Source organism: Dunckerocampus dactyliophorus, chromosome 4, assembly GCF_027744805.1.
Source record: "Dunckerocampus dactyliophorus isolate RoL2022-P2 chromosome 4, RoL_Ddac_1.1, whole genome shotgun sequence".
Taxonomy (NCBI): domain Eukaryota; kingdom Metazoa; phylum Chordata; class Actinopteri; order Syngnathiformes; family Syngnathidae; genus Dunckerocampus; species Dunckerocampus dactyliophorus.
This window is the reverse complement of record NC_072822.1, coordinates 26,451,393-26,721,803: the sequence shown is the minus strand read 5'-3', so window position 1 is coordinate 26,721,803 and position 270,411 is coordinate 26,451,393. Positions and strand designations below refer to the sequence as shown.

Below are 270,411 nucleotides of genomic sequence, written 5' to 3'. Positions count from 1 at the left end.
CTATCTCAACCCAACCGGTCGAGACAGACGGCCGCCCCACATAGCCTGGGTTCTGTTCAAGGTTTCTTCCCCAGAGAGAATTTTACCTTGCCTCCGTCGCCAAGCGCTTGCTCATGTGGTGTTTTGGTTGGTTCTCTTCCATTTCATTTATGAGTGTGACCTTCATGTGTAAAGAGCCATGAGATAACTGTTGATTGATTGATTTGGCGCTATATAAATAAATTGAATTGAACTGAATCATCCCTATCATGAGCTACTGTTGCGGGCGTAACGCATACCAAGCTAAAAGTCAACTCTGAACCCCTGACGTCCTCCCCCTCACTCAGCTCCCCTAGCACAGGAACACCTAAATAAAATGGCTTATTTTCTCTTATTATGTCTACTATATTGGGTAATAAGAGTGTAAAAGTGACTACAGTACAGGGGGGTTATTTCATGTCTAGAGGCCTCCAATAATGTTAAACACCGTATTTAGAGGGTCGTAAACAGATTTTCTATGGTCCAATTACAAAGATATTCAATTTATAAATAATTAACCCTACTTTGGGGAAATTCACTTATCACAGTCGGGTCTGGAACCAGTTAACCACAATAAATGAGGGATTACTGTATTACAAAATGCCCAAATACCAAAAGGTAAGAACGTTCAAAAACCGGCACAGAAATGATTCCAAAAACAGAGCGACACAAGAACCCGAGGTCAAATGCTTGTTAAATTGTGGACTGTAATCGATATTTTAGGGAAAAATGTGCCATCTGAAGTCGTAAGAACTTGGGAATTTGATCCACAAAAAAAAAACGCCCAAACGGCAGCCGCTCAGGGATTACGTCTCATGCAACAGAGTACCCTAATTTAATGGCCCACGGAAAAAAAACAGTGAAAACCAGGAGAGTATGTGAAAACAAGGACATGTCCTGGGAATACAGGATGTTTAGTCACAACACAATTCATGAGTAATTTCTGGGTATAGATTAAGTAACAATTTATTGGTGATAATCAGTTAAATCAGAGATAAGCTGTACAATTATTTTATTTCTGCTACTAGTTTTCATTTACCTAAATTAACCACACGCACACACACACACACACACACACACACACAATTATGTCCAGCATAGGACCAATGAAAATGTAAATAGACAAAATTACTAGTAAATAAATCCTAAATAATCATGGTGAACTACTACAACTACCATCCCATCTACTGTACAGTACTGTTTATCCTGTTCAGGACTATATGGACAATTTCAAGTCCCCAAATAACCAAACAGGCATGTTTCCAGATAATGGGCGTAAACTGGAACACCCGGTAAAAACCCACACAAGCACGGGTCCCCTTTGAAGACAAGTATTCGTTAATCAATATAAAATTTTTTATAAAGTTAAATAAGCCCATCTAGACAGATTGTTATGTTGTTTCTAATCATTTTGAAGCAATCCAGGTCACATTAAATCTTTTTAAGCCTTGTCTGAAGATGTCAACAGAGATGAGGCCATCTAGACACATGGTGTTTTTTTTTTAAACAGCAACAGATTCACATCCAACATTTTTCTTTCAGTTGTTCTTGTGCGAGAATGCTGAAGACAGAACAGTAATCAAATCAGAAATAATACATACAGTGGCTGGAGACAGGGAAGCCTGGGTCCCTCTGCTTTGACTGCCCCCGTGACCCAGACTACCCTCTCATTCACCGGGTTAAACTCCAACATACAGCCCACAAGCTGGGGCGCAACAAGAATTGCCACCCCTGCCCGTCGTCTCTCACTGCTGGCAGCACCAGAGTGGAACAAAGTCCATCCCCTCTCGAGAGGACTGGTTCCAGAGCCCTTGCTGTGCGTTGAGGTGAGTCAGACTATATCTAGCCAGAACGTCTCAACCTCATGCACCAGCTCAGGCTTTTTCCCTACCAGAGAGGTGACATTCCATGTCCCAAGAGCTAGCTTCTGTAGCCGAGGATCGGACCTCCAAGATCCCAGCATACAGCTGCCACCCAGCTCACTCTGCACCCGACCCCTTTGGCCCCTCCCATGAGTGGTGAGCTCATCGGAGGGGGGATCCATGTCGTCTCTTCGGGCTGTGCCCGGCCAGGCCCCATGAGCGTAGGCCCGGCCACCAGATGCTCGCCATCCTGCCCCTCCTCCAGGAATTAAGAAATCTTACATTGCTAAAATTCATTTATCACGGTCGGGTCTGGAACCAATTAACCACAATAAATGAGAGATCGTTGTATTTGGAAATGTCTACAGTAATATACGGTCATTTCCGGTTTGAACCCTGCGGCTTGTACAGTGATGTGGCTAATTTATGGCTAAAAACCACATTTCCCATGATGCTTAGGGTGCAGCTTCAGGAAGTAGTGATGTGGACGAGTGAAGTGAAAGCTAATATCACGTTTTGAAGTCTTATGCAGCAATCGTGTTTTGTTCTGACACATCTTGAAGTAAGTTGGATCAAGAGTGCAATCACTACAGCTTCTGTTTGGACTACTAGTCGTCCACTTTTACCAACGAGTTTCGAAAGGCTGGACTACTGCGTGATGAAGAGGCTAGCGCAAGCTTAATGGATAATTTGCCTCGAGACAAAAGTGACTCAGAGAGTGACAACAAAAGAGAGAGAGAAACTCACACTGTCACTCACACTGACACTGTCAACTGCGATGCAGAAGAAAACAACTTTAGTGGTTTTAGCTCCCAGGAGGAGGAGAAGGACGGCGATGAATAACTTTTCTAGTAGACTACTGTTTAACTAGCCATATTACATGCACTGTTTGGAAAAAAAAGCATTAATTTAATTAAAAGTTTTAAAAAATCTTTCTGTGTACTAAATATCACATGTTACGACGGGGACACCTGCAGCTTATAGAGAGGTGCTGCCTCTACCGTTGTAATATACCGTTGCAGACATTATAGTATATATGAAGCAGAATGTTGACAATAGAGTTCTTGTCACGCTGTGGTTAGACACTGGTGTGTGTTTTGGTCATTTTATGGTTTTACTGTGTGTCTTGCTTTTTCTTTGTATTATTTACTGCCTTTGTACTTGTGGTTCCCTGAGTTGGGCGGATGTTCCTCATCTGCATCACCCTTTTTAGGCTCACTTGTAACTGGATGGCACTCTGTGATTCTACTTGGTTGAGCCTCTGTGCCACATGCTCGTGTCTTCTTCATTATTGTCTGCTGCTGGTCAACCCCTGTGCCATCCTGCACAGCCTAGTTCCACTGCAGTATGCTCAGTAGCTCCGCCTGACCGGTTTGTGTAGTTATTTTCTTCCTTTATGCTCCTTTTTCCACGGTGCCCCTTTTTGTTTGCTGGGTATCATTGTTTTCTGTTCCCTTAATCTTTAATTAAAGACCGCCTCTGTATCCTGGGATCCCAACGAGAGCAACACAGATCCTCACAGTTCTTGTTCCAAACCAAGCTGGAGAATAAAGCCACAAATGTTATCACCTCCACCCCAATATATTCCTGAAAGTGACACCCATTCCCAATCATTAATAGCAAGTGAAGGGTATCGCCATTTTTGTCAAAGCTGCATAGTAATGGAATACTACTCTCAGTCATCTGTATTTCACGCATTAATGCTTTATTACGTTTGTGTGCGCCACTCCGCAATCCTCCATGCCACCCCAAATTACTTCTGTAATGACATGATGTTTGTAACGTGACTCACTTGCATCAGATGTGGTCAACAGTGTGAGTGTTGAACAGTTACATTCTTGAAGACTCCAGGGAGAGCCTTAAAAGGGAAATAAAAGCGTTTCTAAATGTTTATTAGCTGTTTAATATCCCGTTTAGGGTGTCTTTCATCAGTTTGGTGCGGTGAAGTCGCTCAGTTGAGTCATGCTACTTACAGTTCCAGTTCCCCTCTTCCATTATATTATAATATTATTGTGTGATATCTTTGAAACTAATTATACAGTTTCATGCAGGTTTGCGGTCAATAAAAAATTTGTAGGCTGCAGTAAACTATTCCACTGTCAAAAATCCTCCTATTAATCACATCAGGCCATGGCCCTCATGCTGGACATGTTTTGACATGGATTGGGGAGTTGGATTACATCATATTTCACTCAGCAGATTGAGGGGCATTAATCATCCCCTTTAAATCAAGACAGTTTTACAGCATTGTGTCTGAGAGTGCTTATGACCCGCATAACTCCACTGCTCCATTTAAGACGCAAATTCAAATGTCCGACTTAACAACTAAAAATCTTTGCAGCTGGGCATTCCTTCGCAGTTGCAATGACTAAAATATCCCTTCAATAACCCAGCATGTTTCTGGCTAAGTGCTATTTCTTCTGAGTTCACCCCCTTGACTGAATACACACACACACACGCACACACACACACACACACACACTGCAATATGTTTAAATACAATTTAATACTTGTTACATTTTGGAGCTTCAAAATGAACACCACCTGAATACACTTGCATGCTTCACTGCTCTTTTGCTGCTTTCAGTTTCGAGTTCAGTCGGTACAGTACAGATAAATAAATAGTTATTATCAGTTTCTCAATAGTATTTCAGATCCGGGGGACGCGAAAACATTTCTGTACCCCAGTGGGGGCAAGACAGAAAATAACTGAGAGCCACCGGGTGTCCAAACTTTTTCCAGTGAGGGCCACATACTGAGTTTCAACATTTTTCTTCAATAATCTTTGTAAATTTTCTTTGCATAATATTCTTACTTTATTCCCATAATACTATAACTTTTTCTAAAACCTAATTTTCCAAAAATTACAGCTTTACTTTGTTTTGTTTAACCTTCTAAATACGTTTTTTTTTTAACATTATTAGAGCCCTCTTGACATGACATCAACTCGTCAACTAGTCACCTTTCAATTCTACAATACCGTAGAATTAATCAGAAAAAATAAACAATTCAAGATATAAATAAGACTCGTACTCGTGTGTGTTGCTGTAAATGTGTTCCAGATGTGTGGAGGACAGGAAGTGACGTCGTGAATTCAGAGTTGAGTGGATTATGGCCGCAACGGTAGCCAGTGTTATTATCAGAATTATTATTATTAACATTATTACGTTGTTATTGTTGTGCCTGTTGTGAGATAAGCCTGTTGTTCCCGTGATCAAGCCTGATGTGTCTCACCGAACATTGCATTACTACTACATATTTTCACATGAATGAGGCTTCTGAATGTCTTATATTTGTATTTGAGTTCATTTAGCCATTTTTATGCAAAAAAGTGCTTAATTTAGGCAAAAAAAAGTAACATTTCCTTCAATATGAATTTTTTGACTAATAATAGGCCATGTTCAACCACGAAACAGCATGATTTATTAATTAAAATATTTTTGCAATATGGTGATTGAGTGAAGCCGCGAAATTCTAACCGCAATATGGCGAAGAACGATAGTACATTAAAAGCTTGCCGCAATGCAAGGTTAGATTTTTTTTTGGAGGTGCACATCAAGACAAAGGGGGTTTGGAGGGGGTGCAGCGGAGGGGGAGGAGCGAAGTTATGCAGAAGAACAAACCAGGCTTAAGTGTGTACTCACACTTGGACAAGTGTACCGTGCTCGGGCGCCCTTTACACCCGATGCCCGATGTGTGGCTAGTGTGAGTGCTCTGATCCACACTCCGAACAGTTGAGGACACTTCTCCCACTTTGGCATGCATTGCATGCATATGCATGCACGCAATGTAGTAGAGTGATAGAATGATTGTAATGGGATTGCTCTTCACTTTAGCTGTCAAGTCTCCTGTTTACCCTGGGAAACTACAGTTTTTGCATTTCTTTTCCATCGCCATCCCGTTTAAATAAAAAGTTCCCGTATTTTAACCTCCATTTAAAAAAACCCAATAACCCACAAATACTGCAGGTGATTATGGTGGTGCGGGTCGAGTGACAGGCAATACAAAAGTCCGGTTATGCCCGAGTTGCACGTGATGTGATTCAAGTCGACAGAGAGATGCTGAACATGAAGACAGCATCCCTGCCAAAAAACTAAAAATCCTAAAAATACAATTTCATACGACACCAGCACTGTTTGTGTTTTACTCTCGTGCAAAACCAATCACTCTGATCCAGTCCACAAATACACTCAGAAAGTCTTAAAGAATGCAAAGTCTGCCACAGACCCACACGATAAGTACATTTAAAAAGTAGCAAAATAAAACCAATGCGAATTGAAAAGAAAAAATGTAAATGGGTCAGTCGCCTGAAAGGGGTACCAGAGAGGGTGCCGTCACTTTGAAGGGCATGTCGCACAAACTACAGTGATTTGCAGCTATAACCAAGTAAAAATATACTGCAAACACGATGAATAAACAGAGGAAACAGTGCTGAACATTTTTTTCAGGTCTGTTGCGTATAAAACAAAGGCTGATGTCAATTTTGTGCATCGCCATTTTGTGACATGCAAAAGTATGCCACAGAGACGATGAGATAAATAATACAAAATGGTGGAACTTACGTATAACACCTCATTGTGGACCAAACGCATTTTGCTGCATCCAAAACATGTGCTTTGACCGAATTCCGACAAAACATGTACACGTCGCAGACGTAACCAGTGTCGTCCACACACCATGTAACTGTCTGAGACACAATGTGAACAGCGGGAGTATTTGCGTGTTATATACTTTTGGTATCCCTTTCAGGAGACTGACACCCCCAATATGTTAATTTAAGGAAAGGCCATATGAAATGAAAATAAAATAAGTAAAAGCTCAAATTTAACCTCCCCACCCATCAATAATAAGGGGGTACGGGGGTAAAAGTTGTGATGTTTCGTCTGAAAGGTCATATTCCTTCGAGTTTACTTTCATTACAAAGTAAACACATCCCTACTGCATTTTTGGTAAATGGATATTTTATAGTCCAGTCATTCTTAAAAGTAATATTTGTTTAAATGCGAACCGTCTTCTGCTGCTGCTTCAGACAAAGACTGGACAGGAAACTTGGAACTAAATAAACAAACTAATTAGACAACACAACACATCTGGAGCTGGTCTGAGGAGGCACAAGGGTCAGGGCGAGACACAGGTGCAAACCATGACACAACAAGCACAAGGAAGAGTAAAAACAGTCAAAACCAGAACATAAATAACAGACCATGACAGCCACTTCTACATGAGCCCAACAATACAGTATGTGCTGCACAATACCCCTGCAGATTGATGGCATAGTTCTGTTAGTTTACACTCGTACCAAACACTCACATACATTTTTCACAGATTCATTGACGGTTGGATGCAGGGACATGCGGAGAGGTTCATGGCTGGTGAGGCCTTTGGCCTTTTTTTTTTATGTTTAATACAGGTTGCGGGCTGCACGGTGACTGAGTGGTTAGCATGTTGGCCACACAATCAGGAGATCGGGAAGACCCGGGTTGAAATCTCTGTTGGGAATCTCTGTGTGGAGTTTGCATGTTCTCCCCGTGTGTGTGGGGGTTTTTTGCGGGTACTCCGGTTTCCTCCCACATTCCAAAAACATGCATGTTAGGTTAATTGGTGACTCTAAATTGTCCATAGGTATGAATGTGAGTATGAATGGTTGTTTGTCTATATGTGCCCTGCCATTGGCTGGCGACCAGTCCAGGGTGTACCCCGCCTCTCCCCCAAAGTCAGCTGGGATAGGCTCCAGCATACCCCCGTGACCCTAATGAGGATAAGTAGCATAGAAAATGCATGGATGGAGAAAAGAAATAGAAGAGAACAATTCACTTTTGTTAAAAAATGTGTTTTCAAAAACTTCTTAGTTCTATTTATTTAGTTTTTTTATGAACTGAAAATCATTTGTGTTCTTACCCATTATTTGTATATGACATACATGCACCCTGTCCTTCTCCAGGAAACTGATACTTTATTGTAAAAGTCTCATCACCTCCTAGTGAGCTTGGATATACAGTACAGTAAAATCCTCCATTTTGGCAGTTAAATTCATTCATTTATTCAGCAGAGCATTAAAATATTTGTAATGCATTTGACTTGCTGCTAAATCTAGCTCCAGCTGGTGCTGTTGTCAAAAAAAAAAAAGATGACTTTTCCTCTCTATGCCCACTTTGCCGACCGGAAGAAACAGTTGCAGACACCAACAAAGAAGAAGCGGCTAAAAAGTTTGACTTAACTTCATAAAAAATTAGCCGTCAGCTCCAGCTCAACCCTGTCTTTGATGCGCTACTTCAGACTTCCACTAACTGTAAGAATAAAACAATGAATGACGTCTGTCTCATGCCAACGTAACCGAGGGTTTCAGGATGCTCGTTGATGTCGTGGAAGTTCGGTGTCAATAAAGAACGGGAGCTACAGCTACGGCTAGGCAAGTTTATTCATGTGCACAGTTTGTCTCTCTTAGCAACAGTCAGATGCTCACCTTCTCAACCGACACAACACACTCACAATATAAGAGCGCTTTGGGCTAAATTAAAAACAGTTTACACCAACATTGAGGCAGCAAACAAAGTATACTACTTTTCAAAGGTCCCTAACATCCCTAACCCTAACATCTTTTGTGAAAGTGTACTCTTGAAAAAAGAAACTTCATAACATTTATATTCAATTTGAATGGTTTGTTACAGGTTGAAAGTATCCCTGCAAGAAATTCATAGTAAAGTTGATACAAAATTCATGGAAAGGTTCACACATTACATCCAAAAAGAGTTCTGGTTAGAGCCCTCATTTAAAACATGCAAACCTTTATGAGAATTGTTAAGAACACTGAACCGGAATCGTTCAAAGTGAAACCATGCCCAACCCTAACTAAAACCCCGTCTAATGGTTAGTGGACTGCACTCGGCACCAGGAAGAATCTTCATTTGGACCAAGGATGGTCCCGTGTCTTGACGGACAGCCAATGGAATCCTCCGGCTCTGGGCCGGTGACATTTTTTTGGGTCTATAACTTGACTTTTTGTTCCATAACCTTCGGGATCTTTTAAGAAGTTTCAAATGCGTCCAACCTCGGCAGCAATGGCACGCTGCGAGAGGCCTTGCTTATGCAGTTCAACAATCCAACCGCGTTCAAAGAGATGCCTTTGCCATCAAGAGATCATGACAGTGTGATTACCTGGCAGACAATGACATTGAATCCACAGTTTGGGCAATATTTTGGCTTTTAAAAGCTGGGGTCTTAAACTTTTGATCAACTGATGAACAGCCGATTTCATTTTAATGGTCGTTACCAATAAATTGATTACAGTTTTTGTTTTAAAACTGGTTTTAAAATTTTTATCAGGAGTGTATGTCAAAATACACTACATAGTGTATATAATTTAACACATGCTGTCCTTGGTTTTTTGGCGACACCTAGTGGCGGCATTAATTCATTAAGTTGAGCTTGTGACGCAATCAAGCAGACAAATTGAAAGTTACAGAGCATACCCATCGCTTTTTGTTACAGAAGACTTCCCAAATGAAGCAATCTGGTGATTTCTGAGGCCAATTTTATGTCCTTAATTTCAAGAGTTTGTTGTTATTTTTATCCTTGGAATATATTGTTTAAGCCAAAACATTCTATTTATAAAATTACCGGTACTAGGAGAAACCCATTTTAGCTCAATTTCCTGAAATATTGTCCAATTTGAAGCAGCTGTAAATTCCGAGGATTTGAGTATAATTTGATGTCACTGGGGATCGTTTTTCTGGTTAATTTTCATTGAGAATAGACAACAGTTTTCCTTATAGTCATGATGCCAGAACCTTTATTTTGCACCTCCACCTGAATAGCCAATAGCTGAATAGCACACGTTCAATGTCCAATGGAAATGATCAGCCTGACAGTGGGTTCAGGAATAGCATGCGTCTCGGTTGCAGTCTGGCATATGCGTCCATCACCAGTTGACTGACTGTGGCCTGGGGTGATCTGTCTTGGTACTAGTAGCAGTACTAATAAATCAACGTATACCGGTTTAGACATACATGTACCTTCACTGGGACTGGGTGACTGGTTTATCATTTTATTAGCTTTTATTGTAGCAAAAAAAATTGTGGGTGCCTCAAAACTAGGGGGGGGGGTGTACACGCCCCACACTCCCCTCTAAATCTGCACCTGACTATGTGTCTGTAAGTAATGTGCAACTATATGATTCCTGTGTGGATTGAGAAATGTAGTGTTTTAGACAGCAGTGATGTTCAATTACCACACTAATTATGTCTAGCTTGGAGATTGTCGCTGCTGAGTCAACCACTGACTAATTAAACAGGCATATGATTTAATTCATTCATGAATACAAAAATGAAGTTTTGGTGTTAAAATACGACGATACGTTTTTACACAATGACATGTGTCCAGGAGTCATGTCACGTATTAAAAGTATTAAGAGAACATACTGGCATTTATTAAGCAGGTGCTTATTGTAGCTATTTACTTTATTTCAGCTTCTGTGGTTTTATTTTGCCCCCTATTGGTGTAAATATTGACATCCTCCATCAAGCTTTGTCTTCTTCTCTTTAAAATATAACACAAAAAAGCTTGCTCTGATGATAGCACGATCATAAATAGCACATAAATTACCACTTATAGTCGACTGATATATGTTTTTTTTTTTTATGTGACTTATAGTCCAGAAAATATGGTATAGCAAAGCAAGTCGATGTCCAACCAGTGACGTGCAGTCAAGGGAGGCAGGTTGAATTTGCACATTTCCTGATGAAATACATTGAAGAAACCTAAGATGAGGCCATTGTGAGCGTGGCTTCTCGGCTTCGTGCACAATCCGTGCACACTGAGTGGGCTCATGGCGCCTGCCAGTTTGTGTTTGTCAGCATGCCGCCAATAATATAACGTTGTAGAAACATTTATTATACTCCGTAATTTTCTACAACCTGTAAAATGTCTCCAGTGTAAGTCTGACATCATTATTCTTGCTAATCGGACGGTAATCGGACAATAAAATAAACAGAAATGTCATACGGGAGGCGCTTCCAGTACCGATGCCAGCGTTGTTTTCTTTTTTTTTTTACTTTACTGAAATACACAACGATTTACAAGTTATTTTTATGCTCTGCTGAATGAGTACACTAATTTGACTGCAAAGGCGGAGGATTATATACCCAAACTCACCAGGAGGTGATCAGACTTTTACAACAAAGTATGTGAATTTTTCCTGCGGAAGGATAGGGGGTGCATGTACTTCTTTTTTTGGTCATCGTCTTAATGAGCAACCTGTAGTAACATTTAAGCCACGAACATTACCGCACGTCACTGGTTGACACAGTACTACGGCATACAGTAAGATGCTCCTTATAATTTCTGATGTAATAAAGTCCCCCCTAAGGTTTGTGTCTATAGATTTTTGCAGGTGAAAGAGCATCTCAGTGGCCAGTGAGAGGGAGAAAGGTCTCATTGATGGGCCAATGGTTATGGAAATGCCATGTACAATGACCCTGAGAGCAGCCTCCAAACAAATCTATGGGCTCTGCTCATGGGGAGCTACATAGAGGGCAGGAGAGCAGGGGGGCAAAGGAGGGGGAGCTGTATCCATGTGAAACCAGCCCAAACAAAGACTCCCTGTTTCTGGGGCCAGACAACCCCCAACTCGCCAAGCAAGATAAATAAATAAATACAAATGGAAAAAGAAACCATATACGCCCACTGAAAAGGCCCATAAGAGAGTGACTGACAGACAATTGAAAAGACAAATTGTTATATTGTCTTTGGGTGGGGGTGGCCGAAGAGTTGATGCGCAAAGGTAATTACAAGAAGATGTGAACCAAGGGGTCAGGGGTCAGGCCGCATGTCTGACCCCAAGTTTTAGGCCAACACTTGAGAATAAAGAAGTTCTGAAATGGGCCAATGTCTCTCTTACCCCTTTTCTAACTCCTGCAATGGTCACCCAATGAAAAGAAGATGTTGAAAAATCCCTTTCTTTATCATTTTCAATACCCCATCTCATGCAAAAAAAAAAAAAAAAAGAAACTCAAGCTGGTTTTTCTCAGTGAGCTGAAAAACGCTGACTATGCATTTGTTCTGCAGCTACTCACCCATGTTTGATTTAATTGCATTTCCACCCCTCTGTGAAACAGCTTACAACTGCATTGCTCTGACGGGCAGTGCTGGACGCCCGAGGGGACGGTACTGTTACTTTGACAGTCAGGCAAGGAGACAAGCTTGACCTGACCCACTCTCTCTGGGCTGGCTTTCCCATGGTGCAGGGGCAGCTGGGAATTGGATTTCTGGGAATAGCTCCAGTTGTCCCCTCACATTACTCTCTGTCTTGATTTAACAAGCTGGTTATACTGTATAATATATAGAATAGTCCCTCGTTTATCCCGGTTAATTGGTTCCAGACCCGACCGTGATAAGTGAATTTCCGCAAAATAGTATTTGTTATTTATAAAGGGAATATTTTTATAGTTACAGCATAGAAAACCTGTTTACAGCCTTAATTTTTTTAAACATCTAGACATGAAATAACACCCCAAAGTAGGGATGTCCCAATCCGATCTTCAGAATTGGGATCAGCTGTCAATTTGCTCTACTTTGAAGCTCGGATAATATCGGCTTCCCCCACGAGATATAACACGTATAACATTTGTAACTCTGGGCCACACCCCAACATGATCGGTGCGGTAATGCACCTCAAAGCTGGTTGCCAGTAGAAGAAAACGCAACACCACCATGCAGACATGTCCGCGGTGTACTGTGGTGAAGTTAGTTTCACGTTGGACGTTGGATATTTGGCTCCGTAGCTACAGCGGTAGTTCCCCCTCACTGTGCCCGGGCTGCTGTGTCATTGTGCAGGGAGCTCGCACAGGAAGTGCTGCTCTAACCGCTAGGGACCGTCAATAAATTGCTATTGCGTTGAAGAGAGTTTGTCAAAGAAAAATGTCACATATTCTAAATCACACCACAATTTGATCTATAACCATGTCAAATGATTAGTCCTACCCTAAAAGTATATTGCATGCCCATTTTTTTTTCCAATTTTAGCTTTTATTGGATGGACTATTATTGCATTTTTTACTGGATAAGAGACCTGACTCACAGAGGTTTATGACAAAAGCCAAACAATATTGTTGGTCATGCTGTGTAATAAAAAAGTAACTTCAGTAATACTCTGGTTGCATCATTTTTAATGCTTTGAAGAGCTATTTTCATAAACATATTCAATTCCACAAAGTCATATTTGTAACAAAAGCCAGAAAATGTGGCTCGGGACATCCCAACGCCATAATCACCTTTACAATCATATTACCCAAAATAGTAGACATAATAAATAAAATAAGCAACTTCATACATAAATAAGACTCATGCTTGTGTGTGTTGCTGTAAATGTGTTCCACTGCTTGGGGAGCTGAGTGGGGGGCGAACAGGAAGTGACGTCAGGGAGTTGAGTTTTAGCTTGATGTGGGTTACGGCCGCAACAGTACGTCTTCGGGATTATTGTGCTTGTTGTGAGACAATTGAAACCTGCAATAAAGCCTCTTTTTCCATTAATCAAGTCTGGTGCTTGTGTGTTTCAGCGAACATCACAGTAACATTACTGACACCTAGTGACCAGTGCAGAAAACTACATTTCATGACATTTGAATGTTTTTGTAATGCCTTATGTTTGTATTTTAGTTCATTTAGCCATTTTTATGCTTAATTTAGACAAAAAATATGTTTAAATAAATATGTAAAATTTGCTTACTCACTATTCGTAAATATTCAAATCTTGTTTATCTTTTATTATTTATATTTGATTATATTTTATTCATATTGCATTGCATTTTATATAAGTTGACTTTTTTTCTACATAACTAGCTGCTACAAGTGAACGGATGAATTAGATCAAAGTTGCATTTCCGCGTGTCACATGTCTGTTCATCACTTCACGCAACAGCAAAGTAGGAGGGGAGCTTAATGTCAGCTGACTGATGTCATATGACATCTAAAACGTGATGTTAATGATGTGGGTGACACATGCGAGCGACCCACACTACCTTCACGATCGATCCTTGGCTCACGGTTGACGTAATGGGCACCCCTGATTCAGACAATACTGGAAAGTCTTACAGTTTGTGCCATTTTTAGGTGTACTAGTTTGACGGACTGCAATGGTAGCTCGGGGCTTTAAGGGCTTGAAGAAAGCAGAAGACCCCCGAAGAGTCATTTCCTGTGTCTGTCATGAATCGTCTTGGACTGGTTATGTTTGAGTTACGGCTTGTTGTTTTTGGTTCAGTTTTCTTAGCTTTGGATAGCCATGAATTATTTCCTGCTGATGCTCTTGGCAGATTATTACTTTCACCTGACCGTGTATTTCGCCAGTCTTTCCTCTGTATTCACTCTCTTCTCTCATTAGTTTATTTGTATTCGTTATTCTCGTTATACTTATTTTTTCAGTTTAGCGGTGGTCTGATTCTTTGTTTGACTTCACTTGTTTGGCCCTCTCTCAGTTGCTCTTTAGCAAACTTTTCCAATGTTGTGTTTTGCAAAGGGAACAGTTCATTTTAATCAGAAGATGTTTCTTGCATGCCCTGCGATTGACTTGTGACCAGTCCAGGGTGTACCCTGCCTCTTGCCCCAAGTCAGCTGGCATAGGCTCCAGCATACCCCCGCGACCCTAGTGAGGATAAGTGGCATATCAAATGGATGGATGGGTTTCTTGGATTTCAGTTACATATTTTGTAGTGCTTGATTCGTCCTAGATTAGTCTTGTCAGTTCTTTTCCAGATTACTCTGCTGCTGTTTTGTATTTGAATCCACATGACTCCTGACCACAAAAATGACAGCGGCCTGTTTTCTATAGAAAGTATGAACTGTTAAGAACTGATTGGATGAATAATATTTGAGAACAACACAATGGGCATGATGATGTAATGTCGTGCAGCCTGGGATGTTTAGTGATATTCACAGGAAAGTGTTGATCATAAAATGTGTATTAACTGTGTTCCCAGTAACGTTTTAACATGATTAACTGTCAAACAAGTGTATGTGTGTGTAAATAAGTTCACCACTATTAATATGAAAATGCAACACCCTTCAACGACAAGTGACGGATGCGGTGACAGACGAAGCATTACTGCTACAGAGGTCAGTCGCTTCGGCTCCGTATCCACTGTACATTCCATTCTTTATTAGTCACGTATGATGCAGTAGGACCACGGCCCGACCCACTCAAATAAGATGTGGGTTCGGACCCAAAACCTGCAAGTAAATAAAGTGGAGCTGCATATTGTATTACATACAGTGGAACCTTGGTTACGGTCATTAGTTCGTTCCACAAGGTCCGACTCTAACCGAAATGGATGCAAACTGAATCAGTTTTTCCGATTAAAGTAATGTAAATGAAATTAATCCATTCCAGAAAGGCAAAAAATTTAACACAAACCAAATCTGTATAGTTCTGGAACTATAGATTTACATGCAGTAAAAAAAACCCTATATGCATATAAATATATATAAATGATGAATGAAAGCAGTGAATGAACATTTAAGGCTACCTTTACTTCATTGAAGATACGATTCTTAATGTGAGTGTTCCCAAAGACAAATGTGGCTTGGTAACTTGGGAACCTTCCTGTTTGGCCATGAGTTACTTCTTGAATTCAATACTGTTTCTCAACTAAGAAACCCAAAACGGAGCCAAAAAAGTGTCAAGTGCCAGCATTTTGATAAAGAAGGTGAAAAACACTACTGAATCGAATTCAATTCAAGAAATAACTTGTACTGATCCAAAATCGGAGTAGAATGTTAACGTCAAGCTAGCAGGAGGGTTTCAAAAATTTACATTTTTATGGGCGCCTCAGTTACTTTACATTTAATTTGATGAGCTGTTATGAAGAGCTAATCCTAATTCCTAATATCCTAATTAGGATAAGCGGCATAGAAAATGGATGGGTGGATGTTATGCAGAGAAAAAATCTCTCCTGTTGCTTTGATTTTAATTCAATGTTGTTCCATCTCTGTGTTTATTTCCTCTGTGTAGTAATCCCTCGTTTATTACGGTTAATTGTTTCCAGACTCAACCGTATTAAGTGAATTTCCGCAAAGTAGGATTCCTTCTTTATAAATCAAATATTTTCTGTGTTAGACCATAGAAAACCTGTTTACGACCTTCTAAATACAGTTTTTAAAATTATTAGAGCCCTCTAGACATGACATATCACCCCTATAGTCATATTTATACGTGTATTACCCAATACCCAACAGCTTTTACCCACAGGCCATCAGGCTTCTCAACGAAGCACTCACACACGCCGCACGCAACACAAGCACACACTCATAGCACTTTATTTATTTATTTGTATTATTTATTTGTATTAATGTCTCTTCTGTTTTTGTTGCTTAATTTATTGGTATATATGTTTATGTGTTTATGTTTCTTATGTTGTTATTCTTTCTTGTGTTTTCTTTCTTTTCTTGGGAGAATGAATAGAATAAGATTTTCATTGCATGGTATAACTGCTGTTTTACCATGCACATGACAATAAAACTCTCTTGAATCTCTTGAATCTGAATACAGTAGACATAATAGGAGAAAAGAAGCCATTTAAGACATAAATAAGACTTGTGCTCATGTGTGTTGCTGTAAATGTGTTCTGGTGCTCAGGCAGCTGAGTGGGAGGCAGACAGGAAGAGTTGAGTTTTAGCTTGGCTTGGGCAACAGTAGCCCTTGTCAGGGATTATTATTCCTCTTGTGAGCTCATTCAAACCTGCAATGGAAGCCTGTTGTTCCGGCTATCAAGTCTGGTGCTTGTGTGTCTCACTGAACATTACCTGATGCAGGTCTCTTACATGTTCCTATTTCAAATAATTTTATTTTGCTGAATTTTTTCAAGTTTTTTGTCCAGACTTTTAACATTTCACATTTTTGGCCAATTTAATCCTGAATTGTGCGACACAAGGAGGCAACTATGGAAGCTCCAAAGTACTGTTAGACTAATGCTGCGCATCAAAAATGAATTGACCTAATTGTAGACCAAGCACGTGTATTGCAGTAGTTTTGTAGCTGTCATGATCTGGCTTATAAATGATGTCAAGTCATAGTCGCAAAGCCGAAGTAGTGTAATTCCTGTGTGTTTTTGATCTTGAGTTGATTATTCTCATTTGCTCCTTTTCCAACGCAGGAATATTTTCAAGACCTCTTCCAATTCCCTGTGCTTTTCCAAAACCCCACTGCATTTCCACTAAACCATTTAGAGGTTTTAGGTAGCAACCAGGCTCTTTTGCTTTGTGCTGAAGAAAGCTGATTGATGAAACACACTTGTGGTGTTTCGACTCACCCGTCACATGCACTTTCATCAATTAATGCTCAAAACACAGTGGACTTCGTTGATAAGGTCAGAGCCCTAAAACTGGACAAAAAAATAAACTACGGTTTAATTCAATGTCTGCTCCCTGTTTAGCCAGGATGCAGTGGAAACAACAGTTGTGATAGAAATGTTACTGCGTGTTCACACCCTCCGAGACAGACTCAACCCAGAACAAATATTCCATTTGCTGCAAGTGTGCCTTAAAATCACATATTTTTACTTCATGGGAACATTTTACAGTCAAAATCACGATTGTACTATGGGTTCACCGGTATCACCCATTGTGGCAGACATTTATAAACTGGTAGCTATTTTTGTGGGCTATTTCCTGCATGCATTCAAAGACCTGCTGTAGTGAGCGAGGCCAGTGCTCGTTGGCTTGCTCAACATCCTCAGAGAGCCAGAGACATTTTTTCTGAGAATTCCAGCTGGTCCCTGCATAGTGATTGTGGTTTTGATAAACTTTGTTCCTTAAAAAAACAAGGCACTCATATTATCATCACACACACTGATGATGCAACTCTTTCCACATAGAATGTAACACTCATTTTATGAAATACAGTGGTTAGTAATCTGTTCCAAAAGATCAGACAAAAAACGAAAAACGAAGCAATTTTTCCCATAGAAAACAATGTAAATCCATTCCAGACACTCGAAAATATGAACAAAAAACATTTTATAGAGAAAAAATATAGCTTTTCCTGCAGAAAACAATGCAAAACCCAGTGGAACCTTGATTAGCATCATTAATCCATTAATTCCATACGGGCTGATTACAACCCAAACATACTCTAACCAAATACAAGGGCCGAAACGAGGAATTATGATGTCATACCGATAAATCAGATAACACAAAAAGTAGCGATAACCGATAAAAAAAAAAAAATACTCCATTGAGGCAAGATTACCCGACGGTGCTGTAGGTGGGTTAGGCTGAGCAAATCAAGGGCCCCTTTTCTGTGACGTGCTGCAAATAACTTCATAACTTAGCATCGTCATAACTTATCCTAAGCTCACTTGTAAACAAACGATGTTTGGGACTTCTCACTGTTTCAGAGGAAGACCTTTGGCTCGTCAAACATTGAGCAGCAACCAGCCCTTTACCATCGGTGAAGATACTGGCCACTATCTTTTTGTTATGCTATTTTTTGTTATGTTTTCTTAGTGATGTCATGATAATTGATTAGGACAAATCTGCAGGCACAGTTTGTCAAATCCAACTTTGAGTCGTTCTTACCTCCAGATGTGCACCAACGACTGTTAAATATACAAATAATTGTTATGAACGGCCAAGGCCGTGATGCAGGAATCCAAAATGCAGAGTCGAATAGGTGAAAACAGAAAAGGTCTTTAATACAAAAATGGATAACAAAAAGGTACCAAAAACCACACAAGAAACAAAGTACAACCAAAATACATCCGGACCTAGTCGCGGGAAACAGTAACAAAAAACACTGCTAGCAAGGTGAGCTGAGCAGGGAAAAATACAGACAAGAACAAAAAGAGCTGCTAACAAAAAACTAGCAGAAGTACCAAAGAATACAGCTACTGCAGAAGACGTCAAGCAGGCAGGTAGGTACTTACAGGTGAGCAGAGCGAGGGTCAGAAAGCCAAAACACAATGCACAAGAACAAGCTGGAAGGAGCTGAACAGGGTGTAGCAAAGGGACAATCTGGCACTGGATGTGAGTAAGCACACAGCTTAAATAGAACAACTAATCAGGCACAGGTGAAGATGATCAGCAATCAGGGTGCTCAGGAGTGTGCTGCAACAGAGAAGCAGTAGAAGGCAGTACCGCAGCACACAATCCTGACAGTATCCCCCCCTTTTCTAAGACGCCCCCTGGCGGCATACCTGGTTTATTGGGGTGAGCGGAGTGGAAGTCGGAAATGAGGGAGGGATCCAGGATACGGGAGCAGGCGACCCAGGAGCGCTCTTCTGGTCCATATCCCTCCCAGTCGACCAAATACTGCACCCCCCTCCCCCTTCTTCTCGAATCTAATAAGGCTCTCACCGTGTACGCGGGCTGACCGTCGATGATGCGGGGCGGGGGTGGAGCCTCGACCGAAGGGCACAGTGGACTGGTAGCGACAGGCTTGATGCAGGAGACGTGGAAGACTGGGTGGACTTTAAGAGCCGGTGGGAGCTCCAGCTTGACAGCTGACTTGTTAACTATTGCCTTGATCTTGTAAGGTCCCACGAACCTTGGAGCCAGCTTCCGAGAGGTCCCTGCAAGCGGAAGGTCTTTAGAAGACAGCCATACCTCCATCCCAGGCTGGTAATCAGGTGCGGGAACCCGGTGCCTGTCAGCAATCCGGCGGTTGTGTTCTGCTGTACGTGTTAATGCAGCCCGGGTCTCTCGCCAGATGCGTCGGGCACGTCGTAGGTGTACATGAACTGCCGGGACGGTAATTTCTGCTTCCTGGGAGGGGAAAAGCGGGGGCTGGTAACCAAAAACAGTCTTGAAGGGTGACATACCTGTCGCCGAGCAGGGTAACGAGTTGTGGGCATACTCGATCCAGGGGAGGTGGGTCGACCAGGAGGAGGGGTGTCGATGACAAACGCACCTGAGTGCTGCTTCCAAGTCCTGGTTGGCCCGCTCCGTCTGGCCGTTGGACTGAGGGTGGTAACCAGAAGAAAGACTAACGGTCGCCCCCAATGCCTTATTAAATGCCCGCCACACTCTTGAAGCAAATTGAGGCCCTCTGTCCGAAACAATGTCTGCAGGTATCCCGTGTAGGCGGAAGACGTGCCTCACCAACAGTTTAGCTGTCTCTAGGGCCGTGGGCAACTTGGGGAGCGACACAAAATGCGCCATCTTCGAAAACCTGTCCACGATATTGAGTATGACGGTCCGGCCATATGACGAGGGTAATCCAGTGATGAAGTCCATTGCGATGTGGGACCATGGCCGACCAGGGACAGGTAACGGCTGAAGCAAACCGGCAGGAGGGCGATGGGAAGCTTTACCTCTGGCGCAGACGGAGCAGGCGGCGACAAACTTCTTCACGTCAGCTGTCATGGTAGGCCACCAGAACCTTTGGGAGACCAGGAATAGGGTTCGTCGAATCCCCGGGTGGCAGGCAATCTTAGACGAGTGACCCCACAGCAGCACCTCGGATCTGAGTCGTTCAGGAACAAACAATCTCCCCTCTGGGCACCCCTCTGGTAGTTCCGTCTGTCCCGCTGCCTCTGAGACCTTCCTCTCCACCTCCCACTGGAGGGCGCCGAGTATCCGGGCGACAGGTACGATTGTCTCCGGTGGTGAGTCCGACTCCACCGGGGAAAAGATCCTAGATAGTGCATCAGGCTTAATATTCCGTGATCCAGGTCTGTAAGTGATAGAGAAGTTAAACCTTGTTAAGAACAGTGACCATCTGGCTTGGCGAGAGTTGAGTCTGTGCGCTGAGCGTATATATGCCAGGTTCTTGTGGTCCGTAATAACTACCAACGGCTGGGCTGCACCCTCCAGCCAATGTCTCCACTCCCGCAGCGCGAGCACAATGGCCAGCAGTTCCCGATTGCCCACATCATAATTTCTCTCTGCCGAGGTGAGGCGACGTGAGAAAAAGGCACACGGGTGCAGCTTCTGGTCGACTGGTGAGCGCTGGGATAGAACCGCCCCCACTCCCGTATCCGAGGCATCGACCTCAACGATAAACTGCAAGGCAGGATCAGGCTGAGTAAGGACAGGGGCAGACGTAAACAGTGCTTTAAGCTTGGTAAACGCTTCCTCAGCTTCGGGAGACCATACAAAGGGAACCTTTACTGATGTAAGCCTTGTCAGAGGTTCTGCCTTTATGCTGAAATTACGAATGAACTTCCGGTAGAAGTTCGCGAACCCCAAGAACCTCTGCAAGTGCTTCCTTGATTTGGGAGAAGGCCAATCGACCACCGCCTGGATCTTGGCGGGATCGGCTCTTAACTTGTCCTTCTCCACTATAAACCCTAAAAAGGACACGGATGTGGTATGAAACTCGCACTTCTCCGCCTTGACAAAAAGGCGATTCTCCAACAGCCGCTGAAGGATGCGGCGTACATGCTGGATATGCTCCTGGAGGGAATTAGAAAAAATCAGGATGTCGTCTAGGTAAACAAAACAGCAGTGGTTAATCATATCCCTAAGTATATCATTTATTAAACATTGGAATACGGCGGGTGCGTTGGTAAGGCCGAAGGGCATAACAAGATACTCGAAGTGACCGAGTGGCGTATTAAAAGCCGTCTTCCACTCGTCCCCCTCTTTGATTCGAACCAGGTGGTAAGCATTCCTAAGGTCGAGTTTGGAAAAGATCTTGGCCGAATGAAGAGACGAAAAGGCGGAGTCCATGAGAGGAAGCGGGTAACGGTTCTTAATGGTAATGTCATTAAGGCCGCGAAAATCAATACAAGGCCGTAGAGACTTATCCTTCTTTTCGACAAAGAAAAAGCCGGCCCCAAGTGGAGAGGACGAGGGGCGAATAAGTCCGGCAGCTAGAGAGGAAGCAATGTATTCCTTGAGCGCAAGTTGCTCGGGTCCAGAGATGCTATAAAGCCTAGCATTGGGTAATGGTGCTCCCGGAAGGAGTTCAATAGCGCAGTCATATGGACGATGGGGGGGTAAACTCTGAGCTCTATCCTTGCTAAATACCATGCGGAGGTCATGATAGACGTCGGGAACACCAGTGACATCAATCTTCTCAGTGTTCCTAGGTTTACCTGAAACTGTGGGTACCGCGGAACGTAAGCAACTAGCAAAACAGTGACTGCCCCAATTAACTATCTGTCCCCTCGTCCAATCCACCGTCGGGTTATGAATCTGGAGCCAAGTGAGACCTAGAACTACGGGCGCGGATTGAGACGGAGCGATAAAAAAACTAATGGATTCATGGTGGTTGCCAGACAATTGAAGAGATAACGGAACGGTTCTATGAGTGACTACCGCCAAGGGGCGTCCATCCAGTGAGTGAACCTCCTTATGGTCTCTCAACTCAACCCCCTGAATGCCATGTTCCTTAACAAAATTAGAGTCAATAAAGCAATCATCCGCCCCAGAATCGACTAATGCAGAAATCCGAACATTGACGCCCCCCCCCGTAATGAGTCCAGTCACCTGTAGTCTCTTAAAGGCTGCTGGAGTCGGAGCCGACGCCGGAGGCATTTCAGCATACTCACAACGGTCCTGCGTAGGCTGATTCTCCCTCGACTTAGATACGGCGGTCGATCCTGCGCCAGTCTCCTTAATAACGTCAGGAGGAGATCCGGCGCGGCGTGCCGGTCGCGCGGGGCATCTGTTGATGGTGTGGTTGGGTTCGCCGCAGTACAGGCAAAGGCGGAGTCGTAGCCTCCGCGACCTCTCCGCAGCAGACAGGCGTCTTCCCCCGAGTTGCATGGGCTCCGCAATCTCCTCGGTGGCCGCCGTTGATGGAACTCCCTCTGTTCCGCTGGTTCCGGAAGTTAGTGGTATCAGCCGAAACTCCTGACGGTGGTTCTTGGCTGATCCTGCAGGTAGTCCCTCACTGCGTTCGCGATCACGTTCCCGGAGGCGATTATCCAGCCGTATGGCTAGGTCGACAAGCTCGTTGAGCGTGGTGGTGAACTCCCTCACTGCCAGCTCATCCTTGATCCGCTCGTTAAGAGCCTTGCGAAATATTCCGCGGAGAGCCTCCTCATCATATCGGCTTTCTGCCGCCAGCACTCTAAAGTCCACAGAAAAAGCCGCTACCGAGCGTTTGCCCTGTCGTAGGTCCAACAATTGGTTACCGGCCTCCCTACTACGGATAGGGTGATCGAAGACCTGCCGTAGCTCCTCCAAAAAAACAGGATAGGAGGTGCGTAACTCCGGCTTAGCTTTGCTCACCGCTATAGCCCACGCTGCTGCTTTATCAGTAAGTAGGCTCATTATAAACGCTATCTTGGCCTGGTCGGAATAGTAAGTGCTGGGTTGTTGGTCAAAAATCAGGGTACACTGGTGTAAAAATTGTCTGCAATCCATAGATTCCCCCGAAAAGCGTGGGGGGGGTGGGAGGCTAGGCTCGCGACTATTACTGCTGCTGGCAGCAGGTGCGATTCAAACAACCTCTGATGAGGGAGCTGCACCCTCCGACTGTCCTGGGTGAGAGCCAAGTCCCAGATGCTGCTCAATAGCGCTAATGCTAGTGGCGAGGGTGGCCAGGGACTCCATAACTCCCCGGAGGGATTGCTCATGGCTGCCGACGAGCGCACCTTGTTGGGATAGTGCGGCCTTTATATGTGCGAACTCTGCGGATTCCATGTTTGGCCAGATTGTTCTGTTATGAACGGCCAAGGCCGTGATGCAGGAATCCAAAATGCAGAGTCGAATAGGTGAAAACAGAAAAGGTCTTTAATACAAAAATGGATAACAAAAAGGTACCAAAAACCACACAAGAAACAAAGTACAACCAAAATACATCCGGACCTAGTCGCGGGAAACAGTAACAAAAAACACTGCTAGCAAGGTGAGCTGAGCAGGGAAAAATACAGACAAGAACAAAAAGAGCTGCTAACAAAAAACTAGCAGAAGTACCAAAGAATACAGCTACTGCAGAAGACGTCAAGCAGGCAGGTAGGTACTTACAGGTGAGCAGAGCGAGGGTCAGAAAGCCAAAACACAATGCACAAGAACAAGCTGGAAGGAGCTGAACAGGGTGTAGCAAAGGGACAATCTGGCACTGGATGTGAGTAAGCACACAGCTTAAATAGAACAACTAATCAGGCACAGGTGAAGATGATCAGCAATCAGGGTGCTCAGGAGTGTGCTGCAACAGAGAAGCAGTAGAAGGCAGTACCGCAGCACACAATCCTGACAATAATAGCTGTAAATAAGTTTGGTGTCGGTCTTGGGAAGCCAAAGTTATAGGTATCGTATCGGCTTGCATCCCTAATAGTTGTTACATAGACAAAACAATTCAAATGCATATAAATGATGAATGAAAGGAATAAATGAACATTTAAGATTACTTTCACCTTCAGTGAAGGTTGTGATTGTTGACAAAGACACGATGTGGCAGCGAGATCAACACAACTTCATGTTTTGCCATGAGTTATTTCTTGAATTCCATAGTGTTTCTCACCTCACGTCTTTGCTTTTCTTTTGCTCACACGTGCAAAATAACCCAAAATGGAGCCAAAGAAAGTACAGTAGTACCTCGCATAACGTAAACCTCCTTTTACGTAAATTCCACTGAACGTAAAGAATTTATGTCAAGTTTTTGCATCGTATTACGGAAGAAATTCCATATAACGTAAAGCAAGTCGGTGCAAGTTCAGAAATTCGATTTTAATAGCTCGCGCGACAGAGAGACGGAAACATTTTCCATGACTAACAGAGTACACTTGGTGACGCCTTCTGACGCTTCACGCTCTCATTGGCTGATTATCGGGGCACCGCCTACGCTCTCATCTCATTGGCTGACTTATACAGCGCGTACGTGAGTTTCTGTGAGAGACGGGCTTCTCCCTTCAACCTCCCTTCCTCATCGTAGTCGCCCTTAAACTAGTTGATTGTTTTTGTTTTTCAGTTTTATTCATTTACAGTAATGTTATTTATTATCTTATTTTCTATTGGAATGTTACTCTACTATGTTTATGCTAACGTTTTCTTATATTTTCCCACCACTTTGAATATTTTGAAGGGCCAAAGGGGTGAGTTTGGGAAGATCTTGGAACGGATTAGGCTATTTGGATGTGTTTTACGCTTCGTATAACGTAAAAAACCCTATAACGTAAACGTTCTCGGAACGGATTATTTACGTTGTAGGGGTGTCTACTGTACCAGCATATTGATAAAGAAGGTGAAAAACACTAGCGAATTCAAGTTATAAATCATGGCAAAACACAAAGGTGGTGTGCGTGTTGATCTCGCTGTGTACGCACTTTCAATCATGTCTTCCATGAAGGTAAAAGAAACTAACACCTCGGGAGAAATTGTGATGTTTCACTGACTTACTAGGCGGGAGAATGGAGGCCATGATGACCCGCCTTACTCTGTCTCGGATTGGCTCATTATAGCCTCCGTTCTCCCTCGTAGTAAGTCAGTAAACCATCACAATTACTCTCAAACTGTTCAATAAAATCATAATTTAAATATACTCTATGCCTGTTTCTAAATAGACCTCTTTTTCCTTTGACATCTCGATCCTCAATTTTCATGCGCACAAATATTGGCACTGAATTGACACCGTATTAACCGAAAAACATGTTAACCCGGGCATTCCACTGTACTCATGAATGACGAATTAAATTGATAAATGAACATTTAGCGTGACTTTTACTTGTTGCCAAAGACGGTGAGGAGCGGAGCGGTTGATCCAACAGAAATGTTGTTGAGACGCAATAAGGACAAGTTTTTGTAAATCTGCGTTCACCGGAAAAAGGCTTCAAATTTCTGTTGTTAAAAACTGCAGATTTAGCCTTTGCACCAGGCGTTGAATCCAATTTGAACACTCTGAGACATCCTGAGCTATTCTCTTTGGTGTGAGTGTGATAATCCATGAAAGCTATATGGCTCAAAATCAATCAGGATAGCTCAATCTGGCCAAAGATGATCATATTTAAATGAAATAGGTGGTTGCTTCTATGTACTTTATTTGCCAAGAGTGACACAATGAAGTCTAGTCATCACTGGACATGCCACAATTATGTTTTTCCATGACATCTCCGCGCATTACCTGCTTAGGAAAGTCCTTTAATAACATGTTCCTTCACCATAGGACATATTTGTCAAAACAGGGTAAAGCCGTCTGCAATCTCAATGCTCCCAACAGTGCCAGAATAAGTAATTTCAAGAGAAGTTTGCACTCCTCGCTCCTCTCTCGGTGTTGCTTGACATAAAGCAGGTGTGCTTGTTATTTTTACATTTCACATTGGTTAGAACTGAGCTTTTTTTCAGTGATGATGTCATGCTCTGGAAGAGATCCAGTGTTTAGCTGGTGCTTAGTGATGACAGAACCCCAGTTCTGCCTATGCCAGAATGCCCTTTCATGGCAATACATGTGCATTTATTATGACTTCTCGCAGATATAAATGATTAGCCATTCACAGAGGACCCCTTCATCCTGGAGCCTCAAGAGAACAAATGTTTAGTCTCTATCAGTGTAGTCTTTGTCAGAGGCTGTTAAAGTAACATTTTGAAATGGAACATGATGATATAGGTGACATCTATGGCAACATATACAGTGCTTATCATGATTTTAGTCCTCACCCTGTCCCACTTTGGTTGCTGTAAACCAAGAATGGAACTAAGTGCACGCTTATCTACTCTGTGCTTTTCATGCCTGGACAGGCCTTTTACTCCACACAGAAGGTAAATTTGAGTAAATCCAGGTCTGGTCCAGAGGTGAAAACACCCTTCTGTCTTGAACATTTTTGCTTTGCTTTACCAAGCCAGTTGTTAGATGAAATCAGCTTATAAACCAGTCTGCAGCTACAAACACAGCCAATACTTATGAAACCACCGCTGTTGAAATGTCTTCGTCAAGCAGTTTGGGAAATCAGTTGGCCTCAGTACCGACACACATCACTACTTTGGCATGCAAACTCCTTGTTCACAGATCCTTTGATTGACAAGCGGTCTCATCTTGGATTATTTATTCACATTTTCAGGTGGCATCTTCTAATTTGATTATAGTTTCAAAATGATTTACAGGTATTCTTGACATGTTTACATTTCTGTACCCAGAAGCGAATTACAGTTACATTTTGATTACGGCATCATCTTCCATCATCCACATGCACTGCATTAACTGTAATTTATGAACTGTATGTTCATACGAAGATGCAATGTTGGGAGTGTTGGAAAGCCTATGACTTCGGACTTGACTCGACCTGTCTTGCCTTTTTTTGAGACTTGACTTGGACTTGCACCTCTTCACTTAAGACTTAACTCGAGACTTGAGATTAAAGACTTAAGACTTACTTGAGACTAGCAAAACACTGACTTGCTCCCACCTGATACTAGTTTCGCTTAGTCGTTCCAATGCTTGGGAAAAAATGTCAATCTTAAATTATCAGGCTCGGGGGGTTGTCTTCCCAACCTGAAGGTTGACGGTTCGATCTTCCGTCCTATTTGACCATGTCAAAATATCCTTGGGCAAGATGCTGAACCCCCAGTTGCTCCTGATACTGCGTCATCAGTAGGTAAATATGCTAACAGTGTCAAAGTGCTTTGAGAAGCTTGAAGGTAGAAAAGCGCTATACAACAAAAAGTCCATTTACCATTGGTTGATCTGCATTTGCAAATTATTGTATTACACATTTAATGTTTCTGATCCCAAAAAATAGAACTCTGGAAAGTAAACCCTACATAATGCATTTAACATGCAGTATGTGTTCTCCTGTTGAAAAAAAATCGACGTGAGTGTGGTAGGTTTTGTGAAACAGCTGCAAAACGCATTGATTCAATAAAAACATTAAACAAAGCCATTCATCTATAAGGTCTGTGTTTGCCATGCACACGCTTAGAATCAAATTAAAGGCTTTACTTTGCAGGGCTCTGCAAGATGTGTTGACAACACAATGGAATGCAACTGAGTCCGCATTTAAATTGAGGTACAGTATTTCACACCTTCAGTCTTATCAGAAAAGTAGGCAAAGCTGTGAGGAGATGGACAAACAAAAGGTTTTTGGCTAATATGCAAACGTTTTTAGTCTCAACCTTGCGTCCACACATGCTAGGAAAACGCCCAAATCCCCAAACGGCTTCAGAGCATCTTTGCATGGACAACAAACTTTGGTGAAACAATGATGTCACAATGCGCACCTCACTACACTTGACAACACTACAGGGTTAGGTTCATGCTCCAAATAGTACATTATAGTACATTCGTGATTCATTATTGGGATTTCTACAACAGGATCTTGGATGATGACCACCAGATGCTCCACTGACCGTAACTAGAACTAACCAGGGAAATGGCGTGTCTCTGCAGGTGAATTGGTTCCAGACCTGACCGTGATAAGGAAATTTGTGCAAAGTTGGATTCTTTATTTAAAAATTTAATATTTTTATAGTTAGAACATGCAAACGACCTTCTAAAAACATTATTAGACCCCTCTAGACATGAAATAACACCCGGATAATCACCTCTACACTTGTATTACCCAATATAGTAGACATAATGCTCAAAAATAAGCAATTTAAGACATAAATAAGACTTGTGCTCGTGTGTGTTGCTGTAAATATGTTCCGGTGCAAGGGCAGCTGAGTAGGGGGCGGACAGGAAGTGAGGTTGAGGGTTCATAACTGCGTTTTACCTTGGCATGGGTTACGGCCGCAACAATAGCCCGTGTTATTGGGCCTTTTGTGAGCTCATTCAAAACTGCAATAAAAGCCTGTTGTTACACATGATCATTCGTTAGTAGCAACATTACAGTAAAATTACTGACAGCATATTATCACGTGTTTGAATTATCACGTGTTTGAATGCATCTTATGAATGCCTAATATCTATATTTTAGTTTATTTTGCCATTTTTATGCTTGAAAATGCTTAATTTAGGCAAAATTCATTTATATACGCATATTTTTTTTCTACTAATAATAGGCTGTATTCAGCCAAATTATGCGCCTACAAAAATGCCTATTCTCGTGCACCCTACACACACGTACACACACACACGCATTTCCAAACCTTCGTGCTAGCTCGAAGTTGACGTTATCCTCTGATTTCAGATCAACATTTGCAATAAAAGTGACTGTTGGAATTATATGATTACCCTCCACTTGTCTTATAAATTGCCATCGTTGACACAATCCAGGTTTAAGCCCTAAATATGCCCCACGCACTTATTAAACACATTTAAAGTATAAACTGTATACATACTGGCTACTAATGAATGATAACGAACAGATGGAATCAGAGTCACCGTGTGGCCAGTCACAGCACATGGGGCTTTTAAGTACCGCAAAATCATTTTATTTATATTATTGAAGTATTTAAATTACTATTCATTTCGTGTATTCCTTTTTTAAGTACCAGTTAAGCACCGGCACCGTTTCAAAAGTACCAATTTGGCACCTGTATCGGATAATATCCAAACGATACCCAACCCTAACAATATGTACTGTATGAGACCATGCATTTACAATTCCGAGATCTATTGAAGCATTTGCACTGGGCATTTTGGTTTGACAAAGGAAGCCCACAGCAGGGGAGTAAAATGAAGGGTAGGAAAGGCTCCCGGGGAGTTTTTACACTCTGGGCAATTAAGCACTTTGACTGACAGCACAGTGCCAAAAGGCTGAGAGACGCACTCTGATTGGCTGTTCCGCACTTTACAACCTCTTCTTCTGCTCTTGTACCAGCTCTACGCACCACTTGAGGGCCAAACTCTGCAGCAGCGAGACTCATCAGAGAAGGGCGACGCGAAGGGGAATTTTACCTCAAATTTCCTTGCATTTCTTCAGGAAGTGAGCCCGTTGCTGGGAGTTGCAATACTGTTTCCAAGAAGTTAACATAAGTGTTTAGGATGATCCGCTTGGCTCTCACAGTGGCGTTCCTGGCAGCGTGCAGAGCGTCCGAGTACGAGTATCTTAGTTGGAAGTCGGACTCGTACAACGGAGGGCGCAGCTACGGCAAGCCCCCCCAGTGCGTGGACATCCCGGACGACCTGCGGCTGTGCCACAATGTGGGCTACGGCCAGATGCTGTTGCCCAACCTGTTGGAGCATGAGACCATGGCGGAGGTGAAGCAGCAGGCCAGCAGCTGGGTGCCTCTGGTGCACAAGAACTGCCACCCGGGCACGCAAGTCTTCCTCTGCTCGCTCTTTGCGCCCGTCTGCTTGGAGCGACCCATCTACCCTTGCAGATGGCTGTGTGAAGCCGTGCGAGACGGCTGCACCCCCATCATGGAGGCGTTTGGCTTCCCCTGGCCGGAGATGCTCACCTGCGACAAGTATCCTCAAGACGACGTGTGCATCGCCATGTCTCAACTCAATGCCACCGAGTCCACCAAACAGACAGGTAAGATTTGTTTTCCATTTTGCACTATTATTGCTATTTTTATGAGCCCGATATAACACCTTCTTTTGTGTTTTCCAATGTTTTGTTATTTAAATGACCAAAATGCATCCAAATACTAATGAGAGGTAATGCCAACCATGATCTTTCATTATTCCTGATTTGATGTAATTAGCTTGAACGCTTAATCTACAAGCAAGTGGCTCAAATGATGCATATTTAACAATATCACCTAACAGAGAGTTAAAACTCACAAATTATAACAGAAAACTTAACATTAAGTACCCAAACGTAGATGTGGATATAATTAAAAGCCACCAAATGAATACACCATACGTTAGAGAATGAACAAGTCATACTTGTTAAAATGTGCATTGGATTATAAAGGCAATTATCCAGAATATAAGGGAAATTGGGGAAAATAAGGGACATTTTTCGGATGAAAAGTAATAATTGAGGGAAATAAAGAGTTTTCTTTTGGAAAATAGGGGAACATGATGGAAAATAAGGCCAGCTGCATGCAGGGCTGCTGGTATACTGTAAAGACTCCACTGCCTACTATGGTGCAATCGTGTTATTTTGCTGGCCTGCTTTTATTTTGAAGACTATAGCTACAGGATATGTTACGCCAATGTTGCTTGAGTATTTCAGAGAGGACTGGAAGCTGGAGAGAATTTAGTTTTTTTCATGAAACTTTAAGTACGGGTAAAATACACAAATTTATTAAAAAAGGCGGTGCGGGAAGAGTCATTGCATGAATAGAAATTGTGCTGTGAGCACCAACTACTAGTAGCAAGCATTAAAAGTCAAAGTAACTACCCTGCTGAAAAAACAAACAGCCACCACTTTTGCCACCCTGTAAAATGTGACACCCGTGCAGATAAATTAGCTTGGGACTGTTTTTTCAGGGGTGAAGGCGTGTTTGCAGATGCAAATCCCAACACAAACAAAGGGAATACAACCTTTTGGGAAAGAACATTCTGCTTTGGAATGCCAAAACACGCCTAGCATGGGTGTATTTTCCTCTTGCGTGTGTTAAAGAGGATCTGGGACTAGGGCTGCAACGATTATTTTTGACCGTCGTAATCGATTGATATGAAGCTTGCTGTGTCGATTAATGGAGTAATCGATTAGGCCCTAAACAGACCAAATCAGTATGAGCCTAACACACGCAGTTAGTGTTTTGGACCAAAAAAGCTCCATCTAATATCTCTTCATTGACAAATTAAGTCAAAAAAGATGGTTAGATGGTCACTTCCTCTTCTGTTCCACTTTTAAAAAAAAATTAATTTCTTAATAAATGACCGTGGTTTCATGGTTGACTATGGACTATCAAAAAATATTGAAAGATAAGTTATATGTAGTATTCTGGTCACCAGGCATCATCAATGTTACATTGATGAGACATGACATTAGATCAGATTACCTTCACACTGCATGGAGTCAGCCATGGCATGTCCAGCATGATATACTGAAAGGAGGTTCTGCTCCCCCTCCGTGTGGAAGTGGTACGTTTTTGGCGTCTTACTTTGTCCTTCTTCCCCACTCGGTTTGAAATTCGAGGCTAACTAGTGAGCTCGGTAGCATGCTATGTTGAAAGCGGCAGCCGTCTCTTGTGTCCCTGCAGTGATCCCGTAGCCTGCGCATTACAGTTGAGCAGTGTGTTGCAAACAAAGAATAATAAGAAAGTAAAGGTGAATATAGGGGTGTTATTTCATGTCTGGAGGGCACTAATAATGGTAAAAAATATTTTTTAGAAAGGCATGAACATGTTTTGTATGCTGTTAGTACAAAAATGTTCCATTTATTAATATTGAATCCTACTTCACTTATCACAGTCAGGTCTGGAACCAATTAACCGCGATAAACGAGGGATGACTTATGCATTAAAAAAAATTGGGGTGTTTCACTTCATGCGCGGATACGGCAACCGCCCCCACCTCCCTTACCTCACCACCCAACCCACCCCCTTTGCTATGAACCATCATCCATCACTAATGGCTCTCTGGCTGCCCATTCCTCAAACCTGCAGAGGCTCATTGTGTGACACTGACTCACACACCTCACATGGAATCAATGGAGAGGATGGAAGGGGGTTATGTTCTAAGCTTGAGGCACACTGACAAATACCAGAGGACAAAACAAGCACATTCGGGAGGAAAGTAGGTTTCTTGTTGGTTATGAGACACGGAAAGCAGTGCTTCCCAACCTTTAGAGGAGGAAAATCTCATGGCACACGAACCAAGCAAAACCATGACAAAAGTATATCCACAGCACAATGATGTACCCTCTGTCATTTATTGGAAGAGCATTTAATTGTTCTGCCTCTCACAACATTGATGCCGTGGATTCCCGCACATTTACAATTCAGCAGATTTTTTGTTATTTTTGTATTTTTTCTTAGAAAATATGACGTTTCATCCTTAAATCCATAATAATTTGTAAATATGTGATAATACACGGAAAATGTAGTTCATACAAGTAGCACTGTTGTAAACCCCCCCCAGTTTTTACACGTTTATGTTTTTTAGGGCCTGAGCACCGTTCGGCGAAGGCCGTCTTGAAACTGTTGTGTTTATTTCTTTTTTTATTATATATATTCTGCAATTTTTCTTGCATTTTTGAGGGCCTTAACACCCACGAAAACTCACCAAAATGTGCAAGCGCATTAGGTTTGGCGAAAAATGTGATATTTCAAGGGCCCTGAACACGAACCCCCAAACTCAATCAGAAGCGACTCCTTTAAATTTGGAAAAACTTAGCCCCTGACACCAGTTTCACAGATTGTCACAAAATGTGGTGGCTGCGTCAATCATGACAGGATGGACAAAAAAGTCTCAAGAACCCACGTTCCCAAACAAACAGTAAGTCGGCCGTTTTGGTTTCCGGCGGCACTTTTGGGTTGTATTTCAACAAACCTTTGACCAAATGAGCCCAAATGAAATTCACGACTACGAGACAGATGGGCAAAGGATTTTAGACTGTTTCATAAGATGTGAGCGCGGCATTGCAACAAACTGATCAATCTGACAATTTGCCACTAAACTGTAAACGTTAATAATGCCACCTAGTGGTGACAGGAAATGGATCGCGCATGCCCGCCCACTTGCGTGAGCCCCGAGTTGCATGGGGGTGCGAGGGCCCTTTTACCAACAGGGATGTCTATGTCTCCATGCTTGACTGATAATGTTTTTTCCTAAAGTGTTGAGATTTCGCACTTTGTTTGCCAGTCCTTGAACGCACCATAGCTGCTGTAAGAAGCAGAAGTGAAACTTCTATACAGTAACTTGAACACCGTGACTGCGATTCCATCTGTTCATGGATCATCTTTGCTAGAAGTGTAACAGTACACTAAAATGTCATTTCGGTTCGGTTCAGTTTCTTAAAGTGCTCGGTTCGTTGAATTTTCGGTACAAAAAAGGGAGAAAAAAAATGACTTAAAATTCTTTTCTGTAAAAAAATGCAAACAGAAGCGACCTGTTTGGATGATATTTCAAATAAATTAGACTCTGACTTTTTTTTTAAATAGAAAAATAATAATAAAATAAACTTGTATTTAAACAATTGTTTAAACATTGTGGCGAAATTAATTAGCTAATTAATTAGCTCTCTGTCATAGAGATCTGTCATCTGTCATAAGTGAAATAGCGGACATGTGATAGCTCGTTGACGATCAGTTTTAGCTTTTTCATAAAGTGCTGGTATAACTTTCTGGCTAAAGTGAGGACGTGATGGTATCTCGTAGCAAGGTTCAAGAACTTTAATCATATACAGTCATGGAAAAAAACGATTAGACCACCCTTGTTTGTTCAGTTTATTGATCCATTTTAATGCCTGGTACAACTAAAGGTACATTTGTTTGGACAAATATAATGATAATAACAAATGTAGCTCATAAGAGTTTAATGTAAGAGCTGATATCTAGCAACTTGCATGGTTTTCTTGATAATAACCAAAATCACTTAGGTTCTTACATGAATAGCTATAGCATTGTACTGCCAAACAATGTAACTCTTATGAGATATTTTGTTGTCATTGTTATATTTGTCCAAACAAAGGTACCTTTAGTTGGATCAGGCATGAAAATGAACAAAAAACTGAAGAAGCAAGGGTGGTCTAATCATTTTTTCCATGACCGTACTTAAAGCAAGCGCTCTTAACAACTGAATGCGGACGTAATGTCGTGGCTATAAAAACTCCAATACGATGTGTTACTGCTTTGGCCCGGTCAGAGTTGCTTGCTAGAGGTTGTTTACATGCTGAAGTTATTGGTGTTTGAACTAAGCTGGTTTTCTTTCTTTTAGATGTAACATTCACTGCCGGGCGATGTTGTTTTAAGTGTGCTTAAGTGCGTTTTAAGCCAGTGCGGAAACTCGCCCAGGACTTTAGTTCCGCGTGAAGTGCTTATGTCTCTCTAGTAATAAATTTAATTAGAAAAATCGCATAAAATGTAACCGAAACGGTATGCAAGTGGGCCGAACCAAACATGCAGAACCGAAACAGTTCAATACACCCATGTGAACCGTTACACCCCTAATCTTTACATTATCATTCATTAGTGGTGAATACCTATACATTTTATACTTTAAACGTGTGTTTAGTAAGTGAGTGAGGCATATTTGGGGCTTAAACGTGGATTGCAAGCGAACAATGGTAATAGAAGAGAGAAGGGAAGGGTTCTGGAGCGGAATCTACATTCACTCTTATTGCAAATGGTGATCCGAAATCAGAGGAGAAAGTCAATATGAAGCAGGCAGGAGAGTTCGGAGGGGTAGGAGAAAGCTCTGTGTCAAAAATAGATATTTTTATCGGCCTTACTCGCAGATTTTGGCCATTGGCTGTTGGTCTGTTGGTAAACAGCGAGGATCTACCGCAGGGGTCACCAACGTTTTTTCTTGCGAGAGCTACTTTTAGAAAATGAAAATGGCCAAGAGCTACTCATTTTTGTAGAAATGATTTTCATACCTTATTTCAACCCAAACAAATCAAATATGCTTGTTTTACCAAAACATTCACAAAATGCTGGTATCCACAACTCACATTTTATGTTTCAGAATACTTTTCTTTCTAGTGTTTTCACATTATTAACTGAAAACCTGAATGAAAAGCAGGCCTGCGGGCGCCTCATGTGGTCGTGGGGGGCTACCTGGTGCCCGCGGGCACTGTGTTGGTGACCCCTGATGTACTGTATATTATTGGTCGTAAATAAATGCTAATTTTCAAAACTATTGAGGGAAATTGGATAATGGTGGTAATTACAGTGGTTGGGCATCATTGGTCTCAAGTCAGATCTACACCTGGGAAGGGAATGTACAGCCATTTGATTCATTTTCAGCAGAACATAGAGGGGGATTTCCATCATCACATCATCAACTCTCTTTGACTTCCATCTGAAGCTTAACGGCACCACTTGAAGACTTTTTCACACAACATGCAAGCCATAAATGGGGCGACTGTGGATCCTCCAGCAATTACACTGCACTCACTGTATCTGGAGGGAGAACACGGCCCGCGTGAGTGTGTCAAGGGGGTGGGTGTTATTGACTGACACGTTGGTATGGATAGAGGGCTGTTTTTCTAAAAAGAAAAAGCCTCTCATTTCAAAGCTGAAAGGACCACACAGAAATCCTCACTCTACGTACATCACCTGTTATCATTTGTTTTCAGTTGTGACAAAGTAGGATACGGTACTACACTAATCAGCAAACAAACCTTATGAATTAAGTTAAATAATCTAGAGCTTGATGGAATGGAGTTTTCCTGCGTGATCATTAGCGGAGGTCAACGAACAGTGCTTACCACTCTCCTGTTGCCGCATACAACTCAGTGATAATTGATTTAAAAGGAGAAACTGTCTCAAACAAGCAAAGGGGCAGTGAGACACTGTAAACAGTGTGTGTTTTCACAAGCACTTTACACCAGGGTGTCGCTTTGGCAAACTTTTGTTAAACACCTGTAATGGACAACTGGTGCGGGAGAGTTAACTATTTGTTTACTCCTTTTTAACCACTGGGATTGTGAAATGCAGTGAGTTTAAAGTAGGAAGCATACCGAAATTAAACGTCTAGTCAGAAATTCTACAATCTCAATTATTCGTAAAGTATTTTAATAGCAGAAAGAGTCTGGATTCCAGCTGACAATAAACGTTGAAGACATTCCTCTCAGGTCAGTTCATGAGGGTAAGCCAAGCTTCAAAGAATAGCAAAGGCCAGAGACTTTAATACTCTAGATATTATCTAAACACAAAGCCAAAAAAGGTGTGTCCAGATAGCATAGATCATTTTCAATTGGATTCCAAGTCCAAACGTTTGAGTTATTGTTCCCTTTGAGAGTAATATTCCTCAAAAAAAAAAAAGAAAAAGAAAAAAGGAACAACCCAAGAAACAAACCATTTAAAGTGTTGTGGAACAAGGTTATTTTAGATGTCATGTTTGGTAGCATTGCAAGATGTTCCAAATGTTTTCAGTTTTGCTGCAAAAACAGTAATCCCTTTGCCCTTTGCATTTTGAATTCCGCGGCTTCACTCTATCACATTAAAAATATATATATATATATATGAATAATTCATGCTGTTTCATAGTTGAATACAGCCTATTAGTCCAACAATATGAATAATTAGGCAAAATTTGTGATTTTTTTTTGCCTAAATTAAGAATTTTCAAGCATAAAAATGGCTAAATGAAGTAAAGTACAAATATAAGACATTCAGAAGACGCATTCAAAGACATTGTGATATGTAGTATTTTACACTGGTCACTAGGTGTCAGTAATGTTGCTGTAATTTCGTAGAAGGTCGTAATCAGGTTTTTTGTGGTTGGACTGTGGCGCTTTAAACACACAGACAGTGACAAACAAAAACCACAGAAGAAGAAAGAGCTCGTGCGCATTAGGTCCATCGTCTTTTGCTTGTCCGGCTTGTCTAGACTACCGACAAAGTGTAATTACTTCTATGAGGCACTTTGGAGTACAAGAGAAAAAAACAGCAGTAGAATGTTGAAACATTCAGTTATTATGTTGGCTTTTCGGCAACAGAACACAACTGCTCACTTAAATTTGATTAAGGACCTCATGCACAAATTTAAACTGTAGTTTTTAACAACACGTGTGGATGAAAGGCCGAGATTAGATCTGCAAATGACGATTATTTCTTAGTCGATTATTCTGAAGGTTGTTGTTTTGATTAATCGAATAATCAGTTAGGCCCCAGACGGACCACATCAATATGAACCAAACAGTTAGTAGTTTGGTCCACAACAAAGAGGCAAAAATGTCCATCACTGTTTTCTAAAGTCAAAGCTGATGTGTGTGAATATCTTGTTTTGCCTAAAACACAAAGATAATAGGTCTGCTTTCGTGGATGATGAAGGAAATTTAAAAAATGTTCACATTTAAGGGGCTGAAATCAGAGGATATTTACATTTTTAAATACAAAAAAGGTTGAATTGAATGCCAAAATAGTTGTCCATTAAATGGATAATTGATTAACCAGCGATTCATCGATTCATTGCTGAAGCCCTGAAAGCATTCCCGTGTGGACAGTGCAATGCAAATGTAATTGTTCTGCTTTGATGCCATCATGTATTATACGCTTTGTCCTACCTTTTCTCCACAGGTTACTCCCCCATCTGCCCTCCCTGTGACAACGAAATGAAAACAGATGCCATGCTGGAGCATATGTGTGCCAGCGAGTTTGGTAAGAATGGTTGCTGCAACATACGTTAAAGACGTTCACCCTTTTCGCATAGATCCTATTCTATATCTTAAAACAGCCCTTGACATGTTTACAACAACAGCAACAGTTTTTGAAGTGCAGCCTCTATCACTCTTGGCTACTTGACTATTTCCACAGCGCTGATAGTTTTAGAACTGAATTCACAACACTTTCAAGCTCTTGGGTTTTATCTCTCGGGCACAAGTCAGAGTTTGCCTGCTTTGGGAGAGGACTGTATTCCGTGGCTAATGAAGTGGTGTCGTTAAAGTCTTTATGTGACAGCTCCATGCAGCTGTAAAGTTGAATGTTTGTTTTGCTGTCTGGGCCAACTGTAGAATACTTTTACTATATTGCTACTCGAGTGGAACCTTGGTTAGCGTCATTGATTCGTTCCAGAATGTCCGACTCTAACCGAAACGGACGTTAACCAAATACACTTTTCCCATAAGAAATAATGTGAATCTAACTAATCGGTTCCATAAAGCCAAAAATGTTAACAGAAAACCCGTTTTTAATAGTTTTACAATTATGGTTTTACATGCAAAAAACTATTAAAAATGCATATAGATACATATAAATGTTTAATGAAAGGGAACATTTAAGGTTACTTTTACCTTCATTGAAGACGTGATTCTTGATGTGAAAACGGGAGAGTGGTGGGAGTTGATCTCACTGCCACATTGTGTCTTTGGGAACAGTCACATCTTCAATGAAGGTAGAAGTAACATTGAATGTTCGTCTATCACTTTCATTTGTCATTTATATGCACTTAGAATTGTTTTATGCATGTATAACTATACACTAAGTCCCCAACAAACGAACACAATTGGTTCCAGACGACCGTTCTTAAGTCGAATTGTTCTTAAGTAGGAGAAAAGGTAATATTACCAATGATATAGGTACTACATGTACGTGTATACATATACAGTATATGTGTATGTATGTAAATATGAGTTTGGATGCAATAGTAATATTAAACGAGGATAATTAATTAAAAAAACAATAATAAAAATGATATAATAATATGTAATGATAAATGTTATTTACCTTTGAAGAGGAGTGATTGAGCATACGTCGTTGTGGTGGAGGAGGAGGAGATATTGAAAAAAGGACAAATGGTCGTCGTCGTTAGACTTTTCTAAAAGTGGTAGTGTTCTGTGGGTGGTGTAGAATTAAGCAGGCCTATTAACTCTTCATCAATTTTAATCACACGCTCTGTCCGGGTTGTATCATGCAGCTACAATTTAGCTTTCCATTTAGCTTTCTCTCCACAGCCTCTAACTCTTCCTCTGTTGGTTCTGTTGGTCCCATTAGCAGTGCCACAGTGCCCTCTACTGGTCAAGGATGTAGCAGTATAAATATGGAGTTACAGTACAGTACTACAGTATAAGGCAAAATACATGAAAAAATAGACCAGTTGGCTTGTGTTCGTATCTCAGAAAGTTTGCATGTCGGATGTTTGTAAGTTGGGGACTTAATTTGAATCTAAGTGTAATTGTAAAACTATAAAAATGTGTTTTGCGTTAACATTTTTGAGAGTCAGCCACTGACTCAACTTCCGGTTACGGTTGCCATTTTGTAAATTAGCTAATAAGATGCTAACAAAGAAGGACGTTTTCTTATAAAAAAAGAAATTATTATGAACAAGTTGCACTCACACAGTCACAAGATGACAAGATGCGTGCCATATTGTACGCTAACCAGAGAATGCACGCAAACCAAGGCAAAGTTGTGGTGTAAATTTTTGACCAAAAAACATGCTAACCAGGGCGGACACTAACCAAGGTTCCAGTGCACTGCTATATTTTGCTATAGACCCTTAGATATACTTCTGAATAAAGCTACATAAACCTGTACAGTATCTTTATAAAACTACTACAAAGTCTACAAAGGTTTAACACCTGAAACACAACTTATATGTGTGAATGCTGGGAAGCAGCACCATTTTTCATCTATTTATTCCTCTACTTCTTATTCCGCCTCATTTTTTGCCCACTAACAAAATGTTCAGCTCACTCAGGCACATTGGCTATTTATCATGGCTTTTCAAAAAATTCCCACATTTACTGTAATTTTGTATTTTCGGTGACGAAAATTCCCCACTGAGGGAAAATCATTTTCGATTTTCCATTACTGTAACATTCTGCTTATTCTACAGGGCGACATGACTCAGGAGGAGTGGTTGGTTTCACTTCTTGAGTGCTGCTGCATAGTTTGGTCCTCAATCCGGCTGTTATCATTCCACTTATTTATAGTACAGTATAGTATCCCAACCCCATAATTGCTGGTTCAATCCTCAGTCCTGGTGTAATATATATATTTACAGTACATATATACATATATTGTCCATTTTTTACATTCTAACATTTCAAATTTCGCTGTTTTGTGTCCACTTACTGCTTGCACATTCAAACCATTCAAATATCAGAATGTTCAGCTCATTCAGGACATGTATCTATCTAGCAGGACTGTTTTTTTGGGTGGTTTATTTGTCAGGGACACTGTACATTACATAGCATTGCTGCAAATGCGCCAGAAATAGCCAAAAGGCTATTTTTCATCAGATGTTAAAAATATTCTCCCTAAAACAGTAAAATGATTATAAAAACAACAATGCAAGTATAAAAGATGAGTAAAAAATAGATGCAACTATACAACCCTTGTTAAAAGATACAGTGTACATACAAAATTGACCACAGTGCAAACACTGTACAAAATGACCAACGGATTTTTAAAACACTTAAAACACCAAAATACATAAACATAATTCAAGTCAACTGAGAATCAAGTGACAGCGCAGTTGGGATAACATGAAAAAAACCTACACTGTACTAGTAATTTTAGTACTTTTATTACATGTATGATGTGTTATGAACCAGTTTTTTTTTAGATATTTTTATAGTTATTTTTGAATAAAGTGTGTTTCTAAACTCCCCCTACATTTTCCATAATGCAATTTTTCTGTGACATTTTTCCCTTTGAAAATGAATGGACAATTTCACTGCCGCCCCCTGTCGGTGGAAATTCATGTTACATTTACATGTACTGTAACATTCTGCTTCTCCTGTGCACGGTGGCATGGCTCGGGTCGTTGAGCGGTAGTCGTCCAACCTGATGGTTGCTGTTTCGGTACTCAGTCTGTAAATAGTTTTCAACACATTTCTAGGATATTTCAACATTCATTCTACATTCCGCTTCAGCATTTCAGCATTCACACGCAATTTCTATTGAAATTGCTTCATGTAATCATTAACTTATTAGACTGTGAATAAATATTGATTGGTGCACATATGTACACAGTATGTTTTGAAATAACAAATAAATAATTTCCTTGTATGAAGGGGAGGTTCAGTGGATGTCCACACATGTGCGATTCAGTATTCAGGCCACGCAAATTTGCGGATTTTTGGTCCAAAAACTTTTACTGTGGTCCCTCGCCAGCTTGCGGTTCGACTGTCGCATCTTCGCTCTTATCACGCTTTTTCAAAAATATATTAATTAATAAATTGTGCTGTTTTGTGGTTGATTACGGATTATTATTAGTAAAAAAAATATGCATATTGAAGCAGATTTTTTTGCCTAATTTAAGCATTTCCAAGCATAAAAATGGCTTAATTAATGAAAAAGCAAAAATAGGGCATTCAAAAGACGCTGTGAATGATATGCCGTATTCTGCTGTGCTCAGCAACACACACGACCATGAGTCTTATTTATGCCTTAAATAGCTTATTTTCTCTTACTATTTTTACTATATTGGGTAATATGAGTCTGCGATTGGCTGGCGACCAGCCCAGGTTGTACCCCGCCTGTCGCCCGAAGTCAGCTGGGATAGGCTCCAGCATATAGCAGCGGTATAGAAAATGGATGGATGGATGGGTAACATGAGTGTTAAGGTGACTATAGGGCTGTTATATCATGTATAGAGGGCTCTAATAATGTTTATTTAGAAGGTCGGAAACAGGTTTTCTGTGCTCTAACTATTTGATTTATAAATAAGGATTCCTACTTTGCGGAAATTCACTTATCATGGTCGGGTGTGGAACCAGTTAACGGCGGTAAATGAGGAATTTGTGTTTGTATTTCATTTCTCAAAAAACAGGTTGTTTTTTCCACAGAAAACACATGTCTTTCAAGTAAGTCAATAATAATTAAAAAATAAATGTTAATACAGGTAAAATGTACAACTAACTGAAATCCAGCTATTTTTACATGTTTATGTCTTTATGCTTCACTGATGTTTTTTTGTGACACGCTGAAATTTTGTACTTTTTTTTTAATGCACCGTAGTAATGTGCTGTGACTGGCTACAGCATGACAGCAAGCCGTGTGTCAAAAATCAACAATTTTTTGGCCATATCAATCACTTGCGGTTTTTCCCTTCAGTTTTTCGTGGGAGTCCTGGAGCATGGATTTACTGTATACAGTATATGACTTTTTAGATCACAGCTCCAAAGGCTGATTTCTGAGCTGTAGAGTATCAGATTGTTTGGCAAATTGGGAAACTGTGAATGAATAATTCTGTGAATAATAGGGGATAAAGACGTAGAGAATTGAAGACATCTACATTTACACATTCATGTCATTAGAGGGTTGTCTGGCCAAAATTCAATGAAAACCAGACTGAGCACAACATAAACAAACAACTGAGGAGAGGAAGTGGCATGGAAGCATTTGATTTCGCTCTTTGAAAAAGCCTCTACAAACTTGTATATTTTATTCACCAGCTGCACCAAAATATCTGGCAATGCGACTTCCAGGTTCCCTGCCGAGCAAACATGCATATTAAAAACAGACTTTCTTCAGAGTCTCATCCAGGTTTAAAGTTACGTTTGTTTAATGTTTTGCCTTGTTGTTTAGACTGTGGTGATGAGTCTGGCCTTGCTGGCGTCTGTGTCATTTTCCAAGAGGATGGTGGCGCATTATGTCCTTGCTTCGAATTGGATGAAGACAGATTCTGCTTTTGGTTCCTTGTTAAAAAGTTGACATGTGAGGTTACACAGGACATATTTAGCCATGGAGACATGTGGATGAGGAATTGCAGTACTGGCATAGACGTTATGAACAACATAGAGCAGACCTCCAATGAATGAGGCCAGAGTTAGGACTAATAGTGTTACTTTTTTCCAGTAACGGCTAATTGAATTAATTACTACTACAAACATTACAACGAGCAGAAAGTGAAATGTGGCGCATTTTTATGCACTCCAGGGCTGCAAGTAACAATTATTTTCTTTGTTGATTAACCTGAAGCTTGTTGTTTTGATTAACCGAGTCATCGGTTAGGCCCTAGGCCACATGTGTGAAACACAAAGGCCTGGGGGCTCGATTCAGTCCGCCATATCGTTTCATGTGCGCTATTTTTACAACTACTTTTAGTATTATTTTTTATTAGGGCTGTCAAAAATAACTCATTTATTTCATTAATTCCGTTAAAATTTGTAGGGTCATTAACGCATGTGCATCATGTCAAGCTCTGTTATGATGGCATAAGGAGCCACAATTGTGTCCCCATGGAGTCACACGGAGTCTGCCGCTCTTTAATAACGTTATTCTGACCTGAACACATCAACAGCAGTGCAATTCCAACAACGTATGTGTATCTCCAACTCACAATCAACTGTCTTGTCAGCTCAACCTAAGTATGACACTTCCTCATTGTTACTAGACAGCGAGGTGCATTCACTGACACTCTGAAAATCACAACATCTTTGTTATGCGTGTATTTGTGGTCTAAATAAACAGAAAGACAAAGAAAAACAGTAAGTAGACATTCTTATCGTTCACTAACGTAACTCTTACTGCGGAAGTATATTTTGCTGTATGGTCGGAAATCCGAGAAAGTACATCGTCACTCAAAACATGTGATTTCAACTTCTTACGTGGTGGCTTTGAACGCAACAATTTATAGCTCATAATAACGCGGTTAAAGTGTGATTCAAATGCTCTGCTACTATTGAAGAAACTAGCGTGAGGTAAATACATTTTCAGACGTGTGGGATCTTTTAGCTTGATTTAAATTTTTCAGTTCATTTGGGGCTGTTAATACATACAAATATATATAATTGGGTTCTGTCATTTATATTTCTGTTAATAAAATACAGCAAAATGGGCATGTTTCACACATAGTGGCAAATGGTGATTAATCATGATTAATTGATTTGAAAACTGGTTAATTAATCATTCCTTTTCATCATTTGACAGCCATAATATATATTTTCTTGAATTTTATTATTATTAATATTTCCTTTAACTTTTTCACATATATTTATATGATATTAAGCAAAAAATAAATAAGTAAAAAATCTAAAATTTTGACTTTTGAATGAGGTTTTTTGGCATTTTGTAGACTTTTTAAAAATATGTTTTTCTCAGTTTTTTGTATTTGTGTTCTATTAGATCACAGGTGTCAAACTAAAAGCTCGGGGGCCAGATTTGGCCTGCCATATTGTTTTATGTGGCCCGCGAAAGCCTAGAAGTAATGCACGTAACAAGAGACATGTATTTTGAAATTGTTTGTAGTATTTTTTAAAGTCAAAAATTATTAAGTCAAAAGTAATGTAAACAATCAAAATAATTGATCTTATTTATTTTATGTTGTCAAATCCCATTTTAATTGAATTATTCAATAGTTTAACTTCTTTCAACATCAATTTGTTGTAAAACAATAGAATAGGAAAATTATAATATTCAAATGTGTAATAATATCATGAGGTGATTATACATTTATGTGGTTTCAGAGGCCATAATGGCAACGTGGCCCACGGTGAAAACTGGTTTGACACCCCTGCCCTAGAGAGACCAAATCAATATGAACCAAACACGACCAGTTTGTGATTTGGTTCTCAACATATTAGAAAAAAAGGCAAAAATGTCCATCACTGTTTTCCAAAGTCAACGCTGATGTGTGGGAATATCTTATTTTGCCTTAAACACAAAGATAATAGGTCTGCTTTCATGGACTAAGGAAGTAAAAGAAAATATTCACAAGTGAGAGCCTGAAATCAGAGGATATTTACATTTTTTTAATAAAAAAAAACAATTAATCGGATACCAAAATAGTTGTTGATTAATTGGATATTTGGATTAATTGTAAAACGAGCACATTGAATCTACACACACTTTTTTTATGCCGCTTGACAGTAGGGATGGTGAACAGTAGGTTTTTGGAAACCACATTTACAAGGTGATCGCACAGACAGGCTTGTCTTTTTTGCTACGAAAGGACCATAAAGTAGATGTTTTAAAGACTTCCTGTTCTCAATGGGACAGATAAGCATGGTAAAGTTTCAAGAATGAATCACGGACTTTGTGCAGAAATCATTATTAAATATCCACGTCCGCATTGTCCTCTGAAAACCTTACTTACTGGAATTTGTTGAAAGTCTGTTCTCATTTAGAGGTTCAAGTTGAATTTTATCTTCTGAATGCCTTTAGACCGCACATAAATACTTTCTGCTTAATGCGCAAGCACGTCTCCGTGTGGTTTGACCCTAGTAAAAGCGGAACACACTAAGGCACTGTGAACAAGGAAACATTTTCACTGAATTTGTTAATTCCCTTTTACCGTTTCAGCTCTGCATCTACACAGTGCCATCATTTTGGAGGTGCTTTTTTTGAAATGGTGGATAAATCTTGAAAAGGCTTGTGGGCAACAAATTTGCTACTTTTGTGAAACAATGATGTGACCATCCTGGGACTCTGTTCATGGGACATAAATAATGATTTTATTTAGAACTGTCAGGCAGTCTCCATAGTAACGCCTAGCTCCCAAGTACATAAACACTTTCTCTAGTCGTCCAACCTCCGATTTTGGATAAACACGCAGTAAAAGTGACTGTTATCAGTGTTCATGCCTCACACAATTATGAAAAAAGTATCAAATGTATAGGTAAACACCACTTATGAATGATAATGTAAAATCTATCTATGAACAGATGGAATTGGCGCCATGGTGTAGGCTTTAGCCTGGTCGTCAGGCTAGCGCTCGAGGCTAGCAGGCTAGCAGGCTACATAGATTCTTCAAACCACCACGTCTACATAATCAACATTAATTGTGTTCGATATCCCCCTCACGTATGTAAATATGCACGTTATATGTCCATCAGTGCTGTAAATACACACTCACTCAATGTTTGCACAAAAAAAAAGGTTTTGAGGCCAGACTGACTGCTGAAGCTAGTGCTTCCGTAGCCAAACAAACTGTGGCGTCTCACATTACCACACCTATGGTGTGTTCAAGGTCCACCGAATTATGAAATTTCGATATTTGATAAAGACAAAAACATGTACAAATGGGCTTTCTAACAGGGGTACATGTATGCTGTACATTTTATCTGTATTATCATGAATTTATAAATTATTACCAAATACTTTGAAGTGTTGAGAATCAATGGTAATACAATGGAGCCTTGGTTAGCATCGTTAATTCATTCCGGAATGTCCGACTCTAACTGAAACGGACGTTCACCGAATCAATTTTGCCATAAGAAATCATGTAAATCCAATTAATCCGTTCCAGAACACAAACACCAGTTTGACAATTACAGTTTTGCATGCAGAAAACATTTCTAAATGCATATACAGTGGACCTTTGGTTAAAGTCTGTCTTGGTTAGCGTGTATTTCGGTTAACATTGAAAATGTACGCCAAAATTTTGCCTCGTGTTTGCATACATTTTTTGGGTAGCATACAATATGGCGCGCATCTTGTCATGTTATTAATACATGGTGTGAGTCCAACTGTGTTCCTATTGTATGTTTATCACAACACGTCCTGTTAGCATCCTTAGCTTACTAGCAAAAGTCATCTATGTCACCCGTCTATGATGTCATCAGCGATTAACTCTCAAAAATCTTAATACAAAACACGTTTCTTATAGTTTTACAATTATAGTTTTACATGCATAAAACAATTAAATAAATGACACATGAAAAGGATAAATGAGCATTTAAGGTTACTTTTACCTTCAGTGAAGATGTAACTGAAGGTTAAAAGACATGACATGGCAGCGAGACGCCACACAGGCACCATATCTGTTTTGTCATATCTTTTTTTGTCTCCATTTTGGGTTACTGAAGTGAGAAACACTAGTGAATTCAAGAAACACCTCATGGCAAAACAGGAAAGTGGTATCCGTGTTGATCTCACTGCCATGTTGTCTTTGGGAACTGTCACATCAAGAATCACGTCCTCAGTGAAGGTAAAAGTGTTCTTAAATGGTCATGTATCCCATTCATTCATCATTTATATGTATTTATATACATTTTAACTGTCTTTTGCATGTAAAACTGTAATTGTAAATCTATAAAAGCGTGCTTTGTGTTAACATGTTGGTTTCGTAACTGTGTTGGCAAGCAAAGAACTACAGAGTCAAACGCTGATGATATCATAGACAGGTGATGGAGATGACTTCCTCTTCTTGTTTCCATGTATTAGCAAGCTGCTAACAAGGACAGTTTGTGGTAAAAATACAGTAAGAACGCACAGTGTATTTATAACACGACGAGACAAGCCCCATATTGTATGCTAACCAGAAAATGTATGCAAAACCGAAAAACATGCCAACCGGGACGTACGCTAACCGAGGTTCCACTGTACTTGCTCTGAAGTCAGTAGATTAGAAACATCATCTTCTTAATACTCCAAAACTCCTTAAAGTCTTTGGGATCCTGGTGAGTCTCCTTCTCTCCAACATAAATCTTATTTGCAGCACTCACCGCCAAACAGATTTACAGCTTGTCCTGGTCCACACTTTGTTCCCACCACAATTTACTGTATCTCTCCATGCTTAAGGTTTTATGGAACTTAATTGCCCCCAAAACTCACAACACCCTTCAATTAAATATCTCCTCTGCTTTGGACAGCTCACTTTGTTGTCATTGCCAATTTACCCTTTCCACTGGCTGATGAAGTACAACAGGGCAGTTCTGCACTGCGGGAGTGATCACTTAAGCCACTTGGATGAGCGGACTTGCTGCTCTTATGAACGGGACATACGCTTCTACTGGCTTTATGGTCGCCTGTAGCGTAAGGTCTTGGCTGTCCAAGCAGGGAAACCTGTGTCAGGCAGCTGCAGATAGTAAGAAAAGCAAGCGTCCAGTGATGTGATATGTGTTGTATGTCTGTCAAATTTCATGGTGAAAAAGACACCGTGCAGGTAGCAAATAGGAACTGAGCCCAAAAAAAACATATCAGTGAAGGATAAAGATCTAACCATGTCAAATTGTGGGCTTTAGAACAGTGGTACATCGATGGCTCTCAATTATTTTCTGTCATGGTCCCCTAGGCTAGTGCGTACATGACATTTCCAACATAAATTAGCATCAAGCTAGCGCATTTGTTGAAATGCATTATGTTTATGTTGAATGTCATAGAGTATGTAAGTCACAACATGCTTTATTTCAATATGTTCAGTTTTATAGTGTTTGAACTTAAGGCTGTGAAATGGAACTCAGCTGGAGTCTTTATTGAGAACCTGTTATCTGTCTGCTGAGCCGGCAAGTAGAGACCAAACATTAGGCCCTGCTGCGCCCCCCACCTTCGAACCGCTGTAATGCATACATGTAGAGCTAAATTTCTCTTAGGAAATTTGAGGTTGTTGATGGTATGTTTTGTAAAAGGTAGTTCATTCGATAGAAAGACTTTCTTAATGTACTTGTACTTCTTTGCACTAAAACAATGGGGGAAAACGTGTAATTTTTGGTATTTATAGGTAATATTTCATGATTTCTTGTTGGCATCTAATTAGGCTGTGTGGCCCAAGAACCGAAATGAGTTTGACAGCCATGGTCTAAGAGGTATTTAAATTGCTACTCGTAAATGACGAAAAAAAATGTGAGTAATTGAGATTAGGGCTGCAACTAACAATTATTTTCTTAATCGATTAATCTTAAGCTTTATCTTTCTATTAATCAAGTTATCGGTTAGGCCCTAGACCACACAGTTAGTGGTTTGGTCTAAAGCATATCAGAAAAGAGGCAAACATGTCCATCACAGTTTTCCAAAGTCAAAGCTGATATGTGTGAATATTTAGTTTGGCCTAAAACACATACTGTATATAATAGGTGTGCTTTCATGGATGACTAAGGAAATAAAAAAATATTCACATTTGAGAGGCTGAAATAGGAGGGATATTTACATCATTCATTTATTTTTATTTGTGCGTTTGTCAGAGCATTTAAGATCTGCCAATCATTTTGGGAGGGTTAGTTTAAAACAAAAAGCTAAATGGTCAGCAGAGTGATACGCATGACTTTTATGCGGCGGGGGATCGATTCCTGGTCAGTAACTGTTGTGAATGTGAGACATGGACTTGGTTGTCAGTTTGATTGATTTAGTGTGGGTGCTGTTCACACAGAAAAGTAACAGAAAAAATTGGGAGAAATTTGTGGGCAGTGTGAAAGTGGCTTCTGTGTAAACAATTCATTTTTGTTCATAAAAGTGCCTCGCTGTGCGAAACAAGCCTTTTAGTCGCTCAAGAGATTAAACCATCAAGTGGTGCAGTGCAAAGTACAAAATGTCAAAAGGATTAACAGGACAAAGTATTTGTCAGGATGAAGTTGTTCAAGACATTGTTTTATGACTCACTAATGAATGTTTTAATTTCACTGAACACTAAGCCTCTGTATAGAGATTGTTTCAGGGACCAGAGGCAGAGGATAAGAGTGCTAATCCCTACCATGTGCACTCTTAATACGGGGGCAAACAGTGCCTTTTCTAATATTTTAATTGCTGATGGAAGATGTGATGTGTCGTGATTTGAGGGTTGAAATGTCAAGCCCTACATGCAAAATGTATTTAACACACGTACAGTAATAATATTTTAGGTATGTGGCATTCACTGTCAATGACAAGCCTTCATCCCAAATAGTACTTTATGATTTATCCAGAATTCTATTAAGCCATGTGACTGAATATAGCATTGCGTGCTCTCACTGCCATGTCACAAGGTGTACATGCCAGCACTCACATTCCAGAGTATGGAGACACAATGTGTGGAAGCATACACAGAGCTTCAAGACCACCCGAATTTGTAAGGGAAACAGATTGTAGAGTTAAGGGACATCGTTCGGTTTCAGTAGAGATTAGTGAAAGGTGTGTCTGAAAAATGCATGGAAAGTTTTACACTTTTGATTTAACAATAATAACAACAAACTAGATGAAGAAATTGGGTTTGAATGCGGAAGCGCTGAAATATTGTAGAATTGTGTTGAAAGCCTTTCACAGACTGAGGATTGAACCAGCAGACATCAGGTTGTGAAACAACCACTCCATAACCTGGGCCACGCATTTTACTTGTTAAATGTAAAATGGATTTTCACCAATGGGGGCGACATTGAAATTGTCATTCATTTTCAATGAATTATGTAAATTGTGTGATTTTTTTTTTTTTAGAAAAGTCTTGCTAGATAGCCTGCATTTTGATGTTGGAATGGTTTGAAGCAGTTGAGATATGTGGGAGCAGACAAAAAACTGCAGAATTTGAAATGTGTAATGTAAAAATGGAGAATGAATGTTGAAATAGTGTGTGTGTGTGTGTGCATATATATTAGGGTTGTCAAAAATAGCGCGTTAGCGGCGGTAGCTAATTTATTTCATAATTTTTTTTTTTTTTTTTTGCGTAATTAACGCATATGCATCATGGCAAACCCCGGCTCTTTGTTATGACGACAGACGGCGGCACAGTGTAGCTCACCACAGAGTCACACAGAGCCTCTGGTGTTGTTTTTCACTTTATTCTAACCTGAACACATCAACAGCTGTGCAATTCCAACATTATATGTACTGTATCTCCAACTCCAAACAAACACCTCACTTGTGCATTTGCCATTGCAACAACGGAAGTGGAAGTGCGATTTGCTGCATTGGAGTATGTTCAGAAATCCCAGAAAATTCACTCAAAACATGTCGATTCAACTTAAATGACGTGGTGTCTTTGAACGCAACTCCTAATTTCTAATAACAGTTTTAATGTCTGATTCAAATATTCTGCTATTAAACCAGTGTTAGGTAAATAGATTTTCAGCCATCTGTTAACTTTCAGTTAATTTGGCGCTGTTAATACACACAAAGATGTATGATCCTGCTCTGTCATTTATTTATCTTTCTTTTAATAAAATACAGTAAAAATGGGCATATTTCAGACATAGTGTTAAATTGTGATAAATCACGATTAATTTGAAAACCATGATAAATCTGATTAAAAAATGTAATCATTGGACAGCCCTAATTTTGGGGCCCGGTGCAGATACCGATATTGGGGACCAAAAAACGATATGGCATTTTTGGGGCCAGTGCAGATACCGATATTGGGTGCGGAAAAAAACAGATATCCGATATATTGGCCGAACACCATCAAACTATATACTCTCACATCCAAAGTCTCCTTAAAGAAGGTGTTTTCTCCTCTGTAAGTTTCAGCAGTGATAAATGTTCTCTTGAAAATGTAAACCAAATATGTTTTTGTCTAAATGAAGGTGATTTTATGGTTCGCTTTGTCATATCATATAGCCAATAGTAAAGAGCCTGCATTCGGCGGAAAGTGATAACACATTGGCTAATGTGAGGTGTTTTTAAACAAATACATGATGTGTTTATAAAAGGCTTATTCACAAGAACATCTTACCAATATCAGTTACCGGTAGTCATATTTACTAGCTAATGAAAAGTTATATTTGTGTGAAAAAAACTAGAATGTTCTCTTGGTGGGCCCTGACATCGTGGCACTAAAGTGTAGGGTTATATTGTTTTTCAAAGTCACATCTTACTACAGTATGGTGTAAAAAAAAATGCAGTTTCTTTCGCCGTTTCTCCGGTCGTCTGCTCCTGCAGCCAAGTGGGTGAGACGTTGAGCGGCCACCTGTATAGAACGGCCACCTGCCTATAGCGGCCACTGAAAAATCCGCCGCAGAAAATTTGCGTGTTATAGACCCTGTGTATAGCGGTCACCTGTCCAACGCGGCCAGCGGCCACCCATTTTGTATCCCTTGGTCAATATCTGACCGCATATAGCGGCCAAAATGCCGACTCAAGCAGAAGCTTCATGCACCAAAAAGTTTCGTTTTTTAAGCAATGAAGCCGTCGTGTGTAAACTTTAATTACTGAGTCCTAGCTCAGTCACAATCATTCACAAGATCCACACAATGTCAGTTGTTCCACATAAAAAAACATCTTCTTTGGAGCTTGTTGCAGACAGTGACACCGTTTATTTCCTGGTGTGAGACAATGTGCACTGGTCAATACTGTAATGCCCCTTGTTGTGGGGAAGGAGAGACTCACGTCGCCGATGCACTGTAATCGCTTTATTAACTGTGTCGAGGAAAAGGCTTCTTGAGACGTCATCTGTACTTCTGTGAAGAAGGTGTCCGACGTTTCACTCCTCATCCGAAGAGCTTCGTCAGCGAACTAGTCATATGTACTTCACAGAAGTACAGATGACGTCTCAAGAAGCCTTTTCCTCGATGGACAACTCCTGTACGACTGAGAGCCTACACAGACGCTTTATTAACAGCGGTTTATTAACCTAGTAGTGCTTTACAACTTTTATCCGCAGTCCCACAGTGCCCTCTACTGGTCAACATGTAACAGTATAATTATATGTATCTGCAAAGACAGCAAGCATCTAATCACAGACATGTTAATATGTGCGTGGACAAATTCAAAATGGCCGCCAACCTGTCTATAACGGCCACCTGTCTATAGCGGCCACTTTTGCCGTTTCCCTTTAGTGGCTGCTAAAGACAGGTTTGACTGTATATAAGCTATGTCATAAAATGGCTAATCGTGGTGTGCAGGAGTCCGTGAGGACCAGGTAGCTCTTTCTTTGGCAGGAGCCAATCACAAGCTATCAGTGAACTCACGACGTGCTTGTCAACCCTTTGGACATCGCAGGAGGTCGATGCTCAATATAACAGTCTGACTCACGGTGTCACCTTACAAAGAGCGCTCGACTCATTACACAGCAACTTAACACTCAAAAAGGAGCTAAGAAATATACAAGTACCAGTACGTGTTTAAAATTAAAAACAACAGCTATTTTAATTTCTTCCCGTAATGCATTTTGTCCCAGCAAAGCATTTCATTCAACGCATTTCAAAGCTGATTTATTCAGCTTTCTCTGTCCGCCAGAGGGAGCCACCAGAGGGTGCCAGCTCCATCACGGACCAGCAACCATGGCACTGTGAAAGTACCACTCAACCTCCTGATGCACCAAATAATTCAAATAATGCAGCATTAATCTTCAATAGGAAAAAAAATATGAATTTACAGTAAATGTAGGAGTTTTTAAAAAAGTCTTGATAGATAGTCAACATGTCCTGAATGAGCTGAACATATTGATGTTGAATCGGTTTGAATCTGTTAAGAAATGTGGGAGGAGTTAGTGGGGCAAAAAATGAGGTGGAAGAAGAAGTAGAGGACTAAATAGATGAAAAATTGTGTCCAACCTTATTTGTGTGAAAGCTTCCCAAAATGGGGCAGCACGCTGGCATGTAGCGGTTAAAAGGAGTGTGTGCATGTAAATACACTGCATTGCATAATTTAACAGGTGTCTATCATTTATTTGCTCACAGCATTCAAGACCAAGATCAAGGAGGTAAAGCGAGAGAACATGGACCGCAAGGTCATCTTTCAGAAGAGGAAGAAGATGTTGAAAGCAGGCGGCCTGAAGAAGAAGGACATGAAGAAGCTGGTGATGTACTTGAAGAATGGCGCAGACTGCCCCTGCCAGCAGCTGGACAACCTAGGGAACCAGTACCTTATCATGGGCCGTAAAGTGGACAAACAGTTCCTTCTCACGGGTATCCACAAGTGGGACAAGTCCAGCAAAGAGTTCAAAAAGGCCATCAAGAAACTGAAGACCCACAAGTGCCCTGCCTTTGAGAATGTCTTCAAATAAGATGACCTCCCTTTATTTGGTCACGTCTCCTCCTGCATATGAACTTGCACAAGCATTAAACTCCTAAACTTTGCTTTTTTATTGTCTTGTTTATACCTATACATCGTTATGTGTTTACAGATATAATTTTAAGCGCCCCCTACAATTTATGAGTGATTGATGCCAAATTGAAGCGTTTCCTTTTTTTTTCCAGCTTAAAAAACCTGTATCCAAATTTCCACAACGTACGGTATATTCAGATACTCTCACACTTACATAGTACATGTCAGCTCATTTCGCTTGCCACTCTAGCTGCTTACTTGTTTTGCTATTCACATACAATACATACAATTACAAATACACCAACAAGTGCTCCAAAGGTTTAAGTGATTAGACCAGAATATTGCTTATATGCTACAACAATTCCGAATCATCACAGATGTTTCTTAATTAACAATGATTCTTCTATAATACATAAGTTGCATGTACTGTATTCATGCAAACTGTCCAAATATTGCCCTTGGACTTTGTATTTGTAGTATATGACGGTGTTGGGTTTTGCTCGGTGTCGCTGATCTGTTTTAGTGCTATTTTGTGTCAGGATTTGAATGTCAGCGGTGCATTTCTGCCTATTATGTGTACATACAAATTTTACATAAATATGGAAAACCGAACTCGTCTTGTGTTTTTTCGTGTTGTGTTGTATTTTTTACTCCGTCTAATTGTAGTGATGTCATCTGTAATTAATTGATGTAATTAAATCTCTCTTTTCCTGTCACCTATAGATTGCTGAGAAAAGCCCTCACCTTGATGCATTTTCATTTAAATTAATTACATATCAAAATATTAATATACGACAAAAAAAGTGACTTTATAAAGTTATTTATTGTTGTTTTTTTCCCCCTGGTGCATATTCTGTTCAGCAGCATAGTCTTCGTCAGTGTGACTAAACTGTATGCTTATTTTGCCAGAACAGCTTTGCTTTACAACAGGTGAGTATGGTATACTCCCGATCCAATTGCATTGCAAAAATAATAATTTGCTGCTATTGTTAGCAGTGGCTGCACTCGCGACTGGGTGCTTTGCCTTGATCTGGTAGGCTATACTTGAGGTGGTCAGCAAATTCCCTCTTACAAACAGGGTATATCAATCTACCTTTATCAATGGTGCCATTTGAGTGTTTTTGAAATGTAAACTTCCCATTCATTGAAGCGACAACTCTCACGTGCTCCTCTATTTTCACATCTTCTCTCTGCTACTAACCGCTCCTCACCTTGCCCTACAATCCTATCAGTTTATGCTAAACACACCCACACACAGTGACAGCCAGTCAATGTCCACTTAAACGTGTGACTGACCATTGTTTTCCACCTGCAACAACTCAATCACAAGAAACCCAATGCATAGAGATGGATTTTCTAAAAAGACATGCAAAAAACAGTAAAGTTAGATTTAATTAAAGTGTGCTGAATGTAGTACGGAATAAATTGGTTTTGCCATTGACAAATGTAAGTCTGTGATGGTCCGCAATACAACAGGTAAGATGTTCCAAAGCCTGAGTCCAGCTACAGAAAAGGACCAATCATCCCACAGTATTTGGACCGAGGGATGGTGGAAGATGGTGTTGTACCATAAATTACCTTAAAAACAAACATTAGAAGTTTAAATGAAACTAAAACGGACTGAAAGCACAAAACCGAAGTGATGTGGCTCTGTCTTCGAGTGTTGGTCAAGAGTTGTGATGCAGCATTTTGTACAAGTTGCAGACGGTTAATTGAAGACTGGTTGATACTGACATCCAGGGCATTACAATAATCAATGTGAAAACTAATTAAGCATGCTTCGTCATTTCAAGATTCTACAACATCTACAACATTCTATTTCAACATCTACAACGACAGCTAATCTGTTTGTCAAAATTCAGGTTGTAGTAAAATTTAACACCCAGATTATTTACCACAGGTTTACAACAGGGGCCAAGAGAGCCCATATCAGGGACTGCACCAGTCAGCCAATTAAATCCAAACATAATTCATACCGTTTTGCACTAATTAAAATGTAAAAAATATATATATATATATGACAGCAATTTCTTGATGTCTAGTATGCAATGAGAGATGGAATCTAGTTGGGGTTGTTTGGAAAAAATGGTAAACAGAGTTGGAGGTCGTCGGCATTAAAATGTATTTTCTTTTTGTGTGTCGTTATTGGTTTTATTTTTTTATTTTATTGTCCGTGTACTGTCATTGTCACACATTTGTCATGTGTGACAGTTTGATGTTTTTTTGTTGTCTCTTTCTTTGACCTGCCAGGGACTACAGATCAGCCTTTGGGCTAATTCTGACATATTTACACATAAGTGTTCATGAATTGTGCACTCTCCCTTTTTAAATAAATAAATTAAATAAAATGAAAAAAAAGGTCGTGCTTGTCAATAACCGAACTGAGGGGCAACAAATATAAGGAAAACAGCACCGGTCCAAGAGTACTGGTAGATCCTCGTTGCACACTGGAGGACAGTGGCACAACGGAAGACACAAAGTCATAATCGTGGCTGCAAAATTCCTGTCTTTTGAATACGTCTTAAATCACTGATGAACAAACCCACAAAGGCCAACAATCTGAGCGAAACGTTCAATGAGCATGGAGTGGTCCACAGTGTCAAATGCAGCAGTGAGTTGAAGCCCCACCAGCAACACAGGCCTTTGGAGTCAAGGGCCAAAAGGATGTCATTGTGAACTTAAAGCAGCATGGAATCAGTGCTGTGTTGTGATCTAAAAGCAGACTAAATTTACCTAAAATGACACAGTTTTCTAAAAACGACATAGTTGGGGTTGATCCCACAACCCTGACATTAAGAGTCACCCCCAATACCAACTGAGTTAACCGGGCCACTTTGGCCCGGGACAGTGATTAATTTTTGGGGATTTTTACTAACCAGGCATTCATGAAAGACTTTTGAGAAATTCTGCAATCAAGAAGGAGCAACAGGTTCAGTCCACAAAGTGCAGACAATCCCAATGTGGGTCTCAAACCCACAACCCTGCGATTAAAAGTGCCATGGTCTACAACTAACAGGACCTCTTGAATCTAGTGAAAGTCAGTATTTTTTGGTTGTTTTAATCAGTTGGTGTTCATGAAAGACATAGACAGAAATTCTGCAACTGATCTAATTTCTCAGTAAACAAAAACACCTACAGGTTCAGTCAGGATTGAAATCTTTGGAATTGTAGTGATTTTAGGTCGGGTCTGCTATGCTGTACTGCTGAGGCATCATGACTATCCTGGAACAAAATGTCTGAAATCCTGTCGTTCGTGTGTGGCAAGGCAATGTTTTCAGCCCGTTGTATACCGTTTTTAAGGAGTTGCAACAAGAATGACATCCTGGAGAACAGGGGTCTCAAATTCAATTTACCTGGGGGCCGCTGGAGGCAGAGTCTGGGTGAGGCTGGGCCGCATCAGGATTTCCACAAGAAAAGCTCTGATAAAAACATTCCAATGTTCTCAAATATCTTAATTTTTTTAACACAAAATAAGATGAAAAAAAACTTAATTAAGAATAAGAAGAATTTCTTTTCTTCTTATTATTTTTTTAGTCGTCTATATCTCCCGTATGATGATGATTATTATTTTATTTCATTTATTCAATAAATAAAATAAATGATTATTAATGATTATTATTATTTTATTTCATTTATTTAATAAATAAAAAAATAATAATAATCATACGGCAGAAAAAGACAACTGAAGAAACCTAGTTGCTGACTAGAGAAAACTAATTATTTTTATTCAGATTCACGTCCGTTATAACAGTTCTTTATGAAAAGTGGAATATGGAGAAACCATATCTTCTTCCCCAGGGTTACAGTAACAGGGAAGAAGGAATATGAATATGAAATATGAATGTAGAAAATCAGAAACACTAGAGGGGGATAGCAGGAGGTGGATAGGAGGGGGGGGGGGCAGGAAGCTCCATAGACATCCATGAAGTAATGTACTGTACTGTAAAGGTGTGTCGAAATGAAACCAATCTTTGTGTAATTATACATAAAAGGAGAAATTAAAAGTGCACTGTTACATAGGTCGGAGTTTCGGAGAAGAACAAACACACAGCAGCTCTCTGAGCGAGATCGCTACAGACAGACATAGGCTGGATCACAGATCAGAGTGCCTCCTTCATTTCTGAGCAAAGATCGGCGGAAAAGCGACGGCACCGAGTGGAGGCAGCGGCTTCACGGCTTCTCCTCCGCCCAGCTGAGTGGAGGAATGAATGAATGAGCGAGCGAGCGAAGGCGGTGAGGCGTTGGACGTACTTCTCGGCCGAGGTCCCGCCCTCGAGAGACATATACGTCACCGTGATTGGTTCGTTTAGCCAAGGTCCCGCCCTTGAGAGCCATATGCCTCACTGTGATTGGTTCGTTCAGCCGAGGTCTCGCACTCGAGAGCCATATACCTCACCTTGATTGGTTCGTTCAGCTCCACACACAACAAGTGTCATTCATATCAAACTTGTGGGCCACACTAACATTAATCTTTCATATTAAGAAGGGGGCCATGAGTCTGAGACGACTGCTGTAAAAGTATGCAGAAAACTGCAGAAGCGCCCAATGTGTGGCTCGAATTTATCGTAGTCTTATTTAATAGGAGCAGCTGACCTAATTTCTCAGCGAAAAGGAGGAACCATGGGATCAGCCATGGCTGAGAAGTTTGGAATTGTAGTCATTTTAGGTCGGGTCTGCTTTGGTGTACTTCAGAGGTATCATTGCTGTGGCTGGTTTCTGGCAGGGCGATCTTTTCAGCCTGGTGTTGAAGTTTTTTCAGGAGTTGCCACACGAATTACATCTTTCAGAAGCATCCACAAAACTGTGTACACAAAACGTGTAGTAATTTTCGGTTGGGTCTGCTTTGGTTTACTTCAGAGGCATCTTGATTACCCTGGAACGAAACGCTGTCTGGCAAGGCAATGTTTTCAGCCTGTTGTAGAAGTTGCCAGAAGAAGGACGTCTTTTGGAAGTAGCTTCAAAACAGCAGAAGCGCCCAATGTGGGGTTTAAACCCACGACACTGAGATTAAGAGTCTCATGCTCTACCGACTGAGCTAACCGGGCGGCTTTTGCCCGAAAAAATGATTAAATTTATCGTAGTCTTATTTAATAGGAGTTCCTGAAAGTCATTTGATTGTGCCCGCGACCTAATTTCTTGTAACAGAAGGAGCTACAGGTTCAACCATCGTGGAGAACTTCGGAAGTGTAGTAATTTTCGGTTGGGTCTGCTTTGGTTTACTTCAGAGGAATCAAAACTACCCTGGAACGAAATGCTGTCTGGCAAGGCAATGTTTTCAGCCTGTTGTAGAAGTTGCCAGAAGAAGGACGTCTTTTGGAAGTAGCTTCAAAACAATAGAAACGCACCCAATGTGGGGTTTGAACCCACGACCCTGAGATTAAGAGCCTCATGCTCTACGACTGAGCTAACGGGGCGGCTTTTGCCTGAAAAGTGATTAAATTAATAGTACTCTTATTTAATAGGAGTTCCTGAAAGTCATTTGATTGTGCCCCCGACCTAATATCTTGTAACAGAAGGGGGTTCGGTTTCAATCATGGTGGAGAACTTCGGAAGTGTAGTTATTTTCGTCGGATCTGCTTTGGTTTACTTCAGAGGCATCATGATTCCCCTGGAACGAAACGCTGTGTGGCAAGACAATGTTTTCAGCCTGTTGTAGAAGTTGCCAGAAGAAGGACTTCTTTCGGTAGTAGCTTCAAAACAGAAGCAGCAGCGCCCAATGTGGGGTTCAAACCCACGACCGTGAGATTTAGAGTCTCATGCTCTACCGAATGAGCTAACCAGGCCACTCTTGGTTGTAGACGTCTGTGATTTTTTTCTTTCATGAATTTGTATGTTGTTTTCTGAAATATTTCAGAAAATCTGCAGCTGACCTAATTTCTCAGGTAAAAGGAGGAACCATGGGTTCAGCCGTTTGGAATTGTTGTCCTTTTTGTTGTAGTCATTTTAGGTCGGGTCTGCTTTGGTGTACTTCAGAGGTATCATTGCTGTGGCTGGTTTCTGGCAGGGCGATCTTTTCAGCCTGGTGTTGAAGTTTTTTCAGGAATTGCCACAAGAATGACATCTTTCAGAAGGATCCACAAAACTGCAGGAGCACCCAATATGGGGCTGGAACCCACGACCCCGGGATTGAGAGTCTCATTCTGTACCGACTGTTCCTGAAAGTCATTTGATTGTGCTCCCGACCTAATTTCTTGTAACAGAAGGGGCTTCAGGTTCAATCATGGTGGAGAACTTCGGAAGTGTAGTCATTTTCGGTCGGGTGTGCTTTGGTTTACTTCAGAGGCATCATGATTAACCTGGAACGAAACGCTGTCTGGCAAGACATTGTTTTCAGCCTGTTGAGAAGTTGCCAGAAGAAGGACGACCCCGGGATTGAGAGTCTCAAGCTCTACAGACTGAGCTAACCGGGTCTCTTTTGCCTGAAAAGTGATTAAATTTATCCTACTGTTATTTAATAGGAGTTCCTGAAAGTCATTTGATTGTGCCCCTGACCTAATTTCTTGTAACAGAAGGGGCTTCAGGTTCAATCGTGGTGGAGAACTTTGGAAGTGTAGTCATTTTCGGTCGGGTGTGCTTTGGTTTACTTCAGAGGCATCATGATTAACCTGGAACGAAACGCTGTCTGGCAAGGCAATGTTTTCAGCCTGTTGCAGAGGTTGTCAGAAGAAGGACATCTTTTGGTAGTCGCTTCAAAACAGAAGCAGCAGCGCCCAATGTGGGGGTCGAACCCACGACCCTGAGATTAAGAGTCTCATGCTCTACCGACTGAGCTAACCAGGCCACATTTGGTTATCGACGTCTGTGATTTTTTTTTTTTTTTATGAATTTGTCATTTCTGACATATATTTGAGAAAATCTGCAGCTGACTTAATTTTTCAGGTAAAAGGAGAAACCATGGGTTCAGCCATGGCTGAGAAGTTTCAGAAGCATCCACAAAACTGCAGAAGCATCCAATGTGGGGCTGGAACTCACGTTCCCCGGGATTAAGAGTCTCATTCTGGACCGACTGTTCCTGAAAGTCATTTGATTGTGCTCTCGACCTAATTTCTTGTAACAGAAGGTACTTCAGGTTCAATCGTGGTGGAGAACTTGGGAAGTGTTGTCATTTTCAGTCGGGCGGGTCTGTTTTGGTAAACTTCAGCGGAATCATGACTACCCTGGAACGAAACGCTGTCTGGCAAGGCAAGAACATCTTTTGGTAGTAGCTTCAAAACAGAAGCAGCAGCACCCAACGTGGGGGTCGAACCCACGACCCTGAGATTAAGAGTCTCATGCTCTACCTACTGAGCAAACCAGGCCACTTTTACTTGTAGATGTCTGTGATTTTTTTGTTTTTTTATGAATTTGTCATTTCTGAGAAATATTTGAGAAAATCTGCAGCTGACCTAATTTCTCAGGTAAAAGGAGGAACCATGGGTTCAGCCGTTTGGAATTGTCGTCCTTTTTGGTGTAATCATTTTAGGTCGGGTCTACTTTGGTTTACTTTAGAGGTATCATTGCTGTGGCTGGTTTCTGGCAGGGCAATCTTTTCAGCTTGGTGTTGAAGTTTTTTCAGGAGTTGCCACAAGAATGACATCTTTCAGAAGGATCCACAAAACTGCAGGAGCACCCAATATGGGGCTGGAACCCACCACCCCGGGATTGAGAGTCTCATTCTGTACCGACTGTTCCTGAAAGTCATTTGATTGTGCTCCCGACCTAATTTCTTGTAACAGAAGGGGCTTCAGGTTCAATCGTGGTGGAGAACTTGGGAAGTGTTGTCGGGTCTGCTTTGGTTAACTTCAGAGGAATCATGATTACCCTGGAACGAAGCGCTGTCTGGCAAGGCAATGTTTTCAGCCTGTTGCAGAAGTTGCCAGAAGAAGGACATCTTTTGGTAGTAGCTTCAAAACAGAAGCAGCAGCGCCCAATGTGGGGGTCGAACCCACAACCCTGAGATTAAGAGTCTCATGCTCTACCGACTGAGCTAACCGGGCTGCTTTTGTCTGAAAAGTGATTAAATTGATCGTACACTTATTTAATAGGAGTTCCTGAAAGTCATTTGATTGTGCTCCCGACCTAATTTCTTGTAACAGAAGGGTATTCAGGTTCAATCGTGGTGGAGAACTTCGGAAGTGTCGTCATTTTCGGTCGGGTCTGCTTTGGTTTACTTCAGAGGCATCATGATTACCCTGGAAGGAAACGCTGTCTGGCAAAGCAATGTTTTCAACCTGTTGTAGAAGTTGCCAGAAGAAGGACATCTTTTGGTAGTAGCTTCAAAACAGAAGACGCAGCGCCCAATGTGGGGTTTGAGCCCACGACCCTGAGATTAAGAGTCTCATGCTCTACCGACTGAGCTAACCGGGTCGCTTTTGCCTGAAAAGTGATTAAATTTATCGTACACTTATTTAATAGGAGTTCCTGAAAGTCATCTGATTGTGCTCCCGACCTAATTTCATGTAACAGAAGGGACTTCAGGTTCAATCGTGGTGGAGAACTTGGGAAGTGTTGTCATTTTCGGTCGGGCGGGTCTGCTTTGGTTAACTTCAGAGGAACCATGACTACCCTGGAATGAAACGCTGTCTGGCAAGGCAATGTTTTCAGCCTGTTGCAGAAGTTGCCAGAAGAAGGACATCTTTTGGTAGTAGCTTGAAAACAGAAGCAGCAGCGCCCAATGTGGGGGTCGAACCCACGACCCTGACATTAAGAGTCTCATGCTCTACCGACTGAGCTAACCGGGCCGCTTTTGCGGAAAAATGATTAAATTTTTCGTACTTTTATTTAATAGGAGTTCCTGAAAGTCATTTGATTGTGCCCCCGACCTAATATCTTGTAACAGAAGGGGCTTCAGGTTCAATCGTGGTGGAGAACTTCGGAAGTGTAGTCATTTTCGGTCGGGTTTGCTTTGGTTAACTTCAGAGGCATCATGATTACCCTGGAACGAAACGCTGTCTGGCAAGGCAATGTTTTCAGCCTGTTGCAGAAGTAGGACATGTTTTGGTTGTAGCTTCAAAACAGAAGCAGCAGCGCCCAATGTGGGGGTCGAACCCACGACCCTGAGATTAAGAGTCTCATGCTCTACCGACTGAGCTAACCGGGCCACGTTTGGTCATTGACGTGTGTGATTATATTTTTTTTTTAATGAATTTGTCATTTCTGACATATATTTGACAAAATCTGCAGCTGACCTAATTTCTCAGGTAAAAGGAGAAACCATGGGTTCAGCCATGGCTGAGAAGTTTCAGAAGCATCCACAAAACTGCAGAAGCATCCAATGTGGGGCTGGAACTCACGTTCCCCGGGATTAAGAGTCTCATTCTGGACCGACTGTTCCTGAAAGTCATTTGATTGTGCTCTCGACCTAATTTCTTGTAACAGAAGGTACTTCAGGTTCAATCGTGGTGGAGAACTTGGGAAGTGTTGTCATTTTCAGTCGGGCGGGTCTGTTTTGGTAAACTTCAGCGGAATCATGACTACCCTGGAACGAAACGCTGTCTGGCAAGGCAAGAACATCTTTTGGTAGTAGCTTCAAAACAGAAGCAGCAGCACCCAACGTGGGGGTCGAACCCACGACCCTGAGATTAAGAGTCTCATGCTCTACCGACTGAGCAAACCAGGCCACTTTTACTTGTAGATGTCTGTGATTTTTTTGTTTTTTTATGAATTTGTCATTTCTGAGAAATATTTGAGAAAATCTGCAGCTGACCTAATTTCTCAGGTAAAAGGAAGAACCATGGGTTCAGCCGTTTGGAATTGTCGTCCTTTTTGGTGTAATCATTTTAGGTCGGGTCTACTTTGGTTTACTTTAGAGGTATCATTGCTGTGGCTGGTTTCTGGCAGGGCAATCTTTTCAGCTTGGTGTTGAAGTTTTTTCAGGAGTTGCCACAAGAATGACATCTTTCAGAAGGATCCACAAAACTGCAGGAGCACCCAATATGGGGCTGGAACCCACCACCCCGGGATTGAGAGTCTCATTCTGTACCGACTGTTCCTGAAAGTCATTTGATTGTGCTCCCGACCTAATTTCTTGTAACAGAAGGGGCTTCAGGTTCAATCGTGGTGGAGAACTTGGGAAGTGTTGTCGGGTCTGCTTTGGTTAACTTCAGAGGAATCATGATTACCCTGGAACGAAGCGCTGTCTGGCAAGGCAATGTTTTCAGCCTGTTGCAGAAGTTGCCAGAAGAAGGACATCTTTTGGTAGTAGCTTCAAAACAGAAGCAGCAGCGCCCAATGTGGGGGTCGAACCCACAACCCTGAGATTAAGAGTCTCATGCTCTACCGACTGAGCTAACCGGGCTGCTTTTGTCTGAAAAGTGATTAAATTGATCGTACACTTATTTAATAGGAGTTCCTGAAAGTCATTTGATTGTGCTCCCGACCTAATTTCTTGTAACAGAAGGGTATTCAGGTTCAATCGTGGTGGAGAACTTCGGAAGTGTCGTCATTTTCGGTCGGGTCTGCTTTGGTTTACTTCAGAGGCATCATGATTACCCTGGAAGGAAACGCTGTCTGGCAAAGCAATGTTTTCAACCTGTTGTAGAAGTTGCCAGAAGAAGGACATCTTTTGGTAGTAGCTTCAAAACAGAAGACGCAGCGCCCAATGTGGGGTTTGAGCCCACGACCCTGAGATTAAGAGTCTCATGCTCTACCGACTGAGCTAACCGGGCCGCTTTTGCCTGAAAAGTGATTCAATTTATCGTACACTTATTTAATAGGAGTTCCTGAAAGTCATCTGATTGTGCTCCCGACCTAATTTCATGTAACAGAAGGGACTTCAGGTTCAATCGTGGTGGAGAACTTGGGAAGTGTTGTCATTTTCGGTCGGGCGGGTCTGCTTTGGTTAACTTCAGAGGAATCATGACTACCCTGGAATGAAACGCTGTCTGGCAAGGCAATGTTTTCAGCCTGTTGCAGAAGTTGCCAGAAGAAGGACATCTTTTGGTAGTAGCTTGAAAACAGAAGCAGCAGCGCCCAATGTGGGGGTCGAACCCACGACCCTGACATTAAGAGTCTCATGCTCTACCGACTGAGCTAACCGGGCCGCTTTTGCGGAAAAATGATTAAATTTTTCGTACTTTTATTTAATAGGAGTTCCTGAAAGTCATTTGATTGTGCCCCCGACCTAATATCTTGTAACAGAAGGGGCTTCAGGTTCAATCGTGGTGGAGAACTTCGGAAGTGTAGTCATTTTCGGTCGGGTTTGCTTTGGTTAACTTCAGAGGCATCATGATTACCCTGGAACGAAACGCTGTCTGGCAAGGCAATGTTTTCAGCCTGTTGCAGAAGTAGGACATGTTTTGGTTGTAGCTTCAAAACAGAAGCAGCAGCGCCCAATGTGGGGGTCGAACCCACGACCCTGAGATTAAGAGTCTCATGCTCTACCGACTGAGCTAACCGGGCCACGTTTGGTCATTGACGTGTGTGATTATATTTTTTTTTTAATGAATTTGTCATTTCTGACATATATTTGACAAAATCTGCAGCTGACCTAATTTCTCAGGTAAAAGGAGAAACCATGGGTTCAGCCATGGCTGAGAAGTTTCAGAAGCATCCACAAAACTGCAGAAGCACCCAATGTGGGGCTGGAACTCACGTCCCCGGGATTAAGAGTCTCATTCTGGACCGACTGTTCCTGAAAGTCATTTGATTGTGCTCTCGACCTAATTTCTTGTAACAGAAGGTACTTCAGGTTCAATCATGGTGGAGAACTTGGGAAGTGTTGTCATTTTCGGTCGGGCGGGTCTGTTTTGGTAAACTTCAGCGGAATCATGACTACCCTGGAACGAAACGCTGTCTGGCAAGGCAATGTTTTCAGCCTGTTGCAGAAGTAGGACATCTTTTGGTAGTAGCTTCAAAACAGAAGCAGCAGCGCCCAATGTGGGGGTCGAACCCACGATCCTGAGATTAAGAGTCTCATGCTCTACCGACTGAGCTAACTGGGCCTCTGTCACAGAAAAAATATTAAATTTATCGTACTTTTATTGAATAGGAGTTCCTGAAAGTCATTTGATTGTGCCCCCGACCTAATATCTTGTAATAGAAGGGGCTTCAGGTTCAATCATGGTGGAGAACTTCTGAAGTGTCTTAATTTTCGATCGGGTCTGCTTTGGTTTACTTCAGAGGCATCATGATGACCCTGGAAGGAAATGCTGTCTGGCAAGGCAATGTTTTCAACCTGTTGTAGAAGTTGCCAGAAGAAGGACATCTTTTGGTAGTAGCTTCCAAACAGAAGCAGCAGCGCCCAATGTGGGGTTTGAGCCCACGACCCTGAGATTAAGAGTCCCATGCTCTACCGACTGAGCTAACCGGGCCGCTTTTGCCTGAAAAGTGATTAAATTTATCGTACACTTATTTAATAGGAGTTCCTGAAAGTCATCTGATTGTGCTCCCGACCTAATTTCATGTCACAGAAGGGACTTCAGGTTCAATCGTGGTGGAGAACTTGGGAAGTGTTGTCATTTTCGGTCGGGCGGGTCTGCTTTGGTTAACTTCAGAGGAATCATGACTACCCTGGAATGAAACGCTGTCTGGCAAGGCAATGTTTTCAGTCTGTTGCAGAAGTTGCCAGAAGAAGGACATCTTTTGGTAGTAGCTTCAAAACAGAAGCAGCAGCGCCCAATGTGGGGGTCGAACCCACGACCCTGAGATTAAGAGTCTCATGCTCTACCGACTGAGCTAACCAGGCCACTTTTACTTGTAGATGGCTGTGATTTTTTTGTTTTTTTATGAATTTGTCATTTCTGAGAAATATTTGAGAAAATCTGCAGCTGACCTAATTTCTCAGGTAAAAGGAGGAACCATGGGTTCAGCCGTTTGGAATTGTCGTCCTTTTTGGTGTAGTCATTTTAGGTCGGGTCTACTTTGGTTTACTTTAGAGGTATCATTGCTGTGGCTGGTTTCTGGCAGGGCAATCTTTTCAGCTTGGTGTTGAAGTTTTTTCAGGAGTTGCCACAAGAATGACATCTTTCAGAAGGATCCACAAAACTGCAGGAGCACCCAATATGGGGCTGGAACCCACCACCCCGGGATTGAGAGTCTCATTCTGTACCGACTGTTCCTGAAAGTCATTTGATTGTGCTCCCGACCTAATTTCTTGTAACAGAAGGGGCTTCAGGTTCAATCGTGGTGGAGAACTTGGGAAGTGTTGTCGGGTCTGCTTTGGTTAACTTCAGAGGAATCATGATTACCCTGGAACGAAGCGCTGTCTGGCAAGGCAATGTTTTCAGCCTGTTGCAGAAGTTGCCAGAAGAAGGACATCTTTTGGTAGTAGCTTCAAAACAGAAGCAGCAGCACCCAATGTGGGGGTCGAACCCACAACCCTGAGATTAAGAGTCTCATGCTCTACCGACTGAGCTAACCGGGCCTCTTTCACAGAAAAAATATTAAATTTATCGTACTTTTATTGAACAGGAGTTCCTGAAAGTCATTTGATTGTGCCCCCGACCTCATATCTCGTAATAGAAGGGGCTTCAGATTCAATCATGGTGGAGAACTTCTGAAGTGTCTTCATTTTCGATCGGGTCTGCTTTGGTTTACTTCAGAGGCATCATGATGACCCTGGAAGGAAACGCTGTCTGGCAAGGCAATGTTTTCAACCTGTTGTAGAAGTTGCCAGAAGAAGGACATCTTTTGGTAGTAGCTTCAAAACAGAAGCAGCAGCGCCCAATCTGGGGGTCGAACCCACGACCCTGAGATTAAGAGTCTCATGCTCTACCGACTGAGCTAACCGGGCTGCTTTTGTCTGAAAAGTGATTAAATTGATCGTACACTTATTTAATAGGAGTTCCTGAAAGTCATTTGATTGTGCTCCCGACCTAATTTCTTGTAACAGAAGGGTATTCAGGTTCAATCGTGGTGGAGAACTTCGGAAGTGTCGTCATTTTCGGTCGGGTCTGCTTTGGTTTACTTCAGAGGCATCATGATTACCCTGGAAGGAAACGCTGTCTGGCAAAGCAATGTTTTCAACCTGTTGTAGAAGTTGCCAGAAGAAGGACATCTTTTGGTAGTAGCTTCAAAACAGAAGACGCAGCGCCCAATGTGGGGTTTGAGCCCACGACCCTGAGATTAAGAGTCTCATGCTCTACCGACTGAGCTAACCGGGCCGCTTTTGCCTGAAAAGTGATTCAATTTATCGTACACTTATTTAATAGGAGTTCCTGAAAGTCATCTGATTGTGCTCCCGACCTAATTTCATGTAACAGAAGGGACTTCAGGTTCAATCGTGGTGGAGAACTTGGGAAGTGTTGTCATTTTCGGTCGGGCGGGTCTGCTTTGGTTAACTTCAGAGGAATCATGACTACCCTGGAATGAAACGCTGTCTGGCAAGGCAATGTTTTCAGCCTGTTGCAGAAGTTGCCAGAAGAAGGACATCTTTTGGTAGTAGCTTGAAAACAGAAGCAGCAGCGCCCAATGTGGGGGTCGAACCCACGACCCTGACATTAAGAGTCTCATGCTCTACCGACTGAGCTAACCGGGCCGCTTTTGCGGAAAAATGATTAAATTTTTCGTACTTTTATTTAATAGGAGTTCCTGAAAGTCATTTGATTGTGCCCCCGACCTAATATCTTGTAACAGAAGGGGCTTCAGGTTCAATCGTGGTGGAGAACTTCGGAAGTGTAGTCATTTTCGGTCGGGTTTGCTTTGGTTAACTTCAGAGGCATCATGATTACCCTGGAACGAAACGCTGTCTGGCAAGGCAATGTTTTCAGCCTGTTGCAGAAGTAGGACATGTTTTGGTTGTAGCTTCAAAACAGAAGCAGCAGCGCCCAATGTGGGGGTCAAACCCACGACCCTGAGATTAAGAGTCTCATGCTCTACCGACTGAGCTAACCGGGCCACGTTTGGTCATTGACGTGTGTGATTATATTTTTTTTTTAATGAATTTGTCATTTCTGACATATATTTGACAAAATCTGCAGCTGACCTAATTTCTCAGGTAAAAGGAGAAACCATGGGTTCAGCCATGGCTGAGAAGTTTCAGAAGCATCCACAAAACTGCAGAAGCACCCAATGTGGGGCTGGAACTCACGTCCCCGGGATTAAGAGTCTCATTCTGGACCGACTGTTCCTGAAAGTCATTTGATTGTGCTCTCGACCTAATTTCTTGTAACAGAAGGTACTTCAGGTTCAATCATGGTGGAGAACTTGGGAAGTGTTGTCATTTTCGGTCGGGCGGGTCTGTTTTGGTAAACTTCAGCGGAATCATGACTACCCTGGAACGAAACGCTGTCTGGCAAGGCAATGTTTTCAGCCTGTTGCAGAAGTAGGACATCTTTTGGTAGTAGCTTCAAAACAGAAGCAGCAGCGCCCAATGTGGGGGTCGAACCCACGATCCTGAGATTAAGAGTCTCATGCTCTACCGCCTGAGCTAACTGGGCCTCTGTCACAGAAAAAATATTAAATTTATCGTACTTTTATTGAATAGGAGTTCCTGAAAGTCATTTGATTGTGCCCCCGACCTAATATCTTGTAATAGAAGGGGCTTCAGGTTCAATCATGGTGGAGAACTTCTGAAGTGTCTTAATTTTCGATCGGGTCTGCTTTGGTTTACTTCAGAGGCATCATGATGACCCTGGAAGGAAATGCTGTCTGGCAAGGCAATGTTTTCAACCTGTTGTAGAAGTTGCCAGAAGAAGGACATCTTTTGGTAGTAGCTTCCAAACAGAAGCAGCAGCGCCCAATGTGGGGTTTGAGCCCACGACCCTGAGATTAAGAGTCCCATGCTCTACCGACTGAGCTAACCGGGCCGCTTTTGCCTGAAAAGTGATTAAATTTATCGTACACTTATTTAATAGGAGTTCCTGAAAGTCATCTGATTGTGCTCCCGACCTAATTTCATGTCACAGAAGGGACTTCAGGTTCAATCGTGGTGGAGAACTTGGGAAGTGTTGTCATTTTCGGTCGGGCGGGTCTGCTTTGGTTAACTTCAGAGGAATCATGACTACCCTGGAATGAAACGCTGTCTGGCAAGGCAATGTTTTCAGTCTGTTGCAGAAGTTGCCAGAAGAAGGACATCTTTTGGTAGTAGCTTCAAAACAGAAGCAGCAGCGCCCAATGTGGGGGTCGAACCCACGACCCTGAGATTAAGAGTCTCATGCTCTACCGACTGAGCTAACCAGGCCACTTTTACTTGTAGATGGCTGTGATTTTTTTGTTTTTTTATGAATTTGTCATTTCTGAGAAATATTTGAGAAAATCTGCAGCTGACCTAATTTCTCAGGTAAAAGGAGGAACCATGGGTTCAGCCGTTTGGAATTGTCGTCCTTTTTGGTGTAGTCATTTTAGGTCGGGTCTACTTTGGTTTACTTTAGAGGTATCATTGCTGTGGCTGGTTTCTGGCAGGGCAATCTTTTCAGCTTGGTGTTGAAGTTTTTTCAGGAGTTGCCACAAGAATGACATCTTTCAGAAGGATCCACAAAACTGCAGGAGCACCCAATATGGGGCTGGAACCCACCACCCCGGGATTGAGAGTCTCATTCTGTACCGACTGTTCCTGAAAGTCATTTGATTGTGCTCCCGACCTAATTTCTTGTAACAGAAGGGGCTTCAGGTTCAATCGTGGTGGAGAACTTGGGAAGTGTTGTCGGGTCTGCTTTGGTTAACTTCAGAGGAATCATGATTACCCTGGAACGAAGCGCTGTCTGGCAAGGCAATGTTTTCAGCCTGTTGCAGAAGTTGCCAGAAGAAGGACATCTTTTGGTAGTAGCTTCAAAACAGAAGCAGCAGCGCCCAATGTGGGGGTCGAACCCACAACCCTGAGATTAAGAGTCTCATGCTCTACCGACTGAGCTAACCGGGCCTCTTTCACAGAAAAAATATTAAATTTATCGTACTTTTATTGAACAGGAGTTCCTGAAAGTCATTTGATTGTGCCCCCGACCTCATATCTCGTAATAGAAGGGGCTTCAGATTCAATCATGGTGGAGAACTTCTGAAGTGTCTTCATTTTCGATCGGGTCTGCTTTGGTTTACTTCAGAGGCATCATGATGACCCTGGAAGGAAACGCTGTCTGGCAAGGCAATGTTTTCAACCTGTTGTAGAAGTTGCCAGAAGAAGGACATCTTTTGGTAGTAGCTTCAAAACAGAAGCAGCAGCGCCCAATCTGGGGGTCGAACCCACGACCCTGAGATTAAGAGTCTCATGCTCTACCGACTGAGCTAACCGGGCTGCTTTTGTCTGAAAAGTGATTAAATTGATCGTACACTTATTTAATAGGAGTTCCTGAAAGTCATTTGATTGTGCTCCCGACCTAATTTCTTGTAACAGAAGGGTATTCAGGTTCAATCGTGGTGGAGAACTTCGGAAGTGTCGTCATTTTCGGTCGGGTCTGCTTTGGTTTACTTCAGAGGCATCATGATTACCCTGGAAGGAAACGCTGTCTGGCAAAGCAATGTTTTCAACCTGTTGTAGAAGTTGCCAGAAGAAGGACATCTTTTGGTAGTAGCTTCAAAACAGAAGACGCAGCGCCCAATGTGGGGTTTGAGCCCACGACCCTGAGATTAAGAGTCTCATGCTCTACCGACTGAGCTAACCGGGCCGCTTTTGCCTGAAAAGTGATTAAATTTATCGTACACTTATTTAATAGGAGTTCCTGAAAGTCATCTGATTGTGCTCCCGACCTAATTTCATGTAACAGAAGGGACTTCAGGTTCAATCGTGGTGGAGAACTTGGGAAGTGTTGTCATTTTCGGTCGGGCGGGTCTGCTTTGGTTAACTTCAGAGGAATCATGACTACCCTGGAATGAAACGCTGTCTGGCAAGGCAATGTTTTCAGCCTGTTGCAGAAGTTGCCAGAAGAAGGACATCTTTTGGTAGTAGCTTGAAAACAGAAGCAGCAGCGCCCAATGTGGGGGTCGAACCCACGACCCTGACATTAAGAGTCTCATGCTCTACCGACTGAGCTAACCGGGCCGCTTTTGCGGAAAAATGATTAAATTTTTCGTACTTTTATTTAATAGGAGTTCCTGAAAGTCATTTGATTGTGCCCCCGACCTAATATCTTGTAACAGAAGGGGCTTCAGGTTCAATCGTGGTGGAGAACTTCGGAAGTGTAGTCATTTTCGGTCGGGTTTGCTTTGGTTAACTTCAGAGGCATCATGATTACCCTGGAACGAAACGCTGTCTGGCAAGGCAATGTTTTCAGCCTGTTGCAGAAGTAGGACATGTTTTGGTTGTAGCTTCAAAACAGAAGCAGCAGCGCCCAATGTGGGGGTCAAACCCACGACCCTGAGATTAAGAGTCTCATGCTCTACCGACTGAGCTAACCGGGCCACGTTTGGTCATTGACGTGTGTGATTATATTTTTTTTTTAATGAATTTGTCATTTCTGACATATATTTGACAAAATCTGCAGCTGACCTAATTTCTCAGGTAAAAGGAGAAACCATGGGTTCAGCCATGGCTGAGAAGTTTCAGAAGCATCCACAAAACTGCAGAAGCACCCAATGTGGGGCTGGAACTCACGTCCCCGGGATTAAGAGTCTCATTCTGGACCGACTGTTCCTGAAAGTCATTTGATTGTGCTCTCGACCTAATTTCTTGTAACAGAAGGTACTTCAGGTTCAATCATGGTGGAGAACTTGGGAAGTGTTGTCATTTTCGGTCGGGCGGGTCTGTTTTGGTAAACTTCAGCGGAATCATGACTACCCTGGAACGAAACGCTGTCTGGCAAGGCAATGTTTTCAGCCTGTTGCAGAAGTAGGACATCTTTTGGTAGTAGCTTCAAAACAGAAGCAGCAGCGCCCAATGTGGGGGTCGAACCCACGATCCTGAGATTAAGAGTCTCATGCTCTACCGCCTGAGCTAACTGGGCCTCTGTCACAGAAAAAATATTAAATTTATCGTACTTTTATTGAATAGGAGTTCCTGAAAGTCATTTGATTGTGCCCCCGACCTAATATCTTGTAATAGAAGGGGCTTCAGGTTCAATCATGGTGGAGAACTTCTGAAGTGTCTTAATTTTCGATCGGGTCTGCTTTGGTTTACTTCAGAGGCATCATGATGACCCTGGAAGGAAATGCTGTCTGGCAAGGCAATGTTTTCAACCTGTTGTAGAAGTTGCCAGAAGAAGGACATCTTTTGGTAGTAGCTTCCAAACAGAAGCAGCAGCGCCCAATGTGGGGTTTGAGCCCACGACCCTGAGATTAAGAGTCCCATGCTCTACCGACTGAGCTAACCGGGCCGCTTTTGCCTGAAAAGTGATTAAATTTATCGTACACTTATTTAATAGGAGTTCCTGAAAGTCATCTGATTGTGCTCCCGACCTAATTTCATGTCACAGAAGGGACTTCAGGTTCAATCGTGGTGGAGAACTTGGGAAGTGTTGTCATTTTCGGTCGGGCGGGTCTGCTTTGGTTAACTTCAGAGGAATCATGACTACCCTGGAATGAAACGCTGTCTGGCAAGGCAATGTTTTCAGTCTGTTGCAGAAGTTGCCAGAAGAAGGACATCTTTTGGTAGTAGCTTCAAAACAGAAGCAGCAGCGCCCAATGTGGGGGTCGAACCCACGACCCTGAGATTAAGAGTCTCATGCTCTACCGACTGAGCTAACCAGGCCACTTTTACTTGTAGATGGCTGTGATTTTTTTGTTTTTTTATGAATTTGTCATTTCTGAGAAATATTTGAGAAAATCTGCAGCTGACCTAATTTCTCAGGTAAAAGGAGGAACCATGGGTTCAGCCGTTTGGAATTGTCGTCCTTTTTGGTGTAGTCATTTTAGGTCGGGTCTACTTTGGTTTACTTTAGAGGTATCATTGCTGTGGCTGGTTTCTGGCAGGGCAATCTTTTCAGCTTGGTGTTGAAGTTTTTTCAGGAGTTGCCACAAGAATGACATCTTTCAGAAGGATCCACAAAACTGCAGGAGCACCCAATATGGGGCTGGAACCCACCACCCCGGGATTGAGAGTCTCATTCTGTACCGACTGTTCCTGAAAGTCATTTGATTGTGCTCCCGACCTAATTTCTTGTAACAGAAGGGGCTTCAGGTTCAATCGTGGTGGAGAACTTGGGAAGTGTTGTCGGGTCTGCTTTGGTTAACTTCAGAGGAATCATGATTACCCTGGAACGAAGCGCTGTCTGGCAAGGCAATGTTTTCAGCCTGTTGCAGAAGTTGCCAGAAGAAGGACATCTTTTGGTAGTAGCTTCAAAACAGAAGCAGCAGCGCCCAATGTGGGGGTCGAACCCACGACCCTGAGATTAAGAGTCTCATGCTCTACCGACTGAGCTAACCGGGCCTCTTTCACAGAAAAAATATTAAATTTATCGTACTTTTATTGAATAGGAGTTCCTGAAAGTCATTTGATTGTGCCCCCGACCTCATATCTCGTAATAGAAGGGGCTTCAGATTCAATCATGGTGGAGAACTTCTGAAGTGTCTTCATTTTCGATCGGGTCTGCTTTGGTTTACTTCAGAGGCATCATGATGACCCTGGAAGGAAACGCTGTCTGGCAAGGCAATGTTTTCAACCTGTTGTAGAAGTTGCCAGAAGAAGGACATCTTTTGGTAGTAGCTTCAAAACAGAAGCAGCAGCGCCCAATGTGGGGGTCGAACCCACGACCCTGAGATTAAGAGTCTCATGCTCTACCGACTGAGCTAACCGGGCCACATTTGGTTATCGACGTCTGTGATTTTTTTTTTTTTATGAATTTGTCATTTCTGACATATATTTGAGAAAATCTGCAGCTGACTTAATTTTTCAGGTAAAAGGATAAACCATGGGTTCAGCCATGGCTGAGAAGTTTCAGAAGCATCCACAAAACTGCAGAAGCACCCAATGTGGGGCTGGAACTCACGTTCCCCGGGATTAAGAGTCTCATTCTGGACCGACTGTTCCTGAAAGTCATTTGATTGTGCTCTCGACCTAATTTCTTGTAACAGAAGGTACTTCAGGTTCAATTGTGGTGGAGAACTTGGGAAGTGTTGTCATTTTCGGTCGGGCGGGTCTGTTTTGGTAAACTTCAGCGGAATCATGACTACCCTGGAACGAAACGCTGTCTGGCAAGGCAAGAACATCTTTTGGTAGTAGCTTCAAAACAGAAGCAGCAGCACCCAACGTGGGGGTCGAACCCACGACCCTGAGATTAAGAGTCTCATGCTCTACCTACTGAGCAAACCAGGCCACTTTTACTTGTAGATGTCTGTGATTTTTTTGTTTTTTTATGAATTTGTCATTTCTGAGAAATATTTGAGAAAATCTGCAGCTGACCTAATTTCTCAGGTAAAAGGAGGAACCATGGGTTCAGCCGTTTGGAATTGTCGTCCTTTTTGGTGTAATCATTTTAGGTCGGGTCTACTTTGGTTTACTTTAGAGGTATCATTGCTGTGGCTGGTTTCTGGCAGGGCAATCTTTTCAGCTTGGTGTTGAAGTTTTTTCAGGAGTTGCCACAAAAATGACATCTTTCAGAAGGATCCACAAAACTGCAGGAGCACCCAATATGGGGCTGGAACCCACCACCCCGGGATTGAGAGTCTCATTCTGTACCGACTGTTCCTGAAAGTCATTTGATTGTGCTCCCGACCTAATTTCTTGTAACAGAAGGGGCTTCAGGTTCAATCGTGGTGGAGAACTTGGGAAGTGTTGTCGGGTCTGCTTTGGTTAACTTCAGAGGAATCATGATTACCCTGGAACGAAGCGCTGTCTGGCAAGGAAATGTTTTCAGCCTGTTGCAGAAGTTGCCAGAAGAAGGACATCTTTTGGTAGTAGCTTCAAAACAGAAGCAGCAGCGCCCAATGTGGGGGTTGAACCCACGACCCTGAGATTAAGAGTCTCATGCTCTACCGACTGAGCTAACCGGGCTGCTTTTGCCTGAAAAGTGATTAAGTTGATCGTACACTTATTTAATAGGAGTTCCTGAAAGTCATTTGATTGTGCTCCCGACCTAATTTCTTGTAACAGAAGTGGATTCAGGTTCAATCGTGGTGGAGAACTTGGGAAGTGTTGTCATTTTCGGTCGGGCGGGTCTGCTTTGGTTAACTTCAGAGGAATCATGACTACCCTGGAACGAAACGCTGTCTGGCAAGGCAATGTTTTCAGCCTGTTGCAGAAGTCGGACATCTTTTGGTAGTAGCTTCAAAACAGAAGCAGCAGCGCCCAATGTGGGGGTCGAACCCACGACCCTGAGATTAAGAGTCTCATGCTCTACCGACTGAGCGAACCAGGCCACTTTTGCTTGTTGACGTCTGTGATTTTTTTGTTTTTTTATGAATTTGTCATTTCTGAGAAATATTTGAGAAAATCTGAAGCTGACCTAATTTCTCAGGTAAAAGGAGGAACCATGGGTTCAGCCGTTTGGAATTGTCGTCCTTTTTTTTGTCGTCATTTTAGGTCGTGTCTACTTTGGTTTACTTTAGAGGTATCATTGCTGTGGCTGGTTTCTGGCAGGGCAATCTTTTCAGCTTGGTGTTGAAGTTTTTTCAGGAGTTGCCAACAGAATGACATCTTTCAGAAGGATCCACAAAACTGCAGGAGCACCCAATATGGGGCTGGAACCCACGACCCCGGGATTGAGAGTCTCATTCTGTACCGACTGTTCCTGAAAGTCATTTGATTGTGCTCCCGACCTAATTTCTTGTAACAGAAGGGGCTTCAGGTTCAATCATGGTGGAGAACTTCGGAAGTGTAGTCATTTTCGGTCGGGTGTGCTTTGGTTTACTTCAGAGGCATCATGATTAACCTGGAACGAAACGCTGTCTGGCAAGACATTGTTCTCAGCCTGTTGAGAAGTTGCCAGAAGAAGGACGACCACGGGATTAAGAGTCTCAAGCTCTACAGACTGAGCTAACCGGGCCTCTTTTGCCTGAAAAGTGATTAAATTTATCCTACTGTTATTTAATAGGAGTTCCTGAAAGTCATTTGATTGTGCCCCTGACCTAATTTCTTGTAACAGAAGGGGCTTCAGGTTCAATCGTGGTGGAGAACTTCGGAAGAGTAGACATTTTCGGTCGGGTGTGCTTTGGTTTACTTCAGAGGCATCATGATTAACCTGGAACGAAACGCTGTCTGGCAAGACATTGTTTTCAGCCTGTTGAGAAGTTGCCAGAAGAAGGACGAACCCGGGATTAAGAGTCTCAAGCTCTACAGACTGAGCTAACCGGGCCTCTTTTGCCTGAAAAGTGATTAAATTTATCCTACTGTTATTTAATAGGAGTCCCTGAAAGTCATTTGATTGTGCCCCTGACCTAATTTCTTGTAACAGAAGGGGCTTCAGGTTCAATCGTGGTGGAGAACTTCGGAAGAGTAGACATTTTCGGTTGGGTCTGCTTTGGTTAACTTCAGAGGCATCATGATTACCCTGGAACGAAACGCTGTCTGGCAAGGCAATGTTTTCAGCCTGTTGCAGAGGTTGTCAGAAGAAGGACATCTTTTGGTAGTCGCTTCAAAACAGAAGCAGCAGCGCCCAATGTGGGGGTCGAACCCACGACCCTGAGATTAAGAGTCTCATGCTCTACCGACTGAGTTTACCGGGCCACGTTTGGTTATGGACGGTTGTGATTTTTTTTTTTTTTTAATGAATTTGTCATTTCTGACATATATTTGAGAAAATCTGCAGCTGACCTAATTTCTCAGGTAAAAGGAGAAACCATGGGTTCAGCCATGGCTGAGAAGTTTCAGAAGCATCCACAAAACTGCAGAACCACCCAATATGGGGCTGGAACTCACGTCCCCGGGATTAAGAGTCTCATTCTGGACCGACTGTTCCTGAAAGTCATTTGATTGTGCTCTCGACCTAATTTCTTGTAACAGAAGGTACTTCAGGTTCAATCGTGGTGGAGAACTTGGGAAGTGTTGTCATTTTCGGTCGGGCGGGTCTGTTTTGGTAAACTTCAGCGGAATCATGACAACCCTGGAACGAAACGCTGTCTGGCAAGGCAATGTTTTCAGCCTGTTGCAGAAGTAGGACATCTTTTGGTAGTAGCTTCAAAACAGAAGCAGCAGCGCCCAATGTGGGGGTCGAACCCACGACCCTGAGATTAAGAGTCTCATGCTCTACCGACTGAGCTAACCAGGCCTCTTTCACAGAAAAAATATTAAATTTATCGTACTTTTATTGAATAGGAGTTCCTGAAAGTCATTTGATTGTGCCCCAGACCTCATATCTCGTAATAGAAGGGGCTTCAGGTTCAATCATGGTGGAGAACTTCTGAAGTGTCTTCATTTTCGATCGGGTCTGCTTTGGTTTACTTCAGAGGCATCATGATGACCCTGGAAGGAAACGCTGTCTGGCAAGGCAATGTTTTCAACCTGTTGTAGAAGTTGCCAGAAGAAGGACATCTTTTGGTAGTAGCTTCAAAACAGAAGCAGCAGCGCCCAATCTGGGGGTCAAACCCACGACCCTGAGATTAAGAGTCTCATGCTCTACCGACTGAGCTAACCGGGCTGCTTTTGCCTGAAAAGTAATTAAATTGATCGTACACTTATTTAATAGGAGTTCCTGAAAGTCATTTGATTGTGCTCCCGACCTAATTTCTTGTAACAGAAGGGGATTCAGGTTCAATCGTGGTGGATAACTTGGGAAGTGTTGTCATTTTCGGTCGGGCGGGTCTGCTTTGGTTAACTTCAGAGGCATCATGACTACCCTGGAACGAAACGCTGTCTGGCAAGGCAATGTTTTCAGCCTGTTGCAGAAGTCGGACATCTTTTGGTAGTAGCTTCAAAACAGAAGCAGCAGCGCCCAATGGGGGGGGGTCGAACCCACGACCCTGAGATTAAGAGTCTCATGCTCTACCGACTGAGCGAACCAGGCCACCTTTGCTTGTTGACGTCTGTGATTTTTTTGTTTTTTTATGAATTTGTCATTTCTGAGAAATATTTGAGAAAATCTGAAGCTGACCTAATTTCTCAGGTAAAAGGAGGAACAATGGGTTCAGCCGTTTGGAATTGTCGTCCTTTTTGTTGTCGTCATTTTAGGTCGTGTCTACTTTGGTTTACTTTAGAGGTATCATTGCTGTGGCTGGTTTCTGGCAGGGCAATCTTTTCAGCTTGGTGTTGAAGTTTTTTCAGGAGTTGCCAACAGAATGACATCTTTCAGAAGGATCCACAAAACTGCAGGAGCACCCAATATGGGGCTGGAACCCTCGACCCTGGGATTGAGAGTCTCATTCTGTACCGACTGTTCCTGAAAGTCATTTGATTGTGCTCCCGACCTAATTTCTTGTAACAGAAGGGGCTTCAGGTTCAATCGTGGTGGAGAACTTGGGAAGTGTTGTCGGGTCTGCTTTGGTTAACTTCAGAGGCATCATGATTAACCTGGAACGAAACGCTGTCTGGCAAGACATTGTTCTCAGCCTGTTGAGAAGTTGCCAGAAGAAGGACGAACCCGGGATTAAGAGTCTCAAGCTCTACAGACTGAGCTAACCGGTCCTCTTTTGCCTGAAAAGTGATTAAATTTATCCTACTGTTTTTTAATAGGAGTTCCTGAAAGTCATTTGATTGTGCCCCTGACCTAATTTCTTGTAACAGAAGGGGCTTCAGGTTCAATCGTGGTGGAGAACGTCGGAAGAGTAGACATTTTCGGTTGGGTCTGCTTTGGTTAACTTCAGAGGCATCATGATTACCCTGGAACGAAACGCTGTCTGGCAAGGCAATGTTTTCAGCCTGTTGCAGAGGTTGTCAGAAGAAGGACATCTTTTGGTAGTCGCTTCAAAACAGAAGCAGCAGCGCCCAATGTGGGGGTCGAACCCACGACCCTGAGATTAAGAGTCTCATGCTCTACCGACTGAGTTTACCGGGCCACGTTTGATTATCGACGTCTGTGATTTTTTTTTTTTTTTAATGAATTTGTCATTTCTGACATATTTTTGAGAAAATCTGCAGCTGACCTAATTTCTCAGGTAAAAGGAGAAACCATGGGTTCAGCCATGGCTGAGAAGTTTCAGAAGCATCCACAAAACTGCAGAAGCACCCAATATGGGGCTGGAACTCACGTCCCCGGGATTAAGAGTCTCATTCTGGACCGACTGTTCCTGAAAGTCATTTGATTGTGCTCTCGACCTAATTTCTTGTAACAGAAGGTACTTCAGGTTCAATCGTGGTGGAGAACTTGGGAAGTGTTGTCATTTTCGGTCGGGCGGGTCTGTTTTGGTAAACTTCAGCGGAATCATGACAACCCTGGAACGAAACGCTGTCTGGCAAGGCAATGTTTTCAGCCTGTTGCAGAAGTAGGACATCTTTTGGTAGTAGCTTCAAAACAGAAGCAGCAGCGCCCAATGGGGGGGGGGGGGGGTCGAACCCACGACCCTGAGATTAAGAGTCTCATGCTCTACCGACTGAGCGAACCAGGCCACCTTTGCTTGTTGACGTCTGTGATTTTTTTGTTTTTTTATGAATTTGTCATTTCTGAGAAATATTTGAGAAAATCTGAAGCTGACCTAATTTCTCAGGTAAAAGGAGGAACAATGGGTTCAGCCGTTTGGAATTGTCGTCCTTTTTGGTCGTGTCTACTTTGGTTTACTTTAGAGGTATCATTGCTGTGGCTGGTTTCTGGCAGGGCAATCTTTTCAGCTTGGTGTTGAAGTTTTTTCAGGAGTTGCCAACAGAATGACATCTTTCAGAAGGATCCACAAAACTGCAGGAGCACCCAATATGGGGCTGGAACCCTCGACCCTGGGATTGAGAGTCTCATTCTGTACCGACTGTTCCTGAAAGTCATTTGATTGTGCTCCCGACCTAATTTCTTGTAACAGAAGGGGCTTCAGGTTCAATCGTGGTGGAGAACTTGGGAAGTGTTGTCGGGTCTGCTTTGGTTAACTTCAGAGGCATCATGATTAACCTGGAACGAAACGCTGTCTGGCAAGACATTGTTCTCAGCCTGTTGAGAAGTTGCCAGAAGAAGGACGAACCCGGGATTAAGAGTCTTAAGCTCTACAGACTGAGCTAACCAGTCCTCTTTTGCCTGAAAAGTGATTAAATTTATCCTACTGTTATTTAATAAGAGTTCCTGAAAGTCATTTGATTGTGCCCCTGACCTAATTTCTTGTAACAGAAGGGGCTTCAGGTTCAATCGTGGTGGAGAACGTCGGAAGAGTAGACATTTTCGGTTGGGTCTGCTTTGGTTAACTTCAGAGGAATCATGACTACCCTGGAACGAAACGCTGTCTGGCAAGGCAATGTTTTCAGCCTGTTGCAGAAGTTGTCAGAAGAAGGACATCTTTTGGTAGTAGCTTCAAAACAGAAGCAGCAGCAGCAGCGCCCAATGTGGGGGTCGAACCCACAACCCTGAGATTAAGAGTCTGATGCTCTACCGACTGAGCTAACCGGGCTGCTTTTGCCTGAAAAGTGATTAAATTGATCGTACACTTATTTAACAGGAGTTCCTGAAAGTCATTTGATTGTGCTCCCGACCTAATTTCTTGTAACAGAAGGGGATTCAGGTTCAATCGTGGTGGAGAACTTTGGAAGTGTCGTCATTTTCGGTCGGGTCTGCTTTGGTTTACTTCAGAGGCATCATGATTACCCTGGAAGGAAACGCTGTGTAGCAAGGCAATGTTTTCAGCCTGTTGAAGAAGTTGCCAGAAGAAGGACGACCCCGGGATTAAGAGTCTCATGCTCTCCCGACTGAGCTAACCGGTCCGCTTTTGCCCGAAAAAGTGATTAAATTTATCGTAGTCTTGTTTAACAGAAGGGGCTTCAGGTTCAGTCGTGGTGGAGAACTTCGCAAGTGTAATCATTTTCGTCGGGTCTGCTTTGGTTTACTTCAGAGGCATCATGATTACCCTGGAACGAAACGCTGTCTGGCAAGGCAATGTTTTCAGCCTGTTGCAGAGGTTGTCAGAAGTCGGACATCTTTTGGTAGTAGCTTCAAAACAGAAGCAGCAGCGCCCAATGGGGGGGGGTCGAACCCACGACCCTGAGATTAAGAGTCTCATGCTCTACCGACTGAGCGAACCAGGCCACCTTTGCTTGTTGACGTCTGTGATTTTTTTGTTTTTTTATGAATTTGTCATTTCTGAGAAATATTTGAGAAAATCTGAAGCTGACCTAATTTCTCAGGTAAAAGGAGGAACAATGGGTTCAGCCGTTTGGAATTGTCGTCCTTTTTGTTGTCGTCATTTTAGGTCGTGTCTACTTTGGTTTACTTTAGAGGTATCATTGCTGTGGCTGGTTTCTGGCAGGGCAATCTTTTCAGCTTGGTGTTGAAGTTTTTTCAGGAGTTGCCAACAGAATGACATCTTTCAGAAGGATCCACAAAACTGCAGGAGCACCCAATATGGGGCTGGAACCCTCGACCCTGGGATTGAGAGTCTCATTCTGTACCGACTGTTCCTGAAAGTCATTTGATTGTGCTCCCGACCTAATTTCTTGTAACAGAAGGGGCTTCAGGTTCAATCGTGGTGGAGAACTTGGGAAGTGTTGTCGGGTCTGCTTTGGTTAACTTCAGAGGCATCATGATTAACCTGGAACGAAACGCTGTCTGGCAAGACATTGTTCTCAGCCTGTTGAGAAGTTGCCAGAAGAAGGACGAACCCGGGATTAAGAGTCTCAAGCTCTACAGACTGAGCTAACCGGTCCTCTTTTGCCTGAAAAGTGATTAAATTTATCCTACTGTTTTTTAATAGGAGTTCCTGAAAGTCATTTGATTGTGCCCCTGACCTAATTTCTTGTAACAGAAGGGGCTTCAGGTTCAATCGTGGTGGAGAACGTCGGAAGAGTAGACATTTTCGGTTGGGTCTGCTTTGGTTAACTTCAGAGGCATCATGATTACCCTGGAACGAAACGCTGTCTGGCAAGGCAATGTTTTCAGCCTGTTGCAGAGGTTGTCAGAAGAAGGACATCTTTTGGTAGTCGCTTCAAAACAGAAGCAGCAGCGCCCAATGTGGGGGTCGAACCCACGACCCTGAGATTAAGAGTCTCATGCTCTACCGACTGAGTTTACCGGGCCACGTTTGGTTATCGACGTCTGTGATTTTTTTTTTTTTTTAATGAATTTGTCATTTCTGACATATATTTGAGAAAATCTGCAGCTGACCTAATTTCTCAGGTAAAAGGAGAAACCATGGGTTCAGCCATGGCTGAGAAGTTTCAGAAGCATCCACAAAACTGCAGAAGCACCCAATATGGGGCTGGAACTCACGTCCCCGGGATTAAGAGTCTCATTCTGGACCGACTGTTCCTGAAAGTCATTTGATTGTGCTCTCGACCTAATTTCTGGTAACAGAAGGTACTTCAGGTTCAATCGTGGTGGAGAACTTGGGAAGTGTTGTCATTTTCGGTTGGGCGGGTCTGTTTTGGTAAACTTCAGCGGAATCATGACAACCCTGGAACGAAACGCTGTCTGGCAAGGCAATGTTTTCAGCCTGTTGCAGAAGTAGGACATCTTTTGGTAGTAGCATCAAAACAGAAGCAGCAGCACCCAATGTGGGGGTCGAACCCACAACCCTGAGATTAAGAGTCTCATGCTCTACCGACTGAGCTAACCGGGCCTCTTTCACAGAAAAAATATTAAATTTATCGTACTTTTATTGAATAGGAGTTCCTGAAAGTCATTTGATTGTGCCCCCGACCTCATATCTCGTAATAGAAGGGGCTTCAGGTTCAATCATGGTGGAGAACTTCTGAAGTGTCTTCATTTTTGATCGGGTCTGCTTTGGTTTACTTCAGAGGCATCATGATGACCCTGGAAGGAAACGCTGTCTGGCAAGGCAATGTTTTCAACCTGTTGTAGAAGTTGCCAGAAGAAGGACATCTTTTGGTAGTAGCTTCAAAACAGAAGCAGCAGCGCCCAATGTGGGGGTCGAACCCACGACCCTGAGATTAAGAGTCTCATGCTCTACCGACTGAGCTAACCAGGCCTCTTTCACAGAAAAAATATTAAATTTATCGTACTTTTATTGAATAGGAGTTCCTGAAAGTCATTTGATTGTGCCCCCGACCTCATATCTCGTAATAGAAGGGGCTTCAGGTTCAATCATGGTGGAGAACTTCTGAAGTGTCTTCATTTTCGATCAGGTCTGCTTTGGTTTACTTCAGAGGCATCATGATGACCCTGGAAGGAAACGCTGTCTGGCAAGGCAATGTTTTCAACCTGTTGTAGAAGTTGCCAGAAGAAGGACATCTTTTGGTAGTAGCTTCCAAACAGAAGCAGCAGCGCCCAATGTGGGGTTTGAGCCCACGACCCTGAGATTAAGAGTCTCATGCTCTACCGACTGAGCTAACCGGGCCGCTTTTGGCTGAAAAGTGATTAAATTTATCGTACACTTATTTAATAGGAGTTCCTGAAAGTCATCTGATTGTGCTCCCGACCTAATTTCATGTAACAGAAGGGACTTCAGGTTCAATCGTGGTGGAGAACTTGGGAAGTGTCGTCATTTTCGGTCGGGTGTGCTTTGGTTTACTTCAGAGGCATCATGATTAACCTGGAACGAAACGCTGTCTGGCAAGACAATGTTTTCAGCCTGTTGCAGAAGTAGGACATGTTTTGGTTGTAGCTTCAAAACAGAAGCAGCAACGCCCAATGTGGGGATCAAACCCACGACCCTGAGATAAAGTCTCATGCTCTACCGACTGAGCTAACCAGGCCACTTTTGCTTGTAGATGTCTGTGATTTTTTTGTTTTTTTATGAATTTGTCATTTCTGAGAAATATTTGAGAAAATCTGCAGCTGACCTAATTTCTCAGGTAAAAGGAGGAACCATGGGTTCAGCCGTTTGGAATTGTCGTCCTTTTTGGTGTAGTCATTTTAGGTCGGGTCTACTTTGGTTTACTTTAGAGGTATCATTGCTGTGGCTGGTTTCTGGCAGGGCAATCTTTTCAGCTTGGAGTTGAAGTTTTTTCAGGAGTTGCCACAAGAATGACATCTTTCAGAAGGATCCACAAAACTGCAGGAGCACCCAATATGGGGCTGGAACCCACGACCCCGGGATTGAGAGTCTCATTCTGTACCGACTGTTCCTGAAAGTCATTTGATTGTGCTCCCGACCTAATTTCTTGTAACAGAAGGGGCTTCAGGTTCAATCGTGGTGGAGAACTTGGGAAGTGTTGTCGGGTCTGCTTTGGTTAACTTCAGAGGAATCATGATTACCCTGGAACGAAGCGCTGTCTGGAAAGGCAATGTTTTCAGCCTGTTGCAGAAGTTGCCAGAAGAAGGACATCCTTTGGTAGTAGCTTCAAAACAGAAGCAGCAGCACCCAATGTGGGGGTCGAACCCACGACCCTGAGATTAAGAGTCTCATGCTCTACCGACTGAGCTAACCGGGCTGCTTTTGCCTGAAAAGTGATTAAATTGATCGTACACTTATTTAACAGGAGTTCCTGAAAGTCATTTGATTGTGCTCCCGACCTAATTTCTTGTAACAGAAGGGGATTCAGGTTCAATCGTGGTGGAGAACTTCGGAAGTGTCGTCATTTTCGGTCGGGTCTGCTTTGGTTTACTTCAGAGGCATCATGATTACCCTGGAAGGAAACGCTGTGTAGCAAGGCAATGTTTTCAGCCTGTTGAAGAAGTTGCCAGAAGAAGGACGACCCCGGGATTAAGAGTCTCATGCTCTCCCGACTGAGCTAACCGGTCCGCTTTTGCCCGAAAAAGTGATTAAATTTATCGTAGTCTTGTTTAACAGAAGGGGCTTCAGGTTCAGTCGTGGTGGAGAACTTCGCAAGTGTAATCATTTTCGTCGGGTCTGCTTTGGTTTACTTCAGAGGCATCATGATTACCCTGGAACGAAACGTTGTGTGGCAAGGCAATGTTTTCAGCCCTTTTGTAGAAGCTTCCAGAAGAAGGTCATCTTTTGGTAGTAGCTTCAAAACAAAAGCAGCTGCGCCCAATGTGGGGTTCGAATCCACAACCCTGAGATTAAGAGTATCATTCTCGACCAACTGAGCTAACCGGGCCACTTTGCTTGTGGATGTCAGCGATTTTTTAAATTTTTTTTATGAATTTGGCATTTCAGACAAATATTTGAGAAAATCTGCAGCTGACCTAATTTCTCAGGTAAAAGGAGGAACCATGGGTTCAGCCATGGCCGAGAAGTTTGGAATTGTAGTCCTTTTTCTTGTAGTCATTTTAGGTCGGGTCTGCTTTGGTGTATTTCAGAGGTATCATTGCCGTGGCTGGTTTCTGGCAGGGCAATCTTTTCAGCCTGGTGTTGATCTTTTTTCAGGAGTTGCCACAAGAATGACATCTTTTAGAAGCATCTAAAAAACTGTGCGTTCCTGAAAGTCATTTCATTGTGCCCTTGACCTAATTTCTTTAACATGAAGGGGCTTCAGGTTCATTCGTGGTGGAGAACTTCGGAAGTGTAGTCATTTTCGTCGGGTCTGCTTTGGTTTACTTCAGAGGCATCATGATTACCCTGGAACGAAACGTTGTGTGGCAAGGCAATGTTTTCAGCCTGTTGAAGAAGTTGCCAGAAGAATGACATCTTTTGGAATTCGCTTCAAAACAGAAGCAGCAGCGCCCAATGTGGGGGTCAAACCGACGACCCTGAGATTAAGAGTCTCATGCTCTACCGACTGAGTTAACCGGGCCACTTTCCCTTGTACACGTCACAGATTTTTTTTTTTCAATGAATTTGGCATTTCAGACAACTATTTGAGAAAATCTGCACCTGACCTAATTTCTCAGGTAAAAGAAGTCACCATGGGTTCAGCCATGGCTGAAAAATTTGGAATTGTCTTCCTTTTTCTTGTTGTCATTTAAGGTCGGGTCTGCTTTGGCGCTTGCCCATCTGCCTGTCAGAGAGGTCAGCAGTGTTTTCTCTTCCAAGGCTTCTAATAGGATGCTCTGACAACAGGGGTATCCTCTCCTCCCCTACCATAAACACTGTCCTATCGGTCCTTACTCCTCTCCTGATTGACAGGCTCCGGGACTTGGCTGGCTTCATCTTCAGTCTTGCCCACTGCGTAAGCTCATCCAGGCGTTTGAGGACCCGTGCTGTACATGGAGCGGTCTGTAGGATGCTTGTCACATCGTCCATGTACCCTCTCAGGGCGGGAAGTCTTTCTCCAGATGGCAGTCTCACAATTCCAACCACTTGTCTTGCTCCACGGAGAATGAGCTCGAAGGCAGCCACGAAGAGTATGGGTGAAATTGCACAGCCCATTGCGATGCCGACCTCCAGCTGTTGCCACCTTGTTGCCAAGCCTTCTCAGGTGAAGCACAACCTCATAAGCCTCAACAAGTTTTTGGACACTTGTGGGCTGTTCTTATAGAACTTATAGGACAGCCCATTTGGTCCGGGTGCTGAGGCTGATCTTGCTTTCCTCAGGACCTCTGTAAGCTCACTTAGTCTTGGTGGAGAGGTGTCAAAGGCAATGGTTGGTTGTGGCGGCCGTGGTATGTGGCCTGGGGAACCAAGTGGTGTGTCTCTGGCTGCATCGGTGTAGTGGGTCTTTGCATATTGCTCCAGCTCTTCCTTGGAGATGTCCAGCTTTCTGCTCCGTTTCTCATCCAGCAGCTGTCTGGCATACCTGTATGGGTCCTGGAAGAAGGCTCTTCTTTCCTTCTCCTTTCTCTTTCTCCGCTTCCTGATCTGGTCTGCGTGGCCAAGTTTTGCAAGTTTCTGTTTGAGCTCATCCCAGAGTAGCTTTAGACCTTTGAGAAAATCTGCAGTTTACCTAATTTCTCAGGTAAAAGGAGGAACCATGGGTTCAGCCATGGCTGAGAAGTTTGGAATTGTAATCCTTTTCGGTCGGGTCTGCTTTGGTGTATTTCAGAGGTATTGCTGTTTCAGCCTGGTGTTGATCTTTTTTTCCAGGAGTTGCCACAAGAACGACATCTTTTAGAAGCATTCACAAAGCTGCAGAAGCGCCCAATGTGGGGGTCGAACCCACGACCCTGAGATTAAGAGTCTCATGCTCTACCAACTGAGCTAACCGGGCCTCTTCTGCCTGGAAAATTGATTACATTGATCGTAGTCTTATTTAATCGGAGTTCCTGAAAGTCATTTGATTGTGCCCCCGACATAATTTCTTCTAACAGGAGGGGCTACAGGTTTAATCATGGTGGAGAACTTCGGAAGTGTAGTCATTTTGGGTGGGGTCTGCTTTGGTTTACTTCAGAGGCATCATGATTACCCTGGAACGAAACGCTGTCTGGCAAGGCAATGTTTTCAGCCTGTTGCAGAAGTTGCCAGAAGAAAGACGTCTTTTGGAAGTAGCTTCAAAACAGAAGCAGCAGCGACCAATGTGGGGCACGAACCCACTACCCTGAGATTAAGAGTCTCATGCTCTTCCGACTGAGCTAACCTGGCCTTTTTTGCCTGAAAAGTTTATTAAATTTATCATAGTCTTATTTAATAGGAGTTCCTGAACATCATTTGATTGTGCCCCCGACCTAATTTCTTGTAACAGAAGGGGCTACGAGTTCAATCATGGTGGAGAACTTCGGAACTTCTGCTTTGGTTTTCTTCAGAAGCATCATGATTACCCTGGAACGAAACGGTGTCCGGCAAGGCAATGTTTTCAGCCTGTGGTAGAAGTTGCCAGAAGAAGGACATCTTTTGGAAGTAGCTTCAAAACGGCAGCAGCGCCCAGTGTGGGGCTGCCACAAGAATGACATCTTTAAGAAGTATCCAGAAAACTGTAGAAGCGCTGAGTGTGTGGCTCTAACCCACGACCCTGAGAATAAGGGTCTCTTTTACCAAAAAAAAAGTAAGTAATGAGTAATTGTAAATGTGAGCAATTTTCTTGCCTTTTTGTGCATTGGAGGGGGTTCGAACTGTAGTTGCTAAGTTTAGATTCTTGAGTCTTTAAGTTTAGATCCAAATTTATTGCTAAAAGCGCAGTAACAGTCATCAAATTTTTCTCAAAGTTGCACATTTTAAAGCCATCCAACTTTGTTGTCAATGCTTCGATTGTCATTGCAAATTTTTTCATTATTAATAAGACAAATAAGCCACTTGCCAAACTTCTCAACTTTTGGTATGTGGTATTGAGACAGAAATAACTAAGAAATTCATCATCTTAAAGTGATAATGTGAATGTGATCATGAGCCATTCTAGATTATTTGAATTTAAAAATATTTAGTCGTGTGTGACAAAAAATATGAGGCAACAAATCCAACATTTTTTTTGTATTTTAAATTTTTAAAAGTAACACACTCTTACTTTTGCAGTGCTTTCCAATTCAGGTCTCTTCCCTTGAAATTCTAGAAAACTATCCACATATTGTGTTTTTCTGATACAAGTACATCGGTATACTGAACTATAACCAGTAATTTAGCAAAGTCGAGAGTCGTCATTAACCCAAAACATTAATACAAATCATTCGGATAGATACCATAAAAGTTTGTAGTAGTTTTAACACAACTTTGAACTTTGAAATCTGGTCAAGTGGATTGAGGGAAAGTAATGAGTCAATTCATTGTTGGTTCCTCTGGAATTTTGGACTGCAGTCAATTTGGAACACTCGTCATATCAATGTGTTAACTGCTCAGAAACTCAGGCTCCTTGCCTCTCACAAGAGTAGCTCACAGTGTGTGATTGACTGTGAAAGCCGTTAAAACCCAGGACATAGGAATAACCTGAATGGAAAATAATACAGTGAAACAATTGTTTTCTATTTTATACACAAAAGAACACGGAGTGGAGATGTGAGTGGACTACACATGTGCCGTCAGCCATATGGTTTTGAATACTGGCTATTAGTTTTAAGAGGATTAAGTCATTTTATCTGTGCTATTCCAGTAACTATATTTCTTCAGTCCTGGATCGGATCCCTACAATGACTCCCGCAGTGCATATTTCTGACTCTATAATGTGGAGGGTGAGAAAATACTTTGCTCAACATGGACTTCCTACAAGGCTGTCTTGCGCCCCTTGGACCATCATTCACAACTGACTGCATGGCCACAGGTTGTTGTTTATGATTAGTAAACAAAAGGTCTGTCAGGAATACACACAAAACCATATTGTTTGTATCAGTATTATGTATGAGTGCATAATAATGTGCACATTTCACTGTGGGTAATGTAGACTTCCTAAATTCCCTAACCACTACTCCTTAGTTACTCATTAGTTCTTCATTACTTCCTCAGTAACTCCTCTAAATGTATGCGCCTTAGTTCCTCAGTAACTACTCTACTCAATGGTTCCTCATTCGTTCCCCGGTAAGTACTGTATTTTTGTGTACCTTATTGTAAAGTGTGACCGATTTTTCAATTTTTTTATGTGGCTTTGGCCAGGGGCGCCGTTAGACAATTCCAAAGTACGCGGTGCATTTGAGAAGACAGCGCTGTGCAGGCTTGTGTTGCAGCTCAATTGGTGTAGTATGACCACTTTTTTCCTTGAAATGTATTTTTGTCTTATTCCATGAAGTCACCATAAAACAGGCGCGCTACCTACAACATAAGAATTTTGTTAGTTTTCAGTTGGCAGTGGTAACAATAATGTGCATTGACTGGTCACAACATTAGGTACACCTGCACAGCTGCATCAAACATTCTGCCTACATTTTATAGATAATCATGGTCAAATATTACACACCTCTCAATACGTTGCAGTATGCACGTTGCAATCTTAAACTTGTTCGGTGATGTATGCGGTGCATTTCACAAGACAGCTCGTGCGTCAGTCACTGATGTTTTTTTTGCCTGCTTGCGTATAATTTGGCTGGTGATACAAGTTGGAAAATTTTGCTTGTAGTACTGAACGCGCTGCTTTTGAGAAAGCTACAGTGAACAAGGCTGACAGATTGTTTCCCTGTTTGCCATCAATGAATGTTTATATGAATCACCAACTTCACACAGACCCTTAAAACTTTGGTTAAAACTTGATAAGGCCCGGTTAAAAGTCTAACAGATGGCTTACACACACGCACAGTACAAATATTTTAAAACAATGAACATTTCCTTCTGTGCTAGATAGATAGCTAGATAGCTAGCTAGCTAGCTAGCTAGCTAGCTAGATAGATAGACAGACAGACAGACAGACAGACAGACAGACAGACAGACAGACAGATAGATAGATAGATAGATAGATAGATAGATAGATAGATTTTCTTATAATACAGCCCTTACAAAATAAAGTATAATACATAATTCATGACATAATAGCGGCTTTCATTCACTTGTACTATCTCGCTCCCAGGTTAATTCCATCATGTGTTTTGATTATCCTCCAGAACTGGGGGAGTGTCTCTGAGTGGCATCCCCATTATCATATTATAATCCTTTCATGCAATAAAGACGGCTTTATTTTATGGGGAATTTCCACCTGAATGAAACAGTGCTCAAACTCGTTTAATTTTCCTGGTGAAGTATCCAGAAGTAAAACGATTATCACAATCATTAAAAGGGTAGCTAATTTTAAGCCACTATAATCACGAAATGTTATACATTTTCTACAGACAGCAAGTAAAATTAGGCATGCGGATATCTGGCAGAGAAAGTGACCAGGCATGTCTAATCTTTAGGGTTGGGTGACGATATTTTGATTACGGAATACCAGGACACACCAGGCCCGGCAATGAGATACTCAAATGTACCCGAAGTTTGCTCAAGGATGCCTTAAAATTTCAATACTTTTAAAGTCTGTATGGATAGAAAAGTGTTATATTACAAAATATGATCTATAACCTCTCAGGGATTACGTCACATGCAGCAGAATGTCATAATGCAGTGCTATTTAATGATCCAGTGAAAAACACTGAAAACCATCTTTAGTGAAGGTAGAAGTAACTGTAAATGTTCATTTATCCTTTTCACTCATCATCATTTATTAATATTTCTGAATGTAAAACTATAGTTGTAAAACTATAAAAATGTGTCTCGTGTTACCATTTTGGTCTTGTGGAATGGATTAATTGGATTTACATTATTTTTGGGGTAAAACTGATTTGGTTAGGGTACATCTGAGATTAATGACTCTAACCAAGGATCCATTGTAGTTTTGAAAGTAATTTGGATGCAACAGTGTAGTTTAATATGGATGTTAAATCTTGATAACATTTAATGTAACACACCAACATTGGATGTTAGTACACTATATAGAGAAAAAGTATTGGCACACTTGCTGAAAATGTAAAATACAAATTGGGTGTTTATGAGCATTTTTGTTGTTTCATTCAGAGGAACTTTTGTGACGTCAGAGTTCACTGATGTTGGACGACAGAGCCTAACTCACAATCTCTGGTCTAGTTCATCCCAAAGGTGTTTGGGGTTGAGATCAGAATTGTCAAGTTCTTCCATAACATCCAACTAACTTTATGGATCTTGCTTTTTCCACTGGGGCGAAGCCATCCTGGAACAGAGAAAGGGCCTTCCCTAAACTTTCCCACAAAGTTAAAGACATACAATTATCTAAAACATCATGGTAAGATAAAGAATTCAAACTCAGGGTGAATAAAAGGCTCTGGCTCATGTCATGGCTTATAAATGAATGAAATAAAGGCGACAAAGTTATTGTGAATAAGTGTGTCTGGTGTGGGACGAGACCTTGTGTCTTTGCGCAATCATAACTCTAAGACATCCATCAAAATGACGAATCCTCTCCACAAAATGTACTTTTACTTTGTTGAAAATTTGGTATTTTAAACGTAAGACTGTATGTATGTGTTACATAAATTAGTTATCTGCCCAACTAACACCAAATACTTCAAAGCTCATAAAAAAATTACCTGAGGCTGGTTTGCACCCTGTGATGAGACAATCAGGTGTGTACATGATAATTTACCGTTGACGATACTTTTCATCTGTACTGATGAGAACCTTACATCACAAGCTTCTAAGAAAGACGATTTAATTTAGTGTTCTCCCATCCCCTTCTGTTTACAGTATATAGAACAAGTAATGCTTTTTGTTCTTGTTTAATATGTAAAGCAGCTTGCAGACACCAAGTGGCAGTCAAAGATAACACCACAAGATAAAACACTTACCCCTCAATACACAGCAGTGCCACTCTACTGACCAGGCTTATGACAACAACGTTCTCATCCTTTCAGAAACCCAATGCAAAGAGTGACTTTCATTATTGGAAGCAGAGTCAGCTGGTTCATTAGTCAGTACAGTCGTCCCTCGTTTATTGCGGTGGTTCCAGACCCGACCGCGATAAGTTAATTTCCGTGAACTAGGATTCAATGTTAATAAATGGAATATTTTCGGAGTTAGAGCATAGAAAACCTGTTTATGACTTTCTAAATATGAGTTTTAACATTATTATAGTCCTGTAGACATGAAATAACACCCAAATAGTCACTTTTACACTCCTATTATTCTTTTTTTTACCTCACATTGTGCAGGACATAACAGACGGCGGCCGCTAGCATAGCAAGTTACTAGAGCTAACTAGTTGGCCTCCTCTTTACTTATTCTAAACTTGTGCTTCTAGTGTTTCAAATGGAGTGGGGAAAAAGGACACAGAAGCCAAAAACTTCCACAGGGAAATGAGAGGAGAATCTTTTCTTCACTGTATCTCAGCTCTGCTGACTCAGCAGCCAGTCTCCATGGAGTGTGAAAGGTAATGTAATCTAACGTCATGCCTCATAACATTACTGATGCTTAGTGAGCAGAATGCTACATATAATTTGTCTTTCAATATTTTGTGACTAATAGGCCATAGTCAACTACGAAACAGCGATCATTTATGAATTAATTATTTTTTGAAAAAACGATATAGTGAGGGAGCGATATTGGAACCATGATATAGCGAGGGACTGTATAGGCAATTGCTAAGAGCACCGTGGCTACCAGGGTGTGCCACAAAATTTGTAAAAAATTCACCTTTAATATAAACCAGTTATTACTATCAACTCAAACAACAACAAATGGAAAACTCACAAATGTAAAGCAGTGCCCAATTCAACAAATTATAATAGAAAATAAGTCCCCCTTTTTTGTACATAGTTTGGTATTTTATATAGCTTTTGTGCATGCAATAGTTTATTTTGTTTTTTTTTATATAGTGTAAATACAGCTTACGTATTGTGTGCAAACTGTGTGGTTATTTAAATTGTTTGATGTTGATTGCTTTATTTATAATTTATTACTACCTTGGTTAGCGTCATGAATCTGTTCCAGAATGTCCGACTCTAACCGAAACATACTCTAACTGAATAATTGCACTAAACACAATTGCAATTAACTCTAAATCATAGCATACCGTAGGTATGAATGTGAGTTTGAATGCTTGTTTATACAGTGGCGGGAAAAAGTGTTGGCCCCATTCCTGATTTCTTATTCTTTTGCATGTTTGTCAGACTTAAATGTTTGAGATCATCAAAGAAATTTAAATATTAGTCAATGACAACACAACTGAGCACAAAATGCAGTTTTTAAATGAAACTTTTTATTATTAAGGGAGAAAAAAAAATCCAAACCTAAATGGCCCTGTGAGAAAAGTGATTGCCCCCCCTGTTAAAACATAACTTAACTGAGATTAATTGAGATCTATTAGTCTGGAAAATGTTATAAAGCCATTTGTAAAGCTTTGGCACTTCAGCGAACCACAGTGAGAGCCATTATCCACACATGGAAAAAACATGGAACAGGGGTGAACCTTCCCAGGAGTGGCCGGCCAACCAAAATGACCCCAAGAGCGCAGTGACGACTGATGATCTGAAACATTCAAGTGTGACAAACATGCAAAAAAAAAAGAAATCAGGAAGGGGGCCAACACTTTTTCACACCACTGTATGTGCCCTGCAATTGACTGGTGACCAGTCCAGGGTGTACCTCGCCTCTCACCTGAAGTCAGCTAGTATAGGCTCCAGCATACCCGCGACCCTAGTGAGGATAAGCGGCATAGAAGATGGATGGAAGCAGAACATGCATATAAATACATATAAATGATGAATGAAAAGGATAAATAAACATTTAAGTTTACTTTTACCTTCATTGAAAATGTGATTGTTGCCAAAGACAAGCAAGCAAGATCAACACAAACACCACCTTCCTGTTCAATAGTGTTTCTCACCTCAAGTCTCTGCTTTTCTTTTGATCACTGATGCAAAAATAAGCCAAAATGGAGCCAAAAAAAAGTTGCATGTGCCAGCATCTTGAAAATAATACCATATCAAATCAAAAGAGAATTCCAAACAGATAAAATGCTTGGAAATTAGTATAGATCATTACTCTGTTGCAAAAATAGTTCTTGTCAATACATTTTATACCATTTCTCAATTCGATTGTGCGCAATTTGTGGGGTGTGTAGCACAACTGACCAACCAAACTCTCTTGCCAGCTTGGTGTGGACATTCTCCGCCTATTTCAACTAACATTTGCAATAATAGTGACTGTTGTGATTCGATTCAGCTGTGGACAGGTACGACTTGTGTTCCCTGGATGTTTGTTGTACCAGTCGCACCCGAGGACAAAGTAATTGAAAACATAATAGAAAGAAAGCGTTGTATTTCTGAATCATTAATTATTCACCTTTGCACATCGCTGTGGGCACCACTTTCTTTTCCCTTTCATGCCACAAGATATTTGACTCTTTCATGTGTACACAAGAGAGGGGAAACCCCTCATAAAATCACTGCTCAAAACTTAAAGGCGTACATAAATCTTAATTACGGAAAAGCCCTGCACACATCACAGTAAGCTGAATCAGAGAATTGTAGGTTATATGAGGGTATTTTTTTATGTGGAAACAGCTTAATGTTTGTCAAGAGATGAGTTTGCCTTGTGAGGATTACTGACGGAACAGAACAAAACACACCTTTTCATTTTCTGATTTTGTAGCACCATATCTGTCAGTATTGTCTTGCTGCACCCTTTCTGACAGACCACAACAGGCCCTGCTTTTTTATTTGGATTCTTCTACTGTTCACCACACTGCTGTCTGCAGCATTGCTTTCATTGCCTCTTTATTGTCTGTTTGTCTTTGATGGATTTCCGCCAGGGCAGCGCGGTAGCCCACTGGTTAGCATGTTGGCCAAATAGTCAAGAGATAGGGAAGATTTGGGTTCGAATCTCTGTTGAGCATCGCTGTTTCCTCCCACAGTCCAAAATCTTAGGTTTATTGGCGACTCTAAAGTCCATAGGTATGAATGTGAGTGTGAATGGTTGTTTGTCTATATGTGCCCTGCCATTGGCTGGCAACCAATGCAGGGTGTACCCTTCAAGATTCAAGAGTTTTATTGTCATATGCACAGTAAAACAGGTAGTTCTGCTTTGCAATGAAATTCTTGTTCTGTTCATTCTCCCCAAAAAAGAAAGAAAAACACAAGAAAATGAATAAGAACATCAGAAACATATGTACCAACAAATTAAGCAACAACAGCAGAAGAGACATTAATATAAATAAATAAATAAATAAATAAATAAAGTGCTATGAGTGTGTGTGTGTGTTGCATGCGGCGTGTGCGAGTGCTTCGTTGAGAAGCCTGATGGCCTGTGGGTAAAAGCTGTTTGCCAGCCTTGTGGTCCTGGACTTCAAACTCCTGTAGCGTCTGCCTGATGGTAGGAGTGTGAATAATGAGTGTTGTGGATGTGTGCTGTCCTTGATGAGGTTGTGTGTTCTTCGTAGGACCTTGCCTCTCGCCCAAAGTCAGCTGGGATAGGCTTCAGCATACTCCATTATACCCGCGACCCTGGCGAGGATAAGCAGCATAGAAGATGGATGGTGTTGAAGTGTTCAAAAATAGGTGCACCACACCTAGACGTCAAAGACAGGATGTGGGGGATCATCTCAGTGAAGATTTTAGAGGGAGTTAATTAAAAACCAAAGTGCTAATGCTTACGAAAAATATAAAGCAGGGGTGTCCAAACCTTTTCCATTGAGGGCCGCATACTGAAAATCAAAGGACGGACAAGCCACTTTGATGATTTAATATTTTGTGAACCAACCCATGTATACAGTATATTCTATATTAGACATGCTAAGAAGTGATATATATTTCAATAAAAAACAGCTTGTTGAGAAACGCCGTTAGCCGGGGTTTGGATCCCAAATGCAGAGAGGACACATTCCGAGATAGAACAAAAGGTTTAATACAAAAACAGTCCTCCAATAGAGTAAAAATACAAACAAAACATAATAAAGGTAAGCAGAGTCTAAACGGAAGAACAGGGCTAAGCCACACAAAAAACGGAAACACAAAGCGCTGCCAGGAAAAAATACTAATACAGGCGTGGAACTAAGGACGCTGCTGGAGAAACCAGGCAGGGAAGAATTACTGACAGTACCACTTCACAAAACAAGCAACAACACAAAGCAGAGTTGTGCGGAGAGCAGGTGAAGTCTGTGACACAGTCTGGCACCGAATGAGTCCTTCTGCCATGCTTAAGAAGGCCAGGTGAGTAATTGCCTGCTCCGCCTCTACAGCACCAGCAGTGCACTGCAACAAACAGCAGACAGGCGGCAGCAGAGCGACAAAAACAGAACATGACAGAGCCTGCATCTCAGCTTTGTCATATGAAGCGTATTGTTAGAGGCTATATTAAGACATTTTTTTTGCCTCTTTTTTTATTTCTGTTTTTTTTTTTTTTTACATGATCTTTTTCTCATAATATTATGACTTTATTCCCATGACATTTAGATTTTATTGTCATAACTTCTTCAGAATATGATGACTTTAGAAAATAATGTCTTTTTTCTTTAATATTTCAATTTAAATTTTAATTAATTTGATTTTTATTTTAATATAAAAATAAAAATAAAAAGATATATATAGTAATCATGTATATAGAGGTAATATATATGTGATATATATAATATATATATTATATTATATTATTTATTCTCGTAAAATTTTCTTGTAATATTAGACTTTTTTTTCTTGTAGTAATATTATGGCTTTACTTTCCTACTACAGTATTTCACTTTTATTTTCTTAAAATTACTGCTGTGTTTTTACATTTTTTTCTTGTTTAATTCTATTTTTAGAATGTGCTACGGGCCAATAAAAAAAAAGCCACAGGCCACAAATGGCACTTTGGACACCACTAATGTAAAGCATTATGTTTTCTGTGACAAGCTTTCGATTTGGAACAATACAAAATGAAATGGTGCGCCTCTCAAACATGTTTTCAAAGTAAAATATACTGAACAATAAAAGGGTTAAGTACAGAACAGTTAAACTGTACATTTTGGAGTGGCACCCCCTTGAGGCCAACTTAATCTAATGCGGTTGAAGTTTACAATAAAGTTCAAGTGAGCAAGTATACCATCCAGCCTCCGCGTGGCTCTTCCATCCCCCTCTTTGTTTATGTTATTCAGAGTGTGGGGGGCAGTGTGTAAGTGCAAAAGTGAAAGAAGCTCACCTGAAGTGGCTGTCACAAGATGGTAAATCCAACAAACATGACAGTCTGGTACATGGCTGCAGGCATCTCATGATACTGAGATACTGTTGCCTATTTACACTGATATTCAATCAAACACAGGGGCTCCTTATGCTCGCTGTGCTCCGCGGTGGGTTTGACAGGCAGTGGGCTGGCAGGCCTCCATCTTGACCAGCAACCTCCCACAAACTCTTGCTGCAGCCTGCACAGAGATTCGATGCCCTCGTAGATTTGCACCGAGTTCCATTTGCTTTCTCAGCACTTTTTGTCAGAGTCGCCCTAACTCAGTTCCTCCAGGATGTTGCAGGCCTTTTTTAAGTTGTTATTTTCTATTTGTATGTCTACTATATTGGGTAATAGGAGTGTAAAGGTGACTAAAGGGGTGTTATTTCATGTCTAGAAGTCTCTAATAATGTTAAAAACGTATTTAGAAGGTCGTAAAGAGATTTTCAATGCTTTAACTATGAAAATATTCAATTTATAAATAAGGAATCCTACTTTGTGGAAATTCACTTATCACGGTCGAGTCTGGAACTAATTGAACGAGGGATTATTCTTTTTTCATAAAATATATCCTTATGCTTAGTGTACTTATGTCTTAACAAAGAGTTAACTACAATATTTTTCTTCTCGTGGCATGAAAATACATCATAATTTATATGCGCGGCATATGGCATCCAAACATCCAGTGCCAAGATCAGTCTTTGAAGATTCATGATGGTATATAAAACTGTACCTCGATTATTTTATTACTCTTATTTACATTAATTGCATTGGATTTTGTGCTTGTTTAAGCAACACAGGAGCTGTATTGAGCAACTTTATACTTAACACGATCAGGAAAATAAAGAAATGTACGGAAGCCGTCAAAACAAAGACTCTGTTGCTGCAGGGTCTGCGTCAACTGCATGGCTTGTGACCAAACAACCTCAAGGTGGTGCTGCTGGACTAAAGGAACCACTAAACACTGCTTTACACTCTTCAATCCCTTCTTTTACTGTATCTCCCTGTACATGAAAAAAGTTGTATGTTACACGACAAAAGAACATCTTATAACATTTTGAAAGCAGAGTACTTTGCAGTTAGGATGAAAAGTCCAAAGAGTCATTATTTATTCATCATAGGGAATGAGGTTGGATGAGCCTAAGGTCCCATGTGTCTGTGTGATTGATGGTTTGTTTAACTATGGGCTATTGATCTGTTTGGTACATGCAACTGTGGTGATCCCCCCCCTCGTCCTGTCAACTGTATCCCCCCCAGAGGACCATGCAGACATACTCCAACAACAAGCCATTCCGCTGACTGAACATGTTTATCAGCAGCTGTAAGGTCCACAAGCACAGGGAATGTTTCAGGAGGACATCTGAAATAATGCAAGACATATAAATAAATGCTTACTGACATAAATTAAACCATTACGTCCACGTTAGATTGCTGTTTGGTTGATATTGATTCACATGAACAAAACTACTTGAAATGGTCATGTCAAGGGTCAAAGATTGGTGGTGTGCAGTCAGGGCCAGCAAGGCCTTCTCTTCTGGCCTAAACACTACCAGAAACACTGACATACATTTACAACTTAAACTCTAGTATTTGTTCCTAGAAATTCTATTAATTTATTTCAACAGTCTATTATGTTCATTTTTAGCAGGTATCTTGGCTGCACTGCTTCCAGTACATGTACAGGGTCAGGCAAAATGAGCTGACACATTTGTAGGGTAAATAAAAGGCAAATAAAGTAAAGAAACAAAAAAGGGTTTTTATTTTCGAAAAGTACATATGCCATTTTTTTCATATAATGCCATTTTTCTTTTTTCTTTATAATGCCATTGTTTTTCGTTTCCCCGCGACCCTAATGAGGAGAAGCGGTATAGAAAATGGATGGATGGATGTTTTTCGTTTCTTTTTCAGTTGCTGCCATGAATTGGACTGGTGAGCATCACGCTTTCATTGTGGAAATGTTTATCAAAACAAACGAATCTGTAACTGCAATACAACGAGCGTTCCGTTTGCACTTCAATCTGGGTAGACATGATCCCGTACCAGCTCCAAACACCATCTTCTTATGGGTTACCAACTTCACAGTTACTGGATCTGCATTGAGTGTGTGGACAATAATGGATCCCATTTGACTGATTTAATTTTTAAAACACAATGAAACAGAATGGTGTAACCCGCCTTACTTTCCTCTGCGTTGTGTTCTGGTGGGTTATGAAGGAAGGAGACTTGATGGTCTTTGAGGTCTTTTATTTCTGTGCGAAACATACAATGAGTGAGCTGTGTGCTCCTCCATGCATTCCCTGGTTCCCCTCGTCCATGCCAGAAACAGGTATATATTACTCATTGGAACACAGCTCATGGCACACAATACAATACAATTTTGAAATAATACAAATGTACAACGGGTGCAATGACACACCTGTGCGAAACATACAATGAGTGAGCTGTGTGCTCCTCCATGCATTCCCTGGTTCCCCTGGGAATCAAAAAGGAGATACTAAATGGATTGCACATGTGCAGACATGAAAAGACGGCCGCTAGCCGACCTGTGCTAGCAAAGCTAGCTTCCACCTTGTCAGCAATTAAAGTTCCAAAGTACACGAAAACAACCAGCGAAAACTCTCACTCAACATCCATGATACTACACACAACACAGTCCAGTCTGCGACGAAACAGTACACCAACTTCTCACAACTCTCGGGGAAAGAGCACATTTTACGTCTCACCTCGTCCATGCCAGAAACAGGTATGGACGAGAGCGCACACGCACCGTGACGTGATGACGTCACCACGCTCCAGCACACACTGACGCAACACTCGCACCACACAAAACCAGTACACTAACATATTTATACATACAATATAACAATGATGCTCTAAGTGTTTTGGTGAAATTAACAATGCTTTAAACTCGTTACAATGGCATTATATGTACTTTTCGAAAATAAAAACACTTTCTTGTTTCTTTACTTGACCCTGACCCTGACCCTGACCCTGTATGTGTATGTTACATTTTTTTGTCCAATCACATTTCAGCTTCTATGTGTTGCCATGTTAATTTAATCTGCTCAGGGCCTTCAGAATCAAGAGTGTTGGTCCATGTCACATACACACTATTAGCTATGGGGCTGTTTTTTTTAAACAATAAGATCTTTTTAATATGGCCATTCCATCTGTGACTTTTTTAATTAACTCTTCTGTGCTTTCCCCAGGACAAAAGGCAGCAGTATCATCCGCAAATGATACCAACTTCAAGTCTTTCGTCACGTTACAGATGTCATTGATATATAAATTGAAGAGTTTTGGTCCCTTGAGGTGCTCCACATGTAATATTTAAACTTGCAAATGTGTATTCTCCTAGCTTTACAAATTGCTTCCTGGTTGCTAGAGGATTTACTTTACGGTATTATTGATGCAATATTGGTAATGCAGTGACCTAGCAGTAATGCATTGTGTTGGAGTAATTATTATTGTTATTATTTATTTATTTACTTTTTTATTTATTATACTGGCCCTCATAGTGCCTGCCAATTAAGTCGCCAAGAACACTTTTGTTTTTGCTCCAATTTTTCATGAGCTGATAAGATGTAAAACTTTACTGTAAACAAAAGGCCTCTCAAATATTCTTTATAAATCTTTCTAAATCTGTTTTAGTGAGCACTTCTCCTTTGCCAATACAATCCATCCACTTTACAGGCGTGGCATATCAAGATGTTGATTAAACAGCATGATTATTGAACAGGTGACCTTGAAGCGGGCCGCACGGTGGTCCATTGGTTAGCATGTTGGCCAGCACAGTAACAGTGTTGGCCAACAGTGTTCTCCCCGTGTGGGCGTGGGTTTTCTTCGGGTACTCCGGTTTCCTCCCACATTCCAAAAACATGCATGTTAGGTTAACTGGCGACTCTACATTGTCCATAGGTATGAATGTGAGTGCCTGCGATTGGGACCAGTCCAGGGTGTACCCCGCCTGTCGCCCAAAGTCAGCTGGGATAGGCTCCAGCTTGCCCCCGCGACCCTAATGAGGAGAAGCGGTATAGAAAATGAAATGGATGGATATAAAATCATGTATTCCACCTTCAAGTCTTTTTTCCTGCATATCTTGCATCCATGCATTTGTATTCATGTCAAGGTCATGGCTCCCACAGGACTTCAAAAAGATGGCCCAGTTATTCCGGGAAACTCTGAGGACAGAATCAAAGTAGCTGAACCTGTCTAAGATGCAAACAGCATCCAAAATTACTGCTCCAAAAGACCAACCTCTGAACAAAAGCAATGGGAGTGACAAACAGTCTCAAAAGAACACAGAGCATAAACGCCGTGTCCACAGACAACACAGATCTAGCACATTGTCGGAGACGGCCATTCTCTGACATCCTGGAGGAGCCCGGCCAGTCTGCACTGATCATGTAAGATGATGACGACAGCATCTCGGACCAAAACTGAGTGCGCCTCTGAAGGAGGTTTTTAGGAGAATGGCGACAGAGAAAGAAAAAACAGCCTTGAGGCACAAGTAAGGACACACTCCAAACACTGCAGCACTAGAACTTACCACCCAGGTCATAGACAGCTTACAACAATCAGGCATACTAACTAGGAGGACTCTACTTTTCTTGCAGTTACATAAACAACTTGAACTTTTGGCGAGTCCGTGTGAATGAGCATCGTTTCGTCATCTGCACATGAAAAGTGTGAAAGAAAGAAAAAAATCCGGAATTTATCAAGTTTAATAGCTCAGTGCATTGTCAGTCTAACTGCTTCTCATAGAGGCCTTCACAGTACATACAATCACTTGGCACAATGAACACTTAGAGACGAATGATGGAAAAATACTGGGAGACACACAATAGATGCATTGTTCTCACTCACACAAGCTTAACTCTCACTTCTACTCTCACTTCTACTTGACTTTCTCTTTCTAGAGGGGCGTGGCAACTGCTATATAGACTCGGTGTACTTTCATGCTGGGCTCATTGATGACAGAGTCTGGAGCTGTAACGAAATATATTGCTGCTATTTTCGAAAACAATTTGAAAACCTTTTACATTGTGTGATCATTGACTACTTCCCCGACAGCAACGCAGTCGACAGAACCAGGGAAAAAGGCTAAAGTGAAGCAATAGCCGTTACAGTGTCGTAAATATACCTTTACAAAAGCAGTAAGTACTGCTGCACACAGTGTTTTCCAACAGGTCGCTGTTTGATTGTGGTAGTGGGTTTGAGATGATAAGTTATTAACTTACGATTGTTTTTCTTCCTTTTGTGGAGCGGTGGACGTTCCTGAACTCCATGTAAGTGTGTGCTGATGTTAAAAATAATGTAAACGTCATTTTACATCTGATACCTCACTATATTGTACCGCAGCGGATTCTAGATGCCCCTGGAATACCCAGCATACCTTGCGGGCACTTATAAACAAGACTTAAAGTCATGTGTTTGTGTTTGGGCTTAGTCGTTGGTATTAACTTGCCTGTTACGTGACTCATGAAGTGCGGTTCATTTTTCCCCGTGAGTGAAACAGTCCTCCTGTTTGATGGGCATCTGTTGTTTGCACTTACTTGTCAAGCAAGAGCTTCTGACTATGCCAAGTGTCGGCAACCTTTACCATCAAAAGAGCTATTTTGCCTCCTTTTACAGTAAAGAAAAATTGTCTGGAGCTAAAATATTACACAGCTTTTAAACTTTTAGATCTTTTTTAATTGTACCTGTTCCAGCAACAGAATTCAACTAACAGAAGATTCAAGATGAACTTTATTGTCTCACAGAGAGAAATTTGTCTTGGATCATTCCCCCACACTGCAGCCGCCGTACACCACTTACAGTATAAGACTGAAACAATACAGTCACATGTAAACATAAAAACATGATGCTGGGGAGTGCAAAACAAGGTGCTGCCACTACCTGTGGTAACGATATGAATACATGCATGTCTACCCAAGTCATGAATAAATAACACCTAATTGGATAATAAATGACAAAGTTTGAGTAATAGTAACAATTAAACCACTGAAATGAATAGAAGTAAAATGCTAGTCAGAGTAAAAACACAGTCATCAATGTAGTAAAATGCAATGCGCAGTGCAGATCAGTAAAGTGCTAATCTGTGCAAAAGTCCAGTCATCAGTTTAGTAAAGTACAAATCAGTAAAGTGCTAATCTGTGCAAAAACACATAGATCTGGTCTTATCTATCCTTATTTACCAATTTGATAGCCATGGCAACAAATTAGTTTTTAAGTCAGAAGAGCAGAGTGCATGTGTAGGCCTACGTCGGAAGCCTTTTTGAGTCATTCCCTTATTTGTGTAAAATTAAAAAACAATACGTAGCCAACTTTAACATAAAGAAGCGCATCAGAGTTTGCATGTCTGTATAACAGTGCTGTCTGCTCAATACAAGAACTCTCTGCAGTTGGGTGCTTTTCAAAAAGAGCTGCGTGCTTGTTTTGAAAATGTCTTTCAACGTTACATTTTAATTTCCCGCCACATATCAAGCACACGGGTAAGCAGTGAAGGCAAAGTACTATGTCCATTTGGAATTAAACGTTGCTTTAAACGTTTTCTTTTTAGGGATGCATTCATGTTTATGGATAGCTTACCGCAGGGGTACCACACCCACAAGACGTTGTTTTCGTGTCTCACGGCACACATTGGCCTCCTCCCCCTTCCCTTGGTCATCCAATCAGTCAGAACGCAATGTAGATGCATTCACGGACTTGCGGTGAGTCGGATATATCAAACTTCTTTGAAAATGGATATTTCCTCCACTTCTGTGTTTAAAAAAAGCCGCAACAAGGAGGGTGCAGAGTTACGAGGCCATCGACTACTAGATGGAGTTGTAACTACACTCAGACAGATCGCTATAATGTGAATGAGGGTGAGCAGATAGTGCCAAAGCGTCAAGTATCTGTGGCGGCCCATTTTTATTTGTGGCAACCCACCACAGAGTGTATGGGAAACCCTGGCACAGCAGGCTACAAAATATGAAATAGTAGAATAATATAAATAGTAGAATAATATAAAAATAATATATGACAATATATTATTCATAGAATATTATTTATATTAGGGATTCTCCGATTAAGGTTTTATGCTGCCAATTCCGATCATCCAGGACTGAAATCGGCCAATAAGATACTGATATCGATCACATGGATTAATTATATGTTTTTCAATTTATGATGAGTGCAATTGGGGGCCGCACGGTGGCCAAGTGGTTAGAATGTTGGCCACACAGTCAGGAGATCTGATTCGAATCTCCGTTGGGCTTCTCTGTGTGGAGTTTGCATGTTCTCCCCATGCGAATACTCCAGTTTCCTCCCACATTCCAAAAACATGCATGTTAGGTTAATTGGAGACTCTAAATTGTCCATAGGTATGAATGTGAGTGTGAATGGTTGTTTGTCCATATGTGCCCTGCCATTGTCCAGAGTGTACTCCGCCTCTCGCCCGAAGTCAGCTGAGATAGGCTCCAGCATACCTGCGACCCTAGTGAGGATACACGGCATAGAAAATGGATGGATGAAGTGCTATTGGCCAGGGGTGCTGTATAAAGGGGAAAAATCAGGGCAATTCCAAGGTCACTTGACTATTGGGGGGGGGTTCAATGTTATTTGGGACCCAGAATTCCTGGCTGCACCCCTGCTACTGGCTATATGATATGAAAAAAGGAACCATTAAATCACCTTAATTTAGACAAAAAAATAATTTCCCTCAGTTTTTAAAGACAACATATATCATTCGTGACACTTCCAGAGGATGAGACGCCTTCTTTAAGGAGACTTTGGCAAACCCTGTGTCTTCCACCGCTGAAAAAGGCTGCTCTCGTCCAATGAATCAAATTATTTTTCGGATTATTAGCTCAGCGGTCTGACTGTCACACACGGGTGAGTGTTAGCCACATGGCTGCGTTAGCTGGCGTTTGACTGATGAGCCTCTAAAACTCACCATACTCCGTCAAGTGTTGCTCTTTAGGTTCCACACGGCAGATATGATTGCTTTTGCTTTGAAGGAAAGTGGGAGGACGATGCTGCCCGAGACGTTAGTTAGGGAAAGACACTACACTGCACGAAAGGGTCGCTGTGGCCTGCTAGCCACAGGCAATCGGCTTTTGTGATCAACGTTGAAAGGCATTTATCGGCAAATGCCGATCCCGCAATTTTTTTTTTATTACAATTTTTTTTTAGCCCTAATTTATATTAATAATAATTTCTCTGAAATTTCAGGCAAGTGTTCAATTGCCAACATCCAATTTCATAATCACACACTCCCTCAGCATTTTTCCAAATGAAGTCTGCAAAAGGTCCAACATCTGCCTAACAATTCTCAACCAATCATTAGGACACTCTGTGTGTGTGTGTGTTAAATGAGGATACAATGAACCGAAGATGCCAATTTTGCACCGCTAAAATGGTGACATATTTAACCAGCAGCCAAACTCCATGTTGCTTTTTCATGCATTTTCATGAACCATGTCTGTTGGTGTCAATCAAACCTTTGTAGTGTAAAATGTAAAGCTGTGCATTCGCCGCACACAGTAATGTGCATGCAATCTGTTACTTAGCACCCGCATGCTGATGCTGGGCTGGAGACATATGTTTCACATAAGTGCAACGGATGTGCAGAGTGACTCTTGATGAATACTGGCACTCGCTGAGGACTGCATTTGTAAATTGTTCCCAACTCAGTCGTGTGATTCGGGACAGAGATTTGATTGAATAGCACCTGTTCGCTCATTACTGCCACAGTTAATGTCCTCCTTGGTGTGTGATTCAGATTGGAACCCTTAACAACCTTGAATGGAATTGTAGTGCAAAAGGTAAACGACCCTCCTGGAAGTTGTCTGTGGTTTGTTGAGTCAATTCATTAACACTAACACATCCTCTTTAAAGAAGAGAATAATGGCTTGCATGTAAAATACAGCACAAAAATGTACAGGATTACTTTAAGCTTTTAACAACTGACAGCTGCATTTTAAATTCAAACTCATTAAGTGTATATCTGTACATACTCGGATGCTAGACAGCAATAAATGATGCTGGTGGATCAATACTGTATCTTCACAGATTATGATGTAATATATCACTATATGTTATACAGATTTTTGTAGCACCATTACTCTCCATACTAAAAACACTTACCTAGAAGTTAATTTAGTAAAGTACGTAGTTTGATTAAGTAATGAAAGACTGACTATCATTTTATGGTGTGTTCAGTGTTTCAAAACTCACACATACACGTCTAGACCTGTGTCAGCTGACAGGTATGAACCTGATTGGCTGGCTCTGAGACAAAACCAGCTGATTCGGTCTTAATTTCCCGGAAGTGTATAAATGAATTTTGAAACAGACTTTTTTTTTTTTGCACAGATTTATTTTAAATTTTAAGACACTGTATTTTAGCAAACCTCGCCTCCGCTGGGATAGGCTCCAGCGTACCCGCAAGTCTAGTGAGAACAAGTGGTACATAAAATGAATGGATGGATTTTAGCAAACCAGATTATAATAACAAAAATAATAATAATAAACTGAATTTCAAAACACATACAATTTGCATACAGATTTTCATTCAGTTGAATTTTCAGCATAAAATCATGTAAACAAACATTCAGTTCACAAAATTCTATAGCAAAATTTCAGTTACATAAGTTCAGTGTCTAAAAACGTTTCAGTAATAAAAAACAATGAACCTCTTTAATAGAAGGCCTTCTTCCCACACACACACTCACATATTACAACTACAGTTGCACAACACTCACAGAGAACCCATGAAAAAGTACTGAGAGGAGAGGAGAGTAAACAGACATGCATAATGTGAACCACTTCCAGCCAGTCTCTCTAACACAAACTTAACTTTATTTTCCAGGCACACAAGATTAAGTTTCACTGTCAAGAGGGGCCCGGAAACTGCTATATAGACGCTGTGTACTTTTATTCTGGGCTTTTCCTCATTGATGATAAGAGTCCAGCACTGTAACCAAATATGTTGCTCTTATTTTTTAATACAATTTGAAAACCTTTTAAATTGTGTGATCATTGACTACTTCTCCGATAGCCACATGGTCCAAAAAACCAGGCAGAAGGCTACAAAGAACAAATAGCCATTGTAAATATTGTAAGTAATGTCATGTAAGTAAACTCATTTTGCTCATTTAATACATAACACTTTCATGAAGCATTAACTAGCAAAAATCGTTGTAATGGTAGTCAAAACAAAGGTGTCAGAAAAAATGTAAAACCACTGTGACACTGGCATATGGCTCCAAAAATGTTGTCTCTTATTCCCTCAACCCTGAACCGAACAAAAATAAATGTGAAAGAAAGACAAGTTGAATCATGAAAGTGTGACACGTGTGGTCCAGCCGGGCCGGCATTCTGACTGAGTTCGAACTTGCATTCACAGAATCCGCTAAATCAGAGTTGAGCAGTGATATGGCAATTTATGATTAATCCCACTCATCCATAAATCCAGAAATTAAAAGCCATCAGAAATACACATTGCAGGGCTTTTCTGTGATTTGAGATGATGGAGATGTCAGCACTGCAAAATGCATCAGTCAGCTCTATGAGAGCAAAAGTGTCAACCCAAGAAATCACATTTCAGACCATCCTTTGGCCAGCATTTCAGTACACTTTCCATTAGTTTCTATGTTCTGTACCAATTTATAATCACCCTTTAGGAAGCTGATTTAAACAACTGGGAACGCCTCTCTTCCTCGAGTAAAGAGACTCTTGATTACAAAGATTGCACCTCTCATGAGACTAAAATGAGCAACTCTGATAAGTGTGGGTGAAGTGTTTCACTTGTTTTTTCACTATGACCAATAAAAAGTTTACATTGACACTAGGCATGCAATATACCGTAAATTCCGGTGTATAAGTCTCTACTTTTTTCTTAAACTCTGAACCCTGCATCTTATACTGCGGCTAATTTATGGCTAAATTTTAATCTTGTGACGTCTCCTTTACTTCAGAACTACTACTAATTGTTTAAATACTGTTCCGCTCGCAAGTCACTGGGTAAACGGTAGCTCTTTCTTTGGCAGGAGCCAATCACGAGCTATCAATGCACTCACAACGAACTCAACCCACTGGAAAGTGCAGGAGGTCAGTATATATAACAGTATAACAATATAACAGTCTGACTCATTTTACAAATAACGCTAAACTCATTACACAGCAACTTAACACTCAAAAGGTATACCTAAGAAATATACAAACACGTATCTATACAAGTTACAAAAATGGAAAATAACTCTTTTAATATTTTAATATTTTCCTATTTTCCTCCTATAACAACGCATTCATTGGGGTACTGCAATGACGTCAGCCTCCCTCTGACTCTGGGCTCCTATGGCTCCCTCTGGTGGACAGAGACAGCATTGCAGGGTCATCTATCCATTTTCTATGTTGCTTGTCCTCTAATGCAGTGGTCCCCAACCTTTTTTGACCCGCGGACCGGCTTCTGTTCCCAGAAATCTCCCGCGGACCGGGGTGTGATCTAATTTATCTTATTTATTATGTATTGTGTAAAACTAAGACATGAATAACATCAAATTAAAAGCACAAAATGAATGCCGACCCGCCATCCACCAGTTCAAGTTCCAGCCAAGTTTTTCCAGAGAGATTATTACATCGCTAGCTTGAATTAACTTGAGACAAATGTGCACTTTAGCACTCAATAAGTCATCAAAACTTACCTTGATGCATTCCCACATAGTATCAGCATTTGAGACCAAATTTGAGGTGAAAGAAAAATGGTAAAAATACAGTAGCAGTCTATCTGTGCAGCATGAGAGAAAGTTAGCACACGCACAATGGACATGTGTCAAGTGAGACGGATGTAACAGAGAGAATCCGGCCACTTTTCAAAATAAAACATGAAAAAATGAAATAATGGAAATTATTTTTTTTCTGTGCGGCCCGGTACCAAATGACCCACAGCTAGGTACCGGTCCGCCCCGGGGGTTGGGGACCACTGCTCTAATGTACAGTTTGTATATTTATGAGGTACTGTATACTTTTTGAATGTTAAGTTGTTGTGTGATGAGTTTACTGTTCTATGTAAGATGACACAGTGAGTCAGATTGTTATACTGAGTAATGACCTCCTGCAATTTTAAATGGGTTGACAAGCTCGTTGTGAGTTTTTTCATAGCTCATGATTAGCTCCCCTCAAATAAAGAAATGCCGGGTCCTCACGGACTTGTGCGTGCCAAAATATGCCATTTTATGACGTGGATACAGGCAGCTTATACATCGGTGTGGCTTATACACCGGAATTTACGGTATTGATGTTCATATAAGAAGATGGTGTTTTTGTGTCTGTGAGCACTCCTGTGTGATGTGTGTGCACCATAAGACAGTATGCAACCTTGTATGTTTTTTTCATTGTATAAAGTACTTTTTGGGCCACTCATGAAAAATGCAATGAAAATGTTGCATGTTTTTCCCCAGGAGATAAATTAGGGCTAATGACTTTGCACCTTTAATCACCCTAGATTACAGGAATATACTGTAGGAAAAGCTTGAATGAAATGAAATATAATTGTAGGATGCTGTCGGAGATGTAGGTTTGTGTGTAAGATCCCTGTCTTATTGCTCTGCTTCTTGCATCAGTGGAAGTCATATTTCATCTGTCATCGTGTGCCATCGTTACTGTTTTGGCAAACATGTTTTTGTGTTGGTTGGGTGCAGTGCGACTGATTTTGCTTTTAAATACAAAAGCTGAAAACCCAAGAGATGCAGGTAAACAAAGCTCAGAAAAACAGGTGTGAGTAGCAATACCAATATCATGACAACATCTCATGAGTCATCTAAAAGATGCATCTTGTTTTTCCATGTTAACAATAGAATGAAAAATTTCTCATGCCTGTGATGTAAACAATCTAAACATGCATTTTCTGAATACTCATGCTGGTACTCTCGTACCACTTTTCTATTATTTAGTTAATCTGTGCATTAGACAATCTAAATTTCCTGTAATGTGCAAAACTGCTCAGATTACCCCAGTTTTTAAGTCTGATGTCGACCTATTTCGATTCTCTCAACAGTTTCCCACTAATCCAGTACCCTGAAGGCAATAATGCTCAGTGATTGCCAGCATGGTTTAGACTGTTGCGGTCAACCATGTCAGCATATCACTGGACCTGTAGACTTCCGAAAAGCCTTGATACTCTTAATCATAATATTTTGTTGAACAAACATATACTTTAATCTGTCATCTTCTGCAATAGGCATGTTTTCGTCATATTTTCGCCAGGTTGTAAAAATTTGTACAACAATATCACAGGCATTAGACAGTTCTGTGGGGGTCCCACATGAGAGTATTTTAGGACCTTTACTCATACTCATGCACATCAACGACCTTCCCGATGCACTTAATTACTCATACTCCCCGTCGTACGCTGATGATACTGTACCTTGTGTGTCTGACGGAAGTACTGACGCTATTAACAGTAAACTAAATACAGATCTTCCGCACTTACATCAATGGTTGCAACACAAACAAATGTTAAAAAAACGTAATGCATGTACTGTACTTTATCCATATCCAAGCCAATCATCTTTTCAATTCAACAACTCTCCACTGTATCCACTGACAAATATTTAGGAGTCAGTCTTCACTCTCACCTTACTTTCAGTGAGCATGTACAACATGTCTCCAAAAAGCTGAAACAAAAGTTGTATGTTTATGGTAAAATTAGGTTGAAACTGTCTCTGTTTCCAAAATATATATCTTAATGCTATAATACTTGTTTGCCTGTCTGGTCGCTCACAACAAATGAACAATAGACTTCCTAGTTGGACACAAAATTGTTCTGCTTTATCACTGTCTAATGCTTTAACATTTAAAAATTATATCATGGACACTGGCATTAAACTTGTATTTTGAAATCCTAAACAGTAACACTTCTGCAGCACTCAGTGCCTGAACTAAGATACTTCTTTCATATTTTTACAAAAGCCTGGAATAAGATTCCACAGCATCTATTATTCTGTTCCAACACTGACACACTTTAAAAAGTCCCATGCTCACCATTTGATAGACAGCTACCGTTGCAGTCACTGAGGTGTTTCAGTAGCCTCCTTCAATTGCTGCTTCTCTTAATTCTGTACAGTATGTCTGGGTTGACTGTGTTTGTACTGTGCTCGCTGATATACTAACAGTGTTGTATGTGTTTATTTTCTGCAGTGCAGACCTGCTGAAAAACAGCACATATGCTGAGTCAGGCCTCATGACTTATAATCTTTTCCTGTTTCAAATCTAAATAAAGAAAGAAAGAAAATACACTGGATGATTTGATGGTATTATTTTGTAGTCAAGGAATTGATTTTGATTTGTTTGGTATTATTTATCCCGAAACAAAGACATGACTTTATGGTAGGGCTATTTTAACTGAGATAGAAAAAATATCAACAAAAAATCCTGCGAAAACATGAACTTAAGGTTATAAATTTATATGTATTTGACTGAAATAATATGACAAATATGACTTGTCTGGGGAAACCCTTGTTGGCAAGCGCAGAGGTCAGAGTGTCGTGTAGCTGGTCACCAGAGTTGCGCACATTTCAGAGATTCATTCACATACTCTCCAGACCCTGAAGGTTTCAAGGCTGTCATTTGGCGACTCGAAGTTGCATCTCCCTCTGCAGGGTTCCAATGAGATTAAGTTCTGACGACTCTAAAAATATTTATCCTGTTGTTTTTATTGATATTCTGGGATCAAATGAATAGTTCCCCCACTGTATAGCCCATACATAATGCGAAACAGATTAGGCTTTAACAACAATAAGGGACAGTAAATAGGAAATATGGGTAGACGTGGACTTTTCAAACCATGACCGATTACACTAGCTAATAAAACAATAGGACACAGTTTAGCATGTGAAAACAAAGCACAGTCAGGAAGGGGACATGCACTGTCAAATCACTAAAATAATATGAACATCTAATACAAATTAATGGATAGTTATTAGAAATAATCCAACGCAAAATAAATCCAAAGTTCAATAAAGAAATGATGGGTGCTATCATCTTTGTGACAAGGACAGCTGTAGAGATGGCGTCTCATTCAACTGTTCCTTTCAAGGACAGTCAATCTGACGGCCGTGGTGTTGGTCGGTTGCTACAGGCAACGAAGGAAAGATTGACTGATGATGGTGCTTCCCGTGGCAGCTCAAAATGAAAACGAGTCAGGAGCCAAAACAGCTTGGCAGACAGACAGGCGTGCATGCTGCAGGCTGACGTGGTGGCTCCCCACAAACAAATTGGGCCAGTTTGGAAGAGATAAACTGCGACTGCCTGCTGTGATCAGAAATAATACAACCCCGTTCTAGCACACTTGCTGGAACTTTGAGGTAAGAATTCATTGTCAATGGAGAAATGATTCCTGCTGCTTTCCCCAGGGTGACCAGTGGAATTATATTCTTACCACAGGCAGGGATTTCACCCATAAATCACAACCTTTAGGAATGTCCTATATCTTGCTGCTCTCGGAGTCCTGCTTTTTTTCTTGACTGTCTTCTGTCCTCCCTCGCTAAGTGCAGCAGATTTTTGCAAGCCTTGTTAAAAGTGCTTTGCAAATTTAATCATACAGCTTTGCTTTGAAGAAGGGATTTTAAAAAATGATGTAAAAAGACATCTGTTGAACAGGAAATCTGTTCAGGCAAGAGTCTAGCCATACTACGCGATTAAGCTGACGACCAGGACAGCTAAATCTGACATTCAGTTCTGCGCTGTATATCATGAACATTTTCTACTCCTGTGCGATTAAATCCACATTGAAGTAGAGAGGCCAACATGCTACTGTGAAGGTAGCACCATGCATGCAGCAGGGTTACTGGTTTGACTCCAACACATACGAGTCAATTAAAAATATCTTGGCAAAATACTGAAAAGTTGCAGAGCAGCCTTCCATAAGCTTCCTGTTGCACACAGCTTTCACTGACAGATTCAAGACATTTGCACTGACATTTGCTACACTGGTTTTCCTTCCTCCTCTCCTCCCAGTGTGAATCATGACTGACCTGGTATTCTGACCTAGATGAAATAATCAGGAGAGAGAGAGAGACCGACTCAGAAGGAGATTTTGCAAATTATCATAATGGATACCATTTGCACATAAATGTTGCACTGCAGCTATACCCCTCATTGTGTGGATGACCATTAAAATGTAGATGCTGCAGCCTGCACTTCCAGAACCGAACACACAATGACAGTTTTGACTGATTCAGTTGAGCATCAGCGGCGGTTGCTACGCTTTCCTCACGCCGTAAACGTTAAACATTGCCAATTCACTGATTCATTTGAGATGAATAATTGGTGATTTATTAGCAGCAAAAAACTTTTGTAAAGGCTTTAAAGGAAATCTGTCAGTTGGCTCTTAGCATGACCAGACGGTGTCAATGGACTTTCAATGGTGGATGTATTATCTTGTGTACTATTTCAAGGGCAAAGCTCATTGTTCAGTGTTTTGGACCATGAGATGCGGAGACAGAGGCAGAGTTGGCAAAAACACAGTCTTTAATGAATAGCTCACGTGGAGTCTACTGACAAAAATCACGTACAGTCGTCCCTTGTTTATCGCGGTTAATTGGCTCCAGTCCCGACCAAGATAAGGGAATTTCCACAAAGAAGGATTCACTATTAATAAATGGAATATTTTCGTAGTTGGAGCATAGAGAAAAGTGTTTATGACTTTCCAATTACTATTATTTTTTAACCATTATTAGAGCCCTGTAGACGTGAGGTAACACACCTGTAGTCACCTTTATACTCCTATTATCCTTTGTTCAGTAGTGGGGAAGAAGGACAAAGTAAAAAGATAGCAACTTGAACGGGAGGAGAACTTTTGTCCACTCTATCATGTCGGACATGCCCTAGTCGACTACATGCACTATTGTATCTAAGGTACTGTAATGTCTCATCAATGTAACGTTACTGACAACTAGTGACCAGAATACGACATATGACCTCAGTGAGGGAGCAATGACGAACAACGTAGCGAGGGACGACTGCAAATCAAAAGGAAACTTACTATAAGCTCCAAAAACAGGTACAAAAATGCTTACCGTAACAGAAGAAACTAAGAGAATGAGAACGTGATACAACACTCACGGTTCTTGGCATGGTAACGATAAGCGTGGAAGACGAGGTAAGGGAACAATCCAGTGTCGTCCTTCCACAGCCGCCGTGCTTTTGAACACTACTAGCTGGGATGTGGCTGCTGGAGTGTGAAAAGGGACCTGGAGAGGAAACACAAACAAATTTTGTTCAAAAAATCTGTAGAGGGAAACATACAAAGCATGTTATTCTTTTCAACAACTCAAGTTCTTGAAAATGTCAAGAATGATAAGCAAGATGATTTCATTATTTACAGTGGAACCTTGGTTAGCGTACGCCCGAGTTAGGGTGTTTTTCGATGAATGTCAACAATGTACAACGGAATTTTGCATTGGTTTACATACATTGTCATGTCTTGTCGTGTTATTAATACACTGCATGAGTCCAACTGTGTTCTTAATGTATTTTCATTACAAAACATCCTTGTTAGCAGCCTGTTAATACATGGAAACAGGAACTCCTGTCACGTCCCGTCGCCCGTCTATGATGTCATCAGCAGTTGACTCTGGAACTCTTTGCTAACTAACACAGTTACGCCACAGGTCTCAAAAATGTTAACACAAAAATTTTAGTTGTACCTGCATAAAGTAATTCTAAATGCATTTAAATGACAAATGAAAGTGATAAATTAACATTGAAGGTTACTTTTACCTTCATTGAAGACGTGATTGTTGCCAATACCAGTGAATACCAGTGAATTCAGGAAATAACTCATGGCAAAACACAAAGTTGACGTCCTTGTTGATATTGCAGCTACATCGTGTCTTTGACAAAAATCACGCCTTCAATGAAGGTAAAAGTAAATGTTCATTAATTTGTCATTTACATGCATTTAGAAATTGTTTTCTGCATGGAAAACAAAATGTTAACATTTTTGACTTTCTGGAATGAATTCATTGGATTTACATTATTTCTTATGGGAAAAATGTTTTTGGTTAAAGTACATTTCGGTTTGAGTCGGACCTTCTGGAATGGATTAATGCCGCTAATGAAGGTTCCACTGGATTTCTAATAAAGATACTAGACATGAACGTATCATATATAATTAATTCATATTTGATGCAATATGACGGAAACACCACAATTTTCCTTATTTTCAAATGCAAATGTTGACATGTATGAGCTGCACTAGCTAATATATGTTACACATTAGATGTGAAAATAATCTGCTTGAGTTTGGGGGACATTGACCCATTCATGAAATGTCTTTTTTATTTTTTTTTATTAATCAGTTAAAACAATTGATTGTCATTAAGCATGTAATTCCTGTATTAGGCACAAGTTTCAGCGATGAGTGGTCACTCCCTGCACTTGCTGGAGTGTTGATAAACGCTTGCCACCAATAGGATTGCAGGTGGGCGGGGCATAGACGAAGATTGTACTATAATGAAGTACGGCTGCCAGAAGTAGAAGCATCTCCCGCTCTCTCTGTAGCCATCCAGGCTGCTCCGGTTCATGGATTATACACTTTCCCTCCAAGTGCAACATCAGCTGGCGGTGTTCCCGACACACTTCTACCAGGGCTACAGTGTGGAGTTACAGGTACACTTTCCTCCTCCTCCTCTTCTTCTTCTTTTATTCCGCGTGCAGCAGTGAATGTGACTTTGCGGAGATGCTTTACCACAACATGTCTACCGTGTTGCATGCTGCAAGATTCTTGCTATGGCGGGAATGAAGCGGTGTGTGCTTGTTGTGGTGCATATGTGTGTCTTTTAAAGTGAGACTAACAACTCGGTGCAGGCTGACCTCAAAGCGCATAAACAGGTCCTGCATGCGGCTCCCTGTGACCTGAGGATCGCCCACACTATATATTTTAATGAATGGGTCGTTTAATGTAGTCATACGAGGTCGTTGACATTATAAATTATTATACATTCAACTTTACCATGACTGCATATTTAGATCAAACATTATTCAACACCCTGCTGCTCCTAGGAAACCACGTGATTGTCTCAAGGTGACATTTAAGGTTGATGAGACAATGATGACGCTTCCCTACCTTTGCAGAAGACTTCTGTGCATGGTTGGTGGTGATAAGCAGTGCACTTGAACCCAAAATAATTCACATTGGGGGTTAAAGTGATTTTTTTTTTTTTAATCTGGTGGATAGGACTTATTTGCTAGTGGTAAGTGGCAAAAGACAAGATGTGTGAAAATTAGTCACACTCTTTCTCAATACATGTAAGTTGATTTGAATGTTGCAGATTATAATACAAATGATGAGCAACTGTTACAAGTGGATCCCCATGCATTCTTGCTACAGCACATTGGCAAATAGGCTGTTACATGTTTATGGCCTTATAAGTTAATATATCATCCAAAATCGTTACCGGAATTAACAAGCAGTCAGTGCGGATTATGTAGACCCGGCTTGGAGAAACGGCAAACGTTGATACGACATTGGAGAATGTCAAAATCAAGCTAGCAGGAGGGTTTGGACATTTAGACATTTTCTGCAATCGGTAATTAGACATTCACTGGTGGTCCCAGACTATCGCATCTTACAACCGGAGCTGTATCGCGATGGTGCAGACTTGCAGCTCGAGAGAGCAACAGCAGCTTCCATTCGCATTTTCTGGATTTTAGCAAAGAAGAAAGGCCCTTCACCGATTTGGAAACCGTGAAAGAGTGCATGGGGGCCGCACGGTGGTCTAGTGGTTAGCATGTTGGCCACATAGTCACAGTCTGGAGATCGGGAAGACCAGAGTTCGATTCTTCGGGCTGGATTATCGCACATACGCCGTAGCTTAGCATTACTGAAGACAAGCATTGATCTAAATAGCATTAACCATGTTGTAGTCAATATGTATTCTTTACACTGTACTCTTTACTTGCGTATCTTGCTTGCTTGCTGCTGTAACAAGTAAATTTCCCCGCTGTGGGATAAATAAAGTACATACATACATACATACATACATTAGCAGCACTAGCTTTGCAGCGCGCTAGCTAGTGAAGGGTTTTATATCTCATTTGTGTTCTTATTATATGCATATTAATCTGCTAAGCCGCTCGCATCCATTTTATACAGGTAGTCACACAAAACACATAGTGTTCTCATGGCCTGCGCTCATTATCTCATCCACACATACCTCACAACTGATAAGCAGCTCAAGGAGGGAGTACTCAAATCACAGCAACATCCTGCTTACAGCAGCTGGTTGACCTTCACAACGAACAAAGGCCCGCTTCTCACATGGCGGGCGCCACCCCACTTTGCTGATTGGTCCTCAGGGACTACAACACCACACCTCCAGAGACATCTAATTGGTCCTCGGGGACTACAACACCACACCTTCAGCGGCATCTGATTGGCTCTCCAACATCTACAGTGACGGGCGCTGTCTTCTCCCATTGGCTGAGGATCAACCTACATTTGCATTTAAAAATGTATAAGGACCGGGCAGGGATAGTTAGCTGTGCTCTTCCTGTCTGACCCTGTATTAAGACCAACCTCTGTGTAGGCCTACAGGGAAAGACGCTAGGCCCGGAGCTCCGATTGTATTAGGTTTGTTTGTCAAGAATAAATATTCACATTTGATTATATGGTAGTAATCTAGTCTCCTTTCCTCCAATTCGACACCCACGGGAATTGTTGGCCTGAAGTCACAGGAGGCCTTCAATCCCAACAATTGTCACCCAAAAAGATTTTTAACACTTCAGCAAAACATACGTACATAATAGCGATCTAATTAATCTTATGTATTATGTATTGTGTAAAAATAAGACCTTTATGAATTCTCACATAGTATCAGCATTTGGGACCAAATATGAGGTGAAAGAAAAACAGAAAAATATAGTATAGTAGTTAAGTTAGATGGTGCATTCAAAGACCATCGAACAAAGTGGGACAAGTCAGCACTGGCATTAATCATGCAAAAACTGGTGGATTTAACTGTATATTATTTATTGAATAAATTAATAGCCCATATTTGCCTTTACATAAAACTTGATGCAGTTATTTACAAGTTTTTTTATTTATCATTGCGCATGAACGTTTCCCACGGCCCGTCAGTTAGGGACCCCTGTCTTAAAGCATGCTTGGGGGATATGATGTGCTCTTTACACATTTGAAAATACTGAATGAATGCCACTTTTATAGAATTGGCTTCTTTAGTTTATAATGTAAGATGAATGACTCCATCAACAAATGTAACCGAACGAATCGTATCAAATCGAATCGCATCGTTTGTACACTGTATCGAATCATATCGAATCATTTTGTTTTTAAAACATATCGTTTTTGAATCGTATCTTAAAGCGATGAAGTTGTACGACATCCCCATCAGCAGCGTAGTCCATCAACAGTGACTTACCCCCCACTTTGTCCCGTGAGCCGAGTTCTGGTTGGATTTGGGTTAGCTGGCGGGGCCACTTAAGTAAAGAGTTTGCCTTCTCTAAACAATATGCTTTCAAATCACAAAAATGCCTCCACAAAAAAATCATACCTCACAATCGCTCGCTTCTCTCCCATCTTATCACTGCATGTTAATTGTTGTGTATGTATTCTACAGCGACTGAAGGCCGAACACATACACGTTATATACGCACACCGCGCAGGTAAACACTGTGGAACACATACACAACAATTGACGCGCAGTGATACAACAGAAGAGAAAGTAACGCTGAGCGATTGTGAGGTCTGATTTTTTTCGAGGAGGCATTTTTTGATGCAACTGTATTGCTCTTTTGAACGCATATTGTTTTGAGAAGCCAGACTCTTTGCTTAAGTGGCCCCGCCAACTAACTGGAACTCCGTTCTTCATCGCAGAAATTCGAAAAGAACAATCTGGCCAGCACTCGGCTCACGGGATGAAGTGGGGGGTATGTCATTGTTGATGCAGGACACTGCGGATGGGGATGTCAAAAAATCCGAACTATCCCTTTAAACCATGTACCTAGATATCGAATCATCTACCACAAAGAGATTTACAGCCCTATCCTCTAGACATGAAATAAAACCCCCATGAAATAACACCCCTATAGTCACCTTTGCAGTCATATTACCCAATATAGTAGACGTAAGAATAGAATATAAGACTTGTGCTTGTGTGTGTTGCTGTAAATGTGAGCTGAGTTGGGGGGGGGTTCCAGGAGGAATTACTCGGCTTACTCCCTGCAGAAGGCCACAAAACAGGCAAGATCGTATTTGAAAAAAAAATCTGCAATTGTGAAAGAAAATGGTCTGGACATGGGGCATGTGTGCATGTTTGTGACGGATGGGGCCCCATCCATGACAGGAAAAGTGAGTGGCTCGGCAGCATGTTGGTCTGCTGTTGCGCCTCAGATGACATCCTTATAACATCCTGTATTGTGCATCAGACAGTGTTATGCGCCAAACTCAGTGAGTGGCTGAAAAAGACAATGGGCAGGACGATGGCGATCATCAATTTGATTCTTTCCACATCAATTCTCCCGCATCGCCTCTTCCACAAACTGCTGTTAGCAATGTCTGCTGCCAAAAGGCAACGCACTGGAGCGTTTCTGTGATCTCAGAGAGGAGATTACAACTTTCCTCCGTAACTGCAAGCAAAAAAAAAGAGCTGATGTACACCCAAACTATACACTAGATGAAAACTTTGACAGAAGCCTTCTTTCTGAGTGACATATTCAAACACCCGAATGACCTAAATGTGGGACCGCAAGGCTTGTGGAGAAGATGAGTGCTTTCCAGGTCAAACTGGAACTTTTTACCTGCGTGAAGTTGACCCTCCACGCCCCACACAAAACTCTGGTAAAATAGTTGCAATAACTGTAATAACTCAAAAATGAAAGCAGCACAAATGATCATTTTAATGGCACAAAACGGCACACACCAAGCACAAACAAGTGAGATTATTTAGTTTAATTTTGAGAAAATGGGGCCTGGGTGAACTTAGGTTGACCTTTTGTAATAGGCTGAATATGCACAAAACAGCACAAAGGAAGAAGAAAAAGACTATGAGACTATATCAGACTATTTTGGTTTCATTCTGAGCATGTGGAGAGGGCGATTATGTAATTGTCGGACAGTTAAATTTTTAATAACTCAAAGTATGACATCACAAGGCCGCACAACGGTGGTCTAGTGGTTAGCATGTTGGCCACACAGTCACAGTCTGGAGATCGGGAAGATCTGGGTTCGATTCTCCTTCTGTGTGGAGTTTGCATGTTATCCCCGTGCGTGCGTGGGTTTTCTCCAGGTACTCCGGTTTCCTCCCACATTCCAAAAACATGTTATGTTAATTGGAGACTCTAAATTGTCCATAGGTATGAATGTGAGTGTGAATGGTTGTTTGTCTATATGTGCCCTGCCATTGGCTGGTGACCAGTCCAGGGTGTACCCCGCCCGTTGCCCGAAGTCAGCTGGGATAAGCTCCAGCATACCCTCGCGACCCTAATGAGGAGAAGCAGCATAGAAAATGGATGGATGGATGGATGACAGCACAAACAATCTCTTTAATGACTCAAAAAGCACAAACAATTGCAACTCTTTTTGTTTCATTTCGAGAAATGGAAGGCTGTCTGTAATCCTCATCCCAAATGAAAGATGTTACTGGTGCCGAGTGCAGTCCAAAAGCCATCAGACGGCATCTGCAAGAGAAGGGTTTTAAGAACAAAAAACATTTTCAAAGGACTCGTCTCCTTCAACACCACAAAACTGTCCATCTGGAATTTGCATAAAACATGGGACAGTGAAAGGTGGATGAAAGTTTTAATTTCTGATAAAAAAAAATGTAACCTTGATGGTTCTGATGGCTTGGAACATTATTGGTATGACAAGGAGATTGTACATTTTCTTTCAATGGAACAATGGAGCTTCAGGTTGTGCAGGGGCGTCAAACGGCAGCTGGCTATGTTGAGATATTGCAATCTTGAAGGCCCTCGTCTATGTGATAATGACTAGCCTCCTGGAAACACTGGCATCAAGCATGCCGATACCAATTTTTGAGGTGATTAACAAGACTGGTGAAGCTACTCATTAGTGAGTTCTTTTTTGGAAAAATGCATTTCTACTTTAGGTGTATTTAGCAGCGGTCTTAAACTTTGGATCAGCTGATGAACAGCCTATTTAAATGTAATGGTTGTTACACAAAATTATTTTTGCCTCACATTTCTTTTTTTATTTTATTTTGAAGCACTACTTAGCAATTTTTCAACTGGTCTTATCTTATATTTTCTTGAACTTGTTGACATGCAGTCATCCCTCACCATGTCACAGGAACTTCGCACAACCCTGACAAGTAGTGATATCAGCGTAAGGATCCACATACACATGTGAGTCAAGCTTTTCATCAGGGGTGTACAGATTACAATTTTCTGACCTATCACTGATTGAAGCCTGACCTGCCGATTCCCAGTTTGGCCAATGCAGATTTTTTTTTAAATAACTGACCGCATACGCCTTCAATGTTCCAATGTCATTTTGTTGAACAATACCCGTGAAACATTACAAACTTACTGTTTTAACTGCACATTTGATAGTTCTCTCAAATATAAACGAAAAATGTAGAAAATTGCTGTCCAAACTATTAAATTCTATCAGTTCCTTTCGTCTTTTTTTGTCACATTTTAAAAACAAACAGAACTTGCACAACAGGTTACACTGCAGACCTCTTACCCAATTAAAGTGCACAGCGATCGAAAACGGCTTGTTGTCCAATGCCATGAACTCCATTTTCCTCATACTACTGTAAGCAATATTTTATGACAACCTTATTTTGTTACCACAAGTACACATGATGTGACACACAGTGCCCTTATTTTGAAGGCTGGAAGTGTGTTGTGTGTGTTAAAAAGGTCTCTTAACTGTTGCTAAAGAGACTAGCTGTGTACATGATTAAACATGCCTCCTTCAGCCATGGTCCTCGTCCTTTAGTTACGCCGAACTTCCATGACATCAGAGGGCATCCTGAAATCCTTGGTTACAATAGCTTTGCTCTTTTTACTGCTCATAAGCGCTAAGCGCGGGCTGCTACCTGGCTCTTTGCTCAGGCTAGCATTAGCCGATTTAGCCTTAGCTTGATTGCTTGCTGTCAGTCTGGTAGAGCAAAATGGGACTGTGGCAGACTTTCAGACCTTTGCGGAAGTAGATAAGATCGGTGGATGAGATTGGTTTCATATGTAAGGAGTGGCCGATCTCGAGCCGATACCCCAAAATGAAGGAAATCGGTACATGCTTACATTTCACACCCGAACTCAATAAAAAGTAGTGCTGTAACTAGTTTGAAATTAACCTGAAGCTTGTTGTTTCGATTAATCGAGTGATCATTTAGGCCCTTTGGACCAAAACAATATGAACCAAACACAAACAGTTAGTGGTTTGGTCCGCAACATATCAGAAAAAAGGCAAAAATGACCATCACAGTTTTCCAAAGGCGAAGCTTTTTTATTACATTGTGTTCATGTATTTGTCATTACCTTCCACATACTGACTGCTGGAAATGTCTGCCCCAGCCAGAGTTCTTGTTTTTGAAAATCTGGCCCAACTGAATTTGTAATTGAATAGCCTCACTGTAAGGTATACAGGGCAGTTTTGTAGACGCCAATGTTTGTGCTCAGTCATCCTGCCTCATCATCATTCTGCCGACATTGCAATATTTTGTACTCTTATCAAACAGAGCCGCTGTAGTAATTTGTTGTGTGTCTTGACTACACCGACAATAAAGCTTTCGTACACGCGCACATTTTTCTCCCAGTGATCTGAAATCTGAAAACAATTAAATCAGTGTAGAATCTGGTTTAATACCACCATACTTTTTTATTTTGAAGCTTTGCGCTGAACCGGAAGTCACTGTGTACACATTTTAATGCTGTGTAACTAGATAGAAGTTATGTCGCCGTTTTCGTTCCACGCTGGTTAGCGATGATGTTGACGTTAACATTACTACAACACGTGTCGACGGACCCATTCTCTTTGGGTCTCAAATTTCATGTCGACAAAAGCGGTCGACCATGTATGTCGACGCCGACTTAAGCTGGCACTTTTAGTAATAAGAAAAAAAACGGTGGATCAGGACTTGATGATATGTTAGACTTTAGTTGTCGATATAAATGGGACTGATAACCATTGTTTTTATGGAGCCCAGGAAACGTCATGAATGCTTTTTTTAATCGCCAGTGCGTGGTATAAGGCGCCACTGCCACTGCACAAAATGAAATGAACACCTGTAAGTCAATAAAATATGTTCCGTTAAAAAAACTTCACATGCGATAATGTCACGCACCTCTTATGACACGAACCAAAACCTCCAAACACCGAGCCGGCGTTTTTGAAAATCTCTGGAGTAGCTGTAGTTTTGCGTCACGTGTAATTATGCAAATCAGTTGCAGTTCTGTGGGAAACGATAGAATAATGCAACATTTCATGGACCTGAGGTCTATTTGCGTCATGTAGAGGTCACTGTGCCATCAGAGGCTGCATCACCAACTCCTTTGCAGAACACAAGAGGGCCCCATCTTGGGTCAGTGGGTTTGCTATAGGATAGGGGTGCCCAGTGTGCGGCCTGGGGGGAATTTGCTGCCCACCATTGTTTTTTAATTGGCCCACAGCGTTCTAAAAATATGATTTAACACGACAACTACAAAAACAACAGCAAAAACAAAAATCAGCAGCAAGAAGAAAATGTAATCTAACAAGAAAAAGTCATAATTTCACGAGAAAAACGTAATATTACGAAGCAAAATAACGTAATTTTAGGAGCATAAAATTGAAATATGAAAGAAAAAAGATATTTTAGTTTTTTTAAAGTCATAATACTATGAGAAACAAACAAAAGAACAAAAAGTTTTAAAAAGAACAGAAATGGAAACAACAGCTGTAATTTAATGAGAATAAAGCCAAAATATTCTGAGAAAAATAATTTTAGTAGCAAAAGTTCTAACGTTATGAGAAACACGGTTGTAATTTTTGTAAAATTGAGTTGGGGAAAAAGTTGTATTATGGGAATAAAGTCAAAAAATTTGGTAATAAAACCATAGTATTATGAAAAGAAAATTTAGAAAGATTATTTAAGAACAAAGCAAAAATACAAACTGGAAAAAAAAATGTAAACATGGGGAAAAAGAGCAAATACCAAAGTTCATACTAAAAATATGCTTTTTTTAAAACCTATATCACAAAGCTGAGATAGTGTTTTTTTTTTTTAAATATGTAAATTCTTAGCATATCTACATGTGTTGTTTCCAAAATATCGAGTCCTTTTCCTTTTTCAGTATGTGGCCCTTGGTGCAAATAGTCTAGACACCCCTGTTGAAAGACATTTTGTTGAGACCGCATACATGTTTGATGGACCGAATATATAACTTAAAAAAAAAGACTGGGTAGTTCAAATGTAAACAGAGTGTGTATTTATATTCTCTTTTGCATTTGTTTACGTTGGTAAAGAAATAACACTTCACAGCCCTCATATTCGCCCTGCTTGTAAGCGACACAACACATTGAAGCTGTGAGCTTTGTTGTCATCAGTAATTGTGTTGTTGGGTAAAACTAAATCTCCTGCCTTTGTTGCTTTGTTCTAACTGTCCACTAGCGGTGACATCTCTCATTATACTTTCATAGGTCAACTGAGACGAGTCACAGGATTTTTATTAATAGTCTGAATGAGAAAGAGCCGTTGTAACCGGAGCTGGCGACGTGCATCTTTGTTTTGAAAACAGTGAAACAAAGAAGAATACAGACAGTGATGTGTGTTAAATGAGATGCATGCCCACATTTCCATAGCAGCTTTGTATCTAAAATGTTATTTTTTTCAATGCTCCTGCTTATTGCTAGAAGAGGTGTGATATACAGTAATGCCTCTCCACTTTGTGCTTCAAATTTTGCGGCTTGTCTTCTTGAATTCAATAGTGTTTCTCACCTCAAGTCCCTGCTTTTCTTTTGATCACAGCTGCAAAATAACCCACAAATAGAGCCAAAGAAAGTTGCAAGTACCAGCATTTGATAAAGAAGGAGACAAACACTATTGAATTCAAGAAATAACTCATGGCAAAACACCAATGTGGTGTCCATGTATCTCTCTGCCACAAAGTGCCTGCGGTCAGAAAAATAAGAAGTTCATTTTTACTTTTCATTTGATTTTAGAATTGTTTTATGCCTGTACTGTAAAACTATAATTGCAAAACTATAAAAACGTGCTTTGTGTTAACATTTGTAACGCAACTATGTTAGTTAGCAAAGAACTACAGAGTCAACCGCCGAAGACTGACTTACGGTTCCTGTTTCCATGTATTAGCAAGCTAATGGGTTGTTCACAAGGAAGTTTTGTGATAAAAATACATTAAGAACACAGTTGAACTCACGCAGTGTATTAATAACATGACAAGATGCACGCTATATTGTACGCTAACTTGAAAATGTACGCAAAGAGAGGCTAATTTTTTTAATTAACCAAATAACTTGCTAACCAGGGCGTATGCTAACGAAGGTTCCACTCTATTTAGATAGGGACATTTAGATACCTACATCAATACCCGAGATGACGGTCGTGATTTTGTTACCCAGAAACACTCCCAAACAAAAGTCATACAAAAAAGTCAACATCACATGCTCAGATATGTATAAAGCAAGCATCTATTGTTCTGTATGTGTGTTCTATATATGATCTAGCAAGGGAAAAGTTTGTGCATGATGTATGCATTGCACATTGTATAGTATACTCTATAGCAGGGGTCCGCAACCACCGGGCTGTAGCCCACTACCGGTCTGTGGGTGGAGCCGAACTGGGCCGAGGAAACCTTAAAAAAATACATTTCTATATAACTAAAGAAAATTTTAAGCCAATGCATATAAATTTTGGAAATATGGGCCATTATTTTATTACAAAAATAATATAGTTAGAAGTTTTGCATGTTTATGTTATTTGTTGCGTGTGTCCAACTTTCATTGACAGTCCTTGAACGCACCGTCGTACGTGCGCTAGCCTTCTCCCACTCTGCACAGATGGTCAACTACAGTGTATTTTTATCGTTTTTCTTTCACTTCATATTTGCTCCCAAATGCTGATACTCTGTGGGAATGCATAAAGGTAAAGTTTGATGACGTTAAGTGTATATTTGTTCTGTGCACAGCTTCAAGTTAATTCACGCTAGCACACTGCCTGTTAGCACACACATCAAGCAGCGGAGCTATAATCTTCTCTCTAAAAAACACTCTACAAACTTATACTGGTGGATCTCTATTCGCTTTGTGCTTTTAATTTGATGTTGTTCCTGTCTTAGTTTTACACAATACATACTAAATGAGATAAATTAGATTGCTATACGACCGCGGAGATTTGTGGGAACACACGCCGGGCCGTGGGTCCGAAAAGGTTGTGGACCACTGCTGTATAGGTTGTGACCAAGTAGCTATCGTGAAGAAATCCAGCCATCGTACAGTACATGGTAGGGATGAGCGAGTACACCGCTATCTGTAAATGTTCACCAATCTAAATTATTTATACGTATCTGTACTCAGAGTGGGCGGGCATAAACCGGAAGTGGGCGTGGTTTAACCAGAAATGGGTGGGGCTTAAATCTGCCTGTTATTGACATGAATTCATCAGAAGTTGCTATATTTATTGTTTATTATTCAGCTATATGTGTACTGTGTGTGTGTGTGTGTGTGTGTGTGTGTAAGTGATGTGTACGACTATTATTTAATTACTTTTTAATGATCTGTGTGATTCATGCAAACATCCAGTGATGGCAAACAGGGAAATAATCTGTCACCCTTGTTCACTGTAGCTTTCTCAAAAGCATCGCGTCCAGTTCTACGAGCAACGTGCGCCGTGTACGTAACGAATCAAGTATACCAAGTAACTTTAGATACGAGCTGAGCTGAGGAAAACCATTAAAAAAAAAAAAAACGTACATAGTGGAAGCAGTGACCTACGCAATACGAGCAGTTTTCAACGCTGTCTTGTCAAATACACCGCATACGTAACGAAACAAGTCTACCAACCAACTTTAAACATGATACAAACCGAAATAGAGCGAAATAGAGAACGCGAGCTGGAGTCGAGCCAAGCAAGCAGAGTCACTGTCTGTGTTGTGTCTGTGTGTGAAAGAGTGAGAGGCTTGGCTCCGCTCTCTGGCTGGAGCGGATCTGTCTGGGGGGGGCGGTCGCTGTGTGTGACTGGCCAATCACAGAGCATGCAGAGTGAATACATAAGTAGTTACCCAAAGAGGATTTTCCTTCATCACTATTACGGATCATGATAAGCTGTACTCGTTTCATGCTTGTACTCTGAAAAAAGGCATTATCTGTAACAGATACTCATCTAAAGCGAGTACACGGTTGGTTCCTGGTTGATTTCCGAACTCTGTCCATAGAGCAGGACAGAGACAGAAGTCTGCTACTGAAGTTGCTCATCTGCCCGGTTGTGTTGTGCAGTGGCTGTCATTGTCTAGGATGGACCGTAATTCATGAAAGACCGTTTTCTCTCCAGCTGTGCTCAGTGACAGATCCCATCCTTCCTCACCAGCTTGTCCAGGCGTCCTGTTGCTAGTGCTGCCTTCCCAGCACACTACTCGAAGAGGATTTAAGCATTTTGGAAGTATATTGGAGTTTCAATTTACCATTGAACAACATTTGAACCTGAGTTTCATAATCCAAACATCGAGACTGTGTGAAATGATTGAATTAGGGGAACTAAAAGAGATAAATCAATGAATTGGTTATTGAGATAACATACACATTTATAAGAGGCACACAAATGTTACTGTCTCTCTAAGCACTTGGAGCACATGGAGCAAGTCCACCATCCAAGCCAAACAGTTTGGTCTCGATATTGTTCCCTGTAGCCCAACACCTATTGTTGACTCTCAATCCAGCAGAGAGTGTTGTGACAGTGTGAATGGCCTCAGCAATTAGTGATTGGTTGAACCCCTGAGAGGCATTGTGCTAAATGAATGCTTTCCGTAGCTCAAGCTAGAGGGGGTAAAAGCATTAAAGAGGAGTCATATAGCGTTGCTCATTTGGAACAAGCACATTGTTACTGGTGTTGGGGAGGCTTAATCTGCAGGTACAGGATAAAATGCAGTTGAACTTCAGTTAGCATCCGCCCCGATTGGCGTGTTTTTCGATTAACGTTGAAAATTGACATTACAATTTTGCTTCGGTTTGCATGCATTTCGCCCGTTAGCATACTGTAGCGACCCTGAAGTTATGCTGATATATATGTTTGTGTTCTGGTTGTCTGACTGTCCTGGGTTGCCATGAACGCACCAGGGGTGAGGGGCGTGTCGTTTGGCGTCAGTTGAGAAAAGCCGCTGTTGTTGTGCTGATGTGCTTTGGTGGTGCGGTTACGGCCGACAGTAGCCATTATTTCTTTGCAATAAAGAGCTTGGACATAGACTTAGACAGACTTTATTGATCCACAAGGGAAATTGCTTGGCTACAGTGGCTCATTGCAAGAAAAAGAAAAATACAAAAAGCAGTGCAATATGAATAAAATATAATAGCATAAAAAGAATATAAGATAAACAATATTTGCATATTTACAAATAGTGTTTAAAAATATAAGTAAATACAAGTACATTTACACTTTATACAAGGGAGAGCAGACAGTACAGTGCAATAATGTTGTGAATTATCTTTTACAGACAGGTGCGGTATTGTAGAGCTGGATGGCATGTGGAATGAATGAAGTCCTGTAGGGTTCACTGTGGGAACGGAACTGGAGGAGTCTGTCGGAAAATGAGCTTTGCTGTCCCTCTATTGTCCGATGGAGTAGGTAGGTGGGGTTGTTCATGATGGAGAGCAGTTTGTCCAGTGTCGTCCTATCTCTCACTGTTACAAACGCCTCCAACCGACCGCCGATAACTTCTTTGTCTTTCCAGATCAGTTTGTCCATCCGGTTTATGTCCTTTTTGCTGTAGCTGCTTCCCCAACAAACCACAGCAAAGTACAGGGCACTGGCCACCACAGACTGTTGGAAGACCTCCAGCAGCTTGCTGCACACATTGAAGGGCCTAAACTTCCTCAGGAAGGAGTGTCTGCTCATGCCTTTGTTGTAGACAGCATTGCTGCTGTCCTTCCAGTCCAGTCTGTTGTTCATGCTCGTTGATCAATCACCTCCTTGCGACTTTTTAATAGCGTCTGTGTAGACGTTACACTGGTGTAAGAAGTGAAACGCCTGACGGCATGGCGGCACAGCTTGGTAAAGGTGGTGGTCGCCAGAGAGTCAAGGAGGAGGTGATGGACATTGCTGTTGACGACATGTGGTGATGAGAGGCAGAGCTCGACTGTACTTTGGAACACGCTGCTCGCCTACGACAGACAACAGGTGCGCCGGAACAGGTGGCGACAAAGATGGTGGCGCCAATGGTTTTCTATGCTCTAACTATGAAAATATTCCATTGACATCAGTCAGCTGACATTAAGCCCCCTCCTGATTCGTTCTTGTGCTTCAACGGCAAACAAAAAGAAAAGTGGTGAACAGCCACACACGCAAAATGCAACTTTCATCTTTATTATTCCGATTACGGATAAACTAACTGATGCCTATATCAAATATAACATCAATATCATAAAAACATTTCACTACGCTTTATTTTGAAAAATGTGCACCGGAATCGGAATCACCTGTCTGCCCTGTTGGCACTTGACAGAAAAGGAAAAGAAGAAAAGGCTAAGGTATTTAAAGTTAATTAATGCATTCGTTGTTCAACCCTGCGAAAACAACCCTAATGTTGACATTATTACGACAGCAAATTTAATTATCTAAAAAAAAAAATCCTGTCACAGCGATGCAGTAGCGGCACAACACAGCGGCGACAGCTTCAAGAAATCCTAGGGGAACCCTGTAATTATTATCCTAATGAAACAACACTGCTGTCTAAAATACCACATTTTTCAATCCACACTGGTATGTCATAATATTATAGTTGTACATTACTAACGGACACATGGCTCCAAGACAGAAGCGTATTAGAAATTATTCCATAACAAAAAGTGTCCGGTATCACTGTATCATTCAATTGGTGTGCCTGACTGCATCACAAGCTCAACGCCATGAATTGAGGTTGTGAATTAATCAACCCCAACCCCACTTAAACTTAAAGGCAGCACATGTTAAATTATATACTGTATATAAAGTCGTCCCTTGCTCCATCGCGGCGTGAACATCGCTCCCTCACACAAAAAAGCGCCCGAAATGAGTTTCCTCTGTAGGGTGGCTGGACTCACACTAAGTGATAAAGTGAGGAGCTTGGCCATCTGGGAGGAGCTCAGAGTAGAGACGCTGCTCTCTTGACATCAAGAGAAACAAGTTGAGGTGGCTCGGGCATAATACTAATACTAATACTAATACTAATACTACTAATAATAATAACACGGGCTACTGTTGTGGCCGTACTCCAACACTCAACACCCTCTGAATCACTGAAGTCACTTCCTGTCCACATGTCCGGAACACATATACTGAAACACAAATGAGCACAAGCCTTATTTGTGTCCTAAATGGCTTATTTTCTCTGATTATATGTGCTATAATGGGTAATAGGGCCGCATGGTGGCCGAGTGGTTAACATGTTGGCCACACGGTCAGGAGATTGGGAAGATCTGGGTTTGAATCTCCTCTTGGGCATTTCTGTGTGGAGTTTGCATGTTCTCCCCGTGTGTGCGTGGGTTTTCTCCGGGTACTCCGGTTTCCTTCCATGTTCCAAAAACATGCAGGTTAGGTTAATTGCCGATTCTAAATGAATGTGAGTGTGAATGATTGTGTGTCTACAGTATATGCGCCCTGCCCTGTACCCCACCTCTCGGTCAAAGTCTGCTGGGATAGGCTCCAGCATACCCCCGCGACCCTAATGAGGATAAGCGGCATAGAAAATGGATGGTTGGATGGCTCTAATAATGGTAAAAATTGTATTTAGAAAGTCATAAACAGGTTTTCCATGCTCTAACTACGAAAATATTTCATTTATTAATATTGAATCCTACTTTGTGGAAATTCACTTATCACAGTTGGGTCTGAAACCAATTAACCAGGATAAACGTGGGATTACTGTAGATATCTAACTATACGACTATAAGTCATAGGACTAGCCAAACTAGGAAAAAAGTGTCACCTATACTCTGGAAAATGCAGTAAACATGTGTTCAGCTGTGTTGGCAAGCTTTAACATTTCCTTGAAAGGATAGATTTTGAGGTTGTGCCCACATTGGATAGTATTAACCTCAGGCTGACCAGTGTCATTATTTTATTGTTGCATGTTCTCCACTGGCTTTAGACCAACCTGACTGTGCCCAGTGTTAATGTTTTAACTCAGCAGATTTGCAGACAGTGCATGGGTCACACAGCAAGGGAACAGGCCACTTAGCAACAAACACAAAGCAACTGTTCATTGTTATGACCTCAAGGCATGACACAGAATTTGGCTTGCCTATGTCATCCCAAAGCATCAGACTGATGATGAGAATGATGAGTGCATGAGGCTCTTTGGATGTGCATCACTTTCTCACTAATTGAGGCTTGGTAATCTGCCGTTTTCAACATTGAAATAGTGACTTCATTCAAATGATACCTTTTCAAGAGCTATAATGCTAACGCTAATGCTAATTTGCTGTGTATATTCTTGGCTAAAAATCAGCATTTCGAAGATGTAGTTTTTCCTTCAGTTTCATTTCAAGAAGCTTTAAGCTTTAAGCTTCTTCTTTTGGTCAATTGATTCACTTTACTCAGTATGCATATTTAACTCACCTGTCCTTATTTGAAGCTCCCTTATGGGGACAATATGGAAAGTAAGGATATTTTGAACGCCTCTAAATGGTAGTTTACGGTCCAGTAGCAGTGACGCTTAGTGACATCATCATCCAGCGTGGCGTGTCCAGGTCAAAACACATAATGTGCGCTGGAAAATTTCTGTCATTTGTGTATTCGTGCTAGTTGCTGCACCATTCTTTTAAATGGCTGCTCTGATCAGGAGGCTTACAACAAACAAACAGTCCGATTGATTAGACTATCATAGATATTTACATTCGCACGCCTACAGTAAGTATCAAAGTCTCCCCTTTATATTGATGCCAATGTAGACCATGTAGTTGCAGAGAAAACTTTATTTTGGAGATGTCTTTTTTTAGAGCAAAATGGCCCAAGGTTTAAGAGGTTTAGTGTATATGTAGCAACAGTGAAAACATGTCTTCGGAGTGCTTCAGAATGTTGAGTTTTACCTTTTACCCGAGCGATGGTGAGGAGAGAGAGACCGGTCAAGGCAACGCATCCCTAATGAGCTGCAACTCCAAAATTTTTTTGGAGGTGCACGTCTCTGGTGTTATATTTCTGCCTTATGTTAGAGGTAGTAAATGCAAATACTGAGCCGTAGTAACGTGCAATAACTACTGATGTATGCACAGGCACACTTCCGCAGCAGGTACAATCATCATTACACACATTTGCTCGACTCACTATCTGTCATGTCTTCTTTAGACCATTTCCTCTGCAACCTGTTTATATATTGCATGTTTTGAAGGCAGCTACATCGTTACATAAAATATAGTTTAGTCCCTTCTATTAAGTCTAGCAACCTGATGCATGTTTTGATTATTTCTTATTTTGTTTGTAGTCCATTTCAGCATTTGTTTTTGAGCTGTTTGCAAATACTCAGTGGCTGCACATAGAACTTTTCAATAGCTAATAAAATATGACTAACTGATATTGGTAAGATGTTTTTGTGAATAAGCCTTTTACAAACGCATAACTTATTAGTTTGAAAACACCTCACATTAACCCATTTATTATCACTTTCAGCAGAATGCTGCCACTAGTTTTTATTTTAAAATGGTCAAGTATAGTATCAAGTTCTAATTACCAAAATGCACTAAATGCATATATTTTCATTTCATAGGCAGAGGGGAAGAGTACGGTGTGGAGACACTTGACGAAAGACACAACAGGTGTCAGATGCAACATCCGCAGTGTGCATGTTAGCCAGGGCTCCAACGCCAACAAAGCAAAGAACACTACAAATTTGTGGCAACACCTAAAATAAATCACAAAGAGGCATGTCCTTATGTTGATAGTGTTACTAATTGAAGTTCCTTATTTGAATTTCTACTTCTTTGTGTTCAGTCGTATTTTGAATCGTAATTTTTGTTCATGTGCAGTATATATCCTGTGTATATCAATGCTCTTATTTCATATATCGGCCGATATATCGGTTATCAGTCATTATATCAGATATCAGCTTCTTTCAGCCCCCAATATCTGGAGCCGCATCGGCCCCAAAAATCCCATATCAGTCGGGCTCTAGTCCACATCATTGTACATCTCATATATCACTTTACTGATGAGCAGATGTGTGACCGAATCAGTTGTGATATGAGGTGCGTTAAGAAGCAGAGTGGCAATGACATCTACTGCGACGGCGTTGTAACTACAAACTACACAGACAGTCCGATTATAAATTGTTTATGAGCGAGGGGAAGCAGGAAGCGCCAAAATAAGTTGCCCAAAATATATTTGTGGCGGTCCAAGTTTATCTGTGGCGTGCCACCACAAGTAGATGAATGTACTGTATCGGGAGCACACAAATCCGCATGGGAATTTTTAACAACGTGAATGTGAAAATGTCCAAAACTAATTTGGCACATATAACTCAATCACAAACATGTACATTAAACAATTTTAAATACAGCAATATACAAGTATTTGTACCCATTTTTGTGCAAAGAACAGAACATTTTGTCATGTGAATGGCCGGTTCTATAACAGATTGTGAAAGGAAAACCTTTGTTAAAATTTATCCTTGGTACCAAAGTCACTCGTTTTGTTTGACAACAGAAGCAGAGCTCCATGAAGCAATTAATCAGACCTGACCTGATCTCCTGGACCCTTTCTGCTGTGATCAACCTTCCTCTCTTGCCTTACTTGCCTTAGTTCATTTTCCTTTGGCTCATCAGAGTTAAAGACACACACGGAAGATTGCTGACGAGTTGTGACACACAAACTGGCTTCTCGCTAATTTGATTGTCAACTTGAGGATTGCCGCACTGTTCCCTTAATGGCTTCTCTGTCCTGGGATTGTCCTTGACCAAGGTGAGAAGCCAGATTGTGGAATGAGCTCACTGTTCGATGTCGACTGTCGTGACTTTAATGATGCTCCTTGTCTGATTCGGTATTGATGATTAAATTGTGTAAAGAACCCCCTGTTGGTTTACAATTGCCATGACTCCCGGTATCCAATTACGCTGGTTGAAAATGAAGAATTTTCCTCGTATCATTTAGAATAAATTCAACACTTGTGATTGTAGTAAAATCCATTAGCCTAATGAACTGATCACCAAGGAGACGCACATGCAATTTAATAGAGAAGCTATTGATTTAGAGACCTACTGCCATTATATTTGGAGACACTCCCACTCCCCACCACGCTAAATATCAACTTAATTGTATTTTTATTCGTTCATATATATTTTCATATCTTGCCAGATCCCAACAGTATTAATTTATCAATAACTTTCCAATACAACAGGTCTATAACTTGTCCTTTTCACAACCCAAATTGACTTATTTATCTTATTTACACAATGGCATTTCATTTCTGTCTCTACGTGTTCATGCATTTAAAGTTCACATTCACTCTCTGTATCACCCACAGCAGAGTTAAGCCCCAATGCATGCTTTCACACACGCACACGCACACGCACACACACACACACCAAAGCTCAACCCTCATCTCGCCTACCCAAAAGCTGTAAACGGAGATACAGTGGAACCTCGGATAGTGAACAAAATGTCATGCTTCTTGTTGTGTTATTAATACACTGTACTAGTGCAACTGTGTTCTTAATGTATTTTTATCACAAAACGTCCTTATTAGCAGCTTGCTAATACATGGAAACAGAAACGGTGAGTCAGCGCCGTCGGCCGTCTATGATGTTTTATTTTGTCACACTTAAATGTTTCAGGTCATCAAACTAATTTGAATATTACCGTAGTCAATGACAACACAACTGAATACAAAATGCAGTTTTTAAATGCAAATTTCTATTATTATGGGAAAAAAAAATCAAAACCTACATGGCCCTGTGTGAAAACGTAATTGCCCCCTAAACCTAATAACTGGTTGGGCCACCCTTAGCAACAACAACTGCAATCAAGTGTTTACGATAACTTGCAATAAGTCTCTTACAGCGCAGTGGAGGAATTCTGGCCCACTCATCTTTGCAGAATTGTTGTAATTCAGCCACAATGGATGGTTTTCCAGCAAGCGCCTTTTTAAGGTCATGCCACAGCATCTCAATAGGGTTCACGTCAGGACTTTGACTAGGCCACTCCAAAGTTTTCATTTTGTTCCTTTAGCCATTCCGAGGTGGACTTGCTGGTGTATTTTGGATCATTGTCCTGCTGCCACAGTTCATTTCAGCTAGAGGTCATGAAAAGATGGCCGGACATTCTTCTTCAGGATTTTTTTGGTATACAGCAGAATTCATGGTTCCATTTATCGCAGCAAGTCTTCCAGGTCCTGAAGCAGCAAAACAGCCCCAGACCATCACACTACCACCACCATATTTTACTGTTAGTATGATGTTCTTTTTCTGAAATGTGGCGTTACTTTCACGCCAGATGTAATGGGACACACACCTTAAAAGTTCAACTTCTGTCTTGTCAGACCACAGAGTGTTTTTCCAAAGGTCTTGGGGATCATCAAGATGTTTTCTGGCAAAATTGAGACAAGCCTTATTGTCCTTTTTGTTCATCAGTGGTTTTCGTCTTGGAACTCTGGCATGCAGGCCATTTTTACCCTGTGCATTTCTTATGGTGGAGTCATGAACACTAACCTTAACTGAGGCAAGTGAGGCCTGCAGTTCTTTGGATGTTTTTGTGGGGTCGTTTGTGTCCTCTTGAATGAGTCGTCTCCTGGGAAGGTTCAACACTGTTCCATGTTTTTGCCTTTATGGATAATGGCTGTCACTGTGGTTCGCCGGAGTCCTAAAGTTTTAGAAATGGCTTTATAACCTTTTCCAGACTGATAGATCTCAATTCATCTTAGTTAAGTTGTGTGACTTTGAGTCATAGAAAGTACAGACGTCTCGGCGATGTCTCTTGGAAAGGGAGCAAGCGATTTCTATAGCAGGTTGTCCAAGAATAAGTACAGTACTTGTGTTTGTCTTTTATTTATCCCCATGAAACATAATTTTGTCTTTGTGGTTGAAGTTTCCGTCAGCTCTTGTTAGATATTTAATGTTTTTTTCCAACTCATTGTGAACTAAAGCTGCTCAGCATCTGTCTCTAACTTAAATGCTGGAGGCGATGAAATGTTGAAATATTAACACCCATAACGTTATAAAATTATACTATTGTTTACTTGCTCCATTACACTTTGGTTAGGTTCTTCCTCCAAAGCAGTGCTATTAGTCGAAGATTTATTTGAATGTGTCTGTCTATACAGTACCACAAAATGTTTCAAATGTACATGTATTCTCCCCAAAGAACATACAGACCTCTAACCATGTTGCTGCATTTGGTTTCTTTTGCCAGATGAAGTCTACAGAAGTGGACCAAGGGCTATTCACAGACAGCTACTGCAGAGTGTGCAGTGCTCAGCTCATCTCTGAGTCTCAGCGGGTCGCTCATTATGAGGTGAGAAAGACTTGCTTATCTTAAGTTAATGTAAAGTTTATATATATGTATTTTTGCGCCTGTAGGCGCTTCACATGCCAATACATGTAACCTTCTGGTTCTTTAACGCTGATTATTTTATTATTTACCTCAAGGGGAAATCAATTGACACTCTTCTGTATATACTGTATTGCACCCCACGCACATGCAAAGAGTAGGGTGGGTGTTGTTTAGATATCTTATACCGGTTTCAGATTGGTACTTAAAAAGGAAAAAAGAAAACATACATATTTTGTCCAAAAAAAATGATTTTTACGAAATTTTTACGAAATTTTGTGACATTGAAGTTGAAGGGAATGATACAGTGGAACTTCGGTTAGCGTATGTCCCGGTTAGGTTAGGTTAGGTAGTTCTTTATTTATCCTGAAGGAAATTACGAGGTAGTCTGTTACATAAACATCCACACGCTATCAGATAAAATACATTAACAAAGCATTAATACACTAAAAAAACAAATAAAAACAAATATAAACATGCACAAAATCCATAAATACATTACCACTGTTACCAGTATTATTACTGTGAAGTAAAGCGCATATAGATTTTAGTTTGTAGTGGAAACCCCGTCTCTCTCCCTTCCCCTCCCAGAAGTAGCAGCATTGTGGAGCCTGATGGCATGTGGGAAGAAGCAGTTTTTAAACCTCTCAGTTGAACAGGCGAATGACAGTAATCTGTCACTGAGAGGGCTCCTCTGGTGGGAAAAAACAGTGTGCAGGTGGTGACTGGTGTTCTCCAGGATTGATCTTAATTTAAACAGTGTTCTCTGTTCTACCACCGCCTCCACAGACACCAGGCTCATTCCAGCCATGCAGGCTGCTCTCTGGATGAGACGCTCCAGTCTGTGTATGTCTTTTTTTCTTTGCACTACCCCTCCAACAGAGTGCTGCATAAAAAAGTACACTGTGCACCATGGACTGATAAAACATACATAATAGCTTGGAGCAAATATTAAAAGAGGCATGCCTCCTCACAAAGTACATTCTGTGCCTTTTTATACATTGTCCATAGTTTCATACCAATTCAGCTTGTTGTCCAGTTGTAGTCCCAAATATTTGTACGTGCTGACCACCTCCACCTCATTACCATCGATGATAATGGGCTGTGAAGAGAGGGGTGCCCAACAGAAGTCAAGAACTCTCTCTTTTGTTTAAGAGATGTTTAGCTGGAGTTCACTCCGCTGACACCACACCACAAAAAGTCCTTCTTCAGGCTCTTCTACAACACCATCGCCCTTCTGTATACATGCCACAATTGCATTGTCGTCTGGGAATTTCTGAATGTATCAGAGTTTTAGTTTAAGTCAGTGGGGTAGAGGGTGAAGAGGAGGGGTGAAAGCACCATGCCCTGTGGCGCACCAGTACAGCATCCTCAACCCTCACCTTTCATTGGTAGGCGAACCGTAGATGGTCGCCTATACTCTGCATCTGGGGTCGCATGATGTGACGGACCAGTCACTCCAGCTTCTTAACTGACATGGGAAGTCAGCGCCACTGGCCTGCGGTGGTTCAACACGCCTGGTCGGCCCTTTTTAGGAACAGGAATGATGCAGGAAGTCTCTGGTGGGTGCAACTTAATGCACAAGTGCTAGTTTCTTGCGTGACTCATAACAACTCGTGTCAGTAAAAGGAATCAAGTTTCCCATCACTAGTGCTCCCAAAGTTTTTTTTGTTGTTGTTGTCTGAATAGAGTACCAAAAACACAAGTATTTGCGATTACAGAAAGCGGATCAATTTTGTGTTGGAACCAGGATTTATTCATATGAAGAATGGGAATTAACATCAGCTAAAGATTGTGCTGTCTTACACAGATTTATAACATCCGGTTGTTTGTTCTTTCAACCTCAGCTGGTGTATCTTCTCATTATATAATATAGTTGTGATGGATTTGCTCTACATTTGAACCTGACTGTCGTGGTGGTTGTTTTCTTTTACTAAAGGTTATCCGCTGTGGTTTGTTTGTTTTTGTTATCTCCTCCTTCAGCAAATGCGCAAACTATTCAATCCACCACTGATCTGCAATGACGCCAAGTGAAGCAGCCAGGTGGTTTCCTCCATTTTGCTTCAGTCTTGTGAAGTTAGTTTGTCTACAGCTGTTGCCTCTCACTCAGCTGTCAGCTTGAGGCAAAAGAGTGAGTGGGAAGGGTATCGGATATGGACAGTGATGCGAGGAGGATATGTGTAAGACCATGTGATTGTGGTGCACCAAGTATGTACGCAAGAAAATATTAAACCATTAACAATTGAAAGAGTTGATGATCATTAATGTAGATGCTAAAATGTAAAAAATGGATGAGCGAGAAGGGAAACACAGATTTGGTCATTTTAGCTTGTCAGCTTCCCACTCTTCACAGTTCGCTTGACTCTGAGTCAGCTTTTTTGCAAATGTTGTTTCCTATGGGGTGATGTGCTCACTTCTATTTAAAGTAGTATAGAATGTCCACTGAACTGCTTTGTTCTCTTAAGACAGGAAGTGGCTGTAACATTTCAAATCAAATATTCATTTTGTTATTGTGCGGTGGATGCTAAACACAGGACCTGGCCTTTTGCCTCCTGGCAATAAGGAACTTTTGGATTCTCTTTTTGATGCGTTATGACATGATGGGGTCATGCTGGTGATGAGAGGAAAAAGTGAATTAAAAACAGATGCAAAGTTGCTTTTTTATGTTTTTGTTTTTTTTATTCTGTTTTTAATGTGGTGACATGTCGGGGGGGACTTTCAGTTTTCGTGCAGACCTGCCAACATGTATGCATTTTTTGTACTAGTAACTCATATTTTAACGCACTTGTATGCTTCGCGACTCTCTGCACAGTTGGAACTGGGGCTCGACATGCTGAAACCACAGGCATGAGATGTGCTGCAACTTAACCGTCGCGCCATAGCTAGCAGCGACGTAAGCTGCCTCGTTAGCATCAAGCCGGCGTGACAAAATGTGTGCCCTCGTGGAGTTTTGCATCCCGTAGCGTGTAGATTTTGTGTGTATTTCACATTGCTTTGCAGATATTGAACAAAGCACAAAACACTAAGTGCATTTTTGACATGCTAACATGAATATTATTACCTAATAAGTCGCAATACGTCATTGTTTAATCGCTTGCAGTGTAAACAAACATATTGACAATACATGTTGGAGCTTAAAATGTATAGTACATGACAGAATACACTAATGTAGCATATTAAGTGAAAACATTGCACTGGCATGAAATATCCTTTCAAAGGGATGCACATTTAGAAGAGTTACTCCATTTACAACAGGTTTCTTTATATATATGCATGTGCAGGAGTGCTGGGTGGCAGACCTCAATGAAGGCACACGTGTCATCGTTCCACCGGTACTGCGCGCTGTCATCGTTGTCAGTCGACATATTACTCACGTCCAGGGTCACCAAATGTGGAGATGTGATTCAGAATGAGACAGAAACCAAAGATAAGTGGTATGAACCGTTTACTCTGCTATGAACAACAGGCAACAACCACTTAACAACAACAACAACAACAATCACATGACCCGGAGATGGAAGTGAAACTTAGTGGTGCAAGGAAATGAAGAAAAACTCAAACACACAATCCAACAATTCTAAAACACTTGTGGACAAGTATATATGTGGGGAAGAACAAATGTGGAGTGATGAGATTAAGAATGTGGGATAGCTGACATCACTTTGTACTGGCAAAGATGTGACTGACTGTGACTGGGTGATTGAGTAAGTGTAACATAAGCATGAGTTATGTTCATTTTCAAGTATGAAAACCTAATTAAAGATACCATACCACATTCATTTGCTGAGGAATTTGCACAACGCCACTCACCTATGGGTGCAAAGTGCAGGTTTGGATTGCACTATTTAAACTAAATAATATTAAGCTATACCACCTTCTGTTCATCCTGACGTTGTATTGCATTTTTAGCTCAATTTATTTAAGAATTATTTAATAATACCAGATTCTCTTACAAAAACACAACAGGAATTTAGGAAATTTCACCTGTATCCAGGTATTTATTTCACAGTCACACTGGTTGAATGTTTGGCTAAAAATGTAATGAATCGACTTAAAGTTACTGAATAGTTTCAGATCGTATTGTTCTAAATGAACCAATATCGTCCTTGAATCATATCGGCGACCACGAATCGTGATATGAATTGAATCGTTATTAAAATGAATTGTTACACCCCTACTAATAACTACTATGACAGACAGTACAAATTGTCTGTGAGAATATACATGTCACAAACGCCAGTTCCGCAACAGAGTGAAAGATGACACATTACAAGAAATATTGCATTATTATGATATATTATTATATCTTATACATTATTATATCATCAACGGTGGTTTATTTGGTCTCGAAAAATGTTGACAATATTATTGTTTAGCGTCAATTTGCGGGATAATAAACATTTCAAAACATACCTGCATTGTTTTGTGACTCAGTTAAATGAAAAAGTTCGTTTGTCCTGTCATATTTTTTCATTGTACTTTTTTAAAAATTAATGTTAAAATCTCGTGTCGTCTTGTTCTCACGGATCCAATCTTGTGCACTGTCTCGTCTCATGGAGTTGGATGCCTTATGACGTCCCGAGTAATAATGGTATTCATCCCCAATATGCGGAATGCCTCGCTCTGTTGTCATAATGCATATTTGTATATTGTTGATGGTTTGTACTGTATAATTGTGACATTATAGTGGTGGTAATATGAGGTGGATGAAGTCCTTTCAGTCCCCACTGGAGGCCAAGTTACCAAATGCACGGCCCACCACTGGTAAATTGACAATTCCGCCTGTCTTTATATTTTCAAAGCTACTCTGTGTGATAACATTTGCGCTATTCATGTGCTGTTTGTTCACTTCCTCTTACAAAAAGCATTTCATTAACTTGGAGGATAATGCAAAGTGAGAAAAAGCTCAGAAAGAGAAGAGCTCTTTCAATGACAAAGGGTAACATGATGGGACATCATCAAATATAATGACTTTCTTTGCACAAACGAGCTCTGTTCTTATACGTTAGCTATCAAAGGATGGTGCTTTTGTGAATTGGAAAATATCAAATATATTAAATATATGTATGTACATGTATGAGTGTTTGTGTGTATATATATAATAGAGCTGTCAATCGCTAAAACATTTTAATCACAATTAATCGCATTTTGTCCATATTTAATTCATATTTGAGTTATGTGTAAAAGAGCTAATCATATCCCCAAGCATGCTGCAAGGCAGTGGTCCCCACCCACTGGGCCGCAGAAAACGTTCAGGCGCAATGATCAAAAAAATAAATAAATAAATAAATAAATAAAATGTTGTCCTTAAACTGACCAAATGCTTGTGTAGGTAGCAAACTAACGAGCTGGCAAAGGAACTTGCTAGCTGGCAAACTCAAAATAAACATGACCATACGTCTATAGGCATTATGAAGAAGGTTCATTAATTAATTCGGTAAATGGCCAAGACCAAATGGAAAAGCTGCATCCGTGTGTGCTGCCTTGACAGCAGATAGATACCTATCGCTACGTTCTTAGCCAAACCAACCAGCTAGCCTCCATAATATAAAGACACTACTTTTATAGGTAACGCAACACAGACAATGGGCCTCATTCACGAACATCTTCTTAAAAGTCTTCTTAAGAAGTGTACTTAGGAAGGCGTGCGTTGGAAACTGCGCCACATTCACGACACGTTCTTAAGTAGGGATAATCGTTCGCACCGGTGTTCTTAGGTTGATGAATGCCAACTGCGATGCCCGTGCATGTGAGCCCTAATTTGCATAGGTCACCGCCTATTATTTCCTATATAAGGTCAAAAATGTGCCGTGCGCAACAGGCAGCTGGAGGCGGAGATGGCAACGCGCAAGGGCAAGACTGAGGAGCAGCTGGACAACAAACGAAAGAAAAACGAACACAAGACCACCTTATTTTCAAGTGTATCCACCGGTCATCAGGCCATCCAAAAAGAGTCGGCATGGAGCACCATTGCAGGAAACATAAATGCCATTTCCACGGAGAAACGCACCACCGCAGACGTTAAAAAGAAGTGTTTTGACTTAAAATAGACTCAGAAAAAAAGATTATACTGCACCGGAGGGATCTGGAGGAAACGGGAGGCGGGCCATCAATCAGAAACCAAACCATTTCGGAAACTCTAGAAAATATTTACACAATCATGATGGAAAAATAAAGTCAAAATACATAGTTTGTGTGTGACAATTTATTTTTTCTGTGGTTACATTTGATTAGACGCTGCCTAATTAATACAGCAGCCCCGTGCTCTGGCTCAAGACGTGGCTGGGGGCGCATGTCGTTATCTGGGGGTGCTGCGTGCGCAATAGACACACCACGTTTCATTGCGATGTTATTCTGATGATCTTGCACACCTGCAGGAACAGAGAGGGAAGCCTGAAGCCTGAAGCCTGAAGCGGGACATCAAATATTCGTCGCTTTCAGCAAATAAATCTAATGGTCCCTTTACATTCTCTCTCTGCGCAGCGCACGTCCAGCCAGGTACTTTTTTTGATGAATTGGGATTTGAATATATATTTATCCGTGGAGTACATTTTTGTTGTTTTGATGATAAATAATTGTTGGGATATTTTATTTGCACTACATTTTTTGGGATCAGGTTGCAAAATCCATCATGAGGGCGATTGCGCATTGAAAGTGCAAGCTTTGCTTGTGCGTAAGAGTCCTCCTGAGCGTTCGTAGAATTTGTTCTTACATCTAAGAACTGTGAGTTGAGAACACGTTTCGTGAATGCCAAAAATCTTCGTAAGAAGGCTTTAAGAACACATTTGTGCGTAAGAACGTTTCGTGAATGAGGCCCTATGTGAGTAACATATAGTGTGCACAAACCTTTTGTCGATTAGCCTCGCCACAAGGATGACTCATTTAGGATTCTCCTGGTGCTGCTATGGAGCTTCATGGCGTAAACCTGAGAACTTGTGGTGGGGCACGTCTATTGAAAAAATAACTAAAGTGCTCAGTCAACCGAGTTGAGCTCAGTCAAATAACAAAAATGGGTGAAACATTTCATAACCCCTCAGCTGGGTAGGTGAAATAACCCAGCAGTTGTAGTGTCATAGCCCAAATCCCCGCTAAATAAGCCATTACGGGGTTAAACATTTCATAACCCAGCGTTTTGGGTTGATAAAATAACCCATCATATTTTAGAGTGTATTTCAATATTCTGATCTAAACTATCAACTTAATGTTTCTGTCAGTATGTTCCATTTTATTTAGCTTTTCAGCATCCGGCATTGGCAGTGTTGGAGTGTGACAGCTATTGACAACCTAATCAGCGTTTTCCGTGACCACTCAGTTTGACCATTACGGTTATTGATTGGTGTAGGAGAGGATTAGTGAACCACAGCAGTTCACTACTAGTATTAGGCTTAGTTAACACACATCACCTTGTAAGCGCAACGCAGGTAATGAGGTTCATTAAATCCCATTCTAAATTTAACTGCAATGCGCACATTTGTTCTGACTTTTTTGCACTTGCATAAACAATTAATAATACCTGCTAAATAAGGCCACAAAGACCAGAATGTGTGGAACACTGAACATCTGAAAAAGTGGGTGTTTTAGAACCGAACAAGGAGATGAGGGCAGTACTGATGACATCCGTAATGCGAGAATAGCAACTTAAGAAGCCTTGCCACCACAAGTTGTGTACATGAAGAGCTGGAGCTACGCACCGTTGGACATGAGAGAACCCTCAGAGATGAAGTAGGGAATCAAATTGTTCAAGGCTTGCCGTGTTGAAGAGCATCTTAAAGTACATTTTTTTGACTGGAAATCAGTGAAGGCCCTTTGTTACTGTAGTTTGAAAACTTGGGAAGCGGTACCACAGAGGAGGCTTCAAGCACTCTTTGTAATGAAGGAATGGATGAGGGTTTCTGTAGCAGATAGTTTTGGTCAAAGGTTTTTGTGATTGGCCTGACAAGAGGAAGGAAGGAGAGGGTAGGGTTGAGAATGACACCAAGGGCTGAAGGGGATGATTTTGGAGGGGTAAGGTGAGGGGTATAGTGGGTATGGTTAGTCTGGAGTAGTGAATGTGATTTTGTTCTTTTTGCATTATGAAGCAGCGTGTAATAAATCTGTGCTTTTTTTTTTTTTTACCTTTTACCTTGAAAACCCGCGAATAATTGGTACACACATAAAAAGTCTATTTTCAACACACGACTTGCCCTCCCTGCAGCTAGCTTGTCATTCTCCTATGATTTGATCCTCCGATCAACATTTGCATTAAAAGTATTGTAATTATGAGACAAGATTCAGCTCCAAAACCCTCCCCTTCTCTCTTCACACAATGCAAGTTTAATGCTGCTTTCCATTTGTACTCTGAAGTCAGGATTTCTGAGTTGCTAGTCGGAAGTTTCAACTGGAACGCCTCTCGAGGTCGGAATTACGACTCAGAAAGTCTGAGAAGCCTCACAATCCCCGAGTTGGCTTTCGAAGATGGCTGCCCGGAGTGTAAATAGTAAGCAGACGCTCCTGTAATCATCTGTTAATTTCACTTCAGACTATTTTTTGTCGCAGTAAATCAGTTTTATACATACAGTAGTATTGTTTGACGCCTCTATATATCCAGTATATATATATAGCCATCTTTGTTAAATGTTTTTTAAAAATATTTTATTAAACTATTATATTTCTACCTGGCGTCGTGTTAATGTCAAATCCATCCATCTTCTATGCTGCTTGTCCTCACTGGGGTCGTGGGGCATGCTGCAGCCTATCCCAGCTGACTTTGGGCGAGAGGGAGGGTACACCCTGGACTGGTCGCCAGCCAATCACAGGGCACATATAGACAAACAACCATTCACGCTCACATTCATACCTATGGACAATTTAGAGTCACCAATTAACCTAACATTTATATTTTTGGAATGTGGTAGGAAACCGTAGTACCCGGAGAAGCACACACGTTCACATTTTAATAAATAATTGCTGACTTATGGTGACATGTTTTTCCGGAGAGAGAAAAAAAAAGCAAATTTGAAGGGACTCGTGAATGTGTTCTAGCCATCTAAACGTGCACATAATGCAACGTCAAGCTTGGAAAGAAAAACACGATTTTCATTGAGGCATAAAACACTCAAAGTGTAGAAATGCAGCTCAACATTGGCTGCATGCCTGGTGCAAGCCGCTGAAATACCACGGCCATCATCAAGGATGAAGATGGTATCTTGCAGCATGTGAAAGGATCAGCTCCTATGAAATGGAGCAGCTTAGTGGTGTCATTATTGACACTTCCTCCTTCCCCCTTCCAGTGTGCAAGGACATCCCGAGGGATGAATCTTTTTATTACTGTATTTTATATGTAATTCATGTGTTGTGTGTACAGTGTGAATGACTTAAGAGGTAATTAAAGTATAATTTGGGTATAAGTTCTTCCACTAAAACTCGATTTACATGATCGTCAAAGGAACGGAACCTGTATGTAGACTGAGGACCTCCTGTATATGGCAACGGTATTTTGGAAAATAAAAACTTTTAAAATGTGTCTCTATAAAGCAATGCCATTATTGTTCCTGTCTAAACACAGTCTTTCTTTTTAAAACAGAGGACTTGTGTATCTGCAAGACTCAGTCACAAGTGGTGGAACGCAGCCGCTCAAAATAATGAAGTTGATAAAGCTTCCCAAAGAATCGTACGTTCATGCCCAAAGTATCTTGTTTTTGGAGACAACCTACGTAAGCACTGCGAGACCAAAATTTGAGCAGAGTCACTGCAGCCCACATTGGTCACGGCTGCCGTCTGTCGCAAGTACAACCTCGCAGATGCAGAAAAAAACCCCCTCATTTCCATGATCTCCTTTTGATGATTTCCCATGGATCATTAGCCCTCTGAGGTCTCCTAATAGCTGCAACGGGATAGAGTGCAAGAGAGGTTATAGATGCTCCTGTCTGGATTTGGCATGAATGATGTCAACACTGCTGCGATCCTCTACCATCAGCATCGTAGGCTTGAGAGTTAATGGGCTGGAAATATTAGCCTTTTCTGCTGCTGACACAAATTATCTACAGCTCTGAAATGAGAGTCATCATCATATGTGCTTATAATTGAAGAGCGTGAAAACCGCTGTCGTAATGAACCTTTACTGGAGAATGGAAAACATAATCAACAGCAAGCTACCCTGCCACTTTGTGAACATTTTTCTCAGTGAATTTAAATGGAAAAAGAATAACAATAATATATATACAGTATACATATGAATTCAATATTTTTTTGGTCTGTATAATCACAGTTTGGTACGTATTGTTCCTTGGTGTTAATGTCACGGTGCGGTTAGTTTTAAGTACAATTAGGGAAAGTGCGAAACAGAATATATATATTTTTTTAATGAATCATAAAACAACATTTGTCATTAATCCGTTCCAGAACGTCCGACTCTAATCCAAACGCACTCTTAAGATAGGTTTACGCTTGCACTTATTTTGTCCCCGCAATTTTTCGTGCCAATGTCGTGACCATGAGTAAATTGGTCGTAAAGAGGTGTGAAGCATGTCTAAACTGTGTGGGGCCGCGTGCCAGCGCTCAAAGAAAATTTGGAAATGTTCCAAATTTGTGGCACGCATAATTTTTGTGAACGAGTCGTCAATGCACTTAAGCAATGCAAGCGGTGCGTATCAAAGTGTGTTCATTCAACTCAATAGGTTAACTTTTCCCCCCACATCTTGGAGCAAGTCGAGGGGGGAGGATTCTGTGATTTCTTTGTAATTTCTGTAGCCTCTTGGATCTTCCTTGAGAATATCCATTAAAAAGTGATCATAATGCCCAAAGCGATGTCTTCTAGTTACAATTCCCTCTTCCACACTGTCCGTGCCACCTTTTCTCATTTATGCCTCCTTCCTGCTCTTTCCGCGTTCTCTTTCTGCAGCTGAGAGCTTTTTCTCGGGATTTCAACTTTCAAAGTGCTGGCCCTTGCAACGTTCTTTGGCTCCATTGTGGTTTATTTTGCAGCACTGATCAAAAGAAAAGCAGAGACTTATGGTGTAACTCTGTTAGCTAGCAGAGTAACAGAGTAACCCGATGACATTATAGACAGGCGACGGAGCTGCCTTCCGCTTCCTGTTTCCATGTACAGTAATACCTCGTTTATCACGGTTAATTGGTTCCAGACCCGGCTGTGTTAAGCGAATTTGCAGGAAGTACGATTCCTTATTTATAAATAGAATATTTTCATAGTTAGAACCTAGAAAACCTTTTTACGACCTTCTAAATACAGTTTTTTACATTATTAGAGCCCTCTAGACATAAAATAACACCCCTATAGTCACCTTTACACTTGTATTATCCAATATAGTAGACATAATAGGAGTAAACAAGTCATTTAAGACATAAATAAGACTCTTGCTCGTTTATGTTCCCTAGAGGGCTCAAATGGCGGGAGGACAGGAATTGCCGTTGGGCTTTCAGAGTTGAGTTTCAGCTTGCCTTGAGTTACGACTGAAACGGGAGCCTTGATTTTTATTTTGGATTGTTGGGCCTGCTGTGAGATAATACAAACCAAAAAAACAGTGATAGAGTGAACCAGCAAAATTTGAACTGCAAAGTGGTGAGGGACGACTGTATTAGCAGTCGGCTGCTAACAAGGAGGTTTTGTGATAAATACATTAAGATATAGAAAATGGATGGATGGATGGACATTAAGAACACAGTTGAACTCACGCGGTGTATTAATAACACGACAAGATGCGAGCCATATTGTACACTCATAAATGTATGCAAAGCGAGGCAACATTTTTTAAATTAGTGGCAAAATTTTGCCTTATTTTTTTTACCTTAACTGAAAAACATGCTAACCGGTGCGTATGCTAACCAAGGTTCCACTGTACTTTTGTACTTTTCTATTTTTTCCCTAACTAAAGACCTTTTACCTGCACTCACTCTGCATCTTGGGGTCACACACCATGCCTAAACGTGTTGCTACTAATAACACAAATATGCTTTGTCACCTACAGTCATGGAAAAAATGATAAGAGCACCCTTGTTTCCTCAGTTTCTTGTGCATTTTAATGCCTGATACAACTAAAGGTACCTTTGTTTGGATAAACATAATGATGACAACAAAAATAGCTTATAAGAGTAACATTTTTCGGCAGTACAATGCTATAGCTATTCATGTAAGAACTTAAGTGATTTTGGTTATTATCAAGAAAACCACGGAAGTTAGATAGCTAGATAACAGCTCTTAAATTAAACTACTAAGAGCTATATTTGTTATCATCATTATATTTGTCCAAACAAACGTTCCCTAAGGTGTGGCATGGCTCAGGTGGTGGAGTGGTTGTCTCCCACCCTGAAGGTTGCGTGTTCAATCCTCCATCCTCCTGTGATCGTGTCGAAGTGTCTTTGGGCAAGATACTGAACTGCAGTAGGTAAATGTGCTAGCTGTGTCAAAGCACTTTGAGTGCCTTGGAGGTGGAAAAGCGCTATACAAGTGAAAGATCGCTTACCATTTAGTTGTACCAGGCCAGGCATTAAAATGGATCAATAAACGGAAGAAACAAATATTTTTTCCATGACTGTATAATGCATAGCTCAGATGAAGGCTGTTTTTCTTTGAATTTACAGTATATGATTTTTTAGCATATCTACATGGGTTGGTTTTAGTATGTTTAAAATATTTAAAATATCAAAATGGCCCCAAGATCTTTAAATTTTTCAGTATGCTGCGCTTAGTCAAAGAAGTGAACCCTCCTGGTTAAGGATAGCAACATTGTCATTGCTCTGTTTTGATAAGAGAATATTACAGTTAAAATCTACACAATTACAGGTTAAGTACACACACACACTTGGCTGAGGGAATAAAAGAAAGACTTCTTTTATTGTGTAGCTAGGGACATATATGGGGATGAGGGATATATAGTATGGGGCTGACACCATTCTTGAACGATGCTCTTCCTTATGTACACAAAATTATCGATGCAAGTTTTCATAAAAATATTTTATTTTCCATTTATTTACATAATTTTTATTTTTGGATTATTTAATTAGTTGTATTTATTATCTTTTTTTAAATTAATAATTTATTTGGATTTACACTTGTTTTCCCTTCATCACTGCATTGCTTGTTATTGTTACAAGGTCTTCATTCTTTTCTGTCCCTGTTAGACAATGGAAAAACTTTGTCAGGAAAATATGGTTTGTTATTGCGCAAATGTTTTGCATCAATTTTGATTTTACTAATATCAATTATAATTTTGAACTAACATAGCTACTGTATGTATTTCTGCTAAGATACACATTAATGTCTGACTTGCGTTGACTATCTGCTTGAGGCTAGAGACCTCTTGTCTCCATACCTCCACATGCTTATCACCTGATTCAAATCACCTTGAGTGTCTTTTGACAGACTTAAACACAGGAAATGAACAAACGCTCAGTAATTGCTGATATATGGAAAAGGGGTAAGAATAATAAGCTCTGCTTCTTTCCACTCATTTAAAAAAAATGTTGAACTGTGTAAATGTAAATGTATTGTTCGTCAATGTAAAACAAATACCATTACCATTACTACTTATAATCATCCACATAAACATGTGGTGTTATTTAGAAAGAGCCTAATAGTAAGGTTATTACTGTCTCCCACTGTCGCCGATATATTTTGGCATATGGACAAGTCAATTCCAATTGGAGCTGAGAGGGAGCTACTTCTATTAGCCCTCCATTATTTCTCATTTAGTGTGTATAAGTAGTTCTGTAATACATAGTTCAATAGGCAATTATAGATTGGGTATAGGGCCAAATCTGTGCTGTCCTATTCTATCATCAAGCAATTGTCAAACTGAGAGGGATGATTTCCAAGCACTACTATTGTGTAGCAGAATATCAGAGATCCTACATTTTAGCTGGCATTAACACTCATTGGTTTCCCAATTTGTTGATGCTGTTAAGTCTTGCTACGTATGCTTACTGATAAAGATTCTGGACAGCATATGCCTTTTTCAGACACTTTTGCTGTTTTAACAAATCTGTTGGCATGTCACTATGGTAAAAGTTACTGAAAATACACAATTGATGAATAAATATGCATGTGTCAACATTACTCAAAGGCAATTTTCGATATGTGGCAAATTGGAGGCAGTTAACGTCATTTTTGGATGAGGTATGCGTCTTCAGGTTGGTTTTATTTGACATTTAAATTACGACCTCCTCCTCAAGGAAATAAACTCATTTACATTTATACAATCCTATCAGCAAATTAGCTTCCATTTGGCTTGCCATTCAATGTCTGTGATTGACACACCATCTTACAGTGGCACATGCAGCAGTGGGTTAGTGTTGCACTGTTAGCACAAAGACATGAAGAAAGCAGCACGAGCAAGCAGACACGGTTTCACATTTGTTTTGGTCTAGTTTGGTCAGCATATGCTAAGTAGCAAGAATGGACAGCCAACTCTGTTGGCAAACCTTCAAATAAATGGTTCTATCAATGTATCAATGGTGTTTAGGGTTTGGTATCATTTAGATCAGTGGTTTTCCACTGGTTTGGCTAAGAGGACCCACCATCACACCTCAATGACAAGCAGTCACCCCAAATTGCGGGAATTTTTCAACTTAAACTTCTCAAACAGTTTATATTTAAATGGACTATTTGCAATGGTTACGTGGCTGCCTAGGAACTGTTAGATATTATACAGTCTAATCGTTCAGTGCATTGTCAGTCTAATTGCTTCTCATAGAGGCCTTTGCAATACACATACTCACCCTCCATGATACACACACCTAGCACAATCGGAGACACACAATAGATCTATTGTTCTCACTCACACAAGCTTCTCCACAAACTTAATTTTCACTTTCTAGGCACACAGGCTTAGGTTTCACTAGAGTGGCGCTGCAACTGCTATATATACTCTGTGTACTTCCTCGATCTTCCACATTGATGACAGAGTCCACCACTGTAACCAAATATATTGCTCTTATATTTTTAAACATTTGTAATCATTGATTTCCCCGATAGCAACACTACAGCATGCATCTCGTGGCAGCATAGCAAGCGACTAGCACAGACATGCATTCATGGACATCGGGTCATTACCTTTTTGTTTTTTGCGCAGAAAAAGACCCGCAACCCACTGAAAACAGAACCAAGACCCACCTGTAGAGAATCGCTGGTTTAGATATTATCTGATACCGGTGCCAAATCTGCACTTTTGAAATGGTTTCATTGCTTAAACGGTGCCCGAACCAAGACTTAAAAAGGAAAACATACACATTTTGTGCGAAAACAATGTTTTTTCTTTGTATGGGATTTTGTACCATGCAAGTTGAACAGAGTAGTAATTTCAAATCCTTCAGTAATATAAATAAAATAAGTAATACTTTCCCCAAAATGGAATATAATCCACAACAAATTGTCCCAATCGTCACAGGGCTGACAGTCAACTGATAATTTTTCTGGAAAACCCATCAACTCATGAGCAAAGTATTACACTGGCAGTGGGGACTTCTTCCAGATCTTCCAGAGTAGTGAACATCCAAAGAACGTGTACACTGGAATCTTGGTTAGCGTCATCAATTAGTTCCAGAAGGTCCAACTCGAACAGAAACGTACTGAACACCCAACAATGTTAACACAAATCTCTTTTCTTGATAGTTTTACAATTATAGTTTTACAGTACATGCTGCAAACAATTCAAAATGCATTTAACACATAGACATACATAGAAATGATGAATGAAAGGGAGAAATGCTGTGGGAATAGTCGCCAAGAATCACATCTTCTATGAAGTAACCTTACTCTAATTCTAACCAAAGACACGATGTGGCAACAAACCAAACCAAAAAGCAAATGCAAAAGCAGACGTAAACCAAAGTTCCACTGTATCAGCAAGCTGCTAACAAGGACGATTTGTGATAAAAACTACATTAAGAACAAAGTTGGACTCACGCAGTGTATTAATAACATGACAAGATCGCGCCATGTGGTACGCTAACTGGAAAATTTGTGACCAAAAAGAGGCTAACCTGTGCGTATGTACTTACGTACAAGTGTTTGAACCAACAATCTTGGAATCTGAACTTATTTAGAAATGGCTCCAAAAGACTTTCCCAACTTGTGAAAATATTCAGTTCTCCTTTAGGTTTTTAGACTTTCCCATTGTTCTGAGTATTGGTGGATCCAGTGGGTGCTGTCAAATCAAATCCTTTTGTTTCGCTGCCTCCTCGCTGTCCTCGTTCCCCAAATTCAAGCAGATCTAGGTCAGACTTATCAGTAAACTGCATCCTTACCTCAGTCCTTGAGAACAGAAATCTGCAAATGAAAGTTTCCTCATCTGTGCTTTCTTCTTTACGGTCGAATGACAATAGCATAACTCTAAAACTCACTAAATCCTGCTGTCTTTCTCTCACTTTAGCTCATCCTTATCAGTCTGTAGCGCATCTCAACAAACAAATCAACAATCAGTGGGCCTCATTCACGAAACGTTCTTACGCACAAATGTGTTCTTAAAGCCTTCTTATGAAGATTTTTGGCATTCACGAAACGTGTTCTCAACTCACAGTTCTTAGATCTAAGAACAAATTCTACGAACGCTCAGGAGGACTCTTACGCACAAGCAAAGCTTGCACTTTCAATGCGCAATCGCCCTCATGATGGATTTTGCAACCTGATCCCAAAAGATGTAGTGCAAATAAAATATCCCAACAATTATTTATCATCAAAACAACAAAAATATACTCCATGGATAAATATATATTCAAATCGCAATTCATCAAAAAAAAAAGGCTGGCTGGACGTGCGCTGCGCAGAGAGAGAATGTAAAGGGACCATTAGATTTATTTGCTGAAAGCCACGAATATTTGATGTCCCGCTTCAGGCTTCAGGCTTCCCTCTCTGTTCCTGCAGGTGTGCAGGATCATCAGAATAACATCGCAATGAAACGTGGTGTGTCTATTGGGCACGTAGCACCCCCAGATAACGACATGCGCCCCCAGCCACGTCTTGAGCCAGAGCACGGGGCTGCTGTATTAATTAGGCGGCGTCTAATCAAATGTAACCACAGAAAAAATAAATTGTCACACACAAACTATGTATTTTGACTTTATTTTTCCATCATGTTTCCGAAATGGTTTGGTTTCTGATTGATGGCCCGCCTCCCGTTTCCTCCAGAGCTCTCCGGTGCAGTCCAATCTTTTTTTTTTAGTCTATTTTAAGTCAAAACACTTCTTTTTAACCTCTGCGGTGGTGCGTTTCTCAGTGGAAACGGCATTTATGTTTCCTGCAATGGTGCTCCATGCCGACTCTTTTTGGATGGCCTGATGACCGGTGGATACACGTGAAAATAAGGTGGTCTTGTGTTCGGTCACTCCTTGTAAAAGCACCTCTATTTCAGTAGAATTGAAGTTTTTCTTTTGTTTGTTGTCCAGCTGCTCCTCAGTCTTGCCCTTGCGCGTTGCCATCTCCGCCTCCAGCTGCCTGTTGCGCACGGCACATTTTTGACCTTATATAGGAAATAATAGGCAGTGACCTATGCAAATTAGGCCTTACATGCACGTGCATCGCAGTTGGCATTCATCAACCTAAGAACACCGGTGCAAACGATTATCCCTACTTAAGAACGGGTCGTGAATATGGCGCAGTTTCCAACCCGCGCCTTCTTAAGTACACTTCTTAAGAAGACTTTTGAGAAGTTGTTCGTGAATGAGGCCCAGTGTTTCTTGTAAAGCTGATTCATTTTCAGATAAACTCATCTGGCCTCTCAATTATTTCCCCTGACATGGCTCCAATATCAGACCCTCGGCGATCAATGCGGAGCTTGTAAGAAGACACCTGCTGCACTGTCATTGAACTGAGCTCTAATTAATTCAGTCCCGTTTCAGGCAGCAAGTCAGAGTAAGAACATTTATTTGAGCGATCACTTCTTTAATGAGACCACTCCCTTGCAGATCAGCTGACATGAGATGCAAATGTCCCAGTTGTGTAATCAAAAGCATCAAATGGCAACAACTAATGGAAATGTGTCTATTCCACAATATTTGGAGTTATATATAATATTTTACAACACATAGCTGTAACAGGATGTTAATTAGACAAAAAGCATCTTAGGGTGGGGAAGAGGAGCCAAGCTCTAGAATGCTGCTGGTCGACCTGATTTTTATGCATTTCCAAACAAATTGTTCCCTATAATGCAATAATGAAATTACGGTAATGTTTCCTTATTAATCCGTTCTAAAGGGACCGTCCAAAACCAGAACCATTTTTCCCATAACAAATAATGTTAATCCAATTAACCGATTCCAGACACCCAATAATGTTCACACAAAATACTTTTAATATCGAACAATTATAGCTTTATACACACAAAACTACGCACAATGCATGCACATGACGAATGAAAGGGATAAATGAACATGTGACTTCACTTTAACTTGATTGAACACCCTGGGTGTTGGCTAGGACCGGCGAGGGAGGAAGTGAGGAAAGATCCACACAGATGGCAGCTTTGCCATGCTTTCTTAAATTCAATAGTTTTTCTCACCTTCTTTTTCAAGATGTTCCGGGTGGTGTATTACCTGAGGTTCTTGTTTATGGTGGACATACTCTGCTGTCATTCCTAAAAAATTTGATGTAGTTATTCGTTATTTACGAATAATATTTTTTAAGTGTGTTTATTTTAATCATTGCGCCTGAAAGTTTCCTGCGGCATGTTTCGGCCCCGCCCACGGACCGGTACTTTGGCGTGGCTTGGTGGTTGATGACCTCTGCTCTAAGATAACCTGAACAGTCGTTTTGTGATAGATTCAATGACCTGAGCATATTCATAGAAGTGTAGGAAATTTTGGGAAATAGTTTTATGATGTTGCTGTTGTGCCTCCCTGCTTAGGCTGCTGCCCCCGCGACCCGATCTTGAATAAGCGGTACAAGATGGATGGATGGATGAGTTTACTGTATTTGAACTCAATCTGTATCCACCCAGCGATTGACTGGTAACCAGTCCAGGATGTAGTCTGCCTGCCACTTACAGTCGGCTGTCTCCAGCTCATTTTATTGTAAATGCATACAAGTACTGTTTAAATTTCTTTATTTCTTCAAGGCTTTTTTACTTTGTCAGGATGTTCCATTTAAACAAAACAAAAACAAAAACAAAACCTGCTGCATTGTTTATAATAAAGACACTCACTTCAATACTATTAATTTACCTTTTAAGAACATTTACTTAATTCTTTTACACGCCTGATTAAACAACCTTTGTGGAGCCAGGGGCAAGAAGGCATGACTGTTCCATTGTAACACACCCACTAATTGTGTGGCCTCCGGTGTAACATAACAGCAAGTGGCAAGGTGAAATGAAGTGAGGCATGACCAACATATCGATGTACGCATAAAAATGTACGCAGTGTAGAACACGCATTGTAAATCATTAAAGACAGACATAAGGTCACCTTGTATTATCGTAACATGTTTTCTTGTCTTTCTTCCAGAGTCGGAAACACGCCAATAAAGTACGGCTGTATTACATGCTACATCCTGTGGATGGAGGCTGCCCTGCCAAGAAGCTCAGAACAGACAATGTGAGTTATTTATGAAATATACATCCATAGTCCATCGTATATCCCCGCTTGGTCTGTACTGACAGAGAAACACATGTCTCATGTCAGTTTCCAGATTCACATGAAGACTTTTAGTGTTCATGGTTTTTTAAGATCTGCCCTCACTGTCAGAATAGCTGACAAGCTGGGGCCCACACGGCTCCATAATGGACGTGATAGAGCTTTGTTTAGTAGGTAGACGCGACCATCACACCCAGCTCTCTCTACTACCTTTGTTTGTTTGTTTGGTTGGTTCATTTCAAACATGCACATGAGGTGACATTTGAGTACGTCTCACATTTACATGTTAGAGACGCATACCATGTTTGACAGGCAATCATGACAAAAATCAGAGTTTTTTATATCATTTTACGGCTGCCGACATTCAAATTAAGGAGATTCTCTGTGCATTCTAACAAACAAACCACCCCCACACGATAATAAAGATGATTAAATGATTCATTTGCCGGAATCTGTCTATAGTGCCCCAACTCTAAAACAGCCATGATCCATTCTTGACAGAGACTGAGTCAGCAACACGTGGATGTTTTGTTTGGGTTCTCTATACCGCACTGTTTGGCCATACGATAACCAAGACAGTGTACAATAACCGAGACATTATTTTTGTTGAAACTAAATCCTGTGAAAACCCAGTGAGTACAAACTCAGAGGTTCCACCGTATTATTATTATTACTATTTGTTTTTTGTATTATTATTTTGTATTTCTGTATTATTACTTTGTATTTCAATATATTGTATATACAGTATACTCTTACTCATTTCTCAGTGTGCAAATACAACTTTTTTTTCCATCAACCTTCTTTCCCGTCTTTTTTAGGATTGAGTAGTTTATAGTTAAAAGTTGATACCTTCATGCATTCTGGAGAAATAGATTGAGTATTTAATGGCGGTAACTAATTTATTTAATTAATTAGGTACATTTTTTTAGTGTCATTACCGCACGTGCACCAGAACAAGCACGCTTCTCTGTTATGACGGCAGACGGAAGCACAGCACAGCGTCCCCACACAGTCACTCTGAGTCAGACGCTCTGACCTGAACACATCAACAGCAGTACAACTCCAACACCGTATACTGTATGTGTCTCCAACGCACACACGTCCCTAGTCAGTTCATCCTGGGAATGACACATCCTCATTCTCATTACAAAAGCGTGAGATGCATTCAGGGACACTCCGAACATCACAAAAAAAAGCTACATAATGTGTGTGTGTGTGTGTGTGTGTGTGTGTGTGTGTGTGTGTTTACATAAATAATCAGGAAGATAAAGAAAAACATGAAGTGGATATTGTTATCACTTACTTCGTAACTCTTAATATGGATGTACACTTTGCTACATTTAAGTATGCTGGAAAATAGAATGAAAAGAAGTAAATTTTAAATTACATGATGTCTTTGAGCGCAACCCCCCAGTGCTCGTAATAAAACGGTTTAAAGTCTGATTCAAATGTTCTGCTACTATTGTATGTAGTGTCTTTTAGCTTGATTGGCATATTCAGTTCATTTGGAGCTGCAAATACATACAAATATATGTATAATTCTGTCCTGTCATTTATCTTTCTGCTAATTAAATACAGTAAAAATGGGCATATTTCAGACGTAGTTGCTAATAGTGGTTAATCAATTAATTTAAAAACTATAATTAATCTGGTTAAATACATGTGCTGACGAACGGATGAATAGGTACAAACCAATTTAATGCTTTTGTCCTATTCCTGCCCCGTGGTATGGAATTTCACCAGGAATTCAATGGCCTTGACTAAGAAGTTCTGTAGTTTGAAGCTAATAGAAGAACTCCTCTGACAAATCCAACCATTAATGTTCTATGCCGCTTATCCTCATTAGAGTTACGGGGGTATACTGGAGCCTATCCCAACTGACTTTGGACTGGTCACCAGCCAATTGCAGGGCACATATAGACAAACAATCATTCACACTCACATTCATACCTATGGACAATTTAGAGTCGCTAGTTAACCTAACATGCATATTTTTGGGAGAAAACCCACGCACACATGGGGAGAAGATGCAAACTCCACACAGAGATGCCCAAACGGAGATTCGAACCCAGGTCTTCATGTTAACCAGTAGGCTACCATGCGACCACTCCTCTGACCATTATTGCTGTTTAAATGTCATCAACTTTGGGCATGGTATCTTCCCCAAAGGGAGTTGGGTGTTTGCTGGGCTCAACAGAGTGTTCCTGTGTGCCTGCTTTTGCGTTCCTCCGAGTTAACTATCTGCAGTAATGATCGGTGACATGCCATCCATTATGTATTTGGATCATGTAAATGAGTGTAATTATTCTGAGGCAGAAATGTTAATGTAAAAACTTTAGGTCAAACACAAGGGATAATAAACTCAAGCAAAAGGGTGAACTGAGATTAAACTGAAATTTTGAACAGTATCATTTAAATACTTAACCATAGTGGTTAAGTTGGGGTGATGGTTCCACTGGTAGATTGTAAAAGTCCACGGGTTATTGACCAGCCTTACCCTGTCATTAACTCACTACCCACGTTTAGAAGTCAAGCTAAGCAAATGTATCCAAAACACTTGCCATCTTTTTAAACATAAATACATTAAAAGTCAAGAGTGCACTAAATAATCAAGACCACAATCCAAATCTCATTCTTCCTAAGTACAAATATGTGATAATACAGGTAAAATGTAAAAGCCCACCATTTTTACATATGTTTTTTTTCGTCAAGCGTCACATTTTGTTTGGCTTTCCTTGAACGCACCATAGTTGTGTGCTGTGATTGGCTAGACCGTGACTTCGATTCCGTCTGTTCAGGGATCACTTACATATCATTAATTAGTGGTGAAGATTACTCGCTTGGAGAAAAGCTGTATCGCAAGAACAGGTCAGCCAGAAGCCAATCAGACTGTGAACTATGCCATCGCTACTGTCAATGGTAAGGACCCCCACAGTGACAATATGGAAGAAATGGTCGCTTGCACCACAGACTACATCAACTTCAGTAAGGACTGTAGCTGCTTTGCTAACAACAAGCCCTGGATAACAAGTGACATCAAAGACCTTCTGAACCTGAAGAAGAATACCTTCAGAGACGGTGACACACAAGCACTTAAGCGGGTACAGAAGCAACTAAGACTCCAGCTCAGGGCAGCAAAGGAGCAGCACGGAAGGAAAATAGAAGAGAAGATGCAGAACAATGACATGAAGGAGGTGTGGCAAGGAAATGAAGACCATCACGGACTGTAGCTCAAAGAGAGGTGCCCACATTGAGGGGGTGTGAGAAGGGCAAATCAGTTTTGTAACAGATTTGACCAGCCCATCCCACACAAAGCAGCCCCCACACAAGTCACCAGCATGGTGAAAGTCACCAGCCACAACCCAAAATAACAGCAGCTCAAGTAAGTGCGGCGCTAAGGAGGCTGCGCCCCAGCAAAGCAGCAGGTCCGGATGGAGTGTCACCTCGACTACTGAAGGCCTGCGCGTGGGAGCTGGGAGACACTCTATGGCGCATCTTCATCCTGAGCTTGGGGTTGGGGAGGGTTCCAGTCCCAAAGAGACCACATCCTGGTGAGCTGAATGATGCCAGGCCAGTAGCCGTGACATCGCAGGTGATGAAGACCATGGAACGGCTGCTGCTCTGTCACCTGAGGCCACAGACCCACCACACACTTGACCCTGTGCAGTTTGCAAAGTGGGAATTGAGGACGCCATCATCTTCTTGCTCCACTGATGTCTCACTCACCTGGACAGAGGCAGTGGTGCTGTGAGGATTACATACATTCTCCAGCGCCTTTAACACCATCCAACCTCGGCTCCTCAGGAACATACTGACACGGATGAGAATAGGATCACACCTGGTGGCATGGATCACAGACTACCTAACTGGCAGGCCCCAGTATGTGCGACTGCGGAACTGCAGGTCCGACACTGTGACCAGCAGGACGGGAGCACCACAGGGAACTGTGCTCTCTCCTGTTCAGTTCACCGTATACACGACCGACTTTCAGTGCAACTCTAAGCTCTGCCATGTACAGAAGCTTGGGTTGTATCAGGAATGGACAGCGGGATGAGTACAAACAACTGTTCCAGGACCTCGTCAACTGGTGCGACACAAACCACCTGCAGCTCAACACCACCAAGATCAGGGAAATAGTTGTGGACTTTAGGAGAAACAGGACACACCCAGAACCTGTTCTCTTTAAAGGTGACCGTGTGGAGGTGGCTCACACCGAAAAATGCCTGGGAATGCATCTGGATGATAAACTGGACTGGACTGCCAACATAGATGCTCTGTGCGGGAAAGGGCAGAGCCGTCTGTGCTTCCTCAGAAGGCTGACGTCCTTCAATGTATGCAAGAAGCTGCTACAGATCCTTTACCAGACTGTGGTAGCTTGTGACACCCCTAGTACCTATACTTCTTCTACTTTCAATATGTTTAATAACTGTGTGAGGCATATTTAGGCCTTCAACCTGGATTGTGCATTTAGCATTTAACTCGTGAGTTACAAATGTTCCAAATGTGATCCGAAATCGAAGAACATGACCATCAAACTACCAGGAGGGTTTGGTGGGGTAACAGGGCAAGGCAAGGTTATTTAGGGCTCCGCTATGTATTAAAAATAGACATTTTTACGGGTGTATCAATTATTTGCGGATTTTTGTCATTTGCTGGTAGGTGTGGAATGTAACTCCCACCAAAATCTACCGTACATGTCATTCTTTGTGTTTTGTATCCAGTCTCAATCTGGGCCTTGTTAAAAAGGCACATTTCTGGATGGGAGGGGGAGGCCTCCCCTGTAAGACGACACAGATGTGATGTGACCAGGCTGTGCATATAAGGTGGCACTGTCTAAAAATATGCACAGCCGCACTGCCTCCAGAGATGGAAACAGTGTGTACATCCTGGCATGGCCCAGCGTCTGGACCTGTTTGAGTTGATTACATGTGACAACTGTACACGCTGCCGGTCATTCTAGTTGCTGTGATGACCTGCTCTCATCCAGTCTGTGTGGTGATTTTGGTCAACTTGAGTGGTTACACGATTTTGCTGTTTTGGTGAAACCCTGAGTGGAATACATACAGTATTTGAATTTGGTCATTTTACTCAACTTGGGAGGTTCCACAGAATTGAATTTAGTTTGGTGGTGCTCACTCTTGCGTCCTGCGATTGGTGTTGCATTTTTTCCATCGGTTTTCGCCAGTCAATTGGCAGGCACATATAGACAAACATGGGAGGAAGATAAAGTACCCAGAAAAAAACCCACACAAGCACGAGGAGAACATGCAAACTCCGCACAGAGATGACATGCGATGCAGACATGTTAATACCACTACACCATGCCGCTGCTTAACTATTAACTATTACTATTACTAACTATTACAACTGCTACAAAAAAAGTAAATACCAAATGAACACTGTAATCCCTTGTTGCTCGCAGTTAATTGGTTCCAGATCCAAACGTGGTAAGAGAATTTTCACGACGTAGGATTCCTTATTTATTTTAGTTTTAGAAGTTTTAAATAGGTCTTCTTATTGAGAAGACTTTTGCACGGTCTTCTAAATAAGTTTTTTAAGCCCTCTTGACATGAAATAACAGTCCTATAGTCTCTTCTACACTGTTTATGCATTTAGATGGTTTAATTCATCTTTTGTTACACACCAGGATCGTCTTACTATCATTGGAATCACCAAGTGTTGGATTTTTCACCCTGTAATAGGGAACGCGACCTGGGAATGATATCAGACCAGCCCACAAGTTCAGTTTTTGCAGCAGATTCCTAAAAACACCAGAGCACGGTCATGTAGAGGATCTTTGACCGGCCTTGTTGCAGTAAGTCCTGAAGGTACCGCAGCGTTCCTGTCATACAGAGGATCTTTAACTCGTATTTTTGCATAAGGTTCTTTAAAACAACATAGCTGTCCTGTCACATGAGGAACTTTGACTTGTGTTTTTTGCATATAGTTTTTTGCATAGAATAGTCCTGGCTTAAAGCATCGTGAGACTGGGTTAGTTTTACCCAACCTGATGTTGTTGCAATAGTAATCTGGAGGACAGCCAACAGTAACTGGTTTGACAGGGTGTCATTTCTGTATGAACAGTAACGTTGGGATAAAGGAAATACAAATTGGAACGTGGACATTGTTTTTTGTTCAATGTCTATTTCCAATCTTCAGTCAGCAATCTGTGTGTCCTTTTGAGTCTTTCAAGCAAATTTTTAGCACTTTTATCCAATAAACCCAGAGGAACTAATTTATTATCCACCTGTAAAGTCATTATTTCTTGAAAGTAAAAGGGCATTTTTTCCCATTGTCTCATATTGTTAATCAATGCATGTTGTAGTACTTCATCAAGCAAAAATAAGCATATGTATTGCAAATGGTCATCTGTGCAGAACGATGAGGTTGGTTGGTTCAGTGTTTGCCTTTCAGTTTATTCATATGCCCCTTTGCATTAAATCAAGCCTCCAGCATTGCCGGTGCATCCTGGTAGGGAGATGGAGCGGTCTTACTGGAGATGGCACAGGTGCTCCACACTGCCTTGACAGAACAAGAAGTGACTACAGTCTTATGCTTCATTGCCCTAACCTTTCCTTGAGCACTTTCAAACAGATTGCACACTTGACACACTCACATTTGAATTACTACCATTCCATGTTTATGTTGCAATATTTTACATACATTTCTTGGGAATATCAAGGGTATGTATTCCACACATTCCGCACATTTTATGCATTTTATGCATATCCTCTAATTTTCTTGTGCAATGGTGTAATTTTCAATAAGAAACTGGCAGTCAGCCGAACCATTGAATGTAACCATTCAATGTAATAAACTGCATAGGTAGTAGTCATTGGCTGAACAAAAAAACAGGCAGAATGCACTGTAATGAAAACAGAGCTGATGAGCAAAGAGGAGTAACAGTAACAGACATCCCCAGATGACCCAGCTGGCTTGTTGGGGAACTTTCATAAAAGTCCTTAAGGATGAAATCATCAAGAATAAGACACCCACAAATGTCCTCAGGACGATAAATCAGGAACTGTAAGACCAGGAACTGTAAACGCCCGCCCCTTCCCGTCATGTCCAAGATGGCCTTGACTGTGTAAGCCAGCTAGTCTTTGATGAGTTTCAGACGAAGAAGATGATTAACTGCACTCATAATTTCTTAGGTAGTCAGGGAGTTTGAGACTGCCTCCACGTCCTTTTTGGCCCACACCGTCAGGCCATGAGACTCGAGATGGTACCCTGAAGTATTGGTTTGGTTTGGTTTGGTTTAGTTTATTTGAACATGAAGGTTACAATGGAATACATCTCGTGAATCATTCTTTGACAGTTCCAGAAGTAAAGCTGGAAGTGGCCCACACAGCTGGAAAAGGGTCTTTTAGACAACGCAAGACAACGCAACGCAACTGAAAAAACACATTTGGAGACAACGTTGGAAGTGATGCCATGCAACAGGAAGATGTAGGATACCAGAAGGTCCGCAGTCTCGAGGGCGGATGGAGGCTGGGTAGGGGAATGTCAACTTGAAGAAGCGGTCGATGGTGAGAATGTGTTACCCCCTTAGGGAAGCAACTGGTGACAAAATCTAGAGAAACTTGGAACCAAGGGTGGAGGGAATGGCCAGCGGTTGAATCAGACCACAAAAAGACAATGAAAGGATTTGTTTCTGGCAGGCCATGACAAAAAACACTCTCACAGAAGGAACACAGCGTAAGCGGTTGAACCCCGGGCGGCTCAGCTGCATGGGCTCACTGGAGAACGTCCGTCCAGATATCAGGGATGACTTAGAAGAGACCTGGAGGACAGTAAACTTGGTTAGTTAATTGTGTCCGTCGCTCTGTTTTCTAGCGCTGATTTTTCGGGCCAAATATTGGATCTTCATATGCAGGTGAGAACTGTGAGAACTGCCTTGATCAGGGGTCACCAACGTTTTTCCTTGTGAGAGCTATTTTTACAAAATGAAAATGGCCAAGAGCTACTCATTTTTGTTACATTTATTTTCAGAGCTTATTTTAAACCCAAACAAAGCGAATATGCTTGTTTTACCAGAACATTAACAAAATGCTGGTGTCCACAACTCACATTTTGTATTTCAGAATGCATTTCTTTCTACTGTTTTTTCATTATTAACTGAAAACCTGAATGAAAAGCAGGCTTGCGGGCACCTCATGTGGTCGTGGGGGGCTACCTGGTGCCCACGGGCTCCACGTTGGTGACCCCTGGCCTAGATAATTCACCAGGTCTAGCATTCTGGGAGCCTGGTCGTTAGGTAAGGGTGAGTTGAATTTGGCCAGGAACAATTCCCACTGTGCCCGTGGCTGAGCACAAGTGGTCGACCCAAAGGATAAAGAAATGGGGAGAACCTTCCAGCCAATGCCTCCACTCCCGCAGAGCCAAAACGACGGCCAGCATCATACTGTACTTATACTGTACTGTACTGTACTGTACTGTACTGTACTGTACTGTACTGTACTGTACTGTACATACTGGCAGGATTAAGGCAATGAGGAAAGCCACAGCTCAAATCTTAGCTGGATTGGACAGCACGTGATCTTGAAAAGAATTGGAAAAAATATAAATATCATACAAAAGTATTTCATCCACAAAGACACAATGTAACTGACTGTATCTATCAGGACTTTCAGCACGAACGTTGCATCTGTGGTGCTCTTTCTCGGCATGAAACCGTACTTTTGCTCACTAATTATTGCCACTTTCCTTAGTGCTTCTATCTTTCTCAGAGCTTCATGTGTGGTTCATCATGCTCAAATGCTAAAAAAGCATTCACACAGTATTATTATTATTGTTATTGTTATTATTATTATTGTAATTGTTCTTGTTCTTGTTCTTGTTATTATAATTAACTTAAAGGGGACTTATTATACTAATTTTCAGGCGTTTTGTATTGAGTTCTGGACTCCTACACACGATAACCCGCACAGAAATCTTTTTGTTACTTACAGCTTGATGTTCTGACTCTTTAACACGACCAAGTAATGTTGGAAAGGCATCGGACTTCAGCAACAGTTTGGCGTATAGTCCAGTTGTTAGTTCATGTTGTCCCATGTTCACAAAACAGTCCCGTGGTGAAATGCAGTTGACAGATAAGCATATTTTTCTCTTGCTGGCCGGGAATCAGCAACTCCAACCACTTCTGCCTGATGCTTGCCTCTTTAGGCACACCCAAACAAACATTTCCTGGGTGCCATACATGCTAACACGGTAAACAGTAGAGGTGCAACAATACATGTATCTGTATCGAACCGTTCAATACACGTGTGTACCGAACTGTGACCCCTGTATCGAACAATACACAGTTTCGTACTTATTTGATCAACTTCTGACGGTGCTCTGTGCTGAAAGCTCAATGTATCTGCGATTGACTACTCTGGCTTAGGTTGCATTGTCAAGCACAGAGCCACTAAGCTCCGCCTCCTACATTCATACCATGTTGAAAATGTTGACAAATTTAAAAAATGTACAAAATGTTGGCAATTTCAATAAAATTCAAATAAAAACATTTTTTTAAATATTTTTTGTATCGAAAAAGTACCGAACCATAACACAAACTTATCGAACCGAACCGGACCCTGAATTGTGTGTATTGTTACACCCGTAGTAAAGAGAGCGATGCAGAGCAACGTTTGCGTTTGCATGCCGATATAAGAAAGTCCGGGTTGCATTGACATCAATGGAACTCGGTGTTAAAAAAAGCAAACTCTGTAAAACACAGCATGCAGAGCCGTCCAAAACTGCTTTCAAGTCTCACTTCCAAATGTGCAAAACTCATCATCTGATGCATTGGCATTGTTTAACACAAGAATACAACATTGTAACAACATTTATAGGTCAGAAAAGAGGAAAATCATAATAGGTGCCCTTTAACTTTAGTTTAAATGAAGACATTCAAGCCCTCCGATAACTGGAATGATGTGACTGTGAATGTTGTAGTTTGTGTGTGTGTCTGTGTGTCTGTGAGTGTGTGCAGGAAGTAGTGGCCGCACACTCACACACTTTTGAAGCCTTGCATGCACAGAAATAGACTACCCTGTCTACTGCTCACAGGCAAGTCTTTTTATCCTTTCTTTGCAGGGATATCCTTGTAGTCCGCTGTCCCACTTCTTGTACGTGTGCCGCAAGGGAGATATACATGAGTAGAGTGTTTCCTGACCGCCACAAAAAGACAAGTTATTTGCCATGCATGAAGGCAGGTCAGGATTCACCCAGTCCACACAGACTACATAGACCAAAGCTGTCACCTCAACGAGCATTGCAGCTTGTTGACTTCAGCACGAGTAAGACAGTGTTGCTCCCATGATGATCCTGAATGTATCGATTAGGGATGAGCCGGATTTAGACGAGTATCCGTTACGAATAATGCATTTTTGCTGAGTATGAGCATGAAATGAGTACAGCTCGTCATTATCCGTAATCGTGACGAAGGAGAATCCTCATTGGGTAACTCCGAATGTATTCACTTTTCACGCTCTGTGATTGGCCAGTCACACATAGCGACCTCAGCTCCCTCGACAGACTCGCAACAGCCAGGGCACAACACAGACGGTGACTTTCTGCTTGCTTGGCTCAACTCCAGCTCACGTTTGGGTTTGTATGATATTTAAAGTTAGTTGGTAGACTTGTTTCGTTACGTATGCGGTGTATTTGACAATCCAGAGCTGTAAACGGCTCACGTTGCGTCGGTCATTGCTGATGTTTTTTTTCTTCTCCTGTCTGCTTGCTTGTAATTTGGCTGATATTAAAGTCAGTTGGAAAACTCTGCTTGTAGTACTGAACGCGGTGCTTTTCAGAAAACTACAGTGAACAAGGCTGACAGATTATTTCCCTGTTTGCCATCATTGGATGTTTGCATGAATCACCAACTTAACACAGATCATTAAAAATAATGAAATAATAAAGTCTTACAGATCACACAGTTCACAGTTACATATAGCTGAATAATAAACATATAGCTTACATATAGCTGAATAATAAACAATAAATATAGAAACCTCTGATCAATCCATGTCAATTTCAGCCTTAAAATAATGTACTGATTTAAGCCCCACCCATTTCCAGTTAAACCACGCCCATATCTGGCCTATGCCCCACCCAATGCCAGTACAGATACGGATACAGATCATTTTGATGGGTGAATAGATACAGATACAGATACCGATAGCGGTGTACTCACTCGTCCCTCGTATCGATGCAATAAAAGCAGCCCAGTTAGGTAAAACCTCTCATTTCACATATCGTACCATAAACACAAGCAGGTGACCAAGCTAAGCACAGCACTGACAGCAAAGGAAACTTACACCTTACACCCCAAAAAAAGATTGTTTTATTATGCTTCAAAGGCATTGGAATGAGGGACCTCCCCTGCAACTTCACAAAAGCTCTCTGTTACACACACTCTCACACACACACAATCATCTTCATGAAATGCCTTTCAGAGACTTTGTGACACAATCTGAGAGAGACACATAAATGCATGGAGGGAACCAATCCACATTACAATAATGTCAGAGCTGTGAAAGCTTTCAAATACCTGTCATTTGTCATTTACATTTCCCATCACCCCCAAACTTCCCTGCAATTGCTAGTCTTTCCCCGTCATTGTATTGCTGGAATGAATGTGATGCCTTGTCTATTGTAAAATGTCATTATTTTTAATGATTTCTCAGATGGAATAATAGATGCTCTTATGCTGCACTGGCTGTTTTGTCACTGGAGTGGTACAGTATGCATTGTGCTAAGCGCTAATAAAGGACAGTGACAAGGACAGAAGGAGGGGCAGAGTGTGTGTGTGTGTATGTGTGTGTGTGTCTGTGTGTGTCAGAAAGTCACAGTGCAGCAGCATGTCTGTGTTACCACACATTGTGGAGGAGGAGGTGTTTGTACAATAGGGGAAATAATTATTTGATTTAAATTTTATGGCAGGTTTATTTTAACAGAGGCAGATGGCATTTTCCAAACAAAACCTTTAAATTAAAGGTTATAAATGTATTTGTATTTAATTGAGTTAAATTAATTAGTATTAGTAATAGTATTTTATGCCCAATAATTCAACAAGAATTCTGCCCCCCACTGGTTATGTGCTCATGAAGCACACAAATGATTTGGAAATGGAACAAATACAAGATATAGTCAATCGATCCACAACAAAGGCAACAAAGGAGTGGCTCAAGTAGAGGCACATTATGATCCTTGAGTGGCCTAAATGTTAATCTGATAAAAAATGAAGGGAGCTGGAAAGGCGAGTTGCCAAGCAACAGCCTCGAAACCTTCAGGATCAGGAGAAAACCTGCAAAGAGGAGTTAAAATAGGCTTCCTCCTGAGATGTCATGTGCAATAGAAACTTGGTTAGCGTCATTAATCCATTCCAGAAGGTCAGACTATAACAAAAATGTTCTCTAACCGAATCAATTTTTTTTCCATAAGAAATAATGGCAATCCAATGAATCTGTTCCAGAAAGCCAAAACACATTTTATATAGTTTCACAATTATAATTTTACATGCAGAAAACAATTACAAATGCACATAGATACGTATAAATGATGAATAAACGGGGATAAATGGACATGTAAGCTTACTTTTATCTTCACTGAAGATGTGATTATTGACAAAGACACAATGTGGAAGCGAAATCAACATGGACACCACCTTCGTGTTTTGCCATGAGTTGTTTTTTTATTCAGTAGTGTTTCTCGCCTCAAATCTCTCCTTTTTTTTGGATCACGGCTACAATATAACCCAAAATGGAACCAAAGAAAGTTGCAAGTGCCAGCATTTTTATGAAGAAGGTGAGAAACACTATTGAACTCAAGAAATAACTCATATCAAAGCACAAAGGTACTGTCCGTGTTGATCTTGCTGCCACATGGTGTCTTTGTCTCACGTCTTCAATGAAGGTAAAAGCAACCTTACATGTACATTTATCCCTTTCATTCATCATTTAGGTGCATTTAGAATTGCTTCATGCAGGAAAAGCTATCATTGTAAAACTATAAAAACATGTTATGTGCTAAAATTTTTGAGACTTGTGGCGTAATTGTGTTAGTGAACAAAGAACCACATAGCCAACCGGTGATGACATCATAGACGAGCGACCGAGATAACTTCCGGTTCTTGTTTCTGTGTGTTAGTAAGTTGCTAACAAGGACATTTTGTGATAAAAATACATTAGGAAGACGGGAGGACTCACGCAGTGTATTAACAAGAAGTTGCACGCTGTATTGTACGCTAAATTTGCGACATTAACCGAAAAACTTGCTAACTGGGACGTACACTAACTTGTAATGGTGTGTGTGTGTGTATGTGTTTGTTGTACTACACTTCACATCGTTGGTTTTGGTGAGGTTTTTGTAAGGTGTCACTTGCTTAATTCAGAGTTTTTTTTTTTTTTCATCTCATTCTTTTTTTTGTCCAGCATAATACATATTATTATGCTTATTATTCCAAATTTAGCCACACCTTTTTTCTACTAAACTGTACTAAATGATCCTGAAGTGGATATTACCTCAACATTTATAGAGATCATTTCTTTACATCTATTATAAAAAAATCTATGTAAATTGTTGGAAAAGACATACACATTACGTATATTCTCACACTGCACGGTATGTGGTACATTAGGGCACAACTGACATTTGATTAAATAAGATTTGACCTTCTATATAACGTTATATAATGTTTTTTTTTTTGTTTTGGCATGTAAACCAACATAGTTGTGAGCCCATTAAGCGCATCAGTGATACACTGGAGCAGTGAAAAGAGCTTTCCAGCATCCACGGATCACGCAGAGTTAGGTGCCTCGCTCAAGGACCAAGAATGTATAAGGAATACATGAGGAAGAGGTGCAGTGCACGTTCACTTATTTCACCTACAATTACCAGCCTGGTTGAAACTATAAAGTTTGGTGGAGGAGAGATAATGTAATGTTAGCATTTGGTTTACGAGGGTTGGCCTTACTCTTAAGTTCTAATAAAGTGGGGTGTTGGGTAGACTGCAAGCCAGAGGGGAAAAAAGACCCATACATTTACTCCAGAGTCCCTTTTGAAAGTTTTACCAAAGAAACTTAACTGTGAGTCAAACACTTCTGAAAGCCGGGCACACAAATGGAAATCCAGTGCTTTTCTTTTTTTTTTACAATTTCTATCATTAAAATAATAATTAGTTAAGTTACCAGCCTCATTAGTGTAGGGTCATTTGACCCCCTCCTGATAGTGCTGGGTACCTAATGGTGTGGAAACACTGGCTATCAGACATCAGTCTACTGAAGGGCTAATTATTGCTATTTGCAAATACACGTGCCTATGTGGTATACAGAGAAGCTGTTAGCTCAGGCAGTATGCAGTACACTTTAATACACGCATGAAACAACACTATTTTTGTACCAGTAAATGTGTCTGTAAAGTATTTTAAAAGCTATTACCTCACAATACAGTAATCCCTTGTTTTAAAATTCACTTATCACGGTTGAGTCTGGAATCCCTGAACCGTGATAAGTGAATTTCCATGAAGTAGGATTCCTTATTTATACATAGAATATTTTTGTGGCGGGAGCATAGAAAACCTGTTTATGATCTTTTAAATATGTTTTTTTAACATTATTAGAGCCTTCTAGACATGCAACAGCACCACTATAGTCACCTTTACACTCGTATTACACGGAAAGTAGACAGAAAATAAGACATTTAAGACATAAACAAGACTAGCGTGTTGCTGTAAAAGTGTTCCGGTGCTCGGGGAGTTGAGGGGGGGGGGGGCAAAGTGACATTGGGGGTTCAGAGTTTTAATTTAGAGTGAGTTACGGCCGCAACAGTAGCCCATGTTAGGGATTATTGTGCCTGTTGTGAGATCATTCAAACCTGCAATAAAAGTCTGGTCTTCCGGCGATCAAATCTGGTGCCTGTGTGTCTCACCAAAAATTACAGTAAAAAATTACTGACACCTAGTGACCAGTGTAGAATACTACATATCATCAACCTCTTTGAATGCGTCTTCTGAATGCCTTAAAGGAAAATTACACTTTTTGGGGAATTTTGCCCATCATCCACAATCCTAATGTGAGACATGAACACATACGTCTTTCTCTTTTTTCTGTGTGTTGTAAAAATATAAAAACAGATTAAAAAGGGACAGCTCATTACTTCACGTAAGACTTATTCCGCCTTTAAAGCCTTCTGAAAAAAACTCCAAAAAGTGCCAACAACGCTCCATCTACATATAATGTGACGTCCATACTAACCAAGCTATAGCGACGTTGTTATTATGGGCGTGAGCTCCACCTCTGTAACAGTGTGCAATGCATGTCTGAAAGCTGTAAAAAAGAAAACACTCCAAAATGCAACCCAGCCCCTGAGCAACATCGCCAAGAAGGCAGAGTTTGGAAACACTCGCCTTCCTGGCAAAACACACATGGGGGCCAAAGTGTGGTGCAGGGGCCATCTGTGGAACATGGCTCATTGCAGAAATAAAATTAACAGAAATAATGAACAAAAATTATATATATACACTCCTGATCACAATCTTAGGACCAGTTGAAAAATTGCTAGAATTTGCATTTTGCACATTTGGATCTTAATGAGGTTTTAAGGAGAGCTACAATATGCAAAAGCAAGAAGGGGGAGTGAGACAAAAAGCACTTTGAAAAAGTATTTTTTTGAAAACAACAATTAAACTGAAATAGGCTGTTTATCAGCTGATCAAAAGTTTAAGACCACCGCTCAAAAACTAACAAAAAACTCTCCAAACCAGAACAAAAAATGTTCTCAGTAGGACTCAGTAATGAGTAGCTCCACCGTTCTTGTTAATCACTTCAAAAATGGGTTTGGGCATGCTTGATGTGAGTGTTTCCAGGACGCTAGTGGGAACATTGCTCCAAGTGGTGAAGATGGCTTCACGAAGGGCATCAACTGTCTGGAACTGATGGCCATTTTTATAAACTTCCCTTGCCATCCATCCCCAAATGTTCTCTATGGGATTTAAATGAGGGGAACATGCAGGATGGTCCAAAAGAGTGATGTTATTCTCCCTGAAGAAGTCCTTGGTCAAGCGAGCATTGTGAACTGCAGCGTTGTCCTGTTGAAAAACCCAGCTGTTACCACACAGACGAGGGCCCTCAGTCATGAGGGATGCCCGCTGCAACATCTGCACGTAAGCAGTAACTTTTTTCCACCTTTCAATGTCCCATGTTTGATGCTCCCTGGCAAAGTCTAAACGGGCAGTTTTGTGGTGTTGAAGCAGATGAGGTCTTTGAATTTGTTTTTTGTTTTTTTAAACCCTTTTCCCGCAGATGCCGTCTGATGGTTATTGTGCTGCAGTCAGCACCATTAAGGGCCTTAATTTGGGTCGAAGACCGCCCTGTGTCTTGATGGACAGCCAATTGAATCCTGCGGCTCAGCGCAGGTGTGATTTTTTTGGGTCTACCACTTAACTTTTTTGTTCCATAATTCTCAGGATCTTTCAAAAATGTGTTAATTACTATCTTACTGCTCCCAACCTCAGCAGCGATGGCACGCTGCGAGAGGCCTTGCTTATGCAGCTGGACAATCCAACCACGTTCAAAAAGAGAACGCTTCTTAGCTTTAGCCATCAGGAGGGCATGACAGTGTGAATGCCTGACAGAAAATGACAATTTTGAGCAAATTTTGGCTTTTATAGCCTGTGGTCTTAAACTTTGGATCAGCTGATAAACAGCCTATTTCAGTTTAATTGTTGTTTTCAGTAAATTACTCCCCCTTCTTGCTTTTGCACATTGTCTTAAGATTTTGATCAGGAGTATATACACCTGAAACTCTGAACCCCGACCTTACTTCATATCCACCTCTCTTTCAGCTCCCCTAGGGAACACATTTATCGTAACATACACAAGCACAGGTCTTATTTCTACTATATTGAGTAATATTAGTGTAAAGGTGACTATAGGTGTGTTATTTCATGTCTAGAGATGTATTTTTCTTGAGGACTGCATGCTGCTTTAATGGTAAATAAATGTTAAAGAATCATATTTGGTTTACACTGTCTAATATTGTAGACTCAAATGTATTATAGTATATGAGGTAATCTGCAATGAATACTTTTTGATCATTATATTTTAACACGTCTTAAGTATGCTTAATTGTTTACAGTGTATTAGAGCGTCCACACACAATGAATTAACCGCTTGGGAGTCAATGAGGGTGTTGCGTCAGAAAACAGTATATCAGTATAAAAAAGTAGATAATATTTATCTGATTTGTTAATATTGCTGTCCGATATTCTTATGAATTCCCAATATGGAAAATTGTAAATATTGTAATTACTGTGCCCTCACTGAGAGTAATGCATACGCATGGCGTAGGTGGTAGAGTGGTCGTCTCACAACCTGAAATTTGCGGGTCGATCCTCCATCCTGCGGTGATCATGTCAAACTGTCTTTGGTCAAGGTACTCAACCCCCAGTTGCTCCTGATGCTCATCAGTATGTAAATGTGCTAACAGTGTTTGAGTGCCTTGGAGGTGGAAATGCGCTATGAAGGGCCATTTACCATTTAATGTGTGTGTTCCTTTGGAGACTAAAACTGGATATTAGAGAGGCACCTGCAGGATAATTGATAGTGTTTGAGTATTTTAAGTAAGTCAACCTTTTTCCAAATTTCAAATTTCAAATTTTTCAAATTACAGTTTAAGCAGGGTAAAAAGAATATTTGATTTTAAGTGCAGAAAGAATGTGTGTGGGGGTTTATTTTTTGCAGTTCACAACGATAATGTATTTCAGTATACAGTATAATATATTGACGACTGCTCAGTATTTCTATCCACGCCAGGCGGAAACATGAGTACAAGAGCATGAGAAAGACTCCCTTGGTTCTGTTGTATTGCTGATCTTTTCTCTCCCCAAACTTTGCACTTAAAACACGAGCATCCATATTTACTGCATGGTGGGTTAGCTGTCTCTGATGACATTGACTTGATGCTACTTGCACAGACGGAGGCCCATGGAGAAATTCAGTCATCCTGATTGGCTCTACTATCACTACATGTATCCTAACAGGAACTAAGATTAAGGCGGCTCTTCCATATGATTAAAGATACAGATATCATATGGATGTCATCTGTGTGTTCTAGGAAGGTAAGGAGTTGATGATTAGTACTCATGGAACCATTACTGTTGTCCCAGGGTCGCTTGACGTCTCTATTTGTCTGTCCCTTCCGCTTTGTCTATCTGAACCCAACCGGTCGAGAGAGAAGGCTGCTCCATGGGATCTGGGTGGTGTTCAAGGTTTCTTATAAAGGGAGTTTTACCTTGCCTCTGTCACCAAGTGCTTGCTGATGTGCGGTTCCTTTGATTTTGCTGTATGCAGCCCTCGGTCAAATTTGGTTTGGATAACCCTGCTGTGGATTGTAGAAAGAGACTGTGGAAAGTCTTTCAAGCCCGTCATACCTTTGTGATTTTTGTTTGTAGAGTTGCCAAGTGCAAAACTCACTTGATTTTACACACAAATGCATGGGTCCAGGATGACCCAGTGACCAGGATGACCCAGGATGATCCAATACATTTAGTTGAAGTTCCAGACAAAGGGGCAGAACAAGGAATTTATTTTTAGGGTGCCTTCACACTTGTCATTTATGGTCCGGTTAAAACAGGTTAAAGTCCATTTTCTCTGCCGGTACGGTTTGTCAAGTTTGAAAGCAGTCCAGACCAAAAGGTCTGGACTGCTTTCAACATCCAACACATCCAACATTGAACATCCAACACACAACAGAAAGCTGAGTGAAAATCATCAAAAAAATGTAAGCCAAGAATCGTCAATACCAATGACGTGCAGTGTAGTTCATGGCTGGTGAGGCACTGACTCCTTTGGAGTTTTTTATGCTAACACTGGTTGGTCATTAAGAAGATAACAAGAAAAAAACAAGAATAATTAACTTTGGTTTAAAAAAAAACAATTCTTAGTCTCAATAATTATTATTTTTTTTATTTTATGAACTAAAAACATTTGTGTTCTTATCTTTTATCTGTACGTATATGAAGTACATGCATCCTATCCTTCTCCAGGAAAACTTCAGATACTTTGTTGTAAAAGTCTGATGACCTCCTGGTGAACTTGGGTATGCAATATAATCCTCCATCTTCGCAGTCAAATTCTTTCATTAATTCAGCAGACCATAAAAATGGCAGTGACACGCACCTTCCAGCTCACGTACGCTCCGGCCAATTCCGGATGATGAGAGTACTGCTCAGCCTCTGCATATGGCATTTCTCTGGATTTTATTGTCCAATTAGCAGGGTTTTAATCACAAGATTGAAACGTGATGAGATTTATCGTTCAGAAAAAAAACAGTCTGGACCTGGGACGACGATAAATTAATTCATCACACAAAAATGAAAATGAACTTGATAGTTTAGCCGGCATTGATTTATTGCCATGTGCATGTATGTCTGTTTATGTATTCTCCAAACAGAGAGGAAGAGAATCCACTCTGTGCATTGGATTCAGCCACTGGGCGCATTTACTCCATTAAACAATGGCAAGAATAGAGTGAGACCTCTTGTTAGTTATACAGTCTCCTTGTCTCGGTGGGGGGGAGGCGGGACCACTAGCATACACACAGCAGAAGAGTGAAACCTCGTGAAGAGCACTGCAAGGTAACGTCGGAGAATTTAGGAGGGAAAAGATGATTGCAAAGCCAAATGCCACAGCCCTCGTGTGGGACTATGTCGGCTTCACAACTAACGAGTAAGTTGAGCTCATCAACACGGACCAGCCAGTACGCTGAATTTGTTCGAAAGTGGGGCGACGCAACAAACAAAAGTGAATACAAGGAACTGTACTTCATAAAAGGCTTTTGTACAAAGAAATTGAAGTTAATGCCACTTGTTTATACATTCGCACATGCACTAATATACTTGGGAAACAGTTAGGCCAAAACAATGTATTTCATCTTCTCAGATGGCTAAGATAAGAACTTTATTGATCCAACACAGTAGTAATTGATATTACATCACCTATAGAGCACAAAGTAGTGCCAAAAAAACATACACAATATATATACATATATATATATACTGTATATAGTAGTTTTAATGCAATAAATAAGAATATAAAATAAGAACATGAAAGTTATCAATCAAAATAATAACCAGCAAATTAATTCATGTATTTAAAAAAATACCCCTTTCACAAAAAATTAATTAAATCATTCCAAAATTAACATAAACCAATGCACAAGAAACACAAATGTATTCCTCTATCAAATATGTAATACATGAATTATCTACTAAGAGATGGGTGGAGTAGCCAACAAAACAACTGCACTCATTTAAGAGTACACACTCACATTCATACGTATGGACAATTTAGACTTGAATTTAGACTTGCCAATTAACCTAACCCAGATCTTCCAGATCTCCTGACTGTGTGGCCATTATGCTAACAGTGTGAACACAAACCGTTTGTTGTGGGGCTCCCACTTTGCATGCTGAACCTGACTTTGTTGTAACCTTACTGTTTTAACTGACAATTAAAGATAAGTTGGAACAGTTTGATTTTAAAGTTCTGCAAGTATAAAATATGCATTTTTCGGAAGTACAAAGAAACATTATTCATCATCCATTCATTGCCGGTGTTGTTGAACCAGTGACTGCAAACATTTGAAATACATTTCCACTGCATGGCTCTCGGGGCTCAGGTGCTACGCCACTCTCTTCATTACTCTGCCAACCCCAACCTGTGTGACTCTTTTTGTTGAATTGGATCTGTGCTTTTACATACAATGAGTCACTCAAGTCAAGAGATGGCAAATGATGTATGGTATGGTTATTTGATCTTGTATTGGCTTCAAAATGTCACTTAGATTTTGAATCATTTGTTGCAGTATTGTCATGACTAATGTTGCTGTATCTCTGTAGGGGAATGATGAGGGTGACGTGGACAAGAATAAATGTTGCACACTGTGTAACATGTCCTTCACATCAGCAGTGGTTGCACAGTCACACTACCAGGGTAAAATCCATGCCAAGCGGCTAAAACTGCTACTGGGGGAGCAGCCTGGCATCACAACCAAAGGTACAGTCCTTTTTTGGAAAGCTATATATAAATTATGTATTTGTCAGAGTTGGATGTATTGAAGTGAAGAAAATAAAGAATATGCTAATATCCGTCAAGCCTCCCATTTTCCACGGGAAACTCACATATTTTGCCCTTCTTTCTTGGACCCTTACGTTTTAATTGTTCAATTTTTTCAGTGTTTTAACTTTTATGAAAAAAAAAAAAATCCAGATCGGTGGCCAGTAAAGTCAGGTCTTCAAAATAAAAGCATGCCAGTAAAATAACATGGTTGCCCCGCAAATGAGTCTTTATATCAGAAATCGACAAAGACCAGAGGTCAACAAACAACCATTCATGCTCACGTCCACACGTATGGACAATTTAAAGTCTCCGATCAATCTAACATGCATGTTTTTGGTATATGGGAGGAAGCCTGACTGCCCGGAGAAAAGCCTATGTTTAAAATACCCGTGACCCGAATAACATATATATAATATATAGAAAATGGATTGATGATTATTGTTTTGTATTATTTTATAAAAGCCAAACGTCATCAGATTCAGAGTTGTATGACCTTGTGCTAACAAATAAAAAGAAAAAAACATGATGAATGTGTAGTCATTAACCAAATAATGAGCCATTCAGTCATCAATTAATGTAGGTTGAGCAGACAGTGGTGACGCTGATGATCCTTCACTCCAACAAATAATGGCCTCAGTTTTACACTCCTTTTTTTTAAACAATGTTCTTGCCACTGGCTGTTTTTGTCATTTGTCTGTCCTAAATACAGTGTTTTCAGTTCCACAGCACTAACTTCATTATGTAGTCAGACACTAGACACATAGACACTAGAGGTGGGAATATGTGGCCACCTCACCATTCGATGCTATTATGATTCGGAGACCTACGACGCGATGATAAATCGATTATCGATGCATCTCGATGCACCTTTTATTGTGATCAATACATTGTCCATTTTTTATTCTATTTATAATTTCTTTTTACTCACTGTGTACTACTAAAACAAAGCATATTTGTAATGAGCTGCAATTAAAATAAACATGAAACATTAATTTACTCCATTATCTTTTAATAACTGGAAGGTTACATCTACCAACATATTTCCCATTGCACAGAACCAGCAGGAAAAGTAAAGTACGCCAGTAGCAGCGTGTACAAAATGAACAAACTTCAGCATTCTGACCAACATAAAAAATCTGCCATTATTCAGAAATAAATAATAAAGACTTCTGAATTCAAACTTTCATCCCAATTTCATACAATATAGATTTTTGTACCAGCGGCTCTCATACAAGAATAATTCTTGCAGAGGTCAGTATATTATGAATAACCAAAAAAACTAGGCCGCTCTTATTCACAATAACCTTGCAATGGGATGTTGTACCTGGGTCCCAAAGTGCGCAACAAAGCATGAAAGCCCTGCTTCTCAACAATCGAATATGGAATATGGTCGATTGACTTTATGATTTGCTTATCCTTTTCCGAGTTGGGTGGATAATTAGGTATCACCTGCTCGATGGTTCTCTGATTGGCAGCAACTTCAGCTGGCTTTTTTTCTTCCTTCCTTTGAGTGGAAACGTGCTATGTGGTTTCTCATATTTGCTGTGTTCCCAAAATATTTTAAGCTTGTATGACAAAGCTTGCATATTGTCTGGCTCTTGTCCAGCTCATTTTTACCTTCAACTACGTGAAAGGCAAAGTGCTTCCAGACGCTCGCTTTAATTCCAGCGGGTGCGTGTTGGAGTTTACGCTCAGCCATTCTGGTAGCGTCTTACAGCATCTAAGAATTGATTATTTCCCCCACCCCTGATAGACACAAAACAACCCTGCTCCAAAGAACCAGTATAGAATTCCATTTACAAAATATAATTCACTTTTAGATCAAGGGTCATAAGTTGACAGTAACCTGCTGATGACTAAGCAATCTATGTATTTGTCAAAAACGAACAGAACATGTCTGTGTGGTATCTTCATGTCTTGAAAAGTCAACATCAGCATCAAAGACCAGACATTTACATCATCATATCAGTTACTTGCGGTTTTCTGCCATTCGCTGGTGATTCCGGAACAAAAACCTTGCAAAAAGCAGGGTTCTGTTTACTGTAACCATTGAATATTCTGAAGCCGTTACATATTTTTGCTTGAATGCAAATGCAATTTATTTATGTACTCACATTTCCCGTGATTCATAAAAGAAAAGGTATGCATTAATCACAGTCGTCAAGCGTCATTGCTCAGACTTATTTCAGTTTCTCAGCTGCTGAGCTTCTGTAATCCTGTAAAACGATAACAAAAAGCATAAATTGCACCGGCAACAGATATGCCATTAATAGAAAATGTCATGAAGTTAAATCCGGGGTGCTGGGAGGTTCAGGCTATTGATGTTTACATAAGTAACGTCAGCAGACCATCACAATCTTTTTGGTGATGCGTTCCCTTGGGAACCTCTGTTGTTTCACTCTGAAACAACCTCGCCAAGCATTTTTCTCCTTGTTCATCCCTAACAGCCGTGAAGGTGCTGCTGTTAATGCCTCAATAAACACTAATGAGACAACCCTGCCTCTCTGTTGGCATGGAAAAGCCTCAATAAAAAATATTGGATGCTTTTATTTCCCCAGGACAGATGGGTTACTCCTTCCTTTGGGGTACACCGTGACCATTAAAATTCAGTGATATAGATTTCAGTCTGAAATTGCCAGTGTAAGCAGCCGTTTGGAACACAGAATGATTTGATTGAGAAAAAGAAATGCCTGACAGTAAAAATGAATGCTTTTAATGTCATTTTAACAAGTATTATCTTCTGCTTGAACACTGTACACAGCTTCGGTGAGCTAAAAGATAAGCCCACTGTGCCCTTTTACACAGGCATTCTGAAGGACAGTATGCTCACTGACCCATATACACAAACACAAGCTGATATGTGTGTGTGTGTGTTTTTTTAAATCAACTTCTGGTGTTGTCATGCTTTGCAAATCTAAATGATGTTTTATGTTACACCCTAGACCTGGCAGAAAGTCTCTGCATTATTTGTATTTTTATACAAACACCCATGCGTATTTGTGATATTGTTGTCTGTGTGGCACAATTCTGGCCCATTTCCAATTGTTCTGGGCCCTAGGCACAGCAGCTCCCACAAATGTCATTTCCTTTAACATCTGCAGCTTAGCTTGGGGAAATGTTTCTCCCATATTGATTTAAAGTGAAGTGATTCAGAGAATTGGATTCCAAAAATGTTCCGATAGCATTTTCCCTCATACTTTTGGAACTGTCATGTGTTGGCTTAATTTATCATCACGTCAGCAGTAGAATAATGAAAAAAGTAACTGTGAAGTGAGTCCCATCATTTTAAATGGCCCCTGCTGCTTGACTGCGCTTATGTTTCGCATATTCAAACATTTATATTTAGGGGATTTTGCAGACATTCTTCAAATGATGTAACAATGAATTCTGCAAAAGGTTAATGCATTTTGTACTTTACTGGAGTCTTGCTATTTTTTTTCATTTTACTTTAGTTTTGCAGTAATTATTTTAATGTTTTTTTCATGTCATTTAGAACATGTGGCCCGGGAGTGACAAAAGACCGGCCCAATACCGTTCAAAACTTACATTTTTGCAGCAGATTCCTAAAAACAGCAGCGCACCCTTGTCTAATAGCGCAGTGATTCTCAACTGGTGGGTCTTTCCCTGAGCAAAAAAAAAAAAAATTCGCCATGAATGCACCTCATGTTCTTTGTGCTATTCATTTGCTATGGCACCACAAGGTGAACGCCATGTTTATGGGTGACTTTGGAGGGGAAGGACATCGAGTGTGGCCTTGATGTGCCGTCAGTCCGACACACAGCTGCAGATATCTGCTGGAGAGGAGCGTGCCATAAAGAGGAGACAGTGACTCACCGCTTCAGCTCGTGTTGTGTTGAGTGGAGGACTTCCACCGACAATGAAGACTGCTTACATTTGAAAGTTAGCGCCCTGTTGAAAACAGTCCCTTTAAATATACGATTTTTAAGAAGTTGAAGTTGAAACATTTCCGCAATTTGGGTCAACACTTGCCATTGAGGGGTGGTGATGAATCCTGCAGCCAAACCAGTTGAGAACCACTGATGTAGAGGATATTTTACTGGTGTTTTTGCTGTAGGTCCTTAAAAACAGCAAAGCTCCTGTCATATAGCGGATCCCTGGCAAGCATTAACACAGGAACATTTAATTTGGGATTTTCTGACTTTGTATATGAAAATACTGGGTTATTCAAAAAGAATGAAACGGTTTCTTTGCACAATATTTGATTAAGGAAAAGCAATAGAAAACGTGTTCTACTCACAATCAAGTTTTATTTCCTGTCTTACATGTGTTCAGCGTGGCCGCCACCTGCAGCATGGGCAACGTCAATGTGATTAGAGGTTTCCTCCCAGATGCGGCTCAGCATATCTTGGACCACTGAGTTGATTGCTGTTGTTATTCAATGTTTAAGCGTCCCCGTGGCAGCCGTTCAAAACTTTGGACACTCCGCTTTCAAATGGTGACTGACTCATTCCATGACGATGCTTAAGAACTGAAGCAATGTAACATGAAATCGGTTCATTCTTTTAGAATTTTTTTTAGCCATTTACTGAAGTAAAAGTGTAAAGTGAATGGGTTGTACACAAAAGAGAAGTTCGGCCCTCTGTACTTATTTTTTCTGGCTCCCCGAACAATTGATATAGGAAGGAAGTAAGGATGGGATAATAGGATGAAACACTAAGTAACCAGAGGTTTCTGGTGTTAATATTACAGTAAGTCTTGACTTAAACTGTTGCTGTGACCGTAATCTGAAGGAACATAACACACTGCTATTGTTTGGGAAAGCAGCTGGTCAGTCCCTTGAAAGGTACTGAAATCGCACTGATTCAGACATATTACCCTTTTTCCACCAAATATGGAGTAACATTTAGTTCCTGGTAATTGTACTTCCTTGTACAAAATGGTTGCTGTGGACTATTGAGTTTTGCCCTTGCACAGCGGCGAGGTCCCAAGAACAAGACGGATGACATCGCAGAAGCAACATGCATGATTGGGCTGTACGAGTTTATTAAACACATCACCTGCCATTCAATGGACTCACATACAGTATTAATTGATGTTAGTGATGTTAGTGTAACGATCTGCTTGTGTTGTAATGTTGATGTTTAGAATTCCAGTGCTCGTGAATGCACCTTTTGGTTGATAACGAGGACGTGTTGTGTTGCTGATGTGGACAGAGTTGGAGAAATGTGTGTGTCCCTTTCTATACCTCCTTTTTTTGCAATTTAGCTGCAGTTTATCTGCATTGCCACAAAATTAATATTAAGTATTAATTTAGCACCAAAATCCAGCACCGCTTCGTTACGCATCCCTACTTGGGGTAATTACTGAAGTAGTGATCATTACATTTACTCAACGTTCCCGACGGCAAAAATACGCAAAAATATTTTCATCTGTTGCCATGTTACAGTGTAGAGTTTCAAGAGCCATTACCTGGCCTCGTGTGTTGCCTGCTTGGATATAAATAGTAAGATGACTATTAAGCTGGAAGCTTTGGTTCTTAGAATGACAGTGACAACAAATTACTCAGTGTACATAGTTTCCTTTGAGCAAGGCATTCGGTGCATAACAAGCCTTGGGCTTAATGTTGCTAACTGACTTCTGACCCCTTTGCACAGGCTATATTAAATCATCCCTGACATCTTACATCAAGTTACTCAAAGAGGTCAGTCTATTGCCAAAGTCCTTGATTCAAATCCTACATAATAGCTTGTCATGTAAACTGTCCGAGGCTCAGCTCTGACTCACTTCAGGCTCAACTTGAAGTAAAAAAATCTCATAATTTGCTGTGACTTGAAGTCCTTGCTCACAGTCGTTGGACTTGTAAGACCATCAGACATCAGTAGGATTTGGGTGAGTTGAACTTGTTAAGATAATTGTGATGTTTTGCTGCACAGAACTCCTTCAGGTTAACCAATGTAACCATCCATGAAGACAGGAAGAGCAAGCACTTTTATTCCATTTGTCAAGTAGAATTTAGGTTTTTCTCTTTAGGCATTTAATGGTGATAACAGCTTGTTTTTCACATGACTGCACTACCGGGGCAATGGACATTGTTACATTGCAGCTGATCAGGGCTCATTAAAGCCCCGAGAGCTCACTGCCTGCTGCATACTGCTGGCTGGCTTGCATTTTAAAAGCCAAACTTGTGTTTTATAGGCCGCGTCACTATTAGCGCACTTTGCCTGCATTTAATGGCGCTAGCATCAGTCACTTTTAAAAAGAAGTATTTCTCAGTGCAGTGTTCTTTTTGTCTGAAGGAGAGTTGCACGCCACACGTCACATGTTTTTATGTGAAAATTTTTTTTTATGTAAAAAATGTTCGGAATTATTTGATGTTGATTGCATAACATTTTTGACAATTTACTGATTTGAGCTTCAATCAGTTAAATGGAATACATTTAATCACATTGCATCATAATTCTATGCTACTGAGGAGAGTTTGCTACAAATTCTATTATGGAATTTTGTATTCAAATGAAATAACTCGAGATGCTTGAGAATGACTTACATATGGATATTGTCCAGCAGTTTACTACCATTACAACTGATGCCGATAAAAGCAAATAATGCTGTGTAATGAGCACATTGTGCTTCTTTTCCTGTGATGCCATCGGGTGCACTTCACAAATGAACACTTTTTGTGTAAAATCAGCCAAATACAGTAATCACTTTCCATTTCGCACTTCAAATTTTGCGGCTTCACTCTATCATGGTTTTTCAAAAATATATCAATTGATAAATCGTGCTGTTTCGTGATTGAATGCTGCCTATTATTAGTCCAAAAATATGCATATTTTTGGACTAATTTTTGGACTTTCAGCAAATTTTACGTTTTTTGCCTAAATAAAATTTCTGGATGCACCAGTATATTAGCCGCACCCACCAAATTTAAAGAGAAAAAAGATTTGTATATAATTTTGGATAAGATTTATAAATTATTATATATATATGTATACATAAGCCACGCCTGTCTATAAGCTGCAGGTGACCACGTCGTAACATAGGCTATTTAGTACACAGAAATATTTTACATAGAAAGATTTTCTTAACTTTTGGTTAAATAAATGCTTTTTTCCAAACAGTGCCAAACAGTGCTTATAATATGGCTAATAATATTAGCCTACCAGAAAAGTCATTCATCGCCGTCCTCATCCTCTTCCTGGGAACTAAAAGCACTAAAGTCTTCTTCACAATTGAACAGCCTCATAATTTCTTTGTCACACACTTTGTCAGTCTCTCTCCCTTTCGCTGTCGCTCTCAGCGTCTTTCGTCTCAAGGCAAATTAACCCTTTAGCTTGAGTTGTCCTCGGACATGCCGACTTTGTTATTCAACTCAAGGTGTGAGCACAGCGTATCACAACAACAGTCACCTTTTATATGACGTCATCCATGCTCCCCACTTTCCAGGCATGACCAATCGATCAATGCTAAATCAAACTGTTACAATAGTGACGGTTGGTGATCCGAGCAGTCCAAACAGAAGCTGTAATAATTCTACACTTGATCCAACTTACTTAAGATTTGTCAAATCAAAACACAATCACAGCGTAAGACTTCATAACAGGATAATAGTGTCCACTTCACTGCTTCCTTAAGCTGCACTCTAAGCATCATGGGAAATGTAGTTTTAGTCATAAATTAGCCGCATCACTGTACAAGCCACAGGGTTCAAAGCGTGACAAAAAACACCAGTAATTACGGTAAGCATAAAAATGGCGAAAGGAGCTAAAATACAAATAATAATGTTATTGTATGTTAATGTCATATTACATAATACATTTTGTCTCAACAAAATAGTACAAATTAAAAAACAAAATAAAAAATCATGACCAATTGTCAACTAAAATGACGTGTTCTATTTTTTCTCCTTTTACTTTTATAGCATAGGATAGTAATCCTATCCCTTCCCACAAAGTTTATTATAATGTTTTGTGGTGTTTTCCTCAGAGGTATCCCCCAGCATTGTACGGAGCTCTCCAGACACATCTCCCATAACCTCCCCACGACAGCGACGTGACTCGGACCGCTACTGCCAACTATGCAACGCTTGGTTCAACAATCCCGGCATGGCTCAACAACATTATGATGGCAAAAAGCACAAGAAAAACGCTGCCCGAGCAGACCTTCTGGAGCAACTGGGGAAGACTCTGGACATGGGTGAGATGAAAGGTATGAAAGCTTGACCAATATTATGTAGAATGACTACTTGTACAAGAAAAATTGAAAATGGATAAATTGATGGAGTTTTGTTGTTTTAATGCAAACTGAATCCATCAATCCCAATCCGTCCATCAACGTGGCATATCCCAAACACCATCCCACCCCAAACCACCCTACCCAAACACCCCTGAGAACACAGTAATACAGGAAAAAACGCGCGGAGCTGATCAATGTCAGTCATCGCTTGGGGTGCATACAGCCCCAGTCAGGAAACACTTGAACTAGGGTAAAAATAAAATCCCCAAATGAAAGATACATTTTGCTTAAGAACCATCAATTAAATTGAATAGAAATTGATTAAAATTGTAAGTAATAATTATACAAGTAAACTAAGTAAACTGTAATGCACAGCTAAGCTAAAACCATCATTATAACAAATACATTTAATTAAAATGGATAAGTATAGACATTTTGAATGAGTTAAAAACTAAATTAACAACTGGATCTTGAGTCTCCTCTTAAACTAACCAGGCTTTCTGCAGCTCTTATGTCGTCTGGCAGGCTATTCCACCGACATGGGTCATAAAAAATGAACTCACCGTGGGCATTTGTTCCAACTCTGGGAATGATTAAAAGGCCGGTACCAGAGAACCTCAGGGTCCGTAAGGGTTTATGGTACTAGCAAATTTGATAAATAAGAAGCACCAAGACTATAAACTACTAAAAATACCTAAAAATCGATCCTGAAACGCACTGGGACAAATACATAGATGATGTATTCCTTTGGTTTTAAATTGTGAATCCTATTTTTTGGAAGAGCAGAAAGCTGTATGGTGATCAATACAACTGGAGATAAGAGCACGCATCGACATGTCTTTTTGCTCGAGAGAGAAACTCTTGCAGAATCCTTAAGATGGTTAAATCCAGTTTAAATCCTCTGATGTGTTTAATATGTGGAATAAAACCAAGCTCAGAGTTTAAAATAACGTCCATGTTGTTTTTGTTGTGATTGTGTTTCAGTAAAATATGTGTGCTGTCTTGGTTGAGTACAGTAGTTCCTCCGGTTTCAACTATTCCTATTTGCATTGCTGGACTTGAAGTGGCCACAGTATTATACAGTATATAACACGAATTGCACAACCATCACTAAGGGTGCCAAATTCAGACTTGGAACACTAATAGTAACAATAATTTAAGTGTGTATGACTAGAAACAACACCACATTAAAACGATTACACCCTGTCTGTACAAAATAACATCTTAAAACAACATAAGACAGCTCACTATTGAAACAACCACAACAACCACCAAAGCAACCATAATACTGCAAAGTCTGCATTGTCTCGGCCATGCTATAAAAACCAAAGTGAGTCCATACTTTTGGATCTTAACAATGCTACCGGATCTTTCCATTTAACTTCACCGGCTAGTTATGTGCGTTTATTTGTTTTTGCATCTTCTTTCATTTCTTCTTCTTCTGTGGTTTCCGCCCAATTTTATTTTGTTCTGGCAAGGAGCTCCTTCTATTTGTGTGTCTCATGACACCTCTAATGTCCACATAAAAAAATGAAAACGCAACCACAGCTGGCTGGCACATAATATTGGTATGTTCCAGTCCTGGCACTGAGCGCGGGGGGAACCGGGATAAAAGGCATGCAGACCGCTTACTTATGAGCCTGGATTATTGGACATGGCCTGTCATGTTTGCAACTTGTGTGTGCACCAATGATACATGTGAGCGTGCTACATTCACCACTTATGTTGCTTAAAAGGACAAGAGGGTTTTAAGAGCGGTTTTAATACTTTCAATATCAAGAAAGATACAAGTGTTGAAAATATCTGGATAAATAATAGCAAAGGTACAAAGTTGTGGGGCGGGGTACTTGTCCTGTTCGGCTTAAAGTCAGCTTTGAGTTTTGGATTTTGGTGACAAATTGAGTTTGTGATGCCTGCAATAGAGGAAGAAAGAACTCATGCTCATAAGGTCTGTGGTAAGGTCATAAGGTCCACTCCCTTTGGGGTATGAGACAAAAAATTCTCACAAGAATGCCAAGGTCATTTCCACAGCAGTACACAAACACTAACTTCTGGTCACGTGACAGCGATGGGGTGGTGACATTGTTCTCAGAATGTAGTGCTTTGCTTGTCCACACGGCAATGACAAGGCGGCGTTGTCAGATTTTCCCACTCTGGAAGACGTTTTTAAAAAATCAATGCACCCAAAATGCCGTTGCCATGTGGATGATAAAATGCTTTACCGTTTGACCTGAAAACATTCCCAAGTGGACAAACCCTTAATTATAAAATACAGTTCGGACATTAGTTGGTCCTGGGTCATCAGGAGCCACGGCAATGTAAAGCCGAATATCATTAGCATAACTGTGATGTGAAGTTTCCAAGCGGCAGCATGTACACATTAAACATTTTGGACCTAAAATTGAGCCTTGAGGGACACCGTAATCCATTTCATTCTGTTTAATAGAATATTGTGGTCTACTACATCAAAACACAGACTAAATTTGACGGCACCGGCACCAAGGTGTAGGAGATGGTGGTGGGCTTCTAGATGGATGACAGTTGAGAAGCTGAGAGGGTACCCACTGGGTCGTTGTTGGTGGTGAAGGCAGCAGGCCGCCTGCGTGCAGTGTTGCATTTCAGGGCAGCTGTGAGAACAAGCACAGTGAGCAAGTTGTAGGGGGTGGGGGGTCTCATGTGCTCATCTCTTCATCCGAGCGCCCGTTTCGTGAACCACCTCCCACAGCGCCAGGTGCGCTGCGGTGGAAGAGTTCAGGTTCTATGGCGCTCTCTCCCTGACTTGCCCGCTGCTCCGTATGATTCCACGGCATGGTTTCACATATTTCTCCTCAGTTCCTCTCTCCTACAGCCTCCACAGGGTTGACGTAGTAGCTGTTCATCCTCTGTGGCACCCACAGCTACTTTGTCGGTACGTCGATGGAACTAACTGCATGATAGAGAGGCCTGTAGAAAGATGGTTGCTCTATTTAGGAAGGTAGACTGGAGACTAAATGGACCTAACTGCATGGTGAAAAACAATACTGGGAGCTAGCCATCCAATTCCAAGCATTCCAGTAGTTAAATGGAGAGTCTCAATAAATACATCTAAAATAATTGACGATGGCAAAGCCAGGATAAACATCAGATCCATGTGACATTAATTTGGGACTTTTATGATTACTATACTACACCATACTTCTGAACTACTACTAATCGTTTAAATATGTAAACGTTGGGCATCTATCTCTTGGTGAATGGTCGTTTGTCTATATGTGCCCTGTGATTGGCTGGTGACCAGTCCAGGGTATGCCCTGCCTCTCGCCCGAAGTCAGCTGGGATAGGCTCCATGCTCCATCCTCTTTCCATGTTGATGCAGACCAAAGCACAGCAAAAGAGCATGAAGATCATAGTTCACCACATGTTACCACAGCTTGTCACCACTTGTTATGTTTACCCTGCGCTCTTCAACGGACTGACCTCGAGTCACTCAAGAATCAACCAGTATTTAACAGCTTGTTACTTTCACGGACAGTCAACATGGATTTCTAAACTGATTCTTACTTTTCTAAGTTGGCTTCAGATGGTTGAAGGCTTCAAACCAGTTGGTATTAGTTTCCTTTCATTCTTTATCATGATTTTGCCATTTCGACGCTCCTACTCTTTAGTCAAAGGCTTTCTTTTCTCTGAGCTATGCCCTTGATGCAAGGATGTTTGCATGTTTTTAGTATTTATGGGTACATATTATCTCCATTCAGCAATGAGGCTAATTAATTCTGTAGTGACTATCAATTAGTAATGAAGTGGCAAATCATCCCATCTGGCATTCACCAACATAGTGTATTGGACTGAATTAAGAGTGCAGTGGGAGGCAGACCTCTTTGAAGCAGGCAAAGAAGTGATGCAGAGGAGGTGGTGGCTGCCGCCAGTGCACTCTTCCATGCTACCTCTGCTCATTTTCTGTTTGCCACTTTGATCTCCTTTTTATCTTTCTTTCTGGACTACCTGATGCTGCTCTTCCCTCTTTCTGACCCTCAGCATCATCCTCTCAGACTGTGAAGACGTACATGTGATGTAATATTCAGTAGTTTTATGAGAAGGTTCCACCACCCTGGAATGTGATGCATTGCTGTGGTGTACATACTTTGAATTGGACAGACATGAAAGGGGTGAAGACGCTGCTCATATCTACATGAAGCGCACGTTCCTTCTGTCTGACATGGAACAGGGTGATGGAACAGCCCTATTCTTCGACAAACATCTGAGCAACTTTTGGTTAGGTTCTTCGCTTTTTCACAAGTTGGGAAAGTGTTTTGGAGCCAACAATTGCAGATTCAAAGATTATCAATTCAAACAATTCTGTTATTTGACTGTGTGACCACTTTGCCAAGTTCTGGAAGAAAACCCATTCTGTCAACTTTGGATAAAGGGAAAATAGTTATGATGTTCAGGAACAACTAAGGAACCACCAATCCTGCATTGAAGAGGACTGTTCTACTTAAGTGAAGCCAGCTTTGCATCATGATGGACTGACAGGGTGCTGACCAAGAAAGACGTCCATGCTCCAAAGTTGACACTGTCAAGCTTGACTGGATAAGTCGGAGACTTCCTGGACAAAGGTTTTATGGTCAGACGAGACAAAAATTGAGCCATTTGACCATAATGACAAAACGTTTGGAGGCGTCAAAGTGAGGCTTTGAGCGGCTACGTCTTAGTTCTTCTTAAAACTCATGCTAGCGCGGCGTTGGGCCCACTAGGGTGACCAGATGTCTACAGCTCGTGCGGTCGGGGCCTCCTCCAGCATCAGCTGAATCTGCTGGAGATCGTAGTTGTCAACATCGGACGAATGGGTACGCAGACGGCCATGAAGACGTCTCCAGCCAGCTGATGACAGAAACTTTATAATGACTCAGTTGGGGTGGTCAGTGGGGAGTGCGGAGGATATGTTCTTACCCAGCGCCGTGTTCTTTGGAGGATGTTGAGCTGGTTTGTTCTTCAGAGGAGCTCCTCAATAGAGACATGGTAGTGCCACTGCACACTCTCCATGGTTGTAAGGGAGCGGAACTCGAAGCTATGTAACCAAGAAGCCATGGTCCTGCAGAATGGCCAGGTCAGCAGCTATGTGGCTGAAATAATTGGGTGTTCCAATAGGACAAGGATCCCAAACACATAGAAGTTTGTGTTGGAATGAATAAAGCATGTGATGGCTTATTTCTTCTCTTTAGCCTTTCTTCCCAGTTCTTGGACCGTGATGCTATCGAAGAAGTAGTCAACGAGTATCTTCAATGAGAAAGATTGTGGAAAGAGCACAGAATGAAAGTATACAGAGCATATTTAGCAGTTGGAAAGTGAAAAGTGAGAGTTAAGCTGGTGCGAGTGAGAACAATGTATCTATTGTGTGTCTCCCTGTAATGTTCCATCAGTCATATCTAAGTGTGGCGCAACTGTATAATATATACTGTAGCAAGCAGTTTAAAATTATCGTCTGGAAATACTATGCAAAAGTAAGTGACAAAGACCCGAATTCAGTCGAATTAAGCATAACACATTTTGACACTAATGGCCACATTTAGGTAATAAAAACATTAACTGTGCATGTCTTGCTCCAGGCACACTCCACCGTCCTCTCTGATTGACCTTTCACACCTCAGTGTACAACCTGACTCATTAGTTGCTAAGAGGGCCATAGAAGACAGAGCAGAGCTCCTCTTTTTTCCTGTCCGAGGTCTGCAGCCCCAACAGAAACAGCTCATATTTTATAAACAAAACCACCCACTTTTCTCTGCCCTCAGTGGCTGGGGACTAATGCAATGACATGTGACAACCTGTACGCCCTACAGCTCTGTCTAGCTTTTGATTTAGACGTGATAGCGGTCCTGTGTAGTCGCTTGCGAGACAATAAAATGCATACTTACATTCACCGGTCAGTGGTATCAGTCTGGAAACTTATGTTGTCGGTACAGACGCTCAACATTGGCTTTTTACAGATATGCTATATGTTCAGCACTTCATTCCTGATACCGATATTATTGTTGTGTGAAGCACGTTGTCACTTGCTTATCACTATCGGCAGGAAAAACTATGCATATTATTGGACATCCCTAGTTGTAGGTTTTTTTCAGTTTTACAGACCCTGTTGTTTTTTCTGACGCATGCTAGTTACTTGGTGTTATTTATCCTCTAGCAGGACCGTGATGCAGACAATCAGAACCCGGTTTGTTTCAAAAGAGCAGACAACACAGTACTGACAAGTCAAGAAGACACCATTAACAAAACATGTGGAATGGAAACCTATTACGAGGAGAGCCACAGTCAGGTCAAAACAGCGGCTCTACTCTGAGTGTCTCTGAATGACCGAGATCCTGTAAGCGTGAGTCCAGCCACCCTGCGGAGGAAGCTCATTCTGGCTGCTTGTATCTTGAGCTTTCCGTCACTATCCAAAGCTTGTGACCAAAGATGAGGGTGCGAACGTACAGTAGATTGAAATAAATGCTTTGACTTCAGAAAAAGCTCTCTAGTACTTAGGTCTTGGGAATTAAAGAAAATAAAATAGAATCATGAATATTGACCATGTATCCCGTTAGATATGTCTTTATGGGAGCTCAGGTGCGCTTCAGGGTGGCTTAGCTTCCATTGACTCACACGTAAGTTGAACCCTGAACATGGGTAAATACAGTCAACTAAATAGATAATAGGATGGATAAGGGTATTGCCCGCCTGGTGCCCCTACTTAATTCAGTCTGAAGAACTCGCTGCCAAAAAGATCAAACTTACCTGGATCATTTTTCCAAGCGTGCATGGTTACATGAACTCAGATAATAATATACGTCCATCCATTTATCATTTATACTGCTTATTCTGTTCAAGGCGACAGAGGGACTGGTGTCCCGGCTCAGGCACACACAGGACTGACACACAGAGACAGATAACACACACACAAGCACACCGATTGCGCCAAAAAGACTTCACGCCTGTACAGAAACAGAACTGACAAGATTGGGCACCAACACGTAAATTAAGATAAGATATGCCTTTATTAGTCCCACAAGGGGAAATTCCAGATTTACAGCAGCAAAATTGCAAGAGTGCACAATATTAGATACAAAAGCGCACAAGAGCAGAGAAAATGCAAAATCAAGGTAATACAAATCAAAAATATATACGCTATTTACAGCAAACATCAACAAACAGAACAACAAGTAATAAGACTTACATATCATCAAAAAGGCTTTGTATTGATCTTTGCAGCTTTGGGTTACTGCAGTTGTGTTGTTTGTGTGTAGCTGAGACATTCTAATAATGTCTGGCTTTTTGTTTCATGTCTGATTTGTAGCCACATATGGTTGAAGACTGATATGTATCCCACTGATAGACGATTCCATGTGTTTTTTTTCTTTTTCCTTCTGACATTTCCATGATGCATCCATCCATTTTCTATGCCACTTCTCCTTATTGGGGTCACGGGGGTATGTTGGACTTCGGGCGACAGGCGGGATACACCCTGGACTGGTCGCCAGGGCACATATAGACAAACAACCATTCACACTCACATTCATGCCTACGGACAATTTAGAGTCACCAATTCGCCCAAGGGAGAACTGAACCCATGGAGAAAACTCACGCACGCACGCAAACTCCACACAGAAATGCCCAAGGGAGAATCGAACCCAGGTCTTCCCGATCTCCAGACTGTGACTGTGTGGCCAGCATGCTAACCACTAGACATGCGGTTGCCATTGCCATGATGCGTATCAGAAATACGTTGTATTGGCTGGGATGCAGAACTCAGATTCAATGAATTTACTTGTTGTATTGGAACACGGAATTTGTATAGCAGGGGTCTCCAACAAGCTTGCCACCTGATTTCGACTCGCTCACCACAGAGTTAAAGGATATTTGCTTCAACTCTTAATACTTTTATTGTTCAATTCTCAAGTTCAATCTCTATTTGTTGACAAATTACCACAAAATACCATAAAGACAGCGACCACACCGAGTGGAGATGTGCTTTGTGAATAAAGTACCATTTAAATGTTGCCAGATGTATAGTATGATATGGTTTTGTCATGGCATTTATTTTCTCTAGCCCTTCCTCCTGGTTCTTTGGGCTGCGTTGCTATCTGAGAAATAGTGAATGATCACAAAATGTACAAAGTTTTCAAACTGTGTTAAAAAAAAAAAAGGAGCAATATATTTGGTGACAGCGCTGGACTCAGAACCCAGAATGAAGGTATACAGACTCATATAGTAGTTGCCACACCCCTCTAGAAAGTGAAACTTAAGCCCCTGTGTATGAATTGAGCAATAGTTTATTGGTGATAATCAATACATTTATTCATTTACAAATTAAATCCGTGTTGACAGTTTGTGCTATAGTAGGAATTTTCACAGAAATGCTCTGAGGACTCGTAAATTAATATTTTTTCTCCGTTTTTTTTGCTTGTCTGGATCACCCACAGTCTGGGGCACTTGGGGGATCACACCTGGGCCACATGTGGCCCGCGGGCCGCTAATTGACAAGGCCTGGAATGCGACCCTTTTATCCATTTTGCTTCTTTAAACCGTCCACTTTTCCTTCCAGGCCATCAATTTGTTAACAAAGTGATGTATCTTCCTTCACTCTTCAATTCCTCACTGTTATCATGCTGTTTATCTGTTTTGCTGTTGAGATCCCTCCTCATGTCACTTGACATCACCATTGTCTTCCGTATTGTACCTGGTTCCTGGCTCTCTTCCACGTCGTCCTCCTGTAACAAATAGAAAAATAAAAAATGGATGTTGCCAGTGATATTCATGAAATAAATAAATAGTGAAATGAATAGGTGCTTGAACGCAGGGCAAAGATTTTTGGCAAACAGAAACATTTCATCATCAAAATAGTACAATTCAATTACTTAGAATGGTTTGAGCAAATTAAAGTCAATAGTGTAAAATAGAAAAACTAAAGCAAAATTACTACAGTGGAACCTTGGTTAGCATCATTAATCTGTTTTAGAAGGTCTGACTCTCACCGAAACATCCATTTTCTATGTGGCTTATCCTCATTAGCGTCACGGGGGTATGCTGGAGCCTATCCCAGCTGACTTCGGGCGAGAGGCGGGATACACCCTGGACTGGTCGCCAGCCAATGGCAGGGCACATATAGACAAACAACCATTCACACTCACATTCATACCTATGGACAATTTAGAGTCTCCAATTAACCTAACATGCATGTTTTTGGAATGTGGGAGGAAACCGGAGTACCCGGAGAAAACCCACGCACGCATGGGAAGAACAGGCAAACTCCACACAGAGATGCCCAACGGAGATTCGAACCCAGGTCTTCTCCTGACTGTGTGGCCAACATGCTAACCACCAGGCCACCGTGCGGCCATCTCACCGAAACATACTTGAATTGAATGTAAACCCAATTAATCCGTTACAGAAAGCAAACTTTTATAGTTTTACAATTAGAGTTTTACATGCCGAAAAGAATTCTAAATGCATTTAAGTTATGAATGAAAGGGATAAATAAACATTTAAAGTTACTTTTACCTTCAGTGAAGACGTGATTGTTGCCAAAGACACAATGTGGCAGCGAGATTAAAACACCACCTTTGTGTTTGCTATGAGTTATTCCTTGAATTCACGTGTCCACTTTTCTTTTGATCTTGGTGACAAAATAATCCAAAATGGAGCCAAAGAAAGTTGCAAGTACCGGCTTTATGATAAAGAAGTTGAGAAACACTATTGAATTTAAGAAATAACAAGGTGGTGTCCGTGTTGATCTTGCTGCCACATCGTGTCTTCGCCAACAAGAAGTCTTAAGTGAAAGTAAAAGTACGCTTAAATGTTAATTATCCCTTTCATTCATCATTTCGATTGATTTATGCATGTAAAACTATAAAAACGTGTTTTGTGTTAACATTTTTGAGACTTGTGGCCTAACTGTTAATTTTTTAAATGTATTTTACAATGAATGTTTTGTCACGTTTTGGTATACTTATGAACGTAAATCCACAGAAAGTGAAAATGCATGCAAATATTTGAAGATAAGGTGAATTTCTAGTGTGTTTGTGCACTTCCAGGTCTGAAACGGAGCTATACTTGTGACGTGTGCAGCGTGACATTGAACTCGGTGGCGCAGTACCATGCGCATCTGCAGGGCTCAAAGCACCAAAACAAGTGAGACGATCACGCCACTGTGGGCTGCGGCAGCACGTTTAAGTATTGATGCTGATGCATGTAATGCTAAACACTACTTCTCATTTTGGCATGAAAAACGGTTGTTCTCCTTGCTTTCATCTGTGTCCTTGAAACCCCCTGCTCCCCAAGAAGGCCTGTGCATTTTAGATACGGTGCGTTTCACGCCGCATGCATAAATTATGACAATATTGTGGAAAGAGGCAATGCTGAGACTGAAATTTTAGATGTGCTCATTTTGCTCGGGGCATCGTGGTGCTGCTCATTTAAATTCAGGCGCTTTGCAATTTTGTTTGGAAGAAAAATGAAGGCGTTTGCCATTTTCATGTGGAAATTTGAATTTTATTCAAAATTCGATATTTGCAAAAGGTCTTCAAAGCATGCAAAGGGATCTTTTGCTACCAACAGCACCAGTTTACATCAATTGATCACACGTATTGTGTAAACCAGGGGTGTCCACATTTTTTCCCTCTAAGGGCCACATACTGAAAAATGAAAGGATGCAAGGGTCACTTGGGTATTTTGTAAACCGACACATTTTTTCTTTAATATTTAAACTCTATGCTACAAAAATGACATTATTTTTCCTCATAATATTCTGAGTTTATTCTCGTAAACCTGAGTTTTTTTCTCATTAGAATATGACTTTTTTATTTTAGTATTTTGACTTTATTCTCAGAAAATGACAGCTGTTTTTCCATTTCTGCTGTTGTTGTAATTTTCCAACTATATCAACTTTCTTCTTGTAAATTTTCTTCTTGTAATGACGACTCTATTCTCGGAATATTTTGACATTATTCTCCTAACGTTATAACTTTTTTCCACAATCAAATTTTCCAAAAATTACCACTTGATTCATTGTTTTGTCTCTCATAATACTATGACTTAAAAAAAAAAAAAAAACTTTAATATTTCAATGTTATGCTACTAAAATGATGTTATTTTTCTTCATGATATTATGTTATTCTTGTAAAATTACAACTTTTTTCTTTTTTAATATTTTGACTTTATTCTTGTAAAATTATTTGTGATTTTTTTCCCCCCATTTTTGCTGTTGTAGTTTTTTTGTTTGGTTTTTTTTAGGTTTCTTGTGGGGTCAATTAAAAAAAACAGTCGCCGTCCGCATGTAGCCCACGGGCCACACTTTGGACACCCCTGGATGAAACTTTCTTGATGCAGAGAGAAGCTTTGAATCTCCCACTAGCATATGTTCTTTGTTCAGGTGTGCGCTGTACCAACACATTAACAAAGAACATTATTTTGTGTTCTTGCACAAGGCGTCTGCCCGATTGGGTGTTCACAGATGCATACATTATCTCCCTATCTCTCTCTCACACACACACACACACACACACACACACACACACATTTCTTTAAACATGTTCAGATTTTGCATTTGCATTTCATCTCAGTATCTTATATAATATAAAAAATGATCCCTTTTTCAAGGTGGTGCCCCAAGGTGATTTCATGAAAATGAAATACCAGTCTTCGATTATTATTATTAATTGTGCAGTGGAACCTTGGTTAGCGTCATTCATCTGTTCCAGAAAGTCCGACTCTAACCAAAACATACGTTAACCCGTAGGTTCCCAAAGCGGGGCACGTGTACACCCGGGGTTACGCCGATTGTAATAGGGGGTACGTGAATAAAAATGAAAAGCAATTAGCGCCTAACACTCTCAATTACAAGTGCACTTGAACGCCTCATGGTGTAATGGAGAACGGAGCAGAAAGCAGGTAGGCGACAGCACACGATGTCGTTCATCGCTCTGTGTGCATCATGTGAACAAATCAGTAAGTTTGATGATGATTTTGTGTATTAATAGTGTTTCATCTCAAAGATTTTATTTATATTGGTGTTCCAATCCTGTCACTGTGGTGGGGCTTTATCGTTGGTTGTATGTTTTGTTGTCCTTCAGATACTGCTTTATTGTGATTGTTAAACTTTCCCCTTCAATTTGGTCATAAATTATTATGCAGATTTAAACCACAGCCATCATCAGTGGACAAAAAAAAGTGATGCTCACATTCAAACGGAAGAATGCCAACAACAAACTGGAATAAAAGATATGCAGGATGATTATGTATCTATTTATCAGTGCTCATGTGAAACGTTATCAAGATGTAACCGTGCAACATACACATTTTGACCCAGAACTACTTTCAAATCCATTAGCCAATTAACTATGTTCAATATTTGTAAAAGATATGTTGGATTTTTACTTACACCCTGGACTGGTCGAAAATGAATACTAATTACTACTAATTAGTAGTTTGATGATTCGTGTTCAATATTTCAAGTTAATTAACGTCAAAAGATGTGTGTTCTTAAGTGTGCAGGAGTAGGGGTACATGGCCTCGGGTCAAACGTCTGAAGGGGGACGTCACTGTAAAAAGTATGGCAACCACTGCTCTAACCGGGTCCATTTTTCCCCTAAGAAATATGGTAAATCCAACTATTTTGTTCTAGAAAGGCAAAAATATTTACACAAAACATGTTCTTATAGTTGTACAATTATAGTTTTACATGCATGAAACCATTCAAAATGCATAACAAGACATATAAATGATGAATGAAAGGGACAGCTGAACATTTAAGGTTACTTTTACCTTCACTGAAGACATGATTGTTGACAAAGACACGATGTGGCAGCGAGATCACCGGAGACACCGCCTTCTTGTTTGCTCTGAGCTATTTCTTGAATTCAACAGTGTTTCTCACCTTCTTTATCAAAATGCTCTTTCAACTTGCTTTAGCTCCATTTTGGGTTAATTTTGTAGCCGTGATCAAAAGAAAACCGGAGACTTGTGGCGCAACTGTTTTTGTCAGCAAAGAAGTACAGCGTCAACCGTTGATGACATCATAGACGGGCGATGTCGCTGACTCCCGGTAAAAAATACACTAAGAACACAGCAGGACTCACGCAGTGTATTAATAATACGAGAAGACATTTGCCGCATTGTACGGTAACCAAAAAATGTACACAAACCAAGGCTAAACCTGGGTTTAGATGTTCTATCTTTACCAAAACATACACTATCCAGGACTTACGCTAAGGATCCACAGTATTTGATCTTCTAATCCTAAATGATTCCCCCGGTGCCCCACGGGGCGTTAATTTAACATGGAACAACTGAAAGAAATATGTAAATCCTCAAGTGTTCAGCAAACAATTTGTGTCATTTAATTGATGTTTGTCCAGGAATGAATTGTTCCTGAGAGGCAGTTTATCGTTGCACACATCCTTGGGGATGCTGGCATCGGAAGACGTGACATGCCGTTTAACAGCTCCGTGCTGCAGCCACGCATGCATGCACTGCTTGTTTGAGCCACGGGGTTTCAATGCACATCTGCTCTTGCTGTGTCTCTGTCACACACACACACACACACACACACATACATACATACATACATTCATACACATAAACATGCGCAGACCTTAAGCAGGCGCTCACACGGAATTCAAACCACACGCGACACCCCCAAGCCAACACTTGCTTCACAACCAGCCTGACCAACCTCACCCAAGTCGCCCACATCAAGTCCACTGGTCTTGTAGGTCATTTACTTAATTCATGTTAACACAGATGCTATAACCTTTATCTGCTCTGATGATCCAGTATCCTACTGTATATACAGTCACAACACAACTGAACACAAACTGCACTTTTTAAATCAAGCCTTTTATTATGAATTATGGTAATGAATTATTACCTACCTACTTTTCACACAGGGCCATGGAGGTTTGGACTTTTTTTCTCCCTTCATCATAAAAAGTTTGATTTAAAAACTGCAGTTTGTGTTCAGTGGTGTTGTCGTTGACTAATGTTTAAATTAGTTTGATGATCTGAAACATTTAAGTGTGACAAACTTACGAAAAAACAACAAATCAGGAAGGGGGCAAACCATTTTTCAAACCACTTGCTGAGAAAACTTTTGCGTCTCACAGCACACATTGAAGGACCGCCAGACGGAGTGCGAAATCTCATCGCTTGACGAAAAAACATTATCCGTGAAACATAATTCCTGGCATGAACGTGTAAACGGTGATGCATGTATGCAGTACATTTTACCTGTTTTATTATGCATTTATAAATTATTACTAACTCATGGTGAATGAGATCTGTGTTCTACGAGAAAAAAACGCTCTATTTTTTTGAGAAAATTCTGTTTTTTTTACATAAAATGAATCACACCTGCGGGATCCTCTGTATACAATATATAAAATACAATGTATAATACGTACGGTTAGTAATGTCATCATCTTGGCATGGTGTGTGTGGTCAGATACTTTTGTCTTGTCAGTCCTGTCACTGTGGAATAAAAACCTGGTCCACATTCAAAGTTGTGGTTCTTCTTCTACTCTGCTGCACAGATCTACTGGCAGTTTGATGCGTAGGATTCATGTTACTCCCATAACACACGATTACAAATCCACTGGCAATTAAAGCTGCAAGCGGGATTGAATGGCTCCAGCATGGGCACGCAATCAGTGAGGTGTGCTGGACCATTGTGGACAATAACACAGGGACTCCAGGACGCGAGTATCTCGGGGTTCAAAGAAATCGGGGTCAGAAAGTCAGCACTGCTAAAGAGTTTTAGCGACATCCTTTTGGAGAACATGTCATTTTAATGCCACTTAACCTAATGGCCGTTTTTGATAGAGTGGGCTTGAGTAGTTTTCTGAAACGGAACTCACTGGTTAACGGGTCTCCATTAACTTGTGGACCAACTCACCCCTGCTACCGCTAGCTACATTAAAAACGAAACCAGTTAACCAAATTGTGTAACTGTTACTCTAACTGTAAATGTGAACGCAGTAGATCTGCTCCTTGCCGCAAATCAACTCTCCTTTCCCCTTCCTGTCCGTGGTGCACCACAGACTCGACAAAACCAAGGATTCACTCGCGCAGACTGCGAGTTTCCCCAACTCACGGGTGCTCGACGAAGACTGGAGAGTACTTGACGAAAACTCGAATTTTATGGACTCTCTTGGGAGTTGCTGCTCATGTGTACTACGACGAGTGAATCGAGTACCCGATACACTTCAGTGAGTGATACGAGTAAAAAGAATCGGGATTCCCATCACTACAGTGCACCACTAGCCAGTACATTTTCCCCTGCAAATTTGCAGAATTTTGTTCAAAAGTTTATTGGGGGTTTTTTTCTCAAAAAATTGGATTTTTTTCTCATTCACTCTAATTTGGTAGTAATTTATAAATACGTGATAATACAGGTGAAATGTACAGCACACATGTACCACTGTTAGAAGCCCACAAATTGTTCATGTTTATGTCTTTATGCTTCACTAATGTTTTTCCCACAACCATTGAGGTTTCCCACTTTGTTCGGCGGTCCTCGAACGCATCAAAGCTGTGTACTGTGAGACAAAAAGTTTGTTTGGCGATGGAAGCATTATCATTCAATAAGCGTGTGAGGCACATTTAGGGTTTAAACCTGGATTGTGTTGTGAGTAAACAATGGCAAGTGAAGAGAGAAGAAGAGGGTTCTGGAGCTGAATGTAAACCAGGGTGGCCAAACAGAGTGCCACATACTAAAAATGAAAGGATACTCAGCTTTGTGATATACTGTAGGTGAAAAAGGGTATTATTAGTATGAACTTCGGGTTTTGCTCTTTTTCCGCCATTTTCCAAATACATAAACTTCCTTGTTAAATAATCTTTGTAGATTTTCTCGTAATATTCTGACTTTATTCCCATATGAATGACTTTTTCTCCAAAGTAATTGTCCCAAAAATGACAACAAATATTGCTTATTTTTTATTATATTATGGCTTGTAAAAAAATAACATATTTTTTGTTTAATATTGCAACTCTATGCTACAAAAATGACAATGTTTTTCCTCATAATATAATTTATTCACTTTTTTTCTTGTTACAATGTCAGTTTTTTCTCTCAATATTTTTTGGATTCTCTTCAAATTACATTTTTTTCTTAGTTTTTTTTTTTTATTTTCCAACTATTTCAACTTCAGTTCTTACATATTTTTTTCCCGTAATTCTGACTTTATTCTCATAACATTCAAACTTTTTTTCCAGCAACCTCATTTTCCAAAAATGTCGACTTTATTCATTGTTTTTCTCGTTTGTTTCTCATAGTATTACAGCTTTATAAAACAATGTGTGAGGGTTTGTATGACAGTTGTCTGGATCCCAGTATGCAGAGGCGTACACGAGTTATGAGAGAAAGAGTCTTTAATACTGGTGTAAACAGCTCAGGAACAAAAAACTACGATGCCACGGAAAAGAAAAGGGCATCGCGGAAAAATGGAATAAGATATACTGTAACTGAAAAATATACCAAAGCTGGTCAGGCGGAGCTACCACAAAGCCGTGAGGAAAAACCAGGCGGGACTGGATGGCCGACGGCAGCAGCACGGATCTTGGCTTGGAGGTTCTGCCACGAGGAATCACCGAGTGCCATCCAGTCGCCACAGGTGAGCTTAAAAAAGGAGTGACCGACAATGAGGCACAGCTGTGCCTGTTCTGTAGCTCCGCCCAACTAGAGATCACCTGGGTCTGTGTGATGACACAAAAGCAGAAAATGAACAAGGGAAAGGAAATAAGCCACAAATAATAACCTGTACCCAAAATGTAAAACTAGTGTCTACGCCAGGCGTGACAGTATTCCCCCCCCTCATTCAATGGACGCCCCCTGGTGGACCACCTGGTTTGTCTGGGAACCTACGGTAAAAATCAGAAATGAGGTTATTGTCGAGAATAAGCGGCCGGGATATCCATGAACGGTCTTCGGGACCATAACCCTCCCAGTCCACCAGAAACTGCACACCCCTGCCTCGTCTCCTGGCGTCCAGGATCTCCTTGACGGTGTAGGCAAGATGACCATCCACAAGCCGGGGAGGTGGGGGGGTCGCCAATGGGGGGCTCAGAGTACTGGAGACCACTGGCTTCAGACGGGAAACATGGTGGACCGGATGAATCTTGAGAGAAGGGGGAAGTTTTAGGCGAGCCGTCACCGGATTGATCATCCGCTCTACCTCATAGGGACCAATAAATCTGGGCGCTAGCTTCTTAGTCTCTCCTGCCAGGGAGACATCCCGAGATGACAGCCATACCTTCTGGCCGGGCTTGTAGGTGGGGGCTGGTTTGCGGTGGCGGTTGGCGAGCCTCTGATTACGCTTGGCCGTACGGGATAGAGCGGCCCTGGTACTGCGCCAGACGCGATGGGCACGGCGAAGGAATGCGGCCAGCGAGGGTACAGTGCAATCGGCCTCTTGGGAGGGAAAAATGGGGGGCTGAAAGCCGTGCACCACATGAAAGGGGGAAAGGCCTGTCGCAGAACAAATGAGGGTGTTGTGGGCGTACTCTACCCATGGGAGATACGTGGACCACGAAGAAGGACGCTGCTGGCACACACACCTCAGTGCTGCCCCCAAGTCCTGGTTGGCGCGCTCCGATTGTCCGTTGGATTGGGGATGGTAGCCAGATGATAAACTTGCAGATGCACCCAGAGACTTGCAAAAGGCTTTCCATGTGGCAGAGGAAAATTGAGGGCCCCTGTCCGACACCACGTCCTGAGGGATGCCGTGAAGGCGCACCACATGCTGAATGAGTAACTTGGCTGTCTCTATGGAGGAAGGGAGCTTGCGGAGGGGTATGAAGTGTGTGAACTTGGAAAATCTATCCACAATAGTGAGTATAACAGTGAATCCTCTTGAGGAGGGCAGACCGGTGACAAAATCCAAAGAGATGTGAGACCAAGGGCGAGACGGGATAGGGAGGGGGTGGAGCAGTCCTGCTGGCGCCTGATGGGACGACTTGCCTCGTGCACAGTTGTAGCAAGCCGCCACAAAGCTCTTGGTGTCCGCATGAAGGGTTGGCCACCAAAAACGTTGAGCGACAAGAAACGCCGTACGTCGGGCCCCTGGGTGACAAGCGATCTTAGAGCAATGAGCCCAGACCAGGACCTCTGAGCGAAGGGGTCTTGGGACAAAGAGGCGGCCAGGCGGACAACCACTTTGAGGAGGAGAATCCTTGGAGGCTTCTGCCACCCGTCTCTCGATCTCCCACCGCAGGGCCCCCAGAATCCGAGACTGGGGGAGGATAGTCTCTGACTTCGGCTCCTCCACTGCCGGGGAATACATCCTGGATAATGCATCAGGTTTGCCATTGAGGGAACCAGGGCGGAACGTGATGCAAAAATCAAACCTCGTGAGGAAGAGGGCCCACCGCGCTTGGCGAGGGTTAAGGCGCTGGGCAGAACGGATGTAGGAGAGGTTACGATGGTCCGTGTAAATCACAAAGGGGTGAGCCGCCCCCTCCAGCCAATGTCTCCACTCTTGGAGAGCGAGTATGACTGCCAGAAGTTCTCGGTTGCCAATGTCATAATTCCTCTCTGCTGGTGAGAGGCGTCGAGAGAAAAAGGCACAGGGGTGCAGTTTCTGATCCGCTGTGGACCGCTGGGAGAGCACGGCCCCGACTCCGGTGTCAGATGCATCTACCTCAACAAAAAAGGGGAGAGTAGGGTTAGGATGAACAAGCACCGGAGCGGAAATAAAAAAATGTTTAAGGCGCCGAAAGGCTCGGTCTGCCTCCAGCGACCAACAAAAGGGAACTTTAGATGATGTGAGCTTATTCAGAGGTTCCGCCACCTTGCTGAAATCCCGTATAAAACGCCGGTAAAAATTGGCAAAACCCAGGAACCTCTGCAACAGCTTCCTTGATGTAGGAATGGGCCAGAGGGCCACAGCCTGGATCTTGGCTGGGTCAGGTCTGAGTTGCCCTTTTTCCACAATGAAACCCAAAAACGACACCGAAGACATGTGAAAAGTACACTTCTGGGGTTTAACGTACAACTTATTCTCTAGCAGTCTTTGAAGGACTATACTGACGTGCTGCCTGTGTTGTTGCGTGGAACGAGAAAAAATAAGGATGTCGTCTAAATAAACAAACACGAACCGGCCGATCATATCACGAAGAACGTCATTGATCAGACACTGAAACACCGCAGGAGCATTAGTGAGACCGAAGGGCATGACGCAATACTCAAAATGCCCTAACGGTGTGTTGAAGGCAGTCTTCCATTCATCCCCTCTCCGTACCCGCACCAAATGATAGGCATTGCGTAGGTCGAGCTTAGTAAATATGACCGCGTCATGAAGCGGCGTAAAAGCGGAATCGATGAGGGGCAGAGGATATTTATTACGGACCGTAATTTTATTGAGGGCGCGGAAATCTATACACGGACGTAGAGTACCGTCTTTCTTTTTAACGAAGAAGAACCCAGCTGCAAGCGGAGAGGAAGAAGGACGGATATGACCCGCAGCCAGGGAGGATGAGATATATTCCTCCAGTGCATGTTGTTCAGGTTGTGAAATATTGTACAAACGGGAGGAGGGGAGAGGAGATCCCGGCAACAAATCAATGGCGCAGTCGTATGGACGATGGGGGGGAAGAGAAAATGCTTTGATCTTGCAAAAAACCTCACTAATATGATGGTATTCTCTGGGTACAGATGACATATCGGGAGGAGTACAGGTGGAAGGTTTAACAGCACTGACAGGGGAAGAGGCAGCCCGGAGACAATGACTATGACAAAAGGTGGACCAATTAGAAATTTTAAGAATAGACCAATCTATAGTAGGATTATGCCGCTGCAGCCAGGGCAACCCAAGCACCAACGGGGCTGAACGAGACGGAATAACAAAAAACTTAATTACCTCGTGGTGGTTACCCGCAAGCAGCAACGAGACCGCGTGTGTCTGGTGGGAAATACTCGCCAGGTGGCGCCCATCAAGAGAACGGACATTCTTAACATTATCCATCTTAGAAACTGGAATATTCATAGAATTAATCAGTCCACAATCAATAAAATTTTCATCAGCCCCCGAGTCAATAAGTGCCCGTACAGGACACGTTCCCCCCGGCCAAGAAAGAGTACCTTCTATTTGGAGACGTCCCACCATGGATGACGAAGCCGAGGCCTGAGTGAGAGGGAGGGGTCCTCCTCCCCTAGGCGTATCCCCAGTGGACGACGAACGACGTCTTGTGGGCCGGGCTGGGCAGGTTGCGATGTTGTGGCCCGCCTCCCCGCAGTAGAGGCATAGGTGCAACCTTCGGCGACGGCTCCTCTCCGCCGCCGACAGACGACTACCTCCGAGTTGCATGGGCACCACCCCCTCGGCGTCTTCTAGTGGCGTTCCGGCGCTGGAGGGTGGAAGCAGCGGGTTCGAACGAAGACCAAGCTGTGGAGCCGAATCAAGCCGGGGTGGTGGAAGAGGCTCCGCCTTCCGCTGTGCGCTGCGCTCCCGCAGGCGGTTGTCGAGGCGGATGGAGAGTGAGATGAGATCCTCCAAGGAGCGGGTCTCATCCCGAGCGGCCAATTCATCCTGGAGGCGAGCGTTGAGACTGGCCAGGTAGACACACCGCAGAGCCTTCTCATTCCAGCCGCTTTCTGCTGCCAAGATCCGGAAGGAGATTGAGTGATCCGCCACGGACGCGGCGCCTTGACGTATGGTAAGGAGGCGGCCGCCAGCCTCGCGTTCCCTTACGGGGTGATCAAACACACTCCGGAATTCTGCCGTGAAGAGAGGTAAGCTGGAGCACAGTTCCGGTTTGCTTTCGCACATCGCCATGGCCCAACTGGCGGCACGACCGGAGAGCAAGCTGAGCATATATGCCACTTTAGAGGAGTCCGTGGCGTACGTGTGGGGCTGTTGGGCGAAGATCAAGGAGCACTGGTGTATGAAGAGCTGACACTGGCCAAAGTCGCCGCCATACCTTGCTGGGTGTGGAATGCTGGGCTCACGGAAAGCGAAATGGGAGGATACAGCAAGTGTATCGCTTGCTGCTGCGGGCTGCGTTGGTTCAGCAGCCGCTGTCTGCGGGGCTCCCGTGATACTTGCGTGCAGCTCGCGCACCAGCGTGGTCAAGTCACTCAACGTTTGCTCGTGGGCACTAATGCGCTGGACATGAGCCCGAAGAGCCATCTGGACCTGACTCTCCTCTGCGGGATCCATACTTATTGACTCGGTGATTCTGTGAGGGTTTGTATGACAGTTGTCTGGATCCCAGTATGCAGAGGCGTACACGAGTTATGAGAGAAAGAGTCTTTAATACTGGTGTAAACAGCTCAGGAACAAAAAACTACGATGCCACGGAAAAGAAAAGGGCATCGCGGAAAAATGGAATAAGATATACTGTAACTGAAAAATATACCAAAGCTGGTCAGGCGGAGCTACCACAAAGCCGTGAGGAAAAACCAGGCGGGACTGGATGGCCGACGGCAGCAGCACGGATCTTGGCTTGGAGGTTCTGCCACGAGGAATCACCGAGTGCCATCCAGTCGCCACAGGTGAGCTTAAAAAAGGAGTGACCGACAATGAGGCACAGCTGTGCCTGTTCTGTAGCTCCGCCCAACTAGAGATCACCTGGGTCTGTGTGATGACACAAAAGCAGAAAATGAACAAGGGAAAGGAAATAAGCCACAAATAATAACCTGTACCCAAAATGTAAAACTAGTGTCTACGCCAGGCGTGACACAATGTTGTTTTTGATATTTGAACTTTATGCCACTAAACATAATTGTTTTGTCATAATATTACGTTATTCTCGTAAAATGACTACTTTCTTGTTAGATTACAACTTTCTTCTCTTAATGTTTTGACCTCATTCTTTTAAATACATTTTTATTTTATTTTTTTATTCATTGTAATTGCTGTTTTTCCATTTTTTTTTCTTTATTTTTTTTTTGTTAAATCATATTTTTAGAATGTGCCGCAGGCCAAAAAAAAAAACAGTCACGTGCCGCAAAAGGCGCCAGGGCTGCACTGTGGACACCCCTGATGTAATCCAGTAATTTCATATGTCACCAAAATCAGAGCGGAACGTCAATGTCAAGCTAGCAGGAGAGTTTTGGCCAAAGAATATCTTACTCATCCAGCATTCTCTTTCTCTCCAACAGTCTGAAGAATCAGATATGTGTCCAGTGAGCGTGAGACGCACAGACAAAGCAACTGGATTGATGTCAGACAAGCTGCGGTCAGCTTGCCCTGCTTTTTTCTCTCTGCTCTGCTTCTGCTCTGCGAGCTGTCTTGATTTTCTCTCTCTTCTGTCTTTCACCATCATGACTGGCCTGACCTGGCCTGGAAAATGGAGGAAAGTGTTTCTTTGTCTTTCCTACTGTAGCACTGCATCAACTGTGTGACCTGAGAGAGAGAGACAGAGAGAGAGAGAGAGAGAGCACTACACAGTACATAGCAGTGGAAAGATTATCTTTGCACGGCTGGCCACTGCAGTTCCATACTATGTTCCTTTTCCCTCGGCAGTTCAACTGAGTTCAAATAAATGACAATGGAATGAATTATCATGTCCTGTCTGCATTACAAAGGTGCATCTATGACTTGAAAATAAACCGTCCTATGTTTTTATTCCTTAAATATAAATATGTATTTGGAATTTTAAGAAAGTGTATGTTTATTTGCATTAAATGGCAATAACGACATTGGTTGGACTATTTGTGTGAATTGTTGTACAAAACATAGAGACTTTAGGTCCCTCAGATCTGTGGATTGTGATCGGGACAACAGAGAAACAGGCCTTTTGTTGTACGTAGAAAAAGTTTTACATCGTTGAATTCAGCTCATGAAAGATGGGAGCGGTTGCGTTCATATTTTTTTTGAGTATACAGTAATCCCTAGTTTATCGCGGTCAACTGCTTCCAGACCCGACCGTGATACGTCAATATCCGCGAAGTAGGATTCCTGATTTGTAAATTGTCATAGTGACAGCATGGAAAACCTGTTTACAACTTTCTAAATACAGTTTTAACATCATTAGAGCCCTCTAGAAATGAAATAACACCCCTATAGTCACCTTTACACTGCATTACTCAATATAATAAAAGTAAATAAGCCATTTAAGACATAAATAAGACTTATGCTCGTGTGTTGCTGTAAATGTTTTCGGGTGCTAGGGTAACTGTGTGGGGGGGGGCGGACAGGAAGTGACGTTGGGGGTTCAGAGTTGAGTTTTAGCTTGTTGTGTATTACAGCAGCAACAGTAGCCCGTGTTAGGGATTATTGTGCCTGTTGTGAGATCATTCAAACCTGCAATAAAAGCCTGTTGTTCCAGTGATCAAGTCTGGTGCTTGTGTGTCTCTCATTACTGACACCTAGTGACCAGTGCAGAATACTACATATCACAACATCTTAGAACAGATCTTCTGAATGCCTTATATTTGTGTACTACTTCATTTAGACATTTTCATGCTTGAAAATGCTTCATGTAGACAAAAAATACGTACAATTTGCTTAAATATGCGGGGGTTTTTTACTAATAACAGGTCGTATTCAACCACGCAAGAGCATGATTTATTAATGAATATATTTTTGAAAAACCGTGATAGAGTGAAGCTGCGAAATCAGAAGCGTGAAGTGCCAGGGATTACTGTAGCTCAAATATAAAGTCAGTGCTCAGTGCTCCTACAATGGTAGCCAGGTTTGTGGGTTTATGTACTCTATTATTGTGCAGGTCACAAACTGTGTGTTTTACTGAAATTAGGAAACAAAATGACTTCATCCAAGAAGATTTTTGTTGTTCTGTCTGTGATCAATGTTTACCAGCCCCCAAATAATTCCTCTGGGAGGACGACTTCAGTTTTGTGTGGTCTTCATCTCAGGGAGAAGTAGTGAACGTGGGTGCTGCTGTGACTTGCTGGTTGGATCTCATTCCACTACAGATAATTGTAGAATAAATTGGTAAAAATGTCGAGTGGATGGAACTATTGGAGGTATCACAAAATAATCTTGATGTTATGGAGTGTTTTAAAGAGTAATCCGGCATATACTGTATACTGTATGTTTACATATATGCTCATGTAGCAGTGGTGTCTCTTACATGTCATGTTACAGAATTTGATTAAACACGTTGTGAAGATGATAAACTATTATGGAATTAATTTTGCAGTATAAATCAGCGGATTTCAAAGTGTAAGGCCGGCCTCCCCTCAGAGGAACCATAGGACTTCAGGGGAGGTGCAGCAACTAGAGAAACGAACAAATAAATAAAGCATTTGTACGAGGGGTGCACAATAAATCAATCGCGTTTGAAGAATTATGACTTCATACCGATAAATCAGATAACACAGCTGTGATAACCAATCATTTAAAAAACGCTCCAATGATGTGAGATTGCCTGTGCTGTGCTGTGCTGTAGATGGGCATGTGCAAATCAAGTGCTCCTTTTCTCCTACATGTGACGTACTGTAAACACATCCCCCCTGCCTCCGCAAACACTGTGCGACGAGAGAGAAAAAAACATCGACCCTCAACACACCAAACCCCACCAGCCACCCAAAAGGGCAGCATCACCATGATGGTGCCTGGAAAGATGCCCGCGCTGCAAAACAAGTTGCCCTAAAGCCAGTCGCAAAGAAAGGCCCGGGGCCTTCTCCCATCGCCGCGCCGCCCTCCGCCATCGTTGAAGACACCGGGCCCCCTTCGGCAAACCATCCCGAGCCACAATTTGTACTTCTGAGTGGCCGCTCCTTGTTATTTTTTTGTAAATGGTCCTGATGTCATGATATGTGGCATGTTTTAGGACAAATCTACAAGTACAGTTCTTCAAATCCAAATTTGTTTGAGTCGTTCTTATCTCTAGGTGTGCACAAACTAGTTAAATCTAAATGTAAAAAAAATAGTAGATATAAAAAGTTAGCAATATCGTTCTTGTGAAGCAGGAAGTTATCGGTATCGGCTTGAAAAAATATATATCGTGCATCCCTACTTTGTACAAAATTACAGATAGTCCTGTGGTTATGGCATTCTGTGATTCCGTTTAATTGCGTGTTCCCATAAATTAATAAAAAGCATCATTATGGTCCATAAATACTCGACTCGCAAGAGAACCAGTGTCACACAACACAAATGAACACAGCGTGTGACTCATTCACAGCTACATGGAGTCGATAACATCGCTTATTAGTTCACTTTTTGCACTTCATTATGCCTCCCAAGCATGGAAATGTGGAAATGTGCCAAGGAAAAGAAAAGCCATCACCATGGAAGGGAAAATGAACATCATACAAAGCTCCCAAGAGAGGAGAAGCAGCCACTAATGTTGGCCGCACTTTTGGTTTGAACTGTTCAACTGTCGTGACCATCATCAAGGATAAAGATCATATCCTTGATCATGTTAAAGGAATTAACGTTTTAATTGTTCCAATTCTGTATATTCTGTCCTCCTTATGTTCTGTGTACAGTGTGAGTGACATCTATATATGTATGAGATCTAACTTGCACCAAAACTCAACTTACATCACAATCTCAGAACGTAACTCATTCGTAACCAAGTGTGACCAAACGATGTGTCCCGTCCTGGCTGTCCTGTTTTTGTTTGTTTTTCTTTATTAGAAATTGATGGAAATGTCCTGGTTTTCATTGGGCCATTACATTGACTAGCATTGGGGCACATTGTAGCTTTTTAAACTAGTGTTGCCAAAAAGAAAAAGCAAAAGTTAATCCTCTGACACTTGCAGAGTTGAATTCTCATAAATTTGGGATGTCATGCACAACAGCAGTTGAAATGACCAAGTTTTGAGACTTTAGAAGGCATATTTCCAGAAAAAATTGGCTACATTCCAAAACTTTACAAGCATTTCACCGCAGGTTCCTCTAATGTTCTTTGGTAATACAGTGGTGCCTTGGTTAACGTCATTAATCCGTTCCAGAAGGTCCAACTCAAACCAAAACAGACTCTAACCAAAGCAAATTTTCCCATTGAAAATAATGTACGTAAATCCAATTAATCCGTTCGGACATCCAAAAATGTTAACACGAAACACATTTTATAGACAATAATTCTAGTTTTACATGCAGAAACAGAGGCAGAGACAATTACAAATAACGAATGGACAACTGAACATCACTTTTACCTAGTTTTGTTGAGAAAAAAAAACACAAAACCATCAATTAACAAAATAAACATATTCCGCTGCAAGCACAATTTGCAAAAATATCAAAAACATATCAAACTAAATATCAACATTCTAGAACCAATGAACATGTACTTTGCCGTTTAATATAGGGGCAGTGCGCCGTCGAAGATGCGTGTGCTATGTTTGACTCCCTGCCGCGAACATGCTACGGTAAGTTAGAATGCTTATGTTTTGTTGTTGGAACCAGAAATGAGTGTTATGGACGTAAAATGAGGCAGGCAGAAACGATAAACTGTTACACGGGAAGCGGAGATGTGTATGCATGTATGTGTGTGTGCACTGCAGACGATGACGGAGCCACCTCTGAGCCGTGCCTCTGAAATGACAACGGTCTTCTCTTTAAGCCATAAAATTCAGAGGTCTTGTCTCAGTACAGTCCATTGCCTTTGTATTTTGTGCGATCCAGGTATTTTGTTACGTCGTCTCTCTAGTGCAGCAAATCTGATAAAAACAAACGCGGTTGGTCTAAAAAGCCGCCCGTGGACCATAACACATTGCGCGATCAGGTGCTAGTATCACGACATTTCGTCTTTGGTGTGTGATCCAAGAATGCGGCGTAAATAAAGCGGAAGCTATTTTGGATGCTAAACAAGCGGCGAACGCACGCCGAATATTTTGGATATTAACTGTAAAATGTGCTAACCGGAGCGGACATTAACCGAGGTAACAATTTTCCATCCATACAGAGAGGGGCATACTTAGTTTTCGCGAATCCAAATATGGCCACCCTATGACCACCTGTATACGGTTTATCTTCAAACAATTTTAATTCAAACCTGCTAAGCTAACTAACTTCAGTGAAAAGGCAAAATGGATAGATTTTTTTTTATTTTTTTAGTAAGTTTAGTGAGAGAGTAAAGAGAGTGTGGGGGTGAGAAGGAGGCCCCAACCATTTTGGTTTCTCTGGGTTGGCGGCTCAATGTGCCACACTTTGAAAACCTCTGCTATGAATGATTGACAAGACATCTGGAAAATATTCACAGCGCTTCACTTTTTCCACATATGTTATGTTACAGTTTTATTCCAAAATGGAATAAATTAATTTTTTTCCTAAAAATTCTACACACCACATCCCTTAATGTTAACATGAAAAAACTATTTTTAAAAATGTTTGAAAATCCTGTAAAAAAAAAAAAAGTAATAAATCACTTATGTTTTAAGGGAGTGGCTTCTGTCTGGTCACTGTACCATACAGCAGAGGTGTGGACTGGAGGTACGCGAATTGGACTCGAATCAGACTCAAGTCACAATTTTGATGACTTTGGAATCGACTTGACACCAGAGATTTAAAACTTGAACTTTGACAACACTGATTTGGGACTTAACTCAGACTTTAGTCTGATGACTTGACTTTTGTTAAGCAAAATGTGTCCCCATTTTCATATTTTCCATTTGAATCTACCTCACTGAATGCATCTATTAACATCCAATCACGTTTAAGAACAAACAACGAATGTGTGGACTATATTTCTGTGTCACACTGGTTTTATTTTAATTTAAAAAATATATAACAATTCAAAATGCATTCATTGTATTTGTCAAATTGAATAGATTGCTGCATTGTTAAAATCACACTAAACTATGCTTCTGACTTGTAAGGACTCAAGAATTTCAAGCCTATGACTTTGGAATTGACTCGACCTGACTTATCTTGACTTGGACTTGCATGTCTTTACTTGAGACGTGACTCGAGATTTGAGATTAAAGACTTCAGACTTTCAAAATAAGTGACTTGCGGGAGCAAGATGCCAAAGAGGCATGATTGCTACAGAGATGGTTGTCCTTCTGGATGGTTCTCCTCTCTCCACAAAGAGCTGGACCATCGGGTTCTTGGTCACCTCCCTGACTAAGGCCCTTCTCCCTGTTTCACTCAAGCCAGCCAGATCTTCTTGGGACCTTGAAAGCAGCAGAAATGTTTGTGTACTCTTCCCCAGATTTGTGTCTGGAAACACTCCTGTCTCGGAGGTCTCCAGACAATTGCTTTGACTTCATGCTTGTACGTGCTCTGACATGCACTGTCAACCGTGGGACCTCATGTAGACCGGTGTGTGCCTTTCCAAATCATGTCCAATGAACTGAATTTACAACAGGTGGACTCCGATGAAGCTGTAGATCTCAAGGATGATCAGTTGGAACAGGAAGCACCGAAGCTCAAGTTTCAGTTTCACCACAAAGGCTGTGAATACTGTATGTACATGTGATATTTTCACCCCCCAAAAAATATTTTCACGTTGTCATTATGGGGTACTGTGTGTAGAATGTTAAGGAAAAACATGAAATTAATCAATTTTGCATAAGGCTTTTAACATGAAAAAATGTGGAAAAAGTGAATACTTTGCGGATGCGCTGTGTTCTGCGGGCGTCTTAGGTGCTGAATCAGCTGCAGAGCTGTGTGGGATCAAAATGTAGCGTTGACTCGACTGTTAAAGCGTTTTATTTAGCAAAAAAATGAAATTGAAATGATTTAAGTTGAATTTTTAAGGTGGGGGAAAAATTCACAAGTGAGAGACTATTGTTGGTAATATGAACTAAACTTTATAGAAATGTGTTTTTCTATTGCAAATAAGAAGTGCATGTGTGATTTGTTGTTGCAAGTTGAAAAAAACTCAACTGATTTGCTTTGCTCGTTCAAAGCCAGAATAATTGCTTTGGATTGTCATTGTCCTCTGATCGCTGGCTGTCCACATCTCCCTTCCCCTAGCCCCCTTGTGCTTCGGGTTATGTGCTTTATTGTGTCTCAGAAATTCCAAAATAAATCAATAAAACACACTATGTAAACTGAATTCCGACCCTTTTTAATGACCTCAGCGTTTTGGTGAACTTGGCAAACACACACCACAAGTGTGCAAATAAAAATGGCCTTGTATTGTGGCCAGTCGAAGGCACACCTGTGCAGTAATCATGCTGTCTACTCAGCATCTTGATATTCAGCACCTGTGAGGTGCAAAAGAGTGCTCACTAAAACAGATTTGTGTACAATATTTGAGAGAAAAAGACCTTTTGTGTAGAAAGAAAACATTTTGCAAATTCTGTAATATTCCAATAATGTTTGATGATGATATTTGTCTGTGTTCTTGACTTCAAGTATAAATATGTTTGTAAAAAAAAGTCCTATGGATGACGACATCTTAATAGCTGAAAATGGACAAATACCGAAATAAATATACAGTTTAAAGCATTCAGAAGATGCATTCAGAGTTGTGAAGATATGTAGTATTCTACACTGGTCACCAGGTGTCAGTCATGTTACTGTAATGTTCAGTGAGACACACAAGCACCTGGCTTGATCACCTTAACAACATGCTTTTATTGCAGGTTTGAATTAAGGCACAATACTGTATATTAATAGCAGTGTAATAATAATAATAATAACATGGGCTACTGTTGTGGCCGTAATCCACTCCAAGCTAAAACTTAACTCTGAACCTCCCACTTCCTGTCTTCCACACTTGCAGAACACATTTATTGCAGCACACTCCTATTTGGTAATAGGAGTGTAAAGGTGACTAAAGGGGTGTTATTTCATGTCTAGATGGCTCTAATGATGTTAAACAACGTATTTAGAAGGTCATAAACAGGTTTTCCATGCTCTAAACTACAAATGCATTTCATTTATAAATATGGAAATTCACGGAAATTGACTTCACTGGAACCAATTAACCACGATAAAAGAGGGATTACCGGAATGACTTTTCCAGCTAACTATTTATGTTTATGAAGGAGCAATTCCATTACTAGTTCAATTAAATTTGTTTGGAATGTAAGTAGTAAGTATGACTAATCACTTTTTGAAATTAATTTGCCAAACACTTGGGATTTTGCAGGCCTCAAATCCCATACTTGATTGGATTTAGAATACAGTAGATGGACAGGGAGTAGAGATAGAGGGAGAGAGAAAATAGCACATTAAAGGGTCTGTACATAAAAGTCTGCACTGACTAGCTCTCTCCGTTAAACAGCTTTCTGCCACTAGAAAACAATGCTTGTGTGTATTGCAATAGCGCATCCATTATTGTACAAAGCTACAAGAGCATATGCACACCTTACTGGCTAGATGGCTTCATCCATCCAGTTTCTAAAAACACTCACAATTCTGCAGTGCAAATAACTCACCCACCCACCTACCCAGATTGCTTGTTGTGATGAAGAGTGCATCATGAAAACACAGAGTGAAATTGAAACACGTACTTACACCACAAGCTTTTTCTACAGTCACCATACTTACATTTGTGCTCTGCATTCAATATTTATGGTAGTTTGAAAAGTGCAAAGACTCCCACGTTTTTATCAGGGGGTTATAAATTGAGTATTTCAGTTCATGGTCACGGGCTTCTCTCACTAGAAGACCCAAGGCAATAAGTAAGACAAACACTCTAATAGGACAAGCCCTTGATTTATTAATGTGAAAACAAAATGTAGCAAAAACGTCTTCAATTATTAACTGAAACCAAAATGCAACAGGGAAGATGTTGTTTCTCTCTTTCTAGCTTGATTTATTTATTGCAATAGCAGCTCCAGGGTATTAATCTTTTTGCAGGTGTACTGCAGCAACATTGCAGCAACAATGGTGGAAAAGATGTGCTCCACCTCCAAGAAGAAGATCCACAAAGAAAGCATGCATAGAAAAACCCCAGCTGTCTATTATCTTCATTTTTAGGTTGCCTCTTAGATGCAGCGCTTCCAGTAGTGTATTTGTATGCTCGTCATTACCAAAAGACTCAGACTTCCTAAAATACTTTGAGAGAGAGTGGACAATGTTTTTAGACTTTAATGACCAACCTGGTATCTCGGCCAGTATTCTCTGGGAGACAGCAAAAGAAATTACCGATAAGAAAATTCAGTTCAAAGTTTGAGCTTGGCAATAAACCTGGAAAATACTTAGCTAACCAACTAAAAGCTAATAAAGAAAAAAGCTCTATCTCCTCCATTAGAAACACAGGAGGTCATATCACTCACCTCCCGGGGGGAATTAATTCTGTCTTTAGGGACTTTTATAAAAATGTATATTCACCTCAGATTAAACCATCTCTCCCAGATATTGAAACATTTCTCAACACCATAGAATTACCAAAATTAAATGAAGAACATGTGACAAACTTAGATGTACCCATTTCATGAATAGAACTTCATGATGCTCTACAGCGGTTGCCGAATAACAAGGCACCAGGACCCGACAAATTCCCTGCTGAATTTTATAAAGCATTGTGGTCATTACTATCTCCAATATTTCTTAGAATGGTTTTGGAAATTAAAGACAGTTCATGCTTGCCTCCAAACATGAACTCAGCTGCAATCAATCAATCAAGCTGAAACCGGATAAGGACCCAACACTACCTTCCAGTTATCGTCCAATTTCACTGATTCATGCAGATCTTAAAATAATATGCAAAGTGTTAGCTATAAGACTAGAAAAACCCCTCATTTAATACACCCTGATCAATCAGGATTTATCAAGGGGAGAAACTCAACTAGCAATGTACGCTGCCTAATCAATCTGATTGATTACTCTATCATCCATAATTTAGAAACCACAATTGTTCCATTAGATGCTGAAAAAGCATTTAATAGACTAAACTGGAAATTTCTCCTCGCAACGCTACAAAAATTTGGCTTTGGAGTTTAAAATCCTTCATAGAGTACACTACACAGGACATAGAAGACATGGAATGGGCTTAACTGACTCTAACATCTGTACACACTGCTCAGACCATAGGGTAGATTACTACTTACACTCCATGTGGGCCTGTGCTCCCATGAATAATTTCTGGCACGGAGTGTGTGAGGACCTATCTTTGGCACTTGGGATTTTCATTCCTACTTCCCCTTTATTATGCTTGGTGGGTGATCTCTCTACAATCAATGTAAACACAAACCAAACACAACTTCTGATCACTGCATTAAGCATTGCCAAGAAAACCATTCTCATCAATTGGAAAACAAGAAAGAAATTGAACATAGCTCTTTACAAAAATCTCCTGTTAGATCATATAGCTATTGAAAGGATGTCTGCTGAATCCAATGAACAACTGTCAGAATTTCAGTCTGTATGGGAACCGATAATTAATTCCTTGACCTGACTCTTGAGGGGCTGAGGGTGTCTGGCTCTGCCCCTGGGGGTCTCGCTCGTCTGACTTGGGGTGTGGTCCTGGTCACTTGGTGGCCCTGGCGCCTTGGGGGCGGGCTGGTGCACGCTTGGTGTCCCTGGTCTTGTTTGCTGGGCTGCCTTCCTGGGAAAGCTGGTGGCGAGCGGTCCTGGTCGGGGGATGGGGTGGAAGCGGGGTCGGGGTGGCCATCCCGGGGGTGGCGTGGGTCACCCTCTGGGGTGGTGGGTGGGCGGGGCTGCCGCATCCTGCGGGTACCGGGCGCCTACTCCTGCTGGGGAGACCCGTGTGCGTCTGGTGGCGCTGGTTCCCCCTCGGCCTTCCTTGCCTCTGGAGGTGGGGTGGGGTCTGCCCTGGGCCCTCCTGCTCGGCTGCCACGTGGGATCGTCCGGTGTGGGTGTGGGGGGCGGCATCTCCCCTCGGTGGGGGCATGGGTGCTTGAGCCCAGCTGCCTCTGCGGAGCTATCTCCCCATGGTGGGAGGATGGGTTGAGGGAGGGTGATTTAAAATTTTTGTGTTTATTTTGTATTTGTATTTGTATTTGTGTATACAGTATGTGTATTTGTGTATGGTATTCATGACATGTGGGGACTGCTTGCTACCATCCAGCTCTTGTGGCTGTCCCCCAGTGACTGGGAGCCTTCGGGCGTCGTCGGTTTCTCTGGGAACTGTGCCAACCTGGAGAGCCCTGCTCTCTTTGTGGCCTGCATTCTGGGATGGCGCTGGCCGGGATCGGTGGGGGGATGCTAACTCTGGGGTCGGGCTTGGGTGCAGGTCTGGCGGGGGGCTGGCGCCGGTCCCCTTTACTTGCTGGTGTCTGGCTCGTCTCTGTTGCCTGGCTTGTCTGCCTGCCTCCAAGGTGTCTCCCTTGGCGTGTTGGTGGATGGGCGGGGGGTGGGGTGATGGCTGGTCTGCGGCGTGGCAGGGGGCAGGGCGGCCGGAGGCGTGTGCTTCGGCGTCCAACGGGGGGTCGCTCCTCTTGTGGGTCCTTTCGTGTGGCGCTTGCTTCTCTGTCTTTCCTTGGCGCTTCTGGCTTGCTTGCTTCGTTGGTGTGGCCGTGCTCCGATCTATGTGGGGCCCGATTCTCTTGTGATCACTGTGGTGTGGCTCGCTTGCCATCCGTGGCTGTGTGTGTGTGCCGCGTGGGCGCGGTTCCTGCTGTTCTGGTGGCGGTCGAATCTGCTTTGGGGCGTGTGGCTGGTCCATGGTGTTTGGCGGTTTGGGGGTGGCGCTGTGGACGCTGCCTCCGGTGGGTCTCCGGTGTTGGGGGTGCCGGGGGTATTGCTGGGCTGGCTCTTGGGGGGCTGATCTTTGTGCTGCCTGCCCCTAAGGGTCCGGTGGCTTTCTGACGGTGGAGTACACGCTCACCCACTCACGCAATTTTATGTATATAAAGACTTGCACACATACATACTGTAGATACCTGTACACACGTACATATGCACACTCACAGTACATACGTACTTCCCCACATTACTCACTGGGTTAACCACGGTGTTATTATGTTGTTGGTTTTATTACAGACGGTGTTGTCGGCAATATGATTATGATTATTGTCATTGCGATCACTGTCATAGTTAATAATTTCATGACTCCTATTATGTGGTTGTTGATATTATTTTGCCCTTTCCATCAGGGTCTTTATAGTCGTGACAGACATTTGTTGATGTAGTCCTGTTTGTTTCTGTTGTTCTGTTATTGTTGTCACAATTGTTGTTGCTGCTGTTGTCCTTGTCTCTGTCTTTTTTGTCCTCCTCTTATCCCCGCACCCCCGCCACCACCCGTTTTTGTTTCTCCTCTTCTCTATCCGGTCCGGCCGCTCCAAATTTGCATAATAACAAAACAGTAAAGTAAAAAAAAAATCTGTATAACAGGGGAAGTGTATCTCACACTTTTCCCTGGCAGATTAAATCTGTTTAGCATGTGAGGGCATTTAGATCAACAGTTCTATCTGCCCTAATGGCTGGACAGGACAGAGGAAAAAAAGAATAAAAATAAATAAATAGATTTTTTTGTCCAGCGGCACAGTTGCCGGGTGGTTAGCATGTTGGCCACACAGTCAGGAAATCGGGAAGAGCTGGGTTCGAATCTCCGCTTGGGCATCTCTGTGGAGTTTGCATGTTCTCTCCGTGTGTGCGCGAGTTTTCTCCAGGGACTCCGGTTTCCTCCCACTTTAAAAAAAAAAAACATGCATATTAGGTTAATTGGAGACTCTGTCCATAGGTGTGAATGGGAGTGTGAATGGTTTGTTTATATGTGCCCAGTGGCGACCAGTCCAGGGTGTACCCCGCCTCTCGCCTGAAGTCAGCGGGATAGGCTCCAGCATACCTTAATTAGTATAAAAAGCATAGAAAATGGATGGATGGATTTTTTTGTCCAATCTATCTAGCTTCTATGTTGCCATGTTAATCTAATCTGCCCAGGGCCTTCAAAATCAGGATTGTTGGCCAATGTCACTTACACCCTATTAGCAGTGGAGCTGTTTTTTTTTTTTTTATCCAATCCAGGCTCATGGTGACAGCATCTTTTAGTCCTCAGAGCAAAACTGTTCGACAAGCTAAGTCACACCCACAATGGCTGAATGAGGAGGATAAATTGACATCTCTGGCGAGTAGATGTATTTTGTTTAAAATGTTTTATATTTGTGTCATATTAGATAAATATTGATTCTGGACTGCACCAGATGATGATGTTGCCGTTGATGTTCCATTTTCCAAGTTTAGCACCGGCTCCGCCAATCACAGGGGGTAATTAGTTACTAATGCTGGAAGTTACTATCAGTAATATAAGTCAGGCGTAGTCAGGCGTATTGGTGACTATGTATCCAAAGTAGGGCTGTCAAAGTTAACGCGTTAATAACTTGTTTATAACGCGTGAATGGAACTGTCTTTTAACAGCACTATTTTTTTTGACACACGATTAATGTGCCTCGTCTTTCACTGTCGAAAAATGTAACTCCCTCCTCTCCTATTTCCGAACCGTAATAGCAAATATTTATAGCACTCTGGCCAATCCTCCCATGTCCTCTCCCTCTCTTGTAACACAGGTCCTCTCCCAGTTCCCTCCAATCACTCAGTCTGACATCTCAGCCATCCTGAAGGGTACAAAGAACTCAACCTGCATACTCGATCCCATCCTGTCCAGCCTCATCAAAGTCTGTCTACCCACCATTTCTCCTCTCATCACATCAATCGTAAACATATCCCTCACCACTGGTTCTGTCCCTCCCTCACTGAAAATTGCTGCCATCACCCCCATTATGAAGAAACCTGGTCTCAACCCAGACAGTATGAACAACTTCCCATTCCTCTCCAAAATCTTGGAGCTTGTCGTCGCTGCTTAATTAAAAACCCATCCCAACTCCAATAATGTCTTTGAATCATTTCAATCCAGATTGGACCACCGCACCATCCTTATTCTCTTAGACCTCACTTCAGCTTTTGACACCATCAGTCACTCCATCCTCCTCCCTCACCTTTCATCCACCCTCAACATCACTGGAACTGCACTCACCTGGATTCAATCATACCTCACTGACCGTCATCAATTGATACACATCAACCACTGCTCCTCCTCCACTGCCCACCTGTCCCAAGGTGTCCCCCAGGGATCGGTGCTTGGCCCCCTCCTCTTCATCCTGTATTTGCTTCCCCTCGGTAGCATCATCCGCCATATTGGTCTTCAGTTTCCAGCTCTACTTATCCAACAAATCCATCACTGCCTCCACACACACAACACTCGCCTCCTGTCTCTCCGAAATAAAATCATGGATCTAATATCATCATAATTGGTCCAAAATTTCTCACAAATACAGCCAACAACATTTCTCTTCTCATCGATGGCACCTCCCTTACTCCAAATCTTGGCCTTTTCCTTGACAGCTCCCTCTCCTTTGAACACCACATCAGCCAGATAACACAAACTGTCTTTTATCACCTAAGAAACATCGCATTATTTGTATCTACTGTTGCTGTTATTTGAGCTGTCACGGAATACGTCGACTGCCAGGGAGAAGTGAAAAGGTACTGCCGCACTGCCTTGTCATTTATACAGTGAAACCTTGGCATACGAGTCTCTCAACAAACAAGTGTTTTTAGATGCGAGCCTTCTCTCGGCTGATTTTTTGCTTTGAACTGCGAGCTAAAATTTATATTACGAGCTGCTAGTTACCGGCAAGCATAACCGAGGACAGGTATTGGAGGGCTTATGTCAATGTGACAAACGCGGTTTACCTTAGCAATGTCTATTTGTTGTAAATTGTGTTTGTTTTTTACACATTTAGCTACCTTTAAAATACCTTTAAAAAGCAAACTTTAAAATGATCTTTCAAAGGTACAATTATTATAGATAAAAACGTCTTTCTATTGGCAATTAATTGTGATTAATTAGAAGTTAACTATGGCCAAAATGTGATTAACCACAATTATATATTTTAATCGACTAATTGAAAGATATGGGGACTTACATTATTATTAATACAGTTTTGGTTTGGCAGTGGTAATGTCGTCTGTGCTTAATTAACATGGGCGACTGTGGTTCAAATCCCCCCCACAGACAATTTTTAGTATCATTTTTTAAAAACAATACTAGCCCTCACAGTGTCTGCCAAAAAAAATTCCGTCAAGTCCCACTGAAGGCCCAGGTGCCAAATGCACTGCCACTGACTGTTTTCCAGTAACAGGTAATCTAATGCATTACTATTTCAAACGTTACAATACCATGACCGCCGTGTTTAGATATCAGATTATCTTGTTTAGTTCATTGATTAAGACGGAAGATGGCAAAAATATTGGCTATGGCGGTTTGTTGGAAACTTGCTGCAAAGTCTGTTTCGAGGAGCGTGTGGCTGAGGAGTGGTGGGACATTGATGTGAGCCGCTTTGCTGACACAAAATTTAAAAGTGAATTTTGGATGACAAGAAGACCTTTTGCCTACATCTGTGAGTACTTTTCCCCCAAGTCTCGCACGGCCAAACACGCCTTTTGATGATGTATAGGTTGCATATACGCAATCCGAACTTTCAGACTGCAGTAGCATCAGATACGTGTCGGATTTCTATCCACATACGAAAGAAGCCTGGATCCCTTTTGAAAATATCGGAATTGCACTGTTCACAGTGACCTGAAAAAATCAGATGCAGGTGAAATATGAGCAAAAATATCAGAATATAACTGCAGTATGAGTTTAGCATTAGACCTGGTTGAAACTTGACCAGAAGAAGATGTTTCTGTTCCAAACTGAGAAAGGGTATCCTCTCGTCTTGTCTTGTCTGTCAAGAGGACAAGCTTAAATAAAGTATTGTCTATCTCATTTCTGGTGCTGTGCCAAAAAGTGGTGTTAACAAGCTGTGGCTGAATGACTGCTCCTCAGGAGACAAGTAATTGCCGCTCTACAGCATCATATTGATTTGTATGCCACAGAGGCTGTTCTTTATACCAACTGATAGAGAAGTAATTGAATTCCCTTGCCATTACAGAATATGCGCATAAAACTATTTTTCTTATGTCTGGTTTGTGACAGCGAATACATGAGCGTCTTTGTAAGTTAGATGTCTTTTCAGAAAAGAGATGAAATGTGCTCAGTGATCAGCTCATCGCATAACTGGTGGGATCTGAATTTTCTCTTAATTTCTAATGTTTTACCAGTAAATGTTCTTTTTTTTTTTTTTTTTTACTTTTCTTGTTGGTTCTTTGGACTGTGTTACTATCGGAGAAGTAGTCAATGATCACACAAATCAAAAGGCTTTCAAATTGTGTTAAAAAATAAAAGCAATATATTTGGTTGAGGAAGATCTACAAAGAGTCCCGAATGAAGGCAGACAGAGTCCAAATAGCAGTTGCCGTGCCCCTCTACAGTGAAAGTTAAGCTTGTGTGAGAGAGACTGAATCGAACTGGCTCTAACGATGGTCATTACGTGTCTGTTTACGCTCTTCTCTTCTCAGCACTTTTCCATGAGTTATCTGTGAGTGTTGTGCAACACCAGTTGTGCTATGTGGGTGGCGGTGTCACAAAAACATTCCAATGGGAAGTGATTACAAAGAACTACACCAAGCTAAAAGTCTATCTAACTATATCTAACACACCCATTCCTTGTTTGTTATGTGTTTGTCTTGTCTTGCTGTGCCTCAGATTGAATGCCCATTAGATTCAAGATTCAAGATTCAAGAGTTTTATTGTCATATGCACAGTAAGACAGGTAGTTATACTATGTAATGAAATTCTTATTCTGTTCATTCTCCCAAAAAAGAAAGAAAACAAGAAAATGAATAAGAACAGAAGAAACATTGTGTGACTGCTTTGTTGAGAAGCCTGATGGCCTGTGGGTAAAAGCTGTTTGCCAGTCTTGTGGTCCTGGACTTCAAACTCCTGTAGCGTCTGCCTGACGGTAGGAGTGTGAATACTGAGTGTTGTGGATGTGTGCTGTCCTTGATGAGGTTGTGTGTTCTACGTAGGACTCTAGTTTTATAAATGTCTTGCAGTGAGGGGAGGGCTGCCCCAACAATGTTCTGTGAGGTCTTGATCACCCGCTGGAGTGCCTTCCTATCACGTGTTGTACAGTTACCGTACCAAACAGTGATGGAGGCGGTAAGCACACTTTCGATAGTGCATCTGTAGAAGCAACTCAGGATTGTGGTGGACATGCCGAATTTCCTCAGTCTTCTCAGGAAGTACAGTCTCCTTTGGGACTTCTTCATAATTTGTTGGGTGTTGTGAGACCAGGTGAGGTCCTCGCTGATGTGTGTGCCAAGGAACTTGAAGGTTTTCACCCTCTCCACCTCAGTCTCATCAATAAACAGGGGTTTATGCGGCTCCTTTGCCCTTGTTCTTGGGTCGATGATCATCTCTTTAGTCTTATCTGTATTGAGAAGGAGATTGTTATCACGACACCAAGCTATGAGGTCCGCCACCTCTCTTCTGTATGATGTTTCAACACCACCAGTGATCAGTCCGATGACTGTAGTGTCATCCGCAAATTTAATGATGCTGGTGTTGTTCTGGGAGGCCACGCAATCATAGGTGAAGAGCGTGTGGAGGAGCGGACTCGGCACACACCCCTGTGGGGTCCCAGTGCTCACAATTCTTGAGCTGGATGTGCGATTGTGGACTCTGACTGACTGGGGTCTGCCTGTTAGAAAGTTAAACACCCAGTTACAGAGAGAGGATGACAGGCCAAGTGTGAGGAGCTTGTTTGTGAGTTTGTGGGGGCTGACTGTGTTAAACGCAGACCTATAGTCTATAAATAGCAGTCTGACATATGTGTCCTGGCCCTGTAGGTGAGAAAGGGCTGTGTGGATGGCAGTGTTGACTGCATCATCATATCCAGTGGATCCCTGCACATTCACAATTCAGCATTCAGCTAACGTTCTTTTTGCTTTTTTACTCCAAAAATATGCATTTTTTCCTGCAGAAAACGCATCTCATTCACCTGTAATAATGTATAAATACATGATAATACATGTAATATGTACAGCATACATGTAACACTGTTGAAAAAAGCCCACAGTTTTTTTTTATCGAGCGTTGAGATTTTGCACTTTGTTCGGCAGTTTGTGAACACACGACAGTTCTGTTCGTTGATCATCTTATCTTACCTTATCATTCATTAGTGGTGAGTACCTATACGTTTTATACATTTAAATGTGTTCAATATGTGTGAGGCATATTGAAACGTGAAGGGGAGGGTTCCGCAGGTGAAAATTATGTAATTATCACAAATGCCACTTTTATTGCAAATGTTTAACCACAATTGGAGGAGAACGTCAACATCAAGCTAGCAGGAGAGTATGGAGGGGGAGCGAGTTATACGTCAAAAGTATACTTTTTTATGTGCATATCATTTACTCGTGGATTTTCAGCATTCACTGGTGGTCCCAGTTGCAACAGCCTGGCAAAGTGTGAGTGTGGCAGCAAGGCTTAAGAAGGCCTGACGATGATAGCGCTCAGGTGTGGACAGGTGGCTCTGCCCCGGAATGCCCAGCAGATGCACTGCAACAGAGAGCAGACAGGCAGCAGCAGAGCAGCTCAAGCAGCACATAGGTTAAATATTTTGGAATTTGCAATGGAAACAAAAAAAATGCATGAGGTACTAAACTGAACTGAAACCATGCTGCTTGGTGGACACAAAGCTTCAATTTAAAAAATGTATATAAAGGGAAAAGGAGAACTTGCAAACTCAGCAAAAAAAAAAAAGTGAGGCGAGAGCCCATGCAGCAACGTTAACCAATGTACCACTTTAGTGCCTTATAAAATGAGATAGATAAGACGACATAAAAACCGGAAAGGATTCAGCAATTCTAAATATATTTCCTTACTTATCTCCTGATCATTTGCCTTTGGCTGGAAGAAGCTTGCCGGCACCTGATTATGCTGTGTTGCAATTCACCAGGCTGGGACTTTTGAGATTGCCCTGTGGAGCAATAATGAAAAGAAGAGAAAGGATGCTGCTGCTCATCACACAAAATTGATGGCTGTATTTATATGGAAATACTACACCCCACTATCTCAGAGGTGATATCTGAACACAGATGACCCTGAGAAAAGGCAAGTTTGATTTACCTGCATAGATAAACACCACCCTAGGGGAGGATCGACTCCTTACTGAGAAAGGTATTGTAGCAATGTATCAGTCATGCTGTGATTTGACAGAGATCATATGCATTTTTAACAACACAAAATTGCAGCTAAATGGTTGGAGACACAACTGTGATAAGTGAATTTCCGCAAAGATGGATTCCTTGTTCATAAATCAAATATTTTCATAGAGCATAGAAAACCCTCTAAATATGTTTTTTAACATTATTGGAGCCCTCTAGACATGCAATAATGCCCCTATAGTCACCTTTACACTCCATCCATCCATCCATTGTCTATGCCGCTTCTCCTCATTAGGGTCGCGGGGGCATGCTGGAGCCTATCCCAACTGACTTTGAGTGACAGGCACGGTACACCCTGGACTGATCGCAAGCCAATTGCAGGGCCACCTTTACACTCGTATTGCCCAATATACAGTACTAGACATAATAAGAGTAAATAAGACATACTGTATAATACATAAGAATATAGACTTACACACACATTTTTCATTTGATACACTTACCACATGCATATATAATAATACGTACTTACGTACTTGTACATTGCAATTGCACACACACACACACACACACACGCACACACAGTTCTTACACAGAACTACTAACCTGCGAAAATACTGCAGCTTATTCGATAATGATGATGATCCAACATAAGGTTACGTTACCGCACTGCACCCACTAAATTTAGAGGAAAAAACAGATTTGGTCTTACATAAGCCGCACCGGTGTATAAGCCGCAGGTGTGCACGTCCTAAAATGGGCTATTTAGTGCACAGAAAGACGTTACGCAAAGATTATTTAAACTTTTAGTAAAATAAATGTTTTTTTTCAAACAGTGCGTGCCAGACTAATTAACTGTGCAGAACAGTACACAGCTAGTTAAAAACAGTACCGAATAGTGCATGTAACATACGGTAGATAACAATAGCCGTGAACAGATGCGTTCAGCACAGTTGTAGTTTGTCACTACATAAAACAACCTAGATATTATTGTCTGTGTTGGCATACTTTTTTTTTTTTTTACAAAGAATTCCTATTGCAACAACACGTCATCAATAGGGTAGAACTAATCCCAGCTAACGTTCCCTATTGGTGGCTGAACAATCCAACACTTGCTCAATCCCTGTCAGAATTGAACAGCGTCCTAATTCCTTCATCACATACGTCAGATCTCTCTCTCTTTCAGTGAGCTCTGTCCTCCTTCAACTGGCAGTAGTGCTACGTGAAGCAGCCATGTTTCCTTGTCTTGGCAGCCAAATCCATTGTCATTCATCTTCTATGGCTCTTATCCTCAAATCCTTTTACTTTAACTTGAAAGCGGCATCAATTTCATTTCTTCATGTATGTTCTATGATGGAAGCTTGCCACAACGCGTCTACATTCTGGTACAGTAGATGGCAGTATGTACCTAAACGTTGGTTGCGACCCACCACAAACAAGACGATCCGGTCGTTTATTTTCAGTAGTAAGAGTTAGATGGATAGATAGATCTTTTATTCATCTCCAACAGAACAACACAACATTTTATGTTTTGTTTTATACGTTCTATTGTATCTGTACTTATATTCATTGATGTATAGGATGCATCAGCGGATATGACGTGTACGCCTGTGGCGCTATGTATATTGCGTAAGGTTTACATAGGGTCACTTGTGATATCACACATTATTTCTGCTGAAACTATCCTCTGAACTTTATAAGAACCACGGTGCAGTGGCAACTTTGTGACCGCCTTTGAGGATCCCCCCCGGCAGATGCAGGTATGTGTCAACACGATCGCTGCACAAACTCCAATGCGTCCCCTCTTTTTTTATGGGGGGCAACATAAGAGGTTTTGCAATCTTGGCGGTATATTTATGGTGTTTATTGAATAAGATTTAGTGTAAATTGTGCTCACTGCAAACTGGAGTGTGTGCATGCATAACCGGCTCCGCTCAACAAGAACAGAGGGTTAGCAAACGCAGAGAATGGTGACTTCTTGCCGTGTTTTGGTTGTTTCCTGAACTTTTTTTTTTTTGCTAATAATAATGCATGGCCAAGTGTCTCCTGCTCTGCGGGGTCCATGTCTGGCTGGAGCGTTCTGTGACATGTACGAAGTAAATTTGAATGGTTGTGTTAGATATTATTATAACACCTTTAGGTTCAGACTTCTAGCTCATTTTTAGTCTAATAACTTCTCACAAATTTAACTCTCACTTCTACATAAGCTTAATTTACACTTTCTAGAGGGGTTGTAGCAACTGCTAAATATACAGTGGTGTGAAAAAGTGTTTGCCCCCTTCCTGATTTCTTATTTTTTTGCATGTTTGTCACACTTAAATGTTTCAGATCCTCAAACACATTTAAACATTAGCCAATGACAACACAATTGAACACAAAATGCAATTTTTAAATGAAACTTTTTATTAGTAAGGGAGAAAAAAATCCAAACCTAAATGGCCCTGCATGGCAGAGTTCCAAGACGAAAACCACTGCAGAACAAAAAGAACATTAAAGGCCCGTCTTAATTTTGCCAGAAAACATCTTGATGATCCCCAAGACCTTTTTGGAAGGTGTGTGTGCAGTTGTTGCTGCTAAGGGTGGCCCAACCAGTTATTAGGTTTAGGGGGCAATCACTTTTTCACACAGGGCCATGTAGGTTTGGATTTTTTTCTCCCCTAATAATAAGTTGCGTTGTCATTGGCTAATATTAAAATTTGTGTGCGGGGGGGACCCAGAATTTCTGGCTGCACCCCTGCTACTGGCTATATGATATGAAAAAAGGAACCATAAAATCACCCTAATTTAGACAAAAACATATTCTACTTACTGGACAACTCCTGAAACTTCCAGAGGATGAGACGCTTTCTTTAAGTAGACTTTGGTGAACTTCCACCACTGAGAAAGGCTACTCTCGTCCGATGAATTCAATTATTTTTGGGGTTATTAGCTTAGCCGTCTGACTGTCACAGACATACAGGTGTGCCGTATTAAATGCAGTATTAAAGCTTTTTACATCCGCAAGATAGTTTTCATGGCATGTGTTCGCAGTTAGGTTCCACACAGCGGAAATAATTGCTTTTGATTTGAGGGAAAGTGGGAGGACGACACTGCCCAAGATGTTAGTTAGGGCAAGATACTGCACTGCAGGAAAGGATCGCTGCATGCTGCAAAGTGCTAGCCACAGGTGATCGGTTTTTGTGACTGACATATTGGCATATGCCGATCACACGATTTTTTTACGGAAATTGGCTGATACTGATCGGTAGCCAATCTATTGGAGCAGCCCTGTTAATGTGAGCAGCATTTTGTCCCACTTTGTTTAACAGTCCTTGAATGCACCTTCTAACTGTGCCCCACATTGTACAGATAGACTACTATACCGTATTTTTACCCTTTTTTTCATATTTGGTCCCAAATGCTGATAATATGTGGGAATGCATAAAGGTAAGATTTGCTGACCTTATTTAGTGCTAATGTGCATATTTGTCCGGTACACATCCTCTCTGAATACAAGACCAGGCTCGTACTGGTGGATGGTGGGTCTGTATTCATTCTTTCAGTGCTTGAGTCCACTCTTCCACGTTTTGCTTGTGCCAGCACCCTGCACAGTGGAAAAGGTGGGCTAAGGAATTGCACGATTGGTCATGCACATGCATTAAAAAAATGTAACACAACTGTAATGTGACTGGGTCTCGCTAGTTGTTAATAACCGTCACCTTTCATAACAAAATAAAAACCCACAAGTACAACCATTTGGTTGTTGTGATTACTTCTCACGCAACTTATTAGTACCTTGCACCAAAGACATACGCAAAACAGCCTGATATAATGTAAGAATCAAAATAGTTGACAAAGTCAGAAAAATTGTAATAATACGGTGATGTATAAGTAGTGGCCTGCATGGTACGATTGGCCTGTTGTGAGTACGACCTAAATTGCATCAACTCCCTTGAACAAGCCAATGGATGGCAGGGTTTAGTCACATCAATGTTGAATAAATGTATTGTTTGTGGAGTGGTAGATAACTCTTCCTTACTCATACTTGCAATTCATAACGTCTACTTGATACAATTCCTATTGAATGATATGGAAAAAACCAAGATTAGGACAGATCTTTTGCAGGAAAGTAATTGGTGTGAGTCTGAGGAGCACCTGTGTGGTCTCTAAAGCTGAGTGACAGCTGTTATATGGAACAGTACCCTCCGTTCGTAATCAGACCTTAGAGAAATGCTCCATGAGGCATTAATTTCCCTTGGTGCTGCAGGTCATTCGAGAGCTTTTCACTGGGCCTTTTGTTTGATGCCATGCAAGCTGATTGACAAGCTGGCCAGGATGCTCTCATATCAATATTAATAATCAACAATAATATGTGAACAAGTTAAACACAGGAAGTGAACAGACTATCAGGTATTGCTGAGGAGTAGGATTGCCTAGGCTTTGCTTCTTCCGACTTCTTTTCAGAAATGCTGAATTGCTCAAGTGTACACAGGTGATGTAATTTAATATAACTTTGTTGCATGTTAGAAATAAACTAAAATATTACAATTACCGTCATTGCTGGGAAGTGTAAGTGCCAGTCAGCCAGTGATGTGCGGTCAGAGGAGGCAGGTGAGGCAAAACAACTATATAAAAAAAACATTTACTGTATGATTCCAATCGTTTTTAACATTTTCTTACATAAAAATCATTGAATTTGCACATTTCTTGATCAATACAGGTCATAAACCTAAGATGAGGCTGCCACACGTGTATCCTCTAAATGGCTTAGTGCGCAAACCACTGTTGCCAACTCCTAATTAAGAAAAGTTAGCTATTGGCTGTCCTAGAAGTTGCTAGAAATTGCTAGATAACGTAAATGGCTAATTTGCACATTACGACGATCACGAGCTACCGGTAGATCGCCCAGGTAGTCTGGGTCGATCGCGTAAACGTCACTTTGTAGTTATATGACATCAGTCAGCTGACATTAAGCGCCCTTCCTGATTCGTGCTTGCTCCCCCGCAGCATTTCAAGCTACACACAAAGATGCAACTTTCATCTTTATTATTGTGATTATGGATGAACTACTGTAACTCTGCGGTAAGGTACACCCTGGACTGGTTGCCAGCCAATGGAAGGTCGCATACTGTATAGGCAAACAATCATTCACACTCACATTCATACCTATGGACAATTTAGAGTCGCCAATTAACCTAACATGCATGTTTTTGGAACGTGGGAGGAAACCGGAGTACCCAGCAAAAACCCAGGGAGAAAACATGCAAACGCCACACAGAGATGCACAAGTGGAGATTCGAACCCACATCTTCCCGATCTCCTGACTGTGTGGCCAACATGCTAACAGCCACCATGGGCTTGATTGTAATGAGTAGACATTTCATGAAGACTAAGAAACCTTTACATTTTAGATCCTGCTCTGAAAAAGAGGTCGAGATCCACCCCGGTGGCATCGCTCCTCACGCATGCGTGATTCATAGATGTGTAGAGCTCCACTATGCTCTCACTGTGCTGCGGGAGCTGACAGTGCACTGACGGCTTGTGACTGCTTTGGGTCGGGGTGGACGTCTCTCAGTGAGAACACAAACTGCAGATCAATACGTGCTTTCACTTTTCACAACACCCCAAATACCATAAAACTCTCCAACGATGCCAGAAAAAGTAGCAAGATTTGTCGCTAGTCGTGTTTGAAAAAATGTCGCCAAGAGGGGTTGGAATGTTTCCAGATTTAGTGACAAAGTTGGCACTGGCGCAAACCCAGTCTGAGTGCACTCAGTGAGTCCACTGAGTTGGATCATGGTGCCTGCCAGTTTCTATTTGTCAGCATGTCGCCAATAATATAATGTTGCAGAAACATTTATTCAACATCATGACTTTCTACAGCCGGTGTAATGTCTGTACTGCAGTACTCTCCTCAACCTGAAGGGGCGGGAGCATGACTGAGATGGAAGGTGTTTGTCACTGCCGTCCTTCGGCAGTGACAGTGGGGGGTTTTTTGACAGCAGCAGTACAGCACCAGCTGAAGAGCATCAAATCAAATGCCAGATATTTCTATGCTCTGCAGAATTAATTAATAAATTTGACTGCCAAGATGGAGGATTATATATCCAAGCTCACTAGAAGGTGATCAGACTTTTCCAGCAAAATATCAGAGCGTTTCCTGGGAGCATGTACTTAATATACAAATAAAAGGTAAGACTGGAGATGTGTACTTTGCAAGTCAACAACTTTTCTTATTTTCTATCAATAATTAATTAGTGTTTCATAATCAGTGGGCCAAAACAAAAGAAATACCACAAGGGTCATAATTTTCACAAGAGTGTTTTAGATGTTTTTGTTTGATTTTGTTCAAACAGAGGATCCTGATAAAGCAAACATCCATCCATCCGTTTCCTATGCCGCTTATCCTCACTCGGGTTGCGGGGTTATGCTGGAGCTGACTTGGGCGAGAGGTGGGACACACCTTGGACTGGTCTGAAAAAGCAAACACATTTAGTAACTTTTTTTTCCCCAAAAAATCACGAATATACAGTACAGGGATCCACAACACAGTATTTCACAAAAAATGATCGCTGAGATGAGATGTACTCCTGACTATAACACAAGTACAATACTACACAGGTGTTTCTTCAGTACTTTATTTTTGTAAAAACGTTGACGTGAATCTTGCAGTGTCTTGCAGTGATTGTCGGGTTTACGTTTTGCCCAAACTTTGTCAGCAATAACACAGAAACAAACATTAAGCACAAAGAAACACCAATGTTGAACTATAGCGACATGTTTGCTACTCCATTCATATGCCATAGGAGTATGCAGTACAAATGTGTGTCATCTCTCCAGGCATTTAAATATTCGACATTCATGGAAACCCGCCACTGGTGTCGCATCCAACTTGGCTGCATCAGTCCTCAGTGCCCCCTCCCTGGTTGTTGTCATTCCAGGAGGCCCCAGTGGGAATTTGCCGCTCGCCATCATGCACTTCCTCTCCCATCTGACACTCTCTCCAGCCCCTATCAAGCCTCAAGGCCCCTTTACGGATTCACTCTCCACATCTCGATATCTACAGTAATTCAAACTCAATAATGCATTTTGGATGCTGCTGTATTGCTGCAATATTCAATGTGGAACAGTGTTGTGCAAAAGACAAACACTGCCTTCATATTCTCTACGTGCATGTCACATGTCACTCATGTCTAGCTTGGGCGAGTGCTCCATGTAATATTGCGCAAGCTACAATTGAAACGTGTTCATTAACCTCCTACATTTACATACAAAATGACTTCAAGCTAAAACAGCTGTGTCCTTATAGAATGCCCCTTTTAGTGCATTAATGCTTCCTGTGACTTAGAGGTACATCCTGCTCAGCTTAATAAGGTTGGACAGCAGCACTGCAACAGGTCAATGAACATGATGTCCTTTGAATAAAACCTACCTACTTTTTTGTTGCTCAAGGGCATTTGTGCGATACTCAATGCTACAACTGTCGTATAAAACCGTTGGAAATATTGCACAGTGCAGTCGTCTTGCACCACTTGACGCATTGAATTTTGCAGCTTTTTTCAAGAACTATATAAAAGAATATATAAAGAATATATTAAAGAATAAATCATACTGTTTTATGGTTGAATACGCCTTATTATTAATCTATTATTTTATGTATTTTTTGCTTAAATTAAGCATTTTCAAGTATAAAAATGTCTGAATTAGTTAGAATACAAATATAAGCCATTCAGAAAACACATTCAAAATACACTGGTCACTAGGTCTCAGTAATGTTTCTGTAATGTTTGGTGGGACACACAAGCACCAGACTTGATCGCCAGAATCACGTGTCGACGTCGTGCCATGGAGAGCCAAGACACTGCGGGTTTTCTCTCCAACAAGATTCCCCAGCAGGTGATTTAATTGATGAGCTCCTTCTCTCATATTAAAGGTGGTGTTGATCATTAAAATCACCTGCTTTCGTGACTGGCTGGAAGGGAAACCTGCAGTGTTTCGGCCCTCCATGGCACCCTATGACACGCCTGGAACCTTTTATTGCAGGTTTGAATGATCTCACAACAGGCACAATAATTTAAACCCTAACACGGGCTACTATGTAGTTTTTAAATGAAACTTTTTGTTACCAAGGGAGAAAAAAATCCAAACCTGCATGGCCCTGTGTGAAAATGTGACGAACTGGGGTCCTGGAGCAGGACAATGATCCAAAACATACCAGCAAATCCACCTGAATGGCTGAAGAAAAACAAAATTAAGACTTTGGAGCTATCTAGTCCAAGTCCTGACCTGAATCCTATTGACAAGCTGTGGCATGACCTTAAAAAGGCAGCACATGCTTGAAAACTGTCCAATGTGGCTGAATTACAACCATTTTGCAAAGATGAGTGGGCCAAAATTCCTTTACAGCGCTGTAAGAGACTCTTTGCAAGTTATTGCAAACACTGGATTGTTGGTTGTTGCTGCCAAGGGTGGCCCAACCAATTACTGTATATGTTCGCATTCATTTAAATGGGGAAAGTTGGTTTGACTTATGAGTAATTTGAGTTATGAGCTCACGGAACGAATTAAACTCGTAAGCAAATGGACCACTAATGTGTACCGTTACACCCTTATAGAGTATTACACTAAACTGTATCGTTATATACATGAAAAACATTCAGCAGTATTTATTAATGCATGTATTATTTTTAAGACCAGTTGAAAAATTGTAAGAATTTACATTTTCCACTGTTGGATCAAAAAATACCCTTATACAGTATTACCGGTACACTAAATTCGTATTGCCAGAACTGTCCACACTGTAAAATTCCAAAATATGCCACGACCACCTGAAATTACCAAATGTATTTTTAGGCAGTGAGGAAAAAACACACTGTCTCCTCCTCTGATGGGTTTAGAAAGCAAGGATTAATCTTTAGGCATCACAACAAATTCCTTTGATGTTTGTTGCGTTCAAGCGCAGATGTGAGGTGGCTGAGGCAGTGTAATTATGGCTTTGCTGTGCTGCTGCTGCTGATGCTTCAGCTCGCGCTGATGCTGAGAGCTCTGATTGGCCTGGACACACCCGGCAGCGCTTTGTCCCCCACAATTACGGGACTGACAAAAGGGGCTGCTGGCATCCAAACAGCAATTAAAGGGAAATGGACATGTCAAATTCCACCACCATATTTCCGTTTGTCAAGATAATTACGAGCATCTTGGTGGCAGCGCTCAGCTCAGGCGGAAAAAACACAGTGGATGAATGCAAAAAGGCAGAAGGGGGTAAAGCATGGTGGAGATTTTGTGCCAAAGTAGACAATCCACAATATACAGTCAGTACAATCTCACTGTGCAGCCAAATGATATTAAAATATTTCCTGTAATGGAAAAAATAATTTACCATTTCCCACACATTCCAGCGATTAGAATATGAGTAAACTCACTTTTTGAATGTTTCTACATTTCTACACTTTAATACCGCCCAAGCATCACCCAAATAATGTAAACCATTCAGTGCTTGTTCATGCACTACTTCCACAGCTCCACAGGGGGCAACAGTGAGGCCACAATGAAGCTGCAGTACAAGAAGAAGGCTCACATTTAAACAATTATAGCGCCATCAAATCTAAAAAAAAGACAAGAAGACACAAGAAATTAGACGATTAACAGTGACTGGGCTACGAAGAATGCATTTGTACAAAATTCAGTGGAGAAGCCGAAGTGTTTACCTTGGAACAAACTAAACACTGTTTTGAAGGAATAAAACATGTGGAAGAAGAAACCAGAGAGGACTGCATACTGGCCGCTGTAAACGAGGTGGGACTTGCTGACCAAATTAAAAACGAGGTACAGTGAAAGCTCAGTTGGCATATGCCCCAGTTAGTGTGTTTTTTTATTAAAGTCAAAAGTCAGCTCAGTCGCCCATCTATTATGTCAGCAGTGGTTGACTCTGTAGTTTTTTGCTACAAGTCTCAAAAATAAAATTCCCCGTCACATTGCTGCTACCACCTTGTGACCAGACATCATCCTTGTGTCTGAGACCATCAAGCAGGTCATGATGCTGGAGATGACAGTCCCGTGGGAAGACCTCCTGGAAGAAGCCTTTGAAAGGAAGCTGTCCAAGTACACGGGACTAGTTAACAACTGTCAGCAGGCAGGATGGAGAGCTAAGTGCCTCCCAGTGGAAGTGGGATGCAGAGGTTCTGTAGCCAGCTATTTAGCCATGGCCTGCAGCAATCTGGGCATCGATGGCGAGAGGAAGAGGAGAGCCATCCGCAATATCACCGAAGCGGCAGAGAGGGCCTCGAGATGGCTGTGGCTCAAGAGAGGAGATCCTTGGAGTCATAGTAGCGAGCCAGCTATCTGGTCACAAGCCAGAGTCTGATCAGCCCTGGTTGGGGCACCTGGTTGAGGGTGTGCGATGTTGAAAGACAACATCCAATGATTCCAGGAACATCACTGAAGATGTGACCAGAGGCATCAGTAGATGTACACTACCGGTCAAGTTCCAAGATTTCCAGTTATTTATTTAAATTCAAGTCGTTCAAGTCCAATGAATAGCCTGAAATGGTACAAAGGTAAGTGGTGAAGGGCCAGAGGTTACCCATAACTGAAAAATAATGTGTATTTCAGAATGATACAAAAAGGTGTGTTTCAGGGACCACAATATGGGTCAACAATTTAAAGCTGTTCTGCAGAAATGGTTGATCAAGCCTTGGCATTTGGTGCAACTGATTCCTAGGTTTTCCAAGTTCTAGAATACTTACTACCTCCTATGTCTGCATAAAAACAGTGTTCGGAACACACTGTGGTACTATACCCTCATGAACATTAGTTGAACAGCATTGTACTGGAGAAAGTCATGTGTTGCTACAAGAATGGCAAGAAAAAAGGGAATTAACAATGGAAGAGAGATAGACCGTCTTAACACTTAAAAATTGAGTTTTTTCCTCCAGAGAAAGTGGAGTGTTCTAAAACTTTTGACCGGTAGGGTATTTGCTCAAATACTTTATTTGTAAGTCGGAAATACTTCTATCAACATGGGACATGGAGCCTTTACTGCTATCACATTGAATTGATTATTTCTCCCTGCATACTAAGGTGACACAAAATAGCAAATAGTTATTAGGGTAACAAAAAAGCCCGCCAAATAGCTGTCTTCGGCTATGCCTGCCGGTAACTAGCAGTTCATAACAGTAGTTTTAGGGCTTGTGTCCAAAAAAACTCGATACTCGTAATGTCAAAATACCACTGTATAAATGGCAATAAAAAATTACCTCCAGTGCTCCAGCACCATCTACAGCTTCTTCAGTTTCAGGTGCAGTGTGGGCATAGTGACGCTGGTTGCAGGCGGCACCAGGACATCTCTCAGTGGCTTTTGAGTTCTATGAACACTCTTGATCATTTCCAGGGTGCTGTTGCCTCTCCTCCCATGTCCTGTCTTCCAGCGCTTTGAGGCTAAACTTGCCACGTGCACACGTTCATCGCGCATTAAAAAAAAGTGGCGCTATTGAGAATTTGCTTTGACTTGTTATTATCGCTTTAACTTTGACAACCCTAATCAAAAAGTTTGTCCGATCACATTTTATCATCATACTTTTCTTCAAATTGATATTAAAATCTCATTCTCATGCACCTAATCTCGTGCATCGTCTCGTCTCGTGAGTTGGGGGTCTCATGACACCCGTATTGATTTCTCTTGTTGACGGGTGGGACTTAGAGGGAGGAGATGATGCGTTCGTCTGGGGAGAATGTCATGTTCAGGACTGATTTGTTGTAATTTAAGCAAATGTATTGGAGACATCCAAGCATTTTTTTCATTCTTGTATTTTTCTCCCAGTTTCTCCCTGCTGCAACCTCATTCGATCACGTTGTAGCTTGGACACTTTGTGAAAGTAGGTGCAATTGTTAGACACTCATCCATAGTTATTTTCCATCCCTAACCAAAGACTAATTCACTCCCCAAAGATTCCTGAAGGTGAACTGCACCACACAGGTATGTGTCTTGCGACAAATGATGAACTATTTACGCCTGTAACTGAAACTAAACTGCTGTTGTGTTTGCTCAAAATGAAACCAGACTTTACATAAATTGGGTAAATTTGTAGCGAACATTGAAATAACAACATTATGTGACTTCTCAAGTTAAAAGGGACAATTTGGTGATTTCTCAACTCAGTCTCTGTGTCACAGATGTGCTTGCACAGTCTCCCCATTGTCTTATTACGTAAAGTATCCTTTTGAGGAACTTTGTGAAATAGAAATTGAGTCATATTGTAAATGTTCCTTTGAGGGGATTGTTTCCACGTTTCCACAACAAGCATCGGCTTTATGCTTGTTTGGGGATTTTCCCACTTTGCGTCTCTGTTTAGTAAATCCATGGCAAATTGAGGAATTAACGTGAATAACAATGAGCGCTGGAATGTGAACAAAGGACAAAGGACGATGTAAATAATCATACATTCAAACATTCCAAATGGCTATATATATATATATATATATATATGTGTGTGTGTGTGTGTGTGTGTGTGTGTGTGTGTGTGTGAGAGAGAGAGAGAGAGCTATAGCTTCTGAATCCACAGGAAGTTCCTTGCTTTTGTTTATTGTTTCACAAAGGAGGTAATGCTTGCTCGTATCGAGCTCCATTTCAATAGCAGTGATTTACTGCCATGCTGTCGGCACAACCATATATAGCCACTTTAATCAGAGTTTTCAAAGGATAAATACAGTCAGAACTTGATACGTCACAACTTGCATGTAACAATTATGTCCACTAGATGGAAGGCTTTTCAAACGACACCCGACAACCGACTGCCGTACGCTCATTTATGTTCGTACATATTAAAACAAAAGGTTCTCTATTATGTTCATATCAAAGATGTGTAATGTTAATAATGGTCATTTTAAAAGGCTCCATTTGTTATTCTGTTAAATATTAAACTAAAAGAGCCCAGACACATTTTATGTGGGATATACCATTGACAAAGTTGAACACATTTCTGATATTTTTTCAAAAAAATTTCGTAATAGAAGAAATATAGTAAGAACAGTTGAATTGTTATATTTCACACCCTATGAAATCATTCAAATTGTTAAATGGGTTTAAAATTAGCTTTAATGGCAAAAAAAAAAGCTTTAGGAAATGAGCTAGCTTACCTGATACACTGCCATTTTGGGGAAGGTGATTTCTATGACATAAATAAGAGTAGACAGACATAAGACACTTCAGGGCCGCTCAACCAGTACTTTTTGCATTTCATTTCTGTGGGTGTAACATTCAATTACTTGGTTCATATAAGTGTACATTTAACACTAAAATAGTGTATACTCTGTATGAGAGTGTCACAGAGAAAAGTATGCAGGTCCATGCAGGTTGTAAACAATGGACAAATAGCACCCAGTCCGTGTTTACAAGCTCTCCAAATGCCATGTTACTGTTCTAACACCAGATGGCACCCTTCTCTTTGCAGTGAAACTGCCAACTTTTGTTGAGTCCAGATGCCAATTAGGCTAACCTGGTAATCAATTGCTTCAAACACCTTTAAGATTGCCACATAATGTGTCATTATGATGGAATTTAGTAAAAAAAAATTTTAAAAAAACGATCAAGGTAACAATTTTTGCAATTTATAATACAGTAATCTTTAGATTATTGCGCTTAATTGTTTCCAGACCCGACCGTGAATTTCCCCAAAAGAGGATTCTTTATTTATAAGTGAAATAATTGGGTAGTTAGGGCATACAAAACCTGTTTAGGACCTTCTAAATACATTTTTTAAACATTAATAGAGCCCTCTAGACATGAAATAACACCCCGATAGTCACCTTTACACTTACTATAGTACTCTACTATAGTAGACAAAATAAGAGTAAAAAAAGCCATTTAAGAAATAAGACTCGTGCTTGTGTGTGTTACTATAAATGTGTTCGCTAGGGCAGTGATTGTCAACTGGTGGGTCGGGACTCACTTTGCCCAAAAAAAATGTAATGACTAGGGACGCTCCGATCGATTGGCCACCGATCAGTATCAGCCAATTTCTGTGAATCGGCATGGGATTGGCATATGCCGATAAATGCCTTTCAGCGCCGATCACTTCTGGCCCGTGTTTGCCATGTGGAACTTACCTGCAGTTTGTGAAAGTGATATAAATTTTGCACTCTGCAAAACATGCCGTGGAAAATATCTCACCGGGGTAGCACGTTAAAAAGCTTTTATGTAATACAGCATTTGAAGAAGGAACACTTGACGGAATATGGCGAGATTTCGAGGCTCACAATGTGATCATCAGTCAAACGCAACCAAAACACTGAACAAGATTCAGTGGTGGAAGACCCCGGGTTTGTCGACTACTGGAAGTCCTGCTAGAGCTCCACCAGACAATGTACTCTGACATCCAAACTCTCCTTAAAGACTTCTCATCCTCTGTAAGTTTCACGAGTGATATATGTTCTCATGAAAAAGTAAGTGAAATATGTTTTTGTTTAAATGAAGGCGATTATAGAGTTCCCTTTTTCATACCATATACAGTCATGGAAAAAATGGTTGGACCACCATTGTTTCTTCAGTTTTTTGTTCATTTTAATGCCTGATACAACTAAAGGTACATTTGTTTGGACAGATGTAACAATGACAACAAAAATAGCTCATAAGAGTGAATTTTTTGGCAGTACAGTGCTATAGCTATACATGTAAGAATGGAAGTGATTTTGGTTATCAGAGAAAACCATGGAAGTTGCTAGATATCAGCTCTTACATTAAACTCTTATGAGCTATGTTTGTTATCATCATTATATTTGTCCAAACAAATGTGCCTTTAGTCGTACCAGGCATTAAACTGAAGAAACAAGGGCGGTCTAATCAGTTCTTCCATGACTGTAGACAATTGCAGGGGTGCAGCCAGGAATTCTGGGCCCCATGAAAAAAAAAATCACGTTGGACCCCGTCTCTCCTTAATTTTTTATTAATTACGTATTTTTTGGCCCCCCTGCCTGTTGGGAAGTGTCCTAACTTTTGTCCTGGCCAATAGCACCCACAGTGCAGACTAGCAGGTACCGTATGACAGTACTGGGAGGCATTTTATGACCAATTCCATTGGCCCAGGCACATGGGTAGTCTACAGAAAAGTGGTCCTCCTATTATTATTAAACTTACCTACTGAGTGTTGAATCAGAGCAACTGGACTCACTTGATTTTTCACTTCTTGTGTCACTTCACATTCAGGTCCATGTGAAAATGATCTCATTCAACTCCCCCAGATATAACCTGCGAAGTTGTCCTTTGAACTTCAGTCCCTCATGCTATCGTTATTTTTCAAACATTTATTAATGAATAACTTAGCACTGTTTTGTGGTTAAATACGGTTAAATAAGATAAGCACATATAAGCAAATCGTACATATTCTACAAATTAAGCATTTTCAATTATAAAAATGGCTAAAGGAACGAAAATACAAATACAGTATAAGGCATTTAGAAGATGTTATATGTAATGTAATATCTGTGACGCTTTGTCCGACTTTAAGAGGTGGGGCCCGGGAAGTGACGTGTGACGTTACAGTGGTGTGAGAAAGTGTTTACCCCCTTCCTGATTTCTTTTTTTTTTTTTACATGTTTTATTTTTCTGCATGATTCCTCTTTACAGCCCTGTGGAGGAATTTTGGCTCGCTCATCTTTAGTGCAAAGTCCAAAGTCTGTAGTTTGTTTTTCTTCAGCCATTCAGAGGTGGACTTGCTGGTGTGTTTTGGATCATTGTCCTGCTGCAGAACCCAAGTTAGTTTCAGATTGATGTCATAAACAGATGGCCGGACATTCTCCTTCAGGATTTTTTGGTAGACAGCAGAATTCATGGTTCCGTTTATCAGAGCAAATCTTACAGGTCCTGAAGCAGCAAAACAGCCCCAGACCATCACACTACCACCACCATATTTTACTGTTGCTATGATGTTCTTTTTCTGAAATGCGGTGTTACTTTTACGGCAGATGTAATGGGACACACACTTTCCAAAAAGTTACATTTTTGTCTCATCAGACCACAGAGTATTTTCCCAAAGGTCTTGGAGATCATCAAAATGTTTTCTAGGCGGCAGTCACTTTTTCACACAGGGCCATGTAGGTTTGGAATGTTTTTCTCCCTTAATAATAAAAGGTTTCATTTTAAAACTGCATTCTGTGTTCAGTTGTGTTGTCATTGACTAATATTTAAATTAGTTTGATGATCTGAAGCATTTAAGTGTCACAAACATGCAAAAAAATAAGAAATAAGATATCAGGAAGGGGGCAAAGACTTTTTCACACCACTGTAGACAGCTCCTGTAGAGTTGCTGAGCCTGTGACCAGCGTGAGTTATGGCTGACAGCAGCTCCTGTGTGAATGTTCACTGTGCCATTGCTGCAGTATTCTACTACGCTGGCCACTAGGTGTCCAGAACGTTACATTGATGAGACAACAGCCACCAGGTATCCTGTCAATGTAAACGCGTCAGTTTATGTAATGTTTTAATTATGATTAAGACGTCTTATTTCCTATTATTATGTCAACCATATTGGATAACACGCATGTGTAAGTGACTGTAGGAGGGTTAGTTCATGCTTAGTCGGCTCTAACAATACTAAAAAACATTTTTAGAAGGTCTTAAACAGGTTTTCTATGCTCTAACTATGAAAATATTCCATTTAGAAATAAGGACTCCTACTTCACAGAAATTCACTTGTCGTGATAAACAAGGGACGACTGTACTAAAAACTTTACACACATTTTTCATTCAAATCATTTTTGAATTTGTGGATAAAAATGTAACGTTGTGAAATGATTATGAAACATGTTTCCGTGTTATTTTGCACTAACTCAAATTGAAACTGCACTTTAATGTCTTTTCATTCAAGAGACTGTTTGCAGCTGGCTCAAAAGGACATCGCCAGCGCTTAGCAAAGGCTCCTGTGCATGTGTGTGTTACCTGTGGCGCAGCTTAACATGCTCGGAGCAGGAAGTGGGTGGGAGCGGGCGGGATATAATACTTCCAACACTTTCAAAAGTTAGTGGCCTCTGGGCAGCCGTGTAACTGCTGGAAACACTCCTTTTAAATTTAAAATGTAAAGAAATAAATGTAAAGTTATGTAAATAAATGATATACAGTATTTGAGAAGATTGCGTTCAAAAATGTCAAAAATTTGGTTCGCCACTTGCTGTTGAAGGGTGATGGTAGGTCCTGCAGCCAAACCAGTTGAGAACCACTGCCCTGGGGGACCTGAAAGAGAGGCGGACAGGGAGTTACGCTGGGGATTCAGAGCTAAAGTAGCACATGTTTTTATTAGGGATTTTTATCAGGGATTATTGTGCCTGTTTGAGATCATTCAAACTTACAAAAACAGCCTGTTGTTCCGACGATCAAGGCTGATCCTTGATCCTTGGTTGTCTCACCGAACATTACCAACTACTAGTGACCAGTGTAGAATACTACATTGCATCAACGTCTTTGAATGCATCTTTTGAATGCCTTATATGTATTTGTATTTTAGTTCATTTAGCCATTTTTATGTTTGAAAATTAATTTAAGCAAACCATAGGTAACATTAGCTTAAATATGCATATTTTTTGAGTAATCATAGGCCGTATTCAACCACGAAACATCATGATTTATTAATTAATATATTTTGAAAAACCATGACAGAGTGAAATCACAAAATTCAAAGCGAGAAGTGGCGAGAACGTTTATACCAGTGCTTGTCAATAGTGACTTTTTAATTACTCGGCATGCATTTTGACCATTGAATATGCTTGGACGCTTTGGCTACTTTCCACATTTTGTTGCATTTTGCTGGTTTCAGTTTCAACTTACAAAACGTGTTCCAAGTCCCCATTTTGGAAAAGCTAATGTCTCTTCTGTTGTTTAATTTAATGGTAGTAATGTTTCTTCTGTTCTTATTGATTTTCTTGTGTTTTTCTTTTTTTCTTTCTTGGGAGAATGAACAGAACAAGAATTTCATTGCATAGCAGAACTACCTGTTTTACTGTGCAAATGACAATAAAACTCTTGAATCTTGAAACTTCAGTCAGTACGGTACAGTTAAATAAATAAATAGCAGGTTCTCAATGGTATTTCAAATCGTGGGGCCTTGAAAAAATGTCCGTCCCTGTGGGGGGCCTGAGAGAAAAGAACTGAGAATCACTGATTTATGCTGTTGTTCCTATCGTGAGATAGAAAATAGAGCCTTGGTTTACACTAAAAAAACAAAATAAGCTACAGAATGTTTTCTTCTGCAGATCGGTGAGGCTCTAATTGTTTGTTTGCTGAGGTGTGCCAAACTTGCTCCACCCCTGCTCTATGCCAACATTCCTAAAATGTGCATGCAGACCAAACAGAAAATCAATTCTGCATGCAACTTTCAAAAACATTTAAAGGATTCTGATTCTTCAGTGTGTTGTACTCAGACCTGGTTGTTAGCTTCCGTCATAGCGAGAGAATAATGGTTAATAAAGAGAAAAAAGGAATGTTATTGCAACGTTTGTGAACTTGGGCTGTCCGCCCTCTGGATGAGTCGTTTTCATACAAGAAATACAGTAATCCCTCGTTTATCGCGGTTAATTGGTTCCAGACCTGCTGAAACATGAAATGACACCCCAAAAGTCCCCTTTACACGCCACCTTTACACCGTGGCAAGGTGTCAATACAGCAATAAAGTAGTTCTTAGCGTAGCGTATAATAATAATAACAATGTCGCTGTAGCTTGCTTAATAGGCACGTCACATTATATGTAAATGGTGCGTTAGCATAGGAATAGCTGATTGCCGTTACGCACATTCTAAACTGTGTCTTTTTTAGCTGTTTTTGTTTCATTAGAACGCAGAAAAGACAAAGACATATGTGTTCATGTCTCACATCAGGACTGTGGATGATGGGCAAAATTCCCAAAAAAAGTACAGTTTTCCCTTAATCGTTCGAAGATTTTTTGAGGAGGTGTGCAACACGCTGCACACACAGACTGAACTCAAAAAATGAAATCTGCAAAATGCAATCAAAAGCGTACCTGGATAGTAGCAAAGCGTCCAGGCATATTCAAGGGTCCAAATGAGTGGCAAGTATGACGAATCTGTGAACTGTTTGGTAGTACATAATCACTGGTTAATTATCACACACATAATAGTTGCCCATGAAACCATTAAACATGAAAATGGACCTCCCGTGAAAGCACCTGACTCTCGGTGAAAGGCAGATTACATCAAGGACTGGTCACCAGTCAATCACAGGGCACATCTGCGGGGTGGGCTGAACCTGCATCAAAGTCACCCAAGCAAAGCATTCAACATTTTTCAGTTTTGGTGACATTTCAGTCACCCTCCTTGAAATAAAAAAAAATAATTGGCACGCCACAGCCTTTTGCACACAGCACTTTGAACTGCTTCTTGTACTTGTACTGTACTCCAGCATCGTGACATAACTACAGCTTGGGGGAATAGAATTCATAACTTTAGTCTTTCTAATTCTTTGCTGCTCCAGCCTGATCTCATTCTTTAGTGTAAACGTCGATTTGAGGGGGTTACGATGATCTGATGGGTTTGCCCTAAACTGGTTGAATAAAAGGGCAATGCGCTAAAAACTATGCAATGATGGGCCTTGCAACTACATGTACATAAAAAACAATTTGTGTCAACCAATTCTGCTTCTTGGTGAAGGATTTTGCTGTTTACTATATGGCGTGGCTCATCTGCTGTGGCCGGCTGACAGATGATCTGCTTATAGGATTTACTGGAAGGTGCCAGGCTGCCTGGATAAATGTGTGGTGTGCTCTGCTACTCTCTCCCGTGGTCTCTCCGACTTGACCTCCAAGGGTAATCTGAACAAGTTTCAAACCAGTTCTGTGCCATGTAGTCCAAACACATGCAAACCACTATTCAACATAGGAAGTTTTACTCACAGCTGACATGTTTAAAGCCTGTAGCCTTTAAAAAGGGCTGACATGGTGTGAGTCAAAGTGTGGGGTATACAGTGGATGCCTGTCTCTTTAAAGTAGAATTTTTTTTTTTACCTCCGCCAAGCGCAGCGCAAAGTGGAGGTTATGTTTTTGCCGGCGTTCATAAGTTTGTTTGTTTGTGTTCAAAATAACTTGAAAAGTTCTGAATTGATTTGGATGAAATTTTTCGCAATTGGAAGAACTGATTAAATTTTGGGGGTGTTCCAGATCTGAAAGGATTCTTTCACGTTGCGAGATAGGACCATTTTCACCATTTCTGCATATAACACCACAAAAAAACAAAAATGGTTAGAGCACTTGGAAAAAAAAATACAGGAGAAGTTTCCAACAAGTTCTACTAAATACCCAAAACTGATCGAGATAATGGAATAATTCCATCCATCCATTTTCTATACCGCTTCTCCTCATTAGGGTCGTGGGAGCATGCTGGAGCCTATCCCAGCTGACTTCATGCGGGGTACACTCCGGACTGGTCGCCAGCCAATCGCAGGGCACATATAGACAAACAACCATTCACACTCACATTCATACCTATGGACAATTTAGAGTCGCCAATTAACCTAACATGCATGTTTTTGGAATGTGGGAGGAAACCGGAGTACCCGGAGAAAACCCACTCACGCACAGGGAGAACATGCAAACTTCACACTGAAATGCCCAAGGCAGAATCGAACCCAGGTCTTCCCGATCTCCAAACTGTGACTGTGTGGCCAACATGCTAACAACTCGACCACCGTGCGGCCGAGTTGTATGTCGTCTGTATGGCCGACTTGTTTTCCCTCCAAACTTGCTTAAAAGTCCAGAGTCAATTCAGTACTTCTCAGTACAGACCGGAATTGCACTCATTGCCCTGCAACACTTTATCTGTATGCAACATGACATCAAGGGAGAACTTTGATTTGTATTATAACAACAGTCACCTGCATTACCGGAAGTACTTGTGGGACACTTGTACGTACGTTATCATCAACATACTGCACTATGCCTGCAGATGAAGTGTCACCACCATCACAGCCAACAGTCAGTTCTGATGTAATACCTTTATTGCTGACCTGGAAATGTTGTTGTGCTGATAAACTGCCACAATCGGTCGATTTCCATGACATCCTATCGGGGACAAATTCATGATACTGGATTACATCCTATTCAGATCTGCCAGATGTGTCACAATAAGACAACATAAACAAAAGCAGATAAGCAGAAAATTTCCTACATCAGTCAAGCATTGCTTGATCAAAGTGAATATTTGGGTTTTTTATGTAGATTTTTTAATAGGTCGTTTTTTCCTCAAAAGACATCTCATTCACCATAAGTTGTTAATAATTTATGAATATGTGACAATACAGATACTACATGTACCACTGTTTAAAAAAAAATAAAGTTTATGTTTTTATGCTTCACTGATCATGTTTTTTTTCATCAAGCGTAGAGATTTCACACTTTGTCCGACAATTTTGGAACGTACCATGGCTGGGTGCTGTGACTTGCTAAAATCTGACTCTGTTTGTTCATCAATCATCTCACATTGTCATTCATTAAGTGGTGAGTACTTGTACATTTTATACTTTAAATGTGTTTAATGAGTGTGGGAGGCATATAGAGAGAATGGGAGGGTTCTGGAGATTACGCTAATCTTACAACTACAGCAGTCTCTGTTATTGCAAATGTTGATCTGTCAAAGTCAAGCTAGAAGGAGGCTTTGGAGGGGAATGTGCGAGCCTTGTGTCAAAAATAGACATTTTTATGGGCGTATCAATTACTTCCGGTTTGTTCCAGATTTAATGTATTCATGAAAAAAAATAGTGAAAAAAGTCCTGATGGTGCATCTTTGCACCTGTGTATACTGTATAACCTACTTGGCAGAGGTAATAACAATGGACTTTGAACTGAGGTAATGAGAGAATCCACCAGCGTGTGTTTGCATGCTGACACAACATAATCTGCTTAAAAATATGACGAAACCTATTCACATTGCAAAGGTAGGATGAATAGGATAAGGTTTGCTATTTCCCTGTATCAGCTGCACCCATGTGCATGTGTGTATGCGTGTGTGCAATCTGGACAGGACAAAGGGAGTGAGCAGGGCAGAACAATGGTCAGGCCTTGCGATGGAACTGAGGCGAGACAGTAAGTCTGCAGGCCCGACGGTCGCTGAGCCCCAGGAGGAACTTCTAGCGCCACACAGGAAAGGTTTTTCTCCAGAGCTGACTAAAGCACACTCACACACACACACTTACACAACATACAAACCCACATTGATACAGACAATAGTGAACAATAGAGGCCCCCATCCTGGCCAAGCCCTGGATATGTCTCTGCTATAACTCCAGGGACCCATCCCACACAAACTCTGAACACGCCGTCCTGCCAGACACACACAGACAAGGGCAAAGATCGTCAGAACATTCACTGGAGGTATGACAGATTCAGACTTGCTCGCCGTCTGCTTCATTCCAATGTTTAGTACCGGATAAGGCCAGTTTCTGTCATTTATCACCACTTTAAGTGCGTCAGCAGTGAAATAAGATGCAGCATAGCCATTATGGTCTCCAATTGTTTATTATAGTCAATGATTATCTTTTGTTACCTTTGCAGCAAGAATTCTTGGCCATGGTCATGGTTTGTTTGTTTGTTTGTTTACACTTGCACAACTTGCACTGAAAAGGAGTAGGAAGAAGCAGAGTTTATTTACTCAAACCCCTTCCTTGTCCATGTTTATGACTGAGAAATCATAAACACTATCATTTGCATGTTTACATTCTGCCATTAAAAGGTTTCTTCACTTCTTGTGTTCTTGTGTAGGGAAATAAATAATAGCATGATAATATTAAGAGAGAATTGAAAAAAATCTAACAATATAAAATACAAATAATCAAATAGGAATTTTAAAAAATGCACAGAATATACATTCTACAATGAGAACGCAAAAGAAAAGAAGAAAAATGGCAGGTGTTTAAAAAAATAAAATAAAGATGGTTAAGTGAATAATGAATAAATAATACATAAAATAAAGAGAAATAATAATAAATAAAAACAAATTTGTTAAAATAAGTAACAAGATTAAAGATGAATGAATGAATAATTACATACTGGAGTCACAAGAATCAACAATCACAGAAGCATTACATAATCCAGTATATATTTTTACTTAGTCAACTTCATTTTTTAAAACTCATAGTAACTTAAAAGCACGTGTTCGTAATTCTACCAATTAAGTACGTAAAAAAAAATATTTGAAATAATTTGTAAATTTAACTGGAGCAACGTAATATTTAAGAGCATGTAATCTCGCTGGGATAGGCTCCAGCATACCCTAATAAGGAGAAGCGGCATAGAAAATGGATGGATGGATGGATGCATAATCTAGAAGAGAAAAAACGTATTGAAAAAAAATTCATAAAATATGCTATAAGCAATATAAGCAAATAGGAGTAAAAGTGAGAAAGGATTAGAAATGAAGAAAAATGACAGCTGTTAAACAATAAAGATAAGATTTTTTTTTTAAGTGAATAATAATAAATAAATAATAATGAATACTGGGTCAAAAGAAGTTAAAATAAGTAAAGAGATTAAAGATGAATGAGTAAATAATTAAATACTGGAGACAAAAAAATGACAGAAGCATGATATAACTCCAGTATACAGTATACTGTATTTGCTTAATCAGCTCCATTTTTAAAAAAATTCATAGCATGCCTTAATAATTCTAGCATTTAAGTACGTAAAATATATTTGAAATCATTTGTGAAAATAATTGGAGCAACTTAATATTTAAGAATAAACTAAAACATATGTTGGAATATTCAAATTTTGTTCAAGAAAATGTCCATTTTAAAACCCATAGCAACTTAAAAGCATGTCTTCATAATTCTAGTAATTAAGTACATAAAAAGTGATTTAAATCATTTAAAAAAATAATTGGAGCAACTTTTACAACATTTCAGAGAAACAAACCGAAACTTGTCCAAGCAAATTAAAAGCTTTGCTTTCCAAAAAGCAAATTAAAATTTCCCTTGATTGAAGCGAAAAACATCCTTCATCCAACTCAGTTCAGTTTGTTGCATAACATAATTGTGTCAGATGTTGCTAACTGGTGTGTTGATTTTGTTTTTCTTGTGTCTTTTATTTTTTAGAGGGTGCAGAAAGAACAGCTGCAAGAACATTTAGAGACAACAAATACACAAAATTCCAGGAATCCACCTTTCATTATTTCCTGACTCTCGTGTATTCCCGTCATGAGCTAATCCGGACATGGAAAAAAACTGAGAGTGAGACAGCATGGCGCGTTAGCACAAGTGTCCTGTCTTTTTCCTGCACTCATCCTCACAAAACATTGAATTTCTTCCTGTATGTATGCAGCTTGCATCACGAGAGCTCTCTGACCTTCATTCTGTGATGAGCAGCCTGCCAGCTGCTTCTGACACATGCGGGAGAAAATAGGGCATTACTTTTGCTTTGGTGATCAAACACTCTCCAGTGAGGTCAACTTTGTGAGTTCAGGTTAAGGAGGAGGATGCTCCAGGATACTACTACTTAAACAGGATATTCCAATAGAACTGAAAATCAGTCATAGTTGCACATCGTGATTAACCATGATTAATTCATTTGAAAACGGATTAATCTGATTACAATTTGTAATAGACTTTGTAATTGACTGCCCAAATTTGAACCATTTTTTTAGGGTGGAATGATGAGGTCAGCGACGCGTGAGCAGTGTTGGGCAAATGACTTTGAACGTGAAATTAGTTATAGTTATGGTTGTCTGATACTGGCTTTTTTGCCGATATCCGATATGCGGATATTGTCCAATTCTCCAATATCAACCAAGACCAATATATACTCAAAAATGCGCATTTTCCCTACTCCGGTGTAAAAAAAATATTCGAGCATTGCAAAGGCAGCCACAAGAAGAAGGCAGAATATCCGCATGCGGCTTTGCAGCAGTGGGTTGCTGACCCCTGGACTACAACCCCTGGCAAAAATGATGGAATCACCAGTCTCGGAGGATGTTCATTCAGTTGTTTAAATTTGTAGAAAAAAAGCAGATCACAGACATGACACAAAACTAAAGTCATTTCAAATGGCAACTTTCTGGCTTTAAGAAACACTAAAAGAAATCAAGAAAAAAAGATGTGGTAGTCAGTAACAGTTACTTTTTTAGACCAATCAGAGGGAAAAAATTATGGAATCACTCAATTCTGAGGAAAAAATTATGGAATCATGAAAAAAACAACAACAAAAGAATACTTCAAACACACCACTAGTACTTTGTTGCACCACCTCTGGCTTTTATAACAGCTCGCAGTCTCAGAGGCATGGACTTAATGAGTGACAAACAGTACTCTTCATCAATCTGGCTCCAACTTTCTCTGATTGCTTTTGCCAGATCAGCTTTGCAGGTTGGACCATTTTCTTCAACTTCCACCACAGATTTTCAGTTGGATTGAGATCCGGACTATTTGCAGGCCATGACATTGACCTTATGTGTCTTTCTTCAAGGAATGTTTTCACAGTTTTTGCTCTATGGCAAGATGCATTATCATCCCCAAACGCCCTTTCAATTGATGGGATAAGAAAAGTGTCCAAAATGTCAACGTAAACTTGTGCATTTATTGAAGATGTAATGACAGCCATCTCCCCAGTGCCTTTACCTGACATGCAGCCCCATATCATCAATGACTGTGGAAATTTGCATGTTTTCTTCAGGCAGTCGTCTTCATAAATCTCATTGGAACGGCACCAAACAAAAGTTCCAGCATCATCACCTTGCCCAATGCAGATTCGCGATTCATCACTGAATATGACTTTCATCCAGTCATCCACAGTCCACGATTGCTTTTCCTTAGCCCATTGTAACCTTGTTTTTTTCTGTTTAGGTGTTAATGATTGGTTTCGTTTAGCTTTCCTGTATGTAAATCCCATTTCCTTTAGGCGGTTTCTTACAGTTCGGTCACAGACGTTGACTCCAGTTTCCTCCCATTTGTTCCTCATTTGTTTTGCTGTGCATTTTCTATTTTCAAGACATATTGCTTTAAGTTTTCTGTCTTGACGCTTTGATGTCTTCCTTGGTCTACCAGTATGCTTGCCTTTAACAACCTTCCCATGTTGTTTGTACTTGGTCCAGATTTTAGACACAGTTGACTGTGAACAACCAACATCTTTTGCAACATTGCGTGATGATTTACCTTCTTTAAGAAGTTTAATAATCCTCTCCTTTGTTTCAATTGACATCTCTTGTGTTGGAGCCATGATTCATGTCAGTCTACTTGGTGCAACAGCTCTCCAAGGTGTGATCACTCCTGTTTAACTGCAGACTAACGAGCAGATCTAATCTGATGCAGGTGTTAGTTTTTGGGAATGGAAATTTACAGGGTGATTCCATAATTTTTTCCTCAGAATTGAGAGATTCCATAATGTTTTCCCTCTGATTGGTCTAAAAAAGTAACTGTTACTGACTACCACATCTTTTTTTCTTGATTTCTTTTAGTGTTTCTTAAAGCCAGAAAGTTGCCATTTGAAATGACTTTAGTTTTGTGTCATGTCTGTGATCTGCTTTTTTTCTACAAATTTAAACAACTGAATGAACATCCTCCGAGACTGGTGATTCCATCATTTTTGCCAGGGGTTGTAGCTGTTCTGCTGCCCGTGTGGCAGTACTGAACAATGCAACTGAAGCGACATCCAGATCGATCAGTGTATAAGAACGCGTCGCATTACACTGTCTGCAATGTTTGAAATAGTAATTAATTAGATTAATTAAACTAAATATATTAGCCCTTACGTCATTTTTAACGCCGTTACTCCCAACACTGGCTAAAGTCAAGCCAATGTAGGCCAATACACTTCTAATCAAAATTTTTAAGACCAGTTGAAAAATTGCAAGAATTGACATTTTGCACTGTCGGAACTTAAAGACCATCTGATGTCCATTTGTCTAAACTTCCCTTGCCATCCATCTCCAAATGTTTAGAAGTCCTTTGTCAGGCGGGCATTGTGAACTGCAGCACAATGAACCCAGTCATTACCACACAGACGAGGGCCTTCAGTCATGAAGGATGCCCGCTGTAACATCTCCACATAGCCATCTGCTGTATGACGCCCCTGCACAACCTGAAGTGCCATTGTTCCATTGAATAAAATCACCCTTTTTTATTCATATATGATGGCGCCCCCTCCACTGTGCCGTGTGGAAAACATCTCAGGTGGGATCTCCTTGTCATGCCAGTAACGTTGGAAGCCATTAGGACCGTCAAGGTTCCATTTTTTGTCATCAGAAAATTCAAACTTTCTTCCACCTTTCAACGTCAAATGTTTGGTGCTCCAGAGCAAATTCCATTTTTTTGTATTTTATGGTGTTGAAGCAGACGAGGCCTTTGAAGACCTTTTTTGTTCTTAAAACCCTTCTCTCGCAGATGCCGTCTGATGGTTATTTCCTGCACTCTGCACCAGTAACAACCTTTATTTGGGCCAAGGATCGTCCTGTGTCTTGACGGACAGCCAATCAGATCCTACGGGTCAAGGCCGGTGACATTTTTTTGGGTCTCCCACTTGACTTTTTTGTCTCATTTCGTTTCCCTTTAAAATGATTGCCTTACTGCGTCCGACCCCAGCAGCAATGGCGTAATGTGAGACACCTTGCTTATTCAGCTCAACAATTGGACCGTGTTCAGAGAGAACGTTTTTTGCCTTTGCCATCAAGAGCTCATGACAGGGTGAATGGTGAAGATTTGGGCTTTTAAAGGCTGTGGTCTTGAACCTTTGATCAGCTCATGAACAGCTTATTTCGCTTTAATGGTTGTTTGCAATAAATTGCTTACTCAAAAAATGTATTGTCTCACTCTCATTTCTTTCTTTTTGCATTTTTGAAGCTCTACTTAAAACCTCCTTAAGATGCAACAGTGCAAAATGTAAATTCTTGCAATTTTTCAACTAGTCTTACATTTTGATGAAGAGTGTATACACAAAGCTATCTGAACAAAACATCAACATCTGTTATTACTAACAAAGCAAAATATCTCAATAACAATTTATTCATTTTATTTTTACAAAATGTTTAAAGACCAGTTTAAAATGAACTGGCTCCCGGACCGCACTTTGGGCATCCCTGTCTTGAAATGCTAGAAACTGAATGCGGTTGTTTGCCTTTATGACAGAATGTTCCCTTGAGAATGCTGACTAATCCTAAACCAGTGTACCTCATGCTTATTTCCTCATGAGAGTTCTCGGTTTGAACCGGTCTACACTGGAATCGGGTTGTCGAGTCTACCACTCCCTGCACTGTAGTCACTGATATAGCGTGTGTCTGCGTCACCTTCTTTTTCTGCTCTCTTCCTCCTGCTCTAAAAAGGTGCTCTTATGAGGAAAACAGTTTAACCTCTGAAAGAATGCGCCCATGTCTTGTTTGAACTGCTCAGACAGGCAACGGCCCAATTTTTTTTTTACATGAAAGAACATTTGTAACCTTGATATAATTTAAAATTCATATCAAAGTGTTTTTTTTCACCAAAGCCAAATAATACAAAAAAAAGGAATAAATATTTTTTTTTATTATTATTTGTACCAATCCTCATGAGGTGAACTAAATATATACTGTACATGCTGTATAATTACTGTGCGCTTTCAATCTTGTGGCTTCACTCAATCATGTTTTTTCAAAAATAAATTAATGAATAAATCATGATGTTTTGCGGTTGAATGCGGCCTATAATTGTCAGAAGATATGCATATTTAAGCAAATTGTATGTATTTTTTGCCTAAATTAAGCATTTCCAAGCAAAAAAAAATGGCTCAATAAAGTAAAATACAAATAAAAAGCATTCAGAGGATGCATTTAAAGACCTTGGGATATGTAGTATCCTACACCGGTCACTAGGTGTCAGTAACATTACTGTCTAGCTTTTATTGCAGGTTTCAATTATAGTGGAACCCTGGTTAGCGTACACCCCAGTTAGCATTTTTTTCGGTTAATGTTGAAAATTTATGTCACTATTTATTGTATTGTATTGTATTGTATGTACTTTATTTATCCCACAGCGGGGAAATTTACTTGTTACTTTATTTACTTCAGTTTGCATGCATTCTCCAGTTAGTGTACAATATGGCGCATGCCTTTTGGTGTTATTAATACACTGTGTGAGTCCATCTGTATTCTTAATGGGTTTTTATTTTATCAGAAAACAAACTTCCTTGTTAGCATTCAATTAGCTTGCTAACGAAATGGCAAGAACCGGAAGTCAGCTTTGTTGAGTTGTTCCCAAAGACACAATGTGGCATCGAGATGAACCACCACCGCCTTCCTGTTTTCCCATGAGTTATTTCTTCAATTCAGTGTTTCTCACCTTCTTTAGCAAAATGCTGGCACTTGCAACTTTCTTTGGCTCCATTTTTGGTTACTGAGGTGAGAAACACTATTGCATTAAATAAACAACTCAAAACAGGAAGGTGGTGGTGCTGGTTGATCTCGCTGCCATATCGTGTCTTTGGGGACAGTTATGTAAAGAATCACGCCTTCAATGACAGTAAAAGTAACCTCAAATGTTAATTTATCCCTTTCATCCATCTTTTATTTGTTTTTATATGCATTTTGAAATTGTTTTCTGCATGACAAACTAGAATTGCTGAACTGTAAAAATGTGTGATAACATTTTTGGCTTTCTGGAATGGATTAATTGATTTTACATTATTCATTATGGGAAAAATGTTTTTGGTTAGTGTTCATTTTGGTTAGAATGAATCAGGAGGAGGATCCACTATATCTCACAACAGTCACAATAATCCCTAACATGGGTTACTGTTGCGGCCGTAACCCACGCCAAGCTAAAATACAACTCTGAACCTCCAACATCACTCCCTGGCAGCCACCCACTCGGCTCCCCTAACACCGGAACACATTTACAGCAACACACATGAGCACAAGTCTTATTTATGTCTTTGTAAATGCCCTATTTTCTCATATTATGTGTACTACATTGAGTAATAGGAGTGTAAAGGTGATTATAGGGGTGTTATTTCATATTTAGAGAGCTCTAATAATGTTAAACAACATATTTAGAAGGTTGTAACTACGTTCTAATGTATCTACTACTAATGTTCTAACTACGAAAATATTCCATTTATAAATAATCAATACAATTTTCCAAACATCATGTTTAATTATTATTTTTAATTTTTTTATTTTTAGGACTTCCATAGTTTCCCCCCTCCCCTACTCAATACCGTTACCCTCTGTCTTCCTCTACTGTCGTCCAGGTTTGGAAGGCTGTCTGCCACAGTGTCTGTTGACATAAAAGCATTTGCCGTTTCTAAGGCTGATGAAAGGCAGGAAGAGGGTGGGAGAGGACAGGACCGGGTCCAGCACAGTAATACCGCATGGACAATTGCTTTGAATATTTACCTTTCTTTTCCTGAACAATTGGATAGCACCGCAAGGGTGTGCGGGGGTGCATAAAAAAGCTGGCTGGTGTGATATGCACGAGCCAAACAAATGACACAGCTGAGTGATAAAAGTGCAAAAATAGTCAGCAGGGTTAACAAACTCATAGAATGGTAAACTATCGGGTGGGTGAACTGTGGCCACAGTGCCAGGACACATTAATAGACACGTTCACATGCTAACTTTCACACCTGTCAACCCGCATGTTTTCTCGAGAAACTTCTGTATTTTGCCCTTCTCTCCCATTGCTGTTCCATTAAATAGTTTCTTGTAAAGTTCCTGTATTTTAACTTTGCTTGTTAGAAAACAATAACTTGACAATTCCTCCAGAGAATGTACTTGAGGACAGTACTGAAGTAGGGTTGTAATGGTACATTTATCCGTAATTGGATTTTTTGGCATTGAACATTGGGTGTTCCTCCACTGTCATACATCTATTCGGTAAACAAATGCAATGCAGCCCAGCCTTTGGCTTACAATTGTCCATCCTCTCGTTTTTCCAAGGAAACCCCCGTATTTTGCCCTTTTTTCACAGTGCCCTCTCATTGAAATAGTTTCGATTGCAATTGTCCACAGTTTTTTTTAGTGTTTTATGTCCTCACTCCTCACCCACACACTTTTCGGAACAGACGTTGCAGCAAGTTCCCCACAAACTGCAATATTATGTATTACTAAATATTAGGGCTGGGCAATATATCGATATTATTACAATGTCTTTTAAGCACAGCATATCGTTCATATCGATATAATGTAGACTGGATTTGCCTTGTAACTCTTCACGCGTATGTCTCATGTTTCAAGATGGCGCCGCCCGAGTGGCATCTAGTTACAGCAGCTCCGTATTTTCTGCGGTGTTTTTAGTGTTCAATCGTGTTTTATTCATACTTTCGTATAGTTTTTAGCGCCATACCGACCCATTAAGCAAGTGTGCAGCTATGGATGTTCATCTTGTTACATTTGTAGCTTTCCTCCTGCTTGTTGCAGGAGACCCATTCATTCATGGCTCCATTGTTTACACTCAGGAGCAGCTGTTAGCTTTGAGCCAGGCACCCCTTTGCTACGTCGAGCCACCGCAGAACCCCACGGATATACGGAGAAGGAGGACAGGCTGCATAGCAGGAGACAGTGGAGATGTCGGTATAAATTATGTTTACCGTCTGTCATCTTGGGGAATGTGAGATTTGTACAAAGTCTAATTTTCGGGGGAATCGCCACTCACGGTGACAGGTTTTCACCACTGCGCCATGCAGGGATTGGAACAGCAGTGTCAATGAAATCTTGAAGATTAAACACTCCTAATGCACAAAAGAATCATTAAATTTACTAATTTGTTCATATAATGCACACAGAGCAATGAACAACTTCATGCACTGTCTCCTTTTTGCTCCGTTCTCCTTGCGCCGTGAGGCCTTCAAGCGCACTCGTAATTCTGAGTGTTAGGCACTAATTGTTTTTCATTTTTATTCACGTACCCCTATGACAATTGGTGTACCCCTAGGGTATGCGTACCCCACTTTGGTAACCTAGGGCCAAGAGTCACATCAATAGGAATAGCCAAATTGGTGAAATTAACCAGTCGTGGTGTTGTTCTCTATGACGCATGACTGACACGAACTCATTCATCATTCAAAGAACCAACACTGTGCAGTGCACAGGTGTAACGGACATTTTGGTGTGGAGTTGCTATTTTTCGTGGATTCGGGGCATTTCTTTTTTTGTTCTTTTGTCAAATGGCCCCCGGCCGCACTTTGGACTTGTTTAGCTTGCCTTTTGGTGATGCCACTTTGACATAACTCATCAGTGACTAAGAGCAAGTTACCTCCGCCCCTCCCCCGCATCCCCACCCTGAGCGTGAGCTTACGATATCTCCCAGCACATGTGAGAGGCACACCAGCGGCGTCATGCGTATAGGAACTGGTTTGAGCCGGCAGAGTGACTATCAAAGCAAACAGATTAGGAGGCAACTGCTCAAGCAACCTGTGTGTGACGGCTGCAAGCCTGCAGATGAAAAGCTGTAAAACTCAGCAAAAAGATGTAGTAAATATAATAAATGCTTGCAGCAGTGGATCATTATGAGTCTGTTGAGAAGGATCACACAAAAAGCAAAGCATGGACATGTCCAAAGCCTGTAATGCTACTTTAACAGGCTCTTATCTGGAGCGCAGCGATGATTAAATAGACTCCAGCACAAACATCACCGTGCTGCGGAATCACCCCCACCCGCCCCAGCCTGAGCCGAACTGGTTCTCGCCGGTCTGATGTGGTGCACGGCTGTATGAGGGAAACCCAGGGAGGCGTAATCACATCCTTCTCTGAGTAATACTGCCCTTTCAAAGAGCATGTATCATCAGAACAAAGAGCAGAATGCAAGCAAGAAATGTGCTCATCACACACTTTATTAGAGGAATTTAGGCTGGGTTGTGACTCAGAACTACCATTATCTATTGATCGACCTGATGAGTTTTGTGTATATTACATTTAGGAATATATTCACATATATTTCCACTGATGTCCAAAATCTTTCCAGCGAGAGCCGTGTACAAAAAAATTGAAGGATGCAGATACTATATAGTTATATTTCATATATATTACATTACTATATACATTCGATATAATATAACTTATGCTAATATAATAAAATACATATTACACCACTGATTTTTTATCTCATTTTTCATCAACATCAACTAACTAACAACTAACAACATCTAACAACTAACAACTAACTAACATCAACTTAGCTTTGTGTTGTAGGCTCATTAATAATTCATTCATTTTATTTTTAGAATATGTCGAGGGCCAATAAAAAAACGAGCTGCCACCAAAAATGGCCCCTCGGGTGCACTTTAGACCTAAATAATAACATCATAATGATGTAATATTGCGTGATGAACATGATTTCCTTTAGAGCTATATATCTAAAAATATATTCCTTTCTTCCTTTCTTATATTTGTGTAGTAGTCATACATGAAGCTGATCACGTCTGCGTTTTTTGTTTTTTGTTTATATTTTAAAGTCGCCTGACCATCTCACTGAACATTTTCAACTACCCTCTCATAAAAATAAGATACGTTGTTGTGCCTTTAGTGATGCAACGGCTTTCACTGTGGTACATTCAAGGTTACTGCCTCCCCCCTTGACACTTTCACTACTTGTTGGCTGTATGGGGTCCAGTTATTAATGTATTAGTTTAGATTTACAGTACCTTTAGAGCTATAAATATATGAGTGAGTGTACCGTATAAACACATTGCCATGTGGAGAAACATGATGAATGCACATAAGCACAAAGTTTGACGTGTGTATACAAAGCAATTTATTAAAATTGACATCATCCATGAAAATCATTGTGCTGTGTTGACATGACAGTGACATTTGGAGCCACCATATTAAAAATATATTCATAATGACAGTGTTCATTTGCAAACAAGGCATGTGTTCAGGACAGGCATCCACGAAGGTTCTTCTGGCACTAAAAAGTCAAATGTTGCAGCTTTCCGCCAGCACCATCACAGAGGTGTCTGCTCCTTTGTTGTGTCGTACTGCTTCACAGTGGAGAAGTCGTGTCCTTCATATCTCCAGTTAGCTTATCTGGTTCCATCCGCTCATGGCGGGACTCCCCATCGCCTTGGGCGGGAGCAAGTGGCCTCGCAGGGCGGCCTCTTGCAAGCACAAGCACCTGCAGGCATCCCATCCGAGAGCGAGCGAGCGAGCGAGCGCAGGTCTTGGGCTCCAAAGTCGAGCCGAAAAAGAGAAGACACAGGCGGCTAAAGCAGTCAGCGCAGTTTGAGCATGTGTCGGAGCATGCCTGCGATCTGGAGGAACTTGTCCTTTTTTCTCTGTTTCAGAGCCATCAGCGCCCGGGCCGTCTCCTCCGGGTCGTGCGAGTGGGAGAAGATACTCCTCACCCGCTCCTCCGCCTTCATGTCACCCGTCTTCTGGAAGAGTCTCGTCAGGGCGTCTTGGCTGACATTGTCGAAAATGTTGGCCACAGCTTTCTTGCGGTGCGCCGTGTCGAACTTGTTGCCGTGGACAGTCGGGCTGACCCGGCGGCAGTCTGAGGACACGTACGTGGACATGTCGCCTCTTGGTTGTGCGCTGTGTTGACGCCCGAGCGGCTTCGGAGGCTGAGTGAGTGCACCGAGCGGCTTCGGAGGCTGAGTGAGTGCAAGAGAGCTGAGGCTGCGTGCTTTTATGCTGCTGCTGCTCTACTCGCCAGCAGTGACGTCAGCAGTCGGGAAACTGAGAGACGACGCTTTGAGCGTATTCGGGCTGCTATTCTCCAAACTACAGCGCAAAGTGACCTCATCCTTTGTCTCAAATACGAATGAATAATCGTATTTTAGGCTACCATATTAGTCCATTAGTTTTCTATATGAAGTCACCTCAATCTAATAAGATCAAAGATCAATCATTTCTTAACTCATTTAACAAGATGTTTATTTTTTATTTGGTGATTGGTATGGTATGGTTTATTTGTTTCACACATCTTTATACATTGCTTCTCAAACAGTCGAGCACTCCCCTTTTCTCTTTAATTACTACTGTTCACTCATGACGCAATAAGCTAGCAAGCAAAAGTCTTATTTTGGCCTAACATGGCTTATTTCGATTATTATGTCTGCTATATTGGGTAATATAAAAATAAAGTTACTATGGCGTGTTATTTTATGTCTAAAGGGCTCTTATAATGGTAAAAAAAAACGTATTTAGAAGTTCATAACCAGGTGTTCTATGTTCAAATTATGAAGATATTCAATTTATTAAAATGGAATCCTACTTCGCGGTAGGGTCTGAAACCATTTAACCACGCTACACGAGGGAAGACTGTAGTGTGTATTTCTGTCAATAACTTTATGTCCAAGACGGGGTTTCCTTATATAATAACATGGGCGCGACAAGTAATGGGCGCGTCATCTCCTGTTTAGCCTTTGTCTTCAGACCCTGTCCCCCAGCAGGGAGCCTGAATCCAGACATTTGCATTCAGTTGTCAAAGAAAGTATTCTCTTTTGATGTAACCTCTTTCTGAGACACACCGGCACCTGGTAGACTTGGCTTCTTTTGTGATGTATTTCATTTGCATGTGATGAGGTACAAGAGTCAGAGCCGGTTCACAGTCTCAGGTGGAAACTGTAAAGCATTTTATCATTTCAGCCTGTCATCCACACTGCAACGGCGCTCTGGGTGTCCTGAAACAGTATTATTTGAAAACGGCGTCGTGTGGACAAGCGGAAAAGCTACTTTCTGAAAACGATGACGTGACCGCCCCATCGCCATCACGTGACCGGAAGTGAGCGGTATGTATTGCTGCTGAAAAGCCAACATAATATCTGGATATTTCGACTGACGTGACTCAAGTTGACATTCTCCTAATATTTTTTTGTCTTATACGCCAAAGTGACTTGCAGAAATAATTCCACTTCGTTATCAAGTTGGACAAGCCGGGCAAGCGGAAGACGACGGAGCTGCGTGTTGGTGTGCTTCAGGTATTGCATCGTTTTCACCCAGTGGTCCATTCCTGTGTGGACGTGACTACTAAACTACTAAACTACTACTACTAAACCCCCCAACAAATCGCGCAAGTGATTTGTTTTATTTGTCGTTATTTCAGACGTTACTAGTAGAGTACACCGACACTAGTTTGTTTTAACCAGACCAAAGTAGTATCGTTTTCTGTGATTACCATCATGACCCCGTACATTACTGGTAAACAAACCATAGGAATAATTTTCATAGTTCAAGACTTACTATAAAAGTATCATTGCAAAGGATATTGCCGGCAACAGCTTTGATGTTAAAGGTTAAAAAAATAATAATTTGGAAATTTGAACGGGCCGTTTATGGACTACAGGCGGTAGTTTGCGCATGTGTGGTACAGTCAGTACCATGCAGTGCACCATCGTAAACTAGCACAATAATTAATCAAAGCAGTGCATTATTATGGCGAGTTTTTTTACAGCTCTCGTCTTGAATCCTTGTGTTCCTGTATCTGCCCCCACCTCCTGGATCAAGGTAAGTCGAGAGAAATTAATTTCGGGAATTCATTACATAGTAAAGGTGGACTTTTTAGCTGAGCTGAACGATGAATGATTAGGTTGTTTATCCAGGTTGTTATTCTAGCACAAGGGTGTCCAAACTTTTTCTAGCGAGGGCCAGGGAAGTCTGGAGAGGCCTGCAGACCATCACAGGCCATGGTAAAGGAGTGGGGAGAGACCAAGCCAGTGGGGACAAGATCTGGGCAGATGAACTCAATCTGTTTTTTAACAGATTTGAGTCTGCCCCCCCTCCCTCCCCTACCAACACTGTTGTTTCCCTGAGCAGCTCCTTCAGCAGCAGACTGTTACACCCACGGTGTAAGAGGGAGAGGTTCCGCAGGTCCTTCATACCGACCGCTGTCAGGCTCTACAACACCTGCACCACCTGAACCATGTTGTAGTGCTTTACTTTACTGTTCTCTTTACTTGTCTTGCTTGTTTGCTGCTGTAACAAGTAAATTTCCCCGCTGTGGGATAAATAAAGTACATACATACATACATACATACATACTGAAAATGAAAGGATGCAAGCACACTTTGATATTACGTAAAGCACACAGAGAAATGCTAAGAAGCTATATTTAGCTCAAGAAAAAACTGCATTTCACCTTTGTAATATAGGGGAAATGCTACTAAAAATGACATAATACGAGTTTATTCTTGGAAAATTACGACTTTTGTTCTTTATTAGATTATGACTTTTTTTTATTAATATTTTTACTTTATTCCCGTAAAATTACAGCTGTGTTTTCCATTTGTGCTGGGGGGTTTTTTCCAACGATTTCATTTCAGCTGTTGCTCTTCTCTTAACATTTTTATTTTTTATTGGTTTTGCAATTTTTGCTGATGCTGTTTTTTTTTTAATGTTTCCATGTTAAATTACATTTTTAGAGTGTGCTGCGGGCCGAAAAAACCAGAGCTGCGGGCCGCAAATGGCCCCCAGGCCGCACTTTGGACACCCCTGTTCTAGCAGGATGGAATTTGTCTGCATTGTTGTAGTCTTCTTTGTTGTACAAAGTATTCATGATTATTGACGATTATGTTATGTAAATGTTGTTATGTATTGTTTTATGTAAAGAGAACACTAAATATTGGGCCTGTCGCCCAAGGTCAGCTGGCATAGGATCCAGCATACCCCTACACTAGTGAGGACAAGTGGCATAGAAAAAGGATGGATGGATAAATAGTGTGCACTTCACACACAGTTTACTCATGATTTTTATCCAAAGGGTCAATATATAGTCCCAAAACGGACGCTCATGTTCTTGTAAACATTTCTGGAAAACCAAAATATATTTGCGTTAGTTATTCAAATAGGAGTGTTTGAAGTGGTGTTTGAGGCCGATGCTGGCTCGTTGATCCTACTTGACAACATCAACAGGCGTTCCCCCTTCAGTCAGAGTCACAACTCTGGCCATAAACAGCCATGGTGTAAAACTTTTATGTACTTAGTTTTGCCGACGCACATCCTGACTGCCTTATAAGGAAAAATGGCGATAAGCGACTCAGGAAGTGTCTTTTTTTTCCTGAGAGTGCAGCAGAGTGAAGGTCATGCACCGTATGCCCGGCATGTGGCACTCACTTGTCTGCCCAGTAGAACAATGAACCAGGAATCCGTGCGGGTTTGAAGTGAAATAAGATCCAGATCCTCCAGGCAGCTGTAGTTTCCAGGTCTGGGTGAACAATGTGTCGCCACAGGATATCTGTCTGTCTGCAGCTGGCATTGCAGGAGACACGGAATGTCACTGCACCTATGCAAAAAAAACTGTTGGCTGCTTGAGATGGTATATTTATGACCCCCAGGCAAAGCAACGCACAATAAGACTTCAGCGGGAAGGCGGAAGCCAGAACCTTGAGCTGTTGACCCTATTCTCCTGTGCACGCCAAACATTCTTGCTTTATCTTAACAAAAGCAGCACTAAATTTAAACAGGGGACTGAGGGACTGTGTCATTTTTCCCCTGGGAGGGAGATTCCCAAGAGACAGTAAGTATGATAAAACCTCTTCCAGAGATTAATAGTTGATATTGCACAAGCAACAATGCCAGATTCCCTAAAATAGAGTCCACAGATAAGAGCCTTCAAGTTTGAAAGTCCTACATTTAGTCCTTTAGTTTACTCACGCAAAACTGTTAAACAGTTCTATTTATTCACACTTGTGCTGACATTTCAACACTGAAATACTATCAGTTGACTAAATCTTCGATGCTCTAGATTGATTTTACGGTTACCCCTGCAATTAGCAGAAATCTTATGTAAGACGGCTATTGTAAACGTTTTTTACAGGCTGAAGGTGTTGGATAAGTTGCACAGTTCATTCAACCAGTGCTCCACATGGGATGCACTGTAATAAAGACGGTACTGTTATTATAGCCAGTAATGTTATTGTTATCAGAGTTCATTAGCCAATGTTTACCCGTTGCCTTCCTTTTCTTTGCATAACTGAAAGAGGTATTTTATCGTTTCAATGATAACCTTTCAAACTTTAAACTCAATCCTTAATCCATCCACTCATCCATCCATCCGTCTTCTTCCGCTTAGCTAGCTATGTAGCTAAACTGAAGGGCCCAGAGTTCCCTCTCTTCAGCAACTTCATCCAATTCTTACCTTCCCAAGCCAGTCCTCAACATAATCCTTCTAGCGCAGGGGTCTCAAACTCAATTTCACTGGGGGCCGCTGGAGATAGGGTCTGGTTGTGGCTGGGCTGCATGAAGTATTAGGAATAGGGCTAGGAATCTCAGGGTACCTCATGATACGGTATGACACACGATGCATGGCTCCTGATAATGATAATATCTCAATACAATCATAGGGTGGAACAAAAAAATAAACACATTTCATAGTTTGTATTTTGCCGCATTCAGCTGGGATAGGCTCCAGCTTACTCGTGACCCTAATGAAGACAAGCGATACAAAAGGGGTGGAATTTTTGTAGCATATTTTAACCAGACTACAAGCAGCAATGGTACAAAAAGAATGAGGATGTTTTTGCAACATAAGTGTAAACAGGATTTTAGTTTCGGTGTCTGAAAAACAGTAAAGCTATTTTAAAGTCATTCAGAAAACACAACATCTCGTGTCTCTCAAGTAGATCAATGCTATAAAGTAGAATCATATCAAAAATAAATATTTTTTATAGCATTTACACTACTCCTCCATGTCTAGTCGCGGGCCGCAAAATATGACCCGGCGGGCCACAAATGGCCACGGGCCGCAAGTTTGAGACCCCTGTTCTAGCGTGTCCTGGATCTTCGCTGGGGCCTTCACCTGCTCCGTAGTGCCTGGAACACCTCCCCCAAGGGCCACCTTAACTGGCTTCTCTTGACGTCAAGGAGAAGTGGCTCAACTCTCTCAACTCTCTTGTTCGTTTGGTCAAAACCTTTCTGGTAAACCCAAACGCTTTGTTTGGGTTGAAATAAGCTATGAAAATAAAAGTTTTATTTTTATTTTTTGTATTTTTGTAACTCGCAGGCTGAAAAAGTGTGGGCACCTCTGGCCTAGTGTGAGTACGCCCTAAATGACTCTTAGGGGCATCATTGGGACTAATGTGCAGCTAATGACTGCACACATGCGTTTGTGGTTAGAGCGAAACAATGCATGGCCTGTGGCTACATCTGACATTAAGGCCTTACTGGAATATGTTGCATGCAGCAAACGCCCAGTGTGTCTGTTTGGCAAATGGCTGCTTATGTAACAGTAGCACAGGAAGTGAAGGGCATCTGGGCAATAGAGAGCCTCTGTGGAACATTGAGGACAACCTATCTTGCTGCTTCTACACTGTAAGAATACATGTTTGGGAAAACCTAATAACGCCGGCTTGTGGGGAGCAGGTAAATTGAAAAGGTGTCACTTGAGTGATCATGTGCATCTCAGGCAGGTAGCCACTTTTGGCAATTTGCAGTTAATTAGGTACCAACTACAAACTGATTATTGGGAACAGAACCCCTCCCTCCCCCTCGTTATAAAAAAAAACATCCGTATCAGAACAAAGCAGGGCTGTCTTCCAATAAGGATTTTCATAGTCGAGTCTGATTCATTTTGTCCGCAGTCGACTAATAGTGGAATGTTTTTTTTAAAGAGCAGAGCCGATACCAACAAATAAACTAGTAAGCGACTTTTTCCACCTCAAAGAAACAGGCCAAAACACATAGATAAACAAATAAACATGGTAGTTGTGCAACAACAGTACCTTAATTTCTTGAGTGACACACAAAGCAAGATGAACAAACACGGTCGCTTTCGGCTAGTAGGCATATCACACATCAGAAAAGTGCGCATAAAATAGGAACAGCATAGCTTAAAAAAACACAAATTGCCAAACCTCTCAGTTAGCAGCCTAATTTCTTGCATTAAAATTCATAATATAAAATGAAGTTGTCATTAAATGATACACTGTTGGTTGTGTGCGGCATGTTACGTAAGAAGCTGCTGACACAAGTTGCACTTCCTTTTCTGGACTTCAGATAATTTTTTAGTAACCAGTACGAGCCGGTAAGTCTGTCGATGTCGACGGCCTTCTTAGCATTCAAAGCTAGCGCTCAACCCAGCTTACTTTGGATTGTGCCACTGAAGCGGATGATTTTCTTCATGCGTGGTAAGCATGGTCATCACCCTCACAGAAAAAACGATACCGGTATGAACCGATATCTCATTTTTATGCCCAAGGGACGTCCCTAGGGTACAGTGTTTGTCAAACCCACAATCTCCCAGACAGTAACATACACGCATAGCAGAGTTCATGTTTCCTGTTCTCAGCTTGGACCTTGTTCACTCTATCCATCAGCACCACCACCCGGGAGGGACTGCCCTCATGTGTATGCAGATTAAATGACAACCAGGCAGTGCAGGCATTATCGCACTGAACTGGCTCAATCCGGCTTCCACTCACTTCACGGCTGGCTGCACCGCATGGGAGTGAGGCCAAACCTACTGTTCATCTGTCCATGCAATGGATCCTGTTCTGTGCCAGAATCAGCAGGCCTCTCTGGGTCAGGTGGATCATATTAAGGTCAGTACTGTACATGATTTCGTGGACCCAGTACACCCCCCAATTTGAAGATGTTGACAAGACCCCACCCACCCATCATTTTAGAAGCAAGCTCTTTCATGTCCTCTATGTGGCACATTCCGTGCATTCATCCTCCTTGAAAAGATCTGACAGCTTCTACCCACATGTAACGTGGAACACCCACAGTTCAGTTCGATATTCTGGTGGGGGGAAGAGGTGAGTGGCAGTCATGGCTACAGACACACAATAAGAAGAATGGCCATCACACTCAAAGTCATTGTATCTGCTTGTGTATTAAAGGAAAAGCCCATGTACATGTAGTTATGGAGTGTGTATTAATAAGCTAAAGAAGCCATAGTAATGCTGTACAATACATACTGAGCCTGATTCATCAGTTATGTTCATAGGATTGTCCTTTCATGTGTTCATACCAAAACCTACAGTCATCAGGAACTTTGAAGAGAGGTGCTAAATCATTGATGGACAAGAGGGTGGTTGGTTTACGGGTGGGTTGAGGGGGTTTGGCAGCAGACTTCCCAAGGTAATGGTCAAGTTGATGTATGTAACACATGTCCCCAACCACTGCTGATGGGCTGAGAATATGGAATTATGAGAAAATTAATATTTGGCAATTGAAGTAAAGATGCTCAAAGGTGCAAGAAAACACATTTGAAGGTGTCATAATAAGGAATACATTTCATTCATGGGATGTGACCAATGAGTTATATTTAATCTAAATTGACAAAATGCTCATGAATTGTGCAATTCAGGTCAAAATTTTTACTCCAGCATTTTTTATTCTCGATATCCTTGCTTACCTTCCATCCATCCATTTTCTATACCGCTTCTCCTCTTTAGGGTCGCGGGGGCATGCTGGAGCTGACTTCGGGCGACAGGCAGGGTACATCCTGGACTGGTCGCCAGCCAATTGCAGGGCACATATAGACAAACAACCATTCACACTCACATTCATACCTACGGACAATTTAGAGTCTCCAATTAACCTAACATGCATGTTTTTGGATGTGGGAGGAAACCGGAGTACCCGGAGAAAACCCACACACGCAAGGGGAGAACATGCAAACTCCACACTGAAATGCTCAAGGGAAAATCGAACCCAGGGCTTCCCGATCTCCAGACAGTTACTGTGTTGGCCGACATGCTAACCACTAGACCAACGTGCAGCCCCTTGCGCCCTGTCCTTTTTTAATGTCCTCATTTATTCTAACTCAATAATTTTCTATTTATTTAATTTTACATTTGTTTGAACATTCAAACAAAATGTATTCCTATTTCACTACTTTTATTACATTTTATTCTTATTTTTAACAATTTTATTCTTCCTTTGCCTTTATAAAGAAATAAATTTAAATGAAAAAATGTAAGTCAACAAAATACAGTTTTCAGTTCGAGTTCAGTTATGTTACAAAATTTTTGCTAAGATTTTGCCTTGGCTTGTTTAGCATCCAAAATACCGTCTGGTTCGTTTACGCCGCCATCTTGGATCACACATCACAAGACAAAATCTCTCGATACCTGCACGTGATCGTGCAATGCATTGTGGGCCACGGCCGCTGTTTTAGGACAACAGCGTTTGTATCAGAGACCGCACAAAAGAGTAAGGCGACGGACGAGACAAGGGCGCAAGACCTCCAAATTTTATGACTGTCGTCATTTCAGAT

General features: G+C 41.2%; 3 protein-coding genes and 53 non-coding genes across 59 annotated transcripts; 2 read left to right on the top strand and 54 right to left on the bottom strand.

Annotated features, from left to right (window-relative positions):
* The first annotated feature begins 29,531 nt into the window (after positions 1–29,531).
* Positions 29,532–54,437, top strand: sfrp1a (secreted frizzled-related protein 1a). The gene is made up of 3 exons (XM_054774717.1): positions 29,532–30,166; positions 37,776–37,856; positions 53,444–54,437. Exons 1-3 carry the CDS (start codon positions 29,674–29,676, stop codon positions 53,767–53,769), a joined length of 900 nt encoding a protein of 299 aa, XP_054630692.1. The 5' UTR covers positions 29,532–29,673; the 3' UTR covers positions 53,770–54,437.
* A 4,345-nt stretch (positions 54,438–58,782) lies between these two features.
* Positions 58,783–58,855, bottom strand: trnak-cuu (transfer RNA lysine (anticodon CUU)). The gene has a single exon. It is a non-coding gene; the product is annotated as a tRNA-Lys (tRNA).
* Positions 58,856–59,152: 297 nt separating this feature from the next.
* On the bottom strand, positions 59,153–59,224 carry trnak-cuu (transfer RNA lysine (anticodon CUU)). Its single transcript has one exon. It is a non-coding gene; the product is annotated as a tRNA-Lys (tRNA).
* A 1,293-nt stretch (positions 59,225–60,517) lies between these two features.
* On the bottom strand, positions 60,518–60,590 carry trnak-cuu (transfer RNA lysine (anticodon CUU)). Its single transcript has one exon. It is a non-coding gene; the product is annotated as a tRNA-Lys (tRNA).
* A 445-nt stretch (positions 60,591–61,035) lies between these two features.
* Positions 61,036–61,108, bottom strand: trnak-cuu (transfer RNA lysine (anticodon CUU)). The gene has a single exon. It is a non-coding gene; the product is annotated as a tRNA-Lys (tRNA).
* A 605-nt stretch (positions 61,109–61,713) lies between these two features.
* Positions 61,714–61,786, bottom strand: trnak-cuu (transfer RNA lysine (anticodon CUU)). Its single transcript has one exon. It is a non-coding gene; the product is annotated as a tRNA-Lys (tRNA).
* Positions 61,787–62,083: 297 nt separating this feature from the next.
* trnak-cuu (transfer RNA lysine (anticodon CUU)) lies at positions 62,084–62,156 on the bottom strand. The gene has a single exon. It is a non-coding gene; the product is annotated as a tRNA-Lys (tRNA).
* A 301-nt stretch (positions 62,157–62,457) lies between these two features.
* trnak-cuu (transfer RNA lysine (anticodon CUU)) lies at positions 62,458–62,530 on the bottom strand. Its single transcript has one exon. It is a non-coding gene; the product is annotated as a tRNA-Lys (tRNA).
* A 286-nt stretch (positions 62,531–62,816) lies between these two features.
* On the bottom strand, positions 62,817–62,889 carry trnak-cuu (transfer RNA lysine (anticodon CUU)). The gene has a single exon. It is a non-coding gene; the product is annotated as a tRNA-Lys (tRNA).
* Positions 62,890–63,335: 446 nt separating this feature from the next.
* On the bottom strand, positions 63,336–63,408 carry trnak-cuu (transfer RNA lysine (anticodon CUU)). The gene has a single exon. It is a non-coding gene; the product is annotated as a tRNA-Lys (tRNA).
* A 605-nt stretch (positions 63,409–64,013) lies between these two features.
* Positions 64,014–64,086, bottom strand: trnak-cuu (transfer RNA lysine (anticodon CUU)). Its single transcript has one exon. It is a non-coding gene; the product is annotated as a tRNA-Lys (tRNA).
* A 297-nt stretch (positions 64,087–64,383) lies between these two features.
* trnak-cuu (transfer RNA lysine (anticodon CUU)) lies at positions 64,384–64,456 on the bottom strand. The gene has a single exon. It is a non-coding gene; the product is annotated as a tRNA-Lys (tRNA).
* Positions 64,457–64,757: 301 nt separating this feature from the next.
* On the bottom strand, positions 64,758–64,830 carry trnak-cuu (transfer RNA lysine (anticodon CUU)). The gene has a single exon. It is a non-coding gene; the product is annotated as a tRNA-Lys (tRNA).
* A 286-nt stretch (positions 64,831–65,116) lies between these two features.
* Positions 65,117–65,189, bottom strand: trnak-cuu (transfer RNA lysine (anticodon CUU)). Its single transcript has one exon. It is a non-coding gene; the product is annotated as a tRNA-Lys (tRNA).
* Positions 65,190–65,658: 469 nt separating this feature from the next.
* Positions 65,659–65,731, bottom strand: trnak-cuu (transfer RNA lysine (anticodon CUU)). Its single transcript has one exon. It is a non-coding gene; the product is annotated as a tRNA-Lys (tRNA).
* A 296-nt stretch (positions 65,732–66,027) lies between these two features.
* trnak-cuu (transfer RNA lysine (anticodon CUU)) lies at positions 66,028–66,100 on the bottom strand. The gene has a single exon. It is a non-coding gene; the product is annotated as a tRNA-Lys (tRNA).
* A 301-nt stretch (positions 66,101–66,401) lies between these two features.
* trnak-cuu (transfer RNA lysine (anticodon CUU)) lies at positions 66,402–66,474 on the bottom strand. Its single transcript has one exon. It is a non-coding gene; the product is annotated as a tRNA-Lys (tRNA).
* A 605-nt stretch (positions 66,475–67,079) lies between these two features.
* Positions 67,080–67,152, bottom strand: trnak-cuu (transfer RNA lysine (anticodon CUU)). Its single transcript has one exon. It is a non-coding gene; the product is annotated as a tRNA-Lys (tRNA).
* A 296-nt stretch (positions 67,153–67,448) lies between these two features.
* Positions 67,449–67,521, bottom strand: trnak-cuu (transfer RNA lysine (anticodon CUU)). The gene has a single exon. It is a non-coding gene; the product is annotated as a tRNA-Lys (tRNA).
* A 297-nt stretch (positions 67,522–67,818) lies between these two features.
* Positions 67,819–67,891, bottom strand: trnak-cuu (transfer RNA lysine (anticodon CUU)). Its single transcript has one exon. It is a non-coding gene; the product is annotated as a tRNA-Lys (tRNA).
* A 301-nt stretch (positions 67,892–68,192) lies between these two features.
* trnak-cuu (transfer RNA lysine (anticodon CUU)) lies at positions 68,193–68,265 on the bottom strand. The gene has a single exon. It is a non-coding gene; the product is annotated as a tRNA-Lys (tRNA).
* Positions 68,266–68,551: 286 nt separating this feature from the next.
* Positions 68,552–68,624, bottom strand: trnak-cuu (transfer RNA lysine (anticodon CUU)). The gene has a single exon. It is a non-coding gene; the product is annotated as a tRNA-Lys (tRNA).
* A 469-nt stretch (positions 68,625–69,093) lies between these two features.
* On the bottom strand, positions 69,094–69,166 carry trnak-cuu (transfer RNA lysine (anticodon CUU)). The gene has a single exon. It is a non-coding gene; the product is annotated as a tRNA-Lys (tRNA).
* Positions 69,167–69,462: 296 nt separating this feature from the next.
* On the bottom strand, positions 69,463–69,535 carry trnak-cuu (transfer RNA lysine (anticodon CUU)). Its single transcript has one exon. It is a non-coding gene; the product is annotated as a tRNA-Lys (tRNA).
* A 301-nt stretch (positions 69,536–69,836) lies between these two features.
* trnak-cuu (transfer RNA lysine (anticodon CUU)) lies at positions 69,837–69,909 on the bottom strand. Its single transcript has one exon. It is a non-coding gene; the product is annotated as a tRNA-Lys (tRNA).
* A 605-nt stretch (positions 69,910–70,514) lies between these two features.
* On the bottom strand, positions 70,515–70,587 carry trnak-cuu (transfer RNA lysine (anticodon CUU)). The gene has a single exon. It is a non-coding gene; the product is annotated as a tRNA-Lys (tRNA).
* Positions 70,588–70,883: 296 nt separating this feature from the next.
* On the bottom strand, positions 70,884–70,956 carry trnak-cuu (transfer RNA lysine (anticodon CUU)). Its single transcript has one exon. It is a non-coding gene; the product is annotated as a tRNA-Lys (tRNA).
* Positions 70,957–71,253: 297 nt separating this feature from the next.
* Positions 71,254–71,326, bottom strand: trnak-cuu (transfer RNA lysine (anticodon CUU)). The gene has a single exon. It is a non-coding gene; the product is annotated as a tRNA-Lys (tRNA).
* A 301-nt stretch (positions 71,327–71,627) lies between these two features.
* On the bottom strand, positions 71,628–71,700 carry trnak-cuu (transfer RNA lysine (anticodon CUU)). The gene has a single exon. It is a non-coding gene; the product is annotated as a tRNA-Lys (tRNA).
* A 286-nt stretch (positions 71,701–71,986) lies between these two features.
* Positions 71,987–72,059, bottom strand: trnak-cuu (transfer RNA lysine (anticodon CUU)). The gene has a single exon. It is a non-coding gene; the product is annotated as a tRNA-Lys (tRNA).
* Positions 72,060–72,528: 469 nt separating this feature from the next.
* Positions 72,529–72,601, bottom strand: trnak-cuu (transfer RNA lysine (anticodon CUU)). Its single transcript has one exon. It is a non-coding gene; the product is annotated as a tRNA-Lys (tRNA).
* Positions 72,602–72,897: 296 nt separating this feature from the next.
* Positions 72,898–72,970, bottom strand: trnak-cuu (transfer RNA lysine (anticodon CUU)). Its single transcript has one exon. It is a non-coding gene; the product is annotated as a tRNA-Lys (tRNA).
* Positions 72,971–73,271: 301 nt separating this feature from the next.
* On the bottom strand, positions 73,272–73,344 carry trnak-cuu (transfer RNA lysine (anticodon CUU)). Its single transcript has one exon. It is a non-coding gene; the product is annotated as a tRNA-Lys (tRNA).
* Positions 73,345–73,949: 605 nt separating this feature from the next.
* Positions 73,950–74,022, bottom strand: trnak-cuu (transfer RNA lysine (anticodon CUU)). The gene has a single exon. It is a non-coding gene; the product is annotated as a tRNA-Lys (tRNA).
* Positions 74,023–74,318: 296 nt separating this feature from the next.
* trnak-cuu (transfer RNA lysine (anticodon CUU)) lies at positions 74,319–74,391 on the bottom strand. The gene has a single exon. It is a non-coding gene; the product is annotated as a tRNA-Lys (tRNA).
* A 443-nt stretch (positions 74,392–74,834) lies between these two features.
* On the bottom strand, positions 74,835–74,907 carry trnak-cuu (transfer RNA lysine (anticodon CUU)). Its single transcript has one exon. It is a non-coding gene; the product is annotated as a tRNA-Lys (tRNA).
* A 605-nt stretch (positions 74,908–75,512) lies between these two features.
* On the bottom strand, positions 75,513–75,585 carry trnak-cuu (transfer RNA lysine (anticodon CUU)). The gene has a single exon. It is a non-coding gene; the product is annotated as a tRNA-Lys (tRNA).
* Positions 75,586–75,876: 291 nt separating this feature from the next.
* Positions 75,877–75,949, bottom strand: trnak-cuu (transfer RNA lysine (anticodon CUU)). The gene has a single exon. It is a non-coding gene; the product is annotated as a tRNA-Lys (tRNA).
* Positions 75,950–77,182: 1,233 nt separating this feature from the next.
* trnak-cuu (transfer RNA lysine (anticodon CUU)) lies at positions 77,183–77,255 on the bottom strand. Its single transcript has one exon. It is a non-coding gene; the product is annotated as a tRNA-Lys (tRNA).
* Positions 77,256–77,724: 469 nt separating this feature from the next.
* trnak-cuu (transfer RNA lysine (anticodon CUU)) lies at positions 77,725–77,797 on the bottom strand. The gene has a single exon. It is a non-coding gene; the product is annotated as a tRNA-Lys (tRNA).
* Positions 77,798–78,093: 296 nt separating this feature from the next.
* trnak-cuu (transfer RNA lysine (anticodon CUU)) lies at positions 78,094–78,166 on the bottom strand. Its single transcript has one exon. It is a non-coding gene; the product is annotated as a tRNA-Lys (tRNA).
* Positions 78,167–78,457: 291 nt separating this feature from the next.
* Positions 78,458–78,532, bottom strand: trnak-cuu (transfer RNA lysine (anticodon CUU)). Its single transcript has one exon. It is a non-coding gene; the product is annotated as a tRNA-Lys (tRNA).
* A 914-nt stretch (positions 78,533–79,446) lies between these two features.
* trnak-cuu (transfer RNA lysine (anticodon CUU)) lies at positions 79,447–79,519 on the bottom strand. Its single transcript has one exon. It is a non-coding gene; the product is annotated as a tRNA-Lys (tRNA).
* A 469-nt stretch (positions 79,520–79,988) lies between these two features.
* On the bottom strand, positions 79,989–80,069 carry trnak-cuu (transfer RNA lysine (anticodon CUU)). Its single transcript has one exon. It is a non-coding gene; the product is annotated as a tRNA-Lys (tRNA).
* Positions 80,070–80,974: 905 nt separating this feature from the next.
* Positions 80,975–81,047, bottom strand: trnak-cuu (transfer RNA lysine (anticodon CUU)). The gene has a single exon. It is a non-coding gene; the product is annotated as a tRNA-Lys (tRNA).
* Positions 81,048–81,603: 556 nt separating this feature from the next.
* trnak-cuu (transfer RNA lysine (anticodon CUU)) lies at positions 81,604–81,678 on the bottom strand. The gene has a single exon. It is a non-coding gene; the product is annotated as a tRNA-Lys (tRNA).
* A 914-nt stretch (positions 81,679–82,592) lies between these two features.
* trnak-cuu (transfer RNA lysine (anticodon CUU)) lies at positions 82,593–82,665 on the bottom strand. The gene has a single exon. It is a non-coding gene; the product is annotated as a tRNA-Lys (tRNA).
* A 469-nt stretch (positions 82,666–83,134) lies between these two features.
* Positions 83,135–83,207, bottom strand: trnak-cuu (transfer RNA lysine (anticodon CUU)). The gene has a single exon. It is a non-coding gene; the product is annotated as a tRNA-Lys (tRNA).
* Positions 83,208–83,503: 296 nt separating this feature from the next.
* trnak-cuu (transfer RNA lysine (anticodon CUU)) lies at positions 83,504–83,576 on the bottom strand. Its single transcript has one exon. It is a non-coding gene; the product is annotated as a tRNA-Lys (tRNA).
* Positions 83,577–83,872: 296 nt separating this feature from the next.
* trnak-cuu (transfer RNA lysine (anticodon CUU)) lies at positions 83,873–83,945 on the bottom strand. The gene has a single exon. It is a non-coding gene; the product is annotated as a tRNA-Lys (tRNA).
* A 963-nt stretch (positions 83,946–84,908) lies between these two features.
* trnak-cuu (transfer RNA lysine (anticodon CUU)) lies at positions 84,909–84,981 on the bottom strand. The gene has a single exon. It is a non-coding gene; the product is annotated as a tRNA-Lys (tRNA).
* Positions 84,982–86,174: 1,193 nt separating this feature from the next.
* On the bottom strand, positions 86,175–86,247 carry trnak-cuu (transfer RNA lysine (anticodon CUU)). Its single transcript has one exon. It is a non-coding gene; the product is annotated as a tRNA-Lys (tRNA).
* Positions 86,248–87,527: 1,280 nt separating this feature from the next.
* Positions 87,528–87,600, bottom strand: trnak-cuu (transfer RNA lysine (anticodon CUU)). The gene has a single exon. It is a non-coding gene; the product is annotated as a tRNA-Lys (tRNA).
* A 298-nt stretch (positions 87,601–87,898) lies between these two features.
* On the bottom strand, positions 87,899–87,972 carry trnak-cuu (transfer RNA lysine (anticodon CUU)). The gene has a single exon. It is a non-coding gene; the product is annotated as a tRNA-Lys (tRNA).
* Positions 87,973–116,451: 28,479 nt separating this feature from the next.
* zmat4a (zinc finger, matrin-type 4a) lies at positions 116,452–222,679 on the top strand. Of its 4 annotated transcripts, none has more exons than XM_054772743.1 (7): positions 116,452–116,597; positions 137,498–137,599; positions 157,067–157,156; positions 178,080–178,236; positions 186,247–186,456; positions 196,542–196,638; positions 208,604–215,688. In XM_054772743.1, exons 1-7 carry the CDS (start codon positions 116,511–116,513, stop codon positions 208,629–208,631), a joined length of 771 nt encoding a protein of 256 aa, XP_054628718.1. In that variant the 5' UTR covers positions 116,452–116,510; the 3' UTR covers positions 208,632–215,688. The 4 variants fall into 4 exon arrangements, with proteins under 4 accessions (XP_054628718.1, XP_054628716.1, XP_054628719.1 ...); XM_054772741.1 differs by having other exon boundaries at positions 186,247–186,468; XM_054772744.1 differs by lacking the exons at positions 196,542–196,638; positions 208,604–215,688 and adding an exon at positions 221,783–222,679 and having other exon boundaries at positions 186,247–186,468.
* A 38,281-nt stretch (positions 222,680–260,960) lies between these two features.
* tcima (transcriptional and immune response regulator a) lies at positions 260,961–261,857 on the bottom strand. Its single transcript, XM_054774666.1, has one exon. It carries the CDS (start codon positions 261,764–261,766, stop codon positions 261,464–261,466), a length of 303 nt encoding a protein of 100 aa, XP_054630641.1. The 5' UTR covers positions 261,767–261,857; the 3' UTR covers positions 260,961–261,463.
* Positions 261,858–270,411: the final 8,554 nt, after the last annotated feature.

Bases quoted from the DNA above. Each gene is read 5' to 3' on its own strand.
- sfrp1a (XM_054774717.1), top strand. From the start codon at position 29,674: ATGATCCGCTTGGCTCTCACAGTGGCGTTCCTGGCAGCGTGCAGAGCG. The intron at 30,167-37,775 runs GTAAGATTTGTT...TTTTCTCCACAG, and splicing joins CGAGTCCACCAAACAGACAG to GTTACTCCCCCATCTGCCCT. The intron at 37,857-53,443 runs GTAAGAATGGTT...ATTTGCTCACAG, and splicing joins TATGTGTGCCAGCGAGTTTG to CATTCAAGACCAAGATCAAG.
- zmat4a (XM_054772741.1), top strand. From the start codon at position 116,511: ATGGATTATACACTTTCCCTCCAAGTGCAACATCAGCTGGCGGTGTTC. The intron at 178,237-186,246 runs GTACAGTCCTTT...TGTTTTCCTCAG, and splicing joins GCCTGGCATCACAACCAAAG to AGGTATCCCCCAGCATTGTA. The intron at 186,469-196,541 runs GTATGAAAGCTT...GTGCACTTCCAG, and splicing joins GGACATGGGTGAGATGAAAG to GTCTGAAACGGAGCTATACT.
- tcima (XM_054774666.1), bottom strand. From the start codon at position 261,766: ATGTCCACGTACGTGTCCTCAGACTGCCGCCGGGTCAGCCCGACTGTC.